This window comes from Urocampus carinirostris, chromosome 1, assembly GCF_059441175.1.
Source record: "Urocampus carinirostris isolate Australia breed hairy pipefish chromosome 1, RoL_Ucar_1.0, whole genome shotgun sequence".
Taxonomy (NCBI): Eukaryota; Metazoa; Chordata; class Actinopteri; order Syngnathiformes; family Syngnathidae; genus Urocampus; species Urocampus carinirostris.
The window spans coordinates 52202132-52473615 of NC_142349.1; the positions used below are offsets into that span (position 1 = coordinate 52202132).

The following is a 271484-nucleotide window of genomic DNA, read 5'->3' on the forward strand; positions in this document are numbered from 1 at the left end:
ATTAGTATGATCCCGATATCCTGCCCTGTATATGGTTCTAATTGCACGTTTTTGGAGGATAAAAAGGGGCTGTTGTGAACTTTTGTAATTATTGCCCCAGACTTCTGCACAATGTTAATTGTATGTTGTATTATTTTCTGTACAAAAATACAAAAAACTTCCTCCTAATTCATTTTTTTATGGTTGTCAGTGATAGGAGAGAGAGGGGGTAGAAAGGTACAAAAGAGAATCCGGAGCCCCCAGAGAATACATATAACACACTCACAGAGAAGCAAACTATGAACAGTGGCTGAAGTTAAAAACATCCCATCCAGAAATTAGCTATAAACCATCCATCCATCCATTAACTGCACCGCTTATCCTCAGTAGGGTCACGAGGGGTGCTGGAGCCCACCCCAGAAATCTTCAGGCAGTGGGCAGGAGACACCCTGAACTGGTTGCCAGGCAGTCGCAGGGCACACAGGGACAGAAAATTCACTCGCTCATTCACACCTAGGAACAATTGGGACCGGCCGTTTAACCTGACATGCATGTTTTTGGAATGTGGAAGGTAACCGGAGTGCCTGGACGAAACACACTCAAGAATGGGTAAAACATGCAAACTCCGCACAGCAGGATTTGATCCCATGACCTCAGAACTGTGCCGTGAACGCACTAACCACTTACAATTCATTTAAAATTATGATTTACCAGCTCGGTGGCCTTGGGGGTAGGGCGCCCGACCCGAGACTGGGAGGTTGCAGGTTTAAGCCTCGGCAGAGTCATACCTAAGACTCACAACATTGGTACTCGTTGCCTCTCTGCTTGGCACTTGGCATTAGGGGTTGGATTTGGGGGGTTTGGTCACCTAATGACTCCCAACACATCAGTTGGGTTGAGCGAGGGGGCTGGGAATCCCCTCCTCGGTATCAATCTCCCATAAAGAGTCAGACTGTTCTTGCCTCTAGCCACCTCCCACTAGGGGGATATGGCTCCGGTGTGTGTATATATATACTGTATATATAATGATTAGGTACTGGTTTTTTGTTTATATGAAAAAAATGTCGTTTTACCAGCCAGTCACCTCAAAACTCAACCTAAAATCGCTCTTGCTGTGAGAGTATGTTATACAGTGGTTATGCGGATCAACTATTTGATCACCCAATACCAAACTACTTTGTTTTCATCACCAGAATTTAAAAATTAAATAATCATCCAGGTGTTCTGGGTGCTCAACGCCTCCAAAGCACTTAACCTAAAACATCGACAAAATGTTCTAAAAGGGGCACAAAACACCACAAAATAATCAGCAGGCTGATGTAATCTAGTGCCTAAAATCTGCCTCTCGTCTTGTTAAACTGGTGAGGAAAGTGGGCTCTGTTGTGGGCACAGAGCTGGACAGCCTGACAACTGTGCCTGAGAGACGGGCACTGAAAAAGCTGAAAGCATCACATCCACTACACAGCATCATCTCCAAACGGAAGAGCACCTTCAGTGACAGACTGCTATCACAGTCTTGTTCCAGGGACAGACTGAGGAGCTCATTCCTTCCTCATGCCATGAGGCTCTTTAACTCCACCCGGGGGCGTAAAAGCCCACATTAAACCCCACATTTGCATATTACCCTATTTTTATTACAGTGTGTATTTTATGTAGCACTATTTAAATGCTCTATATCAACACGTTACATTGGGTATTTATGTATTGTATTCCTTTTACTTTGTTATTGTTTTCAACACAAGGATACTGCTGGAAGAGTGAATTTTCCTACGGGGATGAATAAAGTATCTATATCTATCTATCGTAATTGTAAACCTATGGTGTTCGATTATTCAATTGTAATTTCCTAGTCAAGAGTACTGGTATCATTGGCCATCGATTTACCTGAGTCCCCGCTCACCCTCGATTTTACCCCCATGATGCACCTGTCTGTTCGCGCACCTGGTGGTAAACTACTGTGCTCTGTCACGGCACGTGGAGAAGAGTTGGAGGAGTCTCGCCCAGTCGCAGTGAAATTACTTCAGCCAACTGCCGCTTTTCAGGTATTTCATGCTTGATATTTTTAGGCTAATATATAAAAAGTTGGATTATGTCCGTAACACGTCGTGTATCACCGTGAATCTTTATATTCGTCTAGATTTTGTTGGTGTGTTAATTTGAGCCTAATTTAAGTATTATTTCGTGTCCGTAGAAATAGTCAATATCAAGCGCTCCTATGGTAATATTTATGTTTTTGTTTTCCTTTTTGTTTAACGCCTCAAACACAAACGATGTTTCCTTGGTTCTAAAGGATATATTTTGTCATTTATTATGGCTGTTTCGGCGTTGTTTGTGATATAAGTGACTTGGTGTGAGCGTAATTAAGTCGAACCGGTCTGATCAGTTGTTGCATGTCAGATGTGACATCACAGTAACAAAATGTAAAGAATGTATTTTAAAATGACAATACTGCATTTATTTGCTAGGATACCGTTACAATACATTTTTGTGTTGTACTCTATTTGGAACGGTTTTGCGATAGCGAACTGTATTAGAAGGATTAGCCCCACCCTTTCCTCTAAGGCCCCTGCTTTGGCAATACTGTAATTTGAGGTCCGGGGCCACATGGGGTCCGAAAATTTGGCCTTTTTTCATTTAGGAATAGATATACATGCAAACATCTGCATGTTATATTTCTTTATATTTGTTTTTTAACACGGTTGGGTAGGGTTAACTGGATTACTTTCAATTACTTTTGGATTACTTCAATACCAACTATGCTAATAAAAGACAAAAGAAACTAAATATGAATAAAATTACTGAATTTTGTGCAGGCTTGGGGAGTAACGGAATACATGGAACGGCAAAAATGATGTTGGCAAGCTGTTTGGATTTATTTTCATTTTGTTTTTGTCACATTTTATGTTAATTATGCCGGAGATCAAAGCCAGGAGAGAAAGCTTACCACGTGTTGTGAGTCATAATTTTGTTCATATTTAGATTTTGTCTTTTAATAGCATATTTGATATTGGAGTAATCCAAAAGTAATTGAAAGTAATCCAGTTAAAGTAACCCTACCCAACCCTGGTTTTTAAATAGATTATATTCATTAAATTGGTTTTGAAAGGCTTACAATTTAAGAAAAAATATTAGGTCCCTGTATAAAGCACTAAATTTGATATTAGTTTTTTTTAGTATTTCCAGTTTTTTTCCCTGGTATTTTTGTTGAATTTCTGCTCAGATTTTTGTAGTATTATTTTACTTTTATTTTTGTAATTCAGTTGTTTTGGTAGTACTTCAGTAGTAGTTTTGTATTATCGTACTCCCAGTAGTAAATTTTAATGGGAAGAACCTTATGCAATCGAAAATGTAAGCTGCATATTACTGTAAATTTTACCCAGCACTTATATGGGGAGAAATTGGTCTCAAATATTTACACATGTTGTTCAGGTCCACAAATATATTTACAATTTACTGGAGATCTAAGAATCTTCTGTATTGATTAGGGCTGCAATGTCTCAAATAAATAAATAAATAAATTAATTAAATTTTAAAAGTGTTGGCAACTAATTCGCATATACTAAAATTGGAACTAATTAGATCAGTGATTTTCAACCACTGTGTGCCGTGAGAAATTGTCAGGTGTGCCATGAGAAATTATCCAATGTCACTTTTTAAAAATAAAAATTGTATAAACATTTATGAATCATTTTCTGCAATAATGTCGTTATCAAGTGTGTGCGCTGTAAAAACAGGGGGTATTATAAATTATATTGTAATTAAACGTGCTGGTCAGTGTTATTTTATAACATTTTTGGTTAGTGGTGTGCTGCGAAAATTTTCCTCTCCAAAAAAACGTGCCCTGGCTCAAAAAAAGTTAAAAAACACTCAATTAGATCCTCGATTCGGCTCCATGACCGTTTTTATAAAAAGCTATCTAAAGTTATTTTTAAATCTGTTTTATTGCACATGATATCATTACAAAACAATGGGTGTGAAACATTAAACTTTGTGGTTCATGATGAAACGATACTAAAGTTAACAATATCCAAGGGAACAGAAGTGCTTTAGAAAACCATAGGGGAACAAAACATGAAATCATTAAATAAAAGTATTAAGAAAAATCATAAAGACATGTTAAACTGTGCATATGGATCTGATTCTTAAGCATATTCATTTTTTAACGGAAATGTTATATCGTGTTCAAAGATTCCCCCCAAAAATAAAACACATTTGTTGACAACATTGTAAAAAGTGGCTTTAAATTTTGTTAAGGCCAAATATAATATGATCTTTGGATAAGGTGAAAAGAGTATCTTACATATTTGCAAGTGTATAGAATATATATGTAATTTTTTAAATTGTAAAATTAATTGGTTGGCACTTGTTTGTTTTGGTACAGAATATTCTGTTTTTGTTCCCCTATTTTCTATCCGTCAATATTTCTATAAAGAAATTAAAATTCTATTTTTTTAATTCAAAATGACTGAATAATCGACTGATTTATCTATTATTGAAATAATCGTTAGTTGTAGCCATAAAAATAAATGAGTCACAGATCGTTTTGAATATATCAATTAGGGAAGCTGGGTGTGCTCCTTGTGTCGGTCGTGTGCTTGTATCCATAAATGTCTGTCTTGTCTATGTAGTTTTGCTTTCAGCAGATCGATAATAAAATCCCTGCATTCATAAATGTCCTTTAAATGTTGTTTGAAAACATTGTCTCAATGTTATCAAACTTCTATATCAACACTCGGGGCTTTATAAACATACGATTTTTTTACCCCATTCCGTTCGAATATGGACATTTAATTTGGGCCATGCGAAAAATTGAAGTGTTTCCAGGTGGTAAAGTATAATGGGAGGAACTTACTGCAACTGAAAATGTAAGCTATATACCGTATTTTCCGCACTATAAGGCGCACCTAAAAGCCTTTATTTTTTTCAAAAGCTGACCATGCGCCTTATTTATGGATCAATATTAATTCGCAAGTCTTGCAACTAACTAGCCGCCGCGGACTAGATTTTCCCCCGAACGCCAAGTAGTCCGCGGTGTATGCTGGGATTTATTTACCGGCGTTTCATTGGCTAACCAATGTGTCAATCATCATTTGAATGGATTACTATTGGCTAAAGTTATTCGGAGGTCAAGGGGAGGATCCTTTTTATCATTTAGAAGGCTGGCATTGGCTTGAACGGCAAAACAAAGCCTGCAATTGGCCCAAAAAGACGTGTCAATCATCAGTTGAATCGATCACTATTGGCTAAAGTTATTTGGAGGTCAAGAGGCGGATCCTTTTTGTCATTTACAGGCTGGCATTGGCTTAAACGGCAAAACAAAGCCTGCAATTGGCCGAAAAAGATGAATGCGTATAGCACGTGGCTGACGGCATACAGAAAGCATTTTTTTTACTATTTTGTATTTGTAAGTATTTTATTCTCCTGGATTTACTAAACTCATGGATATAAGAGGACCACGGCTGCACATTATTATGAACACAACGACTTCGGTGAGCTACTCCGGCTTTCTATATTATCCCTGTATCTTGTTTCAGACTGAACTCGATGTTTCTGTGATAAGCGGTGCAGATAATGGATGGAATGGAGTGTCTATTTTTAAATTAAACTCAATTCCAAGTGTTTATCGTCATATATATACAGTAAAGTTGCGAGCGAAAAATGAAATGGAAACTAAGGAATGGATGGCATTTCTTGAATCCCAAGACTTTAACCTTCCGAATGATGGAACGATGCATTTGAGTGACATCGTACGGACACCGCATCTGCGCGTGTTCTCGACACGTATTTGCGTCTTTGCTAGCTTTGGGAATGTTAAGGGGATAATAAGTTTGACTGAACTATGTCTTGTGTATGTCAAAAATCGGACCAAAAACTATTTTTTCGGGTTGCGCCCTATAACCCGGTGCGCCTTATAGTGCGGAAAATACAGTAATACTATTTTTTTTTTTGCCAACACCTATTTGGAGAGATATTTTTCCCCAAAATATTCACACGGATATCAGTCTTTGTCAGAGACCCTAGTGGCTGGACTGGCTAGAGTGGTACTAGGTAATATGACATAACACATCAAATACTAATATTTACAGATCTACAATAAAATGTATTTGAGAAATATTAACCGCAGTGCTATGAAAAGAACAATAACAAAAAACAATTTACAATTTTATTTTAAACAATTAAGACACAGATGCTCTGCAAAACACACCACAAAAATTCTGTAAAACAAATATGTAAAACAAAAAGGAAAAGATCATCAATCTCTACGGACGATTGAATGCACTCTACTTTGGATCCATCAATATAACATTAAGATGATTCCAAATTTGACTGCTTTTTATACATAGTCATTTCTTTCTTTTATGCTCTCTGTATTGAACTGTATTTTTACAACACCTTTAAAGCTCTTTCAGTGTTTGCATGTGCATTCTTAAAGCAGAATGGCAGAATTCATGTCCGTTTATACCGGTCCATTGACAAAGAATGATTGTAGATACTTAGTAGAAACGGCTCAAATAAGCAGACATGGGGACTTGAGACTTAGTGACTTGGACTCGAGTCGACTCGAGTCGCTGTTTTTATGACTTGTGACTTGACTTGGACTTGGCAATCTAAGACTCGGGACTTGACTTGTGACTTGACTTGCCCAAGAAAAAAATACTTGGGACTTACTTGGGACTTGAAGGTGAAGACTTGAGACTTACTTGAGACTTGCACATGTGTGACTTGGTCCCATGTCTGCAAATAAGCACAAAGTATGTGCTAGCAGCAGGATAGTGGATTTATTTTAGTAGTTTCTATACATTTCCCATGAAGACTGAGCTAGACACGACCAAAACTGTCTGCAAACCCTGTCGTAGACCCGTATTCCATTGCCGTAACATAACGAACATTGCACGCAGATCTTTTGCGCCATCACCCCAATATCAGCATTAACCAACCCAAACCACCCGCTGCTTGTATAAAAAAGTGCCCTATGTGTTGTTTGTTGGTGTTCATCTACAAATCAGGGTTCTGTTGAACTTTAATCTCAAGCACTTACATTTTAAAGCTTACAGTTCAGCTACTATCTTTTAGAGGCAGTTTTTAACAAATGGTGTATTTTATTACCTTAAAGCATCACCTCGGACAGCAATGTTTACCTGTAGCAGAGGATTTAAAAAATATACTCTGAATTTGAAGCATTATTATTTTATTTGAAAACTTACACTTGTGCTGTTTTTTTTTTCTTTTAGAGGCTCTATTTTTATCGTCTTACAATGTTAACTGCAAATAGGATCATTAAAGGACCACACTTGTGTTTCGTTGACATTTCAGTTCATGCCATTTTGTGGCTGTAAACCGGTTGCACAGTGTACATGTTATCTTCTCATTGTCTCAGTTGAGATAAATGTCAGTTTGATGACTGACTGACAGACTGATGTTTGAATGTAATTCATGGTTTATTGCCCGAGAATTGTATGATTTAAGTTTCTTGTTTGTTAGGAAGTAAAATAAAATCACAATCATCAATTACATAGTCCCAATACTCGTAGAAACACAATTATTGAGAATAGGCACAATAGTATTGCGATACAATCAAATCATGACCAAAGCATCTCCTCTTAATATTTTTATAGGCTGAGGTTGGAAAATGCCGACCTCCCACCTTTTTAGGAACGCCTTGAGGTTGTATCTGGTACCAACCGAGTAGGATTATCTGCCTTCCCAATTTTATGGAATGCAGAAATACGTCAGACTCATCGTCACCCTGCTTTCTGCTTTTCAATATTTTCTTTGTGTTTAGTTGTTTTTATAAATTAGAATCCCTTCTGAGAAAGTTTGTAAGTATATCTGCACAACCTTGAAATTATCAACACAGGCCTAGAGCGCCCTCTCGCGGTTTAGAGGGAAAATGTGAAATGATAGCAGGGGTGGCCAACCCGGTCCTCGAGAGCCACATGTCATGCATGTGTTTAGAGTTTCTCTGCTTCAATACAATCACCTGGATCATTATCAAGCTCTCACAAAGCCTGCTAACAAGCTGAAATTTGGCATCACCTGTGTTGGAGCAGAGAAACCTCCAAAACATGCAGGACATGTGGTTCTCGAGGACCAGATTGGCCACTCTTGTGATATATCCATGTGAATTGATATACCCGGTAATAATGTGTCAATAATTTTATAGATCAGTCGCGCCCCCAGCCAAACTATGAAAAAAAAACTGACTTAGTCTGGAAATTATGGTTATTTTAACGTAATTTTGACGTTAACATCATTACAACATTAAACTTTGAGTATCAAGTTTGTTGTTCCACGTGATTTCAGTGTTAGACTTGTGTAAAATGTACAGTTGATGAAATCACATCAATAAAATGTTGGCAAACAGGATTTTAACACTACAACAAAAATTGTACCTTCATTATCTAAATGTGTCATCCGGTCTTCTCTCATGGGCAACAGAATGATTGTCAAGTCACGTGATTTGTATTGTGACACATTTGAAACTCTTCATGGAATTTTTACTGAACAAGCCAATCAACTGAATTTGCAGAAACAAAACAATCTCTTGTGAGGAAAGCTTTCAACTTTTTGGTGTCATTTTATGTATGGAAAAAGTGGGTTGTTGCAGTTGTTCTACATACTGAATATTACACAGTTAAATGTTCGTAATTTAAGCGTGCACAGTAAAATTATTTTTCAAAATGTTAACAACCATTGAGCAACACATAACCTTTAATTTACGTGTTAAACTTTTCTGAGTATGAATATTCAACATACTAGTTTAATGGTGTCTCTCCTTGAGTTTCTTTGGGATGAATATGTTAAGACTAGGGCTGCAACTAACAAGTATGTTAAAAGTAATTTGAAACAATTAGTCGAATAATCAGATCATCATTTGTTATTCTAATTTAGCATAAAGTTGATTTACTTATGTGTCATTTGATACTAAACTCAAGCAAACACCAAGCTGCACATGCAGATTCCAATAGTAATAAATGCAATTACATCGTTTGATTGGCGTAGTGCAAAACTTCGGAGCTATTCGTGTTTAAAGATGACTCACTTGGATAATCATGAAGTTTACTTTTATTGCCAAAAGCAACCCGTGTGCATAAAACTTGAAGTGAGCGTGTGCATCCATGGAACTAGCTCCTCGCTAAATTCAGAGCAGGAATGCCTCCAAACTCAGAACTCGCAAAGAAACCGAAACACATGTGAGTGTAAAACTTTACATGAGCGTGCAAACCTGCAACACTGACACGCTCTCTCCTAAAAGCCAACAAACCAAATTTAGTAATCACACCTGCTACTAGGAGAGGGCAATCTGCATGTTTTAATTATTTTAATCTATAGCCAAAAAAACCCTACCGTCTCAGATTGACCGCTATGCACACACAGAAAAGCTGAATTGTGAAACCTTAATACAGACTCTCGATGCCAAACGTAATTTTGGTGACGTTCATAGACCTGTTGTAACACGTTACTCGTGTGCAAATACATGTCCTCTGTTCTTACTGATTGGATCATTTGTCTATGTTGCATGGTTTGTCTTAGAAATCAGCTCAATGTGGCAAATGAAAGTAGGCCTACTCATTTGTTGTGACTGTTATAAAGTAAATCCGATATTTTGGAGATTTTGGGCCCTGCAGCTTCACACTTGCATGTTTGATAGACCGTCTGATTGTTGTTTGCCCTTGGTTTTACTATAAAAGGCTCCTTCACTTAGACCATGTTAATTTCCTCACAGCTGACTGGCTCATCTTCCACTTCTGGCTTCATGCACATTGGATCTTTGTATATTGAGCCCACTAGCAGTTTATTTATTTATTCCAATTATTCGTCCTCCCTGGACCTAGTTGTGGGCAGGGCAGGCCAAACTGTTCTCTGCAAAGGGTGTGGAGCACTAGCAGAGTCACCAACACATGCATAATTTAACATTCATGTTTCCTACCAGGTTAAGGGGCTTTGTTATTCTTAGATGCTTGAATGGCTTTGTCTCATTTGTCCTTGGTTTATGAAATGGCAATCATGAGTTGCATAGGAATTTTAACTTGACGTACCATGAGAGAGGGTCTTTGTATACATTTTCTAGATCTTTCTTCTATAAGTAAGGCTATTCACTATCTAATGCTAATTTGTCTGTAAAAAAATATCTTCTTGGCAATTGTGTCCCACATAAACAATCATGAACGTGTTTCTCATACCGTATAAAGTCTCTGGTGGTTCACCACGGACTAATTAATCCCACCAGGAGCTCACAAAATTGTATTAAGAAATGTAGTTTTATTTTTAAATGTGTATATATAATTGAGAAGTTAATAACAATAACTTGGGTATCTATGTAAATGATCACAAATGCCATGGTGTGTATTTGTGCTACATATTACTTCTAAGCGACATGTAGTTATGCAGTTTATTACACCCAGTGCCTCGGCTTCACAATGTCTGGTTTGTGACTGTCAGGTACACTTTCAGATGCTTTACTTTTGCTGCATCCTGCCTACCAGGCAGGAGACTGGGCCTTAAAGAAAGGCTAACAAAGTGTTGCGGTGCAACCTTTTGTAACTACATTAAAGGACAATGCCATGTTCCATTTGCGTACCTTGCAACTCCTATGTTTTCTCACCGTTTTATACCCTTCTGATCATTACAAATGCTGTAAAATACTTTTAAGTCCCTTAAATCTATGTGCTGTGTTCATCGTAATATAACGTATTTACTTGGATCGGATCAATACCAAATTTTTTTGCATCCCCTACCCCTTCCCTACTATGAACCATCCAAGAGAAACCTGAGTCTCATCTGACAACAAAAGCATTGGTACTGATATTTCTGAACATTCTGTAATTTTACCAGATCACTGATATATTACATTCAACTAAATTTAAAATTCCTAGCATTGATTTCTGATTACACACTAAAAAAGTACAGCATTGGCTCGGAAAAAAAAATGGCTGCTCTAAAAATGCACCTGATCGATGCATTTGAATTAAAAATGTACCAGATTTCTATTCCGGGGGGCATGGCGGAAGTGATGCAGTGGAACAGTTGTGACAAACTTGCAGGGTTGGATGAGATTCTCATCTCGTTAATCTGTGCAACATATTCATACGTTACTACAAGCGCTTGCACGAACACACACACACACACACACGAATTCAAAGTTTGACAAAACATCAATTATCAGAAAATACAAAAATAAGAGCACATTACGAATAACTTAAGGGTGCAACACACATCAATTAAAGGCTATGAAACCAAATTCAATTGGGTCTAAAACTAATGGTTATTTTAATAATGGATTCATCTGATGATTATTTTTTCAATTAATCGATGAACCGGATATTAAAAAAAAAAAACAACTCAATATCCTCTTCTATATTTAAATATTGAAATTTTGTGGACAAAAAAATTAGTGCACAAAACAATCTTATAAAATATTAAACATTAAAAAAAAAATCTGTTTTTCAAATAAACAAATTGCATACAAATGTATGCTTGACACCTGCAAATATATTCTTATATATTTATAACTTATAAGGCATCTTTGTTGTTTGAGGTACATGGGCTTTTGAAACGTTAACATTCCAAGTGTTCGTCAAATAACTTGACAAACAAAAATACATACAAATCAATGTTATACCCCTGCAAATGTATAAGATAGTCTTTTAAAAAAGTGAAAAAATAGGTATTTTGTTGTTTAAAAGGACATGAGCTTTTCGAACAAGAAATAAATGCAAATGTAAAAACCCAGTAACATGATTTTCAGCATTAACAAGCAAAAGAATAACCCCTATCACGTTTGTTCACTCACTCACTCACTCACACTTCCTTTTTTGAGAACTTTGCATTGCAATGCAGAAATGTGAGCATACCAATTACATTTAAAACTCGTATCAGTGATTTTGAAGTTTACTCGCCGATACAATACCTTAATGTACAGCATTGGCTCTAAAAATGCGCCACATCAAGCAGTGGCGTGCATGATATCTCTTATCATGAAGGTTGTCATTGTTTGCTGTTTCAGATTCAGATTCAGATCTACTTTATTGTCATTCTAGTACACGTGTATACAGAACGAAACGTCGATGCATCTGACCCCCACAGTTTCCTTGAATGTACAGATATAAATAATGTTGTATTGTATTTTGGCTACGTATAGTATTTTACCATAGTGCCGATAGTGCAAGAAGAGTAGCTAACCAGAAGTGCAAAATGGGCAGTCAGGTTAACAAGTCAGGTACACAGTAACATTAACACTGTAACAATAACGCTGTAATTACAATAGTGCAGAGAGCAATGTGCAAGGAGTGGCAAGCTATAAAAAAAAAACTGCCAGTAGTGCAAAAAGTCAGATTAGCAGCCGTTTAGATTTAAGTTAACTATATGTTAGATTGACCATTTAACAGTCTAATGGCCAGGGGGACTAGACTATTGCGGAGCCTGGTGGTCCTGCACCGCACACTGCAGTACCTCTTCCCAGAGGCTAGCAGAGTGAACAGTCCATGATGGGGGTGAGAGGGGTCCCCGGTAATGTTTTCAGCATGGGATAGGCAGTGCTTCTGGCCAATGTCCTGAATGGAGGGAAGTGTAGTCCCGATTATTTTCTCTGCTGTCCTCGTTACCCTCCTCACACTACCCCAGTCGGTAGCGCTGCAGCCTCCACACCACACAGAGATACAGCTGGTCAGGATACTCTCTATGGTGCCCCTGTAGAATGTAATGAGGGAGGGTGGGGGCAGGTGGGCTCTCCTCATCCTCCGCAGGAAGTACAGGCGCTGCTGTGCCCTCTTAACCAGTGATGCAGTGTTCACGGACCAGGTGAGTTTGTCTGTAATGTGCACCCCTAGGAACTTGATACTGCTGACAACCTCCACAGCCTTGTTGTTGATGCAAAGTGGGGCATGGTTGGGCTGGTTTTTCCTAAAGTCGACAATGATCTCTTTAGTTTTGTCGACATTCAGGACCAGGCTGTTGTCCCTGCACCAGCCCACCAACTGCTCCACCTCCTCTCTGTAGGCCAGGTCGTTGTCATCCCTGATGAGGCCCACCACTGTTGTGTCGTCAGCATACTTCACGATGTGGTTTGTGGCGGACCTAGGGGAGCAGTCGTGTGTCATCAAGGTGAACAGCAAGGGGCTTAGGACGCAGCATTGGGGGGAGCCCGTGCTGAGGTAGATGACATCTGAACTGTTCTGACCTATCCGCACTGATTGGGGTCTGTCACAGAGGAAGTCCAGCAGCCAGTTCCGCAGGGGGGTGTTGAAACCCAGGAGTCTCATTTTGTCTACCAGATGTTGTGGGATGATGGTGTTGAATGCTGAACTGAAGTCCAGGAACAGCATCCGCACATGGGTGTTCTTCTCCTCTAGATGTGTCAGGCTCAGGTGAAGCGCAGAGGAGATGGCATCCCTGGTGGAGCGGTTTGTCCTGTAGGCAAACTGAAAGGGGTCGAATGAGGAGGGGAGACTGGAGGTGATGTGCTCTTTAACCAGTCTCTCAAAGCACTTCATTATGATAGGAGTCAGTGCAACGGGCCGGTAATCGTTGAGTGATAAGATCTGGGGTTTCTTTGGCACTGGGATGATGTTGGCAAATTTGAAGCATGATGGTACTTTGGCTTGGTCTAGCGAGGTGTTGAAAATGTCTGTTAGTACACAAGCCAGCTGATCGGCGCACTCCCTAAGTACCCGCCCCGGAATGTTGTCCGGGCCTGGAGCCTTCCTTGTGTTGACCCTTCTCAGGGTCTTCCTCACGTCAGATGAGTCCAGGTGGAGTGCTCTTTCGTCCTGATTTGGAACCGCTTTCGCTGCAGGGGTGCCGTTTTGTGCCTCGAACCTTCCAAAGAATTTGTTGAGGTCATTCAGAAAGTCCATGCTAGTGTTCTGCACTGGGGCGGTGGTTGGCTTGTAACTGGTGATGGCCTGAATGCCTTTCCACATATCCCTGGTGTTGGTTGTGCTGAGGAAACGTTCCTGGATTTTTTGACTGTGCGTTCGCTTTGCTAGTCTGATAGCCCGGTTCAGGTTAGCCCTCGCTGATAACAGCGCCTCCTTGTCACCAGATCTAAAGGCAAGGTTCCGTACTTTTAGTTGTTTTCGTATTTCAGCAGTCATCCAGGGCTTCTGATTGGCACGGGTGCATATAGTTTTGCTATTGCTGACGTCTTCTGCGCATTTACTGATGTAGGCTGACACAGAAATGGCGTACTCATCTATATTTATTTTGTTGTTGTAAGTGGCAGCCGATTTAAACATGTCCCAATCAGTGCAATCAAAGCAGTCCTGTAGTGCCTCCATTGCCCCCTCAGACCACACCCTCACCTGCTTCACTGTAGGTTTTTCTCTGGTCAGCAGGGGCTTGTATCCTGGAATTAGCATAATAGAAAGGTGATCTGATGAGCCAAGGTGGGGGCGGGGGGCTGCTTTATATGCACCTTTGATGTTTGTGTAGGCCAGGTCTAATGTGTTCCTACCTCTTGTAGCAAAGTTTACATGCTGATGGAAATGCGGGAGAACTGTTTTCATATTGGCCTGGTTAAAGTCCCCCGCCGCAATAAAAATGCACTCGGAGTAAGCATGCTGCAGTTCACTCACAGTTCGGTAGAGAACGTCCATTGCCTCCTTCGTATTAGCGCTGGGGGGCACGTACACGGCAGTAATGATGGTCGCGCTAAACTCCCTCGGTAGGTAGAAGGGTCTGCAGATCACCGTCAAAAGTTCAATGTCTCGTGAGCAGTGTTTCGAGATTATCTTCGCATTTTTACACCAGTTGTTGTTGGTATAAATGCATAGACCGCCCCCCTTGCTTTTGCCGGTGAGCTCGCCGCTTCTATCAGCGCGGAAAGCAACGTATAGTACGAGTATTATTCCGGCACAATTAACAAGGACGCTATAATCACTCAGACTTGGCCAGAAAAGTAAAACATGATGATCTATCTTTAATTTATTATCACCATCGTGTGCAAGTTGAGTATTTTTTTTATATAAAGCACAGTTAAACACTGCTTAAGCTTACTCCCTTTTGGCACATGCTTATGATAATTTTTTTATTGTTCAGCTGATTTTTGTACATTTGGTGCATATAATTTGTTGTTCCCTTTTGTTTATTACTGGTTGGTATTGGGTTTTTTTTGTGCTGTGCCCTCCTCTTAATTTTAATAATCGGTATCGGGCCTGGAATAACGCATATCGGTCGATTCCTGATAAGTACTCGATGCATTACGATTTGATCAGCCGTAAATAACGCACACTTTTTAAACTTTGGCCAATTTGTGATTTTAACATACGCCTACAGTTAAAAGTACTTGGACATATAGTCAGGGTTGTACGGATGCTTGCAATACTTGAAAATGTTTACATTTTAATGCTGTGTTTTCATGGATTGGAAAATGCTTGAATTCTGAGTGCAGTGCTTGCAAACGCTTGAAATTCTTGCTATGTTTCACAAAGTCTGCGCACTGATGACTCCCAACACTGCTCTCTGGTAGCTTCTCGTTGGCACTGCATTTCTTCTTTCCTCGTGATTAACAGAAGCTGGCATTAGTTTGCATAGCTTTTTCCTTTCATTGCCCCCATACTTGTTGCACCCAAAGGGACAGGTGCATGCTACACCTAAACAGGGCACTTTGAAATGTGTATCAGTGCAAGCATTACGTATCCATTATGGACCATACATAAAATTAAGGTAGCGTCTCAGTATACATCCACTTGAAGGCCCCCCGAGAGTTCCTGAGCTTCTTAGCCTAGTTCTCACCCATTTTAAAGCGGAGAAGCTCCGCTCACATACAACCTGTGTACAGGAAAGGATCAACAGGAACCCAATGACATGGTAGGCATCTGCGAGGTATATTGTGAGAGAACCTGTTTTTTTTCCATTTTTTTTTTCATTTTTTTTTCTTTCTTTTTTTTCTAGCCTTTTACCCTCTTAATTTTCCTGCTTTTCCTTCATTTTTTTCTCATTTTCCTTGTATTCTTTTGATCCATCTAACCTATTACTTTTTTAAATTATTTTTTTTGTCTTAATTTTTTTCTTCTGTTATTACTAATTTTTTATTTTTTTATTTTTTTTTTTGTCCCAAAAGCAATGTTGTGCATAATATGGAATAATAATTAACTGTATAGATAAGGCAAAAAAAAAAAAACTACCTGAAGAAGCTTTTGGGAGCCGTAAGAGTCGACCCTTTTGAGTGAACTGAGCCAAAAGAGACATAATTCCCATCACTACTACTTTAAGTAAAAAACGTAACACATGGTGAAACTCATTTCATCTGCTCTGTTGTGGTCAAATAGCTGACTAGAGAATGAATGCATGAGTGAGGTTAGATAGTGCAAGTTACAGGTATATGTTCAAATTATTTTCCTGATCCAGCCAGTCCAAACTCTACCTTGGCAAAATCCGTCCCTTCGGGATATCTCCCGTTCTTCGCTATTAGCCACTCTGGCATTTATTACAAAGGTGTCCAAATCCTGTCTGTTTTATCAGCGCTCTAGTATAATATAGTTCAGACATTGCAGTCCTTTCACAACTGTTCTTCTTCTCGTATGTGATCTTGCCAGATTACAGCCAGAAGCTTTTTGTTTTTGGTGCGAACTTATTTATATCTACTGACGACGAAGCTGGCAGGCCTGTTGGGTTAGGTGAAGCTGTCATTCACGGTGAACCCCACCCTGATACTTGCTCTTCTGTGAAATGCACCTGTCTGGCAAGCACATACCCATTCAGGTGTGGCCTTGCTCTTTGTCAAACAGGGTTGACTGAAGACTGCGGTGTAGAGAAGTTTATGGAGGTGTTGTTCTCTTGGTTTTCTGCTCTTAATTTTTCGTTTGGAAAAGCTGAAGACATTTTGTTTTGCAGTCCAGATAGGACAGACAGAAAAAGGTGTGTTGAAATATTTTCTAATCCAAGTTCTTATTTTTATTTTTTCAATGTCAAAAAAATTAATTTTATTATTTGTAGTTGAAGATTGTGGTGCAATCTGCTGACTATATTTTCACTGTTTAAAGGAACAATGTGTAATATTTTTGTACCTCCTAGTTGTGTAAAAAAAAATCCCCATTCAGGAAAAAAAACCATTGTTGAATAAATGGCAAAAATATATAAACTCTTGTTTATAGATTGAGAAATGTAATTTACATAGTGGAATCCATACCTAGTAGTATCCGCCATGTTTGTCTCTTATTTTGCTGCCATGCTAATCTCATTTGGAAATTGTTTTGGTTCGCAGTAGACAACTGTCCCATGTAGTGGTCAAATATTAAGCAGCCTACCTTTAGAGTAAGGGTGGGTGATCCGACGATATTGGATTGATCTGACATTTACAAGCTCATGATTCTAACTAATACGTTTCATGGGAAATGGATCTGGTGTTGGTAAGATACAGGCTCGGAAGGGGTGGCTTGTGAGAGTTGTTATGCTAGCCATAGCAATATGCAGTACCTGCACCTTTGCTATTTTCCTTCTCTCCTGACACTGCCTCAATCACTTCCCGAACCCGATAAAAATCCACGGAGCACCCGCTAGTGATTACCATTTCTTTGCACTCTTCTGACTTCTCTCAAATACCAATTTAATTGATGAATATCTTTCAATCTAACGAGCCAAAAAGCTATCTGGCGCCATGCTCCACAGTTTGTTTTGGTGGCCACTTGTGTGCCCGCCCTGCTGTTTGACATACAGTATACACCAGCCTATCACAGTCGTGCACACAGTAATGCACACCCAACACACATACAACCTGTCCCTTATGATAGCATTTGATTTGCGCTACCTGTTGACCACAATGAACAATACAACGGTTATCAATGACAATAAAAACAATTTAATTGAACTAATAATCTGTTAAGCAGTGAACCAGTAATAACGACACATCAAGTATAGAGAGAGGTCTGTAAATTCAATGTACAGGGTAGCTAATAAAATTGGACTCCCTTTGAGATGTAAATATCACAGAAAGTTGAGGAAAATAATATACAAAAAAGTATTCATGTTGAAGCTAAAATGCATTGTTCCAAATCTGTGTATCAGTGTAATTCAAGCAGGCCGGATTATTTGTTCGTGCGTAACGCGCATTCCATATTTTTTTTTCTCATTAAACCTTTTTTTTTTTTTTCACGGTACCAGAGAAAACAAAGTTGTCCAGAAAGATATAAATGCAAAAAAACATCTCCTTGGTGTATCATATGATGATAGATTGGACTTGGAAGGAAAAAAATAAAAATATTGTAAATTTCATTTTGATATTGTGTTCATGGTCATCAATAAATGATTTGAATCATGCCTGCATTTGTTAAGCGTTTGTCACTTTCAATGCTTAGTTTAAGCTAAGAAAAAGTTTAAAAAAAAAAGTGATGTACCAATTTTTAATTAAAAAAAAATTAAGGGGCGGGGAATTAAAGATTATACACAAATAAATATGTTTTCTCCACCAATTTATCACCTTTTTTAGCCCTGACCTATTTTCATGCCTGGGTTAGGACATCTTGGGCAAAATATTGCCCCAGATTGTGGCGAGTATATAAAGATTGAGATATAAAAATCTTTTAAAAGCTTTGTTTTACTGGTACATCATTAAAATGAAATGAAATGAAATGAAATGATCTGCATTTATATAGCGCTTTTCAAGTCAATGACTTCCCAAAGCGCTTTACAATGTGCTCCACATTTCCCAATAACGGCCTTGCAGCCATGTAAGGCGCTAACCAGCTTATTGGGGGTATTAGGGGTTCAGTGTCTTACCCAAGGACACTTCGACATGTAACACGGACGAGCCGGGATTCGAACTGGGATCCCTTGATCCCAAGACGAGCGCTCTACCTCCTGAGCTACTGCCGCCAAAATGCTTTTTAAAAATTGCTGTTCAGATGGCATACTGTAATGCAGCAACCTGCTCACCTGCTTTAGATTTTTTTAAAAGGTAATTTGTGTTGTTCCCAAGTTTGATGTTAATATTTCAGAATATATGCATCATAAGCTTGTTATTGAAATTCAAACTGTCACTTTTTGTTTTTGTTTACAGTGCTTTTTACTGTGCCGTGACACAGCCAGTCCTCAGTCCTGTCCCCAAGACAGTGCACTAATGGACCCTCAGGTGTGCCCACCCTCACTTGGTAGCAATCAGTCTGTAATATCAGGCCTTGACAAATTTCAGGTTGGTGTGTTTAAACCTGGCCACTCCAGGAGCAGCAGCACCGGATCATCCAAATATTCAAAGCAGGTAACAGAAAAACATTGGCAGGGGGGTGGTTTTGGAGAAGACAAGGAAGGAAGAATAAATGAGTGAAGCGTGCACTACTTGTCTGGTGGCATGATTATTTCCATTGCAAGTTAAAAACAGTTTATTGTAGAAACCAGTTCCAATCTTACTGTTTGGATGTGACCTAGGATTTAAAAAAAAAAAAACAATTGGTGAGCGGGAAGTTTGTTCCTTATTCTTAGAAAATTGTTCCCTTGCCCTCACCAAAGTAGTAAAAGAGGAAAGGGAAAGATGAACACAAGAGTGGATAGGTTATGAAATGATTTCATTTGGATCACAAAATTCTTACTGTTACAAGCTGAGCTGTGAGCAATGCTAACCGTACCAAGCACCTAAAATTGCATGCACAACCCTTTTACAGCAACTGGATACTCTTTTCAGACATGTATTAATTGCTTAACCTTTCTGGGGATCTTTCTGATCTGCTAAATGTAATCAACTTTATCTGTAACTTTTGCAGTCTCGTAACTGGGAAGTGATGGAGGACTTGCAGGGTCTGGAACAGAATTCTGTTCCTGGTTCCTCTCTTGATCTTACTATTCCGGGGATATGTGAGGGATATTTATTGAAGAGAAGGAAATACCCATTAAAGGGATGGCACAAGGTATGTATATAGCAGTTAAAAAAACTTGCTTATAAACCCAAACCAATGGATTTAGGATTTCGGGAATACAGTGACCTGTTCAACCTGTATTTAACTGAAAGACACTAAAATGGGGCACCTTAAGTACACACTTTCTGTTGTGCGTATTAGTTTATTTTTTTACAAAATGAGTAATGTGACAATTAACTTTGTATGCTTTTGATTTCTATAGGTTACAATAACTAGAGGTTTTATTTTAGTCCGTGAAAACGTAAAGTGTTTTATTTTCATTTTTTTCCTCTCTACTTATCATTGACACAAAAAGGGCTTTTTCCTCAAGATTCTGAAACCACGGCATTGCCTGATGCCTCCATGAAAGATTTTTATGGGAGTAAATTTGTTGGTTCAAATGTTTAGCTTTTTTTTTTTTTTTTCCCTACAACCGATAATCATGAGTTGTATGGCATTGGCAAGTTTCACATAGACCTAGCAAAAACAGAAACTTAAATCTGATCAGACACAAAATACACAATAGCTGCCAAAAAGCAAAGCTGAAACACAGTGGAATACGATAACTGTGGAAAATGAATTGGACATTTGCAATATGAATCAAAGGTTGGGTCTGAGCTTTATATAATGATACTCTTTGCCGCCATCTCTTGGCTTAGTCATGATTGCAGCCTCACTTTGCTTATTCCTCAAGTAAATATCAACTTTTTTTTTTTTCCCCATGTTTTTGAGGGTTTGGATTAGTGTTTGGACTGTGTTTAAAACAAACCTTTCCTTTAACCATTTTAGGCTACACTAACAAAAGACCCTGGAATGAGCATGAAATCTCTCTACACCGCTCCAGTCCTTCCCCTTTTCCATCCTAATGTGTAGCGAGTTGCGAAACAGCGGTGCAAAAAGTAAGATAAAAGAAGATAGGCGTGGTGGGAAGAATTTTTAAGCTCTTGGAACTGAAATGAAATGATCTGAAATGATCTGCATTTATATAGCGCTTTTCAAGTCAATGACTTCCCAAAGTGCTTTACATTGTGCTTCACATTTCCCAATAGCGGCCGTGATCTGTGCAGCCATGTAAGGCGCTAACCTGCTTATTGGGGGTAATTGGGGGTTCAATGTCTTACCCAAGGACACTTCGACATGTAACACGGACAAGCCGGGATTCAAACTGGGATCCCTTAGTCCTAAAACGATCGCTCTACCTCCTGAGCTACTGCCGCCCACTCATTTCAGCATTGTTCACACATAATAAAGAAAATATTTTACTTTCAACTTTTTAAATACACCTCAAACGATGCACCCCACCTTATAGGAAAATGCTCTTAGTAATATTTAAACCTTTATGGCCCTTTCTGCATGCAATATTGGGAGAGATTTATCCCTTTTTTTTTTAAAATTTATTCATTTTTTTTAGCTTTTCCTCCAGGACATGTAAACATCATTTGGCCTTTTCTTTAGCGCTGGAAATTCTGCCTAATTTATCTTTTCATCCTAAATTTTAACACGTTTGTTCCTGGTTTTGCTATTACATTGCCGTTTCTCAATCTTTCCTTTTTAAGCTCCTTTTCTATCCAATCATGGGAACAAATGTTTCTCTTTACCTATTTAGTGAGGTTTTCAGTCATTCATTTAGACATTTTGCTTTTGTGATAATAACATTTAAATGAAAGACTAACTTTAATCCATTAAATATTTTGTCAACCATTGGTTGAACATGATAACCGGGAAATGTTCAAGCTTTTTCTTCTGGTACTGCATCTTAACTCAATTGGATTTGGGTTTATATTACAAAATGGTCTTTGTTTTATTGACTGTGCATGAATGGGCTGCCTTTTGCATTTCAGAGATACTTCCTGTTAGAAAAGGGAATTCTGAAGTATTCAAAGACACAGCAAGATGTGAGTAATTAATGTTCATGACACTGTGCTGTTAATTTTGTGTGATATAATATAGATGAAATTCTGTCTGACTGAACTTAAGATCCTTCCACTTTAGAAAAAACAGAGACATGCTACCATACTTTCTTCATTAAAATACATGAAAAACAACCCAAATTATTATTGTGTATGTATGTGACTATTTTTTTAATAGGTGTTTACTAATTAATGCTGTAACCAAGTTTATATCTGTCTTCCCTTTTTTTTATAAAACGTTTTTTTTTTGAGAAAGGTGTTACCAAAAAAAATGCTCTCAACAGCCCTGACTATACGATCTAACTATTTTCTTTTGTCACTCATAGATTCAAAGAGGAAAACTCCATGGCTCAATGGATGTTAGTGTTGCTGTCTTGTCAGTCAATAAAAAGTCTAAACGTATTGACTTGGATGCTGGAGACAATCTCTACCACCTGATGGTAATATACAAAGAGAAGCTGGTCACTCAAATTTAAAGAAAATATATTTTAAAAATGGATTGTTTACTTGTGACCATTTTTTTCCCTAATTCTTTGACTTTGAGTCATGGACCAGTAAACATTGTCTGATCTGTGTTGCCTTTCATGAAAGCAAACTATTCTGTATGTTTAATCACAGTTTCAATTAAGAAAAAATGCATTTTTTTTCTATACGGTCGAAACCAGCATTTTAATTGTAATTCATGTTTTACTTTATACACTGTCTTCATGAATATGAAGATAGAGAAATTAAAATGTTGATGTTATTAATCCAGTTAATCTGCAGTTTGCTTGTTAAAGTGTTGGATACACCCGTAAATAAATGTTAGTTTTTAAAACATTGTTTCCCTTTTTTAGGCCAAGAGCTATGACCTTTTTTACATTTGGATGACAAAACTGTGTGCCCATCGTGTATTTCGGAAGAATGAGGCTCTTAGTGTCCAACGTGGAGTGCTTCATGCGATCTCTCTTGGCCACAGTTCTCTTCCAGCTTTAAACAGCCTTGCTCAGAAAAAAAGAACTTCAGTGAGTAGAAATCTTCAATGCTCTGTTTTCTTGTAACGACATTAATGACCAGATTTTTTTTTTTTACTTGACATCAGTGATTAATGGGAATTTTTTTTGGGGGGGGGGGGTTCAACCCGCACATTTCTATTTGACCAGTTTACCAAACTCTCTCTCAGCTCTTGGTGTGCACTAGTTTGCTACGTCTCACTGCTCATGTGTCCTAATAAATTCACACACAAGATTAAAAACGTTTATGTAAGTCAGATATGTTTGTGGCTCTGCAAAATAAATCGTTCACACATTTTTTATTTGGAGAAATTGGAAAATTAGCCTTGAATTTAGCCATGAAAGAGGTGTACGAACTTGTAGATAGTACAGATTTTTTTAAATCCCAATTTTTTCATTTCCAACTCATTTAATTCTTTTAAATCAAACTTGGCTAAGGTTAAACAATATATTCTGGTTTGCCTTTTGATGAAAAAGGTTTGACACGTTGACTTTAGCCAATGTATATGCAAGTACCTAGAAATTAATAGGAATTTGGTTATTATTTTTACAAATTTTCAAAAGGTGTACAAACAACAAAAAAGCCAACTTTATTTTCATAAATTGTGGAATGATGAGACAAATTCAACTTTTTCTGAAGGATATGGTTTGCTTATTGGTCCAAACTAGAGGTAAGATCAGATCTAAAAAAGGACCCTACCTGGGACCGCAGGTATTAAAGCCTGACCCCAGCCTGAGCCCGACCACTTAACTTTGTAAGAGGGACCAAGCCTAAAGCAAACACAAAATTTCATATTTTGTGAGGATTCGGGAGGAGCAAGGGTGATTATCTCTGGGTTAGATGGTGCTGAGCGTGCCTATGCGAGTCGGGGACGGAATACACTGCGTGGATCCCTCACAAAGAACAATGACAGGTTTATTAAAAATAAATAAATAAAGTCAGCGAGAGAGAAAAGCCTGGCCCGAACCCTAATTATTATTATTATCAATTGCATGTTATGATTTCACCAACATACTTATATGATCACGTCACACCTGCATTATGTTTTCGTCAGTTGCCCATCTTTGCCAGCTCAGCATCAGTTTTTCAAACTGAGATGGAAAGCCCCTCTCCAAGAGTTGCCTCCCATCCAAGCGTAACCAATAAGGTATCAGCATGGCTGCAACAGACCAGTGATATTGATGCAACTTCTAATGGTAAGTAATGGCTAACTTTAAGATTAAAGATTTGTTGTGTAGATTGTGGCTCTCACTGTCTCGCTCGGTCAGTCTCTCTACACAGTTCATGTTTGCCCTCTACCCTTTTCGATATATTTCTCTAGAATGTTGCTTTATAGTTCTCTCTCTAGCTCTGAAGTTGTATGGCATCGGGTTTAAAAGAAAAGCACTCATAAAAACAGTTTGCTGTTGTCAACAGTTTGCTGTTGTCAAGAATTTATAATAAGATTAATCAATTGATCAGCAATAAATAAACAAAAAAATACAGCAAATATGACTAAAACTACATTTGTGAGAAGAAAATCAAATGATTTGGATTCAAATGTGTGTTTTTCTTTTCAATAAGTTTGTTTTGCAACTAGTGTGTCGAAATGGCATAATTTGAGTGTCGACACAAACAAGATTACCAATTTAAGTTTGTGGACTGCTGTTTTTTAAGATTTATTATGCAGTGTTCAGTTCTTAGTGTAACACTTTAAAAAAAACTGCTCATGGTTCACCTGTAAAATAAGGCATCTTCTAGATCAGCCGAACTGAAGGCTTTAAACCTTTTTGTAACCTTTGTCAGTTCAGAAAGTTAACACCAGGATAATAGACTTTGCTTGACTGATCAAGACAAAAGAGGCATTTTATATTAAGTTGTCCCAAAGACTCCTACTTAACATTGATTTAAAAAAAAAATATTGGAACTAACTTTAACAGGATTCTTTTTTTCTCATTAGATTTGACTCGTTGTAACACAGAGCTGACAGAATTAGCCCTTCTCATACAGCGACTTCACTGGCTAGAGGGAGGCTTGCCAATCACAGACACAGACCTGGAAATGCGTATCAGCATGCAAGTGAGTTATTTTGATGTATACAATTTTTTGTATACCCTGGATTCTAGCCTGAATCACACATGAGGACCATTTTGACTCAAAAAATGTGTTTGACCTGTGTAGTGCATTTTCAGGCACCCCATTTTTAAAAATGATTAATACTAACCCATTCAAGCTATAGCTGTCCTAAAGAAGACTGACTTAAATAAGCATGGCTGCCAGTTAGCTCCAAAACCATCAAACACTCCCATTTAGCCCCATCCATACTATGGGTAAAGTTTAATATTATTGCAAAAGTAAAAATAAAATTATTAAGCCGTAAATTATTTTTTTACTGATGAAGTTAAACTTTAGACACTCCAAATACGGAGAGAAGACATTCTTGGATTTTGAACTTCTAAGAAGAGGTAGGGAAAGCTTCAGATAAGCAAGTGCAACCTGTTCTGAATGCCCCCTCCAAGCCCTTTCTTTTTGTTAAATTTCCTAGGTTACAAAGGCAGATCTGCCTTACAGGATGTAAAATCAAAGGACAGCAACATGACTGGATGAGATTAGTCAATAATTAACAACAGTGCGCAATTATAGACAAACTAACGAAATGACATCCTCTGTAATATTGGACACCTGTTAAAGATATTTTAAACAGACTAAACTTATCAATAACATACTTTGTAGATTTTGTCCTGGTGTACCGTCATCATTAAATTGAGGTTCCACTGTATTTTTACGTGAGTTGATATAACTTTTCTATGCATGTTGCATAGAAACATGTTGACACACACATTTTTAACCAAGGGCTTTTGTTTTATCCAACCAGAATATTTCTTTGGAGAAACCCAAAAAGAAGAATGGCAAACCTTTTGGTCACTCCAGAACATTGTCCCGTGTGGAAGCTATGGGACGAGCGGTAAGTTACATCACTAACATTTATTGTATCCACCTTATTTTTCTTATTACAGTTAATATAGTTGGCATTGGGGATGCACGGTAAGTTTTCTCCTACCAATACCGATAAAATCCAGTCTCTAGCGACCGATCCAATAACCAATATACCTTTTTACCTAACTACTAAATTTAGAAAAACACATGCAAAAAAACTTATTCTGTGTCTTTAATAATAACCTATTGTGTCTTTATTTTATTTACATTTACAAACAAATTAAGCGTCTTTTTACAATGCATGTCCCATATTTAGTATTGTATGGGTGAATGTAAATCGACTAACGATGGCAAATTTTATTTAGTTTCTTGGATAGACCAGTGTGGAAGGTGTCAAGACTGTTGAGAAAGCGGGGCCAAAATAAACTTTGGCTTTTTCCCCTTCGGCTCTTTTTTTGTTTGTTTCAAATGTAATTTTGTGTTGTTTTTTTTTTTGTTTTGTTTTTTAAATGATCCTATATTATCCCCTTAGACAAACATATACAACATTAATCAGCTTTGGTAAACATGTCCCAAAAAAGTGTCGTTGGAGACGAGAGCGTGACATAATCAGTTGGTCAATACTTTGTCAAAAGCAATGACTCATTTAACAAGATGTTGTTATGAGCACCTCCTATAAAAATATTATATCCCTGATCGAAGTTGTATCTATAACTTCTTGTTTCTACAACAAATTTGTCCCATAAGAAATAACTGAAGCCCAATTACCATTCCGGACCTCCTAAATTCCCAATAATCTCTAAATAGCTATGAAACACCTGATTATTAAAAATATATTCTGATCGTTATTAAACATAAAAACAGTTAGAAGATGATATTAAAAAGACTGCAAGATGGGAGACAATAATGATGGCTCTCTAGGTTGGCCAAATGTTATGTCAAATAAATACACATTTCTCTGACAAATGCATGTATACCTAATAGTTCATAGATTTTTGCTTGTTATTTAAATAAGTATCATTTAAATGAATTACGTTTTTTTAGGAGGCGCTAAATACACAATACACAATGTCCCTTTAATGAAATCGAAAACACTTCACTTTAATAGCTTTGTTTTCAATATAATTAGGTCCATATCTCAAACATTTTCTGCTGTATTTGTGTTAGACCATTATTAAAATGTGTAAACAATCAGTCTTTTTCTGTGGTTTGGCGGGTTTCAACTCTGATTTACAGCAAATTATCACCATTTACTAGTATGGAGTTAGAATGACCCTCGGTTATTCTTTTCTTTACATTATTTTGCCAAGGCATGGGTCCGCGACCCAATTTGGGGTCCAGACCCACTGGTTTACAAACACTGCGCTACACTTTATACAGAAAAATAACGCATTGTAACGAATAAGACGCTCATTTTCAGACTTGCGCAGGAGTGTGACAAACAAAAAATCTATAAAATACAAAGGTCACTGTATTCACTTTAGAACCCAACATAATCACAACAACACTGCACTCATCCTGTGCCTTGCGGCTAGTGTTGTTGAGCGAGCTCTCCAGTGCCTCGCTAGATTAGAGAGGAGACAAAACCAGGCTGTGCTACTATTTTATTGAAAATCAAAATCTTTTCCATTAAGGAAAATGCATGTGTAGTCTTTCTAAAAGGAGCATCAGAAATATTGTTTGGCTTCAAGTGACTAATTATTAGGGTTCTGTTTTTTTCTATCAAGCAAATAACTTTGACATCACTCTTTGTTGATTTAATTATTGTGCATCCCTAGTAGAAATGAAAAACAACCAATTAAAATAAGAATTTTATTTAATAGAAAGAGATGTGCAGTTGAACTGACATTATGCATTTGTGGATTTTGAATTTTTGTTTCTTCCAGCTCACTTCCAACCAACTGAGTACCAACTTCAGATCGGTTCAATCAATACCAGACTATGTGTACTCACAATTGTCAAATCCTCAAGTTGCCTCACCAGAAGCCAAAAAACTCCACCAGGACATCTGTGTAGTTTCACAGAGGAGTATGTATTTGTTCTTGTTGAATTTCCATTACAACATTTTGTTTTAACCCTTATGTTGTGTTAGGGCACGGGTCTCCAACGTGGTGCTTGCGGGCACCAGGTTGCCCCATAAGGACAGCTGAGGTGCCTGCGGACTGGTTCTGAAAATGGCTCACCAGTGCTGAGTCATTGTGATTTTTCTAGTTAATTGATTTTGTAGTGGTAGGAGTATTTAACCCTACTTCCATAATTAACCTGGTAATAACATAGTAAAAACAGTAATGACATAAGTTGTTATTTAAGTCTAGAGCACAGGTAAGAACTACTTGCATGTCGTTTTTGCCTGGTGCACCCCGCAGGTGCCAAAAGGGAGGGGTAATTGCAGGGTCATCAGCCAGGAGCCACCCTTCATTGATGTTTTGCTCCATTAATCCCAGAACACGGTAGTGGAGCAACGGCAGGGACTTCTTTCTGCAGCCACCTCTAGGAGCCTTCTTTCACCCATGACCTGTCCTGTTTTCTCAGCCACAGCCAAAAGCTGGCTCTTTCCGCCTCTTCTGCCAGGTCCCTGATTGCCCTCTTCATTTTAGCTCCACTCACTCCAATTTTTCTGAGGAGGCAGTGAATGAATTTTTAAACAAACCCCTCTGCAGCCAACCTCCACAGGGTAGATGGATGTTGCCCAACCCGCTTCTTGACACCTGGCTACCAGCTCTGTGTAATTGTCTCTCTTCTATGCAGCTTCTAATCTAATCCTAGGGGGCTGTTAACTCTGTCAGGATCAGTCTTGCTTGCAGGGCCCCACAGGATGATGTCTTGCCTCAGGTGATTATCTCTGGTGGGAACTTGACCTGCCTGCCAAGGTCCACCTTTATGTTCCAGTTCCTAGTGTTAAAAGTGGTGGTCTCTCCCTGTGGCTGCTGATCTGATCTCTGGGCCCTTGTCCGATGAAGTGGATCAGGTTTTGCGCCCAGGAAGGCCTGTCTTTGGAAGCTTCCATTCTCCACTCCCCAAGTGCTTCTGCAAAACCAAATCTTGCCACCACCTATTTCTACCCTGCACCAGGACTGTCTTGAAGTTGGACAAGATTTGTTATTGTCATAGCTTTGGTGTGTTGCAGAGCAGGCACTTATCCTCAGCCATACCACTGCCTCAGATTGCTCGGACTTGGTAGGGTGTCCTACGTAACCCAAATGAGGAAACTCAGGCATGCTTGAAGCATCTTCCACACATTGCTGTAGTGAAGATGATTGAAGAGATGGAGTGCCTTTCTCTAGTTGGTGCCAGTTTGTGGTGATTTCCTGTGTGGCATAGCAGGCTTGCAGGTTGTTAAAATAGTTAGCTATTAGCACCTTGGATACAGGTTGGGATGTGGAAGTCTAGGGCAGTCTTTGGTTTCGCTCTTCCCTCCGCAGATCCCAAGCCTCCTGAGGGACCTCTCTTTCATGAGATTGTGTATCCCCCTCTTTCATCTCCCTGGCTTGCAGCTGTGTTCTTCCGATGCACCTTTTCTCCAAACCTCTCTTTGCTTTCTTCATATAAGAAAGGCATATCAAACCTGGTGCCTAACTGGCTAATTGGTAACAAAAAATATTTCTCAGCTTGAAAACAGTTGGAGAGTCTCCTGTGACCCTTTTGAAGGTTATAGTCATCCCTAATGGACCATGAAATTAAATTACAATCATAATATATGGTTATTGATGCATTTACATATTGTTAGGATGTAAACTATATTGAGCAATACTACTTTCTTTTTAGTTGTCATGACTGAGTTAGATCCCAGGTCGAAATTGACCTGATAACAATTAGTTATGAGGGTTAAGCGAAATATTGAATACAATAAAACCTTTACTGACCTGTATTTTCTGAATAAGCTGGCATCTTGCACTTAAGTTTAACTGTGTGATTAGGAAATAGTAACTATATGCATTTAATGTATTGCATTCAACAAATTAGAATAATCATAGAAAGCAAAGGTTTCTTAGCAGTTTTAGATGTTAAAGGTTTTGTCTCTGTTGATCTCTTGCCATTTTTTTAATTAATACACTTTGTATTTTGCAGTTTTTACCTCTCTCAAGTCTGTCCATGAAGTTTTGACCTTGGAGAGAGAACGAATTAGACAAGCCTGGACCAGCCCAGACATGAGACAGGATACCTCCGAACAGCTCGCTACACTGTGCAGCACACTGTCAGAGGTAATATCGACCCACACATACCCTTGCTGGTTAATACTAACTATGCATCACACCTATATATGATTCATTAGAGTTTAGATCTTAATTCCAAGACTGACCCAAAATTCAGGTCAGGTCGGGCCTAAAATGTCAATCATTACGTTTGGGTTTCATCTTTTTGTGTATTCACATAATTTGTCTCACTGCTTGGCGAGAGGCACTCAATAAATACATATTAAAAAAGTGAAAGGCTTGTATGAATCCTTCACGTCCATTAGCTCAGTCAACAGAAAATTTAAAATGAGAAAGGACTCGAGTATCAGATAAGAAAAAAGGAGCTTTCATATGGGTGTTTTATACAAGTATTCTTATAGTTGAATATTGGTAAGTTATGTGAAAATGTTTGTTTCCCAAAAAATGAATTGAAAAAGAATTTGTGTAATGATTTATTTTGTGTATCTATAAACCTGAAAATGTTATCGGAATGAACATTATTCTCCTTGTCAATCCAAGGTAGATACACAATATCCGCATGTTAGGAATCTCCCATCCTTCCATCAGTTAAGCTCAGCTGTTGAATTTTGCCATGAAACTGCTAAGCTAGTTTGGCCTGTATGGGGGCAGGGAGGTAACAGTAATCATTGGTTTTCTTTGTCTGCAACCGGATGAAAGTCTATTCGACAATGACAAAATTGCCCATAGTTTGCATTTTTTTCATGGCTAAAAAGAGTTCTAAATATAATTGTATTTATCTTCCTTTTTTCTTAATGTTTCAAAAAGAATGCTGCGGGCTGGGTGGCAGTCTTGAGTTTATTCATACCATTTGTTTGTGCTAAAACAGCTATTTATATTTGGTTATTAAGTTTTGTAATATTTTCTCAAACCATTAAGTGTGCCCGGCAGAAGTAGGGTGGGGGTAATTTTCCATCGTGTGATAGTTTTTTTTCTAGGTTACACTTGGTTAATGGTTCCGACTTTTTAGCATAGAGGTTCGCGTGTCAAATGATTTCCTTTATATATCATGTTTATGGTTTATACTGGCTGAATAAATAAATAAATACAATAAATAAATAGATTTTCTAGATGTATTAAACATATGTCAAGATTTTTTTATTTGTACCTGGACAACTCGCGGTCACGGAAAGAACGTTTTTTTTTTTTTTTTTTACTAATAATTTATAATCCACATGTGCTTAAATAAACAGTGGTACCTCATTCTAAGAGCTTAATTCGTTCCAGGATCGTGCTTGTAGCTCAATGCTTGTATAACGAGTGAACTTTCCTTATTTGAATTAATTAAAAACGGGTCCTCACAACAGCATGCAATGGGAACAAGGAGTCACGGATATCGTATACCTGTCAACTTATGAGTTTGCCCCGTGTTTTATACGTTTTTGTTTTAAACCTTTCACATGTCTTGCTGTAAGTGACGCTTTGTGTTCGTAAGGTTAAATAATTGCTTAATAAGGAGAATTTGCAATCATTATTAAGGGGAGCAATTGCCAGAGTTTGACAGGTTTGCAAATAATGCGTAAGAACCTTCTAGGGGGAGGAATAAAGTATCTATCTATCTATCTAGACATTTAAAATGAAAGTCTAACTTTGAAGTACATTAAAGATTTCCAGAATATTTTTATTTTTCTCCTGTAGTTTGTTTACGCAAACTAAATGAGCTGATGCTGGCAGCAGGGAGTAACTAGCGGTAAGTGGTCTCTAGTGGTAGCCTTTGAGATTGCTCATGAATTAGTCTTTCCTTCATATAGTGAGGTAGATTTTTGTAAAGAAGAAACCCGTGTTCCGGAATTCTCATGTTTACAAATGGATAAGAGAGTACTCGGTTGGTTTGGACACATGGAGAGGATGGATGAGGAGCGAATGTTGAAGAGGATCTACAGAGCCGAAGTCAATGGAAGGAGACCAAGAGGAAGGCCGCGATTGACGCGGATGGATGGTGTTATGAGTGCACTGTAGAAAAGAGGTCCAAATATAATGGAAGCTAGAGCTCTTGTTGGTGATAGAAAGGAGTGGAGTGGTGTTGTGAAAGGATAGTGGGATTGTGGACGCGTTCTTAAGGATGGGCTGGGCACCCGTGTGATGCGGCAGGGATAAACCAGTGAAAACTGTCAGGCGCTGCTGTTGATCTGAAGAGTGTGTTGTGTCACCCTGACCCGAGTGACATGGCCGCTCTCTGGTGTCCCATTTCATCTAGAGGGACGAAAGCATGACCAACTTGGGTGCAGAGGTGCCTAACTTGTTCGGATGTTTGGGCAATTATTTGGCCATGGTCCAAAAAATTTTGTGTTTTTTTTTTTTTTTTCTACTTATTTCCCTTTTATTTTCTTTGTTATTGTATGTGTGTGTCTTGCTGTTGGTCACCCCTCTTGAGGGATATGACCAAGGTAGATAGATAGATAGATAAATGGATACCACTGTACTAAAATTGTGGCTGCACTGGTGCAGCAGCTTACTGGCTCTCAAGCTATTTTTTTATTTCTTACAGTTAAAAACTTGGTTTGGTTGACCCTTTTCTCCTCGTATTGATCGCCAACTCACCCCACAAACAAGATTATGAAGTTAACTAAGGACAACACTTTGGTTGGCTTTGTGTCTAATCAGGGTCCAGGTGCCATTCAGGAAAGGCGTGGAGACACTGAGAATGTGGTGTTCGAAAAATAAACCCAAACTGAACACCATAAAATCTAAAGACTTTATACTTAGAAAAAGCAAAATCATAGCTCCACTAATCAATGGAGACTGTGTACAGGTCTCCAACGACCTCTTGTCTGTGAACACCAAAGCTGATGTAGAAAAGGCCCAGTAGCAACGTAACTTCCTCAGAGTGCTCAGGAAAAACAACAAGAACAAAGGCTGCTAATCTAGTGCCACAGTAGAGCGCATTTCGGAGGTGTGGGAGCATGACTGTAGACTGAAAATTTTGGTCATCAAAACAGTCCAGAAAATAATGGGCTGCTGAGTTTGATGGACATTGCCGGCTTTTAATAGTGCAGCAGTGTCAACAACATTATAAAGGACTCTTCCCACCCACGCTACCAACTCTTTGACCTGCTGTCTTTGGGCAGACGCAACAGGTCCCTTAAAACTTGGACTTACAGGCTCAAAGGCAGTTTCTTCCCCAGGGCCATCACCACCCTAAACAAAATGGAGGACTGTGAAAATATAGAAATAGTATTCATTTCATATTTTGACCTATTTTAGGAATGGTGCAACAAAATGCATGAATTTTAACTAGTCTTCTGATGCTCTTGCAACCTAGGCCAGACTCAGCACCACCTTGCAAATGTTTGCCTATTCATTTTAACGTTATCTTTTCTCTTTTAAGTCTTTATTACATGTTTGTTCTTAAGTTCCAAGTTTAATCTTGTAAACAATGTTCAATATAATGTTATCAATGACCAAGACAATTCTAATTCTTTATAAGTATAAAATAATGCACTTAATCCGTACATCCTAAATAAACTCGTAGGTTATTTATCAGGGATACGCTGAAATGAAAATGTATTCACCAAAAAAGTGTATTCTTGGCTGACAAACCGAAACACCGAGATTATGAATTTCACAAAAAAATTTGTACCGACTAAAAAATGTACAATATAAAAACTGCCTGGAATAATTCTAGATGCTGATTTCATTTTCAGTGTGTTACTACTAATCTGACTACTAGATGGCATTAATGTCTAATGCAAACAAAAACCAGTGTCAGTTGAGCATAGCGTAGCAGCAATAGGCCAGACAAACATGGCGGCGTCTTCAAGGTAGACATTCCATTAGGTAAATATAATGAAGGTTCTTGACTTATGACTTTTTATAAAAATTCTCATTGGTATATTTGATGTATTTTTGCCTTATTCAAATCCTTTTTTTTTTTCTAAATGAAAGTTTTTTGTACCACCAAGAAGTTATACAGTACAACTGATAAGAGATTTGCAAATAACACAACCAAGAGCCTTCTATTTTGAGTAAAGGGAGGGGCAAACGGATTTCTGAGAATTTCTTTTTGTCTAAAGCTTTTGACGGGGATCGCAAAATTGTTCCAATGTGCTGAATGGGGGAAAAAAATGGCTGCAGGGCGTGGAAGCCAAATTCTAACGGCTCACTTCACTTTTTACATGACGTTTTTACAACCTCCATCTGTTGACAGTTTTTTTGTTCTTTTGGACCAAAATGGAAAACTCACATTTGGTCATTTTTAGCAGAAAAATGATCATGCTGAGAATATGTTACATTCCTAATATAGAAATACATTTTTAACTTGCAAAAGGTAGAATCATAAAACGCAATGAAAGTAAAAAAGTTGCACATTTTTCTGTGCCAAATGTGTGAAAGTATTTAGATGGCAGGTTTTTTTGTCTTAACATTCCACCACAATAAGTGACAAAAAAATTCACTTCTGAAATTTCTCGTATGAACATATTATAAAGTTTAAAGCAGATATAGTAGAATCGTTTGTTTTTCCAAACAAAATGTCTAAAAAAAAAACTGCTTATAACTAACATACTGTATATACTCTCGTTTACAGTAAGTTTACATCGCATATAAGTGATCACCTAGAACTGCTTTAGAATAGCCACGTACTAAAAGAAATTTGTACCTAAACATTAATAATGATTCCAATATGTAAATTATGTTAAGTTTAGTATACTGGTCAAAAGCTAGAAAAATAACACACAATTTTCGTATTTCCCAATCATTTCCTTCCACTCGGTCATTGTTGTCACAGTTTTCCTCGCACTTATTGATTACTTTCATGGGATCCTTTATGTGCAAAAAAGGAAATGAAAGAAAAACAAAAAGGTTAAATGTGGGACGGCGTTGACTGAACTGGAAGAAATCTCGAGCAGGGAGTTTTTACTACCATTTAATGATTAGAATTGACCCTCGTTTCCTTTGAGGTCCTGACCCACAAGTTGAGAAACAATGATTTAGTGTTTGTGATAATTTAACATTAAGAGAAGTTTAGAAGTGGGACCGTTTTTATTAGTACTCTAATTGGTTTTATGTGTTATTAACTAGTGCCATATTCAAAAGATTTACATGGGAACAGAATGAAATGCTTTAGAATTGAAACGGAAAGCTTTGGTGGTGGTTAGACAATAATTTACCTATAGCACACACTTCTACATTAGTGATGTGTTGTCTGTGTTGAAACTAATGTTTTTTCATTTCCAACATTTTCTCTAATACTTCCCCCCCTCATCCTCTCTTATGTTTCGGCATTGTACTTGTATGTTAGTCTGACATACAGTCTCATCTGACCAAAGTGCATTCCCTTTCCTTGTCTTCGGGATCTTCTGAAGAATCATTCTGCACTGTCCAAGCAGACCAGGTGTGTACTTTCCCCGAGTTGTGTGACTGAAGGATAATTTCTTTTCTTTTTTTTTTGGTGTGTGTGATATTCTTTTCTTACTAACCTCTTACACGTGTGAATGCATAGTATCGGGGGTGCACTTAGTGATTATTTCATACTTCTTCTGTATGACCTATATTGTCCTGATAAATGTGCTTACAGCAGGGCAAAGGGGTGTTTTTTTCTAGAGTCGGGGGCTGCATTGAGTTGAAGAAATATGCACTTGGGGCCAGGCCAAAGAAACAAAATGGCTGAATGATGCTTTTTTTTTGTATACGCAGATAGAGGCACTTAAATTTGATACTTCAGCAATACATGAAAAAAAAAAATCAATTTTTGTTTGCATTTAGCTGCACAAGTTATGTTTCATCGTGAATTCTTGACCTCCGATTTTGTTTATAAATAACAAGCGTACCGTTTTATAAGGCGTACTCTCCAAAAAAGTATTTTGTGACTACAGTAAGAGCTAGGGTTGCATACATATCTATACATTTGAATTAAAATAATTAATTTCATAAAACATAAATTAACATGACATCTGATATCACAACAAAAATTAATTTTAGAAAGAAACCATTAGACATTAAAATCTCTCGCCTTTCAGAAAAAAAAAAATATATATATATATACACACACACACACACTGTGGCTTGCAAAACGATTTGGCCCCCTTGAACTTTGTGACCTTTTGCCAAATTTCAGACTTCAATCATTTCAAAGATATAAAACTGTTATTTCTTGTGAAGCATCAACTATAAGTGGGACCCAATCATAAAGTGGAACACACTCTATTGGATATTTTAAACTTTTTTAACAATAAAAAACGAATTAGTGGGTGTGCAAAATGATTCAGCCCCTTTACTTTTAGTGCAGCAAATTCTGTCCAGAAGTTCAGTGAGGATCTCTGAATGATTCAATGTTGATCTGAATGACTAACAATGATCAATGGAATCCACCTGTGTGTAATCAAGTCTCTGTATAAATGCACATGCACTGTGATAGTCTCAGAGGTCTGTTTAAAGCGCAGAGAGCATCCTGAAGAACGAGGAACACACCAGGCAGGTTGGAGATACTGTTGTGGAGAAGTTTAAAGCTGGATTTGGATACAAAAAATTTCCCAGGCTTTAAACATCCCAAGAAGCACTGTGCAAGCAATAATACTGAAGTGGAAGGAGTATCAGAACACTGCAAATCTACCAAGATCGGGCCGTCCCCCTAAACTCTCAGCTCATACAAGGAGAAAACTGATCAGAGATGCGGCCAAGAGGCCCATGATCACTCTGGATGAACTGCAGAGGTCGACAGCTGAGGTGGGAGAATCTGTCCATAGGTCAACAATCAGTCGTATACTGCACAAATCTGGCCTTTTTTGATGATTGGCAAGAAGGAAGCCATTTCTTCAACATATCCATAAAAATGTCGTTTAAAGTTTGCCACAAGCCACCTGGGAGTCACACCAAACATGTGTAAGAAGGTGCTCTGGTCAGATAAGACCAAAATCAAACTTTTTGGCAACAATGCAAGACATTATGTTTGCCGTAAAAGCAGCGCAGCTCATCACCCTCAACACAGCACCCCCTCAGTCAAACATGGTGGTGGCAGCATCATGGTTTGGGCCTGCTTTTCTTCAATAAGGACAGGGAAGATGGTTAAAATTGATGAGAAGATGGATGGAGCCAAATACAGGAATATTCTGGAAGAAAACCTGATGGATTCCGCTAAAGACCTGAGACTGGGACGGAGATTTGTCTTTCAACAAGACAATGATCCAAAACTTAAAGCAAAAGCTACAATGGAATGGTTCACCAAAAAACATATCAAGGTGTTAGAATGGCCAAGTCAAAGTCCAGACCTGAATCCAATTAGAATCTGTGAAAAAAAACCAAGAACTGCTATTCACAAACGCTTTCCATCCAATCGCACTGAGCTTGAGCTGTTTTGCAAGGAGGAATGGGCAAACATATCAGTTTCTCGATGTGCAAAACTGATGGAGACATACCCCGAGCGACTTGCAGCTGTAATTGCAGCAAAAGGTGGCGCTACAGAGTATTAACTCAACGGGGCTGAATTATTTTGCACACCCACTTTTTCGTTTATTTGTTGCAAAAGTTTAAAATATCCAATAAAGTGTGTTCCACTTCATGATTGTGTCCCACTTATTGTTGATTCTTCATAAGAAATTAGTTTTATATTTTGATGTTTGAAGTCTGAAATGTGGCAAAAGGTCACAAAGTTCAAGGGGGCCAAATAGTTTTGCAAGCCAGAGTATATACAGTATGTGTATATGAGGATTAACCTCATAAGAGATTTGCAACCTTTAACATGTTAACCACAAGAGGGCACTTTGAGACCACTCTGGTCCTCTAAGGCAGGACAGTTCTCACTCGGATGTCCAATGTTGTGTACCCTCTTAAGACAATTGAGGTGCCATTGGGCCGGTTCTGACAATGGTTCACCAGTGCTGGGTCATTGTGATTTTCTATTCAATCATTTTTTCAGTGGTTGACTGAGTGTATTTAGCCCTTCTTCCAAAATTAACCTAGGAATAACATAGTCACAAACACAAGTTATTTTAGAAATGCTCATTAACCATTTGCGCTAGTTGGTAACAAAAAGTAGTTATCCGCTGATCTAACAACACAAACAAGGTTTGATTTTGTACGGAACATTACCATGAACAAAAATCTTTAGGTAATCCCCATATGTTTCAAATTTACGGACACTTATTGTCTAAACAACAAAGGACTATTTGCACTGAGCGTTCTAAAGTTGGCATCTGAGCTGCTGTCCAAGTTCTGAATTTATCTTTCTATGTTTTTGGGCAGTTAACATTTTAACTGCAAGAGTGCTCTCAAAGACCCTGCCGTTTCTTGATTGCAGAAGTTACCGCATGCAGTTTGTTGTAAATATGCGTTTCCATTTTCATCCTCCAAAAATTCTGTATAAAGGTGCAATGGATTATAAAGCACACTTTCAAATTTCTAGCTAAGATGGATTTTTTAGGTGTGCCTTTTAGTCTGCTTTTAGCATTTCATTGTTTTGCCAGAAAATAACTTATGACACACATTTGGTGAATTTTGGCTTTGCAGCACTGTATTTGGAAGGGCAGTTTTCTAATGCCTGTTTTTTTCTGTTCTGGGCAGCGGACAACATCTTTTAGCCAAAGTCAACGTGCACCCTCTGTGGCTGATTCCATGGCTGAATATTTTGATGCAAGTGAAGTGATCATGTGTGAGACCTCCTCTGAAGCAGAAGCTTCGGATGAATCGGGTCTTAGTGACATCACCACCACAAGCACATCAGAGCCTGATGAAGGACATGGTGAGTTTTCTTCTTTTTTCAAATACATTAAAACATACGACATTCATCACTAGCGTAATGTCTTGAGTTTTTACTTGGTGCAAGCTTTGGTATGCTAATTCTTGGTTGATATATGCATTCTGCTATAGTTGGCGTGATTGTATTCAAACTTGTTTTTGAATTGATACTAATAAAAGAATGTTTTGGGCATTAATTTTGCTTAACCCTTTAATACAAAGGTTCTCAACTGGTTTGAGTCGAGGACCCCCCATTCCATGCTAATGACGAGCTGCCAGTGCAAATCAAGAGATAAAATTGCTCTTCTCAAACGTATTAAATGAAAATATTGTGCAGTTTAAAGCAGAGATAGTAGATATATTCACCTTAAAAACAACAAAATCAGAAACAATTTCAAGTACTTGCATCAGTAGCCTAGATGGTAAGGCGCCCGCTTTGAGACTGGGAGGTTCGGGTTCGCGCCCCGGCCGAGTCATTCCTAAGACTTAAAAAGTGGTCGGCGGCGCCCTCTCTTGGCTGCGGCTGCATCGGGTCAGATGCAATCGACATTTCGTTCTGTGTACATTGTTACACAGAATGACAATACAAGGAAATTATTATTATTATTATTATTATTATAATCAACCATCTATAATTGCTTTAAAATAGCCACAGACTAAAATAATTTTGTACCCAAAATATGAACGTTTAAGTACATGTTTTATTTATTATTATGTACATAAATGAGATGAATGTATTGGTAAAAAGCTATAATTTTAATATTTTTAAACTGTTTTTGTGGTTGACAGTGCCTATGTCAACCCTACTTCTAATGAGTACAATCTGGTATTTACTTGAATTTAATGTACCTTTCTATAGAGCTTTAATGGCAGACACCTGTAAAACATTTTCGTTTTGCTACGACTCAATCTTTGTTGTCCCCGTTTTCCACGTTTACTTCCTCTTATCACTAACTCTTTTGGTTATAGAACGAAAAGGGAAATAAGATTTGAACAATCACAATAAAATGAGTTGTGGTCCCTCTAAAACACTAGAGGGACGTTGCTTATTGACTGAATAGGAAGACTAGACTGAGTAGCGCATTATCGCCATCTACTGTCAAGGAGTGTAAATTATTGTTTTCTTCTAAGTATTATTTTGCCTTGGCAAAGGCCCACGACCCTCTTATTGGTCCTGACCGAATAGTTGAGAAAAACTGACTCAATATTCACAATTAAGGTGCATCACATACAGCAACGGTCGCCAAAGTATGGCCCGCAGGCCGTATTTGGCACGCTAACTGAGTTAATCTGGCCCACAAGACACTGCTCTGGAGCACAAGAGAGAAAAAAAGAGCAATGACCTGCAGTTTTAAATATATACACTGGATGTTGCCAAAGCCACGCGCCAGTCCAGACCACCCAGCGTAGCTGTATATGCTGACAATCATTTGTCAAACGGAACATTTGTGGAAACGCCCATCCCCATGTTAATTTTTTTTTCTTACAATAGAAGTCTTCAAGGCAATATGATTGCACTCACCTGGATTTCTTAGCTTTGTCCTTTCCTGTAGACCTATAAAACTATACTATACTACTATTTCTGATTGCCCTCATGGCCAACATTCAAGATGCTAGCTACATTTTTCTATACTTTTTTCAAATTTTTTTATCAACGTATTAAATTTCATGCAATCAAACTCTTCTGAAGCCAGGCTAGAGACATAGTCTCTCCAGCGCGTCCTGGGTCGTCCCTGCGACCTCTTGCCAAAGAAAGGCAGTGATTCATCGTTTCAATCTAAAATATATAGGGCAACATTCAGACTACAGTTAACACTCACGGTGTTGCACCAACAGACCCCGTTTTGGCTGTACATCTCTAAGGGATCCTTTATATGGAAGCTAATTAAACAAACTTCTCTGTTGAGACATATTATGATGAAAACTCGCAGAACAAACCGTAAACACCGAAACTGCCAGCACCCAGAGCAACTTGAACGGGTGTGTGATAGTGATGGACAAATCTGCACACAAAGGTCACTTCCCTTAATACATCCATATCCTTTTCGTTTGCAATATTTTCCTGACAATTTTACAAACTGCTCACACCTTGTTTTGAAAACATTTACAGCAAAAATGACAAATGGTAAAATTAGTCTTAATGATCTTAAGTAACTGCAGGAGAGAGATAAATATTAAGTGATGTATTTGTTGATATGGGACACAGGCTCTGGCATTATTATGATTATTTAATAGGTTTTATCAAATCAATAATTGTCACACCGTGAAATAAAATGTGCTAAAGAACGAGCTTTTGTCTGGAGAACGGATTAGGGTTTTTTTTGTTTGTCGTAAAACACACAATAAAGCATAACTTTCAAAAAAATATATATTTAGCTTTTGTGGCTCTCAGTCAAAAAGAACCTGACTAAGAATCAACAAGTGTGTGTTTTTTTTCAGGGCCAATACAGATTTTAAGTATTAAGAGGAGGCAGTTAGTTGATATTTAGAGCAGATATATATTTGAATTAAAATCTTGAAAATTGGTGTAAGAAACTAAGAATATTTGTTAGGAATTCAAAGAAAACGTAAATAGATTTTAGAAACCTTTTACAGTAAATCAATTAAAGCTTCAACAAAACATGACTACTTTTTCCCATAAACCAAAAATTAACAGTGCAGGAAATAAAATTGGTGTTATTCATATAAGGGTACAATAACATAAATAAATCCGTTTTTTTTTTTTTTTTTAATACTCTATCTACCCTGGTCATATTCCTTTGAGAGGGGTGACCGACAGCAAGACACACATTTATACAATAAATAAAAATGCCCATACAACCAACATTACTTAAATCAACTTAAAACAAAAATAGTGCATCGACATTTCAACGGAGCTCGCGAATTGCAAAGTGTGAGCACTCCTGTTAAAGAACCAGATTGACCAACTGATGTTATGGTAGCAGCTAATAACTCAGCCTTCTGTTTTAGGGTGTTTTTCATGCTTTCTCTCAATCTTGCTTGATTGATTTTGAATGAATGAAAACTTTATTTGGAACATTAAAATAAAAACAGGACAAAGACAATGAGTCAACAACAAAATAATGTTAGATAACATGTTCGAAAAGGGGTAGTCAGAAGCAGATGAACTCGAAATGGAGAAGTTACCAGGATAGATGTGAATTTTAAGATATGTCTTATAGTTTAGGTTGAGGGATTAGATCAGATTATATTTTAATAAAATTAATTTATGCCAATTGGGTCCCTTTGGCCTAGATGGATAACACTCAATCCAGATCTAGTGCATCATCCCTACTCTAATTTGAATTATTTGTCATGGAATTCTCATTTGACACGTTCACATTTCACTTCTTGGCTCTTATTCCCAGTAACCGACCTTCTGTCCCCTTTACGGTTTAAAAGAGCCATTATAGAATCCAGGACATTGAACTAGCATAACTTTTGACTAAAAATAGTTTTAATTTTTGTCTCTTTCAGCAAGTGCCACCCTCAAGTACAGAGCCAGTCTAAGGAACGCAACTGACAAACCCAAGCCAAAATCTGACACAGGTATGTTAGTTATTTTCACATTTGTATGATCACTACCTGAAGACACACACTTGAAATTTGTCACTATAATTTATTGTTGAATGCCTTTAAGTTATTTTCAATAATCCACGTTCAGTATTTTGTTACTGTGATCTAGGTCGTCGCACTTGCATCCCTGCCCCAGGAACAGATAACAGCCACATTGGCATCATGTCCATCCTGTACAACAACATTGGCAAGGACCTTTCGAGGGTCTCTATGCCTGTGGCTCTCAATGAACCTCTTTCTTTGCTGCAAAGACTTTCAGAAGAATTGGAATACTCAGAGCTGCTTGACATTGCTAATCATATCGATGACCCATATGAGCGAATGGTGAGTCTAGATCTAAAATCTTGAACAATGGTTAGCAATTAATCAGTAACAGTTAGAAGGAAGCCCAGTTTACCAGTACAGTAATCCCTCTCTCAAGTGGGTCGCATGTCTAAAATTGTCCCGCGATAGTCCAATCCCGTGAAGTACCTTTATTATTAAATACTCAATAACAAGCCTAATTTTTGTTTAGCAAATAAAAGATTTTTTTTTTTCCAAATAACTTTTGTCAATGGATATTTTTTCTATCCCGCATCTATATTTATTAAAAACATTAGCCACTTTGTCCCGCGACCCTAATGAGGATAAGCGGTACGGCTAATGAGATGAGATGAGATTAGCCACTTTGTATTACATGATACTTTGTCGCCATCCTGTTATGGAAAACTATTTACCTTCCAGTCGGCAACCCAAGAAAGCCATATTGGACAAAAAAAAGGAATATTCAATCTGTGCCACCATAAATTATAAGCCTTTCAAGATAGACAACACTTACTGTATCTATAGTCATTAGAAAAAAATAAGAGTGTTTCCTGTTTTGTAGTACAGAAATGATTGTACAGAAATCATATATTTTTCCATTATCAAACATTTTTTTGAAAGTGCCAGGGAGCGTCAAAGACCCGCGTGTGGCTCCAGACCAAGTTTAGCGTGTCGAGAAGTCTAACTTTGTTGGCGACACTAGGTATCATCTTCTGCCTTATGCTCTTTTTATGGGTCCCATGATTGCTTTTAGAGAGACTTGAAAATGATAAAAAATTTTGCACATATAATGTACATTTGTCAAGCTATTATTTTTGTGTACAACTCGGACCGCAATATCATCAATGCGCATGCAGATGGGCAGAAAAGGGGCGGGGCAAGTGTTTAGCCAACCAAAAAGCAGAACACAATGCACAATGAATCTATGACGTAGAGAAACCGCAATAAGTAAATTGTGATACAGCAAAGGATAAATGTATACCCTTCTTAAGTGGAACAACACAGCACAGCAAAGGATAAATGTATACCCTTCTTAATTGGAACAACACAGCACAGCAAAAGTACTATGCTTAGATTGTCTGTCCTTGAACTAGAACCCTAGTTTAGACCCATGACTTGTGTATTAATGTGTGTGTGTGAATGTGCCTCTTTAAAGTTCTATGAGCGTTCTATATGGGGTATAATCTGCTATATAAAACATAAAACTATTTTTGGTATAATATTAATTGGGAATTTCCTGATTAAATGTATTTTTAACATAGAGGGGGGCCCTCTGTAGTTTTTCCTGTTACACTATATTCTGCATAAAAGACCTATATAGCAATGGATGTTGAGCGACAATTTTTGAAGTATCGTTCGGATTCGATTTAAGCATGCACAATAATTTTTGGTCTGGTCGCTACAAAATATGAGGTCAGTTTAAAAAAACGCACAAAAAGTATCACTTGGTAGGGAAAAAAAGCTATTGTGTATCCCTAATTAAAATATATACATTTTAGGGTTTTGTTAATGAACCTAGGGTATTTTCAAATGTCAAAAGTTGTCCATCTCTCAAACAAATCTATAAGTCAAAAAATGATCTTTTCCACTGTGTTAACAGGTATATGTTGCAGCATTTTCTATCTCTGGTTATGCCTGGGCATCATGGAGGTATCGCTACAAACCCTTCAACCCTGTTCTTGGAGAGACCTATGAGAATCACAGAGAAGACCGAGGCTTCCGTTATATCAGTGAACAGGTAACCTTGATAGCAAGACTGTACCACTATTTTTTTGGGAGGGGGATTTATTTAGTGTTTTTTTCCTAGGTTTGCCATCATCCTCCCATATCTGCCTGCCATGCAGAGTCTGCCAATTTCACTTTCTGGCAAGGTAAAATGTGTGTGACCAGTTTGTGTCTGTCATGGTTTTAACAGGATATGCAACTAATGACTATTTTAATAATCCATTTGCGATCATTTCTTTCAATTAAGAGATAAATCGGACTATAAAAAAAACATTTTGATTTTTCTGTTCAAATGTTAAATGTTTAGGCAGATAGAACAATAGTGCACAAAAAAGAATATTCTATAATATAAAACAATTATGAAATCCAAGCATTTGCCAAATAGCCTAACTATGACCAATAATACGTACAAACACTTGCTATTGTTATATTAGGCCTCTAAGATATTAGATAAACTTGATACGATCCGCTAGGTTTCTGTGACTTGTCGTTGCTTTGGCATCTTTATCTTCCAAAAGCACTAATGCTCACCTTGTCCAATTTGAACCAAGACCATCGAGTCACAGGTAGTCACTGAGGCAGTGTCCTTAATCACCCCCGTGCGTCGGTGGGTGACCAAGATGGTAAAGGACTAGGCCCTGTCTTTGATGGGACAGACTTCTTCCATGTCATGCTGAAAAAGGCTTTATAGCTGTGTATTAAATCTTTCTGGCACCCAGTAAATAGTCAAGAGAATTTATATCATCCTGTTTATTTCTACTATAGCAAACATTAAAAAAAAGGGAAAAAAACGGGCTGAGGTACACCTACCAATATGTAAGATTTTTTTCCTGAAGTGCCAAATGACAAGAGGCTACATGGGAGGAAAATGCAAGAACCTTTTTTTGGGGATCATCTTTTCGTACATTGAATGTTTTTTTTTTTTCATCTTAGTTTCGTTTGTGTCCAATAAGTGCTATACAAATTTGGATTATTTTTTTTCCAGTGGATCACGGGCCTTTGATGCTTGGCAGAATTATGCTGTGAGGGAAAAAAAATTGAGTTAGATGTTAATAATTCACTGCAAATGCAAGTGGACATTTCACTTCACAGAAAAATACCGGTGAAGTTCATTTACTCATGTTGAACACGTCCAAAAGCAGATAAGGAGATTAATATGAGCTATTGTTAACAAAGTCACAGATGTGAAACATTATGGATTTCATTCAAAATGCAGCTAATTGGGGAATAATTGCTTGAAGATATTGGTTTTGCTGGTTATTTTAAGTGAATCTGGTATATTCTGATATCACTGTTTAAAATGCATCATTGAATACATTCAAGAAGTGTATTTTTTTTTCTTCATTTGGGTCGCAGCCTGTAATACGGGTAGGTCAAATTCGTTAGGTACCATGATGACATCTTGCATCAAAATACGAGTGTCCTCTCCAGAAATAAAGTGCAAATTGTTTCAATGTACTCTTTTATTTTCATTAAATTTACGCGCTATATGCTGAATAAATCGTGCGGCACAACATCCATCATCAATGTCGTTGCCTACGTTTTTAATAATCTATTTCAATCAACTCTACTGATTCGTTCTTGCAGCCTTAATAGGTTTTTGTTTTCTTTTTCTAGATCAAAGATGGAAAAACAAGTTTTGGGGAAAGTCTGTAGAGATCATCTCCAGTGGACCTGTTAATGTAACCTTACCCAGGTGACCAATCTGCTTTTTAAAAAAAATATATCTAATTGGATAATTCCAACAACTTTAGTGTCTTAATTTTAAAATTCACAGCCCCAATTTAGTTTTCATTCTTTTTTGTATTGAGTCTGCCTTGAATAATCCTTGGCAATGTAATCAAAAAATGGTTGCCTCAGTGGATTTATTTCTTTTTTGTTCTTTCTTAAAAGTAGCTTATAAATTTGGAATATTAATAGCTCATCCGAGTGCTCTCATCAGTGTTAGCGAGTGACTAAGAACAGGAATTAGTTACTTCATTTAAATAGTAATTCTGTTATTACTGAAACCCAAAAGTGGTGCTTTACTCCGAAAGTAATTATCTTGTTACAAATCACCATATGTAGTTGCATTGACGTCAACCCCCTAAAATAGCTTTTATAAAAGCCACACAATAAAACAAATGGAAGAAAACTTGTAAACCAACCTGTGGAAGCAGTGAACCCTTCAAACGTTCTTGGCTTGTGCAGAGCTGGCAACAAAAAATTAGCTGAGTCGCTCCATATCCATTTGTCTTTGGGCTTCAAACTACTTAGATATTCATTTCTAGGTACTAAGATATTTTTCTCTCCAGGCATGGTGTATTGTAAAGATATTTTTACAAATAAAACGTCAAAAATTCAGCACAATTTTTAAAGTAAATTCTGTCCTCATGTTTTTCTACTGGCTTTGTTATTTCTGTATAAGCCACGCCCCCTCCCCACATGCTGCCTACCATTCGCTAGCAGTGACACAGGACCAAATATGCATATATGAAGTAACTCTCTGATTTCAGTATTTCATTTTGTAGTTGTAAATATGCTTTAGATGCAAGTATATGATATAGGGAAAATATCTCCATGAGAAGTTTAGCGCTCTTGTAAACTGCTTGAGACGGCGGGACAGTAACTGTATTTAGTTGTACTCACTTACCGTTCTTAACATAGCGGTCGGGCTTTTTCGTCACAATGATAGCAGTGGCAGAACAGTAAGCAATCAGATCATTGAAACTTGTGATTGACTAAGAATAAGTAAGTACTATAGCAGAGTCACACACTGTATTGTAATGACAGTTGAGTTCCAAAATGTTATCAATGACATGTTACAGTAGTTAGTCCCAACACTCTTCCATAAAGCAGAAGTAGAAAAGACGAGGTTAAATGAACAGTGTATTCAGCGCGCCTCTTAGTGGTTTGCAGTTGCACTGCACTTTACAGTGACATCTTATGGTCAAATAATACACACTGTCCCTTTAAAGACAGGCATTGCTGTAAATTTGAGGTGAAAATGAGCGAAAGACAAAAGACTGGGTTCGTACGCGTACTTTAATTCCTTAAATGCTTGAAGTTTAATGTTGTGATTTCAAGGTTTGAAAAGAGCTTGAATTATGCGTGAGTGCTGTCAGTAGGAAAAATAAGACATTTTGATACAACATATTGACTAGAGATGGCAGAAAACAGTAGTGAAATGGGGCACAAATGCTCAGTTTAATCTTTTATGCCCCATCTAGTGAATGATAGCTACTGGTTTAATATTTGGCTTAGGAGTTCTCTAATTGTTTGGTTGCTTTTCCGACAGGCAGCACTCAGTGACCTCAAACAACTGGGCTATGGTTTTACATTGGATTTATTTTAATGATACTAGAAAATTGGCTTTGAAGGCCTCAAAAAGGTCATACAATTGGCCATAATAGATGTGTACGAACCCTGAAAAGATTTTATTTTAAAGTTTGTAAAAGGTTCAAGTGCAAGGTAAACAAATCAAGTTTCCAAACAAAAAATAACCCCTTAGAAACCATAAAAGTTGAGAATAAGCTTCCCTATATTTTGTATTTCTCAGTTATCTCAAAAGACTCAATCTTACTAAATACTTTTAGGTATGGTGATCACTATGAATGGAACAAGGCAGTTACTTGCATTCACAATGTGCTGAGTCAGCAACGCTGGTTGGAGCATTACGGTGAAGTGGTCATCAAAAACAGAGCGAGCGATGTCTGCACCTGCAAGATTACTTTTGTTAAGGTCAGGAACCTTTCTTTTTATCTGGGTAAATGTACTGTACATTTTAATATGACTTCTTCTCTGCACATAGTCTCGATATTGGACCTCTGACAGCAGTAAAAACGGGATTCAGGGTGTGGTTCTGGACCGAGCTGGAGAGGTTGTCCATCGTTTTGGAGGGTTGTGGCACGAGGGCATTTTCTGCGACACACTCCCGATCCCAAAATGCATTTGGAAGCCAAGTAGCGTTTTATTCATAAAAGACCCGAGGGTTTTTATTATTGGCACTTTGTTTGAATTTGATTTTAATTTTTCAGATGTGCAGCCTGATGACCACTTCCAATACTATGGATTCTCATGCTATGCCAGAGAACTAAATGAACTTACACCTGAATTAAAAGCTGTCCTTCCACCAACGGACACACGATTTAGACCAGACCAGAGGTAAAGTACTGGAGTCGGTTAGTTTTTTCATGTCGATTCATGAGTTTCAACCTTAGTATATGCTTAAAATGAGGAGAGAAAGACATCAATGGATTCTGAACTTGCGAGTGGAACAGGGGAGAGAGAGCATCTTCAGATAAGAGATCCCAACCTGTTCTAAAGGCTCTCCCCTGAGCCCTTTATTGAATATCCTAGGTTGCAAAAAACAGCAACATGATTGATTGATAGTGACAATGATGTAATTGTCAAAAGCAACCAACAACAGTGTGCAATAATGGTCAAAATAAGGAACTGGCATCCTATGCAATCTACTTTGCAGTTGTCCAATATCAACAATAGAATAAACTCATCACTACACTTGGGACCACACTTCGTCCAAAGTGAAAATTAACGATTTCCCATTTTGGTGCGTTATATTCTATTATATAACGGTCCGCAAAGATACAGCCACTCTGCTCCCTTTTTAAACCAGAAACTTCGTTCAATTGGAACAGGTAATTCATTTTAATTGTCTTCTCTCGAATGAATACTTACAACGACATGTTTTTTCTTAAAGTATTTGTGACAAAACTGCATTTATATTCTTGTATGTGTTGCAAAGATTTCAAACAACTTCTCAGTCATGTTCGGAGGTGACTTTGTACTTGAAAATTGGGGTACATGGAAGGGCGTGGCTGTGACTGTACTGTGGAGGCACCGACCCCCAACTGCATTCTACTGCTATTTTTGGAAAGCCATGTCTTAAACAAACAGTGCTGCGCTTAATAACTATCAGTATCAGAAATATTTTATTAACGCTCCACTTATTGAAACATGAATATTTTGTTTGTTTGTTTGTACATGATTCAATTGTTTGTTTGTTTGTAAATGATTCAAATTGAATCTTTTCTTCCGGCGCCGTCACGAATGGCAGCCACTCCAGCAGCTCCCGTGTTATTTTCGATTGTTCTCGATTGTTCTCAGCTCAGGGATGCTGCTGGAAATGTGAATTTCCCTTCGGGGATGAACAAAGTATCTATCTATCTATCTATATTCTAAGAGTTCAGAAACAATAAGGGGTCTGTGAGCTGGGCTTCGTCTGGACACTCACCCAGGACCTGTTTGTCATGGGTGACGTTATTAAGGCCTTAAAACCTCCAGACTACATAGCTTATAGGTTCACTGGGACACACAAACTCCTCCACCACGGTATGGTAGCAGATCACAGAGGAGTGATAAACCAATTTAGAGTGGATAGGTTTGTAGTTTAAAAATCTTGTTTTGCCTTTAATGTAAACACTTTTACTCTTTTTCTTCCATGAAATATAAAATACCTGCTTAAATTGTATCCTGTGCAAGTATAATGTTATCATATCACTTTGTCAGACTTTTGGAAGAGGGAAAGGTAGCAGAGGCGGACAAAAAGAAGGATGAGGTTGAGGAGAAACAAAGGGAGAGACGGAGAGAAATGGCCAAGCACGGAAAAGAGCACATCCCAAGGTTTTTCAGGTAGGAATTCTTTTAAGACCTCCAACTGCTAATTTCAACCTCTTTTAATTTTAGCACCTATATTTACCATCTTAGGTCTGCCTGATTCTCTTCTGATGTTGTGACTGCAAACGAGTACTTTTGTGTTTTTGTTCCCAGGAAAGAAGTCAAGGATGACAGAGAAATGTGGCTATACAACGGAAAGTACTGGGATCTCCGTAAAGATCCGGGCTTTGCTAATATTGAAAACTTAGACCTGTGGTAACTGCATTTGGTACAGTTCTCAAGCACTGGCAATGTTTCAATGAGTTTGGGGCATTGTACAAATTGTGTTAAGCCATCTAAAACGTACGTAAATCACTGAATGCTGATAATGTTCGTATGGAGAGGCTGAGGAAACTTGAGCGCGCGTACATGACCCTTTGTTTTCCTCTTTTTTTATTATATTGAACAGGGGTGAGGTGCCATCTATCATCATCATCTAACAAATGAAAACATTTTGGAACAATGTTCGATGTTCTGAATTTCCCTTCTTGCCTACGACCCGAAATAGTCCTACTACCACTGACATCTCAATTTGATATATACCTTCGAAATCATTGAGTGGTATTAATAAATAAAAAAAACCATCGCAGGTAAAATGTTTTTATGTACGGTACCAAAATAATATATATTTGAGTAATTTCCCCCGTCCATGCAAATTCTTAAAAACTATAATCCTTATATCCTGTAGTTTTTCAGCAGGCAAGGTGTGAGGGAAATCGGTCTACGATGTGACTATGTTCTTTGTAAATTAAATGTTGTTCTTAGATTTTCTTGTTGATGCCAGCGATTTGTATCCTAATTCATTCGGAAATACTGTACTTTCTTTCTGACTTTCAGATATCCCTTAAATGTATGCAAAAAAATTGAGGTGGTATTTGAGTCATATGTGAAAGATTACACTGGTAACAATCTCCTCACTTTTTTTTGACTATGTACACTGTAATAAAATGTTTAATAAGCATCTGTTGCCTTGCTTGTCTTTTAATGGATCAACAAAATCTGTATTCCTATCTAAAAATCCACAATAGCTTTTTTCCCAGATTTACGACAGTTGGATGAATATTCACAATCCACAGATCCTTTAACTGCCTGAGTCGTCAAGGCATTACAAAGGACGCAACTCTGCCACAAGCCAAAACGTCAGCAGTGAAAAAAGCGGTCCAAAGTTGGCAATGGTCCATTCCTTGATGTTGTTGGCAGAGTTATTTTAAAGCCTTCCTTTCTCGCTGCCACTTTGAACTGCGCCCTGAAGAATGAACTAGGCCAGTTCTGGTGATCTTGTGACAGGCCCAATGACCATACCACTCAAGGTTTTGTCTGAGCACAGTTCAGTTCTCAACAAGGTCCCAATGCACCCTCTAATGGTGTGGTGAAATGTCTCGTTTGTAGCTGATGCCTGGATGTTTCCTGTAGCATCACATCTCCATGGTCTAGATCTTCCTTTCCGGTTTTGCTGTTAAGAGTCCTTCTTTTGCAAGCGTAGAGAAAGATGTAGGTAACAAGCGATGTCCCGAGTCTGATCTTTGATTTCACTGCTATGTTCTTGTCCCTCCAGATGGGTTCAAGTCTGGCAAGTGCGACTGGTTTGAGCTATCATGGCTATGATTTCTGGTTCTGACCACTCTTCTGATATGACAGCTCTAAGATATTAAAATTTGATGACTGGTTCCCGCTGTCTGATGGTGGTGATTGTGGTGATACCCTGGGGATTGTTGGCCATTACTTTTTTTGTGCTGATTAGCTTCCCATACAGGGTTGATGCTTTGTCCAGGCAATTGACCAGATCTTAAAGTTCCTGTTGGTCTCCTGCCAATCCGGCAATATCATCAGCAAAATGGAGGTTAGCTATGTTGTGTCCCCCAATACTGACAACCTTCATGTTGGTCCAGTGCTTTGGTCATGGATCCTTTTCAGGAAGCTGTTACAGATATAGCCTCGTCTTCCACGAGATGACACCAATCATTTTGCGCTACAGTAAACTGTTGACGCATGTTGAGCGTGGCTGAACGCAGATACAGCATATAATTGTATTACATTGATGACAAAGCTACTAAAGTGAAGCGTTTTGGATTAAATTTAAAATGCGGCTATTTGAGCATAAAGGGACAGTGAATTTATTTACTATGAATACTGCCGTATTTTGTAGAGCAACTGAAAATGGCATAGAATAAAAACTAATGACTCAAAGTAAACAAACGAAACAAATTTTATTATTTCCTGCCAAACAATATGAATGACAACGGTGAGACTTCTTGGGTTAGGGAGACTAAACGTCCTCTTTTCCTGGACATGGCCACTTTTAACATCTCGTCCGGGGTGTCCAGCAGGGTTTTACTAATTCATGGAAATGTCCAGTTTTAATTATTTTTCACGAGACGAATTTGCGTGAGTTGAAATTGACCTGCGCTATGCACGGAATATGACGACACTGGGTTGCCTGTGATGAGAATCTGCTTTTTTTTTTTCATATTTCTCGCCCAAGCTTTCTTACATTCCTCTTTTCCTCATTTTCCCTGCTCTTCCTTCCTTTTTCTCATTTTCCTTGTATTCTTTTGAGTTTTCTAGCCTTTTACTTATTGTTTTTTACCCTTATTTTCTCTTTTTGCTCTTTTTTTTTTTCGTAATACTTTATCCTCAAAGTAATTTTGTGGATAATATTACATAAGTTTTTAAAATATGGATAGAAGCAACTAAAACGATCTGAAGAGGCTTTTGGGAGCTGAACATTTTTCTTAGTGAGCTGAGCTGGAGGAATCACTTCTCAAAAAATAAACTGAATTCTCATCACTACAGGGTCATTTGAGTGAGAGGAGCTACAAGGTAAAGGTAGTTTACTGCTAGATTCTGCAAACACATAGCACAGCAAACAATTTTTCCAGATGGTAAAACTGTTGTGCTAAATGCGGTCAATAGCTGATTAGAGAATACATGCGCAAGTTTAGATCAAGCAAGTACGGGTACATGTTCAAATTATTTTCCTCATCAAGCTAGCCCAAACTCCTCCTTGACGTGAGCCAGCCCTTCGTAAAATCTCCTGTATTTCCCGATTAGCCACTCCGGCATAGTGTGGGCTTCAATTTTATGCAGACTTGTTGAGAAAGATGCTAACAATTTCAAGCATTTACAAGCACTTCACCCAAAATTAAAGCACTCTTCAATTCTTGACAACACGACATTAAAAATCAAGATTTCAAACCATGAATAGATCTATGGCTGGACATGTATCAGAACTTTATAGATGTCGGGTATACCAAAAGGAAAATTTGTGGCCAAGGCACATGAGAACTTCTGAAAAAGTCTATAGAAGGTAATGGCTTGCCAGTGCTCCTATTTTGCTAGCATCCTCCGTTTCCTTCCTTGTGTGCAAAATGGGAAAAAAAGCAGCCGCATTGTGCACAAACCTTCCCAGCTCCGCAAGGCTCGTTCCACCCTTGACATGACGCGGTTAGAACATAATTTCTTCGTCACTGGTTTTGTTTTTTGGGCCAAAATCCTCTTCTGTTGATTTTAAGTAGGATCATTTTCTGTGCTGAAAGTTTATAATGTGTTTATTTTGGTACCTGCAAAAAAAGTAGAATCATAAAATGCAAGAAAACAAAAAGGCAAACTGTTTTAGCACAGATGTATCTATTGTTACAAAACACACCCACCCCAATTTAATTTTTTTTATTGTGGATAACAGTTTCATGTCAGGTTTCTATAATCTAGCAGCATCTAAACATCTTTAATAGATTCTTATGACAACATTAGAGCATAACACAGAGTAAGTTGGCCACGAAGGGACACAATTCCTTTTGCATAGTGGCCTACGAAACTATTTGGCCCCCTTGAACTTTGACCTTTTGCCACATTTCAGACTTCAAACATCAAGATATAAAACTAATTTCTTTTGAAGAATCAACAATAAGTGGAACACACTATTGGATATTTTAAACATTTAAAAATATATATTAAAACGAAAAAGTGGGTGTGCAAAATTATTTAGCCCCATTTTGATAATAATTTAGTGCCACATTTTGCTGCTATTACAGCTGCAAGTCGCTTGGGGTTTGTCTCCATCAGTTTTGCACATCGAGAAACTGATATTTTTGCCCATTCCTCCTTGCAAAACAGCTCAAGCTCGGTGAGGTTGGATGGAAAGCGTTTGTGAATAGCAGTTCTCGTTTTTTTTTCACAGATTCTCAATTGGATTGAGGTCTGGACTTTGACTTGGCCATTCTAACACCTTGATATGTTTTTTGGTGAACTATTCCATTGTAGCTTTTGCTTTATGTTTTGGATCATTGTCTTGTTGAAAGACAAATCTCCATCCCAGTCTCAGGTCTTTTGCGGAATCCATCAGGTTTTCTTCCAGAATATTCCTGTATTTGGCTCCATCCATCTTCTCATCAATTTTAACCATCTTCCCTGTCCTTATTGAAGAAAAGCAGGCCCAAACCATGATGCTGCCACCACCATGTTTGACTGTGGGGATGGTGTGTTGAGGGTGATGAGCTGTCCTGCTTTTACGCCAAATATAACGTCTTGCATTGTTGCCAAAAAGTTCAATTTTGGTCTCATCTGACCAGAGCACCTTCCACATGTTTGGTGTGTCTCCCAGGTGGCTTGTGGCAAACTTTAAATGACACTTTTAGTAGATATCTTTAAGAAATGGCTTCCTTCTTGCCACTCTTCCCAAAAGGCCAGATAAGTGCAGTATACGACTGATTGTTGTCGTATAGACAGTTTCTCCCACCTCAGCTGTTGACCTCTGCAGTTCATCCAGAGTGATCATGGGCCTCTTGACCGCATCTCTGATTAGTTTTCGCCTTGTATGAGCTGAAAGTTTAGGGGGATGGCCCGATCTTGGTAGATTTGCAGTGGTCTGATACTCCTTTCATTACAATATTATTGCTTGGACAGTGCTCCTTGGGATGTTTAAATCTTGGGAAATATTTTTGTATCCAAATCCAGCTTTAAACTTCTCCACAACAGTATCTCGGACCTGCATGGTGTGTTCTTCGTTCTTGATACTCTGCGCTTTAAACAGACCTCTGAGACTATCACAGTGCATGTGCATTTATACAGAGACTTGATTACACACAGGTGGATTCCAATTATCCTTGTTAGTCATTTACATCAACATTAAATCATTCAGAGATCATCACTGAACTTCTGGATAGTTTGCTGCTCTGAAAGTAAAGCGTCTGGATAATTTTGCACACCCACTAATTCGTTTTTTATTCGTTAAAAAAAAAGTTTAAAATATCCAATAAAGTTTGTTCCACTTCATGATTGTGTCCCACTTATTGTTGATGCTTCATAAGAAATTTTGTATCTCGATGTTTGAATTCTGAAATATGGCAAAAGGTCTTAAAGTTCAAGGGGGCCAAATAGTTTTGCAAGCCACTGTAAATATGTACAATTGTTATGGATTGAGTTTCAGGGAAGAAATGTACCGGTACATGGCCATAAATGCTACCGTTTCCAGCTTCTGCCCAAAAAAATAAATTATATTTAAACAAAGGCACTTAAATACTAACTTTCTATATTTCAGATAAATTATGAAAATACTGTTTATAGTTTCCTTTGGTTTCCCATGAACTGGTTAGTATTGCCGAGGAAAAACGTTTGTAAACTGCGTCGTTTTCTAGAGCAAAAATAGACTAGTTCCTTCATATTCCGCAATTCCATCTTTTCTACATTGTTTAACTGAAAGTGAGGAAAAACATCTGATTAAATAATTTCATGTCCTTATAAGATGCATCATGTATAGGGTTTTCATGACAGTGAAAATGCATGAGGTTGGTGGACAAAACAAGGACAAACAATTGTCATTTTTGGAAAACTACAGTGCCTTTTGAAAGTATTCGGCCTACTAACTCCTTTCACCAACTTTCAGGCTTCAAGCATAAAGAATATGAATATTCAAGTGAGACACAAATGTGAACTGCAAAGAAAACCTGGGGATTTTTAAAACGTTTTCATGATTGCTGTCCGGAATTCGATTAAACTCTTTATATTTTTCTTGGGGCTTGCTTTGGCATCTGAATTGTATATGAAACAGACCTTTTCTTCCTTTCACCATTTTCATGCTACACTAACAAAAGAACGTGAGGACAAGCATGAAATCACTCACCACGCTTCTCTCCCTGCTTTCCTGCTTTCTATTGTAATGCCCATCTAGAACAGCATTAATAAGAGATAAAAGCAGATAGGCGCTGTAAAAAAATGACGTTAGTTGCGCATCGTTAACACATTCTTTATAGAAAAAATATTTTACTTTTAACTTTTTAACCTCACCTTTAACAAAAAAACTGAAAAGTGGGGTTTCCAATATTATTCCCTGTCCCCTTGCTTCATTCTTTACAGCGCCATCTTTCACTGCAATTACAGCTGCAAGTTCCTTGGGGGTTGTCTCTACGTTTCTATGTACTATATGTCATTTTGTACATGAACATTTTTTACTTCACTGCAAAACAGCTGGAGCTCAGAGACTGAGTGTTTGGTGAACATCAGTCTTCAGCTTTGCCCACTGATTACAGATTGGCTTTAGGTCTGGACTTTGAGTTGGCCCTTCTAACACCTGATTATTTGCAAACCATTGCATTGTAGACTTAGCTTTATGTTTTGGATAGTTTCCCTGTTGAAGATAATTCTCTTTTACAGTCCTTAGGTCTTTCAGACTACCTGGTTTTCTTCCAGAATTATCCAGTACTGTATTTTGATATATCTATCTTCTCATCATTTTTTACCCGTCTTCTCCGTCCTTGCTTGAAGCAAAGGCCTGAACTATGAGGCTGCCACCACCATGTTATACAATGTGAATGGTGAGTTTAGGGTGATAGTTTTACTTTTATGCCAAACATATCATTTTGCATTATGGCCAAATTGTAGGACGTGGCTAGTGGAAAACGTAAGATTTTTTTTTTATTATTATTTTTAGGGATATCGTTAAATGGTGGTTTTTCTTCCACTCTGCCAAAAAGGCCAGATTTGTGCAGTGTATGGCTGTTGTCTTCTGGACATGCTTTACGATCTAAGCTTTAGAGCTCTGCATTCCACTCAAAGTGATCATGGTCCTCTTGGCTGTATAATGAGCAGTTTTCTACTTGTTCGTACTGAAAGTTTAGACGGACAGCCCTCTCTTGGTGGTTTTGCTGTGGTCTGATATATCTTGCATTTCAATACGAGTAGTGGAACAGTGTTCTTTGAGATGTTCAAAACTTGTTTTCGTATCGTATTTTTAGGCTTTACATCGATATTTGGGACTGGCCTGGTGTGTTCCTTGGTTTTCATGATGCAGTCCACACTTTAAGCAGAACCTTGGGGCCATTAGGAAACATGTACATGGATACTGAGAATACTTTCACAAGACAACTGTAGCTTTAAAAAAAATATTGCTGGTTTGAGTTTAGAAAATGGATCAAAAGAAGCCCTGTTCAAAATGTGTACACTCAAACACTATACACACTACTGCTGTAACACTGTAAATTTATCAAAACCAGAGAAAGTACTTGGAAAAATTGCTTATTGAGAGAGTCAGATCTTGCTGTTCTCCAAGTGTGAGTCGATGTGTCCAATGAGGGCATCATCCGGATAACCCGTTGGGAAAGTAAGCTGACACAGAGGACAATTTCGTGCAGCATTTTCGTCTGTTTCCATCCACAACTGCAAGCAAAGGAAAGAGGATTCAGAAAGTACAATGTATTCAAACCAAAACAAATTAGGAAACATAGCGACAGCTAGCTTTTAGTGGCTTGTTACAAAAAAATAATTTTATTGGGTGCTGAGGAAAGTCAGAAGAAAAGCAGATTTTCACGGGTGGTTCTTGTCCCGGGCAGCACGGCGGCGCAGTTCATGTCTCGGGAACCTGTCGTGGGTTCAAATCCAGCTCCAGACTTCCTATGCGGAGTTTGTATGTTCTCCCCGTGCTTGCGTGGGTTTCCTCCGAGCACTCCGGTTTCCTCCCACATTCCAAAAAAAACATGCATTTCAGGTGAATTGACCAGTCCAAATTGTCCCCAGGTGTGACTGAGCGAGTGAGTTGTCTGTCCCCGTGTGCCCTGCGATTGGCTGGCAACCAGTCCAGGGTGTCCCCTGCCCACTGCCCGATGATTGTTGGGATGGGCTCCAGCATCCCCGCGACCCTACTGAGGATAAGCGGTGCAGCTGATGAGATGAGATGAGGTTCTTGTCCCCGTTAACCGCAATAACCGAGGGATCTTTGTGTTGATTATTATGTGGATTTGGCAAAAAGAGAGAACATGGTCATTCTAAGATTATATGTTTAGCGATGCTACTCTAGATTCAGACATGGGGCCAGAGTGGAACCCCTCAATTTTGAGTGATACTAGTTGATTTGGCTCAGGATCCTAAGGGAGCCGTCTGGATGATTTTCTGATGTGTTTCGGCCCGTCTCACTTTGGATACCACGGGACAACCCAAAAGAACACTTTACTGAGAGAATGTCTCCAGCTGAGTTGGGAGTTTTTTTTAAGGATTCCATCGACTTGTATAGTAGATGTCTAGGTTTGTTGCTTAGCGATATTGGCGCTGAATAATACAAACTGTCCCTTTAAGGAGGGAACTACGCCAATGCTATGCGAGACAAATTATAAAGACAAATCTTCTAAAAGCTCTAATCTCACAATGGTTTGTACTCACATTTATGGAAGGCCATGACTGAGCATGTTCAGTGTTCATGTAGGCAGGCAGATGGCGGGATAGTGTGGTGGTGCCCTCAAGAGCTGAGAAAGATGGAACTTGTCCAGGTTTCCGCGGAGACGAGAACAAGGGGTAGTGTGTTTTTTCCCTCAGTGATATTGGATTAAGTGTCCGTGGAGGACTGGTAGATGCAGAGACGTACGTGCCCACATCCTGAAAAAAAATCCCAATTATTTTTGCATGCTTTATACAGTGGTTCTCAACTGGTCTGACTTCAGGACCCACCATTCCACCCCTAATGACTATATGTGACCCCCCCAAAAAGCTAAAAATAGGACCCTTTCAAACCATTTATTGTACCTTCTAGCAGCACTACAATGGCTGAGACTCGTACACCATTTTCATGTTTCGCAGTTTTCTACCTTGACTATCGTCACTATTTTCCACCTTTTCTTCTCATCACTGACTTTCTTGGGACCAGAGGTGGGTAGTAGTCATTTACTCAGTTATATTAACTTGATTACGTTTTGGGACGTTTCGTTTTTCCAGAAGTATTTTAAAATCACTATACAAGAGCCAATAAGAGATCGGCAAGTTCGAGAGGATTCTTCATTCCGACAGTCCTGAAGAAAACTTTTCCCCCTGAGATTAGATCTGCAACCTCAGTGGAACTGTTTAAATCTAGGCCTCAAACACTCTTCTATTCTATACCATATGAATAACCAATATTTCATGTTGACAATATCTGTGTATTATTTGTTATTGCAACATCCATTGCAGCCTGGTCATCCTGGAAGGAGGATTACCTCATGCTTGGTCCCTTCTAAAGGTTTCTTCATTTTCCTCATGATGAGGTTTTTGCGTTTTTCTTTGCCCTCATGTAGGTTTTAGATCAGGGGATGGTGTAATGATAGTCTGTGGTTTGCAATAATCTGTGGTCTGTGCAGGCCTTCGAGACTCCTTGTGATTAAGGGCTATACAAATAAACATGACTTGACTTTTCCATGGGTAGATTTGTGAAAGAGAAGCTCCTCTTACCCCGCTGTGTTCGGCCACATTGAATCTGTTACTTAAATTCCCCCTATGTAAGTACGCGTCTGTCTCTCTGCTAAGGCTCATTTATTTTGTCAGAAACCTCGTTTATTTTATTTAGATTTGACCAGTGACCCCAAACAACCAATAGGTAGCACTTGCGAGCAGGGCTAATTTTTTTTTTTTTTTAAACTATATTGCCGGACACCCGCTCGTTAAGTAGATTTTCATGTTACATCTATTTATTTACAATATTTATGTATTTTCAATGGAGCCATTGTATTGAATTATTTATGTATTTAGGGAACTTATTTTAAACTCTGGAATGTATTTCAAATTATTTATTTTTGATGGAAATATTTTATTCATTTACTCATCCATCATCTCATCTCATCTCATTAGCTGCACCGCTTATCCTCAGTAGGGTCACGGGCGTGCTGAAGCCAATCCCAGCAATCATCGGGCAGTGGGCAGGGGACACCCTGAACTGGTTGCCAGCCAATCGCAGGGCACACAGGGACAGACAACTCACTCGCTCATTCACACCTAGGGACAATTTGGACTGGCCAATCCACCTGAAATGCATGTCTTTGGAATGTGGGAGGAAACCCACGCAAGAACGGGGAGAACATACAAACTCCGCACAGTAAGTCCGGTAGCTGGATTCGAACCCACACAAGAGGTTCCCAAGACCTTAGAACTGTGCCGCACACGCGCTAACCACTGCGCCGCCGCGCTGCCCTCATCCATCATTCAAATTCATAAGTTGAGTATACATATAAAATTTAAAATATGAAAATATACAAAACAAAGAGCCTTTTAATGTGTCACAGAAGCAAAAGGGCGTAGCATCATGGCTGCAAAGTTTGTATTTCAACAACATGAAAGTAAGAAGTGATGTAATGTGTATTGTACAAATTTCTAAACAATATTTTTCCCCAGTAATCTGGGGTTGTCTAATGCCCTAGTGGTTAAGGGATCCGTGAACTTTAAAGAAAAAGGGCCTAAACTATAATGGGTTTTTTTTAAATCCACAGAGGGTTTACCAAAACACACTGTGTACACAGTCTTTTTATTGTTGAATGGATGGACTTGAATGGTTTGGTGATCTAATTGAATGGTTGTTAAAAAAACAACGTTACTACAGTTACTCACTACTTGAGTGCTTTTTTTTTTTTTAACTTTTACTCAAATAACTTTTTTTTTGGATCCCTGCTTTCTACTTCTACCTAGTCATATTATTCTGAGGGAACAGTATGTTTATCTGAGTAAAATTTTGGGCTACTCTACCCACCTCTGCTTAAGACCAATTATTTTGGGCAGAAAAATAAAATCAAGATCACAAGAAAATGAGATATGGTCCCTCTCAATCGAGTCAATTGACTCAATAGGTAGAGTAATAGGAGGGCATTTATCACCATCTACTGTTAAGGAGTGTAATTGACCCGCTGTTTTTTTATTCTTCCTTTGGCAAGGAAAAGGCCCGCAACCCACAGAAAACACGTCAGCATTTCATTTTGGGTCCTGACCCACCAGTTGAAAAACACTGCTTTAAAAAGCCAACAGGATTAACTCATGGTGGCATCACCTCTTCATCATCTGATGAGTGTGGGGGTGTCACCAGTGAGGTTGGTTCTGGTTGATCATCAAGGCGACGCAAATGGTGCACCTAAACACGACAGACACCAGATTACAACATTTTGGGTCACCATGAACAGTATGAATAAAATATCAATCGTTGAAGTCAAACGTCTCGAACATGCGGCCCACCGGCCAGATAAGGTCTGCCAAGTTTTTTAATTCAGCCTGCGATACAAGACCCAGGGAAGCGCGAGAAATCAGCTGCAGTTTGAAATATGTCCACTTGCAAACAAACTGGAGCTACACTACTTTCTATCCCTCTCTCTTTCGTTCATTCTTACTTTATTTCTCTTGTTAACTTTTGCTCTCTCGCTCCTTCATATTTTTGACTCTTTTTCACTCTCTCTCTATTCTCTCTTTCAGTTTACGTCTCTTGTCCTCCCTGTCTCTCCTTTTCGCTTTCACTATTCCTCTTTTTCCCTCTCTCCATCTCTACTTTTCTCTTTCTTTTTAATCCTTCACTCTCGTTCTCTGTATCTTTTCTCTCTGCCTCTCTCTCATTTGAACTGTTTTTTTCTTATCTCTCTGTCTATCTCTTGCACTCTTCTCTCCTCTTTTCTTTTTGTTTCTTTCCCCGCTCTCTTTTGCTCCATCTCTCTGTTCTCCACTTTCTCTTTTGCTCTTTCTGTGTTCTCTCTCTGTCTTTCGCTCCTCACTTTCTCTTGCTCTATCCTCTTGTTCTCTTTCTGTCCTTATTTCTCTCTCTCTTTTGTTGTCTCTCATTCTCTCGTTAACCTACTTGTTGTAGTAGATTGGTTGAGTGTCTTTCTACCATGTGGCCCCCAAACTGGAATTAGTTTGACACCCCTGCTTTAAGTTCTCACCAAAACCTCAGCAGTAGTCAAAGGAAAGCCCATATCCAGTGTACGATGATGAGGACTGCTGCTCAGACTGCTGCCTCCATGTCGCTCTAATCTCACCCTTCGGTCCCCACCATCTCCGTGAGCCGACGCCGGTCTAATCAAGCCGACCAAAGGGGTTTGCAGCTGTGATTTGGATTCCCCGTAATTATGCTTCTCCCCATAGGGGGACCTGGGCATGGTGGATAGCGGGTCTCTCATGAGGCGAGGTGGGAGTCTCTGTATGGCTGATGGGTCAGAAACCTTGAGCACAAATTGTTACAAACACTGTAAAAGTCAATATACAAGATCTTCACAAATCCTTGATCAGAAATTTACCTCTGAGTAACTACGGCGACCCTGGAATTTTGCCCTAAGATTGCTGCTGGTTGGTTGATTGGTGTAAGACACAGGACCGTTGCGCAGAGGAAGTGGGGTAGAGAGCAGCAGTCGCTCACAACTAAGAGAAGTACACTGGGTAGATGTCGGGGAAAGACGTTGAGGGGCAGACGGTTGATCCCAAACTGGAAAGGATAAAACTAAGAATTTATTACACAGTAGCGAGTTGAAAAAACAAATGCTGATCAATATGTTTCAGTTTCCTTGGGTCATGCTCTTCTAGTGTCGGTATCCTCTCCATTATCTGCCAACTTACCATTGTTTGTGTGATACCCTCATAAATGAGTGGGAAAACTTCATTTTGAGAAGGGGGGGGTGATTTTTTAAGGGTTATTGTTCTATTTTCTTTATTAGTTATCCATTATCCGTTATCGGTCAGTTCATAATACGCTACAAAGCCAAGGAGCCGGGACAGTTACTCTCAGCCAAAAGGCCGAGCTAAGGTCCTAGCCTCAATGCCTTGCTGCGATCATTGCGAATGCACCGTTCCCGGAGGTACTGCAATACCGGGCCGATGCGTGGAGTGGACCGAGCAAGCTCTTATTCCATCTCCGGATAGCAAAAATCAATCGTCAAGTTCTAAAGTTTCTCATACGGACACATGCCGTAACTTCTAGATTACCCCAGAACCACAGTTGTAAGATACACAAGTCCAGAACATGATCATGGTATCTCCCCTGCCAGCGTACTTAAGGTCAACACTTTATTTTGAAAAGTATTGAACACAATTGATATGGTTTTAAGTATTTATCTACATGGATAAAGACCACAGATAATTTACAGTATTGCTGCAGTGTGTTGTCATAAAGCTAGGAACCTTTGTGAGGTATCTGTTCACCAATGTGTTTTAGGGTTTGAGTCACTTTCGCCCAAATCAGATCACTAGAGTGGTTTACACAGCCATATTCCAACGCACAATCTCTTTATTTTACAGAAACTCTGAAGGTGGTGAGGCCTAGGCCACTTTAAATCATTATTGTGGTGTAGTACCTAGAGTCATCTGCAAAATGTAACATTTGCATGTCCCAAGGTTCGTAGGAGCGATGTTTTCCGAGGGCTTCAAGCGATTGGTCGGGTAATCCATGAAAAATAGATCCTAGGCGAGGGGGCAGATGAAGTACAACTCAGAGACCCCTCATGATGATTCACAATATTGGTCCACAATTTCCCTTGCTCAGACATTGGTCAGCGTAGCCATAGGTTCCCAACCCCTGCTATCAGTTTTTTTTCCTCATTTCCTCAATTGTTGTTGCTCTGTAGAAGTTGAGCAGCCAAAGGGAGAACCATTTACGCTTCCTGAGGAAGAAGACCTTTTGCTAAGCTTTCTTCACCAGGTGGCAAGTGTTGATAGAGCAGGAGAAGTCTGGCGTGATGTGGAGGTCCAGGGACTTGATGTTGTGCACACGCTCCCTCATTCCTCCATCCAGAATGATGGGGGCGTGATCAGTCTTTCAGGACCTCCTAAAGTCTACCACGACTTCCTTGGTCTTCCCAGTGTTCCACAATAATTATCGGAAAGAGTTCCACCAAAACAACTGTATATAATGATTAACCAATCAGGTGTACCTTTGAGATAAAAAGGTGAGACAACGTGGAACCGCGAGTTAATAATGTGATGATGTGAAAATCAAATGCTTTTTCTCATGTCATCTTATCCATCATGCATCCATTTGTGGCTGCGTGTCTTCCACACATGCCGAGTGAGCTCACCCAGACAGTGAGGTAGAGAGGAGGCATGACCGAGTGGTGCTGCTCCATACTACATTAGAAAATAAAAATAGTAACGGTATAATATAAGTGTAAGAAATGTGACTCATTACCGATATATATCTTTTTTGGGGCTTACAAGCGACACTTGCAAAGGTGTTTTTACACATTCCTCACGCTTTGCTGACACAAGTTGGTAAAACAAAACAAAATAAAAAGACAATGTTAGTGTGGGACTTCTACATCATTTTGAAAGCACCTGCTTTGGATAATAAATAGTAATAATGAATAAATAATACGAACTGTGCGGAAAGGCAGTGCATGCAATATTTTTCCTCTTGTTTCCTAACAATCTTATATCAGTCTTCTGCTATGTAATTATTAGTGAAAAATATACTTTATTTTGCAGTGGTGGACTGTCAAAGCCTGCAAGGCCTTTTTCTGCTGGCGTAAAGAATATCTGAATCATGTGATGTTAATTGGATATCGACCATTTTTCCCCTCGCTACTTCCAGATGTGTGCTTTCTTATTTAAGCATTTACCCAATCACATTTCAGCCATTAGTTGTTGCCAGGGTCAGAAATCTACCCAGAGGCCTTCAGAATGAGTTCTGCGGGCCCTGAGGCATAGAATAAGTGACAATAAAGTTGTTGGTTACTTTATCCAGTCAAATTCTGATTTAGCGGAGCCAGGGTCTTCTAGAAAGCCAAGGGTAAAGCCAGCAGTTTCACAAACAAGGTTCCTACAGCTTAAGGTAAGTTAAATTCAAGACTTTTTAAGTGCCTTTTCAAATCAAATTTAAAATCAATCAAATTTTAAAAAATAACAACAAAAAAAACCAACAAATATTTCTTGCATACAATACATCGTGCCTGGCTCTGCTTTTAGCCGTGATGAAAAACCTTTGTCGGACGGCCACTTCTCATTAAATTTACACTTTCATACATTCTTAAGTAAATGTCTCTGTCTGAAGTTGCTCTGTGTATTGTGGATAAACCTAAGACATGTGTCTGCTCTGTAAGGCCCGACTGAAACCACATTTTGATAATTCCTTTATTGGGATCGCGTAATGTTGCCACGAAGGTAAATTGGGGAATTTTTTAAAAAGACAATTACTAACTCATTTTGTTCAAACAAATAGAAATCTTATTTTTCAAAAAATAGATTTAAGACAGTTCATTGCCAATCAATGCCTCATCTTTAGAATAATAAACACAATGGTATTTCAGACTTTCCAAGGATCCGCAGAAACCCTGACAAACTATGATTGGCTAGGGGGCGGTAACGGAAGTATCACAATGAAAAACTGAAGAAAAGTCTTCTCGATGAAACTGAAACAGAGAATCAATTTGATCGAGAAATTAAAATTTTCATGAGGAGGGAAAGGAGGACGGATTCTGTGTATAAATAAAAATGACATTTGGTAAGTAAAATGTGGCTAAACAGTATTTCTAAATAGTGCAATTTTGTGTGGGTATTATTGATGTTTTTCATCTGTGTAGCAGCTGTAGCTGCAGAAAATGTTTTATAGCCATACAATAGTTCTCGTGCGTTGGATCTATTCAGACGTAGCACTACTGAAGGCCTAAGTGTGAAATACATGGCCTGCCAACAATACATTAGTTTAGAGAAATGGAAGACACATACCCGTTTCCTGCGGAATTTGATGCAATAATTCACTTTGTTTCAAAGCCAGTTTTTTGATTTGACCCAACTCCTCTGTAAGCTCAGTGTAGGCCAGAGCGAGGTTGACTCTGAAACACAACACGATGGCCGTCACCAATTTGAGGTTTTGCAATGATAAATTGAGTAAAAGACTACACGATGGTCGTCACCACTTCATGGATTTCCAATTAAAAACACAACTTACTGTTCATCGCCAGCTTTCTTGATCCATTCCACATTGCAGTGATCACAATGAGAGGCCAGCTCCTGTTATAAATACAAGCAACACCATTTTGTTGTCTCTTCCTTGGAAAGGGCAAGCGTGATGCATGATGACGAAGACCAATTAGGTCAGTGTTTCTCAAGTGGGTAAGGATCTAAAACTGGGTCGCAGACCTGTTTTCAGTGGTCTGCGGGCCTTTGCCCCGACAAAATAATGCTAAGAATTAATAACGGAGGTTAAATAACACAGTAGATGGCGATAACGCCCTGCTCAATTTCTTCTTCCTGTTAAGTCAATCAGTGCCATTGAAATTTTGTTTAAAACTGACAACATCTAATTTTATTGAGATTTTGTTTATTTTATTTCCTTTACCAAAATAATGGGTCCCAAGAAAATTAATTAGGGAAGGAAAAGTGGAAAACAGTGACAACAACGATCAAGAAATAATACAAAAATATTGTACCAGTGTCTGCCATTGATGCACTTCTTGAAAGGACCGTTCATCTCATCTCATCTCATCTCATTAGCTGCACCGCTTATCCTCAGTAGGGTCGCGGGGGTGCTGGAGCCCATCCCAGCAATCATCGGGCAGTGGGCAGGGGACACCCTGAACTGGTCGCCAGCCAATCACAGGGCACACGGCGACAGACAACTCACTCACTAAGTCACACCTAGAGACAATTTGGACTGGCCAATTCACCTGAAATGCATGTCTTTGGAATGTGGGAGGAAACCGGAGTGCCCGGAGGAAACCCACGCAAGCACGGGGAGAACATACGAACTCCGCACAGTACGGCCGGGAGCTGGATTTGAACCCACGCAGGAGGTTCCCACGACCTCATAACTGTGCCGCACACGCACTAACCACTGCGCCGCCGTGCTGCCCGAAAGGACAGTTAATGGTATAAAACTGTATATTTCTAGCTTTTTTTTATACCGGTGTACTTTATGATTCATGCAATTAAGTCATTATCTTTGTTTAGGGAAACAATTTTTTTATATTTTAGTATATGGCTATTTTAAGGCAGTTTTAGGGGGTTGCTGATATGTTATATAGGCTTATATGCAAGTATATACTTGAAGTCCTTTTGGTTTTGATGGTCGTTTTGTTTAATAATAGTGAATATACAGGGAGTGCAGAATTATTAGGCAAGTTGTATTTTTGAGGATTAATTTTATTATTGAACAACAACCATGTTCTTAATGAACCCAAAAGTCTCATTAATATCAAAGCTGAATATTTTGGAAGTTGGAGTGGGGCTTTTTTAGTTTTAGCTATTTTTGTATGTGTGGACAAATATCCAATCAAAGCCATTCCTGCCATCTAATGGTGATTTATCATACTGAAATCATTCCCAGTGGCTTGGTACATACTGATGAGCTGAGCCAAACACTTTATGATAGTTTAAAAAAAAAAAAACAATAATGATCAATTTTAAAAAGTTAAGAGTTAAAAGGCACAAATAGCCTACCTCTTTTTGTCGCTTTGCCTCTTGAAGCTGCGTGACTTCCTTCTGCAGTCTTTGAAGTTCAACCTTAAGCTCCTTCTCCCTCTGACATGCTCCCTCAGCCTGATGAAGTGCTCCCTCCAGCTCGGCCTCCAGACGCTGCAGCTTTAGGTCTGAGAGAGCATCAAGACTGCGGGAGCTTTGCAGCATTGCCAATCTGCCCTCTTTCAGTAGCACACAACATTGCATGAATTGAGTACAACCTATTCAATCAGAGGCATGGATTAGAATTTCTTGTGCTGTTCATACCTGATCAAGAAACTGATTAGCATTTATGAAATCGACTAGGTAAGAATGTATTTTGATGGTGATAGGAATGAGGAATGAGTGGAGAGGTGTTGTAAAAGGAAAGTGGGATGTTAGGACGTGTTCTAAGGGATGGGCAGGGCACCTGTATGATGCGGCAGGGGTAAACTAGTAAAAGCTTTCGGGCCCTGCTGTTGAACAAAAGAGTGTGTTGTGTCACCCTGACCCGAGTGACATGGCCGCTTTCTGGTGTCCCGTTTCATCTGGAGGGACGAAAGCATGACCAACTTAGGTGCTGAGGTGCCTAACTTGTTTGGGTGTTTGGGCATTTGGGTTGGCCATTGTCCAAAAATGTTTGTGTGTGTTTTTTGCTATTTGTATTCCCTTTTTTAAATTTCTTTGTTATTGTGTGTGTTTGTCTTGCTGTCGGTCACCTCTCTTGAGGGATATGACCGAGGTAGATAGATAGATAGAAGAATGTTTTTTGCTGAAAGAAGAATTGTAGGGGATATTGTACTGTTGTGCTTCTCAATTATTTTCTGTCGTGCCCCCCCGAGGAAGAAAATAACTTCTCGCACACCCCCAAGACCCTCCCTTACCCCCAACGCGCATCTAAATACTAAACTTTGTCTTTAACTTATAAGAGAATGAATAAAGAATATAGACAAACTTATGATCATTTCTTTTTTAACTAAGAGCAAAGCTTTTAAGTGCCTCTGATCTTCAAAACGAATTTAAATCCAAAACTTAGTTTTTTTAGATAACGGACCCAACAATGTTTTTGAAGTGCCAAGCTACTTTATGGCTACGGACTCACCAATCGGTACCACCAGGCCTGAACGTGGTTGACAATGGCTTGCTTCTTTGTTCTGGAGTTGAGCGTTCAGTTTTCTGAGTGAGGTTTCCCGTTGCATCAGAGCTGCTTCCAGACTGCAGATCCGCTCCATATGCTGCTCTCCCAGAGTAGTCTAAAGTATAACATGTGTTGAACTTGTCACCAGACTGATAACAGCCACAATAAATAATGGTATGTCATATTTATGAGTGTTTTAACCATCTTTTCAAGGTCTCTCTGGACATTGTTTTTCTCAAGGTGAATCTTCTCGTAGGCTTGAATCACATTTTCTAACTGCTCTTCTCTGTCCTTGCTCTTCTGAAGCTGAGAGAAAGGGAGAAGGACAGAGAGAAACAAAGACAAAGATCAGGAGAGTAAGCACTGCATTGCTTTTCTGGGTGGTTTTAAAAAGCCAATTTGTATATTGCTCAGGATTTCGTTTACAGTATTCCCTCGCTTTAACAGGTTTACTTTTCACAGTTTCGATAATCTGTGTTTTTTCGTTGTGCATTGTGTCCAGCAGCAGACAGCACTCAACGAATGCTATTAAGGGGGCAGGTCGCAGAGGGCTCTTAAATCGAAATATCAGAAGAGAGCAACAAAATGCTGATCACCACCGAGTGCTCTGTGGATTATTATTAGAAAGAGATTAAAGTGGCGTTTGGAAAGAATATAAATGGTAATTGGTCTGCATATGTATAGTGCTTTTCAAGTCACTAAAAACCTACCCGGAGGCAGCAATGCAAAGCACGGACCTGCCTATCGGGGCATTAAGAGTTCAGTGTAATACCCAAGGACACTTTGGTATTTAACTCTGAGGAGCCGGGCATCGAACCTGCAATCACTCACTCCCAAGACGAGCGCTCTACCTCCTGAGCTGCTGCCATTGTGTACACAGACAATCAACCCCACTCAACACACACACATTGCCCTCTGCAACCTGGCCCCCTTGATAGCATTGCTGTGTGTTGTCTGCTGCAGAACACAATGCGCAAAGAAAATTCGCCAAGCATCGAAAGTGCAAAATGTAAACCACGATAAAGCGAGGGAATACTGTATAACAGTGGTTCCCAAAGTGGGCTGTACCGCGGTAGAAAAATCTGGGGGGCGGTGAGGAAGAAGGGGGCGGTAGGGGTGGGTGGCAGTCCGAAGTCAAAGTCAGAAGTTTGAACATTTGTTTGATGATTTGTTCACAACACGTTAGGGTTGCAGAATTAAACGAAATGAAATGAAATTAAATGATCTGCATTTCTATAGCGCTTTTCAAGTCAATGACTTCCCAAAGCGCTTTACAGTGTGCTTCACATTTCCCAATAGCGGCCGTGCAGCCATGTAAGGCGCTAACCTGCATATTGGGGGTATTAGGGGTTCAGTGTCGAATCGACATCGCGATGTGTCGTAGTGCAGTTGTGAAACCGCAAAGCACTGCGTTTTTTTTCAAGGTTTTGTAGTGAGTGATGGAGTTTTGGCCGACCACAATTGTTACTGTTCGAGTTTTAGAAGCGCCGACCAATCAGAAGCAAGATTTTATAATAACACAAGCCAATAAACGCGATTCAAAGTTTGCAAGCACCACACTATGCCACACCCACCGTGTGAGCTCATTGAGTGTCATGGCGGACTCTGTAATCATAGTCCCAGAGTCAACAAACGAGAAGGAAACGAAGCTTGCACCGAAGAAGAGCGGTACATCACTTGTTTGACCTTTTTGGTTTTGATGAAGCGGATGTGGAACAGAAGAAAACGCCCATTGCAGAATTTGCATTTGCACAGTCGCTAGGTCCAAAGGAAACACAAGTCATTTGTACCAGCACCTTAAAAATGATCACATATTAAAAAAAACGGCATGGAAAGAATGATTACAAGTAAATGACGAAGAAGGTACGTCTTTAAGTGGACAGTGAGGTAAACAAACCTCCATCAAAACAACATTTGCGACCTTCACGCTGTACGAAAAAGTTCGCAAGGGCACTAAGAAGTAACCAATGCTGTCTCTAGCTAAAAATGTCTAATAGTGTCCAACCCCAAAACTGCATTATCGATTAGAGGTAACACTTTTTTTTAATGCAAGTTAATAAGTGAAATGTTATAATAAAACTAATAAATAGTTGTAGCATTAGTGTTGGTAAGTTAGCAGGACTGGTGGGTTTGAATTAATACTTGAATACATTTCTTTCACTGATGAACATGCGGCAGTAGCACATGGTACATTTTATATTTCACTTATTGCAGACATGTCATGTTTACAGCCTTGAAGGTATGCTATGAAATCACTGGGGAGCCAAGGGGGTGCCAGTCTGCAAAGATTTGGGAACCATTGCTGTAGAGTATATTAAAAACATAACAAGACAACAATACCTCTTGGGTGAGAGAATTGATCTTGTGTTGCAGGTTGGACGTCTCTGATTGAATGCTATTGTTATCCTTGATGACAGGCTGACAAGAAACGTAAACCCGATCTTCTCCAAATGTATTGATCACTGGAAACTGTACGCAATAAGAAAATATTAAGAGAGGGGAAAAAAACAAGAACATCAACTAGATGATCTGAAATTGGCCTTTTTTTGTGTGCACAATGACTACCTTGACCTCATAGTGTTTGAGTTTTCTCTTGATGCTGCTGTTCTCCCTCTCCAAACTGGCAAGGCGGGTCTTAATGTCATGGTAGGCGGCAGCCACGGTCAATCCTGATGTCGGGAACACATCATCTTGGAGATAGTCACCTGACCAGCTAATGGCTGACATGTCTATGTCATCCCGCAGTCCTTCGCCACTTCCCAAAAGCTCCAACTCCGCTGTGCGGAAAACCTCCATGACTGTTATCTGTATTTTGGGGGGGGCGGTTATGTTAATATGACAAAGCTATTCAAGTTGTTCTATAAGTGTGACTGAGCGAGTCAATTGTGTGTCACTGTGTACTCTGCGACTGGCTGGCAACCAGTTCAGGGGGTCCCCTGTCCTTTTCCCGAAGACAATTGGTAGGGGACTCCAGCACTCCCACGACCTTACAGAGGATAAGCAGCGCAGATAATGGATGGATGGATCCACTAACAGGCAGTCATTCAGACAGTAAGTCTGTCATCCAGACAGACCAAAGGCTAGGACCTTAGCTTGGCCTTTTGGCTGAGAGTAAGAGTCCCAGCTCCTAGGCTTTGTTTTATGAACTGACCGATAACAGCTAATGGATAATGAATAAAGAAGATAGAACAATAACCCTAATAATGCCTAAATAAACAAACCGTTTGAATAATAGATATTGTACAACTTCCTGCACAACTACAACACCCATGAATCACCACAACGCGGAAGTGCGGTCATGTGACCTAACAGTAAAGCAAAACGGCGCAAAGCAACACGTATACAATGCGTGCTCACAGAAACAATCACAAATTTTAAATTGGAGCAAAATGAAGGAGGACTTAATGGTTGTTTTTTCCTTCGCTTGACCGGGGTTCCCAATGCACGCCAACGTTTTGTTTTGACTCGATCTCCAAAATGTCCTTCAACGTGTGCGTTTCCTCTTTAAACATTAGGAGCGCGCTTGATTGAGATCGAGGGCCCATTAGTTTGGATTAACTAAAACTGCACACCCACTAATTAACCAGTTGTTTACACTCCCTTCATTTGCTTGTTTTTAATTTCTTTACTGTAAACACAAAACAGTTCACAAGCAAATACCTCAAAAACACAGTAAACAAATAAAAAACGGCTTTTTTGTGAAATGATGCATTTCAAGAAGAACTTTCACTTTTGTGCTTTTTTTCTGCATTTGTGGTAACTCCAATGTCTAAACAATCCTCTCCATAAACACAAGGGCACTTTTCTTGTAGAATAACATTTTATTGCAAGAACACAGATTTTATGCATGAATGATGCAAAAACTTTCCGATAACTTTTCAGAGGCCAATGTTTCCAGTGATGTGATAACACGATTTTGTTCACTCAGGGGCCGCCCTCAAACATCCAATCTCTGAATGGAGGAAGCAAAGCAACACGAGAAAGTGGGGGTTCCACGATGTGTGGAAAAAGATCTGATCCAATACATCTCTTGATGATTTATCATACTGAAATCATTCAATCCTCGTGTTGCTTCCGCTATCCAGCGATTGATAATGTGTGGGTGGCATCTGAGTGACCAAAATCGTGTAATCACATCACAAAAACATCAGGCGCTGAAAAGCTCTTGCAAAGTTCACGCATTGTTCAAGCATAAGTTCAGTGTTCTAGGAACAAAATGATGTTTTGCTTTTCTCAGCTTTCTTGGAAATTAGTACTTTCAACTCTTGTTTACTAACCTTTTTCCTTTCTCAAATGAAAGATGAGGGTTGAATGTTTATTTTGATATGTCCTTTGCCTATAAAGCTAGACAACAAAATGTTCTTTAGGCCTTGAAAAATGATTCAGAATGGCAAAAATTGGCTGACCTGCACTTCCCATTTCAGAGAAATGTCTGGCATTGAATGAGTTAATCACAAACAATGGAGAGAATAGTTTATGGCGGGTCGGATAAAATTATTCAATTGGCCAGTTTCGACTGGCGGGCCGTATGTTTGACATGAGAGGAAAAAAGGGTTAAACCAGAAATGTGGTAATGTTTCCCACTTCAACGGCACACAGTACCTTTGTCCAACACATCCACTTTCAGCCAACACAGTGCAAACATGCAGCACCACTTTCTTCCTCTAGCTTTCCTGCTCCAATTTTAGTCAGCATTGTTTCATTACACACATACTCAGAGTAAGCCAAGGGCTCTGCAGAACATGGCCATATGTTTTGCTCGCATGTCTTTTTTTATTTATTAATGGGCACATGTGTTGCCATAATAACCCTCTGCAATAACAAAAATCTAAGCAGCTCCTGTTAGAAAATCATAAGTATAAGAGTATATCACCACCAACTACAAAAAACATTGAATGTTCTGCCTGTACAGTTGAAAACAAGGGTGTGGTTCTTTAAATATAGATATTCCATCCATTATCTGCACCACTTATCCTCAGTAGGGTCACAGGGGTACTGGAGCCCATCTTCGGGCAGTGGACAGGGGGACACCCTGAACTGTTTGCCAGCCAATCGCAGGGCACACAGAGACACACAATTCACTCGCTCATTAACACCTAGGGCAGGGGTGTCAAACTCATTTTAACTCGGGGGCCACACGATAGAACAAACATTCTCTTGGGGGCCGGACTAGTAGATTTGAGAGAAAGAAAAAGAGAGATAAAGAAATAAGAGAAAGAGAGGGAGAGAAAAGGAGAGAGGGTGGGACAAAAAAAGAGAGAAGGGGAGAAAGAGAGAGAGAAGAGAGAGAGAGAGAAGAGAGAGAGAGAAAATGTGAGAAAACAAAAGAGATAAAAAGAGAAATAGTGAGAGAGGGGGAAAGAAAGAGAGGGATATAAAGAAATCAAAAGAGAAATAGAAAGAGAGAAAGAGAGAAAGAGAGAAGGGGAGACAGAGGAAGGGGTAAGCAAGAGCATTAAAAGCATTATTACCAGTGCAGTCTAAAAGCACTATGTTGTAAATATCTTTGCCTATCCTTGCAGTCTTTATTTTTTTTCCTGTTTGAAGTCTTTATTACACATTTATCCTGGAATGCCATGTCTAATCTCGTTCCATACAATGTTTCACAACATTGATATCAATGGCAATAAACAACATTCAATTCAATTTAATTCCACAAATAAAAAAAATCACAATTTTAAAGCATGGGCGCTGCGGTGCATACAATAGCTGTTGGTTTGCAGGCTGCAGTGCAGTTTTGCCCAGCAAGCTATCAGATGCCCGACGACAGCTGAACGCAACACGCTCGACGATTACGGATAGTAACAAACAGAATAAATCATTGCAATGCACATTCGTTTACGATGAAAAAGCGCAAGTCACCCTGTTTTGTTAACAAGGGGCATTGCATCATCGGATTTTCGATAAACATTAATATATTACATAATTATTCATCTAAAATTCGATCGTATTTTCACTCGATCGGTGCTACTCGTCCCACCGAAGATGCTGCATTTTACGCCATAGACTACTGCGCAACGAAATCATCTCCAAGTGGCCCTTTAAATCATGAACTAATTAATTCTTTGTCGATCCTTCCAACAAATTATGATAGCGGACAACGACATGCAAATGGAATTTGACGGGAGTACAAGCAGGCAATCGAGCTTATTTACTTACTTATCGAGTCAAAAGCAGAGGAGGTGCTGATGCTGCTGCTGACTAATGATGTGTCGTTCGCGAACGAACGGCTCTAGCGACATCTCCTTGAAGTGAATGATGGGAGCCGACTCCCACCAATTAAGAGCCGGTTCCCTTCGAGACTAATTCATCTCTTTTGGTTGGTAGATGTGCATGTTTTCCTCCGATTCCGTCTTGTTGACTTTAAAACTGCATTGTGTAATATTTGACCAAAAGATGACACTGTATTGTCTAATACAAGGGTGTCAAACTCATTTGAAGAAAGAAAGGCAGAAAGAAAGAAGGCAGAAAATATTACAGAAAAAGATAAATTGAGTGAGGCAGAGCGAGAGAGAAAGAGAATGAGAGCAAAAATAGAAGAGAGAACAAAAGAGAGACAGGGAGAGAAAGTGACAAAAACGGGACAAAGCGAGAGAGAAAAAGACGTCGAGAGAACGAGAGTGTGCCTATTGCCCTCACCTGTGCCCGCTCGTTTAGTGCCAGCTGCTGCTCGTTGCCTGATTGGTTCCCCTTCTATTTAAACTCAGTACTCTATTCACTCCTTGTCAGTCCGTCAGCGAACCTCCGCACATGCAAGGCAAGCAGCATTTGACTTTGACTCCCGTCTGTTCTGTCCTTACCTGTATCCTGCTCGTCTGCCCCTAGGTTCCCGACCGTCTCTAGCTCCCTGACTTTTTCCTTCCTTCGACAACGCTCCGATCTCCCGCCCCAGCTACTCGACCTGTTTTTGCCCACCGACCACGCCCCGATCTCCCGCCCCGGCTAGTTGACCTGTTTTTGCCCACCGACCACACTCTGATCTCCTGTCCCGGCTACTCCACTAGTTTCGGCTTTCCGACCACGCTCTGATCCCGTGAGCTCCCTGCTCCTCCAGCTCAGCGATTGCCGGATTGCTGGCGCTTGCTTTCTCTTACAGGACTTCTCAGCTTCCGCAATAAAGTTTGTTGTGAAACGTTATGTGTCTCTGGTTCTGACAGTGAAAAAGAGAAATATATATATATATATATATATATATATATATATATATATATATATATATATATATATATATATATATGACTATTATTAAAATTAGTGTTTTTTTTAATCTTTTACTGAACAAGGTTTTTTGTACCACTAGGGGGCACTAAATATTGAAGAGGTGGGCCAACCCTGTCCCTTCTGCGTGCCCCCGTTCTTTGGGTCCGATGGCCCCGGACGCCACTGCCGTCGAGCGCGGTCTGCCCAGGGAGCCACCAAAACAGTCTGAGGGAGAGAGGGAGGTTAGCTCGGCGCTTTAGAGAACTGCGAACAGCCCCACACGGATATGCGAAACATAAACCATGTCTTTGTAACAAAATCTAAGTTAAACAAGACTGTATAAACAGAAAAACAAACACGGGTGGATTTACAAAAAAAGAAAAAAAAAGTCAGTGAAAGAGAAACTCAACCCGACCCGAACGCAATGTATAAAATTTGGATTGGGTCGGGCTTGGGCTTAAGATATTACCTCTATGCTGAAAGTGGCAGACCCTTTCCCGCTTACAAAGGGCTTGCTCGCCTCAGTGTTGTCTGACCTTTTGCTTTTAAATTAACACATCAGTAATATTTACTCATTTAACCGCTTTATGTGTTATCACTTTGGACAGTCATTGTTTATGAAACAAGTGATGTTTTTCAAACCCTATAACTGGCTTTCAGAAGCTAACTCGGAATCAGACATCATTGGCGCCGCCGAGAGCGGTTGCCTTTCCAACAGCTCTAACATCCTGGACGCTAACGTGGAGCTTCAGCGATGTTATCTATCCATCTATCTATCTATCTATCTATCTATCTATCTATCTATCTATCTATCTATCTATCTATCTATCTATCTGTCTGTCTGTCTGTCTGTCTGTCTGTCTGTCTGTCTGTCTGTCTGTCTGTCTGTCTGTCTGTCTGTCTGTCTGTCTGTCTGTCTGTCTAGCTGTCTAGCTGTCTAGCTGTCTATATTTAGTTTTTTAGTATTACTTTAGTGGTAATTTTTAGTATTATTGAAGTTTTTATGCAGTCGGAATTCAGCATTATTTCTGTGGTATTTTTGTATTACTGTAATTTAGTTTTTGTAGAATTTTTAGTACTTCCATAGTTATATTTGTTTAGTATTTCAGTAGTAGTTTGAAGTCAATAGTATTTTTTGCAGGATTTTTTTACATAGTAATTTTGTATTAATATTTTGTAGTTTTGCTGTTGTAATATTTCTGTAGCTTTTTTTAAATTATAGTATTACTGTAGTGGTATTTTTGTAGTATTTCTGCAGTAATATTTTTGCAGTATTTCCATAGTATAATTTTTTTTTCCATTGTTTTATTTTTGTCGTGTTTTGATGTAATATTTCTGTTATAATATTTCTGTCGTGGTATTTTTGTATTGTAGTATTTCTGTCAAGGTCAGGTGCACTTCTGTCCACCAGAGTGCTTCTAATTGGTTGTTAATTGGGACAGGGGTGTCTTTCACCCCACATCTGTCCCTAATTTGTTTGACCCTTCATAAGGACATTTCGGACAGTACTTTTCGTTGGGTCATTTTCATCTTCATCAGTCATTGTCAAATTCACCATCACCCTTTTCTAGCGTCATCCTGATTTGTGAGGTTTGGTTTTTATTTCTGATTCTGACTGTTTTATCGTTGTTTTTGACTTTTGTTAGTCTGTTCATGTTTTATTCTTTTCAATTAAATGTCATCTGCTTTTGTGCACCTTGCCTTTTTACTGCTTCCTGCGTTGGGCTCCACCACAAAATCACAACAATTACTGCAGTGGTATTTTGGTTGTATTTTCATAAAAGTATTTTTGTAACATGACTGTTATATTTTTGTAGTATTTCTGTTGTATTACTTCCGTAGTAGAATTTTTGGTATTACTGAAATGGTATTTGTAGTATTTTTTCCCCCAGAATAAAAGCAAATAAGTATATGAAGTCCCAGTTTTAAACACTAAATTTATTTTATAATCCTTGTAAAGTTTTGCTAGTAGACAAACAACATTGATATGGAGTCAAAACTAGCATCGAAGAACCGTTTCTATTTTAGTTGTACTCAGTGTTCCCTCTAAGCTGCGCGCGTGCGCAATTGCACACTGCTCGCACATTCTCGGCGCACAAGAAAATCTAGCCAGCGCACAAAATTGAGGGCTCAAAATTACCTATTAAGAAGCGACTTAAGTCAAAGTTACAGCGCATTAAGGTAAAAATACACGGGTTCCCCTGACGTTGTGCACTAAATGCGGTATTTTGAAGTCGAACGAAGTTGAGTAAAGTTAGTAGAGAATGTGGAGAACCGGCTTCTTCGGCTCGGCTCACTAAAAAGGAACCGGCTCTTTTGGGTCCTAAACGGCTCTTCAGGTTGTTTTTGCTTCTTCAATCCCAACATGACCAAATATTAAGTAAAATTATGCACAAAATGACTTAAAGGAAGGGGGGAATAGAACAAAAAAGAAAAAAAAATGAAAAAGTAGTGAAAAGCTGAGAAAAAAAGAAACAAAAGGAAGAGAAAAAAAGGAAGGAAATATTTAGAAAAAAGCCAGGAAAAATAGAAACAAACGAAATGTAGGAAAAAAGTAAATAGAGAACAAAAAGAAAAAAGTAACAGCTCGGAAAAAATAAACACAATGAGATTTAAAGAAATTTAAAAAAAAAGTAGAAAACAAACACTGAAAAAAGAAGAAAAAGTTTGTGTTGTATTCAAATAATTTCCAATTATATCAAGTGAATCTTGTTGCCAACATTGTACTTCGACTAAAAAATGTGAATAAGTACAGTTCTGTATCTTACAATCGACTAAATAAGCCCCCCAAAATGTTAATATTATGCGACAAAATATATCAGGAAATAAAAAGAAATGGATATCTTGTGAAAGAAGTGTAAGAACCAACAACGTTTGTAGGCCGTACAACCTTTGCAATAGTACATGAGTCAATTCATCCAAAAGAGAAAAATAATTTTGCATTGCCGGAAACTCAGCAAAATGTAACGTGATGTCAAGTTTTGGGCATGTTTGATAATTAATTATCTTGCCACACTTGTGATTATGGTGACTCACTGTTGTTTCAAGCGTTGCTCACCGACTTTGTGTGACCGCTCAGACCCGCGCAAAATTACAGGGAACATTGGTTGTACTTGTCATTGTATTTTGACCATTTTTGTTTGGCGATTATATATAAGAAAATTGACGGGTCGTAGTTTGCTCACACAATCTCAGCCAGTATTATGACAAAAGTGCTCAACGATTTTCCATCCCCGTTGTTTATCAGCCAGCGAGAAAGACAGTTATGTAACACTCGCCATGACCGGGTCAGATATCCTTGTTATTTACTCTGACTGGATCCCTTGCACGTCATTCTGACGACTGCACACTTCGCGTCTCATTGGAGGAGAGGCAGTAAACAGTGTCATAAATGAGCACCTCGCCAATTCTGCAGCAGAAACCTACAAGCCAACGTATTTCGACGAGATCAGACAGAATTTGAACAGCGCTTATTTTCCATTTGGTTACGATGGCGAGTAAGATAAGACTTATTCAATCTATGGGGAAGGCGGCAGCCCTGGTCAACCTCACGAAACACGTGGATTATTTTTCAAAATTTTCACCATCTCCGCTATCTATGAAACAATTTTTGGATTTCGGTGAGTGAACTTTTCATTCGCAATTGAATTAATCTTAATCGTGCCGTGGCAAGCCGTTTACTTAATATATTTATCGCCAGGGTTGGGTAGGGTTACTTTAACTGGATTATTTTCAATTACTTTTGGATTACTCCAATACCAAATATGCCAATAAAAGACAAAAGAAACTAAATATGAATAAAATGATGACTCACAACACGTGGTGAGCTTTCTCCCCTGGCTTTGATCTCTTTGATCTCCGTCAAAACTAACATAAAATGCGACAGAAACAAAATGAAAATAAATCCAAACAGCTTGCCAACATCATTTTGCCGTTCCATGTGTTCCGTTACTTCCCAAGCCTGCACAAAATGTAGTAATTTTATTCATATTTAGTTTCTTTTGTCTTTTATTAGCATATTTGGTATTCGAGTAATCCAAAAGTCATTGAAAGTAATCCAGTTAAAGTAACCCTACCCAACCCTGTTTAGCGCAATGCACTTCGAATCTAATGGAACCACTTCTTAAGGACATAAACGATACTTATTTCCTTAGTACTTTTTATTAAAGTTGCTTATCCCGACATAATGACACTACCGTAAATTATAATAACAATGCATATGTTTCTTACAACCTCGAGGACACACTCATTTCAAGTCATTTTGTAAATTTAACCCAGAAGTTTGAATAAAGTTTAATTTGGCAAGGCTCTAAAAACTGTTGCATTGTTTTCTTGAAAGACATATTCAAAATTAAACAGACAGAACCTTACAAGGGGAATGAAAATAACAAAGACAATACATTTCAAAATTACAATTAATACCCAAGTCATGTTTAGTTGAATAGCCCTTAATCTCAAAGGGCTGCTCAGACCACAGACTACAGTGCTGTATAGCAATCTACAGACTTTTATGACACCATCCCCTGATCTATAACCTACATGAGGGCAAGGAAAAACTCAAAACCTCAACATGAGGAAAATGAAGAAACCTTAATAATCTTGATATATTAATCTTCCTTTGTATATTCATCCAAAATACTCGAAATATATATTTTTTCATGTATATGAATAAGGGACATTTTTAAATTCACCATGTGAGTTGCTCCATACATGAAAAGCTTTTCGGCTAGCACAATGGCTTTTTAATGTTGTGTGAGAATATTGGACCATGAAGTATTGAATTTTCCTGAGATAATGAGTGCGTTGCTCTATAGAAAAACTGTCAAATATTTGATAGAGGAACAGTGTGTATTTAGCGCCTCCTAGTGGCAAAAAAGTAATTCATAAACATTATTGTATGTTTAAATAATAATGAAAAATAAATGAATTATATAAGCGTAGGTCAAGAAATTGGCATTTAGGGTTAGGGTTTAAATAACATGAGCCTCACCTAAAGGGATCTGACACAATTGACTCCCATCTTGCTGCTACGGCTACAAAAAAAAAAAAGATCAACAAGGCTGGGTAAAAAGAAGTAAATGGTATGTTTTGGTCACGTTGAGTTTTCGGAGTTTGTATTTTTCCTTGGGATTTTTAGCACACATTTTCGGTTGGACAACACCTGGGGTCTTCAACATTGTGCCCGCGGTGCCCCCTAAGGACAGATGAGATGCCTGCAGTTCTCTTCTGCAAATAGCTCACTAGTCCTGGGTCATTGTAATTTTCTAGTATTTTTTTTGGGTTGTGGTTGACTGAGTTCATTCAACCCAGGGGTCTCCAACCTTTTTCAAACTGAAAGCTACTTTTTGTCACTAATTGGCGCAAAGGGCACCCAGTTTGATATGCATTCCCAAAAATAACACATAATTTTCCTAAAAAATCACTATGTCCAGCAATGGTGAGGTGTTTTCAGATCAGTTGCGTGGGCACCTTGGCCCACAGGCACGACGTTTGAGACCTCTTATTTAACACTACTTTCGAAAATTAACCTAGTCATAACATAGTAACGACATAGTAATGACATGAGATACGTATATAAAAACTGCGTGGTATACGGGTTTGGTAGCAAAAAGTAGCTCTCGGCTTGAAAAATGTTGGAGACCCTTGCACTACACAATACAATGAAATCTAGTGGTTGAACAATACACACTGTCCCTTTAAGTGAGTGTTTTGACTTATGTATTATGAGCCTGACACCTGTTTCAGAGAGTTAACTTTATTTGGAGCGTGTTCATTTTCACTTTTTTTCTCCCAAATGACTTTATATACATTTATGTTACTCTGCATTTCATGTCATTTGCTTATGTGAACCCATACATGAAAAAAATGGTAGAAATCTCAGTAGAATTTGTCATTTACTACACTCACAATTCTAACTAACAATGCGTTTCTTGAATAAAGGGATTCGTGTGGATTCGTTTGGATTAATTTCCTTTTTTACTCTCCAGGATCATCCAATGCATGCGAGCGTACATCATTCATTTTTCTTCGTCAAGAGCTTCCCGTGCGTTTGTCAAACATCATGAAAGAAATCAACCTTCTACCTGACCGACTGTTGGCCACACCTTCTGTGCAATCGGTCCAAAGTTGGTGAGTGATAACTAAATTATTTTTTATTTCAAGTGATTGCCTGAAAACCAGTGGGTGGCGATTAGTTTGTATATTCACTTATAGTCATCAAATAATTGCCGAATCAATGCATGTGGGTAATGCAGCCAACACATTGTCATACAAGTACAGTAATCCCTTGTTTTTCGGAGGGGTTGCATTCTAAATAAGTATCGCGATTGTCAGGACCCATGAAGTAGAAACATTTATTTATTAATTAGTTATCAGCAACATATCATGTATATGACTGTAACAAAATAACAACTGTAGATCTGTAAAAACACAGAACATAGAATTGCAGTGGAATGAATAAATGGTCTCTATTGTCATTTATCAATAGTACAATTAAACTGTAAAGCTTCTTTCAGTATAAGAAAGCGATGTAGAGAGCGACCGTTTAGCTGCACACTAACATCGGGAATCCACGGGTCGAGCCAGGTCTCCGTTACAATGCAACGAGTTATAGCTCCAGGTCATCTATTTTATGGGTAATGGATCTGGTGTTGGTCACATACAGGCTAGCAGGGATGGCTTGTGAGAGTTGTTACATAGGCTAACCGCAGTAGGCTGGATCTGTGGCACCGCTATTGTCTTCTCTCCTGAAGCTGCCTCAGTCTCTTCCTGATGCAATAACCATGCACAGGGCACCCGCTGGTGATCAGCATTTCTTTTTGCCTTTTTGACTATCTTTAAAGTCTCATTTTATTGACACCTAATATCCACCCCCTTTAAATGTAACAAGCTACTAAAATACCAGCTGCCATGCTTCGCAGTTTGCTTTGGTTGACACCTTTTTGGACAGACACCATACACCAACTTGTCCCATTCGCGCTCATAGACAGTCACGCCCACCCAACATTCTTACATACAACCTCCCCTCATGATAGCTTTCGCTGTGTGCTTTCTGCTTCAAAACACAATGCACGACACGTCTATATCAATTACAATGATGGTAATTCAATTTAAAATTCCGTAAAAAATCAAAATCACAAAAAGTAAACCGCGATACTGCGAGGGATTGCTGTATACTGAACGCAAGTGCTATAAATAACAGTTCAATGGGATTCCTTAACCAAGCAAAAGGGTGGGGAAGAGTGAATGAACTTTGTCCCAGTTCACTTTTACTTCCCCTCCTTCCTTGGTCTTGTTTTTCTTCATCTGGTACACTTGTTGATTTGACCGAAGGGAACATCTCACTCAGAATTACGTGATTCAAGTTTGGTTACAAAGTGACATAAGGGGGTGGATATTAGGTGTCATGTTGCTGATGTTTTCTTAGAAATGCCACACCCCTTCCCACAGATATTTTTCCTCAGCATTTGATTCTGGAACACTATGTATTTGTTATGCAATCTACCAAGTGAAACATATTGTACCATAAACAGACACTAATGCGAAATAGAGTATGTAGATAACATAAGTGTTTTTTCCTGTCATGCTGACGGGATGTCTGTTCTCTCTCATAGGTATATTCAAAGCTTGATGGAGATATTGGATTTTCTAGACAAGAGCCCCGATGATCAGAGAACTCTCGAGACGTAAGGAAATCTTTCATTTAGGAATGACCTTCAGAGCAGACTCTTCCAGAATTTTTAACAGGATTCCTCTGGTTTGTTTCTTGTTTTATTCCCAGGTTTGTGGATGCGTTGGAGTCTATCAGAAACAGGCATAATGAGGTGGTCCCTACCATGGCCCAGGGAGTCATTGAGTTCAAGGAGACTTATGGGCAGCAGGACCCAGTTACTGACCACAACATGCAGTACTTCTTGGACCGCTTCTACACCAGTCGAATTTCTATTCGCATGCTCATCAACCAACACAGTGAGTGGTTGTAGAAGTAAGAAATATTGTGGTTTCTTCCCAAAATACCTACTCGAAATAAGAGAAATTTGAGATACGAGATGTCTTTCAAGTAAAAGTCTTCAAAAATCCCGACCTATGAGAGAAAATCCAAGTTACGAGAAGTTCTAGACTGTACCACTTGAGATCCCTCAAGAGCGCTCACAACAAGCATCAGCGTTCTCCATTCGGGCCCGGGTGCTGTTGAATGCTCTTCTCCCTGAGATTCGATCTGCAACCTCAGTGGAAATGTTTAAATCTAAGCTTAAAACACACTTCTATTCTATAGCATATGAATAACCCATATTTGATGTTGACAATATCTATGTATTATTTGCCCTCATGTAGGTTTTAGATCAGGGGATGATGTGGTAATAGTCTGTAGTTTGCAATAGTCCTTGATCTGTGCAGCCCTTTGAGACTCTTTGTGATTAAGGGCTTCACAAATAAACATGACTTGACTTGACTCATCCCAGTTAGCACGTGCTACTCCAGCAATGCAGACCTGATCCCGCGCTTTTATTTGTTTCGCTCTTATAACTTTATTTATATGTTCAATGACTATTTAGATGTGTTTTTAGTAATCAGGAAAAATTGATTAATTGTTTTTCAGTTTTTTCATATTGGAAAAATTCGCTCAAGATGAGAGAAATTCTTCATACAAGCACATTCCGTGAACTAGATAATCTCGTACCTGTCAACCCATATGTTGTCAGCTTAATTTATTCAATTTTTTTGTCAAAAGAACAAAATGGGATCGTAGTCTTAAATGAATTGGATTTTTATTTGACGTGTGATTTATTTTGCTTACCATGGGTGAAAAGGATTTTAGGTAATGGAATACCGTTTTCTCTGGCCATTTTGACAAAATCTGCAGATTGATTAGTTTCTTTTTTGTACTAACTTTTTAAATTAGAAAGGGAAACATCGTGCAACCCGCTGTTAAAAACAGAAACAGCTCTACTAGATTCCCAACTTGCAAAACCGAGGTGTGCATCTTGAGATATCGAGCGATGAGTACAAAATTCGTATCAAGTCATTGAAATTAGAAGCGCAGGTGGAATTTTAAGCAACTCATTTGGACTTGTAAAGGTTAGCCCCTTTTTTCACTTTATTCATTTGCTTGACCTAAATACATTTTAGTCTCTCAAAGTTAACAAGATACAGCTTCAAGGCAAAAACAGCCAGAATTTAAATGGTCTGCATTACCTAATACATCAGAAATCACAGTATACGATTTCATTTAATCCATCCTTCCTTCTCAAGAACCTGCGACTTTGATAAAAACCAATCTGTCGTTTTCCCTTTTCTGTCTGCAGCACTTGTCTTCAGTGGAAACAGAAACCAAACTCACCATGACACGATTGGTTGCATTGACTCGATGTGTGATGTGCCTGAAGTTGTACGAGGTAAGTCCTCGCTTGCATAGGCAATGCTTGGAATGTGTTACATAAGGTTACTCCCTATCCAGTTTTTACTCCAGGGTTTGTACGGATGCTTGAAATCCTAAAAAATGCTTAAATTTTAATGTTGTGTTTTCAAGGATTAAAATGGCTTGAATTTTGGATAAAGTGCTTAAAAATGCTTGAAACATGATGCTGACACTGCTTTCTGGTGGCTTTGCTTTGCAATTGCATTTCTTCTTCCTTAGTAATTAACAGCTGCTCTTATTAGTTTGCATGTTGTCCTAAGTGCCACCCCTAAACAGGGCACTATGAAATGTGTATTAGTGCAAGGATTACGTATCAATTATGGACATTTATTGTGGGCCATGCAAAAAAATTAAGGTAGCTTTTCCCACTGCTTCATTTTAAGAGGAAGAACTTTCTGCAACTAAAAATATAATCTACATGTTACTGTTATTTTTACCTAACATGTGGGGAGAAATTTGTCTCAAATATTTACACGTGTTTTGTTCAGATCCACGATTTACTCAAGATCTAAAACCCATATTTCTTTATAAATTCGGTCGCAAAATTAAAAATTGCATATGCAAACCGCATCTATATTTGTGGCTGTGCAAAAAACATGAGTCACACCGGATTTCTTCTTACTGGAGAAATTGGCAGCACAGCGGCGCAGTAGTTAGCGCCTCTGCGGCACAGTTCTGAGCTCATAAGATCGAACCTTACTGTGTGGAGTTTGCATGTTCTCCCTGGGCTTGCATGGGTTTTCTTCCCAGATTCCAAAAACATGCATGTCAGGGTAATTGGCCAGTCCAAATTGTCCCTAGGTGTGAATGAGCAAGCAAATTGTCTGTCCTTATGTGCCCTGCGACTGGCTGGCAACCAGTTCAGGGTGTCCCCTGCCCACTGCCGAGGATGGCTGGGATGGGCTCCAGCACCCCCGCGATCCTACTGAGGATAAGCGGTGCAGATAATGGATGGATGGAGATAATGGATAATTGGCTTTGAAAGTCTTTAAAAAGAGCTTAAATTTAGCCATGAAAAAAGCTGTAAAAACTCTCTTAGTCCCATTTCAGTCAATTTAGGACATGTTATTGACAGTCATGGAAATACAAGCACAAAAAAAACTTCCCTCGTGTATTCATTGTATCACAATTTTAAAGATGACTCTAAAAACAGCAGTAGTGAAGATTTCCTGTCAGGTCATCTTTAAAAAAAAAAACGTTTCTTACTTTCATCATTTTTAAGCTACACTAACTAAAAACTGTGATGGCAACCATGAAATCCCCTTCCAAACTACAACCCCGCCTTTCTTGGTTCCTGATGTGTTGAACATCTCTGATAAAAGTAAGATAAAAGCAGATAGACGTGGTAGAACACATTTTATAAAGGCTGCTTAAACTCAGTTGGGCACTGTTAACACATACCTACTTAATAGAGAAAATATTCTACTTTCAACTTTTTAAGGACACCTGAAATGACTTAATTTTGTAATTATATTACATATACTCTTGTTTAATGTCAATTATTTTGTGCCCCTAGATGCTTATGACAGCGCCAAGTTGATGTGTGAACAATATTACCTGGGAGCACCAGAGCTGGAGTTAAGACAGATAAATGGTGAGAAACATTGTGATTTGCATTACATTGGTTATTTCATGCACATATAAAACCTTGACCGCTGTTTCTTTTCCTTAGCTAATGGTGTCGGACAACCAATCCAAATTTCTTACATCCCATCGCACCTGTACCACATGCTCTTTGAGCTCTTTAAGGTAATTACTGTGGATAGCTTATCTTCTTATTGATTTGAAACTATTGGGGATTAATGACCCTGTGTTTGGGATTCAGAATGCCATGAGGGCAACCATTGAAAACCACGAGGCTAGCAGGTTCCTCCCACCCATCAAAGTCCTAGTTGCAGTTGGTGGGGAAGACTTGTCAATCAAGGTAAGATTTTGTCAATGTTCCTAAATTGACAATATTGAGCGACTTTTCTTCTGTGCACTTAAAATGTTGTGACTGTGAAATTGTTTGTTCTCAGTACAAATATTTATTTGCATATTTTCATTTTTATACTGCAATATAGATCCACCTATAGATTAATTCCCCATTTTCACAGGGGTTGCTATCCCAAAACACCTGCGATTTTCAAAACCCGCGAAGTAGAAGTCTGTGTTTACAGTATTTTCCGAACTTTTCAAGTTTAAGTCACACCAGCCATATTTAAGTAGGAAAAAAAATATAAATCACATTTTGGGGTAGATATATTATGAAATCCAACACCGAAAACATACGTTTTATCTTGTAAGGCAATTTAAAATGAAAGAGAACAACGGTCTGGATTCTTTCAGGATACCAACAATTTGGAATTTTTTGCCTGACCGGGTTGTTAGTGCAAATTCGGTGCAAACTTTTAAGCAAAGGTTGGCAGAGATAGATTTCTCAAATTTTCTTATAGGAGGTTCCATAAGGTGACCAAATTTGGCCATGCTCACTCTCAGCACTAGTTTTGTGTCATGTTTTGATTAATGTATCTAACAATACTTTTTAATAAACATTTCATTTCATACACGAACGTTACATGATTGACATGCTAATGACGTAACATATTAAGAGTATTTTAGATAACTCTAACATAATAAAGAAGCTATCGTTTTCACTCCAAATAACTAAGTCCGGCATCACAGCGGCACAGTTTTGAGGTCATTAGATCGAACATTCCTTTGTGGAGTTTGCATGTTCTCCACGTGCTTGCGTGGGTTTCCTCCCGACACTCCGGTTTCCTCCCACAAACGAAAAAAACCCCCCATGGATGTCAGGTTAATTGGCCGGTCCGAATTGTCCCTAGGTGTGAAAGAGCGAGTGAGTTGTCTGTCTCTATGTCCCCTGCGACTGGCTAGCAACCGGTTCAGGGTGTCCCCTGCCCATTGCCCGGAGTTAGGTGGGATGGGCTCCAGCACCCCCGCGACCCTACTGAGGATAAGTGGTGCACATAATGGAATGATGGATGGATAACTTAAATCTTATCAAATTTTCATCCCCTGTATTATTTTTACCCGTAAACATCTCCCCCAACTCAAGAGGTAGACTATAAGTTGCTTCTGCTTTTACGTCACGGTCAAGGTTGAAATTATCAACACAGGCCTAGAGCTCCCTCTCCCGGTTTAGTGCGAAAATAACCTGTAGAGTGATATACAGTGCCAGTAATAAAGATAAAAAACTTAATCATTTAATGATGTGTTAATAATTCCACAATATAAGTCTCATCAGAGTATAGGTCGCACCCCCAGCCAAACTATAATAAAAATACTGACTTATAGTCAGGAAATTATGGTATTTATTTATTTAGTTATATAATAAATAATCAAGAGCAAACCCAGTTTACAGTTTACTTGTTAACTGTTCTCATTTTTTCAGCCCACTCTTGGGCCAGTGGCTGAGGGAAATAAAATATGTACAGAACAACTTCAAAGCATTCCCAGGCATGTTGTATATGGTTAGAACGCTGCGTTTACTCAGATTCGACCAAACATCGTAGGATAAAATCATATTTGCAGACACGCCAAGCTTTTAAGTCAAACAATGGCTAATATACAAATAATTTACGAGAGCCCAAGATCACTTTATATATTGAAGAATCCAGAATAGCAGCTCTCTTCTATAGAGTCACCCAAATGGCAAACCTTCAGTTCGCCTGGACCTTAGGAAAACTTGTGCAAAATGCAAATTTTTAAAGTATTCTTCTCAAATTTGTGGTGGATCCCAGGAAGACTTCGGGTTATAATCCTGTTGTGTTATTCAGTCCTATCACTAATTAAAATACTTTATACTCAAACTTATCCAACCTTACAAAGAGGATGGTCAGCACAAAATATCTCAATGTTAGCATTAGGTTATCAGAGCGATCGCATAGCGATAGCTTCGTTCAACGTTAGTTTTGTGTTAGCCATTGTGTACATTAAACCGTCAACAGTAACGAAAGCGGTCCAGAGTTGAGTCCTCAGTGGTGTCCCGACGAAGAGATACGTGAACCTACACTGGTATTCAGTGACCATTGCATAATATTTAAAGTCAGAAGTGCAATAGACAAGGCATTTACGGCTTCTTGTTTAGAGGTCTCGGGTTTAATTCCAAGTACCGGCCTCAAGTATTGGGCCCATTACTTTAAATAAGTAAGTAGTTATAGTTAAAAAGAGAACTTAGTAACTGAAGAACTCTATAGTAAAGGTAACTAGTTACCAGGGAAAGTAACGTTTTCCGTTACTTTAAAAATAAGTTGTATGTCAAAGAATTTGAAATTTTCTGAGCAATATTCAGTGAATAGAGAAAATTAGATAGGTAATTGTGTTGTAAAACTTTGATATTTAGTATTTATTTATTTATTCATTTATTTGTAGACTACAAGGACAAGTAGTGAGAAACACTGTCCTGCTGCTGCCACTGCTGCTGCCGAGCCACTTCACATTTGTTTTTAAATCATCACATCTGTACTTTAAGCCGGGAATCCATCCCTAAAGTCCAGTCCCAATCATCTTCTTCCCTGAAGACGTGTTTGGTCATGCATCGCCTGTGAACGATTGCAAATACATTAAATAGCGACAAGCAGGCCGCGTATGAAAACATAATCACTGGATTTCAGGACAGTGTCTCTCAATACCGTCGGAATTTTACCACAAGTGCCTCAAGTGTACGTAATCATGACAATATTTAAAGTAAACAGTAAACATTATAATAAAATAACAATCAGTGTGTACATAAACGTGCACAAAAATTTATGTTAAAAACGCACAAACATATATGTAAGCACACAAGAAAACGCACAGAAACGTAGGAAGACGCGGCCAAAACATATTTAAACATAACAAGAACGTATGCCAACATGCACAAAAACGTACTGCTTTTGACCGTGCGTAGTTGTAACGACGGAAAAAATAAATAGATTACCCCGTAACTTAAAAAATAAGGTACGTTATGTATTTATAAAAGCATTATTCCCAACACTGCCGGGCTCCCTGTGTGGAGATGTCATGTTCTCCCTGTGCTTCAGTGGGTTTTTGTTTGGCACTTTGTGTGACTTACTTTTCAAAAACACGCATGCAGGTATATTGATGAGTCAAAATTGTCCCCAGGTTTAAATGAGAATATGAATGTATTGTCTCTCCGTGTATCAATTGTTTCTGTTACACTCGAGTAATCATTTCTAATCTTTTTCTCTTAACAGATGAGCGATAGAGGAGGGGGAGTTCCGTTTCGTAAGACCGAGCGTCTCTTTAGCTACATGTACTCCACAGCTCCCAGACCAGAAATAGGGGATAAACATCGAGCCCCCCTGGTGAGCGTTTTGAACACAGGACACACATTACTCTTTACAAGATGTCCTTGATTCATCAACCATGCGTTTTGATAGGCTGGTTTCGGCTACGGGCTCCCTCTTTCCCGTCTCTACGCTCGCTACTTCCAAGGAGACTTATTACTTTATTCTATGGAAGGTTTTGGCACTGATGCAGTTATACACTTGAAGGTAAGATGTTACAAAAAACATTGCATTCTGTTTAATGCTGAAGTGTATATATATATTTCTTCCTTACTGAAAATTCCGGACTACAGATTGCACTTGATTAAAAGCCACAGGCTCAAATTTAAGAACGAAACCCAGTTTTGTCTTTGGATGAGCTTCACCATCTTTAGGGCTGCAGGCTTAAACAGCCATAAAAATGAACTAATCCAATGCCTTTGCTTACATTTTGACGCTATTTTCAGCTGCGTCGTTTTTCAGTTCTGCTTCAAGTTGTTTACGTCACATGTTTTCTTATTATGTGACCATTCAAGATGTTAATAACAAAGAGAGTGCTGCGCAAAATGTGAGCCCTATATTTCTAGACAATGGCGCCAAAGCAACCAGACTGTGGAGAATAGTGCTAGATTGCAACACAGATGTTTTTTGTGCTGTTGTCCTCTGTGGTTGCCGCTGCAAAGGACCTAATTATCTTCGCTTGTCATCGTTCCTCGAGGGATTAAAAACCCAGTGTGCAATATTTGACCACTAGATGACACTGTTGCCTAATTTGAAAACTTTATGCATGTTAATGACCGTTCTGACATTGTGTTCGTTTTCTGCTGTGTAGGCGTTGTCGACAGACTCCGTGGAAAGGCTGCCTGTTTTTAACAAAACTGCCCTTCGCCACTACAAGCTGAATTTAGAGGCAGACGATTGGTGTGTTCCCTCCAAGGAGCCCTTGGATCTTAGAGTTCTTCGGACAGTCAAGTGACTCAATCAGGAAAAAAGACAAATATCTAATTATATTCAGTATAAAGTGGCCTTAGAAGGTCCAGACATTGATGGACCAGGAGCCAAGGGACTCCTATAACAAGGAGGTGGTCATTCTTTTTTTTACGTTTTTGTTTTTAATTTTTGTTACTTTGGTTTTGTTGGCATGCAAGAATGTCCACCTTTTATTTTTTCACGTTAAGGATTTAGAGTTAAGATCAGGCCAAAATAATCCAGCCTGACTTGACCCAGGCCCACTGGTATTGAAGCCCAAACAGGCCGAGCCCGATAAATTAACTTGATTTGAGGGACCGAGTCTGAAGCAAACCCGAACTTTCGTATTTTATCTGTGAGGACTCAGGACTCCGAAAGTCCCATCTTCCCACTCACCCGGCACCACACCCCTGCCCACTTTCCTGGGTCTGGCGAACCCATGGCGCAGATCCTTCATTTAAAAAAAAAAAATTTGGAACAATGATGGGTGGATTATTTTTAAAAACAAGGGGGTGAGAGAGAAGCCCTGCCCAAACCTGAATGTAATGACTCACATTTTCTGGCCTAAGACCTTACCTCTAGAAGTCTATGAGAAATTTTCAATGCTCAATGAAGTTGGAGGCAAGCAAGAACCCTTAAAGAAATACTGCATGGAAAGAAAAGAAAGAGCTGCTTTGAGAGATGGAGCGTGTTTTGTTGACGTATTCGGGGAAAGAAACTTTTTCTCTGATTTATTTACAGCTGTGTAAATAGTTGAAAATATTTTGCTATTTTGTGCAGAAAACAGCTTCCCTAAATGTGTCTTGTTTTAATTTTTCCATTTAAATTTGATGTGCTTTTATATATTGTGTATATTTTTGTACATTTTTTGTAATTACAAATTGTATATTTTCGTTAAAAAAATATAAAGAAATACTATTTACAAATGAATGTGTTATGTGAATACTTTTTGCAGATTTTTTTTTAATTGTCTTATGGTGAGATTGCCAGATTGTGTGCAGCATGTACGTTTTTGGCCTACAAACAAAGTATTGGAAAGTGATAAACCTTGTTCGTAAACAGGGACTTATCACACTGTTGTATAACACAGTACAGTAGATGACTTATTATTCAGTCATGACCTCAAGTAGACTTTGAACTTCTGGCTTACAGGCTGACAGGCTGCTAAAATGTGTTAGTGTAAACGTGGAATTTTTGTAAGAGTTTAGAAGCTGGCATAATCAGATCCGGCAAATTAGATTATTTAATCCACCCGGGCAGACATTTATGAGTATTTAAAAAAAGAATCGAGTCTGTAGGTTATTTCTATTAAAAGTTATGACTTTATTTTCAAATAAATGCAAAACACAACTTGTCCTATATCTCATTCTCATTAGCTACACCGCTTATCCTCAGTAGGGTCGCGGGGGTGCTTGAGCCCATCCCAGCAATCATCGGGCATTGGGCAGGGGACACCCTGAACTGGTTGCCAGCCAATCGCAGGGCACACGGGGACAACTCACTCGCTCATTCACACCTAGGGACTATTTGGACCGGCCAATTCACCTGAAATGCGTGTTTTTGGAATGTGGGAGGAAACCGGAGTGCCCGGACGAAACCCACATAAGCACGGGGAGAACATACAAACTCCGCACAGGAAGTCTGGAGCTAGTTTTAACCCCACGCAGGAGGTTCCCAAGACATGAACTGTGCCGCACATGCACTAACCACTGCGCCGCCGTGCTGCCCCTTGTCCTATCTACTACTCTATTTTTACCTGTGTTAAATACCTTTAAATTAGTGTTTGACATAATTGGTAGAAATAAAGAGATAAGATATTTGAGTCGTATTTGTGGAACCCCCTCATTTTATCTTAATTTTTTCACTACAAATAGTGTCTTATTTGTGTGTGGACACTTTATTTGAATTGTCGTTTGAAAGAAATGTAGTCTTAATGTTTTTTTTAATTGCTCTTGGATCATGTGGCGTCCCTCTTACCCCCCCTTAGAGCAGATTTCTATACATGCAACACGAAAATCATAAATGGAGTATCAATGGTTGTCCTGTGAATGCGAGGCATGGATAACTGGCATGTGCCGGCCAAGCGTTTATAATAGAAGGGGTTTCTCAACTGGTAGGTCAGACCTCTAAAGTGGGTCGTGGACCCGTTTTCAGTGGGTCACGGGCCTTTTCCTTGGCAAAATAATGCCAAGAAAAAAGGGAGGATCAATTACGACCCTTGACACCAGATTGTGGTCATGCCCAGATCAAGGTCTTCTTTCAAATGCAGCACACAAGGATATGGAAAACAAGAGATGTGATCAAACCCCAACAAGGGGGCGTTCATTTGACAACAACAAAAACTACTAGAGAAAAGGGAGTGTGGGGTTGAAACTGCTGAGGGAATCTTGAGAGGGGCTCTTGGGGTGGCAAAAATCTTGACAGGAAAATTTGGGAGTACCTTCAGAAAGATGGCTGGAGTGGAAGGTTTTCAAATCAGGAGGTAACTGAAGAAGAAGGTCTGGGAGGAGAAGCTTGAAATCTTAAAAGGGAGACTTTAAGATGGTGGTTGGAGTGGCAGGTTTTGGATTGGATGAACTATGAAAAAGGAACTGAAGAAGAAAGTTGTGGGAGGAGAAGTTGGTCGTCTTGACGAGTAAATGTCTTCAGAAATCAAAAACAATCAGCAACTTGAGGTTGGAGTTAGGATTATTTATGGTAGAGGTGGCTAATTGTCTGATTGAGAGCACCAGAACCATCTGGGCAGAGGATTGGGGAGATTATGATGGGTACTGGAAAATGAGAAGGAGAGGGACTGCAGACGCCAAACCATGACATGTTCAGTCATTTGAGGTGTTTGAGAGGGACCTCATCCCATTTTATTACAATTTTGTTGATTTTATTTCCTTTTAATGCCCATAATAGTGATAAGGGGAAATAAAATTTAAAAACTGAACAAAAGAAAAAAAAATACAATAAAAAAGATAAAGAAAGATAAGAAAAAAAATCAACTTTACAATAACACCTTAACACTCAAAACACAGGCAATATAATTAAGATATTTACAAATCTACAAAACAGATAAAATACAAAACTATATAACTTTTTTATGCTTAACAAATTTAGAGTCACAAAATCCCCAAAAATGCACATTGACCAATCACAAAAGAAAAAGGCGTCTCGGAGGGCACCACCTGTTGATTGGTGGGAAGCCGGATCTCTTTGTTCACTTCCAAGAGCCGGCTCAAAGAGACGTTTTGTTTGCGAACGACATGAGTCGGATGCAGCCCTCGTTTGCCTTTTCTTTCGTTGCAGTAGTAAATATTGGATTCGTAATCACTATTTAACTATATGGAAGGTGCTAGTTTGAATGGTGACATGATTCGAAAAGACGCGACGTAAACAACTTGAGGAGAGTGGAAAACCAGGCCGTCAGGTTTGCAGGGACGCTGTTGGCGGTCCGCAGTGAAAGTAATGCACCGCTTTTTTTCGGCATAAATAAAAATTGTTTGATTAGCCCATTACTGAAAACAAAGTGCCATTGTGTAACAGCGTTATTAATAACAGCGTTATTCCCATAACTGATGCTAAACTATAAGCTACTGCACGGTTACATACATCTTGTGCTCTACAGAAATGAGAAATATTGCAGAGCTTTTATATTGTTAAATCTTGTGAGATAAGATTTTGTCCCATCATACTCGTGCATCGGTGAATGGGTCATGCATAAAATGTCTGCTAAAGTTCTAATTCAATCTAGACCAGTTCCATGTGTGTGACTCCTTGAGGGTGTACTCTCAAAAGTGTGAGAGTTTAACCTGAGCACTTTAGCCTTACTTAAATGTTCTATTAGCTAGGGTGTAATTTTCTATAAAATCATTACTTTTAAAAATCTCTCAACTGAAATTCTATTTGGGTTTGAATAGGATTTATGATTTGTAGTTGTTGATCACCTTCAAATACCGCACAATTCTGTCAGAAAACAGCGTTTGCAAGAAAAATAAACCCTATTTATCCATGCATCTATCAATCTACACGTCCGTCTGTCAATGGGAGGCCTTGAATGAAAATACGAGTATAAAATAAGACCTCTAAATGTTGTTGTGTGCAAGTTTTTGGGTGGTTGCATTAGAAAGGAATGAAAGACACAACACAAGTAAAACGTCTTGCAATAAGCTTTATTTTCTTTTTCTTAGATTTTCTTTTTAAAACGTATATGTTTTCTTCTCAAAACTTCTAAAATGTCTGGCTTTTCTTTTTAGAAGGATAAATCAGCATTCACAGTCATTTTTCATATTTTTAAACAGAACATGTTTTTTGAAGATTGTTTCACAAAGTAGCTTTTCATTTTTTGTTCTATACATGTTTGAAAAATGTAAAAGACCAATAAACATTCGATTTATATATATTCTGATTGTTTGATTTTTGTTTGATATCTAAGTCTGTCACATTCCAAAAACGTGACATTGGTTATATTCAGCATTAACCTTCTATGGAGGAAAGAGCCTACTTTTGCATTCTCCATCATGCTGTCTTGTTCTTGTGTCACTATAGCTAACGACTCATCTTGTTCTAGATGTAGCTTCAGGAAAGAAAAACAGTAGCATTCGACACATAACAACGGTTTGAAATATAATGAAGCTGCAAATAAAAAAAAGACAAAAAGAAATCGAGAATGCAAAATTATACTGTGAGGAAGTAAAGGTTGGATTCCTCCACAAAGTAATCAAATAGATATGTTTTGATTCTGTAGCCCTTTAGCCTTATCAATAGAACACAATGATGAGTATCCAGTGTCAAACAGACAAACATCAAAATAATCTTCTAGTCAGTTTAATTACACTTATAGAACAACATAGTCAATTAGTAATTATGAGCACTCAAACAATTTTACATACTAAAACTCTACATCCATGTTTGAATGGTAATCAGTCCAGGATGTCCCCTACCCACTGTTCAATGTCAGCTTGGATATGCTCCAGCCCCCTTGTGAGCCTCATGAGTGGGCAGTCAATAAATAAAATGAATGTCTTGTACATAAAAACTTGAGGGCAAAAAAACAGGACTTGAAATATGCTATTTCTATGTATTTTATGAAAATGTTTATTAAAAGATTAAAAAATATATATACTTCAGTGTTAGCCCTGCTGCATTTTGAGTTTTTCAATGCCCATCATCAAATGGAAGGGCTTCGTTTTTCAGTGTCTCAAAACTAATTTGATGAAATGGTGTATTTATAAACAAAAAGAAGATGAATTATAACATGTATGTGTTGTCATCTGCATGTATATTTATTCATACTTGCACATGGGAAAAATGGATAGGTCTATTTTACACATGTATTTCTGAGATATCTAATTCAAGACTCTATATGGCAAACTTTGAACCCAATACGGCCTGCAACTTAAAACGTTTTTCCACCCCTGATCTTGGGTCTTACCTCAGCAGGATAACAGGGGAGCTTTAGTATAACCCAACTGGCTTTTTTTTAGATGTGTATTACTGTTTTTTTTTTTGTTGTTGTTCTCCTTAAATGGATGTTTACTGGGAGGTGGATAGATAACACGTTTTAAAAAGCCATAGTATTAACAGACCCTGCTAATTTTACATAGAGACATGCAATAAATCCATAGTTTGTAAATTCCAAAACACACAAACTAAATACCTGTAATCCCATTTTGAACCACGCAAACAATTTAGTGAAATGAAATATTCATAGAATGAAAACATTTATAACACATTGAAAAAAAACTCAACACATTCCACCCTTACATTGTAGAATTGTAATTCTTTCCCAAATGAAAACTATGGTCCTATTACACAGTCCGAGCCAGATCAAAATATACAGGACTTGACTTAACGCTCCACTCACAAGATGGTTTTAATTTGTTTTCAAGTTTTCTTTTCAATTAACTATTTAAAGGAGACATTTTGATCTGATTTACTTTAGGGACGTTTTTAAATTTTAAAATGCCAATTACTTTCTGAAAACACCGTCAAACAGGTCTTTACCACTAAATCAACCGTTAGTGAGAATTGCCGCACAATCTGCAGAGCATTCTCTATCCATTCTCACAAATATTGCTGAGTGCTCAGTTTTCAAATGAGTTTAGTAGAAGTACTCAGACTTTAAACATGTGGTATAGAATCGGAAAAGAAAACAATTGTTTGAGTTGTCTTTGAATGTGCAAAATACTGGCATTATCATTGCTTCAGAGATGGGTGGTTTTAGTGAACCTAACTCTTTACTTCCTGGTGAGAATCATCTCCACCAAAATAACTCTGCATAATGTATAGTGAAGATATAAATATGTAAATGTTTAAAGTTTATAGTGAAATTAGTGATAAAAACACAAAATGTCTCCTTTAAATAGTCTTGTCACAATATAGAGGAGTAAAAGATAAACAGTGGAATGAGGAATTAAGACAGAAACAATACGAAAAACAAAACAAAATGTAAAAAAATAGGTCACAGTACATGGACTTCATGACAATTACATTTCAAATGAATTCCCAAAACAGTAACAACAATAATTGAATATTCATTAATTAACACTAAAAATGCTAAAAACAAAAGCAATACATTAATAATTGTAATTTCAAATAAGGGCTTGCAGTGGGGTGGCTGTTGTTTGCTCTTTTAGGTTAAAAATGGTGGCTGGAAGTTTGTATTTTACAATAGCAAAAATATATTTTCTTTAATAATTGCAAACTCACTATTTATTCATCTGTTTCTACGATATTTTGCATAGGACTAAACTGAGCAGAGGTCATGCAAAAATATTCATGCTTAGAAATAAATATTCAGTGGCCACTTCTGAATAATACAAGAAATCCCCAGCTTTAATTCTTTTTGTCTTGTCTTTTCTCAAAATATTTCCCCTGAGATGTTTAATTTGTTTGAATCTGTCTCATTTCTTCTCCAATTTATTTCCAGGGATGTTGGCGATGATGATCTCTGTGTTGGTGAAATAATAATTAGTAAAATAGTCAAAATGTAGCTTTTCTTCACTACTGAATAACAATTATCAGTCATACCATAAAAGTCAGATTGTAGCAAGGCTGAGACATAGTAAGTCTTGGGCAAATTTGAAGTCCCTATATCTCCTGAACTATAAATGGTAGAAAAAACGGTGTCATTCTGATATTTTTTCTTTTCTTTTTTTAAGGCTTTTGATTTTTTGTTTTTTAAATTCCTTTTCAGAACCATTAATGGCATTCACTCAACCAGAATAGCCTATTTGTGTGCTTGAATGTGCAAGAACTGAATCATGGATTATCGTTCGATGTTCATTTCGCAGAAAATTCAGAAAGGAGCCACTGTTGTGCCGAGAAATGCATCCCTGCTGAGATTTGCATCCCCTCGCTACTATAACCACTTTTACTTCGTTTTATCTCACTTTTATATCAATTTTCTGGAATGTCATGGCGAACACATAACCAAAACCACTTGGTCTTGCATTTGTTGGGAATGTAATACAACTTAAACCATTCCGTCTTTGTATTTGTTGTGAATGTAATCGAACGGTAATGCACATCGTATACAAATCACTTTTGAGCAGGTAACATGTTTATTTTGCCTTTTTCTATTCAAATCGCTCGTATTGAAACTGTTATGCACTCTACCATAAAGCTTACTTTAGCATAATAAGCTTCATGGTAGAGTGCATAACAGTTCTCAAAAGTGATTTATATACGGTGTGCATTAACGTTCGATTAAATTCACAACAAATACAAAGACGGAATGGTTTAAGTTGTATTACATTCCCCCAAAATGCAAGACGAAGTGGTTTTGGTTGTATGTTCGCCATTAAATTCCCGAAAATTGATATAAAAGTGAGATAAAACGAGGTAAAAGTGGTTATAGCAGCGCAGGGATGCATTTCTCGGCATAACACCACCAGAGAGGAAGTCCATAGTGTGATGGCAAGGTAAATTCATGATGGATGGGTGCTTATGATTAGCTAAAAATACGGGACGCCCCTTAAGTTTAGAATCAGAAAGATTGGACAGTCTGGGTAAAAAATCACGTTTTCATGTCCTGGTCACCCAGATCTCCTGATCTCACACCATGCAATTTATTTTTGTGGGGATTTGTGAAAGGATTGATCTACTACGTGGATGAGCTGAAGGAAAAAATAACAGAAGCTGTTGCGACCATTGACTAAGCAATACTGGGACAGTTTGGCCAGAATTTGAGTAGTGCCTTGATGTGTGTCATGTGACCAATGGTGATCACATTGAACATTTTTGAACATTCCATGCAAAAATTAAGATCACAAGCTTTCTGAGTTTACCAGATGTGTTTTGATATTTTTAATAATTTAAGAGATATTCAATGTCAAAATGTGCCCAAGACTTTGTGAACACCATGAAATTCAAAAAGTACTCCTGTTTCCAAAGAAAATCTATGATTAGCAGGACTGTTCGTTTCTCAAAAAAACACTAATGATCTTGTTTCTGAATTACTTTTGCAACTGTGGCTGTTGTATGAGTTGATATCCTACAGTTGGCCAATCAAGAGAAGCCTGGGCCTACCAGCAGAACTCTTATCTGGCGTATTTGAGGTGCTAACTAAATGTAGTGTTAAAAAAGCTGAAGGATTTAGCGGACGCAATATAAGCACTGGCACAGTTTCTGAGCTCCTTGAACTCCTTCCTGAAGCAGTTGCGTCCTTTCCTAAATACACTGGCTCGATTGACTCACTCACGAATGAGTTCAATACCACCCTGACTAGTGTGATGGATACCATAGCGCCCTTAAAACTAAAATCACGTCCTAAAAGACGCACACCTTGGTTTACTGATGAAACTAGAACCCTTAAAAAAGAATGCAGGAAATGGGAGAGAAAATGGCGCGCTACCAAGCTTGAGGTTTTCCATCAAACCTGGTGTGATAGCTTGTTAAAGTATAAAGCGGCCCTTGCCTCTGCAAAATCGGCCTACCTTTCGAAGGTGATTGCGTCTCAAAAGAACAACCCCAAAGCCCTTTTTGACACTGTAGCATCGCTTACAAGGCAACAGACTACCGCTGATAGTTCGACACACTCTGCTCAGGACTTAATGGTCTTCTTCACTAAAAAGATTCAATGCATACAGGAAGAAATTGCTAAAGATACTATTAGTACCACTCATATTAAAGAACTGAAACTTACAGATGCACGACAGGGTGGCTGCCCAGGGAAAATGGCCGGTTTTAGTGAACTGTCACTTGATGATCTCAAACAAGTGGTGACTGCGGCCAAACCGACAACTTGCCAGTTCGACCCGCTCCCAGGTTCACTTATTAAAAGTCTTTTTAGCGTCATTGGGCCTTCAGTTCTAAATATTATAAATACATCACTCTCCTCAGGTGTAGTTCCAGCAGCTTTTAAGTCCGCCGTTATTAAACCCACACTAAAACGACCCAACCTTGATCCAGAAATCTTAAGTAATTACAGACCTGTGTCAAACCTACCTTTCCTCTCTAAAGTACTCGAAAGAGTAGTGGCACAGCAGCTGAATGCTTTCATATCTGAGAACAACCTTTTTGAATCGATGCAATCAGGATTCAGGGCTAACCACTCTACTGAGACAGCGCTGATCAAGGTAACAAATGATCTCCTAATGTCAATGGATTCTGGCGCTTCATCACTTTTGCTGCTGCTGGATCTTAGTGCTGCTTTTGACACAGTGCGCCACAATATCCTACTAGAACGGTTGGAAAAATGGATTGGTCTCTCAGGAACCGTCCTCTCGTGGTTCAGATCCTACCTCTCAGATAGGACGCACTGTGTGAAATATGGTGAAACGACATCTGAGCCCTTTAATGTTACCTGCGGTGTTCCGCAGGGTTCTGTGCTCGGCCCCCTACTTTTCAACATTTACATGCTTCCATTAGGTGATATTATCCGCAAGTACAATATCAGCTTCCACTGCTACGCAGACGACACTCAACTATATCTTCCGTTGGAGGAATCTTCCACACTAAACTGTGGAAATTTGGAGGCCTGTCTCACTGAGATAAAAGAGTGGATGTCACTCAATTTCTTGCGTCTTAACCCTGAAAAGACCGAAATGTTAGTCATTGGTCCTTCTAAATGCCGTGACTTCTTCTCAAAAACTGCTGTGAACCTTGACAAATGTCACATCACACAGAGTGACTCAGTTAAAAATTTAGGTGTCATATTTGACCCTGATCTATCATTTGAGATGCATGTAAAGCAAATTACTAGAACTGCCTTCTTCCATCTTCGCAACATTGCTAAAATCCGTTCAATACTGTCTCAGTCTGATGCGGAAACAATAATTCATGCATTTGTTACCTCCCGTCTCGACTACTGTAATGCACTACTTTCCGGTCTCCCGAAGTCCAGAATCAAGTCTCTTCAGCTAGTACAAAATGCCGCAGCGAGGCTTTTAACTAGGACAAAAAAGTACGATCACATAACACCGATTTTGGCTAACCTGCATTGGCTCCCAGTTAGCCAAAGATGTGACTTCAAAGTTCTCTTAGTACTGTACAAAATCATACATGGACTTGCTCCCTCTTATCTTTCAGATCTGATCTGCCGCTATGTCCCGGTCCGAAGCCTGCGATCTGAGAGTGCCGGTCTTCTGGTGATCCCGAGAGCAAAGAAGTCTTCTGCTGGTTCGAGAGCGTTCTCCATCCGGGCACCGGTGCTGTGGAATGCTCTTCCCCCTGAGATCCGATCTGCAACCTCAGTGGAAATGTTTAAATCTAAACTTAAAACTCACCTCTACTCTATTGCATACGAATAACCTACTCCTCTTGTCGGTTGACAATAGTCTGTGTAATATAGTGTAACAATCTGTGAAGCCCTTTGAGACTCATCGTGATTTAGGGCTATACAAAAATAAATGACTTGACTTGACTTGACTATTTGCCCACACATTCTACTTTGAAAACTAAAATAGAAATCATCTCCTCACACAGTGCTCTGAATTCAGGATCACAGCTCTTGTTGCACGGTTTACATGATTCAATTCCACGTCAAAAATAATAATAATACGCCATTTTGCTCGGTTGGAAAAAGCAGTTGGAACACTCTTCCTCTCGCACAAAACTTGGTTTCCGCTTGTAGTCTTTGTTGGGCCGCTCCTCTTTAAGTCCAAGGGAATAAAACTGTACTTAGGTTTTTTTAGCGGCCAATGTTTCCTCATTGAAGACATTACATCGTTTCAGGGTCCTCACTCAAACAAATAGAATGAATATTAAACAAACAAAACAAATTAAAATACAACTACACTCAAAGTGATGCTCCTAAATGTTCACATCTAATCAACGCTACCATAGTTATATTTAATCTTATTTTTTTTCCTTCTTTTTACAACGATAACAAAGAACTATGCATCTTTGTCGCGTCTTCCAGTCCATTCCATAGTTTAGCACCCAAAATTGAGAAACATCCTTATTTAATATTGCTTCTCACAAAAAAAGAGAAATAAAACAAAAAAAACTCTGAATGAAAATACAGTAGGTAGTTTACTCCACTTCGCCGAAAAACATGTTTTGTGTTTTCATCTATTTGATTTCTATAGATTTGAAATAGTCCCATTAATATTTAGATTATTCTCTGTAGCCAAACAAATTGTGCGATAATACAAGTGGAAAATAAATTCTAATAAGTAATATTTTCTAAAGAGATATAAGTGTTGTATTCTGCTTGCTTACAAAACAGAATTTATTTTTGGGTTTTGCTATTGGACACATGCAGATTAGATTGCATAAGATATCAGGGTTGTTCATTGTTTTGACTATTTTTGCTCACTGTTGTTTGTTATCTTGACTATTATACACTGTTATTTGATATCCCACACCCTCTAGAGCTGATCAGCTTTTGTAACATCTAATAAAAAGAACCTTTAGAGCGTCTTGGAATTTCTGCATCTTGCGAGTACAGTCCTTTCCTATTTTCTTGTGAGTTCAAAATATATTGATGTCTTCTCTCATTTTTTGAGTGTTTATTAAACGATAAACTTATCACACTGTTAATTAAGTTTAACACTCAAACCATTCATTTTTCTAAATAATCTGCTTGCTCCAGTCTATCCTTTTGCAAAATTGCCATAAGTGTATCAACACAAAATAATCTGTGTCCAAGACCATGATTGTTATAGTAACACATTTCAAATTGGCACTTTTTTGTTTTAACAATTAACTGTTTAATATCTATTCTGTAAAATGTTTAAAAGATACTTAGTTAAATAAATAAATAAATAAATAAATAGTTAATTAATAAAAAACAAGGAGGGGTGTGTTGAACAAACCTTATTTATTTTGCTGTCTAGTTTTCCAAAACCAACAAGCCTAAACACGTATTCATAAATATATATATATATATATATATATATATATATATATATATATATATATATATATATATATATATATATATATATATATATATATATATATATATATATATATATATATATATATATATATATATGTATATTCACTTTTTTAATATCTGTGCAAATTATTATTACTGTGTAAATCTATTTTGGAAATATTTAAACCTTAACTCCCAACACCGAATGTTTGGAACACCAGTTTCTCTTCCCAGTTGTCATTTCTGAATTCTTAAATATTTGTGTATTGAAACATATTTTAAAAGTATGAAACCAGTAATTCATTTCCTTTTAGTCCATAATTTATTAGCATTTCTGCACATGTATTGATAACAAATGCTTTCCATCAGTCAATAATTACACTCATAGGTTGTTGTTGTTTTTTTAATCTATTCTTGAGGTTTTTCTGCGCATTTCATCACTGCCAACGCTGCTTTGTTATTTATAATGTACATTGTTTTCGAACATCATGCTTAACAGTACTAGAAGCTTATGCATTAGGTACAGCTCTGCTTCATACACCTTGATGGTAAGTACTGTACTGCATCTCCTAGCTACACATGCATGAACTAACAGAGATTGAACCTTTCATCATCAATGATCTAACTTCTTTAGGGTAATGCTAATGTCTGTTACTGTCCTTATTGAACATAAATATTTGATAGTTTGTATTGATCACAAATTTTAATTTGTCAAAGAATGGAATATTTAGTCTGTGAATGTTAATTTTGATCAAACCCTTTTTAGAGTACTTGTAGACTGGTATGGCACTCATCATTGATAACAATGAAGCATAATGGCTATGCGTGTAAAATAGAGTACACAAACATATAAAAAAATAAGAAATAAAGACATACATACAAGCATGTTTATCGAGCTGTAGCGTTAAGAAAACATCAATTCTCTGTTATAAACACCCCCCAAAAAATTGGGGCATACCAAAGCCCGAAATGTTAAACAAGTTAGATGCCATTATTTCTGGTCCTTATCTCTTACATGCCACATCGTAGCTTTTTAACTCATCAAGCAAGCAAGATAAACATGAATAAGATTTTAAAAACAAAGCAAACAAATATACTGGAAGCATTTTGGGATATTATCTTTGGTGGGGAAGGTGGTGTTCATGCATAAGGGGGGGAGTCCTCGCATTCAATGAAAATGCTACATTGTCTGGGCCTTTTTTTTCTTCCTTATATATACATTTCTTGACTTTGTGCATTTTACTGCATTCTTTGCATAAATCCTACAAGCATGTTGCTTGCAGAGTAATCTTTAAAGAAAAGAGAAGTGTAGAATTAAAGGGGACAACCATAACCCTAATATGTTTCTGTTTTTCTTTTTACATTAAATAAATAGGAAAGTTGCTATACAAGACTTAAGAAAGATAACCCCACCCCCATCTGCAAAAATAAACTTTCCCACCCCCGCCCAGCCCCGTTACAGTACCTACAGTAGCTTGGTCTTAACTGACCTGTTGCATCATAGCATTTTGGCATGCATTATGTCAGCATGTCCTGCCTCCTCTTGCATTCAAATATAATTTTTCATGCGTTGTTAGTGCATATGCATGTGCCAAAACACTCAATCACTCACAAACTCACACACTTCATAGTCTCTACGTAATCAGTTCAAAAGTAGACTATCTAACCAAGCACCCTCACATTTTTTTTCATACCAAAATCCTTATTGCTTGCGATGGAAATCCATGCAAAGTTAACTACAATGCACATTGTACATAATATGCACGTGGCCATGACATAATGGCATAGGTCGTGAACAAGTTGATAGCAATTTAAAGGTTGAGCGGTATAAAACTGTGGATATGGTTTTGTGTGTGTCTATGTATATGTACAGTACCTATTCTATGTACAGTACATGAGGAACCCAAAACATAAAGAGCAAACTCACAATCATCAATCATTTCCCTTGGAAAATGAAAAGGTTACCAACATGAACATGTAGTGCAATGAACATAAAACCCTGCTTGACCAAATTCCTTTTCAATCAGTCTATGTTTAAGCTGCCTTGAATTGACTGAAATGGGGCCCAGTCACATTGACAAAGAGTTCTGCAGGTCATTATTTGTGCAGGTACAAAATGTTAGCATGTACAAGGGGTGTACACATCTTCAAGTATTCCCCCAACTTTCATTACCAATTTCCACAATGCAAGACCTTTTTTTTCCCAAAAAAGCTCATTTGTTTTTCTTTACAACCTTATGAGTAATCAATCCAGAGCGTCTGTGCAAGAGCTAAGGACCTATCTTGTATAGTAAGTTATGTTGAAAGAAACTGCAAGCTTGACCCAAAATTTAGCCTGATGAACACTTTGCTGCACATTTGTCTTATTGGTGTGCAATAAGGGGAGAATTAATCATGACAATGAAAGCTCCTCTAAAATGGGGTTGGGCTTAAGCACTTAAGACATATATTGATCGCTCCATCACTCCATCTTGCACAGAGTGAAAATAAGCATATTGGAGAAAACACAACTCCTTTTCCTGATGAAATCTTCAGGCAGGAGAAAATCTAATTTGATGCATTTGACTCTAAGTATACAGTTATATCGTAAAATATGTAATTGGGGTCACATTTGCCCCTTGTTTGTGTCTTTTTGCATTTCTGATGTTTATTTTTATTTTTTAGCTATACAGTAATCCCTTGTTAATAGCGGGGCTACGTTCCAAAAAGAACCTGTGACGGGCAAAATCCTTGAAGTAGAAACATTTTTCTTTTTAATATTACAATACTCTACTATATATTGAAACCAACAAAAAAAATACTGTAGAAATGTATATTTTAAAAAAAGAATAAAAAAACGACTCTACCGTCAAATTATAATGAAAAGGTAGACTGTTTAGCCCAGTGGTCTCCAAGGTTTTTCCCGTGAGGGCCACACAATTTTTCCATTCTTTGTTGAGGGTCCGGTGTCAGTTTCTAACAGAAAAAGTGCAATGTTTGCAGGAGTGCCTAAATGTAAACAATGATTTTATTCAATAAGCCAATCAATTAACCCTTCTGGATTCTGTACAGAACAAAAGTCATCAAATAAATATTTACACTATTAATAAAATAAAGGTTAACATTTCTCTCTGTATTCTTCACAGAACAAACTAAATAATAGCTTTCCACAGTGTTGTAAACACAGGTCCAAGATAATCTTAGTGTTAAGCGCTCTGAACCACCGATGGTATAGATGACTTATGAAACAGTAGATTTAATCTCATGATTACACTATTTTTTGTCACACATGTTGCTTTTGTCCTTTTCACATGCTGTAATGACAATTCATTTGATTCTATTACTCTAATCTATTTTAAATATTATAAGTGCCAAATGTATTGTCATTGTAACATGTGAAATGCACAACAAAATTCGTCCCAGGCACTGCGACTAAGTATAGTGTATTAACTAGACAAAACCCAATGCCTTCGCAAATAAGATCTGGATTAGATTATGTTTAATTATTGGTACCCTAGGGAGATTCACTTCTATCTTATATAATTTATTTGGTTCTCTTAGGTAAATTGACTGTACCGGAGGGATACAGTCAGTGCAGTGGCAGCAGAGTGTGAGCCAAATGACCGATTTACAGCAACTGGTATTCCAAGGTGACCTTCCTTCCAAGTACTAACCAGGCCCGACCCTGCACCCTGAGATCGGGCATTCTCAGGGTGGTATGGCTGCAACATTAGATTTCAAAAACAGCAGAATGGCCATATGTGATAGTGGGACAATGAGGGCGGACTGATTGGATGGGTCAGCAAGGCCTGTTCTTTAGAAGGCAGATGACAGAGGGGATTAAGCTTTTCCTAATGTGGGATCCATATAACTGGAAGTCCAGTGGTAGAGGTCCCTTGGTCTCACTGTTGCAGCCTGTACCATGCACCTAGACTTTTTGAAGCATAAGAAAATGCGTGTCAAAATGCTCTGTGGTATTGACTAAATGTGGAGTCGGGTTGTAGTTTGGGGACCACTGGTTTAGCCTATAAGAATGCAGAAAACAATGCATAATGCAAATCCGCAAAACCGTAAAAAGTAAACCGCTTTATAGCGAGGGATTACTGTACTTTCTCATCAGGTAAATTTTAGTAACAGCTTGTTAGGTAGACGTCTTTAGTTGATTTATCACAAAACGAAAGCTCAGAATGACATTAAAAACAACATTGGTCAAACTAAGGGCCATATATATAAATGAATATCAAATAAACACGCTTAATGAAAATGCATTGAATGAGAAACTAGAGTCATAGGCCTCTCCTCAGTGACATGATAACATAAAATGATGCAAACCATAATTTAAAACATTGCAGTATTCCAATTTCTTCCCGATATTTTGACATTTGTGCATCTGTGCAGAGGTAGACGCATGTTCACATGCTAACACAGGCAAACATGAACACATTCTTATGTGCACACAGGTTGTGTTAGAACACAGCCTTACATATCCTGCAGCACCGTCTCCCCCATCTACTTTGCATATTTGGATGTTGAAGGTTTTCAAGCTTCTCCCGATGATGTTGCTGTGGTTCATGCCTCCCTCTACCACGGGCTGTCGCTCCAGTAGCCGTTGACGGTGCCTCCTACTGAGTGGAGATGGACGATCAGAGCAGGTGGGGCGGGGATGGGATCGAGTGAGAGTTCATGATGGTTAGAACCAGGGAAAGAAAGAGAAGCCAAAAAGGGAGTAAACTCAAAATATTGATACTAAGAGCAGAATCACACTGAAGTCAGTGCAAAGTTATCTTGCTGTTGGTGCTGATGGTTGATGAGATGACATTTTCTTAGATGAGCTGATCTGCTGAGATACTACGGCTGAAACCACAGTAAGCATATTGATCCATATTTTGCTAATGTCCATACTGAGCGAGTATTGAAACATATTGATACTATTGTCTTCCTATTTAACTATTACTATAATAATGTTGATAGTGTGTCCAATATTTTACATATATTTCAACTTTCAAATTGGTTCCAATAGTGATTCCATGTTTCTAAAATATTCTGCGATGAAAGGTAACGTATTTTTAACTGTAAGGCCCATCTGATTATAAGACCTTCAAAAATACCAACCTGCGATAGATTCTTGTCATGTATAAGATGCATCAAACATGAGATTAAAAACGAATATAAACACGGTATTTCAGAAATACGAATATAAGGGTATCTTGTTTCACAGCTAAAATGAATCAAATAATTGTTAATTGTTTACTGTAAGTGAAGCATTTTGTTGTAATTATGCATTGCTGAATTGTTTCACCAAATTTCCAGCCCCGTAAAGGTGCACTGGATTATAAAGCATACTTTGGAATCTCTTGGGGTTTGTCAGATGCGCCTCACAGTCTGGAAAATGCAGTATTTTATTTGTCTTGTTGACATTGCTGTACAATATTGCTTTTTGTGTGATTCTCTTGACTTTTGTTCTGAAACAGTTGTAGTAGAAATGTTTTTATTTAATTTTTACACTGTTAAAGTTTGCATTGTCATTATATTATAGAAAAATGGACATTTTAGGCTGATATCAATGGAATTATAAACTAAGGAGGGAGGGATTGGATTATTTAATGATCATGAGATTTACAAGCAAAAACTATTGGTATTGGATCGGTAGCAATTTCACTACCATTTATTTACTTGGATCGAAATAATACCAAAAATCCCAGTATCCCCCACCCCTGAATAATAGGCTACTTTTAACTATTCATCTGTGTCCTATGTAAAAGATTAATGAGAGAAAAATCTTTCCTAATCAGTTTTCCCACAGTATTCGTCCTTCTTCAATATCAATTCTCAAAAGAGGTCTCAATTTAACATTTATTCCCGGTTACTCTCAAATGAAAGATCACGTTTTGTCAAAAACGCAGCTCAGTTTTCTACAGAGATGTCAAGCACGGGCATATGGGGAGCATAGTGGATACAGCAACTTTACACGTTGCATAGCAAATGTACACTCTTAACTAAGGGTGGGCATATTGGGAATATCGATATCATCTATACTGAGGGAGAACTTGGATTGGATCAATACTATTGTCTTGTGATAGATACTGTCTTTCCATTTCAACTATCACTATAGAACCTTGTTATTGGGTCATGAGATATAAGAAAACACTTTATTTCCATTAATTACCTTATTTTCAAAATATTGTTAAATGAAGATGTTATATACTGTGGGTTTTTTTGTATGACCCTTTAGCCCTTTTTGGAAGCAGTTGTAGTAAAAGTATTTTATTATTTAGTTTAATCTTTATTTGCACTGCTGACTTTATTTTAAAAATGCAATGGAAGATATTTTAAGTGTTTTGTTGATATCGTTTCACAGTATTTGTGTTTTTGTTACATTGCTACTTTTTTTACTTTTTTAATAAAAATAAAACACTTGTTTTAGAAGAAGTCTTTTATTTTATTTTAAGTGACTTTAGGATGATAACATTTGGACAACTGATATATATTTTTGTGTCGCCAGCAACACTCTAAATACAATAAATATTAGAACAGATTTCATTATTGATAGCAAATAATGCCAAACCTACTACAATGGATTACAGGATTTGCAGTTTGTAAAATGAATCTCACACTCTTATTCCCATTTATCTTGCAATTGAAGCCTTTGCGGGCTGAAAGCCGAATCAATTATTGAATGTGGGAATTGATATTATATAAACTAGCTTTACTAATCCTGTCTGGAATAAGTGCAGACAAAAATGATGCAGAGTGCTCTAAGACTGTGTTTCTAAACTTGTTGGTCAGGACTCAAAAGTGGGCCCTGGACCCCTATTCAGTGGGTTGCTGGCCTTGGCAAAATAAAGCTAAGAAGAAGAAAAAAAAATGGAGGGTCAATGACACAGAAACAGCGATAATGCTCTGCTCGAAATCTTCTTTCTGTTAAGTCAATCGGAGCCCAGTTGTGGCCCAGCTCAGTAGCCTAGATGGTAGTGTGCCTGCTTTGAGACTGGGAGGTCGCTGGTTCGCGCCTCGGCCGAGTCATACCTAATTGGTATAATGGCGGCGCCCTCTGGCTGCGGCTGCATCGACTCGCTACAACGGGTCAGGTGTATCGACATTTCGTTCTGTGTACATTGTTACAAAGAATGACAATACAAAGGAAATTATTATTATTATTAAGAGGGACCACAACTTATTTTATTGTAATTTTGGGGAAATAAGACAAATTTCCCTTTCTGCCCATAATAATGTGTCCAAAGAAAGAAAGTAATTAGGGAAAGGAAACCTGGAAAACTGACAACCATCGAGTCGAAGAAGGAAATAATTGCAAAATCTGAAAGTATGTCTGCCACTGAAGCATTGCTTGAAAGTATAAAAATAGTTTAAAAATGTTATATTTGTAGCTTTTTACCAGTATATTGATCTTTATTATCCATACGATTAGGTAATTGTCATTGTTTTGGTGCACAATTTTTTTTATATTATGTGTACAAACTGTTAGTATGCGGCTATTTAATAACAGTTTTAGGGTATCGCTTATATGACTTGAATTCATTTTTTGGTTTCGCTTATGTTTGTGATTTGAGAATGCATTACACTATCTCTGCTTAAAAATGCACTATACTTTTATCCGATGAACTTGAAAAGTGGATTTCATTTGGGGGGGGGTCGCAACTTGCCATTAGGGTGGAATGTTGGGTCCTCAAGTCAGACAGGTTGAAAACCACTGCTCTAAGAGTTTGGCTTCAATTTAACTTTGCATTGAGGGTGCAGAAAAGGCACGCTCTAAATTTTAGAATGCTTTTTGCCTTAGAATATATTTTTCAATCAACTCGTATATTTTTTCCAGTTCGTATTTTAATTAACATGAGTTTTGTGTTTATGTGTGTGTGTTTGTAACCGTTGTGCAAAAGGTATTAGTCTTATATCACATCTAACTTCATTATACAGTCTGAGTAATGTAATATCTCACAGAAGTGTGCCTATCTCTCATTTGAGTTAAAGTCGATTTATTCTGCAAGAAAAATGATACCATAAATTGATCAATTTAGGCATGATTTTAAGTAGATGTCATACAGGTATAGGTGAAAGGTATCCATGTTTGATTTCTGAAAACATGTACTGGTAGCTTTTACACAAAACTTCCTGTTAGTCTGCCAATGTGAAGATAATTCAAATGAACCCGTAACTGTAAATCATACATATACCAAAATACTTACCTGTTCTCCACTCTATATAATCCGAGTACGCCGTTTCCGAATCTGCGGTACCTAATTCATACAATCATTCAGACTATGTTTGTACCATACAAGGGGCTGTTTTTTTCTGTTATTACGTGAGAAATTCATGCAATACTTTTGCATAGGTCACGTTTGCAAATTACGGGTTTGTCTAGTCAATCTAAGGTTCAGAATGTACATAATTAAGTCTCCAACTATGCAACATCTGTGTTGTGAGTCAACCGCATTTTTTATCCTTTTTGTTTTTGTCTAAAAAGCACAAAGCATTTCAGGTGCAGGTACAATTAATAGACGCAAGGAGTTTTATGAGAACTAACTGACTTTTGAAAATATACTGTACACCTACAATGCAGTTCAAAGGTTTAGGGTCATCCAGATATTTTCATGGTTTTTCATGAAAAAGTCTTACTTTTATTTATCAAATGAGTTGTCCAAGGCCTGTGTTCTTTTGCACACATTAATCTGTCCCTTTCTTTGCCACTCTGCCTCGAAAGCTAGCATCTCGGGGTCGCCTCTTCAGTGTAAATGTGGACACTGGTGTTTTACAGCTACTATTTAACCAAGCTGCTAGTTGAGGACATTTAAGGCGTCTATTTCTCAAACTAGAAATTCTAATGTACTTGTCCTCTTATTTGATTGTGCCTCTCACTTGTTTTTCTACTCTGTTTGCCCTGTTCTCTGTAAGGAATAGTAGGAGAGCTACAGTTCCTTGGCAATTTTATTTCTTAAACCAAGAATAGACTGTCGAGTTTCACGTGAAATTTCTTTCTTTCTGACCATTCTAAAAATATAATCGCATTTACGAATGTGATGCTCCAGATACGTTAGTAACTCAAATGGAGGTCAGTTTTTTTGTACCTTTTCTAACCAGCTAAACGGTTTTCAGCATTACTGACATCATTGCACAAAGATTTGTTTTGCCTTTTAATGTCATTAGCTCTCACAATGTACTATTACAACAATGGATTGCTGATTTCTAGAAATAGGCCTCTATACATCTAGGTAGGTATTGCATTAAAATGTAGACATTTGCAGTTAAAGTAGTAATTTAACATGTTAACAATGTATGGGGTGCATTTCTAATTCGTTAAATGTTTTCATAAATGATACTGTTTGCTTTTCTTTCAAAAATACGGACATTTTTAAGCGACCCCAAACTTTTAAATGGTGGTGCACATGAAGCATGACGTGCTGTATGTTAAACTAAGCTTCTTTTTTTTTAGATACACATGGAAATATATTACCTGCCTCAGTATAATTGTGAAGGTATTCAGTGACTTTAGGATGTTAACTTTTGTTCAACTGATCTATATTCTTGTGGAACCCACAAAACTATGTTAATACTCCTATCTTTACAGTTATGTATCTAGTTGGGTAAGGCCTCCACAATGTACATATTTAATAAAAGGCCTATCCGATTTAAATGCATAAATCTAAATTTATTGGGTTATTTTTGTGAGTTGTGGAAATTCCTTTGTAGCCTGAATGTACTACAAGATGGAGGGGATGGGGGAGTGGCATCGCCTAAGGCCGGGTGGCTCAAAAGGCTCAAAAATGGAGTTGGTGACAGGAGTGAGGCGTAGCGGGGCGCCTGTCATCCCAGAAATGTTATTGAGACTGCGGGATTTCTCATAACCTGTGGCTACGTAACCATGAGATGAGTAGGGCAAATGAAAAAAGAAATTGTAAATGCCCATATAATGCATCCAAAATAGTAATGTAAGCAATGTGTGTGAAGGGGTCGCAATTGTAAATGTATGTGTATAAGGCAGAAGCACACATTAGGAACAGCAAAGATCAGCCATTTTTTAAAATTAAAAAAATCATTTGTCATGAAAAAACAAAACATCAGCCCAAACAAAATGAGATAATATAGACAGAAGGAGGCAGTTGGAAAAGACAGACAACAAGAGGGACATACAGATGGACAGACAGACACAGGACAAAACAGAAAAATGGGTTACAAATATCCTTTGCCACAATATACCTTGGACACAGTTGAGCCACACAAATGGATGTGATTGTTGCATACAAGAATATGGATGGTTTTAGGAATCAACATTTGTTTATGGGGTTTGGGGTATGCATTTTAAGTGAATCCCTGGTGAGATGACATTCCTCACTAGAGGTATGATTGAGCCTAAACAAATCTAGCCCGGGCCTGGCCCGCAGGTATTAAAGCCAGAAGCAAACGCACATTTCCATATTATATTTGTGAAGAATGGGGAGCAGGAGGGCTTCTATCTTGCAACTTTTTTTTAAAAAAAAGTATCCATCCATCTTTGTTTCTCTTTTTTGTGGGGGATCCATCCCCCTCAAAAGTAGCAGAGCGAGTGGACGCTCTGAGAACTGGAGGGGATGGAATCCAACACACGGATACTCCACATATATTTAAAAAAAAAGAAGGGTAGATACTTTTTTTAAAAGAAAAAAGAAAAAAAGGCAGCGAGAGAGAAGCACGGCCCTGCCAGACCCGAACGTAATGATTTGGATTTTAACTTTGGGTCAAGCTCAGGCTCGGGCTTAAGATCTTACCTCTATTCCTCACTCACCCAATCAGTGATGTGAAAACAACTTTGTTGAACAACACATTCATGAGAAAGCCATCAGGAACTGAGCTCACACAGAATTATATTCATAAATTTAGACAGCACTGCAATTGAACATCATAACAACTGTGTTGCTATATTCATGGAACTTTGGATATATAGCAACAATTCCTGCCCCGCAATTTTATAAGAGTTAATTCTAAACACTATGGGTGGATCAATCCAAATATCGAAATTGATCATAATCAAGTACTTGGATTGGATCAATACTATTATCCTGAGAGCAATACTTCAACCCTCTACCAATTTTCTAAAAGTGCCGCTTCTATATGTAGATGGCAGCATTTTTCTCACTCAACGCTTTCCTGTTTGTGTGATTGACAGGAACTCTTTTAGCACGTCTCCTACCTGGCTTGCTGCTGCATCTTGCCTGCTAGGCAGAAGAGAGGGCCAAATCTACGTGAACATCCTTATCAGAAGCTAAATTTGACAGAGGCAAACAGGAAACGCAAGCGCAGTGTGGACTTCTTTTTTCTGACAACAGAAACGGACTATCCCAGGTATATTTGTGTAAAGTGGTCCGCCATACTGTGCAAATTGACATAAACACTGTTGCAACCAAAAATGTAGTAATTCAAGCCTCGGCTGCGATATATCTACAACATCCCTGCTTAGCATTAAGGGTTGGAATCGGGGCTGGAAATCCTCTCCTCTGTATCAGTCCCCCAGAAAAAGTCAAGAATGCGTGTTAGTGTGTTCTTGACTCGAGCCACCTCCCACGATGATGATATTACTAATATGCAGAGCACCAAAGATGTGGCTCCTGATCGAGTTTAGTGTGTCAGGAAAGTCCAACATTTTGGCGACAGCTTTTGTCATTCCAGAGTGTTTTGTTGACATGATGGCTTTTTGACAAATTTGAAAATGAACAATAACTGTGCATATATAATGTAGGTTCGTCAAGCTGTTTTAAGTATGAGGACCACTCAGATCGCTGTCACGGTTGCCCATTGCCCTCACTTGGTCCTGCCCGTTTGGCCCCAGCTGCGGCTCTTTGCCTGATTGGCTTCCCTCCTATCTAAGCTCAGTGCTCTCACTCACCCGTTGTCAGTCCGTCAATGAACCTCTGCACCCGCAAGACGTCTGTTTTGACTCTTTCCGGTATACTGCTGGTGAATCCTGTCCAGTATCGATCCGGTCTATCTGGTCCTGTTTGATATCTGACTCCAGTCCCCAGTGTTTTGTATCGATCCCGTCCGTCTCGTCCTGTCTGATATCTGACTCCAGTCTCCAGTATCGGGTATCGATCCTGTCTATCTCGTCCTGTTTGATATCTGACTCCAGTCTCCTGTGTCTGGTATCGATCCCGTCTGTCTCGTCCTGTCTGATATCTTGCTACAGTCCCCGGTATCCGGAATCGATTCCGCCTGTGTCATCCTGTCCGATATCCTGTGCCAGTCTCCAGTATCCGGTATCGACCCCGTCTGTCTCGTCCTGTCTGATTTCTGACTCCAGTCTCCAGTATCTGGAATCGATTCTGTCTGTCCTGTATCTGCTCGTGTATCCGGTATCAATCCTGTCTGTCCTGTCCCGTCGGGTGTTGAGCCAGTCTGTCCGGTATCTGCTCGTGTATCTGGTATCGATCACATCAGCCTCTGGCTTCCTGTTTTTCCACGCCAGACTTCTGTCTTACTTCTTCTGCCCAGCAATCGCCAAATCACTGGCGTTAGTGTTCACGTGCATCACTGCCCCATTTCCGTAAAATAAAGCTTGTGTGAAAACATTATGCATCTGGGTCCTCCTCCCGTTCTGGTTCTGACAATGGCAACGTCATTGGGACGCAGGCAGACAAGCAGAAAAGGGGCGGGGCAATTGTTTAGCCAATCAGAATGCAGAACACAGTGTAAGATAAGAATCCTCAAAGTTCGAAACAGCGATACGTAAACCGGGATACAGTGAGGAATTACTGTACTTAAATGTATATGCTTCTATAAAGTTGTATTGCATTTTACCCCAGATTTAAAATCTCAGCAAAATCATATCTGTCTTATTGTCAATGCCTTTGAAAAAAAACTTTTCAAAATTAGCATCTGCGTGTGTATTGTTGAGCTTTTAAGTATGATTGAACTTACATTATCTGTGTATGTTTACACTTTTTTATGCTAATCAAGTGTCATCACTCAATAATCTTTGGCTAATAATGTTAAAATTCTGTGTGTGTGTGTGTTGATCCGTAAGTACGTATGCATTTCAGCTACCATCTGGACCCAATTTCCGAATTTTTACATGGTATCCAATTAGAGTTAGAGTTAGGATTAGTCGGTCAGTTGTCATGGTTACAGCTAAGGCTATAAAGTGATGTGAATGGAATGTCTATACCTTGCATGATCTATTTTGCAATATGATGCTGAGAGCGTTTGCCAAGGACAGAATATAAACATAAAAAGGGCAAAAATCTCTGGAATGTTGAGCGAGAGTCACAGAGGACCTAAAACTCAAAGGAATCACGTTGTTAAAACAAGATACCATTTTCTTGTTTTCCCCCCAGCTTTCTCATCATAATTTCTGTATGCCTACTGCATATTAATATTGCTGAGAGAATGTAAAGAAGTCACTGCACTACAGTCTTGCTTAATATATTGCCTCTGCAATGAGAGATAGCAAAAATCCGTTCCTCTTCTTATGTAGAGGACTTTAATGTATTGGTACTGAGAAGAAATAATTGCCCTACGGTGCAAATCTTTGTTCTTGGGTTAAGTCCAGCGCAAAGTCTAATCATGAAGATTGGTGGAGTTTTATTTATTTTCGTACTATGTTAGACTGCGACTTTACAAGTAGTGCTACACGCAACTAAACGGAGACATTTGTAGTTGTCGAGTCAGGTTTGGAGCAATATCCATCATTCTTATGTCTGCGGTTTTTCTACTGACTATCGAGTAATGCAGCACTTGAAATACTTCCTTTGTATAAAATATCAACTACAAACCACTGAATCGCCAGAAATAAGAGCCTGAGGGCAGCCAAGCCCCATGTGACAGTAATCGTTGGTAGTAATCTTGTTTACATATTTGTATGAATCAAAATGAACCTAAGTAAAATATAGCCGGAGACTGTAATACAATTTTAGGATCAGCCTTCAGTAAAAAAAAATGGAGTGCTCTTAGACAAAGGTGAAATAAAAAGTGTAGTGGGCTCAGTTCCAGAGGACACAGCGAAGACCAACCAATCAACTTCAACTTCTTACTGGCTTGACAAAATAATGTGACGATTAGTGCAAAATGGCTGCACCAATTTTTTGCTGTAATAATAATAATGAGAAGAAGAAAAAGAAGAAGAAAATGCAGAAGAAGAAGAATTAGAAAATGCAAAAGAAAAAGACAAAGAAAATTAAGAAAATGCAGAAGAAGAGGAAGAAGCGAAAGAAGCTGAAGAAGAGGAAGAATAAGAGGAAGATTAAGAAAAAGCAGAAAAAGAAGAAAATTAAGAAAAAGCAGACAAAGAAGAAGATTAAAGAAAGCAGACAAAGAAGATTAGGAAAAAGCAGAAAAAGAAGAAGAATTAGAAAATGCAGAAGAAGAAGACGAAGAAGATTAAGAAAATGCAGAAGAAGACGATTAAGAGAATGCAGAAGAAGAAGAGGAAGAAGCTGAAGAAGAGGAAGAATAAGATTAAGAAAAAGCATAAAAAGAAGAAGAAGAAGAAAAGGCAAAAGGAAAAGCAGAAGAAGAAGAAGAAGTGAAAGAGGCGGAAGAAGCGGAAGAAGAAGCAGAAGAAGATGAAAAATATTAAGAAAATAAGATGATTATGAAAATGCGGAAGAAGAAGATTAAAAATAAGCAGAAGAAGAAGAAAAATATAATAAAAGAAAAAAGCAATTGTCATAAAAACAATATTTAAATCTGTTTTATAAAATCATGGCCATTGTGTATGTTTTAATGCTGTGTATCTTATGGTAGGTACCAGAGTATTTAGAGACATGTTTAAGGAGAAGGGGGAAGAGGAGGAACAGGATGAAGGAGGACGGGTGGAAAAAGGGGTCACATACACAGATGAAACAACAAAACAGAAACAGGCTGAAAAATAAATCAATGGAACATGTAACCAACACAACAAACAATTAACATTTTGCACAGATATCCGCAATAGCCTAATCCAGGGGTGTCAAACAGGCGACCTACGGGCAGGATCAGGCCTGCTAAGGGATCGAATCCGGCCCGCTCGGAGAAGCGCAAGAGAAAAATGAGCTGCAGGTTGAAATATGTCCACTTGATGTTGCCAAAGAGAAATGCCTCTTACAGATGTTGTACTTATATTTCTCTTTCTCTCTCTCTCTTCTCTCTCTTCCTCCTTTTTTATCTCACTCTCTCTCTCTTTCACTCTCTCCTTCTCCTTTTCTCTTTTTTGTTCCTCTTTGTCTTTCTCTCTGTGTCTTTGTACTTTCTTTTGCTATATCTCTTTTCTCTCATTCTCTATCTTGCTTTCTCCTTGTCTCTTTCTCCCCTTCACCCTTTCTCTCCCTCCATTTTCTCTCTTTCTTCCTATTTCTCTTTGGATTTTGTTCTTTCTCTTTCTTTTCCCTCTCTCACTAGATCTCTTTTTATATCATTTGTTTCTCACACTCTCTTCCTCTCTCTTTTTTGCCCCCCCCTTCTACTTTTGCCCCCTCTCTTTCTCATTACTTTCTCTCTTTTTTTTCTTTCTCCCTAATCTACTAGCCTGGCATCTGAGAGAATGTTTGTTCTATTGTGTGGTCCCCGAGTTAAAATTTGTTTGAAACCCCTGGCCTAATCATAAGTATAAGGCAGAATTCAGCATTGTGTGATCAGTCTCAAAACGATCAAACCTACATTTTAGTACAGACATAACCATAAAAATTAACTGTGTGCATGCGTACGTCAACTGTGGGAAGTGGAAAATCAGATGTAGTTATTTCACTGGTGGGTCGTGAGGGGCCTACGAAGCCTTCGTTGCTAGCCTAAAAATTTTAGACTCATGTGATGTTAATTGTATTTTGTCCCTGAATTCTTATCTAATAATTTCAAAATGTCTGTGAGCTTCTTTTCATTGCTCCTCCTCTGGTCGTGCCGCCTCAAGATCTGTGCTTTCATATTTGAGCATTTCACCAATCACATTTCAGTCGTTACTTGTTGCCAGGGTCAGAAATCTACCCGGAGACCTTGACAATCAGCCCAGCAGGCCCCAAGGCATAAAATAAGCGACGATAAAGCTGGTGGTTCAGCAAATGACATTCCGAGTTAATGAGACAGCGCCCGCTAGAGGGCCTTTGGAATCGTTCGTAGTTTTACAAACTATGATTAGCTAGAGGGTGGAAACGGAAGTATCAGAGCGAAGACGTGGGGAAAAAAAGCCCTGTGTCCACTGCTTCCGTCCAACGGCCTTTTAAAAGTGGCTGTATTCCTAAATAATTTTTAATAATTTCTTGAGGTCATTAATGAGGCTTTTTCAATATGTATCGCAGCTGGAGCTTCAGTTAATGTTCTATAGCCATGAAATAGTAATTAAGGATTGGATCGGATCAGACGTAGCACTACTGAAGGCGCAGGTGTGAAATGTACAGGGTTGGGTAGGGTTACTTTAACTTGATTACTTTCACTTACTTTTGGATTACTCCAATACCAAATATGCCAATAAAAGACAAAAGAAACTAAATATGAATAAAATTATGACTTACAACACGTGGTAAGCTCTCTCCTCTGGCTTTGATCTCTTTGATCTCCGGCAAAACTAACATAAAATGCGACAGAAACAAAATGAAAATAAATCGCCAACATCGTTTTTGCCGCTCCATGTATTCCGTTACTCCCCAAGCCTGCACAAAATTTAGTAATTTTATTCATATTTAGTTTTTTTTGTCTTTTATTAGCATATTTGGTATTGGAGTAATCCAAAAGTAATTGAAAGTAATCAAGTTAAAGTAACCCTACAATGTACGACCCGCAACTGTGTATAGAGGGTTTGGCCAAATACTTTTTGTATTTAATTTATGATTATGTGATATAGTTTAATCCAGTTTGAATGAACCCCTTAAGCAGCTGCGTAAAAGCAACCAACCAGCTTGGATTAGGCTTCCATTTGTTATGACATGACTTCAGTGTTGTATGCAGAATAAAAGAGATATGAGCTCATTTAGCAGAAATATTAATGTCTCATCGGCTATAAACACTGTTGTCAATAATCAGCACTTAGCCTTCTAAAATTGTGCATACTTCATGCTTTTCCTAAAGCTAATTGCTGCACCTACCTTTTCTAACGCTGCCATCTGTGGTTCGCTGGAACTCCCCAGCACTCAGTAGGAAACAAGCCCGATCGTGTGGGTAGCGTTCCCGACTGTTGGTTGAACCGTGTCCCCTTATTGCTGGGCTGCGCTCATCCCCCAAAACCTGGTCAATTGTGGGACAGTCTTCATTAGCCAGCGCTGCTGCATTGGCTGCCGCGTCACCATTCTGCTTCGAATCTGGGGTGAACAAATTGAATGGGTAAAGAAAAGAGAAAGAGAGAAGCCTCAAGTTGAAAGAAAAACAAAGGAAAAATGTGGTTACTGTTAAAGTTTTAAAAGGTGTCACTATAGTAGTTTTTCCCTTTATTACTTTGATAATCACATTATTCATTTAGGTTTATCATCACATTTGAATACATCTTTACTTGCTGTATTCATTTGATGTTTCAAAGTATCCTTCCATTCAGTACTTTCCCAGTATTTTTTCAAAGTGGTGTTCTGATTAGTGTGTCCTTGCCATACTTGCAACATACCACCTGCAATTAGGTTGGATCAATCTAAACCAGGGGTGTCAAACTCGTTTTAGCTAGGGGCCACAAATTAACTAAAAAATCTCACGGGGGCCGGACTGGTAAGTTTAAGAGAAAGAGAGAGGGAGAAAAACCGAACAGCGAAGCAAGAATTTCTCGAAATTTTTGGTCGAACACCGATTTGTCCGAACTGAGAGGCGTTCGAAAACCGAGGTTCCACTGTACTACATGTGGATGGAATAAGCAGGTACAAGAATAAAGGTGTGCGGGAATGTCCACTTAAGGGCCGCCCATGGTCACGGGTTTGACTCAGTGGACGGTATATATTAACATAAATTCACTGTATCCAATACAAGACAGTGTATCACATACCTGCCCTGTTGATTTCAATGATCTCCTCTTGTGCCAGGGGACAATCTCCAGCACCCATCATGCTGCCAGATCCCACCATGCCTGGCCCCAGAACATTGCCCATAAGCCTGTGCGGCGAAGCGGTTGCCATGGCAAGGGCATCGGGTTTGCAGTAATTGGGACTGCCCGGCTGTGGTGCTCGGGGAATATGCTTATTCCTTTTCTTGGGGAGTTTTTGCTTTGCCATGGCCAGAGAGTAGTACATACCGAAGTTGTTGACTATGACTGGAACGGGCATGGCGATGGTCAACACACCGGCCAAGGCACAGAGGGCGCCCACCAACATTCCAGACCATGTTTTCGGAAACATATCTCCATAGCCCAGTGTTGTCATGGTCACCACTGCCCACCAAAAACCGATGGGAATATTTTTAAAATCCGTGTGGGCACCGGCAGTCGGGTCATCCGGGTCAGCACCTACGCGCTCAGCATAGTAGATCATGGTTGCAAAGATGAGGACGCCAAGAGCCAGGAAAATGATGAGGAGCAGGAACTCGTTGGTGCTTGCCCTCAAAGTGTGGCCCAGGACCCGCAAACCGACAAAGTGGCGAGTGAGCTTGAATATGCGCAGGATTCGGACAAAGCGAACCACGCGCAGGAAGCTGAGCACATCTTTGGCTGTTTTTGAAGAAAGGCCGCTCAGCGCCACCTCCAGGTAAAAGGGCACAATGGCCACAATGTCTATGATGTTGAGAGCACTGCGGAAGAACTCGGTTTTGTCGGGGCAGAAGATAACACGCGCCATCACCTCAATCGTGAACCAAATGACGCAGACACCCTCAACGTATGTCAGCCATCCGTCCGTGACCACTTCAAACACTGTCTGTAAAAGGAAAGCGACACAAATGAAAATACAAAATCATCATTATCATACGTGAAGTCTTTCAGTTTTAATGCAAAAACAAAAAAATGTTTATTTAACAAAAAAATATGAGTGAAAACGTGTACAGTAACCCCTCGCTGTATCTCTGTTCCCTTTTCATCATGCATTGTGTTCTGCAGCAGACAACATACAGCAAAAGCAATCACGAGGGCAGTCTATGGAGGGCTGTGTTTGTGTGTGTTGGGTGGGCATGGCAGTCTGGGTGCACGACTGAAAGAGCCTTGTGTATGTTGTCAGTCAAACAGCTGTGTTGGGTAGGCGCTCAAGTCACTGTGTCCAGCCACCTAAAACAAACCGCAAAGCACGGCTACAGCTAGTATTTCAGCAGCTCCTTAAGTTGGAAAGAAATTCACTAATTAAATGGGACTCTGAGGAAAGTCAAAAGGGCGCAAAAAAATGCTGATCACCAGTGGGGGCTCCCTATATTGTTATCGGGTCTGGGAAGAGACTGACGCGGCATTTGGGAGCGGAAGAAATAGCGGGTCGAAAGGTCCAGCCTACTTCTGCGACTACGTAACAACTGTCACAGGCCACGCCTGCCGAGCCTGTATCATACCAACGGCAGGACCGATACCCATGAAACTGATGACATGGAGCTACAACTCACGGGAAACAGCTACATTCGTGACTCTTGTGTTTTATTTAATCACGGAGACCTAGTTGAACCCATGGATGCTTGATGCTAGCGTGCAGCTAGCCGGCCGCTCTCTACATTGCATCACCGCATCGCCTCCGATTTCGTTGTACTTTTTTATAATGACAATAAAGATCATTCATGTAAGTGCAACTCTGTGTTCTGTGTTTTATCTTCAGATCTATAGTTTTTTTGTGACAGTCATGTATATGACATGTTACTGATATCTACTGAGTACATTTTTTTAATTTGAGGGTTTTGACTATCGACAGACTTTTGCGGAACTCAACCCTGCGAAAAACAAGGAATTACTGCACAGCTAATCATACAAAAACTAAAAAAGTCATTGTTGTTGTTTCCAAGGCGTCAAAATTATCTTATAAAGATGAAAACCTAGCTAGTGAAGGATTTTATTCATTTGACTATAAGGGATTTTATACGATTAAAAAAAAAATTACATTTATTGAGTGCGATGAAGATTTTCACCGAGTCGGCTATACTGTAGTTCAATGACAGGTTCAATGGAGGACGGCAGGCGATGTTTTGAGAACAAGGCCCTGAGGACATAGAAACGCTCAATGTGGTTTTAAGTTTTTCCACAAATCGAGGCGAGGTGGCGGAGCCGTGGAGCAAAAGTGGGTGCTTCCCTGGCACGCCCGTGGGAGGAGCCGGCACACCAGCTTGCGGAAAAACATGGGCCGAGAGAAGGAAGCGAGAGATTGAGAGAGGAGGCTTCACAGAGACTCGAGCGACACTAATTCGGCCATATTCAATGGAGTTCACTTAGTTAAATTGTTTAAGAAATTAATTCTGCACCTGTGTGGAAATGCCAGTCTCTTGTCCATCTTTTCCATCAAGAAATGAGCGTGCATTGTTAGGTGAATGTAGGTTGTGTTTGGTTAATGGAGTCAGATAACTAATTCGAACATTTTGGTAAACGATACATTTTAATATTTAATTCCTAACACTAGCTTGCTGCAAAAAGCAAAATTGCAATTCGAAGTAGCTGACTTCACATTGGAGGATTAGAAACAGTGAGAAAAAAACAAGAATCATTTTCCACCTTTACCCACTCTAAGTTTCAAGTGCATACGTGCATTGAACTGATCTACTTTTGAAAATATTCAGTAAATTGCGAAATAACTTTCAACGACTGTTTCACAATTTTAAAGCCCAATCTCTATCAGGGGTTTGATGATGTATTCAATTTAGATCTTTGAAATACACATTAAATGACTCATGGAAACTTCACGCACCTCCTCGTGTGTTACATTGCTAACAGTGATGTTCTCAGTCAGGTTGTAAATGGTGTAGAAGGCTTCGTGAGTCTCCAGGCAGAACGTCGAGATGGAAAGGAGGATGAAGAATAGGGAACCAAATGCCACATACTGCAGAGGGAAAGAGAAAAGCGGAATACATGAATAGGTTTCCATTCCAAAATCATTGAATGACCCAAGAAGCTGTAGTCCCTAATCCACCCGTAACCCAGTTTTCAGGTATTTATTGTCGTTCAGGTTTCTGAGCCATTGCAGCATGTGAAGCTGTTATGCAGAAAGGCTGCCGCTAGAGGGCGTCTGTAACACTTTAAGTAGGCCAATGATGTTAGTACAAATGGGCTCACTGCTGCATAGCCAGTGTTTTTGGCCGAGGCAGATGAGGATGATAGGAGATAAAGATGCTTTAACAGATGGACACGTACAGTGTACATATGAATAAAAGGAGTAAAAACAAGTGGATGAGGAAGCAATAGTTAGATGATGAGAGATCCATGAGGTACATTGAGAATGTCTTCTTAGGAATGTTAAAATATCATTATTGTTAAACACAAGGTGTACATTGTTAATTGATCATTGGCCTCACAATATATACATCACTCACATCACATCAAGTATTTCAATATTGTTAATCATCCATGTACCTTTATTTCAACTCTACTTTTGTTGTATGAAAGTGTGATTGCTTTTCTTGTTTGCTGCAGAATTTTCCTGTCTACTACGTTTCACCCCTCCAATTTCTCTCCCTCCCCAACCCCCCTTCAGATTGCACAAACACGCCGTTTTATATGTTGAAGTCATTTGCTTCCCTTCTGTGTTCATGTGTGCACCTTTTCTATAAAAAGCCCCAGTAACAGTCATAACCAAGGCTGATGATGCATGAATGTTCACTCAATTCCTAGATAGACCCTGAAACCAATACCACAACGGATACCAACGAATAAGGCAGGAGTCTCAAACCTTTTTTAGTTTGATATGAATTTCTAAAATAGGAACTTAGTTAGATGGCTTGCTAAATAGTTGAAAATGTACCTTGATTGTCATCTCAAAAGGTAAACAGGTAAAAACTAAAAGGTTGCTAGATAGCTGGCTCAAAGAGTAAAAAGCCAATGTAAATAGCCAGATAGAAAGCTAAATAGAGCTAGACATTTAGCCAGAGAGGTGAGCTTATAACTATCAAAAAAAATGAAATGTTAACTGGATAGCATGCAAAAAGAACGTAAAAAGCTAGCTAGATAGCTTTGTACATTTGTTTTGCATGCTAGGTAGATAACATTAAAAAATGTAAAAAGCTAGCAAGAAAGCTTGCTAAATAGTTAAAAAGGTAACTTGATAGTGTGGTAGACAGTGTGCTAGATAGATAGACAGGCAGACAGAAAGACAGACAGACGAAGACCAAAGGGAAAGGAGCATAAAATGATAGATACTGTAGGTAAAAGGGTAGGGAGATAGCCAGCTTGGTTGGTTGGATGGACCCCTTAACCACTAGGGTCATAAAGGCACCATTTCCTGTGGTGTGTCTTGTGCAAATACAGCCGAGTGGCAACCTAGAGCTTTTCCAAAAATGTTTACAAATTTCAAAAAATGTGGGAGGGAAATATATATTTGTTTCAATGTAGTTTTCGTAGGAGGACAACCATGACACAAACACTTTTAAGGTTTTCTAATGTTGTAAAAATATTTATAATAAATATTACATTTTAACTAGGGGTGTAAATATGAGATGGGAGGAAAGGTCAGCTGATACAAAATCACGGGTGGAAAGTAACAAGTATGCCCTCTCTCACTGGTAGAAACTCCGGCTACAGGTTGCCTCCTCGAAAACAGCAAAGTCATATACTGCAACGGGAAGTCATTATTCTCAGGCTTAAACTCCTGCCTTGAGAACATAGCTGCAATGCAAAACCTTGGCGCATCTCTCCACCGTTTGTATTTCACTTTCTAAGTTGTCCCTTGTGTTAGAAGATCTTCACCTATTGAAGGGGTAGTGTCACTAGCGAGTTAGATGGCTTTTTTAAACAATCTCTTTGGGGTAAAAAGAGAAAAATAACTGCACAGGAATCAAAGGTAAACTGTATAGATATATTTTTATGTACTTCACGTTTTAAAAGAGCTGCTATCTTATTCTTCTAAGTGCATGCTGTGTTTACTCCACTCTATTGTTGCCCAGATAAGGGGCACGTTAAGCATGATTTCCTTTTTGTTTTTTCAAATTCTCAAAATAAAAATGACATTAAAAGTTGAATTCATTTTTTGCATTTATTTAAAATGACACAATGAAGCATACCGTTATCAATATATTGAAATGAAGTTAAACTTGAGGCAGTATCCTATAAAGTAGTCTTGTGGTCACAGGATGCGCTGCATCCGACTTAGTCATTTTGATAGTAGGCTAATATAGCTAATATAGATGCATAAATCATGTGTTGCATTCATTATATGGCTTACAGGCATATGAGCCTTTTAAATATTCAGCGGCTCCAGACAAATTTATTATTATTTTTTGGGGGTCCAATATGGCTCTTTCCACGTTTTGGGATGCCGACCCCTGGCTTAGGAGCAGGATCTCAACGGTGCGATTCAGTGCTTCAATCAGCTCATCTGCCATTTTCTCCGTCTCATTAAAGTCCATTCCTTCTAAGCTGCCTGCAAATGCAATTGCACAGAAAAATTCCACCCAGTGGAAAGAAAGATTTAAAATGTCATTGAAACATGCAACGAAAGATACAAGGGAAGCAGAGGAGGGGATTGTCACCCCTGTTAAACTGAAGTTTAAAGGTCAAAAGCTGCACCTTGCATAGAATTTTCAGTCAATTCTTTCCATTGAGCCAAGACAGTGTGGCAGTCAGTGTGTTAAACATTTTACTCAAGTGAAAAAACTGGTAATATATATACTCAAGTGGAAGTAAAAAGTAGTTATCTAAATAAGTACCGTATTTTCCGCACTATAAGGCGCACCTAAAAGCCTTTATTTTTTTCAAAAGCTGACCATGCGCCTTATAATACAGTGCGCCTTATTTATGGATCAATTTTAAAATTGCAAAGTCTTCCAACTAACTTGCAGCCGCCGACTAGATTTTCCCCCGAAGGCGAAGTCGTCCGCGGTGTATGCCGGGATTTATTTACCGGCGTTTCATTGGCTAACCAATGTGTCAATCATCATTTGAATCAATCACTATTGGCTAAAGTTATTCGGAGGTCAAGGGGCGGATCCTTTTTATCATTTACAGGCTGGCATTGGCTTAAACGGCAACACAAAGCCTGCAATTGGCCAAAACAACGGTGTATGCTGGGATTTATTTACCGGCGTTTCATTTCCTAACCAATGTGTCAATCATCATTTAAATCGAGCACTATTGGCTAAAGTTATTCGGAGGTCAAGGGGCGGATCCTTTTTATCATTTACAGGCTGGCATTGGCTTAAACGGCAACACAAAGCCTGCAATTGGCCAAAACAACGGTGTATGCTGGGATTTATTTACCGGCGTTTCATTTCCTAACCAATGTGTCAATCATCATTTGAATCGAGCACTATTGGCTAAAGTTATTCGGAGGTCAAGGGGCGGATCCTTTTTATCATTTACAGGCTGGCATTGGCTTAAACGGCAACACAAAGCCTGCAATTGGCCAAAACAACGGTGTATGCTGGGATTTATTTACCGGCGTTTCATTGGCTAACCAATGTGTCAATCATCATTTGAATCGATCACTATTGGCTAAAGTTATTCGGAGGTCAAGAGGCGGATCCTTTTTATCATTTACAGGCTGGCATTGGCTTAAACGGCAACACAAAGCCTGCAATTGGCCAAAACAACGGTGTATGCTGGGATTTATTTACCGGCGTTTCATTTCCTAACCAATGTGTCAATCATCATTTGAATCGAGCACTATTGGCTAAAGTTATTCGGAGGTCAAGGGGCGGATCCTTTTTATCATTTACAGGCTGGCATTGGCTTAAACGGCAACACAAAGCCTGCAATTGGCCAAAACAACGGTGTATGCTGGGATTTATTTACCGGCGTTTCATTGGCTAACCAATGTGTCAATCATCATTTGAATCGAGCACTATTGGCTAAAGTTATTCGGAGGTCAAGGGGCGGATCCTTTTTATCATTTACAGGCTGGCATTGGCTTAAACGGCAACACAAAGCCTGCAATTGGCCAAAACAACGGTGTATGCTGGGATTTATTTACCGGCGTTTCATTGGCTAACCAATGTGTCAATCATCATTTGAATCGATCACTATTGGCTAAAGTTATTCGGAGGTCAAGAGGCGGATCCTTTTTATCATTTACAGGCTGGCATTGGCTTAAACGGCAGCACAAAGCCTGCAATTGGCCAAAAAAGATGAATGTTTATGGCACGTGGCTGACGGCATAGAGAAAGCATTTTTTTCCATTCTGTATTTGAAATTATTTTATTCTCCTGGATTTACTACCCTCACGGATATAAGAGGACATTGGCTGCACATTATTATGAACACAACGACTTCGGTGAGCTACTTCGGGTTTTATATTGTCCCTGTATCTTGTTTCAGACTGAACTCGATGTTTCTGTGATAAGCGGTGCAGATAATGGATGGAATGAAGTGTCCATTTTTAAATTAAACTCAATTCCAAGTTTTTATTGTCATATGCACGGTAAAGTTGCGAGCGAAAAAGAAAATAGAAACTAAGGAATGGATGGCATTTCTTGAATCCCAAGACTTTAACCTTCCGAATGATATTTGGAACGATGCATTTGAGTGATTGGTGACATCGTACTGTTTCCGTACATGTCCGAGACACGTATTTGCTTCTTTGCAAGCTTTGGGAATGTTAAGGGGGTAATCAGTTGGACTTAACTATCTGACTGTTTTGTCCACGTTCCCATTGTAGCGCCTTATAATCCGGTGCGTCTTATCTATGTCAAAAATAGGACCAAAAACTATTTTTTCGGGGTGCGCCCTATAACCCGGTGCGCCTTATAGTGCGGAAAATACGGTAATTACTTGAGTAAAATTAAAAAAGTACTTGGTAAAATACCTTCTCAAGTACAGAGTAACCGTAGCAACTGTAACTACTAACCTCTGGTTTCCACAATAACCCAAACTTTACACAGTCTAGCTTTCATGTGATAAATACTCTCCATTTTTGGTCATTTTGTCAATTATTTGCATTTCTGCATTTTTTTTTCTCATTACAAACATTCCATGAATTAAAAAAAAGAAAGAAAAATAAAATAAATTAAAAAATAAAATACATTTAAATAAAATTCACAGGACTGGGACAACATGCAAGTCTTCCAGAAAGTGCAAATTCAAATCTAATAATTTTGGCACTCAGGCTGTCACGGATCAGAATGACGAGGACCACAATTGCGTCAAGTTTAGGGATTAGTGAAACAGGTCTTGGAGTGAAGAGAAATCTTGAAGTGGAGATTTGGGACAACCTTTAAGGGAGCTGGCTTTAAGGAAGATGGCTTGAAAGATGAAACGAGGAGTAAACCAAGCAACAAGGTTTGTGAGCGAAGACAAACAGTTTCCGGGTGTAGCTTTGCAGACGATCTGACAAAGGTAGGCTGTAAGGCAGGGCTTTAAATACAGAGCTTGATTAGCAGGGAATTCAAAACAGCTAGTGGTAAACGAAAACAGACAGGTGGACCAGATCAAGGTGACAGAGCAAGGAGATGATTGGCGCTGGTTACCATTTGAGGGAGAGGTGAGACACAGGTGCAATCGGCGGCAACATTGGCGTATCTCTATCAAGAAATAATTAATACAATAATTCCTTATTTTTTGCAGGGTTGCGTTCAAGAAAAAGTCCTGCGCTAGTAGAAGCAGAATCCTCCATTTTCTTATTTATCTATTTACTTACTGACTTATTTATTTGTTTTTTTATTTATTGATTAACCTCACAAACAAACCCCATTTACAGGCTCAAGTACAGTATTTGTTTGAAAATTAAAGTACTGTTCTATAAATGTTCTTTCTTATAAATAACTTCTGTAATGTCAAATTATAATTTAAAAAAAATCACACCGTTTCATTGCACAACTGTATTGATTAAGGACACTATCTACTTTACCTTATACGATACTTTCTAGCCATTATGTGGACGTTATGGAAAACTGCAATTCCCTTCCAGTTTGCAATCCAAAAACTCCATAATGGACCAAAAACCCATATAACAAGTCAAACGATTAAAGTAAGCCTCGTCAGAAAGGAAACTCGTACTGTTACTATCCAGAAAACTGTTGTGTACTGTTTTGTCCTATGGAAACCATTAATTGTCCATGATCAATCATTTTTGGAAAAGTGCCAAGGAGCCACTTGGGAACTTCAAGGAGCCGAATGTGGCGCCAGAACAAATTTAGCAGGTCAAGACTTGGTTGACGATAGCTAACATCTTCCTCTGGACTTTGACTGGGCCATTTAAACATCTTAATATTGTTAGTTTTAAACTATTGTATATTTTGCATATTTTTATGTTGCTGTCCTGTTGGAAGGTAAACCTGTGACCCATTCTCAGGTCTCTTGCAGACTCAAACACATTTTCTGTTAGAATTGCCCTGTATTTGGCTCCATCCATTCTCGCATCAACCCTAACTATCTTTCCAGTCCCTGCTGAAAAAAATACAACACCAGAGTGTAATGCTGCCCCCACCATGTTTGACAGTGGGGATGCTGTTTTCAGAGTGATGTGCAGTGTTACTCTTACACCAAAATTAACAATTTGCATTCAGCTTAACGTATTAGGTTTGAGTTGCAGTTAGGATTAGTCAATACGTTGTCATGGTTATAGCTATGGTTATAAAAAATGTCAATAGGCTCTACTCCAATAGTAAAACAAAACCTGCATGAGCGCCCGTGTGTATGCATGAGACAGAGGCTGTGTGTGTGCTAGTGCAACTTTGTTTCAGGTCAGCAATGAAAACTGACAGATGAAGCCTTCGTCTGATCCAAAGAGAGCACATTTAGTCCCACAGCTTATTAACTATGGTCTAATTTCACACTCCTATCTAGAGCTGTCCTGGTTACACAAACATTCTCATGCACTCACACTAACACACACTGATTAACAGGGCAGAAAAACATGAAAAGGATATCAAATGGTAATATTGGTTTCAAGTTGTCGATGAATGTATGAACAAAAGAGGGGTCATACCTAATCATATATATATGTTTTTGAAAATATTTTTTTGATTACCCTGACATATGCCATTATTTATCTCGTGTTTCTCAACCAGTGGGTCGGGAGCCAAAAGTGGGTCGTGGTGGACCCGTTGTAAGTGGCAAAAAAATTAAAAATCAATCAGTCAATTGCACTCTAAATGGGAGATGGCGAAAATGCCCTGCTCAATCTCTTCTACCTATTCAGTCATTCCGTGCAGGTAATCGGGACCGCATCTCCTTTCATTCTGATTTTGTTGGTTTTATCTCCTTTTTTTGCGCATAATAGTGGATCCCAAAATGGTCAGTGGTAAGGGGAACGAAAAGTGGAAACCATGGACAACAACGATCGAGTCGAAAAAGGAAATACAGTGGAACCTCGGTTTTCGAACGCCTCTCAGTTCGAACAAATCGGTTCTCGACCAAAAATTTTGAGAAATTCATGCTTCGCTTTTCGTTCAAAAAAATCGGAGTTCGAACGCCGGTACGCTAGGAGCGATGCTGAGCGAGTGTAGATTGCCCCCACCCCTCGTGAAGAACTGTTGTCACGGCAACGCGCACTCCTTTTCTGCTTTCGTTTCAAAAAGCGGTGAAGAGAGTGTTTTAACCCCTAATTATGCCTCGGAAGAAGGTTGGTGCAAGCAGCAAAGTTGCTACAGGTGAAAAAAGAGGAGTAGTGCGTACAACTATTGCATTTAAGAAAGAAATAGTAGCAAAATATGAAGAAGGTGTGTGAGTTTCCCTTCTTTCAGGAACACAGCATGGCTTCTGCCGACCGGTAAGAAATCCTATTCATAATTCTTTTCTTTATCCTTTAACCGCTCACCACTTGTTGCGGAGACCCGGGTGCTAAATGACGTGTAAACGACCTGATCTTTCGTACGTAATCTTTCATATGGAAAGAGGGCGGCAGTAGCTCAGGAGGTAAAGCGCTCGTCTTGGAATCAAGGGATCCCAGTTCGAATCCCGGCTCGTCCGTGTTACATGTCGAAGTGTCCTTGGGTAAGACACTGAACCCCTAATACCCCCAATAAGCAGGTTAGCGCCTTACATGGCTGCAAGGCCGCTATTGGGAATTGTGGAGCACATTGTAAAGCGCTTTGGGAAGTCATTGACTTGAAAAGCGCTATATAAATGCAGATCATTTCATTTCATTTACGCTAACGCGAACGTACAATTAGCCTGGGTTAGCTTCATGTTTACGTTTGTTGTGAAAATTCAGGGTGTTGGAACGGATTAAAACGATTTAAAATTACTTTTAATGGGAAAAAACGACTTCGGTGATCGTACAAATCTGTTTTCATACAAAGAAATGGAACGGATTATGGTCGAGAACCGAGGTTCCACTGTAATTGCGAAACACGACAGTGGTGTACAAGTGTCTTTCATTGAAGCACTGCTGGAAAGTACAGTAGTTTATATTTATAATAGTTTGAATTTATATTTTTATCTTTTTACCAGGATAGTAATCTTTTTCAACGAAATCATAGATTAACTATTGATATTTAGGTACACGCTACATCAATATTTTGACTTTCCTTTAGTATGTGATTATTTTAAAACAGTTTATATGTGATGTAGAATTATATGCGAGTATACACGGAACTTAAAGTTTTGTGGGTCGTTTTGTTTTTTTTTAAAAAAAAAGGTGATTATATTATTCTATCTCTGCTTTAAAGTGCACAATCCTTTCATTGGATACATTTGGTAAGTGAAAATGTTTTCTTGATTTGGGTCGCAGCTTTTCATCAGGGTGGAATGGTTGGTACTGAAGTCAAACCAGTAGAGAGCCAGTGATTAATGTCACCCTTGATTACATTATGCAATCAAATCTCAGCTCAGGTTAAGTTTGCCGGTTTTTGATTACTGCCAGTCCACCAAAATCATGCAGCGATTCAAATCCATGCGTGCTTAATTTAATTACCACTTGTCCATGCTGGAGTTAGAAGCTGTGTTTAAATTATGTAGTTACAAAATTTAACAGCACTTGATTTAATTTGACTGATTGTTCAACGTTTGTTTGTTTTTCCTTTTAAATGGCATTTCTGTTGCTTTGAGCATAACGGGAAATGTTTTTCCTGAGTGGGGATTTTAAATGGCACAGATATTAATGTGATCACCGTTTTGTAGTGAGTGAATGAATTTTGGCCAACCACAATTGTTACTTTTTGAGTTTTAAAAGCGCCGACCAATACGAAAGCAAGTTTTAAGCCAATAAACGTTTTTCAAAGTTTGCAAGCGCCACACTATGCTACACCCACTGTGCGAGCTCATTGAGTGTCATGGCGGACTCCGTAAACATAGTCCCAGAGTCAACAAACAGGAAGGAAACGAAGCTTGCACTGAAGAAGGGCGGTACATCACTTGTTTGGACCTATTTTGGTTTTGACGAAACGGGTGTGGAACAGAAGAAAACGCCCGTTGCAGAATTTTCTTTTGCGTAGTCGCTAGTTTCAGAGGAAACACGTCATTTGTACCAGCACCTTAAAAATTCACTTAGTAAAATACACAGCATGTCAAAAAGGATTACAAGTAAAAGACGAAGAAGATGCATCTACAAGTGGTAAACTAAAAAAGGTAAACAATCCTCTATCAAAGCAGCATTTGCGAACTTCACGCCGTACGAAAAAAGTTCGCAAAGGTACAAAGGAATAACCACTGGGGAGCCAAGGGGGCGCCAGCCTGCAAAGGTTTGGGAACCATTGTTCTAGAGTTAGTGTTTTATTTGTATTATGCTGCTGTTGGGCTAGTCAGTTGTCAGCAAGATAAGTTTGTGAGTTACTGCGGCCACTTTAATTGCTCTTTCTTTGAGTATATGACTGCGCCCTCATTAGCATATCTGATTAGCATAGAACGAAAACAAATACAGGCGAAGGTGGCATTTCGTAATTAAAGTAAAACTTGTAAATAATAATATCCTTATATGACATTATCTCTCACCAATCTAAAACTATTTCTATGTGTAGTTGGTACAAGGATTATGACTTCCTCATAGTTTGCCAACAATTTGTATCCACCTTTAATAGGTTATTAGCATCTTTGGACACCTTGATGCCTTGACTATAACTTTGTACAATTTCCTACTGTCTCTTGAGATTAGTTTGCATAATAAGAAGGAAATGACACGGCTATCCTATCAGGAATAATGACTAAACAGTCGCTCGCTGTTGTTTCAGCCGCCCTATTTGCTTCACGTGTGATACATTGATACTGTAACTAAAGTGGGTGGGCTTAGTGCTCTCTGTCGGATCTATTGATTGGCTGAGCGTGACAGTATGATTATTTTTGTTGTTTGACTCTCCAGAACCGGTGTGCTACCCTCCCCTAGAGGATGCTAACTCGGTTAGGAATTGGACACACCTAATTTGAATCACAACACACCTTTCCAAAATTCAACCAAGCCTTTACATTGGCTTTTGGGACAGCTCTCCGATTGCCAGGTTGTTTCCATTTCCATCGTGCCATCCGTTTCAATGTCATGTTTGGCTTTTGTGTCTGTTTTCTTTTTTACTTTACTCGTTGCATTTTCCAGTTCCAAGTTTGTTTTTTGTGTCTGACATTTTGTTTGGGCATTTTTTAGTGCTTTGTGCCCAAGGTTAGTTTTGTACTTTGGTACTTGTTTTTCTCATTTTGAACACTCTTGCCTCCAGTTCCTATTTCCAGCCCAATTGGGTCCATCATCTCTTAAACCTGATAGACTCTGAACAATTACAATGAATGAATAAAACTTTATTTCGAAGATGAGAAAACAAAATAAAACAAAAAAGGTTTAAAAACAGCAATATGGACATACATGACCAAAAAGGAACAGGAGAAAGCATGTGCTTATTTAATCCCACCCCTTCGACTTTGTTAATTGTGTCTTACTGCTAGATCTCCTAGGCATTTACATATAACAAACCCTCACAAATATACATATTTACATAGGTTCTGTGGATGCACACTTCATCATCACCACATTACCATTTTCACTGTCATCATCAATATTATTCATGTGAAGCTCATGATCATGTGTTTTTTTTCACGAGTAGTATTTGGTTTTAGTTAAATCCATGGTTGGTTTATTGATATTAAACAATGACTGCAGCTTTACTATTTCTTCATTAAGTGTTTTTTGATTATCACAATTCCTCCAGACCACTAAATGTGTTTTTTGGAGCCTGTACTACAGACAAAAAACACAAATTTACGCTGCCCCCAACCCACAAACGATCTAGAGATGCCGAAACACATACACAGCCCTCATTTGACCACCCCATGACGACTTTTCAAATATTTCCCCCGTCTTTAGCTTTCTCTATTTTGTCCATCTCAAGACATCATTACTGCCCGGCACTTTCTTAATGCGTCCGTCCATCCATTTTCCAAACTGAACATCAATAGGATTTCTCCAGCGGGCAGACTAGGAACCAGCATTTCAAGGTATTTTCTACTGGTCTTCTCTTGGTCCGCTGTGCTCAGTAAATGGTCATTCTTTATGTTGGCCTGAGTCACGGGTCCTCAAAAAGGAAATTAACCAAACAGAAGGCTTAACATATCCATGAATGGTTAGCAAAATATAGATCTGTTGTATTGGTTTAATCCTGCTCCCGGTAAAACAAAAGGGATTTAGAAGGATGTCCTCCCTCTCTAACCATCATGTATTTATTAAGAAGATTGGGTTTGGATGATGAGTATGAGCAAACACTTGAAAAATGACCTTGACAAATGGTGATCTTGTGTCATTTAAAAGGTAAGGAACTGTTTAAAATATATATCTTCTCTAATACAGTAACCCGGAAATCTCAAACAATCATGTAACAGCAATTTAGCACAAGCGCATTTTTTTAAATGATGTCACCTTCTCTTGTGTTGCAGTGACGCAGCACCCAGGACGGAGTTTCCATTACTGATGTATGGACATGCAAACACAAAGGATACAAACATGCTGACAATATCTTTTGTCCCTTTTTGAGTAAAGGTGACATAGTAGCTGAACAGTTTCATACTGTTATGTTTACCAGCCAATTCCCACTCCAAGACTACTATATTGAATTGTTCTTTTAATTTCAATGATATCAACGTTGAGAAACATTGTATGCAATTGAATTGGACGTGAACATGTAATAAACACTTTAAATAGAAAAACTGTAAAAGACTATCAGGATAAAAGGCAGAAAACATATTTACAACGACGTGCTTATGGACCAGGCTAAGTTGTAATAATAATCTAATGTTCGTAAATGAATGGCGCATAGTAACAATAGTGCCATTAAAAAAGTGCTATAACATTTAGCAGCAACAAAAAAAGGAAAAAAACTAGGAAAGTCACAAGATATGTTTTCACAGTTTTGTGCACTTGTTTAGGGTGGTGATAGCCCTGGGGAAGAAATTGTAGCTGAGTCTGCTGGTCCTTGTTTTGAGGGACCTGTCGTGATTGCTAACTCGAGTCACCTGGAGCAATCACGTGGACGCCGTCTGATTGGCTTATGTTCCCTTCTTAAGCACGCTACGCCCAGACCTCTTCGTCTGAGGATTATGTTTGCACCCTGTATGACTCTCCTGATTACCTGTTCCGTCTTGATCTGTTTACCTGATTCTGCCTGCCTCCGATCCGGCCTGCTTCCGTCCCACGCTACGATCTTCTCTCCAGTCCCGGTAAACTTGACCTGCTAGACTTCCGCACTCCGATTGGCTACGTGTTCCGAAGCTACTTTCCCGGCTCCGCTGCTGACGTCCGACGGCCATCGCGTCTCCCGCTAGCCCTGTATGCTTCCCTAAATAAAGAACTGTAACGAACGCTCTGGGGTTTCCTGTTCTGTTCTGGTCCTTCTGACAGGACCTGTAGTGCCGAATAGAGGGCAACAGGTCAAAGTGGTGGTGACCAGGGTGTGAAGTGTCTTTCTTAATGTTAATGGCCCTGCTACGGTATCGCAAGCTGGCAAGGTCCTCTAGACTTGGCAGAGTACAGCCGATGATCTTTTGGGCAGTGTTGATTAGCCTCTGTATGTGTTCCTTGTCCGCTGCTGTGCTCTAATGTATTGTATTCTTTTGTATTCCAATTTTGAGTCAAAGTTATCTATTTTCTGTAATTCAATAGAATCAGAATCACAATGACCTGTACTCACAATAGCAGAACATTCAAAGACGTGCAATATTTTATTTTATTTGTAATGAATAATATTTATCTAGCTAGCTATCTCAAGAAGAACTATCACTATATTAGTATTTACTCTTTGGAGACAGTGCTGTACATCTAAGCTACACATAACATTTAAACTTAAAGAGCAACAACGGCAGACAGAATTTAGAGCTGTTTGTTTATGTATCTTGTTTTAGTGTATGTTTTTTCCTCCAATAATGTTGTTGTCCCTTTCTAGTTGTATGTAAATTGCTTCCAGGGTATTCTCCTTTCCCATATATTTGTTGTTTTAATAAGAAGAAAACACAATAATTTTTCTTTGTGGCCCAATAACCCTGCAGGGTAAGCATCTTGGAATACTGTATTACAGTATACTGAACACACTATGGAGCAACAATAGAAATGTAAATTTTTTATACCGTCTTTTAATTTCCTTTCCAAATACTTTCGAATTATCCATAGTATTCTTGTGCAGGAAACCAAGTAAAGCCGTTTTAGAAATTATAGTCCGCTTCAGCAGACACGTGTGTAAGCAAAAACAAAAGACTGCATTGGATCAGCAAGGTAATGGGTTACTGCTGCCGCAGGGAAAAGGGAAGATGGATCTTACGGAAATATGTAGCAGCCTCAATTTTAATTACAAATCGGAATCAGATTATCATCACAATTCATCTTTGCAAGTACACATTTCAAGTCCTTGGCTGCACGAGAGGTAGTTGAATTTACAAAATTATTTTGACAGAGGACAGACTTGAACTTAAAACCGAAAGCTAATGCAACATATTAACGTATTTATCTTTCTAAAAATAATGCAAGACAGTAAGAGTTGCATCTTTAGTCTCAAGAGAAGTTTTGGGCTCAAATCAAAACATATTGACATTGATATACTGTAGTTCATATTGACCATTTTTTGCAGAAAAATGATGTTCACTTGCGATTGTCATCAGCAATATAAATAATTTGAATCGGTAGAATTCATATTAGTATCAGCATAGTGAATACTGAGACTAGCTGTAGACACGTTTCTTTTTCTGCGCCTTGTCCACTGCAGTACTGCGGGCTACAGATTGCTGCATTTTTGTCCTCGGCAAAGCATTTGCTTAATACACTCAGTAGGCAGAGGTCTGCCAAATACTGCGTCACGGAACAATGTTGTACCAAAAGTAGCATATCTGGTGCCAGGTTTCAAATATTACACATACTGTATATATTTCTGTATATGTAGATCTTTATCTTCTCCACAACTTGACTTCATCCGTATTAGTCTGTGGATGCTGGATTTAGAAAATCCGATTTTTAAAATTTGTGCCTCAGATGGGGAGCATATTTGTTTTTCAATACTTCTTTGCAAACGATTTTCTCCCTTGTGGTTGTTATGTATCTGTAAATGTATTGTACTATGTTTGTGTGCGATACAAAACACACACTTTAATTTCATACAATACTGTATACATATATAGATACACAATATTTTAGAAATAACTTGACTGACAAATGAAAAAGTATCCCTAAAATTATCTAAATAAAAATAATACTAGTTTTAGTATTAGGTGCTGTATGTGTTTCATTATCCAACTGAGTTTAAAGAGCCTTGAAATGTTTATCCCACAGTGCCTATCATCTTTTAGCTGCCCGACCTGACTAACCCGAAATTCAAACTGAGTCGGGCTTGGGCTTAAGATCTAACCTATAGGCTGAAGGTGGTGGACAAAACCTTTTCCCACTTGCAAAAGGCTTGCTCGCTTTGGAGTTGTCCAACCTTTCCCTATTAAATCAACATAACATTATGTTTCAATATGGCCCGATCGCGTTGGTGGATTACTGCCCCTTAGCTCGTCGTAGTTTTTGAAATTGGTGACATTTTTCAAAGCTTTGAATAGCCAACTTGAAAAAATGAGTGCCTCAACCATCAGCTTTCTTAATGACCAATTTTATGGACCAGGGATATTTTGTGAAGGCCTTCAGGTAGATTTCTAAACTTGGCAACAACTCACGGCTGGAAAGTGATTACTTAAATATGAAAGCACATATCTGGAAGAAGCGCAACCGGAGGAGAGGCTATGAAAGAAGCTGACAGACAATTTGGAATTAAAGCTGGCCTTTTGTCAAGAAATCTAAGATAAACAAGACTGTGTAAACATTTACACATTTTATATTTCTGTGTAGGCGGCACGGCAGATGAGTGGTTGGCGCGTCTGGGGCGCAGTTCTGTGGTCATGGGTTCGAATCCAGCTACCAGCCTTCCTGTGTAGAGTTTGCAAGTAATCCCAGTGCTTGCGTGGGTTTTCTCCAGGCACTCTGGTTTCCTCCCACAGTCCAAAAACATGCATGTCAGTTTAATTGTCCGGTCCAAATTGTCCCCAGGTGTGAATAAGCAAGTGAGTTGTATGTCTCCGTGTACCCTGCAAATGGCTGGAAACCAGTTCAGGGTGTCCACTGCCCACTGCCTGAAGATAGCTGAGATGGGCTCCAGCAGCTCCGCGACCCTACTGAGGATAAGCAGTGAAGATAATGAATGGATGGATATTTCCGTGTGTGCAGAGCTACATTAACCGACAATTTTCCATGGTTGATGGATATTTTATAAGTTAACACGATAATTTTAAGGTCATCCATTATTTTGACGGGTTGAAAATTGGGCCATAAACCAAAGCAACAGTACTTCCTTAAGAATCAAGCATGGTACTTTAAGAAAGAACCAGAGAAACAAATAAGAAGAATGACGAGTGGATAATAAAAAAAGGAAAAGTCATTGAGAGAGAAGCTCGGCCTGACCCAAACGCATTAACTGCGATTTTAGGCCTGACCACGGCAGAAATTTGGGTCTGGTCAGGTCAAGCTCGGACTCGGGCTTAGGCTTGAGAATTTGCCTCAGCTTCAGGTTTGCACCCTCTATGGGACAGGTGGCGTGCCAGATCCTGACAGATACATTCGTATTAAATTGCATAAAAACCTACCCAAAGTGGGCATTTTCACACCTTATATAAATCTCTTCTCCACATCTGTAATACTCTTAACATTACTATTCTGTAACATATAAAATCTTAACATACTTTTAACTTTTGTTGTGTGTTTTTTTTTTTTTTTTCATTTCAACACGAAAAGCATCTAAAACATAAAAGCAACACACTACATGACTGGAGGGTTAAGATTAAATTTGCATTTCTTGCATTTTTGAAAAAAAATACAAAAATAAAAAAAGGTTGAGTTCAGCATCAAATTGGTTAAATTCTTATAAATACATGGCGGGAGGGGAAGCCTACCTAAATCCCAGCAGTATGAACAAAGGCACATACCTGCACACTAACATGCACACATATGCAAAATCAATGCATCCACCCTGACAGACTACAAATGACCGTTCACAGAGAAGCATGAAAGCAAACCAATTCATCACCATTGCAGGGAAGGAAGATAATTCAGCTTTTTTAATATGTTTATGTATGTGTGAGTATGTGAGCTTTTATGCAGTCCATGGGGATAAAATAGCAAACTCTGCAATATAGATAAATGATTCACTCTGAACAGACTAAACTAACCATTTGACCTCCTTTAGTCCATCCCTGTGTCCCGATTTGCAAAAAGGATGCTTTTGTGAAACATATAGTATGAAGAAAATTGGTATGCGCTCAGTCAGGAATCTCCATCCGCCTGTCCCTGGGTCATCTACTACCAGAACGCACAGAAAAAAATAGGTCCCATTATCTTTTGACTATTATTGATTTATTGACATTGCCACAATCACACTGAACATGAAACTGGGGTTTATTATCAGTCATATTAGAACAAGCAGGCTCAGTTTCCCAGAGAAGTGAGGATCTCCGCCAATGGAAGATATAGCAAGACAACTAACTTTTTTGCGCGTTGGCCTCATCTAGAGCCAATAAGCATGGAGAATGGTCAACTTAAGCCCGTTGGAAAAAACTGAAATGTTGATTGTCGTGATACATTCTATAATACTGCCCTGAACCTAGACAAATGTAATATCACCCGTAGTGACTCGGTCAAAAATCTAAGTGTTATATTTGATCAGTATCTGTCGTTTCAGTTACACGTGAAAAATATTACTAGAATAGCTTCTTTTCACCTCCGTAATATTGTGAAGATTTGTCCGATGCTGTCTAATTCATGAGAAGGAGAGGTTATAACTCATGCCTTTTTATTATTTTTGGCTTGATTACTGTAAGGTATTGCTTACTGGTCTGCCGATGTCTAACATCAAACGTTTGCAGCTGGTTCAGAATGCAGCAGCGAGACTCTTGACTAAGACAAAAAAGGTTTGAGCATATTACTCCTGTGTTGGCCAACTTGCACTGGCTCCCAGTCCGCTTTAGATATGACATGCGTCTGGACCTGAAACAACTCAAGGCCTGCATCGACCAGCCGGCAGAGAAAGGAAGCTGCGTCGTTGGGGTTATGGACTTTTTGGACATACTTCAACATGTTACCTGTTGTTCTCTTTTATTTATGTTCACTATCTTTGTGTACTGTTATGCTTAATCTGTTGCACCCTGGTCATCCTGCAAGGGGGGATTACCATTTTTCAGGCCTTCTCAATGGGTTTTTCCTTGCCGGCATGTTGGTTTAAGATCAGGCGATGGGTCAATTGTAATCCTGTGCAGTCCTTTGAGACATCTTGTGATTAAGGGCTATACAAATAAATGTGACTTGACTTGACTATTGGGTTATTTTGCAACGATTATCCAGGACACATCTTCAATACACAAGTAAGGAAAGAAATGGCCAAGGAAAAACTTTTGCCAATTTGAGGAACATTGATAATTGCAGTTTGTGGGTACAAACAATCCCTACGTCAACGACACGGCAAAGAGTGCACGGGGACCACAGAACAAAACCATGCTTTTGGCAGAGTTGGTTTATTTAGCAATTTTTTTATCTTGGTTTACATGGCATGCTGCTTGATTCGACATTTTTTATTAAACATTATGATAGTGACCTAAGAGTGTTTTTCTGTGTTGGCGCTGAGTAGTTCAGGAGATGTTGGTAAAATGTAACATGGTCACTTAAATTTCAAAGATTACACGGATTTATTAATGTTATTTTTGTTGGTTTTATTAATGTTACTGCTCTTTAATAATGTTTTCATTTTAATTATTGTTATGATTAATATTACTACCATTATAATTATTATTATTATCAATTTAGAGAAAAATGCAAAAATATTTTAACCTTGTAAGACATTAAACCAGTCCATGGTAAGAAAAGTTTGTCAAAGCCTGCGCTCCCTTATCGAAAATATTCTTCAAATGATTTCACCCAAATTCGACATGACCACATAATTGTTCTCTTTCCATTGTTTCTACTTTTATTCATGGTCGAGGAGTAAGGCCAGCAGTTTCAGCATGGAAGCACAAAGTTCCCTCTTCCAAGCGGTTTCAACCATCAGAATTTTAAGGCCTGCTGTGAGATATAATCTCCCATGGAGCAGTGGTTTGTCCCTTGTGCCCCCGGCAGGAGAGACATAACTGACACATCCCTCTTATAAGACTTTTAGAGCTCTGCACAAATACATACATGGGGACAGGGAGATGACTACTGTCAGCGCCGAGGCGCAGCATTCGTGCTTGGCTTGTAAGCTTCCTTTGGAGTCCCACAAGACAAAAAAGTCAGATATGGTTCGTTCAGCTTAAAGGAATCGCTTAACACTGCTGACCACTGCTGACCACCGCTGACTACCGCTGATTTAGTTTGAGGATCACTGCCATGACGCACACCAAAACTCTGTACGGCCACAGATTTGATCAATTGCCTTATCTGTGTCTATGCTGCACTGAAATTGATATTTGGCCATTCCTCTGCATTTAAAAACACTTTGCTAAAGATTTGAACATCGTTCCTCATGGACTCCCTTCCGAGTGTAGGCTGGACTTGGCTCGGCTGTTGCAACTTAAAACCCAGAAGTTGCTTTAGGATTATGTCTGGTTTGAATGAAAAAAGATGGACCCTATTTTCTACGCTCTGCAGGCTGCAGCTGGCTGCCAAGAAGTTCAGATTGTCCCTTGCCCATTGTTAGAAGTCACCTGAAATGGACTCCGGCACCTCTCCTCCCCTCAGAATGGGGGTCCGACTTTTCAAGTTGTGCCTGATTGTGCTAGTACTCTACAGGAATCTTAAACTTTATCCTCCTCAGTAATAATAATGTCGGCAATGGTTCAGGGGATTAAGCAGGTTGTACAGTGACCAGAGGGCCGTTGGTTTAAATCCAGATCTACTGTGAGTCATGTATTATCTTTGGTCAAGACACTTCATACATCTTTCCTCTGGTGCCAGTGTGAGTGGCCATGGCACATAAAAGTTGTAAATGCTTGGTTGTGGGGGCGAGAAATGGCAGCCACAGATTATCCAGCCTGCCTCAGAGCAGGTATATAGTTTAGCACCACCAAACATGATTGTGTGCGTGAATGAATAATGCATCCACTGTAAGCTATTTGAGTGCTGAAAAAAGCGCAATATAAACCTAGACAAGCACAATATAATTCATTATTATTCATGACAATCAATCATTAATGTCTATTTACAACCAGTTCCACTGCCCGCAGAAAGCTAAGATGGGGGGGGTTTTTAAGGGTTATTGTTCTATCTTCGTTATTCATTATCCATTATCCGTTATCGGTCAGTTCATAATACGCTACAAAGCCTAGGAGCCGGGACACTTACTCTCAGCCAAAAGGCCAAGCTAAGGTCCTAGCCCTAAAGCCTTGCTGCGATCATTGCGAATGCACCGTTCCCGGAGGTACTGCAATACCGGGCCGATGCGTGGAGTGGACAGAGCAAGCTCTTATTCCATCTCGGACTTGAGTACCCCCACAACCCTGGAGAAGATAAGCAGTTCAGAAAATGAATTGATGGATGTCTATTTACGGGCTGAAGAGTTTACTTCAAGATTCAGAAGGGGCAGTGTTATTTTCGCGACAGTCGCAGATGAGTGGAAATGCACGTAACCCTTGGCAGGGTCCTCAAGGGGTGCATAGGAGTTTGTCTATGCTGTCTACACATTATGAAAACAATAAAAAGGGATATCGAGCTGGTGCTTTTTTTTAAGCTAAACAAATTAAAACACCAGAGAGCGATGTACTACAGGAAGAAAAATAAACGTTCCCTTCAAAAATACAATACAAACCTCATACAAAAGGTTCTACTCACTTATTTGCAGGTTGACTATTAAGCAAAGAAAATACATCTTTGATTGGTATTCGTGCAAGTGCCACCGAGGTCCTTTGGTCTACCGAGTGCTGATTTCTGGACAAGCATGGCAGACGCAACATAAGGGATGTAAATGGTAGTCTTGTGTATTCTGCGCAGCTTTTGGACCACACCAATCATGTAGTTAAGATAAATTTGGTGACAAAGCCTAGCACTACCCTTAGTCACCTATTTTGTTCTTAATTTCAGGCCAAGCCAAAGGTGCTGTGGGGTTCCAGTTTTTTGGCCTTCACATTGACTATTGCTTTTTGCAGATAGGATATTTTTGTATTCTTCAAGCGGCTGTGTGTGAATCAGTTGGGATCAAAATCAGCACCTTCCTATGTGAGACTATGGTTCTCAGCTAGAGAGCAGTGTAATTGTTGGGACGTGGCATACCACTGTGCCTCAGAGGGCACCAACCTGAGAGAGTGACCAAACCAAACCCATCTGTTTTTCATCACCCACACCAGAATCTAATCAAGGATGCCCTATATATTGACTGTGCCGACAGCACAGACTGTTGGATGGTTTCGTTTTCCGTAGCAAAGCCTGTACTTCCTTTCAATTGATCCGACGACTGAGCAAGGCTAAGGCTTGGGGTAATAGAAATTATGCATGTGGACTGGATCCTGGCTGTTGAGAGTACTTGGAACCATGTCCATTTCGTCAAAGACTCAATGACTCCGACGCCCTGATGAAGGGAACACTGCAAATGATTTGGCGGAGATGATTAATTGGGTGATCCACCTGGACAATTATCTGTGTGAACGACAGCGAGAGTGATATACATAACTGCCGCAGACAGCACCCCATGCTTCTGGCCAGTGTGAAACTCTGTGTCAAGATGCCCATGCAGCAAGGGGGTTGCTAGCCTTACTGTCGTGGTACTGCCGCTTTGCCTCCAACGCCTGCCTGTAATAAGGCCATAGGGCCCCCTTTCACCTTGCCTGTTCGTCACAGAAAACATAGGTTCTTGCAGATGGCAGAACTCTTTTTTAATGGATTCCAAGGGATTATAAAGATTCTGCAAATGGCGGTTGCTGAATTTTCTGTGTGCTTGCACCACGAGTGTGCATTATGACATTGAATAGGCACTGGAAGCAGATTTTCTCTGATGTCCTGTAAAACTAATCTAATTCAGAAGTGGAACTAGAGTATGTATCAGAAGATTCAGAGGAATATAAGACAGAGAATGACGAATCATCTTTAGAAAAAGAAAAAACATGAAGCTGAACTTTCAAAAATATGTCAAAAAATCAGCATCATATGACCAACACGACCGTGATGCAAGTCATCATCCTAGACTTTAACAGTAACAAGTAGGTGTGGACAATGTAGATTAGGTCTTTTGGACATACAGCTGCAGAAGGATGATTACCGGCTGTTCCCTATTCATCTTGCACAACATTATTGATATTGATGTTTTCACCTACAATTACTTTATGATCTGGAGATATTAAACCGACCTGAATATTACCATAAAAAGAACACGATAAGCATGTTCCTGGAGCAACTAGGAAAGCTACTCGAAACTACACTCAATGAAAGAAAAAAGCCTGTCCCCCGCACAGAAACCTCAGCAGAAGTTATGAAAGCTATTCCAAGTGAATGCCACCGTCCCTCAGAAGGTGCCAACCTGGTAGAGTGTCCAAACCATGCGCACCTGTTTCTCATACCCCCCACCTGACTCTAACAATAGTCTGGACTTTCATTGTAGGAACACTGAACTTTGAAAATTAATCGAGTTGTATTACTTTAATAGTATAGTATTCGGATTATGTTACCGATTACATTATGTAACAGGTAATTACTAACTGTATCGGATTCCATTTTTAAAGTAATCTACCCATCCCTGTGCATGCTGCAGTACACCCTGTAATTCTGCAGTAATCTACAACACTTGTGCGTTTTGGCATGTGTGCACGTAGCTGTGTTTGTTCAACCTACAAGATTTTCGGCACAAGGTATTGCTGATGCTTGTTTAACTTCTTTTGAGCTTGATGTTGACTGTGTTGTACTCAGTGTTATTTGATGACAGTAAAGATCATTCAGAGGTTAAATACTAGCTGGTTCTTGACGTATCATCAAGTAAAGTACTGCACTTCCTCTCATCCCCCCCTCTCGCTCTCTCTCTTTGTCTCTCTCCCCTTGACACAGAGCAAAAGAAAGCTCTGTCGCAGCATTATCCTGAAAATCACAGAGGGGGATGGGGTTCCCTGTTGGATATATTGCCAAAAGCGCAACAAACCAACAGAAAGGGAGGGTAGCACTAGTAGGGATTGGTTGGGAAAGTGCAAGAAAAGGAAAAATACACAACATACGATGCAACCATTTGTTAGCCAAATCTACTACCCTCATTTGGATGTCATTGTTTTAGGTAGAGCATATTCAAGATGGTGCTGCCATACACTTTACACAACGGTAGCCGGCAAAAGATGATGAAAAATGATTATGATTTTCAATTATGGTCGATATAGAATCTTAGTATACGTTAACACATATTACTCTTTTAAACCAAAATTCAAATTTTAAAAATATTTTATAGTTATGAATATGAGCACCTGTTTACTAGACAGATGTGTTCTTCTCTCCTCTAATGAACATACTCTGTTTAACAAATCTCAAAAATCAGTAATAAAGAACGTCAAAAAATAATAATCAAGGGTGGGTGACATTGAAATGGAACAAGATGTGTTATCGGATTGTATATTCTTTTTAATGGGAGTGCTAACCAGATAGATGGATGGATGGATGGATGGATGGATGGATGGACAGACGGACGGATGGATAGATATTACATGGAAATTAATATTAGCAACAGTAATAAGTTAAAAAAAACATATGTACATAAATAATTAATTATTGATTTTTTTCAATATTAAAACTACATTAATCCCAGACTGTTTAGCCAATCAGAAGACAGAACGCATTGTATGATGACAATCTGTGAAGCACAAGTCAGTGAAAGGTGAACTGTGCTATAGCAAGTGATTACAGTATATGGTTATCATTAGTATTAATATTAAAGTTAAATAAAATGTCATCATAGGTAACATTGGATTAGATGCCAATAATGCAAACATTGGTCATTGGTCAATAAGTGGCCTATATGTTTATTTCATGTATTTGGCAAGTGACGCACATTTTCCTTTGCCACTGTTTTTAAGCATCACATCGAGCTTTTCTGAGGAAGAACTGAGAGAGGAGAGTGTGCATCTGAGAACCATTCATTTAAGACATTGGCTTGAAGACGAGGAGCTGAAACGTATAACTGAATTGATAAAAGGGTACAAAAATCCAGCGTGCAAAGCTCAGCAAAAAATAAAATGGGGGCTAATGGTGCAAAATGACCCCCAGCCTGTCCCTCATCTGCAGCTCCTTAGTGCCTCTTCAACACAGAGCAAAAATCCCCCCTTTTCTCAGTATGTGGCTCTGTCCTGTGCTGCAAAGTAGAGCGCAGTCAGCTAATACAGGCACTGCAGTGCCATGCTAGCGCACAACCAGTCAGTTGGATAACATCCACCAATGGGGGGTGGAGTAGGAAATGGATGGGAGCGGCAGGGAAAGGGAACTCCGGCGTTGATTAAAAATAATCTTTTTCTTGAAGCACTGTGTGAAAAGATCTACTTGATTGTAAAATCATAGTTTAGGGGGACAAGGGAGGTCATTTTAATACTTTGTGAGACGAAATGGACCACACAGGTGACGCTGTGCTTTGATTTTCTGACATCCTCCTTCAACATTTGTCTAGCTCTAAATTGAGCAAATCGGGTAAAAGTGAGGTGCTGCCAGAGCTGAAGTGCTGCTGCTGTTACAGCAGATGCTGCTGTGCTGGCACCCTTCCCTCTCTCTTTCCCACCTATCTTTTTGCACAATGCCGGGACTCAAATGTGGACTCGACTTCTTTCAAAGTCACCTCGGTTTTTATGTTGACGCTACCGCTCACCCGCAATTTAATTCATTTTTTTGTTTTACTGTTTTTGCATGACTCATTTTGCTTTTATCTTGTTATTTTACTGGGGAAGTTTTGGTGGTAGATTATGGACCCATGTGGGGTAGGCAGGAACTAAAGGAAGTGGTGCTCAAAAGGAGGGATTGGAGTTAATAACAAAAGGAGGTACAAAGTTACAAACAAACATAGGTTCACAAAAAAAATGACCAAACCAAACAAAGTCCTAATCAGGGAACAATAAACGGAATCTGGAACCAGAAAGTTCAAGGAGCAAACTAACCAAAAAAACAAAACACGAACAAACGAACCTGGCATGGTGATGGGATAAAATGACAATGACCGGACCAACGTGTGCAGATCCAAATGACTTTTTTAAAGGGTGACGAATAATTTGGTTCAAAGGTGTGTATCACCACACACCTGTGCTCAGTCCAAACCCCGGTGAGGGCCTTCTTGTCGTAGGAGGTTTGTCAGACCCTAACAGATGATTTCAAGGCATAATTTGGCTGTTTAAGCGCAGTAATGCTGAAGTGTAAAGTAATTTTTGAGCAGGAGTCTCGAACTCTGGGCCGCAATTGGCCTGCAGATTAGTTTGAGGCTATTAACTTTATATGAAGGTTTGATGCTAGCGCCACAATTTTGATATGGATGTTACCTCTGTGCTAATGATTTAGGCAAAGCTCAAAATTCAGGACAATTCACTGGCAAATGAGCCACAATTACAGTGTGTGCAAGGAAAAAAGCTTACTGTGAAAAGCATTCTGACAAACACCATCACTGTGTGGTATGCTGGGAGCACAGAACCGGACACGAAAAACATGCATACAGTGATCAACACCACTCAAAAGATCATTGAATGCTCTCTGCCCAGTCTAGAGAACATTGCAGACCTGCGATACCGTCGTGGAGCCATCAACATTATAAAAGGCACTTCCCATCCTGGCCACCGCCTCTGTAACCTGTTGTTCTCTGGTTGGTGCTACAGGTCCCTCGAAACCAGGACAAACAAGCTCAGAGACAGCTACTTCCCCAGGGCCATCACCACCCTAAACAAGTGGTCAAAACTGTGAAAACATATCTTGTGACTTATTGTTTTTTCCTTTTATTTCCTGCTAAATGTTATTGCACAAAACTATGAAAGTATATACCTACTGATTTTTTGTTGTTGCTCCTGCTAAAATTGTTATTGCACTTCTTATAGTTGCTCAATTGATACCATGCAGTTGTTTTTTTCATTCACGAATATTGCACTATATTTATAACTTTGGCCAGTCTCTAAGCACTCACAGTTCATGTTTCATGGTTCCCTTAACCGCATGGGTCGTAGGGGTTAAATAATCAATCTTATATTCAGCAAGCCCACCTAGCTGCCTGAAGCTGTATTTTCTGGCACCCCCGGTAGTTCTCACAGTACCTACCCACTTATTAAAAAAAATTGTATCTGTTCTGGGCAGCACGGCGGCGCAGTGGTTAGCGCGTGTGCGGCACAGTTCTGAGGTTATGAGATCGAATCTTCCTGTGTGGAGTTTGCATGTTCTGTCCGTGTTCGTGTGGGTTTCCTCTGAGGACTCCAGTTTCCTCCCACATTCTAAAAAAAACATGCTTGTAATGTTAATTGGCTGATCCAAACTGTCCCTCGGTGTGAATGAGCGAGTGACTTATCTGTCTCTGTGTGCCCTGCGACTGGCTGGCAACTAGTTCAGGGTGTCCCCTGCCCACTGCCCGAAGATAGCTGGGATGGGCTCTAGCACCCCCGTGACCCTACTGAGGATAAGCGGTGCAGATAATGGATGGATGGACAGCTGTTCTTCTCTGCACTACTGCATTATGTACTGTTCCAACTGAATAACAATAAAGACTTTTTGATTCAATACTATATTGGGTTTGCATATGTTTCACCTACTGCCCATTTTTGTACATATACACAGTTTCACATCCTCTTACTAGTTCAATTCGTCTCAGGATTGTGCTCGTCGCTCGAATTGCTCGTTTAACGAGCAACTTTTCCCTTTGGAAATAATTAAAAACTAATTCGATCCTGTCCTCCCAAAAGCATACAAGGGAGCCCTAAATAAAATACATTTTTCTGATCACTAAAAACACATTTAAATAGTAATTAAACAGAAAAAAGTACAGTCATAAGATAAATAAAATGAGATTAACGAAATAGAATGTGACGAACAAATGTGGGCATGTGGTGCGGAGAAGGTGGGGTTGCAAGGAGGAGTCATAGATATCGCATTTTTGGACAATTTCACATCGTGTACGCTGTTTACCAATTTTTTGTACAGGAACATTTTTTTTCGAATAAAAACCGTCCAGCCCATTTTAACCCTAATCCAGATCATATCTGTCACTATTAGCAGACAAAAACGTCATCGTAGATTGTCGCTGTATTCTACAAAGTCTGTCTTGCTGTGAGTAAATAGCACTTACTGTACATTTAATATTAAAGTTACTGTAACTTTAGATGAAGATACACACAAAGCATAGTGTTTTATTTTTTGTCTCAGGCAATCCGTAATGGCCGCCTCTGAGACTGATGGTGAACTGGAATTTCCTACGTATAGCAAGCAAGATATGTGTTCAAAAAATGTGTTTCGAATTTTTCGTGTTTAGAGGCATTTGACAAAAGAGGTACCACTGTATATATAATTTTTGTATTTTTTCATTGGGCTTCGACTGCACCTTTCATCCTTTCACCGCTCAGCTTTCCAGCACTCAACTCGACTCTCTTGTACACCTTTTGAAAATTAAGCCCATCCGATTGAGCTTAATGTGGTCCAATAAACCAAATTCAGTGGTACCCTGGTCCTCAACCGCCTCAATGCTCAACCAAATCGGTGTTCAACCCAAAAAATGTGCGCCAAAAATGTTTCGATGCTCGACACTAAATTCGGTGCCCAACCGAAAATAGCCGAGTCAAAATAGCCGAAAATATTCAAATGGAATGATATTTGGCGCGTAAAGAGTGGAGCCGAGTGGAGCCGAGTGGGGCCGAGTGGAGCCGAGATGCACTCGGCGGCGCGAGTTAGCCTAGCTTTAGTGCCACTTCTATCCGGACCGCCAATGAGTGAACGGGTACGTCATTTTTGAAGTTATTTTTTTCCTAGTTTGTGCTTTTGTGTTGCTTTTGAACATGGGTCCCAAGAACAAGGGAAGGGAAGGATAAGAGGAGAACAGTGAGGCAAACTATTGGACTGAAAAAAGAAATAATCGCCAAGTCGGAAAATGGTTTTCGAGTGTCCAATCTCGTCTTGCAATACGGCAGTGCAAAGTCGACAATTTGGACTTTTATGAAACCCAAAGAGGTGATAAAGGAAGCTGATGTGGCAATTGGAGTGACAGCGCTTACCAAGCAAAGGCCTCAGATAATCGAGGAAATGGAAAAGTTGCTTCTAATCTTTATCAAGGACAAGGAGTTGGCGGAGGGTAGCATTAGTGAAGCTTTTATTTGTGAAAAAGCGCTTGCCATGTCCCACACTCATTCTTGTATGCCATCACACCACTGTTCAAAGGTATGAAACCGATACAAAATAGTTTATATTTTTTCTTTTTTACGTTTATTATTTATTATGTACACTTTTATGGACTTTAATGTTGTTAAGATACACCTTTTCTGTCATGACACCCGCTCATTTGGCGCTAACCGGTGCGGGCTCTGATTGGCTCCCTGTCCCTATTTAAACACAGTCCTGTCACTTTCCTGTTGTCAGTCCGTCTGTGAACCTCTGTTGATACAAGACAAGCCTTTTTGACCCAGACTTCTGCTTGTCCCGTTTTTGCTCCCGTTTTTCCACCTGCCCGTTCCTGATCTCCCGGTTTGTCTTCGGCTACTACACGTTTTGATCCCGACCCCGTCTGCTCTCCCGTCCCGGCTTACGAACTGTTTTTGATCGTGACCACGTCTGCTCTTCCATCCTGGCTTACGACCTGTTTCTGACCTGACCACGTTTTTGCTCTCCTGTCCCGGCTATTGACCTGTTTTGTCCGTCCCTGGCACCGCCATCGCCCGCTATGGAAGCTCCACTTCTGTATTCGAATCACAATCCGATTGCGAGAGCGACTTGCTTTCAGCGTCTAGGAGCACCGGATCGCGGGCACTGCCCTTCCTCTCTCTACTTCAATAAACTTGTGAGAAACATTACGCGATTAGGTCTTCCCTTAGTTCTGGATGTGACATTTTCTTAATATTTTAGGTATTTTTTATGGGTGGAACGAATTAAAATGCTTACTATTGTTTCCTATGGGGAAAAAAAATTGGTACTCAACCAACGAGCAGGAACACATTATGGTTGAGGACCGATGTACCACTGTATATTTATTTCCTTAATTTTTCACTTTTCAATCAAGTTTAACCCTAATCAGTCCCAAATTGAAGATGAAGTAATGATTTAAAGCAAACACAATAAAAAAGATGAACACAAAACCATAAGTTTAAAACCTAAAACTACCCCAGCTATCCTTGATAAGCGAAAACAGAGGCTACACCCCCATTTGGATTTCTTTGTTAAATGTATGTGATGGATCCGTTCTGTCGCATTGTTGTTTTCTCATTGAGTTTGTTTCCACCTGTACTTGTCAGCTATGACTTGTGTAGCTGAAAATCATCTCCTGTGTTGGCTCATCAGTGCGCTTGTCTTTAGGACAGAGGTTTCTTTCCTTCGCTGTCAATATTCCCGTTTATATGTGCCATTTTTTACTTGTTTCTGAATGCAGACTCAATGTTTTTTCAAAGACTAAAATTCCCAAACCAGCTTTTCTGGATTCTATTACCGCCGCCCCCTTCCAGATTTCTTCTTTACCTAGTACCACACACTAGGGAGCAACTCGGCAGCGCTGAAGATACGCATGCTGCTCCGGAACTGCAGTTTGCAGTTAGGACAGCCAATTAATGTCGCAGGTTACTTGGTATCAAATCAAGGTCAGGGTAAGCATTTTAGCAGTGAACTAAATGATTTTTAGAACAGTTAATTTCCTTCACCCTTAAATTTAAATTGGTTCGGCCTCCTGAATAAGAAGGGTACTCCAATTCATTGAGTGATATTTTCTCTTTTAAGTGTAGAGCTCCATAACCTTTCAACATATATTAAAATCAACTCTGAGGGTTTAGACTATGCACTGATCTTTTTGCTGTGTTTGGTCGATAAAATCTTACAAACTACAAATCATAAAAAGAACAGGCTTTCCGCGCTCACACACACCCCATCATGACACACAGTCCTACTTACTGAAGCCAAAGTGTGGATGCATTGAAAATTACTCAGGAAATATGAGAGTGAAATTATATCAACATGCTTCACAAAGAGTTGTAAGTGCCACTGACAGACCTTGCTGTCATCTTTTCAGGGTATGTACACCATTTTCATGGCTAAATACAAGCACTTTTAAGGACTCAGAGCCAATTTTTCAATGTATCCAGTAACAGCAAAAGATTGCCTTTGCAATGTTTTACTGGCCTTTTTAGTTGCTTATCCAGTTGGCCTCTTTAGTTAGCTACCTACACCAGCTCTGACCAACACCAGCCACGGGCTGTTTTCAGCCTCTCCGGGTATATTGCATTTATCAAGCTATACGAGATCTTGAGTAAATGGCAAATATATTTTTGAGACAAATATCTACCCATATGGGGTAAAAATGACAGTAATATGTAGCTTACATTTTCAGTTGCAGGAAGTTCTTCCCATTACAATTTACCAATTTTTTGCAAAATGTCCAGAATTGATACTCGATCCTAGCACTATTCCACATTTTTTAGTGCAATGTTTAGGTGTAACATGCACATGTCCTTTTTGGCGCGACCTGGAGGGAGTGATGACGCTTCATAGATCAATGCCATACTAAAAAATGCCAGCAGCCGTTAATCATGAAGAACAAAATGCAATGGCAAAGCAAAGCCACCAGAGAGCAGACTTGTTGTGACACATTGCATTAGTTTCAAGCATTTCAAAGCACTTCACTCAAAATTCAAGCACTTTTCAATCCTTGAAAAGATAGCATTATAATTCAAGCATTGTCAAGGATTTCAAGTGCCCGTAAGAACCCTGTCTTGTAATTGATTAGGGTGGACATTGTGCATTTTACCTGTTTTATTTTAGACTCTCATTTCGTCTGTATGTTTGCAAAAACACTCGGGTTAAATAAATACCCCAGGAGGAACAAAATTATTTTCATAAAATAAGTTTTAGAGTTTGGATGGGGGTGTTGTTTACTACAATCTGACCCAAATCTATCATTATTGTAAATATTATTATTATTACTATTATTATTATTATTATTATATTAACCCCTTAATGTTCCGATAGTCCGGCGGTATATTGATAAACGAATATGTGTTTGTACGATGTCACCAGTCACTGAAATACATCATGCCACATAAGGGCCCGGTCACACAGCCTTTCACGGGCGTATCGAGGCTGATTCACGGCCAGAAATTTCTGCCTGTGAAGCAGACGCTGTTGGACGCTTTTCGATCGCCATACAGACGAGATACAGCCGTGCTTTACACGCGGTCGGAAATTCACACGCGGTTGGCCGCGCGAAAAAGTTTTGCACTGCTCAAAACGACACGGAACGACGTGCTACGGCCGCGGCTAAGGCGTGGTTACACGCGGGTAGGACGCGAAATTTTAGCGGTTAATTGTGGGTGGAGCACGGTCATAGCACGTTTGCGCCTGTATCGCGGTGTTATCACGTGAACTAGCGTGCGTAACGCGTGTGACGGTCAAACGCCTTTCTCCGCGTATATTCAGTGCGATTTGCCGAGCACACGTCAGTTGTGCTCGAGACGTCAAGGGGTGAACATGGATCCCCGTCACCGTAGTGACCTCGTCTTAATCCATTTTTATTTCTTGACATTTCTTTTCATTTCATAACAAGATAATAAATAAAAATGAAAAACTATTACAATAATAACATATTGGCTTCTTCGGTGCCATAGCTTGAAATCTTGATCTTCGTGGGACTGTGTCTTGAGCGGTTATGATTTCTACAGCCCGGCTCGGCAGCTTTTATACCCGTGGTCCACACGTGGAAATGACGCGGAAATGACGCGGAAATTACGCGATGAGGAAGCGGAACAGTCGCCGGCGTGTTTTGCGGGCATACCACCGATGAACAGCGGGTTGGCCAATTTTGCACATTTTCCATCGTGGGCAACCACGGGCAAAAAAAAAAAATCGCAAAATTTTACCCGCGATACAGACGTGACCGGGCCCTCACATTGAAAATTCTTCGGATTTCAGATATGATGACCTTCTTAAAATAGACCCATCACAGAAAAATCCCGATCAGTCGGAAACAAGATACCAGAAAACCATAAAGCCACCAATAACGTCTCCTGCCCGTCATCAAATTTGTTGAAGGGCCCCAAAAATGGCTTTGTTACATCAAGGAAGATCCAGAGAATCCAACAGTGTAAAATATTTACTCCAAAATGCACGATAATGGCCAACAGATGAAAAGAAAAATCCGCCTAAAAGCATGTCTGCCTTGGCCGATCTTCTTGTAATTCGTTCATTTTGTTTCAAAACTCCCCTTTAAAAATGAAAAGACTTATCAGATGACTTCTGGTATTTCCGTTAACCTTTGGAATGACACACTTTTGGCCAATGGTTTTACTCGAGTTGCCCCAATCCATGATGAGGAAATAAATTGAATTATGTTAAAACATATGATAGGTGGACTTAGGTCAGCGTGATCTTCTCAGTAATGTGCTTGTTTAGACATTTCCTGAACTGAAATTGATTTCTCCTGTCTGTTGTTGTGTATATTCATACAAAGAAGTTGAGATTATAAGAAAAATATGCTTGGGGAGTAACGAAATACATGTAAGAGCATTACGTAATCAGAATACAAAATTAATTTTATTGTATTCAATTACAGTTACAGAAAAACAATCAAAATTCAAACTACAGGTAAGAATAAAGATTACTTTGCAGGGTTACAATTTCATTAGAAAATACACTTATGTTGCACATTCAGGGGACGATATTTATGTCAGTATTACTTCCTTTTGGGGGTTTTGTAGCTTCCTCATTTTTCTTTTTCCATTTCCAGAATTTTTTTGACAAGCTTTGCACTGCTTGTGATGCATATTCAGAACAAATAAATGACAACAACAACAACTCTTTATGTTTTTCCACGTTCCCATTAACTTTGTTAAAACTGCCATGTCTGTTCATGCCTCTCTCTCTGGTGTCTCATTCACTCCACACACGAGCAACGGAGAGCTCACTCTTTGGTCCCCCTGCTGTTACTATACGACCAAATTACTATATGACCAAAAACTTCGCTAAACTAACAGAAGATTATAATTAAAGTGCAACTCATGATACAACATGAACAAACCAGCATGAACATATAAATAAAATAACATGAAACGAAATGTTCAATGCAAATTAATGCCTGTGGTTGTACTTCACAGCATCCTTTCAAGCATCCTTTAATTCACTCTATGCTCTCATTCATTCACATGTCTCAAATTTACATATCAACAACACGCTAATAGATAAATTGCGCTTATCATAATTAGTGTTGGGACTAACGCCGTTATGAATAATACTGTTATGTAATGGCGTTATATTTTCAGTTACAGGGTAATCTAACTAATTACTTTTTCTGCCGTTACACCGTTGTTACTGTTATTGGCGGCCAAATGAGGTGTGCTACTTTGGCTGCAGAATGCCAAAGGTGACCTGTGCCCGCACACCTGATGACGTTTTCAGCGGTGCAGTTTTACGTTGTCGTCCGAGTTGTTTACGTCACGTCTTTTTGGATCATGTCACCGTTTAGTTAGCGACTACCATATACAGTTTTTAGATAGAGATTATGAATACAGTATTTACTAATGTGCCAAAAGAAAAGGCAATGGGGGCTGATTTGAGAAAAATGTGAGCCCAATATGAGCCCTATATTTGACAGCACCTCCACTCTATGAGCCGGCCCTTGGAAATGAACGAAGGGGGCTGGCTTCCCACCAATCAACAGCTGGGTTCCTCTGAGATGCCTTATGTTCTCTTATGATTGGCCAATATGCATTTTGGGGGGATTCTGTGTTAATTACTTTGAATTTGTTGAGCACAAAAAATGGTTAAAATTGTTGTTGTTTTTTTGTAGATTTATTAATATTTTAATTATATTTCCTATGTTTTCAGTGTTCATGTGTCTATATAAAAATGTAAAAGTTATTATGTTTCTTCTTTCATCTCTTTTTTCTTTTGTTATTGTATTTTTTTCCATTTGTTTCTTGTTTTTCCATTTTTGTCTTATTATCTCTATTTTTCTCCCTTTTTAAGTCATTTCGTGCTTAATGTTGCATACTATTTAAAAAGAGATCTGAGAGCTATTTTGGGACCCGAAAGAGACGGCTCTTTCTAGCCTACTGTAGATACAAAGGCGTTTCAGGATACAAAGTAAAAAATACATTACAGTTACGCGCTGACATTCGCCGCTCCCAGAGTTCTACCTGGCAACCCTGGTGCGTATGCGTAAACCCCGGCATGCTCTTCGTGTCCCCTTCCCACATTGTAAACAGTTTACTGTATGGTACTGCTATAAAGAGCTATTATTCACAATGGACACCACGAATGTCGTGCAGACAAGGAGGAAATGGACAAGGAGAAAAGAAGAAGAAGATACCGTATTTTCCGCACTATAGGGCGCACCGGGTTATAGGGCGCACCTCCAAAAAATAGTTTTTGGTTCTATATCTTCCATACATAAGGTGCATTGGATTATAAGGCGCTACAATGGGAACGTCGACAAAACAGTCAGATAGTTCAGTCAAACTTATTACCCCCTTAATATTCCGAAAGCTTGCAAAGAAGCAAATACGTGTCGTAGACACGTGCGGATGCGGTGTCCGTACGATGTCACTCAAATGCATCGTTCCAAATATCATTCGGAAGGTTAAAATCTTGGGATTCAAGAAATGCCAACCACTCCTTAGTTTCTATTTTCTTTTTCGCTCGCAACTTTACTGTGCATATGACAATAAATACTTGGAATTGAGTTTAATTTTTAAAAAGACCCATCACAGAAACATCTAGATCACTCTGAAACAAGATACTGGGAAAATATATAGCCGGAGTAGCTCACCGAAGTCGTTGCATTCAATAATAATGGGCAACCATGGTCCTCTTATATCCGTGAGTGTAGTAAATCCAGGAGAGTAAAATATTTACAAATACAGAATGGTAAAACATGTTTCCTCTATGCCGTAGACAACCACACTTGCTATTCATATTCATCTTTTTTGGCCAATTGCAGGGTTTGTTTTGCCCCTTTAGCCTATGCGAGCCTGTAAATGATAAAAAGGATCCGCCCCCTTTACCTCCGAATAACTTTAGCCAATAGTGATCGATTCAAATGACGATTGACACATCTTTTTCGGCCAATTGCAGGCTTTTTTTTGCCCCTTTAGCCTATGCGAGCCTGTAAATGATAAAATGGATCCGCCCCCTTTACCTCCGAATAACCTTAGCCAATAGTGATCGATTCAACTGATGATTGACACATCTTTTTCGGCCAATTGCAGGGTTTGTTTTGCCCTTTAGCCTATGCGAGCCTGTAAATGATAAAAAAGATCCGCCTCCCTTACCTCCGAATAACTTTAGCCAATAGTGATCGATTCAAATGATGATTGACACATTGGTTAGCCCATGAAACGCTGATATATAAATCCCAGCATACACCGCGGACTACTTCGCGTTCGGGGGAAAATAATCGGCGGCTGGTTGAATTAGCTGCAAGACTTTGCAACTTAATATTGATCCATATATAAGGCGCACTGTATTATAAGGCGCATGGTCAGCTTTTGAAAAAAATTAGGACTTTTAGGTGCGCCTTATAGTGCGGAAAATACGGTACTCCTTCTGGCCATCGAAACAAGGCAATAGATATTAGAAAGATATGAAAACACACAGCACCGTGAAGGAGTTCAGAAACGACAAGGAGGATGCAGACATCATTCCATCAGCCCAAAATAAAGACATTTTGGCAAAATTCCATGAAGTCTCAGAATTTGTGGAAAGAAATCACTCAAAAATTGTCGGACTATCGCTCGTTATAATGATGTCTGGCCTCGCGCATTTCCCACGGGCAAAAGCAGACCTCATTTGATCAGTTTTTAAGAAACACCAGGCAAAAACAAAGAGGTTAGTTAAAAGGTAAATGAATATTTGCATTATTTCCTTTATTATTGTTTTTTTTTTTACATGATGTGGCCCTCATTTTATGTTTATCATGCGGTAATCTAGTTTTAATATTTATCTATTTCATGTTCTGATGCTTTTTTTATGAATGATTTAAAAAATACATACTTTGCGGGGCTCGGAACGGATAAGTGCGTTTACATTCAAAAGGCGGAGGAGAGGTACCGCTGTATGTCTTGAACCTTGGACATTTTCTCCAAGTGCACAACGTAGCACGGAAGCTGCTAACGTTTCTCTTGTCGAAGCAGGATTTTTGGGGGAGGAGGGGGTGAACTTTTCCCGCTGCAATGCGCAACGGTTGACCGAGGTATGCGCAAGGAAGCAAAACCCTTAATAAGCCCGGACGACCCTGGCTACTCACCCTGGCGTATTTGGATGAGTACGGGTCCTCAAAGAGCGCCCAGATCCTGGGCTGCCACACCTCCCACCAAGTCGCCCTGTGCCCATCCTCCTGCATGCACAACCGCTTCAGGTCCCCGTCTGCTCCTGCGGTGAGAGCAGGGTCGTCCTCGGGCACTTCAGGTTCGGGGGTCTCGAAGCTGTCCAGGGCTTCCTCGGCGTCGCGATGCTGCCGATAATTCATCCAGCAGCATGCCTCCACGTCCGTCTCATCGATCCCCCAAAAAGCAAGTTCTTCCTCGAAAAGCGGCCCGCAGACATCGTTCGGACAGTGAAGTTTCCCTGTGCGGTAATAATTGAGGATGTAAGCAAAAGTGGCCGGATGGCGGTCAAAGAAGAACTCGTCTGACTTTGGATCGTAGTCGAAGTTGCTGAAGGCGTCGGGTTCCGTCAGCCAGGACAAGCGGGTGCCCGGCAAGGTCTTCAAGGTGCTCCGATAGGTTTCGTGTCGGATTCCTCCACAGTTGATGACGATCTTCTCGCTATCTGACGCCGAGCAAGTCATGGCTGCGATCGGGCATGCTTCGCTCTGTGCGCCCAAGTGCTGGTTTTGGTTTTGGTGCTGGGGTGGCGATCGTGCTTGGAGTCTGTCCCATTCACTGCAGACCTTTGTAGTGCGTTGAGTCTCTGCAAAGGCATCCTCGCGAGGTGTCACCGAGAAAAGGAGGAAAGAGCGCTACTGAAGGAGGAGACTGCGCAAGCGTCTGTGTCAGGGGCGTTACCACGCTAGGGGAAGGGGGCAGTGCCCACCCGTGGACACGCTCTGCCCACCTCAAAGAAAACTAGATGGAGTGGTGAGGCTGTATGGAAAAAAAAACACCGAATAAACTCAGAAGAAAAAAAAAAGAAATAAAAAAGAAGAACAAAAATAATAAAGCATGAATAAAGAAGTGAAAAGCTTAAATAAGGAATAAAAGGAAAACATAGCAAAAGAAAAGCTGTAAAACGCTTAGAAAAAGAAGCAAAAGAATAATTGAAAAAAGGAAAATGAGAATAATAAAAGCAGGAAAAAGATAAAAAAGGAAAACCTTTTTTTGTTGGGGGGGGGATAATAACAGTTGTGTGTCCCCTGTTCTTTTAATAAAGCAGCTGATAAATGACATAGCTTCAAAATGCTTCAAGTTTTCCAAATAACACTGTAGGCATCCATCATTTTTTGTTTTAATGTTTTGACTCAAATCCCCACAAGAACGTACCAATCTTTATTGAAAAGAGTGTTCCATAGATTTACTCTGTTCTGCGTTTTGTGTTTGCCCTCGCCACGTTTAAAATCTAGGGAGGTATGGAGGTAGGTAGGTACTTTGCAGTCTTCCTTGGACTCATTTTTGGTTGCACTGCACTCTCCAACGACATCTAGTGGACAAATATAAAACACGGTCCCTTTAAGAACAGCGGAATATTTTGATCAGCTGTTTTTGTGAAAAACCCCATTTGGCCCAACCTCACCCGGGTCCTAGCTTCAGCGCCCCCCAACCCAATTGAGTTTCAGACCCCTAATGTACAATATCTCTCTGTCTTATAATACCTTATACTATAATACTATCATTAAATTGAGACCATTAAAATAAGCAACAAATGAAAAGGTTTTTAAAAATGAGTCTTCTAAAAGTGCTTGTGTGTCCTTTTGAGCAGCCATCCCTCCTGCGGCAGAGCTCCCCCCTCCACTTGTCTTTCAATCTACTAAAACACTTGATTCAGCTAGAGCTGAGCAGCAAGGATATGATTGGGGGGGGGGGCTTTCATGGAGATCTCTCTCTCCCTCTCTTCCAGAGAGAAAGCCAAAAGCAGTACTACTCTGCAAAATTGAAAGGTTGCAGATCACCCCCCCCCCCCCCACACACACACACACACACACAATTATTTTTTCCCCCTTACTCTAAAGCAGGGGTGTCAACATGAAATAGAGGTCATTCATATGCTATGGAATGGAAGTGTGTTTTGAGCCTAGATTTAAACATTTCCACTGAGGTTGCAGATTAGGGTGGTCCTTATTTTTCGACTTTTAAAATTTCATGCTCTGACCCCTTGAATATGTTCCAATATATACAAAACGTAATTAGGCAAAGTTTCATCAAAATCAAAGGATATTTAGAGGTCGCTCAAGGCCTCTGAAATTTTGGTATGAAAAATAAAGATTTTTCGCACATTATATCAGACCTAGTGTACAAAGTTACTTGTAACTTTTCTTGTGTTACAATTATAAGCAATGGACTGAAATTGGATGTTCTAAAACGCCGTACACATAGGGTTAAGATTTCCGTTTTTTCTCGAAAATTGCCAAAATTTTACCATTTTGGGAAATTTCAAAGTCGTTGAGCTACCTCTAAATATTATCCAAATTGTTCAAAATTGCACACAGTGTGTTTTTATCGATATAAGAACATATGCGGGGGGTCAGAGCCCAATATTTCAAAAAAAAAAATTTCGACCCCCATTAAGGACCACCCTATTACAGATTGAATCTCAGGGGGAAGCGCATTCCACGGCATTTTCAGAGCAAAGGCTCCGGACCAGAACATAGGGGGAAAATAGTAGAAATATTGTATTTTTTAATACTGTTTAAGAATTTTAGATTGTATTGTTTAAACTATATGTACTTTCTGACTTTTTTCTGTGCCGATTTCCATCCCATTCTGGGTTGATGCTTTGTCCAGGCGATTGACCGGATCTCTGAGTTCCTGTTCGTCTCCTGCCAATCCGGCAATATCATCAGCAAAACGGAGGTTAGTAATGTTGTGTCCCCTAATACTGACTGTACCTTCATGTTGCTCCAGACCTTCGGACATGTTACAGTGCTGCTTTTTTGTTTGCCTTTTGGATTTTTTTTCACACTTTTAAAGTTTCATCCAGCCATTAGCTGCACCGCTTATCCTCAGTAGGGTCGCAGGGTGCTGGAGCCCATCCCAGCTGTTTTCGGGCAGTGGACAAGGGACACCCTGAACTGGTTGCCAGAATGTCGCAGGGCACACAGAGACAGACAACAAGCACGGGGAGAACATGCAAACTCCACACAGGAAGGTTCGATCTCATGACCTCAGAACTGTGCCGCACACGCTCTGACCACTGCTCTGCCGTGCTGCCCTTTGGAGTTTCAATCGTAGTTATTTCATAAAAAATGAAACATTTTTAGTTCCTAAAATCTTTGTACTGTGTTTATTGTGAATATGAACTAATTCATGTCAGATTTGTCCTAATGACTTGCAATTTGGGATGGACTTTTTTTCAACTCCATTCAATTTGTTATATAGATTTGTCATGACGTTAGCGACACAGCACTATCTATAAGAGGTTTATGTATTTTTGTCATCATTATTTGGAATAAATAAAACATATAACAACCAATCATAGGTTAGCTGGACATACAGTATCCTTCATAGTGCTTGGAGCACAAAATATCCAGGATGTTACAGCTATATATTAATGCATGGGACATTTCAAACAATGTACCGAAGATAAAAACATAAGAGTAAAAACGGGTGGTTAGTAATGAGTTATATTTATGTAAAGTTACTCGAGTAAGTCTTGGGACATTATGTACCACTCAGAGTATTTTTAAATCACTATACTAGAATCACTAGAACTTTTTACTTAAGTAGATTTGTGAAGAAATTGTACTCTTACCCTGCAACATTAGTCTACATTGAACCTGTTACCCAAATCCCCTCCACTAAAGTACGCTTCTATCTCTGCTAAGGCGCATTTATTTTGTCAGAGACCTTGTTTCTTTAATTTAGATCTGACCAGTGACCCAAACAACCACTTGGTGGCACTTGTGAACATGGTTTGAAATTTTTACATTTCTTTTTTTGCTGTGCTGTAAGCACATGTATATAGCTGTAGCCTCACATATTTATCTTATAATCCAAAGAGGGCGAACCCAAACTAACTGTCTAAATACACAGACGTGTAATATATTGTTGATTGGAAGATTTGACTTATCTGATTGTTTAAAATAAGGATGAGGGGCGATGAGGGGGGTGAGGGTCAAACAGAGTTGCTGGATACAACCGGAATGTTTGAGCTTACATTACACATAGTCCAGTGTTTTTCCGAATTGCTCAGTCCACAATTAAATGGATTTGGGAGTACAGTCCATTAACATGCCCGATTTAAGTCGCCGTCGACGATAAAGCTCCGGTGGGGTGTGCAAGCTGCTGTTTATTGATAGCAGCGGGCAGGAGATTTAGCGGTATGCTAACGTTAGCATCCGGTGAAACGGTTAGCGGTGGAAAGTAAACAGAAAACACAAAGACCATAGTTAACTCTCCCGGTACATAGAAGAGTCTGCACGATACTGCTAGAAACTCCATATTGAGTGAGCAGTGTGTGTCAATGGTTCGGCTGTTATTGTAGCGCGTAGTCTCCAACCCGTTTTTACCGGAGAATTCGTCTCGTTTGAGCCGGTGATGTAATGCGGCGTCGGGAAAGCCAAGAAGGTTCTGCTTTTTTTTTGCATTATTTATAGAAAATGCCAATGGAGGAAAAGGTTTTACAGGCAAAAAACAGGGTAAACAGTACTTCTAACAGTGCCAGTATTGTTCCACACTTTATATATTTATTGTTAATTGTGTGTAGTGATGACATAAAATTGAATTCTTTGGCTCATTTTTCAAGTGTACATGAGGCATTCCAACATATTTCCGTCACTTTATAGGTGTCAACTGTCTCATAATCTTGAATACTCTATACCAGGGCTGCCAAACTCATTTTAACTCTGGGGCCACACGATAGAACAAATATTCCCTCTTGGGCCGGACTAGTAGTTTGAGAAGAAAAAAAAGAGAAAGAAATAAGAGAAAGAGAGGGAGAGAAAAAGAGAGCATATGGGACAAGGAAAGAGAGAAAGGGAGAAAGAGTGAGAGAATGAAAAAAAAGAGAACGTGAGAAACAAAAGAGATAAAAATAGTGAGAGGGGGAAAGAAAGAGGAAAAGGAAAAATCCAGAGAGAAACTGAAAGAGTGGGAGAGAAAGAGAGAAGAGAGCAAAAGATGGTAAAAAGACACAGAGAAAGAGACAAAGAGGAACAGCGTAGAGAAAAGAGAGAGAGATGGGGTGTGAAAGAAAGAGGGGGGGAAAGAGAAAGAGAGAAAGGAATACAACTACCGCAGCTTTGTGAGAGGCACCTGGCTCTGGCAACATCAAATGGACATATTTCAAACTGCAGCTCGTTTTACTCGTGTGCTTCCCTGAGCATGTTCAGGGATCAGAATGGAGATTTTCATTTTCAGCTGAAATAGCCAGGGTCCAGGGGCCGCAGGCCCCGGCCAGGTACAGGGCAGAGCCCGGTGGGGGGCTCAGGGGGGCAAAGCCCCCCTATAAGCCAACAGCATTTATCTTATTTGCTATGTGAAAATTGCACTAGAATGAATTAAATCCAACAAAACAGAAACCATGTATTTTTTTTCAGTTTTAAGATGTTTAAAACAATTGGGGGATTACAATGTTACAACCATCACCATTGTTGTTGTGTTTTAATGATGAAGATGGACCTTGTATTTAGCTACTAATCAACAATATATATGAAAATATATACATTAATAACCATTCATCATTAATTTGAAAATAGAATGCACAAACTTAACATGCTTAAAGAAAATACATGTCATAAATTTTGTTTATCCTGTTCTAAATATTGTATAAACACAAAAGATAAAATCATTTCATAAATAAATAGATTTATAAATACCTCAGATTGGGATTTTCTGTCACACAGGGGAACCAGTGGTTGACTGCTGCTAGTATTTGAAGTGGAAGGATTTGGAACGGCCAATAATGTTGAACCGGTGGTGTTACTGTTAGTTTCACTGCCGATTTTAAATGCGGATCAGAGTGCATAATTTGATCGCCGGCAAGCTATTTTTGCTTTGTGCTTGTTCATTTTAGCATGATCGATCAGTGCCACACAACCTCGCGTACCATAATTGATCAGATCGACACAGTATAGACACTTTGCTTTCCCTGGAACATCACACTTTGCGATGAACTGGCTCAAAGTTTCTGTAACTTCCTCGATCTTTGCGCCGATTTTAACGTTTACTGTGACAGTCTTCTCCAGCCATGACCACTTAAATTTATTCTTGATTCCTTTATCAATCTCGGAGACAAAAGCCTCGTCTTATTTTCTTAGTATTTTCATATTTACTTTTTCAAACACTCATTTCACCGTTTGAAAAGACCGGAAGAAGCGCCATGTTTGAGAAAGCCAATGCTCTGAACAAAAGCTCCGCTGATTGATTATCAGCGAACCTATCGACCAATGGTAGGAGTCGATCTATTTGTTAGCTAAACCACGTTGTGTGTTATAGATCTAATGCGCTGCGCTTCTTTTTGCCGATTTTTCTTGCGATCTCTAACTGCTAACTTGGGGTGATGAAACGGTCACGAATCATACCTCACCCCCCCAAAAATATTTTCTCATCGAATTTAGACGATGTACGGGAATGACCTTTGTAGGGATGTGACGTGAGGAGAAAAAGTCTGAAACCTAGCTGGGGGTTTGGGGGCGACCCCCCCCCCCCCAACCAAAGCTCCTGGGTTTTAGGCAATTTACTTGTCCAAAACCATGCTTATATTTATCATTTAAGTAACATTTTTAGAAGATTAAAACAATTTGCCCACATAACTGATTGTTTAGTAAATACTGCAAGATAAGTTCAAATGCAGTTCAGTCCCTGCAGCTTGTGCAACAATGCGGCCAATTTTTCTGACGGCCGCCAGGGTGCGCCAGAGCAATAAAGGTAAGAGTGAGACAGTCGGATTTTGAATTTGTTTGCTACGAAAGTGAAAAAGTCGGAATGCCTTTGGGGTTCAAAAACAGCGGAAATCCGCGGATCCGCGGAAAATTCTGATCCCTGCATGTTCTACACCCCTGCAGAAGACGCAATTCATAAGCAGCGTTTTTACTACTGTATTTTCACGACCATTAGGCGCAGACTCAGTTACATGTCATAGTTGTGTTTAGTAGTTCTGGTGTGGATGAAAGAATAGCACAGTTACATGTAACAGCTCGAACACTTTTTCAATGGCCAAATTTAAGCACTTATCAGGCACTTTCAAGGCCTTTTTCCGCAGTACCTTTAAACGAACCAATTCAGAACCTTTTCTATTGTTGACTTAGATGGCTAAAATAAAGTCATCTCACTGTTAGCACATATTTTGTGCTATTTTGAGCTGTTCCTATTATGATCATTTTGTGTGAATGGGTTGCTATAAACTGACATAAATTCTGCCATTCTGCTTCAACAATGCACGCACAGCTTGGCTACGACACGCTCTATGGGTGTTTGGTAATAATAGAGTTCAATACGAAAGACAAAAAAAGAAAATACTGTATGTACAAAAACACAAAATAGGCCAAATAGACTCATTTTAATGATATTGATTGCTCTGAAGCAGAATGCATTCAATCTTAAAGACTGCTTTTTGTTTTACTTATTTTAATGTTTAACTTTTAGTCCTTTTAGAGGATCTGTGTCTAAATTGAATAATGGCCAATGTTTATTTATTTATAACAGTGAAGACTTAATATTACTCAGCTTTCGTCTATTGTTCTGCATTTTGCGTTGTTGCTCGACTTAAAATCGGTTCCGTGACAAAAAAAAAGTGTTTTGTATTTTACAATTTGTTTTGGGTAGATATGTGAATTTCTAATTTATATTTTATGTCTTTTTCAGGGTTCCTCTGCAAAACATGGGGATTTACTCAATAATTTTGTTCATGGTGTTTTATTATTATTATTGATAATATATTATTTAAAAAAAAAAAACTAAGGAGCCAACAGAGCTGGCTATTCACAGTGAGCAGAGCTGAAAGAGCAGTTTTTCTAAATAGAGCTGCCCTCTTGGGTGTGATCAGGTGGCGGCGGTGGCGCTTCAAATGACAATGCCAAAACAAGTGTTTTGTTGTCATTTTCACGTACCTAAAATATATTCTTCATTCATTGCTCTGTCTATAGTCAGACTGCCAAGACATATGGCAATAGCGACAAATGTAAGCATTTTCCTGACCCTGATAACACAACATTGGAACTCATGCATTTTCAAGGATTTCAAGCACCTCTACGAACCCTGAACGAAAACCCCAAGACCAGCCTCCTGCCAAAGGTGGCCCAACTAGCTTTTGGGTTTAGGAGTAAATCACTTTTTCACGGCACTGTACACACAAACACTATAGGTAACCTCCTGAGAACGCACATGAAAGCACACATTTTATTTGTAGCACTCGTCTCTTGCACGTACTGTACACTTATGCGCACATACGTCAACACTTGCACACACAGTAATAAACCACACACTAAGTATTGTAGGGCTTCAACTAATGATTACAATAATAATTGATGAATCGATTATTTTAAAAACACATTTTTTATTTCTTCCTCTTTATTAAAATATTGAATACACACTTAAAAAATTAAACCTTGAAGTTTTGGATGAATAGAAAGATAGGGCACAAAACAACAAAATATTCTATCATATAAAACAATAAAAAAAAATTCCAAGTGTTCACAAAATAGTTTAAAGCCCCAATGTGTAATATTTGACCCTAGATGGCACTGTGTTGTCTGGTGCAAGTCAGCTAAAGGGCAGTGTCGTGGCAGGATACCTGACAAACATGGTGGTGACCTATGTGGGGCTTCTACTGTGTAAAAGATGTATAAATTACTCGACCTATGATTTTTTTATTAAAATCAACATCTAAATGATAGTTCATGTGTTTTTCCCTAGTATTCAAATCTGTGTTATTTATTTATTTTTTTTTACGAAATGAAAGTTTTTGTAATAATAGTGTAATAATAGTCTGTAGTTTGCAATAATCTGTGATCTGCTGGATCAAGATGACATGTGGTTCTGGGTTGTCATTTACTTGATCACAGTAGTACTACAAACATGTCCCTTCAACTTTACAACAAAATTCAATGGACTTATATTTCCATTGAATAATGTTCTGGGTGGCACATAAATCGCGTGACAGCAGATCCATGAGGAAATTTGCTGACAATGCTTTTAATATTAGATTTTAATCAATTTCATTGATTAATTGTTGCAGCCCTACTGTACTGTAGCTCATACTTATACAAACATACTCGCTCTTTGAAAAATATTCAAAGCTCTCACGGTGGCCTCTACTTGACGTCTTCAACACACAAAGGGCGCGCCACAAGTTTCAAATAAAATTCTATAATGTAATGTGCGCCTTAATGTCATGAAAATATGGCAATTGCTTATTTTAATGTACCTGTCTTTGATGGTTTTTAAGCAAAATCCTTGAATAGAAAAATATGATACCAAAATGTTGTCTGAGGTCATCAGGAACGTCTTATCAGGTTCCAGGTGATAAAACTTCCAATAGCAAGACCACTGCAGAAGATGATGACGAAGCTATAGAATTGAGGGTTGAATCCCACGGTATGCATGGAGGGTGTCGCCAACTCGGAAAAACTGTTGATCTGTTGACAAAAAAGCGTGTTTGTCAATAAAAACGCTTGAAAAGCGCCTCAAATTTTATGCGACTGGTGAGTGCATTGTAGTAAGGGAGACAAGGGGCAGTTTTATCAGACAAAGTTTGACAAAATGGGAAGAGTTTGATAAATTAAAAAAAAAAAACATGGAGAATTTGGTACCAATACCTAGTGTGGCGTTTACTATGTGGATAAATTCTTTTTTTTGAGCTAATGAAGAAAAAAAGAAATTAGGCATGAACAAACCCATCCGCCATGTTCCCGAATCCAGTTTAGGAGGTTATTCCGAAAAAAGTCCACCGTCCAAATAAGAATCTCTCTTACAGACTGTGGAAGATGAGCCTCGACCATCTGGTGGACACAGTTAAACAAGCTCAGAAATTATGAATGTACGTAATCAAATGTAATTCACTTTTTTTTACAATTAATTGAACTCATTCATTTGTTTTCTGAACTGTTTATCCTCTCAAAGGTCATGGGGGTGCTGGAGACCTATCCCATTTTAAATTAAGCAGTGGGCGGGGTACACCCTGGACTCATTGCTAACTCCTAGTTGACAGCCAAACAAATTTTATTACATATTTTCAGAATGTGGGAGGAAACGGGAGAACACGCAAACTCTGCACAATGAGGCCAACAGCTGGAATTGAAGCCAGGATTTGTGAGCTCTGAGGCGAATGTACTAGCCGCCCATAAACTAACTTCACACGTTTAAGTCATTTCCCCAACTTTCAGTTTTCTCCATCCTATAACATTGGTCTCTGGTACAATGAGTTTTCGGCGGGCTGCTCGATTTCCATGAATTTCAGCTTGATCATCAACTTTGAGTTTGAAAGACAAGTCATATGCAGAAAGATTCCACTTCGTAGTCCAATTTGCCCTCTAGTGGGTATTAATTTCTAATGAAAAATATAAAGACTGCATCAAAACGTTGTTACTTTAGATATTGGATATTGCACTAGACAGCGATGCTTAACTCGTGTTTCCATACTTTTCAACATTAGTTAATTGTTACCCTTAATAATGACTACAACTCCCATTTTTAAACACTAATATACCTTATAAACACAACATGGGACCCATTTAGATCGTGTCTGTTTGGTCTATGTTGTATCAAATCTTGTTGTTCCATTTCTTTCTTACAGCACTCACTGATGTCAAACTGTGGATAAAGGAAAATCAATTATTCTAAAGTTATCTTACGTGTGAAAACAAAGCTGTGTCAGTGTCATTTGTAAGCAGACTAGTTTTATTTTTCATTTAATGCGTGGTCTATCGAGTCGGACTGCTGAGAAACATAGCAATAATTCCAAGCATTTACAAGCACTTCCCCCAAAAATTCAAGCACTTTTCAACCGTTGAAAACACGCCGTTGAAATTCAAGCATTTTCAAAGATTTCACAAACCCATCATGCCAAACAAAACAAAAAACATTCACGATTCCATTAATAAAACCAAAACCTAAGTCACATGCTGAATCAATGGCCAAAGAAAAATGACAACAGGCTTAGCATCTCTAGTAAAGTCTATTTCAAAAGTATGGTGGTGTAACCATTACACAAGCATACCCTGACAGCGAGCTTTCCAGCAACATAGAAAAGCACAGCAATTCTTTCCCAGGTGATGCCATGCTCAAAAACTTTGTCGGCCACTTTCTTGAATTTCTCCCACTTGGATCCTTCTACGGCAGCGACACCGTCAATTGCACTTGAAGAAAAAAAACAGATCATTGGTTGTTGAGCAGAAGGTATAAAACTATGAGATTTGAATAAAAAAATACGACTGAAGGCAAAACTTACTCCTGGAACTCCTTGTCATCTTTGACTTTGTCACCAATGATACGGATCATTTTGCCCAATTGGGTTACAATCTTCTGCTCCTGAGCAGTTTTCACTTCCACAGCTAATGGAGTGAGAGGAGGGATATCTTCTGAGGGCACATCTTTGAGCTCCTCTTCTATCACACTGAGAAAAAACAAGACCACAGCTGAAAATACTTCTAGACCACTAAATGAGTCAACATCAATTAAGTTGGAAATCTTTCAACCGAACCTAGGGTTTAGGCAATGAGCGTGCTGAATCCTAACCACTAGAACACACGTGATATTACTCACCGGCCAATTTATTAGCTACACCTGTCCAACTACTCTTTAACGCTTAATGTCTAAACAGCCAAGCACATGGTGGCAACTTAGTGCATTTAGGCATGTAGACATGATCAAGATAATTTCCTGCTGTTCAAACAGAGCATCATTATGGGGAAATAAGGTGAATTGAATGACTTTGAACGTTCCATGGTTATTGGTGCCAGAAGGGCTGGTCTATCAGTCACTGCTGATCTACTGGGATTTTTACGCACAACCAGCTTTAGGGTTTACAGAGAATGTTCTGAAAAAGAAAAAATATCCAGTGAAAAGCAGTTCTGTGGGCGGAAACCACTCGTTGATGGTAGAGGTAAGAGCAGAATGGCCAGATTAGTTGAAGTTGATAGAAAGGCAACAGTGACTCAAATAACCACCCTTTACAACCAAGCTATGCAAAAGAGAATTTCTGAAAGCCCAGTACGTGGAACTTTGTGGCAGATTGGCCAAGCGGGAGAAGACCACACCGGGTGCGACTCATTTCACCTAAGATCAGGAAACCTTGGATACAATTTGCAAAAGCTCATCGAAATCGGACCATACAGAATCGGAAAAATGCTGCCTGGTCAGATGAGTCTCGATTGCTGCTCTGGCATTTGGATGGTAGGGTCAGATTTTGGCATCAGCAACATGAAAGCATGGATCCAGCCTGCTTTGTATCAACAGTTCAAACTAGTTGTGGTGGTGTAATGGTGTGGGGAGTATTTTCTTGGCCCTCTTTGCGGCCCTTGGTACCAATTAAGCATTGTTGTAACGCCTCAGCCTACCTGAGTATTGTTGCTGACCATGTCCATCTCTTTATGATCACAATGTACCCAACGTCTGATGGCCATTTTCAGCAGGATCATGCATCATGTCATAGAGCTGAAATCATCTCAGACAAGTTTCTTGAACATTAAACTGAGTTCACTTTACACAAATGGGCTCCACAGTTAGTAGATCTCAATCCAAAAGAGCATTTCTGCGATGTTGTGGAACGGGAGATTCACATCAAGGATGTGCACTTGACGAATCTGCACCAACGTTGTGACGCAATCATGTCAATACGGCTTAAACTCTTTGAGGAATGCTTCCAGCGCCTTGTTGATTCCATGCCATGAAAAATTGAGGCACTTCTGGAGGCAAAATGGGGGTTCAACCCATTACTGGCAGCATGGTGTACCTATTAAAGTGGCCGGTAAGTGTATTTTAATTATAAAAAGGTATTTGGACTTATTTAATTATGAAACTTTTTTTGTCACGGTACCAGAGATGATTGATAGACAATGGTGAAAACAGAAAGTTGAAAAATAGCGTGATCACAATCGCATTAATTGCAACCACATCTCTTGACCTAGAAGAAAAAGGTGAGAGAACAGAGATAACAGAAGGTCGTCCTGAAAAAGAAATGTAACAAAAAAGCACTACAGGGGAGACAAGAAAATTCAAAATTAAATGGAAACTTTAAAACAAACGCATAATTATTAGAACGAAAGTAGACTTAATGATTGACCAAGGAAGAAAGAAACCATGAACTTCAGACAATCATTTTTAAAAGAAAGATAAAAAATATACGGTGGAATATCCCATGAACAGCTAAGACAAATTTTAACCTTTTTGGGTTGGCCATCGATACTTACACACTGAATCCATTACATTCACATGAGTTCAAGTTCATTAGATTTATATTTAAATTCAATTCATTTAGGTTCACCAATTAGTGCAAAGAATGAGTGGGTAAGATTACTATTCCTTTCTTAAATGTATTTCCCAAATAGGTTAATTTATGATATTCTTGATACCAGTGAAGAAGCTTGGAATAAATTACAGAGAAGTATCAAGCCCGATTTTCAATTTGCATGTTAGGTCTTAAAAATATACCGAACAATCAATATTCCAAGCAGGCTTTGCTAGAGAAAAATATTGACGTAGAATAAAACTCACTTTTTTATCAAGGCTTCACCAATCCTTTGGTCTGTGGAGGAATGCAAAATATCAATAATCAAGTGATTTTCAAACAACAATAAACATAAAATATATGCAAATGTATGTCATAAACCTGTAAATATGTAAATTACTACTCTCAAAGCACATCATCCAAAAAAAACCAAAACATTTGGACCTTTAATATAAAACAAAAAAAGAGCCAAAAATTTTGTGCAGAAAACTATTTTAGCCACCAAAAATATCTAAAATGTAAACCCTCTTTTCCAATTTTATTTATATGAATTGAATATGATAAACATTCCCAATGTGCCAATGATATATACTATGCTTAATAATCTGCCCACTTGCGTTGAGTTAAAAATAGCATAATTATTTGTATTTTGACTTAATCATTTTAATAATTTGTTATTTTTTCGAACGTTTTGTCCCAAAAAAATAACTTTATAGTATTTGCATCATTACAAACACAATTGTCATGAAACAGTTTATATTCACAAAAAATAAGCCCCCTTTTTTAATTGTTTTGGGGCGCCATCTGCCGGACAAAAAAAGGTACTAAGACTTTTGACTCTTCATGATAATGCACTTATTTTCATTGATTTTGACACGAAACAGTTTCATCTCATCTCATCTCATCAGCCGTACCGCTTATCCTCATTAGGGTCGCGGGGGGGCTGGAGCCCATCCCAGCCATCTCCGGGCAGTGGGCAGGGGACACCCTGAACTGGTTGCGAGCCAATCGCAGGGCACACAGGGACAGACAACTCATTCGCTCATTCACACCTAGGGACAATTTGGACCGGCCAATTCACCTGAAATGCATGTTTTTGGAACGTGGGAGGAAACCGGAGTGCCCGGAGGAAACCCACGCAAGCACGGGGAGAACATACAAACTCCGCACAGGAAGTCTGGAGCTGGATTTGAACCCACGACAGGTTCCCATGACATGAACTGTGCCGCACAAGTTTATGTTCACAAAAAAATAAGCCACTTTTTTTTTTATTGTTTTGATGCGCTATCTGCCGGACAAAAGTGGTACTACGACTTTTGACTTCATGATAATGCACTTATTTACATTGATTTTACGTGCTTCGCGGCTCATAAATGGCGGGACACGATAAATCGATGAGGGAAATAGTTGACGACGCTTTTTATAATTAATTGTATCGATAGTCTGAACAACACGAAACCTCGCCAAAATCTACCACGAATGCAAGGGCATATACAGGAACACTTGGGTAACCGAAAAAAAGACATATCTACAAATGACATCTCATCAGCGGTGCAGATTGAATGAGCTGGTCTCCTCTTTGTGACTTCTCAACTTCTTTGAATTAAATATCTTGGACCTAATGTTGTGCTCACACAACTGGAAATTGGATTCCTCTAAAGCAACCGTGTCCAATGTCCGGCCCAGGGGCCAGATAGGACCACGACAACATTTGTACTGGCCTGTTGCCTCTGTCATAAAATTAATAATGTGTCCCACCAGTAATGTCGACCGCAGTAATATAAATTTGTACCAAAAAAGAAAATCACCATTTCACCATAGGATGGCAGTAGCCCTTTGGCCACCATGCCCTTGGCTTTTGGTAAGAATTTTAGGGAAAGGAAAGTTGACTGTGTGGGAGGCCGCTTCGCCGAAATCCAAAAAGAACTGAGTCTTCCTATGCAATTAAACATGACTTGACGTAGCTGTTTTCAAGAATAAAATATCAATAGGCACTGCCAGACAAAAATGTGCTGACTACAAAAAGTTGGAACGAATGCTGTGAAAATGTAAGGCAATTGGAAGCTATCTTAACACAGCAGCACTTTTTCACGAGACTGTACTAGTAAAATGGAAAGGCTACAAAGGCGTTTGATTAAATTGTGACGCTGATCGCCATGCACAGCAACATTTTCACGGAGGGTGAGTTTTTCCTCTTTCAAAGAATGTCAGGCTGAATTATCGCTTGTTTTGGAGTATGTCAATTTTTTAAGCGGTTGGATTTACTAAACTCACAGATGTAAGGGGATCATGATTGCGTATCATCAAATGTGTCAGCTTTATATTTTTCGGGTATCTTGTTTCAGACTGATTGTGATGTTTCTGTAATGAGTATATTTCTAAATGATCAGCATATCTTGAATCCTAAGAGTTTAAGCTTTCCAATGACATGTGGCGTAGTCATATTTCAGTGACATCGTAGACACCGTGTCTGTACATGTATTAGACACGTATTTGCTCCTCACCAGTCCGATGGGACGTCTATGGGCCTATGGAACGTTGATTAAATTTGACTGACCTATCTTGACTCTTTTGTTGATGTTCCTACTGTAGCACCTTGAAGTCCAGTGCCCTTATGTATGGAAAAAATATGACAAGTGACCATCTTTTGGGGCTTATAATCTGGTGTGCCTTATAGTGCAGAAAGTACGGTAATTGCATTCCGTTACAATTACATAAAAAAGAAGCAATCAAATTACAAGCACATTTAGTTGAAAGGATTACTTTGCAGGATTAGGATTTAAACTATAGATTAAATATGCATAATGCACTGATATACTAATTGAGCCTATCATAATTTCAATCACAGACACTTAGAGAGGCAGAGATGAGGTGGACGTGTCACAGTTATGTTTGTATATGTAGCATAGACTGTACACAAGGCCAGCTTATACATGACTGCGTATTTGTCAAACTGTGTTGCAGGTAAAAGCACTTCTCCATTAGCCTGTATCTAATATGTCCTTTGTTGAACACTCATTTTGTTGAATTGGCTTGAGCCTGAAGTTTCGTGAGGGAAGGGTAGTTGTACCCTAATGATGAGATCAAGGACAATCAGTAAAGGTGTATGGGAAGGAGATAAACCAGCATCCTCCAAGAAGACCAAGAAGAGCCTCCTGCAAACAGCACCAGCATGGCAGATGAGGGTAGACCTGGGAAGGAAATTACACTTTCCCCAGGTAGTCCAAACTTCCTTGAGGCCAGACATCGTGATTTGGTCAGAAGAGGCCCAAAAGATCATCCTGATTGAGCTAACTGGCGCCGTGGGAAGATGGACGCAGCGTAGCCCATGAAAGGAAAAACGCCAAATATCAGGAACTGGTCCAATAGAGCAGGGACAAGTGACAGCAGACCTGGCTATTCCCAGTGGAGGTCGGGTGCAGGGGCTTCCCAGCACAGACTGTAAGGGACACATTAACATCTCTGGGAATAAGGAAGGGAGAGGAAGGCAGCTGCCCATAGGGTGGGGGAAGCTGCAGAGAGAGCCTCTTCCTGGCTCTGGGATAGGAGAGAGGAGTTTAGCTGGGGACCAGGAGAAGGTGGGCAGTGACTGGCCATCAATGCCGGCCCGCCAACTCAAGGGCGTTGTGGTTTAGGGTCAAAACGCCCAGTGACAGTTGGACAACACCTGATTACATCTTCACTTGGTTGAAGGCTACAGTCACTGTTTGAGTGACTGCAAAGTTAGCACCGATTAGAAGTGTATGTAATAGTAGTGATTCATTCTCTTTTTAGGTATTTTGCAGTAAGTTGTTGTTCAAAATCACTTTATTATTGCTATATTGTGATCATGTTTTACATAGCCCAGTAAATATGAATATTGCCTAGAGATTTGGCGTGTACACTTCAAACAAGTAAAACTTCAACATAAGACATCCCAGAATTTGTTGGAAATTTAGAAACTGTTTAAAATATTGGGATTTCACAGTCCTCTCAGAGTAAACTAAAACAGTCTGCCACGTGAAATGGTAAGTCTATTTTTTTGTAAACTACAACGCAGGTAGAATTTAAGCTCTTTTTGTAGGAAAACAAACAACTACCTGGCCTTGGTTGCCTCCATTTTATTCTCAATATTACACTGTTCGTTTATCTTAAACAGAAAGTAGTAATTTCATTCATATTATGTTTATTTTGTCTTTTATTAGCATATTTGGTGTTGGAGTATTCCAAAAGTGATCGAAAGGAGTCAAGTTACATCACTGCACTATTATGGTATTCGGATTAGGTTATTGATTACATTTTTCAACAGATAACAAGTAACTTTTCGGATTACATTTTAAAGTAACCCTAAAAAACATGTTGATCACGTGCATATTTATAAAATAACATTTCCAAGCCAATGATATTTTAAATGTTTTTCACGATCCGACCAGTTTGAACATTCAAAAACACACCAACAGTTAACCACTGTCATCGATGTTTTCACTATGTAGCGGTGCTCGGTATGATTGCAGCTTCCGGTTCGTGACGTGGACGCGCGGTGAAAACCCTTTACTGGCAGGTTTTCTTTTGGTATAGCGTTGTTATTGTAATCACAGACAACGTAAAAAATTAAGTTTTTCAATCTTTGAATTCAAAACATAAAATTTCGCTGGCAGAACTTACCAGATATACCGTTGCCCTCGCAAGCCATTCCGTATTCAAAAAACGAAAGTAACCGTTTTCTTTTCGTGTCGTTACTTAGAACATTCACACCGAAACTATATTTATCAAGGTCCCTTTTGAGAAATAATTATGAAAGAAATGAGTTTTTTTCTGTTTTTTCGAACGCAAATGAGGTTTACTAAACTTTTTCCTGTGCTGCATCCAAGGACTAGTTTTCTTCTTCGGGTTTTATACAGGTTGAATAATAAACTCTAGTCTACTTTTACTGCCACCCTGAGGACTGAATTGTCGTGGCACACGCCTGTTGGAAGGACCCGTTTTTCCATTCCGAGGCAACATTTTAAAGAGGGAATGTCGTATTTTTGCACATTTTTGGTGTAATATTGGTGTAGTATTATAACTGCACTACAGTTTTACTGTAATAGTAATTTGTAGTGTTTCTATGGAATTTATTTCCTTTGAGAATGAAAGCAAAATAATCGGTTCCTTTTTTAAAGCACTAAATCTGACATTCAGTTTTGTAGTTTTTTATAGTATTTCTGTTCTGTCATCGTATTTTTGTTTTATAATCACAAAGGAAATATAGAGATAAACTTGGCAGCAAACATTTTTTTCAATAAGTAGTACCGTCTTTACCATTTGATATTTATATTGTCATCATATTTTTACCATTTTCGTTGGGCGGGCCTGTTGAAAAAGCCTGGCGGGCCAAATGTGGCCTGCGGGCTGTAGTTTGCCCTCCCCCTGGTATCAACCCTAACCTGAATATGAGCCTCACCTAAAAGGAGCTGTCATAACTGTCAGTGCGGGTGCATATTATTATTATTATTATTATTATATAATTCAATGACTAGAGGTGGTGTGCGTTAATGTGAGTGTGTTTGCACGTTGTGTTTTACGTTCTGCTTTGCTTTTACATATTTAAAGAAATCACAGCTAGCACTTCTTTTTAAAATTGCACCATTAATGGTCCGAATATCTTTTGTTTCCTCAGTCCTCGAACTTCATGACTCCATCGAAGCCGTTGTACGTGAAGGGCTTCAGCACAGGGCTGCAGGTCTCTCGAGCAAGGCAGCCCATTCTGTTGAATTCGCAACTTTCCTCAGTGCCTGGACTGAAGTATACCCCATCAGCAGAGTGAATGGAAGGGTCTTCATCAAAGTAGTTATGAGGACGAAGCAATACCCCACCGCCATTGCCCACAGTAACAGTGTTAGGGATATCCTCTGCATGCGGGATGTGGAGAAATCCGGTGGTCACCCAGGCAACTAAATCCTACAAATATTCCAAAAATTAGGTAGACATAAAAAAAGAAAGCTAACTGCTTTAGACAGGCATATCGACCAGCAAAATTTCAGCAAAACACACCTCTTCTTCTATGCTTTCATTGTCTTCAATGTACATGCTGAAGTCCACGGCGGGGGTCCATATATTGTTTTGATTATACAAACTGCTGCTAGTCTGCTCTGAGTCTTTATACTTTGTGATGGCAACCTTGTACCTGCACAGAAAGATGGAATATGCCATGGGATGCAATGCATACAATATAGAATAGAATAGAATATACCTTTATTGTCATTGTTACAAAATGGGTTAACATATTGTGACAACGAAATTGGGCATGACACTCCAGTTTTACACATTCACAGTGAGGTATGAGCCAAGAAGATAAAGGAACAGAAAAGATAAGGTTATAAAACAAGGGGGATAAGGCTATAGTTATAATTTACATGGTATTTACACAAGAAATGTCGGCATGTTGGATGTTACATACAGTGTTGTCGTGATACCGTTGGTATCGTAAGGGTTGTGCAATATTGCATTTGGTGCAGTCATCATAGTGCAAAAAAATAGTCAGCATATGCATTGGTGCAAACATAGACATCATAGTGCAGAAAAAGGAAATGGTCAGACATTGTGCAAGGTGAGCATAGACATGAGTACCATTATATTCGTATGAGGTAGTGTTGGCACGAGTTTTCAGTTTTTTTGTGCAGTGTCTGTTTAGGGTAGTAATGGCTGTGGGGAAGAAACTGTCTCAGAGTCTGTTTGTTTTTGCTTTGTGTGACCTGTAGTGCTTGCCGGAAGGCAGCAGGTCAAAGAGGTGGTGGCCGGGGTGAGAAAAGTCCTTGATGATGTTTTCTGCTCTGCTGAGATATCGAGAGCAGGCAATGTCCTCCAGACTGGGCAGAGAGCAGCCAACGATTCTCTGGGCTGTTTTGATGATCCTCTGGAGCTTTTTCCTGTCTGCTGCTGTGCACCCAGCATACCACACCGTGATGCAGTATGTTAGTATGCTCTCCACTGTGGCTTTGTAGAAGGACACCTGCAGCTGCTGTTTTAGGTTATTTTTCCTGAGCAATCTCAGGAAGTGCAGTCGCTGCTGGGCCTTCCCTCCCACCGCTCTGGTGTTTGCAGACCAGGAGAGGTCGTCGGAGATGTGCACACCCAGAAATTTGAAAGAGTGGACTCTCTCTACACAGTCTCCTTTTATGGTGAGTGGTGCTGGATTCCTGCCATTCCTTCTGAAATCCAGAATCAGTTCTTTTGTTTTTGTGGTGTTCAATATGAGGTTGTTTTCCGAACACCACGTTGAAAGTGACTCCACCTCATCCCTGTATGCCGCCTCGTCCCCTTCAGAGATGAGGCCGATCAAGGTGGTATCGTCAGCGAACTTAATTATAGTGTTTGTGGGGTGGGTCGGTGAGCAGTCGGAGCTGTAGAGGGTGAAAAGCAGGGGGCTCAGTGCACAACCTTGGGGGGAGCCAGTGTTCAGTGTTAGGGTGGGAGAGACGTGGGTACCGAGTTTCACCGAATGTGGGCGGTTGGAGAGGAAGTCCATTATCCAGTGGCAGATGGAGGGAGAGAGTCCTAGGTGTGCAAGTTTCTCCACCAGGATCTCCGGGATAATGGTGTTGAAGGCTGAGCTGAAGTCCAGAAAGAGCATTCTGACGTAGCTCCCCCGGTGGTCCAGGTTTTTCAGCACGGTGTGAAGTGCTGTGTTTATGGCGTCGTCAGTGGAGCGGTTTGCCCTGTAGGCAAACTGGTGGGGGTCCAGTTTGAGTGGCAGGGAGTTTTTGATGTGCCGGTAACCTCTCGAAGCACTTCATGACCACAGGCGTAAGAGCTACAGGCCTGTAGTCGTTGAGGCTTTCCACTGCTGACTTTTTGGGGATGGGAATGATGCTGGAGGTTTTGAGGCAAGGTGGGACGGTCGCCTGTGACAGGGACCGGTTGAAGATGGTGGTGAAGACCCCAGCCAGCGGATCGGAACAGTCCCTGAGTACCCTCCATGGTACTCCATCCGGGCCAGTTGCCTTCCTGGGGTTTATAGTATTCAGCGCACACCTAACTTCGTGCTCCTGAAATGTGAGGGAGTTGCTGCTGGTTGTTGGTGGGTGTGATGTGGCTGTTTGTGGCCTTCCAGCTTCAAAGCGAGCGAAGAACTGATTAAGGTCCTCAGCTAGTGAAGCCTCAGCCAGGCCCCAGTTTTTCCCATTTTTATTGCACACTATTCACACACTTCATTTTATTTACCAAGGAAACACAAACAATTGTTAACAATTTAACAACTACTTTATTATTATATCAAAGTTATCAAAAGTAATGAAGTAAACAGCAAGGCATACATAGCCAATCTTCCACAGCCGAAAAACACAGTAACAGAAAAATACCAAAAATCATACGCTACTCCGTAGTATCCTCCTGGTGCTGCTGCTGCTGCTGCTGCTGCTGCTGCTGGGGAGCCTGCTGCTGCAGAAAAACACCACCATACTGCCACTGGCTGTACTGGTCAAAGTTGAGCTGGGGAAACCTGGTAGTACAGACGCTGAGGGGCCCGGTCTGGCCCACGATGAAGAAGGCCCTTGAATGTCAAGGCTGCTGTATTGTTGACTCTGTCCTCCCTCACGCATAATATCCGTGATGAGATCCTTCATGACAGAGTACTGCTCCTGGGGAGCAGTGCGGAGCGTGTCAGAAACAAAGCGGATGACTGAGCCTGAGACTTCTCCTCCAGCAGCTTCTCCAGCAGTGCTTGGTTGGCCCTCATGGTGGAACTTAGTTCCTGCATCCAGCCCTCCTCCTCCAGGCTCTCCTCATCCCTCCTCCTAGTCTTGCGCCGGCGACTACACGTGGTCGAGCCCTGCTCCACTGCTGCCAATTCCATCTCTTCCAGGATGTTGGACTGGCTTGCCATGGAGTCAGGAGTTTCCAGTGATGGCAGCGCATGGGAGCGGGCACGTGGCAGACTGATGAGGGTGTCTGGAGCCTCAGTGTTGACCGAACCTGAAACAAGTTAAACATTTGTTTAATATAATGGCATTTTGACATATTGCATTAAAACATGTTAAAACATTGCATACATTTAATCACCTCAACAATTTCTTAGAATATACCCTTTGAATATAGTTTTGAAATTTAGTTTTGGAATAAAGTTAAATGAACTTCAATAAACTGTATTATTGTGAAGTTTACTGAAGCGAACAAATATATTGAATTTCTTTACAAAAATAAACAACTTGAGCGGAATTTGTCAGAAATTCATACAATAAAATTACTATATTTAACTATTTTAGTGAAATTTCTAAACTTTTCAAATAAATGTAATAACATGTACTTACTTTTGTAGAAGGCAATGTTCTTCAGCACCCACTTGTCCCTATCCGTCAAATGCTTTTTTGCCTGGCCACTCGTCTTCTTGGATAGCTTTACGAACCAATCTTTGATGTTCTTCCACCAGTTCTGCAGATGCATGTACGGGACCCCGATCTACTGTGCTTTCATCTCCCACGCTGAATTTTTCTTATGGTAGTCCTCGGTGCTCCGGAGCCAAAGGTAATAGTTGCCCTGAAGCCACTCAACCAGACCCTGCTCTACCAGGTCGGGGAGACTCCAAGCTTGCTTGGGAGCACCGTCGGCCTTCTCTTGCCCTTGCCATTGCCATTGCCCTTGCCCTTCTTATTCTTGCGACCTGGCTCTTGCCCCTCCTCCTCCTCCTCCTCTTGACGTGGGGTGGGTCCCGGGAATTTAGGAGAACCAGGCTCTTCCGACACAAGATCCTCCACTCGCATGGCGCCCTCCCCAGTGTTGGCAGCGGGGGTGGTGGTGGGAGCAGTGGTGGCAGCAGATGTAACACCTGAAAAGCCAGAATAGTAAAAGTGTATTTTTGATAAACAATAATTGTTTGACGAAGATTTAAAATTTTGAAAAATTAGAACATAAATTATCCTCACTATCAAGAGATTTTTCCTCCTCTTCAACTAGACCGGCATCTCTTGGACTCGCAGCAGGACTGGCCACAAACTCGCCACGAGCACTCGGACATTCAGCAGCAGAATGGACGACAGCTTGCACCTCCACTGTGGTTCCTGCCTTGGGCTTCTTGGCACACTGCTTCTTCTTCTTGGTCGTGGACCTCGTCGTTGGCCTCTTCTTCGGTGCCATAGTTTGCTATCTTTATCTTTGCGGGATTTCGCGGTTATGATTTCTACAGCCCGGCTCGGCAGCTTTTATACACGTGGTCCACACGCGGAAATGACGCGCAAATGACACGATGAGGAAGCGGAACAGTCGCCGGCGTCTGTTTTGCGGGCATACCACCGATGAACAGCGGGTTGGCCAATTTTGCGCATTTTCCATCGCGGGCAACCACGGGCGAAAAAAAAAAAGTCGCAAAATTTTACCCACGATACAGACGCAAACGGCTGTGTGACCGGGCCCTTAGGTACCTAAAGCGAAAATGTCTGTTTTTAAACTCTATGAATTAGATACGCCTTTGACATCCCCTTCCAAAAGTAAAACAAAAAAGGATGAAAATAAGGAGATTCATAGACACATCATATTTTAGACTGGAGGCTAATATTCAAAAAATATTTTAACGTTGAACCGAATTGTGACTCCTTGGGAGGTCCATTTAACATTGTATTACTGATTGTTTTTTAAGGAAAGACAAAAATAGCTATTTATAAGTCAATCATTTTCTGTCATGAAAAAACATTTGTCAAAATATAGACATAAACAATTCGGTGCATAAATAAGTTTGCTGAAAGTTGCATAAGTAATACTGCCGTTTGTATACTGTATTATAAAGGTATATATACATTTAAAAGAAAAAGAAAAAAACGCCGTAGTGTCATGTACCTTACATTATACATGTTAATATCGTCATTACCGGATTTTCATATTCTTATTTTTTTCCTTTTTTTTTTTACGCTGTTTGGTCTAACCTTGCCCAGGACATGGCTCATTCCTCCGTCTCACTTTCTGGCAGATGGTCTCCGGTGAAGCTCATTAGTTGCAGTCTATAGGAACGCTGATGTCCCCAAACATTAGTTTTGTTGCTTGCAATGTGCCGGTAGCGAGGAGTTTTTTTTTTACCTTGGCGCAGTGCTGCTTCCTACAATAGAAGCTCAGAAGTGAATTCATCATTTTCATATCTGTTTTGAAAAGTATTCTACATTAGGCAAGAGCTGGATGTTTGGAGTGGAGAAAAAAAATAGAATACAGTCTAAATAGAGTATACTCATAAAAATTCACATACAAACATAAACAACTTTCATCAAAAAGGGGTTTGAATGTACTTTTCGGTTTTGAGTTGCTTCTCCACTAGCTGAGGAACCATAGCATTGCGATTGGGCATCCATGGGAAGGTCACATTAACAAACTCCATGTCCTTGGTTTGGAACACATTTTTGACTCCTGTGAAGATATGTATGTATTAAAACACAAACAAATTCAAATTAAAACAAAATAAAGATGTTTAGATATGCCCACAGTCCTCCATAAAATGTTTTGCCCTGTTCCCTGCCTGATACTTGACGCCGACTTTTTGTCTGGACTTGTTACCGCCCTTGCTCCCCCGTCCCGGCTATCGACCAGCTTTCCTGCCGTCCACGACTATCCTCGCTCGACACGGAAGTGCCACTTCCGTGTTACTGCCATCAGCTACTCGTGTCCGACGATCATCAGATCGTGGAAGCAAGCACTGCTCTCTTTCTCAATAAAACTGAGTAAAACGAACGCTATTGGGTCCTGTCTCTGTTTCTGGCCTGTGACACTTCTTTTGCTAAAAAATACCATCCCTCATATCGAGCATCCTTGCCACCAGTTCCTGTGTCCCCCACATGGGTCAATTCTCTTCCTAAATGTACCTGCATTAATCAATTAATTAATCCATTAATTAATATGTTTGTTTCTCAAATCGAGCTGACACATTGTCAAAAGGTTTAGAACTCTGCGGCGAAACTAAAAGCTGTCATTATTCCGATTAAAATTTGTCTTAACGTTCAGATGCCGTCATGCACGACTTACATTATTGGATTAAACTTTACAACACTGTCTGAAGTTTTAATGGCAAAACAATCACTGGTTCCCCTGACTTGATATTAAACCACGGCATATTTAGATTTAAGGTAATGGCGCTCATACCAGCAGAACGCAGTTTTTTGAAAACTTCTTATTTGATTGAATTGCCTTGTTTACTGCCAAACCAGTCTGCCGAGTTCCTCTTTTGCCCAGCACTGTCCTATTACTGTTTTGTGCCGTTTTGTAAGTACTCATTTTGGCAGCATCTATGTACATTTTCTTTCCTCTTTGTTTACAGACTACTATTTGTTACTTTTTGCCAACTAGTTTCTACAGATTATTCCATGAAACAAATGGAGACATTCTAATTTTCTGAGCTGAGTTTTATGCTTTTAGGTCTTTAACTCACACCCACACTTGACAGACAACAGCAACTTGCAGCAACGTGGCCCTTGTCCAAATTTCAGCAGTTCCTTATAGGGGCTGGGTGAACCTCAACAGGACTCTGCTACTACAACCAGTACAGTATCTGGAAAATGTTTAGGCTGACATTGTATAGTGCACCTGATTGTGGTATTTGACGAGTGTGAAGTCCAAATAAAGAAGTCTAGAGTATAATAACACTAACAGTAGCTCAGTTTTTTGGGTTGGCTGTTTCAAATTGTTAAACTTGTCAGTTATTTTATTTGACGGACTGATATTGTTACTTTATGTAATTCACTGCATATTTCAACGTCAAAAAGTCACGCCCATCTGCAAACACCCATCTGCCATGTACACCTCCTGAAATAGCCTAAAAGACCTTTTTTTTTTTACTATCTCTCGCAAAAGAGTCCTCATGTGTCAATTATGAAAAGTGAGATTTTCTCATTTTCAATTTCTGCACTTAATTTTGAAAACATACATATGGGGAATAATTGCAGACACTGGGATGTTGTAGGAATTCTTGAGAAAAATGCTTTAAAACGATTGTAATTGCCAATGACATGTTGTTCACAAATCACAAACTTTTATAATTTGTTGTCTTGGCTGCTAATAAAATGACGGCATTCATGTCAAAATCAACTTTTTCACATTATACTCTATTTTAAACAATGGTGGAAAACGTTACTTAGGGAAAATGGCCCTTATGCCAGAGCCAGATAGTCGCATACCTTTGTATTTCTTGTATTAATATAATTTCAAACCAGCCAATAAAACCATTTTTTTAATAGTTAAGATCAAATCCAAAAGCTTAGAAAGCCCCGGGGGACTATTCTTTTTTTTTTTTTTTTTGGTTTGAACAAATTTATTGACACTAATAACAGAAAACAATCATGACAATCTCAACAGCAATTAAGCACATTCACAATATTATATTTCAATATGACTTTTTTAACAGCAAGCACAATGTGAGGTTTGAACAACCCTTCTCTAAAATCTTAATAGCAATCAAGCATATTCACAATTTCATTATATAACATCTTTGTTAGTGTCAATAGATCCGTCCAGGCCAAAGTCGATTATTTTTGGTCTGTGCATTCATGTCACCCTGCAACTAATCTTTGTTGAAAGACATGATGAGAATAATAGGAAGTAGTTCCCATGGCCCGATTTCAGCTCGGACGTGGGGGCCTTTAAATCAAGGGTGTTGACAGTTTTCGCTACTGCCGTATGGTCAGGCATCATAGGAGTCTCATTCTATGAAATAAGCTTTAATGGCCCGCTGCTTGGAGTTGGCAATGGTCGAAAGCTGAGGGCGATAGAGATCCCAAGAAACCAGATTACACGAAAGCTGATTATCGATTTTGTTGGTATTTATTCGGGGTGCCTTTACAGGTAACCTAGCTAAAGTGACTAGCGGAAGCCTTAAACACAGTAAAGTAGGAAGGATTGTTTAATTGATTAAGATGTCAAGGCACAACTTCTTGTTGTGTGTCTTTGGCAAGTACAGCCTGGCAGCACCCATCCCTCTCCATGTTAGGGGTAGGCTATCATGAGGGGTCTTGCCTAAGGACCCTTACTGGCCTGTTGTTTGAACCCGGTCTCCCACGTGTGTGTCTAAGGACGTAACCACTGTAATGCCAGATGTTAAAAGTACACCTGTGCACATTTTCAGGAAGATTTAGATAGATGGATATAGATTTAGATTAGATTGAGATAGATTCCATTTCTCTTTTTTCTAATGAACTCAGTGTTTCTGATCAATAATCATTCCTCATAGACCTCCAGCCTTTTTTTAAATGACGTGTTTCTTAGGTTTTTGGTTTCTGCAATGTGTGACCAAATCAATAAATCCAGAAAATGTGAGTAATGTAATAGAAGGTCCTTTCTCCAAAAATGTGTGGAAAGATCGTGCAAAAGTTAAACAGCAAAATGTGCGAGCCATGCAGCCCGTCCAATTGTACATATGCCAATTCATTAAATCCAAGAGTAAAATAGAAATTACAGCAGCAGGAAAGCATAATGTAGGTTGACTGATGTTGCTCACATGGTTTCAAGAAATGCTTATAGACTTTGTTTAAATCCTCAGACCTGTGATATATTATAGGTTACTGCTTGTTCGGACTAGTAGCTGAGAAACGAACAGATGAACAAACAAATGGACAGATAACAAAAAGAACAAATTAATTCCCACAGTAGATGAAACGAATGTCCAGAAATTGAAGCCAAGTGATCGAGTGAATTTTTAAAATGTCACTTGCACGCAAATAGACCCACCTTTGTTGATTACTAATGGACATTTTGTATAAGCTGTTAAATAGCTCATAACAAAAAATGTTTGTAATTGTTGTGATTGATACGTTTCAGATTATAATTACCACCCCAAAACCTATGCAGAACATTTAAGAACATAAATAATAATGTTTATTTTAAAGTATTCATTTTTTTACCATACAAGACATTTTCAGACTTACCCAACACATCCAGATCTGGAACCGTAAAAAACCACTACAGTGGCTGCGAGCCCTGGCGCAGAAGTGACTCCATCCAAGTACGCCAAAACAACAGTTTTCTTGGGAAGACAAAGTTCTATTAAGAACAAGACGTTTTCGGATGGTTTGGTGAGCTGCCTGGTTGATATTTCCAAGTCTTTCTGTTGAAGCATGTATTGTTGGACCTGCAAGTATTCATCCTGAGTGAGATCAGCAAACACTCGGCTGCGCTCGTCATGTTTGCTCCTTAGAGGTTCCGGGCGCTGAGAGGAACATTTGGGTGCACGGGTTGAATGTATTCCAATCGAAATAATATTCCAAAGAAGTGATACGAGGACAAAAAGAAATAAAGCCCACTTGTGCGGTCCAATGGCGGCGATGGCTGGAGAATGAAAACCGAGCAGAGTCAAATGCTGAGAAGTTTGTGTGTGCCCCTCCCCTTTTCTTCAGTATCCTCCTGATCATTACGTGGGGTTCCGAACAGCCCACGAGGCAAAGGAAAAGGAGGACTTAAATGTGCACATATTGGTGTGCGGAATGCATGCGCCTTTTTTCCCACGGATCAGCACCTCCCTCTTTTTTAAATTACCATAGACTACTGGTTTTCTACTAGTTTATTTCAGGATCCACTGTGTCACCCTGATGAAAGCTGTGGCCCAAATCAAGACAACATTTTCACTTCTCAAATAGACACAATTAAGTATAGTGCAGTGTAAAGTAGAGATAGTAGAATATAGTCATCTTGAAAAAGAAAAATGACCAGCAAAACCCAAATGACGACACAATACCATATATATTCCCATAAAGGTCTGCATTACATTCAAGCAACCCCTTAAAACTGATTTAAAATTTCCACAAACTAAAATAAATTCAAAAAATTAATAAACTGTGCACCTAAACATCGACAACTACTGTATATGATTATATAGTTAATGCAGAATAACATACTGGTGAAAAGCTAAAAATACAATATTTCTAAACCCTTTACTGTACCTTTTAGCAGCGCTTCAATGGCAGATACTCATACACCACTTTTGTCATTCACAATAATTTCCTTCTTCGACTCGATCTTAGTTGTCTTTTCTTTCCACTTTTCCTTCCCCTAATCACGACCCTTCTTAGAACATATTAATATGGTCAGAAAAGGGAAATAAAACCAACAGAATCCCAATAAAATGAGATGTGGTCCTTATCAAACACGCCAATTGACTGAACAGAAAAAAAGATATTTGACAGGGCATTATCCTCATCTACTGTTAAGGAATGTAATTAACCCTCCATTTCCTTCTTCTTAGCAGGTTTCTCCAAGGAAAAGGCCCGCAACCCACTGAAGAGGGGTCCATGACCCACTTTTATGTCCCAACCCACCAGTGGAGAAACACTGCTGACATCAAATACATACCTAAGAAAATGCACTTATATTTTTTTTACATTTCTCTTAACCTATCTGCAAATTATCTGTAGCTGACATTCTTGGTACAGTAAATAAAAACATACATCTATGCCGTAAAGCCCCATCAAAGTCACCATGAGCTTGTGTTATAATTCCCTTTTGCATCATATTCATTTGAATTGCCGTATAGGACACCGCTAGACCAGTGGTTCTCAAATAGTGGGACGGGCTCCCCATGGGGCCCTGTCAAGGGGGGTGCGGACATGTTGACTTTCGGGAACTTTTTCTTAACAAGAATGCAAAGACAGGCAAAGATAGCAAAAGAGACAAAAAAATGTCTCCTCTCGAAAGTTAAGACGAGTTCGACCTAGGAGTTTGTCGTGTAAGTTTGTCGAAGAGTATGTAGCGATTAACTACGACCCTGGACAACGACCGGCATTATTTTTCTTTTGGAATATGATTAACTTTCTATTTTATTTATTGAATCGTTTGTTTTACAAATGGTAAGTTATGTGGTGTTCTTCAAAAGATTATGTGACACCATCACAGGATTAAAAAAAGGCGGGGGAAAAAATACCTCACTGAAATAATTGATTAATTACTTTTTAATTTAGTGTAAAGCTCAACCAAAGTGCTTCTGTGAATGACAACAGGGAAACAGTGTTTTCTCACACTCTCTTAAATGTTTGCTCATTTCTGGCAGTATAAACAGTTTGGTCTTTTCTTACAGCCCGAGTAACAACTTGCGAGGTGTCAGCATAGGGCAAATATTATTAATATAGGAAAGATAGAAAAAAAATATGTTCTAGTAATATTCTCAACATGTAAATGGAACGACAGATTAAGGTCAAACTTGACACCCAATTTTTTGAGTCACTCTGGGTGTTCATGGCATTTAGATGGACCTTCAGTTTTTTGGGGGTTGAGGCACGAGAAGTTAAATGGCATCCATCTTTTTATCTCACTGAAGCAGACCTGCAAATTTCCACCATTTAGTGGGGCAGAGTCCGCTATTGGAAGACACAGTTCAGTGTCATGTGCATAGCAATGGAAACGGAAATTACACTTGCGAATAGTATCGCCAAATGGAAGCATAAAAATGCTGAAAAGAAAGGGACCAAGAACTGAGCCCAACTGAACACCAAAGGTGCAATTTGTTTTTGTAGTTTTACTTCGTTTTTCTTCTTTTGAAATCAGGTACCCAAAAAATCAGCAAGATTATCATTAGTCTTATGTGCGTTGAGTGTAAAATATCTTACACAGGCTGGCTAGATATCCCCTTATGGCCTAGAATCACATGGTGATGTGTTGCAAAGGTTGCTCAATTGACCATCAGTCAAAGCAACTCTTTAAATTGCCATCAAACGTGTTAGTCTTTCTGCAGCAGCGCCGGTTCCCTCTCTTGAAGGGTTAATGTTGTAAAACATTCTCTCTAGCGCGTTTGTTCCGTCACTGAGTAAAAAAAAGAGAGGCGCGTGTTTTACTTAAAGGAAATTGGCAGTATTTCGGCAAATTGTCTTTCTACAGAGCATATCCTAAAACATTCATCCTCACGACACATAAGGTCCAGCATGGTAAAAAGTGGTCAGTGAAAATGCCAGCGTTATGCCTCAACAAAAAAAAGTGTATGGTCAATTTTGCAAATGAGCCATCTATAAGAACACAGTCCACAGCGTTTCAATAATTTGACGCTTAAAGATCTTGATTTCCTGAGGATTGCAATCTGATACCCAAGAGTGTTCCGGGGACTTAAGTTCAGAATGTGATTGTCTCAAAATCTTCTGGTGAATAGGGAGCGGAACTGTGGCTCCTGCAGAGCTGGAGCAATGTTAGAAAGGAGCCAAGTTGTACTTCCTCCCTAAAGGGAGCATAACTTTTCAGAGTTTAGTCTTTCTTTTTAAAGAAAAGTTATTTCTCAACTAGGAACACCCAAAAAAAGCAAAAAAGAGTTGGAATAATGGATTGTCCCACAGCAGTGTAACCTGTCTTCCACTAAAAAAAATATATATATATATATATATATATATATATATATATATATATATATATATATACATACATATATATATGAGTTGTCTGTCCCCGTGTGCCCTACGATTGGCTGGCAACCAGTTCAGGGTGTCCCTTGCCCACTGCCCGGATATGGCTGAGATGGGCTCCAGCCCCTGAATAAACTTTACTTGTACCACTAGGAGGCACTAAATGTGACACACTGTCCTTTAAACAATAAACAAAAATACACACAGTCGTATGCTATATAACTGCAAATATGTAAGATACTTTTTTTTAATCATAAAGCGGTCTTGAGCCACTGTCTGTCGGACCAAAGTGTTAATACAAGTTTGTTGCTGGATCAAGATGACATGTGGTTCAGAGTTGTCATTTACTCGATGACAGTAGTAGATAGATAGATAGATAGATAGATAGATAGATAGATAGATAGATAGATAGATAGATAGATAGATAGATAGATAGATAGATAGATAGATAGATAGATAGATAGATGGATAGATGGATAGATAGATAGATAGATAGATAGATAGATAGATAGATAGATAGATAGATAGATAGATAGATAGATAGATAGATAGATAGATAGATCGATCGATCGATAGATAGATAGATAGATAGATAGATACTTTGTTTATCCCCGAAGGGAAATTCACATTTCCAGCAGCATCCCTGAGCTGAGAACAATCGAGAACAATCGAAAATAACACGGGAGCTGCTGGAGTGGCTGCCATTCGTGACGGCGCCGGAAGAAAAGATTCAATTTGAATCATGTACAAACAAACAAACAAACAAAATATTCATGTTTCAATAAGTGGAGTGTTAATAAAATGGGGGGAAAATAATTTCTGATACTGATATAACCAGGTAAAACTAATTTTAAGTTACCTGTCCAAATGAATGTTGTGCCATCTCACCTTTCCCACTCTCTCTCCTCTCACCTTTCCCACTCTCTCTCCTGCAGTTGACTTGCTGCTGCTCGCTCCTGAAACTAATACTTACCTCTTTGTGTATTGTGCAGTCCCTTCTCAAGTTTCTTCATCTTCCTCGTGTTGAGGTTTTTGAGTTTTCGCTTGCCCTCGTGTAGGTTTTAAATCAGGGCATGGTGCAATAATAGTCTGTGGTTTGCAATAATCTGTGGTCCGTGCAGCCCCCTGAGACTCCCTCTCCCGGTCGTATATGAAATATCCCAAAAATAAAATCTCTTATTTTTAGTCTGGAGGATTACAGTTTTAATAGATTGTAAGCCAACTTGATTTATCATATCAAGACATATAATTTTTAGATATTAAGTAAACCACAAATATATTTGTGGATCTGAACAATAATTGTGTAAATATTTTGGGGACATGTCCCTCCCCATAAAAGCATAATCTATAGCTTACATTTTAAGTTGGCGGAAGTTCTTTCATTACAATTAACCACTGGGAAACGCTCCCTTCATTTTTGCATGGCCGCTAATGTAAAGTGTATTTGTATTCCATTTTAGTTACAGAAAGAACAGGTCTATTTCAATTCAAACACACCGCCTCGAACGCCTGGTACAAATTCTTACAAATGCCCCTTTCTCTCTCAAAATATTTTCTCCCTGGATCACCCTTTTTGACTTCAAAAGGGCTAATATCTCCAAAAGGCGAGTTTTTTTGGGTGTCATAGCCTGAAAAGTGAATGGGCGGGGCTTACGGCAACATTTCGTGCATTGTCATAGCCTGAAAAGTGAATGGGCGGGGCTTACGGCAACATTTCGTGCATTGAGGGTGGCGTCAGTACTGCAGTTGATTGGCCCTTCCGTGTCCAAATGAGTGATGTAGAAAAGCGAGGCATTCTTGTGTCCGTACGGCCAGTCCACCTCCAAAGTGGCGAGGCTCAGGGTGCTGGGACCACCGTTCAATAGCTCGTAAACGTGCACAGATAGATACTTTATTCATACCCGAAGGGAAATTCACATTTCCAGCAGCATCCCTGAGCTGAGAACAATACAATAAGTATAGTACTTATAGTAGTACTAAGTACTTGTACTTAGTATAGTACAATAGTACTACAAACATGTCCCTTCAACTTTACAACAAAATTCAATGGACTTATATTTCCATTGAATAATGTTCTGGGTGCCACATAAATCGTGTGACAGCAGATCCAGGAATAAATTTGCTGACAATGCTTTTAATATTAGATTTTAATCAATTTCACTGATTAATAGTTGCAGCCCTTCTGTACCGTTGCTCATACTTATACAAACATACTCGCTCTTTTCTTTGAAAAATATTCAAAGTTCTCACGGTGGCCTTTACTTGACGTCCTCAACACACAAAGGGCACGCCACAAGTTTCAAATAAAATTCTATAATGTAATGTGCGCCTTAGAGTCATGAAATTATGGCAATTGCTTATTTTAATGCACCTGTCTTTAATGGTTTTCAAGCAAAATCCTTCAATAGAAAAATATGATACCAAAATGTGGTCTAAGATCATCAGTGCCATTGTAGGAGAAAATGTAGGTTCGATAATCTTTTAAGTCTTCTTTCGTGATTGAATTAAGTACATCGGGAACCAGCCATGAGGGGGAGCCTTTTATTTCGTCATCCCAAAAGAACTCAGAGAACTCCAGACATAACAATGCTTTTATAGCTTCAGTTTGAGTACAACCCAAAAGGCGGCCCTAGTCCTCAGTAATCAACACGGACATGTTGTTCGTACCCTTATTAGGACATGTTGTTCGCCTCAGTTTGCTCAGAGAGTCCTTGAAGAAAGGCCTTGCAGGTCTCATGCCCTTTTTGGGAAGCTCGACTATCTTGTCAAGGATCTTCTCGAATGATGTCAACATTCCCTCACTACTGTAAGCAATGTAAGCAGGTCTTTCTACATTTCTAAATGTACGCAACTCTATTCTACAAATGCAAGTTTGTACAATTTTCTACAACACCATATCACGTATATGATGATAAAACCTAAAGCAACACCTCTGCAGATGGCGACGAAGATTAGGAATGGAAGGTTAACTCTCCTGGTATGCATGAAGCGTGCCTGCAACTCCCAATAATCAATGTTCTGTTGACAAAAAAGTGTGTTTAATGTCAATAAAAAACGTTTGAAAAGCGCCTCAGATTTTATGCGACTGGTGAGTGCATTGTAAGGGAGACAAGGGGAAGTTTTAACGGGGAAGTTTTAATAGTCAAAGTTTGACAAACGGGAAGAGTTTGATCAATTAAAAAAAAAAACATGGAAAATTTGGTACCAATCCCTAGTGTGGCGTTTACTATGTGGTTAAATTCTTTTTTTAGCTAAGGAAGAAAAAAATAAATTAAGCATGAACATACCCATCCGCGACGTTCTTCAACCCAGTTTAGGAGGTTATTCCGATAATAGACCACCGTCCAAAAATGAATCCATCTTACATACTGTGGAAGATGAGCCTCGACCATCTGGTGGACACAGAAACACGCAAACTCTGCACAATAAGGCAAACAGCTGGAATTTAAACCAGGATTTGTGAGCTCTCACGCGAATGTACCAGCCGCACATAAACTAACTTCACACTTTTAAATGATTTCCCCAACTCTCAGTTTTCTGGGTGTGCACATTGAGATGACCTCTCTTGGTCTGCTAACACCAGAGAGGTGGTAGAGAAGGCCCAGCAGAGACTCCATTTCCTGAGAGTGCTCAGGAAAAGTCATCTGAAACAGCAGCCGCTGGTGTCCTTCTACAGAGCCACAGTGGAGAGCATTTTGACATACTCTATTACGGTGTGGCATGCTGGGTGCACGGTAGCAGACAGAAAACCACTTCAGAGGTTCATCAACACAGCCCAGAGAATCGTTGGTTGCTCTCTGCCCAGTCTGGAGGACATTCCCTGCTCTCGATACCTCAGCAGAGCAAAAAACATAATCAAGGACTCTTCTCACCCCGGCCACCACCTCTTTGACCCGCTGCCTTCCGGCAGACGCTACAGGTCACACAAAACAAAAACAAACAGACTCAGAGACAATTTCTTCCGCAGAGCCATCACCACCCTTCACACACACTGCACAAAAGACTGAAACTCTTGCAAACACACTACCACATATAGATGTAAAATTGTATTCATTGCCTATGGTTACTTTGCACAATGTTGCCTATTTTGCACTACCGCATATTGCACTAATACGATCCAAAAACTGAAACATCCAATGTAAATATTTTCCGCCTCTACATCCCCACACTTTCTTGAGTAAATATTGTGTAAATTATCTTTTATCTTTTTTTATTCTCTCAGTAAAATGTAAAACTGGAGTGCCAGGTCCAATTTTGCTGTCACAATATGTTCAACCCATTTTGTAACAATGATGATAAAGGTATATTCTATTCTATTCTCCATCCTTTAACATTGGTCTCTGGTACAATGAGTTTTCGGCGGGCTGCTCGATTTCCATGAATTTCAGCTTGATCTGCAACTTTGAGTTTGAAGGACAAGTCATAAGCAGAATGCTTCCTCTTTGCAGCCCAAGTTGCCATTTAGCGGGTATCAATTCCTAATGAAAAATATAAAGAGAGCATTAAAACGTTGTAACTTCAGATATTGGGCTAGACAGCAATGCTTAACTCGTGTTTCCATACTAGTCAACTTTAGTTAATTGCTCCCCTTGATATTGACAACAATTCCCATTATCAAACAATAGTAAACCTTATAAACACAACACAGGACCCATTTAGTTTGTGTTTGATACCTCTGGTCCATGTTGTATCAAATCTTGTTTTTCCTTTTCTTACCGACAGCACTCACTGATTTCAAACTGTGGATAAATGAGAGTCAATTCTTCTTAAGTTATCTTTTGTGTGAAAAAAAAGCTGTGTCAGCTTCATTTTTAAGCAGACAAATTTTAGTTTTCTTCATTTAATGCGTGTTCTATCGAGTCAGACTGCTGAGAAACATGACAATAATTCCAAGCATTTACAAGCACTTCTCCCAAAAATTCAAGCACTTTTCATCCCTTGAAAAGACGCCATTAAAATTCAAGCATTTTCAAGGATTTCACAAACCCATCATGCCAAACAAAACAAAAAACATTCACGATTCCATTAATAAAACCAAAACTCAAGTCACATGCTGAATCAATGCCCAAAGAAAAATGACAACGGACTTAGCATCTCTAGTAAAGTCTATTTCAAAAGTATGGTGGTGTAACCATTACGCAAGCATACCTTGGCTGCGAGCTTCCCCGCACCATAGAAAAGAATGGCAATTCTTTCCCAGGTGATGCCATCCCCAAAAACTTTGTCGGCCACTTTCTTGAATGTCTCCCACTCGGTTCCTCGTACGGCAGCGACACCGTCAATTGCACTTGAAGAAAAGAAACGGATCATTGGTTGTTGAGCAGAAGGTATAAAACTATGATTTGAATTAAAAAATACGACTAAAGGCAAAACTTACTCCTGGAACTTCTTGTCGCCTTTGACTCTCTCACCAAAGGCTCCGGCCAATCGGGTTACAAACATCTGCATATGAACACTTTGAGCTTCCACATCTAATAAAGGGAGTGCAGTAGTATCTTCTGGGGGCACATCTCTGAGCGCCTGTTCTATCACACTGAGAAAGAATAAGACCACAGCTGAAAATACTTCTAGACCACTAAATGAGTCAACATCAATTAAGTTGGAAATCTTTCAACCGAACCTAGGGTTTAGGCAATGAGCGTGCTGAATCCTAACCACTAGAACACACGTGATATTACTCACCGGCCACTTTATTAGCTACACCTGTCCAACTACTCTTTAACGCTTAATGTCTAAACAGCCAAGCACATGGTGGCAACTTAGTGCATTTAGGCATGTAGACATGATCAAGATAATTTCCTGCTGTTCAAACAGAGCATCATTATGGGGAAATAAGGTGAATTGAATGACTTTGAACGTTGCATGGTTATTGGTGCCAGAAGGGCTGGTCTATCAGTCACTGCTGATCTACTGGGATTTTTACGCACAACCAGCTTTAGGGTTTACAGAGAATGTTCTGAAAAAGAAAAAATATACAGTGAAAAGCAGTTCTGTGGGCGGAAAGCACTCGTTGATGGTAGAGGTCAGAGCAGAATGGCCAGAATAGTTGAAGACGGTAGAAAGGCAACAGTGACTCAAATAACCACCCTTTACAACCAAGCTATGCAAAAGAGAATTTCTGAAAGCCCAGTACGTGGAACTTTGTGGCAGATTGGCCAAGCGGGAGAAGACCACACCAGGTGCGACTCATTTCACCTAAGAACAGGAAACCTTGGATACAATTTGCACAAGCTCATCGAAATCGGACCATACAGAATCGGAAAAATGTCGCCTGGTCAGATGAGTCTCGATTTCTGCTCTGACATTTGGATGGTAGGGTCAGAATTTGGCATCAGCAACATGAAAGCATGGATCCAGCCTGCTTTGTATCAACAGTTCAAACTAGTTGTGGTGGTGTAATGGTGTGGGGAACATTTTCTTGGCACTCTTTGGGGCCCTTGGTACCAATTAAGCATTGTTGTAACGCCACAGCCTACCTGAGTATTGTTGCTGACCATGTCCATCTCTTTATGGCCACAATGTACCCAACGTCTGATGGCCATTTTCAGCAGGATCATGCGTCATGTCATAGAGCTGGAATCATCTCAGACAGGTTTCTTGAACATTAAAATGTGTTCACTGTACACAAATGGGCTCCACAGTCAGCAGATCTCAATCCAAAAGAGCATATCTGTGATGTGGTGGAACGGGAGATTCACATCACGGATGTGCACTTGACGGATCTGCACCAACGTTGTGATGCAATCATGTCAATATGGCTTAAACTCTTTGAGGAATGCTTCCAGCGCCTTGTTGAATCTATGCCACGAAAAATTTAGGCAGTTCTGAAGGCAAAATGGGGGTTCAACCCATTACTAGCAGCATGGTGTACCTATTAAAGTAGCCGGTAAGTGTATTTTACATAAAAAAAGGTATTTGGACTTATTTAATTATGACACTTTTTTTAGTCACGGTACCAGAGATGATTGACAGACAATGGTGAAAACAGAAAGTTGAAAAATAGCGTGATCACAATCGCATTAAATGCAACCACATCTCTTGACTTAGAAGAAAAAGGTTAGAGAACAGAGATAACAGAAGGTCGTCCTGAAAAAGAAATGGAACAAAAAATCACTTACAGTGGAGACAAGAAAATTCCAAATTAAATGGAAACTTTAAAACAAATGGATAATTATTAGAACCAAAGTAGACTTAATGATTGGCCAAGGAAGAAAGAAAACATGAACTTAGGACAATCATTTTTAAAAGAAAGAAACTATAAGACAAATTTTAACCTTTTTGGGTTAGTCATCGATGCTTACACACTGAATCCATTACATTCACATGAGTTCAAGTTCATTAGATTTATATTTAAATTCAATTCATTTAGGTTCACCAATGAGTGCAAAGAATTATTGGGTAAGATTACTATTAATTTCTTATATGTGTTTCCCAAATGGGTTAATTTCAGTGAACAAGCTTGGAATAAAATACAAAGAAGTATCAAGCCTGATTTTTGATTTGCATGTTAGGTCTTAAAAATATACCGAACAATCAATATTCCAAGCAGGCTTTGCTAAAGAAAAATGTTGACGTAGAATAAAACTCACTACTTTATCCATGCTTCACCAGTCTTTTGGGCAAGGGAGGAATGCAAAATAGAATGGTTAGACATTATTGTTATTGTTACAACATGGGATATATTGTGACAACGAAATTGGACGACACTAGTTCCACATTTTACAGTGAGGATAAGGAAACAAAGAGATAAAGGAACAAAGATGATGTTTTCACTGTGTTTGTTGTAATAAGGCTTTGTTTCCTCCGGAGGAGGGGTGTATGAGGGGGGGTGAGGGACAAACAGAGATGGGGGATCCAACTGGACCTAATGTTGAGCTCACACAACGACTTTGCCAGGGACTGGCTCACTCCAAACGCCATCAAATCTGGACCTCCAGAAACCTGCTGGTATGGAGGTGCAGGCAGATCCCCCGTGGCTGTGCTCCAAATGGCTGCAGATAACATACAATCTGCGAGCGGCGGGCCTAGGATGCAGCCATAGAGCAGGACGCAGCCATAGAGAAGAATCGCTTGCGCCCACCGGGAGGGGGGGACGGGAGCTACACTGTGGGGGTCCCGGCAGCAACGGCCTGGTTGTAGAAAGTAGAAGTAAGAGGACCCACACAAAGGACTGAAGGATGCTGTTTGGGAGGGTGGGATGGCAGAGCTATGCCCTTGCACAATAGTATTGCCCTTTACACGTTGGTTAACATTGATGTTGAAAATGTCAGGAAAAAATGTTAAAACGTCATATTGTCACGTCATATTGTTAGATATAACAAAATTGTGAATATGCTTGTTTGATGTTGAGATTGTCGTGTTTGTTTGCTGCTGTTGGTGTCGGTGGATTTGTTCAGAGCAAAAAACAATTGATTTTGGACTGGACGGATCAATTGAAACTGACAAAGATGTTATATAACGAAATTGTGAATATGCTTGATTGCTGTTAAGATTGTCGAGAAGGGTTGTTAAAACTTCACATTATTTGTTTGCTGTTATTAGTGTCAATAAATCTGTTCAAACCTAAAAAAAAAAATTTGGACTTATTTAATTATCACACTTTTTTTAGTCATGGTACCAGAGATGATTGACAGACAATGGTGAAATCAGAAAGTTGAAAAATAGCGTGACCACAATCGCATTAAATGCAACCACATCTCTTGACCTAGAAGAAAAAGGTTAGAGAACAGAGACAACAGAAAGTTGTCCTGAAAAGGAAATGTAACAAAAAAGCACTACAGGGGAGACAAGAAAATTCAAAATTGAATGGAAACCTTAAAACAAACGCATAATTATTAGAACGAAAGTAGACTTAATGATTGACCAAGGAAGAAAGAAAACATGAACTTCAGACAATCATTTTTAAAAGAAAGATAGAAACTATAAGGTGGAATATCCCACGAACAGCTAAGACAAATTAGAACCTTTTTGGGTTAGTCATCGATACTTACACACTGAATCCATTACATTCACATGAGTTCAAGTTCATTAGATTTATATTTAAATTCAATTCATTTAGGTTCACCAATGAGTGCAAAGAATGATTGGGTAAGATTACTATTCCTTTCTTAAATGTATTTCCATCCATCCATCCTTTCATCCATCCATCCATTGTCTTCCGCTTATCAGAGGTCGGGTCGCAGGGGCAGCAGCGTTAACAGGGAAGCCCAGACGTCCCTATCCCCAGCCACCTCCTCCAGCTCATCCAACGGGACCCCGAGGCGTTCCCAAGCCAGCCGAGAGACATAGTCTCTCCAACGTGTCCTGGGTCGGGACATGCCCGGAACACCTCCCGAGGGAGGCGTCCAGGAGGCATCCTTATTAGATATCCGAACCAACTCAACTACCTCCTCTCAACGCGGAAGAGCAGTGGCTGTACACCGAGTCCCCCCCGGATGACTGAGCTTCTCTTTAAGGGAGAACCCACCCACCCTGCGGAGGAAACTCATTTTGGACACTTGTATAGAGAGATTTGCCTTTCGGCTCAGCTCCCCCTTCACCACGACGGACCACCATGGTCCGAATGACGGCAGACGCTGCACCGACCCGTCTGTCGATCTCCCGTTCCATCCTACCCTCACTCGTGAACAAGACCCCAAGATACTTGAACTCCTCCACTTGGGGCAAAACCTCCTCCCCGACCCGGAGGGAGCATACAAACCTTTTCCGACTGAAAACCATGGCCTCGGACTTGGAGGTGCTGATCCTCATCCCGGCCGCTTCACACTCGGCTGCGAATCGCTCCAGCGAGAGCTGAAGATCCCGGCCTGAGGAAGCCAACAGCAGCTCGTCATCTACAAAAAGCAGTGACACAATGCTGAGGCCCCCAAACCGGAATCCATCCCCGCCAAGGCCGCGGCTAGAAATTCTGTCCATAAAAATTATTAACAGAATCAGTGACAATGGGCACCCCTGGCGGAGCCCAACCCTCACCGGTAACGAATCCGACTTACTGCCAGCAATGCTCTGGCACCGGGCATACAGGGACCGCACGGCCCGGATAAGACTGCGCGGTACCGCATACTCCTGAAGCACACCCCACAGGGCCTCCCGAGGAACAAGGTCGAATGCCTTCTCCAAGTCCACACAACACATGTAGACCGGAGAGGCAAACTCCCATGCACTCTCAAAGACCCTGCAGAGTGTATAGAGCTGGTCCGGTGTTCCACGGCCAGGACAAAAACCACACTGTTCCTCCTGAATCCGAGATTCGACTTCCTGGCGGGCCCTCCTCTCCAGTACCCCTGTATAGACCTTACCAGGGAGGCTGAGAAATGTGATTCCCCTGTAGTTGGAACACACTCTCCGGTCTCCCTTCTTAAAGATGGGAACCACCACCCCAGTCTGCCAGTCCAGAGGCACTGTCCCCGATGTCCACGCGATGTTGCAGAGGCGCGTCAACAATGACACGCCCACAACATCCAGAGCCTTAATGAAGTCTGGGCGGATCTCATCGACCCCCGGGGCCCTGCCACCGAGGAGTTTTTTGACAACCTCGGTGACTTCAACCCTAGTGATATGAGAGCCCAACCCAGAGTCCTCAGGCTCTGCTTCCCCAGAGGAAGACGTGCCGGTGGAATTGAGGAGGTCTTCGAAGTACTCCGCCCACCGATTCACAACGTCCCGGGTCAAGGTCAGCAGCGCCCCATCGGCACTATACACAGTGTCGATGGCACACCGCTTCCTCCCCCTAAGACGTCGGATGGTGGACCAGAATTTCCTCGAAGCCGTTCGGAAGTCGGCTTCCATGGCCTCGCCAAACTCCTCCCATGCCCGAGTTTTTGCCTCGGCAACCGCCAAAGCCGCATTCCGCTTGGCCAGCCGATACCTGCCAGCTGCTTCCAGAGTCCCACAGGCCAGGAAGGCCCGATAAGACTCCCTCTTTAGCTTGACGGCATCCCTCACCGCCGGTGACTACCAACGGGTCTGAGGGTTGCCGCCGCGGCATGCACCGACTACCTTGCGGCCACAGCTCCGATCAGCCCCCTCGACAATGGAGGCGCGGAACATGGTCCACTCGGACTCAATGTCCCCCGCCTCCCTCGGGACATGGGCGAAGTTCTGCCGGAGGTGTGAATTGAAACTTCTTCTGACAGGAGATTCTGCCAGCCGTTCCCAACAGACCCTCACAACACGCTTGGGTCTGCCGGGTCGGGCCGGCATCTTCCCCCACCATCGAAGCCAACTCACCACCAGGTGGTGATTAGTTGACAGCTCCGCCCCCTCTCTTCACCCGAGTGTCCAGAACATGCGGCCGCAGGTCCGACGAAACGATGACAAAGTCGATCATCGAACTACGGCCTAGGGTGTCCTGGTGCCAAGTGCACATATGGACACCCTTATGACTGAACATGGTGTTCATTATGGACAGACCATGACGAGCACAGAAGTCCAATAATGAAACACCACTCGGGTTCAGGTCAGGGGAGCCGTTCTTCCCAATCACGCCCCTCCAGGTCTCACTGTCATTGCCCACGTGAGCGTTGAAGTCTCCCAGCAGTACGAGGGAGTCCCCAAGGGGCGCGCTCTCAAGCACACCCTCTAAGGACCCCAAGAAGGGTGGGTACTCCGAACTGCTATTTGATGCATAAGCACAAACAATAGTCAGGACCTGTCCCCCCACCCGAAGGCGGAGGGAAGCTACCCTCTCGTCTACCGGGGTGAACCCCAACGTACAGGGGCCGAGCCGTGGAGCAATTAATATGCCCACACCGGCTCTGCGCCTCTCACCACGGGCGACTCCAGAGTGGAAGAGAGTCCAACCCCTCTCGAGAGGACTGGTACCAGAGCCCAAGCCGTGCGAAGAGGTGAGTCCGACTATATGTAGTCGGAATTTCTCAACCTCACGCACCAACTCGGGCTCCTTCCCTGCCAGAAAAGTAACGTTCCATGTCCCAAAAGCCAGTTTCTGTAGCCGGGGATCGTCGCGCCAAGGACCCCTCCCTTGGCTGCTACCCAGCTCTCTGCGCACCCGACCCCTTTGGTCCCTCCTACAGGTGGTGAGCCCATGGGAAGAGGGTCCTACGTCGTCCCTTCGGGCTGTGCCAGTTTGAACATTCAAAAACACACCCACAGTTAACCACTGTCCTCGATGTTTTTACTATGTAGCGGTGCTCGGTATGATTGGAGCTTCCGGTTCGTGAAGTGGACACGCGGTGAAAACCCTTTACTGGCAGGTTTTCTTTTGGTATAGCGTTGTTATTGTAAACGCAGACAACGTAAAAAATTAAGTTTTTCAATCTTTGAATTCAAAACATAAAATTTCGCTGGCATAACTTATCAGCTATACCTTTGCCCTCGCAAGCCATTCCGTATTCAAAAAACGAAAGTAACCGTTTTCTTTTTGTGTCGTTACTTCGAACATTCACACCAATACAGTGTTTATCAGGGTCCCTTTTAAGAAATAATTAGGAAAGAAAATAGGCTTTTTTACGTTTTTTCAAATGCATATGAAGTTTACTAAACTTTTTTCCTGTGCTGCATCCAAGGACTAGTTTTCTTCTTCAGGTTATATACAGGTTTAATAATAAACTCTACTTTTACTGCCACCCGGAAGACTGAATTGTCATGGAACACGCCTATTAGAAGGAGCCGTTTTTCCATCCCTAGGCATCATTTTAAAGAGAGAATGTCGTATTTTTGTACATTTTTGGTGTAATATTGGTGTAGTACTATAACTGTACTACAGTTTTACTGTAATAGTAATTTGTAGTGTTTCTATGAAATTTGTTTCCTTTGAGAATGAAAGCAAAATAATCGGTTCCTTTTTTAAGCACTAAATCCGACATTCAGTTTTGGAGTTTTTTGTAGTATTTCTGTTCTGTCATCGTAGTTTTGTTTTATAAACACAAAAGAAATATAAAGACATACTTGGCAGCAGACATTTTTTTTCAATAAGTAGTACCGTCTTTACTATTAGATATTTATATTGTCATCATATTTTTACCATTTTCGTTGGGCGGGCCTGATGAAAAAGCCTGGCGGGCCAAATGTGGCTTGCGGGCTGTAGTTTGCCCTCCCCCTGGTATCAACCCTAACCTGAATATGAGCCTCACCTAAAAGGAGCTATCGTAACTGACCCCCCATCATGCATGGGTACCCAAAAAAACTCATAAAGGTTGGGGAGAAAATGAGAAGTGAAATGGTTTGCTTTGGCCACTTTGGCTCTCCATAGTTTTATATCCTTTCTCGTGATCTTTAGCACTTGTTTTCTGTTGCACTACACCAGGGGTCCCAAAACCTTTTGAGTCAATGGCTAGGGAAACAAAACTTTTAATGATGTGTTTAATGGTTTTTACATGTCGATAGAGAATCTAAAATCCGAAAACTCGGAATACATGAGGAAAATAGAGAACATAAGCCAATCAATTTTTTCACACGTGCACGTACATGCTCAAGTTGTGTTTGAACTGTTTTCTATTGGTGAATTATTAGTACTGATGCAAAGCATTCCATTTTTGGTGTGTTTTGATCCATTGACCATGATTGAGCTGAAGTCCTGGCATGCTTTTTTTGAGGGATGTTGAAAAAATCCTCCAGAGCAAATATAACAGCATGTACAAAAGTATAAGTCTCATTCAATGTGCATTCCTTTTTACTCTTAAATCCAATCCGCATTCAGCTGTTTCTTCCAAAAAAGCTTACAACTTTATCATAATCACACAATTCCCTTTTGCATGTTTATAAACGACAGATAAGTGTTGTGTTAGAAAAACATATCTGTGAGCAAAATTACAGTGCGGGTGCATATAATTCAATGACTACAGGTGGTGAGCGTTAATGTGAGTGTGTTTGCACGTTGTGTTTTACGTTCTGCTTTGCTTTTACATATTTAAAGAAATCACAGCTAGCCCTTCTTTTGAAAATTGCACCATTGATGGTCCAGATATCTTTTGTTTCCTCAGTCCTCGAACTTCATGACTCCATCAAAGCCGTTGTATGTGAAGGGCTTCAGCACAGGGCTGCAGGTCTCTCGAGCAAGGCAGCCCATTCTGTTGAATTCGCAACTTTCCTCAGTGCCTGGACTGAAGTATACCCCATCAGCAGAGTGAATGGAAGGGTCTTCATCAAAGTAGTTATGGGGACGAAGCAATACCCCACCGCCATTGCCCACAGTAACAGTGTTAGGGATATCCTCTGCATGCGGGATGTGGAGAAATCCGGTGGTCACCCAGGCAACTAAATCCTACAAATATTCCAAAAATTAGGTAGACATAAAAAAAGAAAGCTAACTGCTTTAGACAGGCATATTGACCAGCAAAATTTCAGCAAAACACACCTCTTCTTCTATGCTTTCATTGTCTTCAATGTACATGCTGAAGTCCACGGCGGGGGTCCATATATTGTTTTGATTATACAAACTGCTGCTAGTCTGCTCTGAGTCTTTATACTTTGTGATGGCAACCTTGTACCTGCACAGAAAGATGGAATATGCCATGGGATGCAATGCATACAATATCCCTCTTAATGACTGCATTAAAGAAACCGCAGTATACATATTCAATAGATAAAACATTTATGTGACATTATACATATAGCATTTCAATATGTATTAATAATATTCATATTTCTACTTTCGTGAGTGTCCCAGGAGTGTTCAGACCCATGCCAGCTTACGATGAAAAATAAGCAGGGGGCACCCTAGAGTAGTGATCAGCTATCACAGGAAACACAAAGACAAAAAACTATTCCCACACGTATCTATGTCTAGGGGTAATAATGACTCATCAATTGGCCTGCCATGCATGTCTTGGAATGTGAGAGGAATCCAGAGACACACAAACGCCACACAGGGTAAAGGGGAAATGGAATTAAACCCAAGATGTCATGATGACTGATTGCATTCACCTGTGCCCGCTCGTTTGGCGCCAGCCGCTGCCGGCTTCCTGATTGGTTACCCGTCCTACTTAAGCTCAGTACTTTCACTTGCCTGTTGTCAGTCCGTTAGCGAACCTCTGTTTTCACAAGGCAAGCATTTTTTGACTCCGACTCCCGTCTGTCACGTTTTTTGCCCGTTTTCAGCCCGTCCGTTCCTGATTTCCCCGTTTGTCTCCTGATCTGTTTTTTTGCCCCCTACCGCGTTTTCATCTCCCGTCCCGGCCAACGAGGTGGTTTTCCATCTACTGCGCTACCATCTCCCCCTCTGGAAGATCCACTTTTGCATTCAGAACACTTACGATTCCGTGAGCGGCTGGCTCCCCGCGTCCAGCGAGCACCGGATCGCGGGCGCTGCCTTTCCTCTATATTTCAATAAACTTGTGAGTAACGTTACGCATCTGGGTCCTGCTTCTGTTCTGGTCGTGACAAAAGAACTCTAAACCGTGATGCGAAAGTACTCACCTGTCAGTCACCATCCTGCTTATATATTAATCATATAAACATAAACAACATACATATCTTTTAACTGTACCTTAGGTACCTAAAGCGAAAATGTCTGTTTTTAAACTCTATGAATTAGATACGCCTTTGACATCCCCGTACAAAAGTAAAACAAAAAGCAATGAAAACAAGGAGATTCATAGACACATCATATTTTAGACTAGAGGCTAATATTCAAAAAATATTTCAACGTTGGACCGAATTGTTTTTTTAAGGAAAGACAAAAACAGCTACTTATAAGTCAATCATTATCTCATCTCATTAGCTGCACCGCTTATCCTCAGTAGGGTCGCGGGGGTGCTGGAGCCCATCCCAGCAATCATCGGGCAGTGGGCAGGGGACACCCTGAACTGGTTGCCAGCCAATCGCAGGGCACACAGGGACAGACAACTCACTCGCTCATTCGCACCTACGGACAATTTGGACCGGCCAATTCACCTGGAATGCTTTCTGTCATGAAAAAACATTTGTCAAAATATAGACAAAAACAATTCGGTGCATAATTGAGTTTGCTGAAAGTTGCATAAGTAATACTGCCGTTTTTATACTGTATTATAAAGGTATATATACATTTAATAGAAAAAGAAGAAAACGCCCTAGTGTCATGTAACTTACATTATAAATGTTAATATCGTCGTTACCGGATTTTCATATTATTATTTTTTCCCTTTTTTTTTTTACGCTGTTTGGTCTCACCTTGCCCAGGACATGGCTCGTTCCTCTGTCTCACTTTCTGGCAGATGGTCTCCGGTGAAGCTCATTACTTGCAGTCTATAGGAACGCTGATGTCCCCAAACATTAGTTTTGTTGCTCGCAATGTGCAGGTAGCGAGGAGTTTTTTTACCTTGGCGCAGAGCTGCTTCCTACAATAGAAGCTCAGAAGTGAATTCATCATTTTCATATCTGTTTTGAAAAGTATTCTACATTAGGCAAGAGCTGGATGTTTGGAGTGGAGAAAAAAAATAGAATACAGTCTAAATAGAGTATACTCATAAAAATTCACATGCAAACATAAACAACTTTCAACAAAAAGGGGTAGTAGTAGTTATACCTTTTCGGTTTTGAGTTGCTTCTCCACTAGCTGAGGAACCATAGCATTGCGATTGGGCATCCATGGTAAGGTCACATTAACAAACTCCATGTCCTTGGTTTGGAACACATTTTTGACTCCTGTGAAGATATGTATGAATTAAAACACAAACAAATTCAAATGAGAACAAAATAAAGATGTTTAGATATGCCCACAGTCCACCATTAAATGATGGATGAATGGCTAATTTTGATTATCTGAGTCGGGATTTGACTGATTTAAAGTCAGCAGTTGATTTGGATCCCTTACACATTAGACACACGACACAAGTGAAGTATTTCCTAATTCAATGAGCATTATAAAGTAATAATGATATTTGCACAGGTTAACTAAACCCGTCTTATTAAGGGTTAACACGTCATTCAACATCTGTTATTAGTTCATACCAATTTTCGCTCAAACACAAGGTACTGAGGTGAACTTGTTAATAGTTATGTTTTCGAAATGAGGAAATAGCCCCATGCATGTTTTTTTTGTGTTACATGAATGATTCTTCAAACCTTTAGTTTAAATCTGAAGCCCCCCCGACAGTGCCTACATGTACCCCAACGGGTATACATACATTTAAGAACCACTGGCCTGGATAACCAACAGACAAAGCAAGCCTCAAAAGTACTTTGATGAGTCACACATTGATCGGGTTGACTATGCCCGGATGCGAGTTACCAGGGGCCCCTTCAGGATCAAGTCCACTTGGCTCCCTTTTCCAATGAAATCACCACATGTGGAAGGGGCCGTAAGGTTTGAGGAGAAGACCCTCAGCTGTGCCTGGTTCCTGTCCTGGCAGAGAGGAGAAACCCCCCTTGGCCGCACCCTGTGTTTCCTGTCTCAGCGCAGAGGGGCAACGACCTTCAGCGATCCCGTTCCCATCGCTGCCGGTTCCATAAAAAAAAAAAAATTGGGAGCTGTCTGGTATCTATCCCTTTAGGTGGTGGTGGGGGGGGAAAGATATGTTAGGGTCTTACACACTTCCTACCGCCATAAGGTACCACCTGGGTTTGAATTGGGCAAAGTTGTGTCCAAATATCACACACCTGTGCCCTTTTATCGAGAACCATTTAAAAGGACATTTTGAACCTTAAACATCGTCGGGTCAATGTATCATTTTAACTTCCGCCACCATGCCAGGTTTGTTTGGTTCTGGTTTCTTTGTTACTTTGCACCATGTATTTTCCAGTTGCGGTTTTGGTCTTTCTTTCTGGTTTGGACAAGTCCCTTCATTTGTGAAGCCATGTCTGTTTTCTACTTTGTATCTTCTTGTCAAGATTACTGATTCGTTGGCGCCAACGGCCCTGAGCGTTGATTGATTCCTGACTCCTTTTAAACCCCTCAGCTTCCAAGAGGAAGCTGTCAGACCGTCCTGCGAACCTACGCTTTTCCAACCACCGACAATCTCCTGCCCTGTTTTCTCCTGCCTGTTACCCGTTTTGCCCTGTTCCCTGCCTGATACTTGACGCCGACTTTTTGCCTGGACTTGTTACCGCCCTTGCTCCCCCGTCCCGGCTATCGACCAGCTTTCCTGCCGTCCACGACTATCCTCGCTCCACACGGAAGTGCCACTTCCGTGTTACTGCCATCAGCTACTCGTGTCCGACGATCATCAGATCGTGGAAGCAAGCACTGCTCTCTTTCTCAATAAAACTGAGTAAAACGAACGCTATTGGGTCCTGTCTCTGTTTCTGGCTTGTGACACTTTTTTTGTTAAAGAATACCATCCCTCATATCGAGCATCCTTGCCACCAGTTCCTGTGTCCCCCACATGGGTCAATTCTCTTCCTAAATGTACCTGCATTAATCAATTAATTAATCCATTAATTAATATGTTTGTTTCTCAAATCGAGCTGACACATTGTCAAAAGGTTTAGAACTCTGCGGCGAAACTAAAAGCTGTCATTATTCCGATTCAAATTTGTCTTAACGTTCAGATGCCGTCATGCACGACTTACATTATTGGATTAAACGTTACAACACTGTCTGAAGTTTTAATGGCAAAACAATCAATGGTTCCCCTGACTTGATATTAAACCACGGCATATTTTGATTTAAGGTAATGGCGCTCATACCAGCAGAACGCAGTTTTTTGAAAACTTCTTATTTGATTGAATTGCCTTGTTTACTGCCAAACCAGTCTGCCGAGTTCCTCTTTTGCCTAGCACTGTCCTATTACTGTTTTGTGCCGTTTTGTAAGTACTCATTTTGGCAGCATCTATGTATATTTTCTTTCCTCTTTGTTTACAGACTGCTATTTGTTACCAACTAGTTTCTACAGATTATTCCATGAAACAAATGTAGACATTCTAATTTTCTGAGCTGAGTTTTATGCTTTTAGGTCTTTAACTCACACCAGCACTTGACAGACAACAGCAACTTGCAGCAACGTGGCCCTTGTCCAAATTTCAGCAGTTCCTTATAGGGGCTGGGTGAACCTCAACAGGACTCTGCTACTACAACCAGTACAGTATCTGGAAAATGTTTAGGCTGACATTGTATAGTGCACCTGAATGTGGTATTTGACGAGTGTGAAGTCCAAATAAAGAAGTCTAGAGTATAATAACACTAACAGTAGCTCAGTTTTTTGGGTTGGTTGTTTCAAATTGTTAAACTTGTCAGTTATTTTATTTGACGGACTGATAATGTTAGTTAATGTAATTCACTGCATATTTCAACGTCAAAAAAGTCACCTCCATCTGCAAACACCCATCTGCCATGTACACCTCCTGAAATAGCCCAAAAGACCTTTTTTTTACTATCTCTTGCAAAAGAGTCCTCATGTGTCAATTATGAAAAGTGAGATTTTCTCATTTTCAATTTCTGCACTTAGTTTTGAAAACATACATATGGGGAAAAATTGCAGACACTGGGATGTTGTAGGAATTCTTGAGAAAAATGCTTTAAAACGATTGTACTTGCCAATGACATGTTGTTCACAAATCACAAACTTTTATAATTTGTTGTCTTGGCTGCTAATGAAATGACGGCAAAATCAACTTTTTCACATTATACTCTATTTTAAACAATGGTGGAAATCGTTACTTAGGGAAAATGGCCCTTATGCCAGAGCCAGATAGTTGCATACCTTTGTATTTCTTGTATTAATATAATTTTAAACCAGCCAATAAAACCAATTTTTTAATAGTTAAGATCAAATCCAAAAGCTTAGAAAGCTCCGGGGGACTATTCCTGTCACCCTGCAACAAATCTTTGTTGAAAGACATGATGAGAATAATAGGAAGTAATTCCCATGGCCCGATTTCAGCTCGGACGTGGGGGCCTTTAAATCAAGAGTGTTGACAGTTTTTGCTACTGCCGTATGGTCAGGCATCATAGGAGTCTCATTCTATGAAATAAGCTTTAATGGCCCGCTGCTTGGAGTTGGCGATGGTTGAAAGCTGAGGGTGATAGAGATCCCAAGAAACCAGATTACACGAAAGCTGATTATCGATTTTGTTGGTATTTATTCGGGGTGCCTTTACAGGAAACCTAGCTAAAGTGACTAGCGGAAGCCTTAAACAGGAAGGATTGTTTAATTGCTTAAGATGTCAAGGCACAACTTCTTGTGGTGTGTCTCTGGCAAGTACAGCCTGGCAGCACCCATCCATCTCCATGTTAGGGGTAGGCTATCATGAGGGGTCTTGCCTAAGGACCCTTACTGGCCCCGGTCTCCCACATGCGTGTCTAAGAACTTAACCACTGTAATGCCAGATGTTAAAAGTACACTTGTGCACATTTTCAGGAAGATTTATATATATATATATATATATATATATATATAAATATAGAGATTTAGATTAGATTGAGATAGATTCCATTTCTCTTTTTTTTTTGATGAACTCAGTGTTTCTGATCAATAATCATTTCTCATAGACCTCCAGCCTTTTTTTAAATGACGTGTTTCTTAAGTTTTTGGTTTCTGCAATGTGTGACCAAATCAATAAATCCAGAAAATGTGAGTAATGTAATAGAAGGTCCTTTCTCCAAAAATGTGTGGAAAGATCGTGCAAAAGTTAAACAGCAAAATGTGCGAGCCATGCAGCCCGTCCAATTGTACATTTGCCAATTCATTAAATCCAAAAGTAAAATAGAAATTACAGTAGCAGGAAAGCATGATGCAAGTTGACTGATGTTGCTCACATGGTTTCAAGAAATGCTCATAGACTTTGTTTAAATCCTCAGACCTGTGATATATTATAGGTTACTGCTTGTTAGGACTAGTAGCTGAGAAATGAACAGATGAACAAACGAATGGACAGATAACAAAAAGAACAAATTAATTCCCACAGTAGATGAAACGAATGTCCAGAAATATAAGTCAAGTGATCGAGTTAATTTTTTAAATTTCAGTTGCACGCAAATAGACCCACCTTTGTTGATTACTAATGGACATTTTGTATAAGCTGTTAAATAGCTCATAACAAAATGTTTGTAATTGTTGTGATTAATACGTTTCAGATTATCAAACCTATGCAGAACATTCAAGAACATAAATAATAATGTTTATTTTAAAGTATTCATTTTTTTTACCATATAAGGCATTTTCAGACTTACCCAACACATCCAGATCCACTTTGAAGTTGATGAAGTGTGTGTGGATGTTCCCCAGGACATTTTTTGCAACTTGGTGGCCGTGTTTCAAACTGCCGTCTATCAAATAAGAGGACGAGATATATCCTGTGGCATGGACCTTGGCTTCAACAGATCCACTTTGGTAGAAGATGAAATCCCACATGTAATCATAATTTCCTATTGCAGTAATTGTCCTGAATACCAAAGCGCTGTTCACCATCCCACCATAACTATTACTGAAAAAGTCGGCAAAGTGTCTCCGCAGAGGCTGACCAAAGTTGTGTTCAAAGATACAGATTGAATTCCTATATCTAACTGGTGTTTTAGTATCGATGTAGCGGTAAGTGTCAACATAGGTGGCCTCGTGGGGGCAGTCGGTGCCACGAACAAGTTCATGTGCAAAACGACCTATTCCGATACTTGAGTCCAAAAACTTTGTGACAATCATTCCCGGGGTCACTGACCCGTACACGGACATGGCTTCCTGTACACTCAGCTCATACACAATGCGCTCTCCCTTAAAGCGTACATCATAGACCCGCATTCCAGTAAGTGAGCTCAAGCCAAAAGCAAAGCTCCAGTCCAGGTAGATGACATGGTTGCCGCTGACGCTTAAGCGTTTTCCTTCTGTAGAATACTGCAGCGGACTTAATTGCAGTAACTTCGTTTTGGGCTTCAAAGAACCATAATCAGGTGTTTCCTGGTAAATTATTTTTTTAATAGATCCAGCAGCATATTTTGCTTGAAGTTCTTTTATTGTGTCGAAATACTGTCCGTTATATAGAAGTTTCTCCACCTTCCATTTTGATTCATTTACATTTCCATGGTTAACGAGTACTTCGAAACCCACGGGGTGTATGTACATACCACTCATGTCCCTGAAAAAAGATATCCAGGTTTTTCTGTCCCCTGATCTCAGTCCACGGGGCATTTGCTCAAAAGGGAGCAGTGACTTATTGACACCAAAGCTCTCTTTCATGAGCTCTGGCAGTTTGGAGAACAATTCTTGCTCCAGAAAGATTAATAACAATTGGTATTCTCCGATGGTGACTGTGCGCGCATTGATAGGTAGGTCCATCTTGTACTTCTTCTTAGTGACATCCTGGTGATATCTGGGGTTTGGTAGCGGCCCCACTGTATATTCTTTAATTTGACCCCTGGAACCGTAAAAAACAACTACAGTGGCTTCGCGCACTGGCGCAGGAGTGACTCCATCCAAGTACGACAAAACATCTGTTTTCTTGGGAAGACAAAGTTCTATTAAAAACAAGAAGTTTTCAGATGGTTTGGTGAGCTGCCTGGTTGATATTTCCAAGTCTTTCTGTTGAAGCATGTATTGTTGGACCTGCAAGTATTCATCCTGAGTGAGATCAGCAAACACTCGGCTGCGTTCGTCATGTTTGCTCCTTAGAGGTTCCGGGCGCTGAGAGGAACATTTGGGTGCACGGTTTGAATGTATTCCAATCAAAATAATATTCAAAAGAAGTGATAAAAGGACAAAAAGAAATAAAGCCCACTTCACCAAGGAGTTCATGTTGTGCGGTCAAATGGCGGCGATGGCTGGAGAATGAAAACCGAGCAGAGTCAAATGCTGAGAAGTTTGTGTGTGCCCCTCCCCTTTTCTTCAGTATCCTCCTGATCATTACGTGGGGTTCCGAACAGCCCGCGAGGCAAAGGAAAAGGAGGACTTAAATGTGCACATATTGGTGTGCGGAATGCATGCGCCTTTTTCCCCACGGATCAGCACCTCCCTCTTTTTTAAATTACCATAGACTACTGGTTTTCAACTAGTTTATTTCAGGATCCACTGTGTCACCCTGATGAAAGCTGTGGCCCAAATCAAGAAAACATTTTCACTTCTCAAATAGACACAATTAAGTATAGTGCAGTGTAAAGTAGAGATAGTAGAATATAGTCATCTTGAAAAAGAAAAGTGACCAGCAAAATCCAAATGACGACACAATACCATATATATTCCCATAAAGGTCTGCATTACATTCAAGCAACCCCTTAAAACTAATTTAAAATACCCACACACTAAAATAAATTCAAAAGGTTAATAAAGTGTGTACCTAAACATCGATAACTATATAATTATATAGTTAATGAAGAATAACATACTGGTAAAAAGCTAAAAATACAATATTTCTAAACCCTTTACTGTACCTTTCAGCAGCGCTTCAATGGCAGATACTCATTCACCATTTTTGTCATTCACAATAATTTCCTTCTTCAACTCAATCTTAGTTGTACAGTAAATAAAAAAATACATCTATGCCGTAAAGCCCCATCAAAGTCACCATGAGCTTGTGTTATAATTCCCTTTTGCATCTTATTCATTTGAATTGCCGTATAGGACACCGCTAGACCAGTGGTTCTCAAATAGTGGGACGGGCCCCCCATGGGGCCCTGTCAAGGAGGGTGCGGACATGTTGACTTTTGGGAACTTTTTCTTAACAAGAATGCAAAGACAGGCAAAGAAAGCAAAAGAGACAAAAAATGTCTCCTCTCAAAAGTTAAGACTAGTTCAACCTGGGAGTTTGTCGTGTAAGTGTCATGATTACCTAAGTGGAGCCACCTGGGGTAATCATCTGACATGCTGGAATGCGCTTCCTGATTGGTTTATGTTCCCTTTTTAAGCACGCTATGCCGAGACCTCTGCGTCTGAGGATTACCTTGTACCCCGTTTGACTATTTTACACGCTGGTTAACTACTGTTAAAAGAAAATAACTCTGAAATTGTTTAATTGATGTTGAAAATGTCAGGAAAAAATGTTAAAACGTCATATCGTCACGTCATATTGTCAGATATAAAAAAATTGTGAATATGCTTGATGGCTGTTGAGATTGGCGTGTTTGTTTTGCTGCTGTTGGTGTCGGTGGATTTGTTCAGACCGAGGACAATCGACTTTGGCCTGGACAGATCTATTGACACTAACAAAGATGTTATATAATGAAATTGTGAATATGCTTGATTGCTAATAAGATTTTCGAGAAGGTTTGTTCAAACCTCACTTTGTGTTTGCTGTTAAAAACGTAATATTGGAATATAATATTGTGAATGTGCTTAATTGCTGTTGAGATTGTCATGATTGTTTTCTGTTTTTAGTGTCAATAAATTTGTTCAAACCACAGACCAAAAATAATCGACTTTGGCCTGGACGGATCTATTGACACTAACAAAGATGTTATATAATGAAATTGTGAATATGCTTGATTGCTATTAAGATTTTCGAGAAGGGTTGTTCAAACCTCACATTGTGACATTGTGCTTGCTGTTAAAAAAGTCATATTGAAATATAATATTGTGAATGTGCTTAATTACTGTTGAGATTGTCATGATTGTTTTTTCTGTTATTAGTGTCAATAAATTTGTTCAAACCAAAAAAAAAAAAACCTGTGCCTTCTTGACTTGTTTACCTGATTCTGCCTGCCTCCGATCCGACCTGCTTCCGTCCCACGCTACGATCTTCTCTTTAGTCCCGGTAAACTCGACCTGCTTTCGTCCCACGCTACGATTGGCTACGTGTTCCGAAGTTGTCTTCACGGCGTTGCTGCTGACGTTCAACGGTCATCGCGTCTCCCGCTAACCCTTTACACTTCCCCAAATAAAAGAATTGTACGAACGCTCTGGGGTCTCCTGCTCTGTTCTGGTCCTCCTGACAGAATCCTCAGACCATAATAGACCCCGCGTTCGTACATTTGCCCCCTGAGGACTATGAAAGCGAGAACCAGCAGCCCAATTCCCCTTTAGAATGTGCAGTTCGGGAAGTCGTTTCCGACTTGGCGAAATTGGCTGAACAAGTGAGTCAGTTACGGCTCAAGTCGGATCTGTTGGGTCGGGACTGGTCCCATCTCTCCAAAGTAATGACCCATCAAGCCACTTCATCGGTGCCCAACACTGACAGTGCACCTTCGGCCTTATGACTGCATGACTGCGCAATGACTCCCATGCCTGCCTGTTCGACTCTCCGGCCTGCCTGTTCGACTCTCTGGCCTGCCTGTTTGACTCTCCGGCCTGCCAGTCTGACTCCCCTGCCTGCCAGTCCTGATTCTGCCTGTCCCGTCTTGCCTGTTCTGATTCTGCATGTCCCGTCTTGCCGGTTCTGATTCGACTCTCCTGTTTGCCGGTTCTGATTCTGCCTGTCCTTTCTGATTCTGCCTGTCCTGTTTGCCGGTTCTGAGTCGACTCTCCTGTGTTGCCGGTTCTGAGTCGACTCTCCTGTTTTTGCCGGTTCTGATTCTGCCTGTCCTGAGTTGACTCTCCTGATTTACCTGTGTTTCCCTGTGACGTGTCTTGGGTTTATTTTTTTCCTGGGGGATTTCTGGAGCCGTCCCTTGAGGGGGGGGGGGGGGGGGGGGGGGGGTTCTGTCATGATTACCTAAGTGGAGCCACCTGGGGTAATCATCTGACGTGCTGGAATGCGCTTCCTGATTGGTTTATGTTCCCTTTTTAAGCACGCTACGCCGAGACCTCTGCGTCTGAGGATTATTTTTGTACCCCCTTTGACTCTCCTGATTTACCTGTGCCTTCTTGACTTGTTTACCTGATTCTGCCTGCTTCCGTCCCACGCTACGATCTTCTCTCCAGTCCCGGTAAACTCGACCTGCTTTCGTCCCACGCTACGATTGGTTTCGTGTTCCGAAGTTGTCTTCACGGCGTTGCTGCTGACGTTCGACGGTCATCGCATCTCCCGCTAACCCTTTACACTTCCCCAAATAAAAGAATTGTCCGAACGCTCTGGGGTCTTCTGCTCTGTTCTGGTCCTCCTGACAGTAAGTTTGTCGAAGAGAATGTAGCAATTAACTACGACCCTGGACAACGACCGGCATTATTTTTCTTTTGGAATATGATTAGTTTTTATTTTATTTATTGAATTGTTTATTTTGCAAATGGTAAGTTATGTGGGGGCGGCAGTAGCTCAGGAGGTAGAGCGAATGTTTTAGGATTAAGGGATCCCAGTTCAAATCCCGGCTTGTCCGTGTTACATATCGAAGTGTCCTTGGGTAAGACATTAAACCCCCAATAAGCAGGTTAGCGCCTTACATGGCTGCACAGATCACAGCTGCTATTGGGAAATGTGAAGCACAATGTAAAGCGCTTTGGGAAGTCATTGACTTGTAAAGCGTTATATAAATGCAGATCATTTCATTTCATGTGACACCATCACAGGATTAAAAAAGGCGGGAAAAAATACCTCACTGAAATAATTGATTAATTACTCTTAAATTTAGTGTAAAGCACAACCAAAGTGCTTCTGTGAATGACAACAGGGAAACAGTGTTTTCTCACACTCTCTTAAATGTTTGCTCATTTCTGGCAGTATAAACAGTTTAGTCTTTTTTTACAGCCCGAGTAACAACTTGCGAGGTGTCAGCATAGGGCAAATATTATTAATATAGGAAAGATAGAAAAAAATATGTTCTAGGAATATTCTTACAATATAAATGGAAAGACAGATTAAGGTCACACGTGACACCGAAATTTTTGAGTCACTGAGTCACTCTGGGTGTTCATGGCATTTAGATGGACTTTCAGTTGTTTTGGGGTTGAGGCACGAGAAGTTAAGTGGCATCCATCTTTTTATGTCACTGAAGCAGACCTGCAAATTTCCACCATTTAGTGGGGCAGAGTCCGCTATTGGAAGACACAGTTCAGTGTCATGTGCATAGCAATGGAAACGGAAATTACACTTGCGAATAATATTGCCAAATGGAAGCATAAAAATGCTGAAAAGAAAGGGACCAAGAACTGAGCCCAACCGAACACCAATGGTGCAATTTGTTTTTGTAGTTTTACTTTGTTTTTCTTCTTTTGAAATCAGGTGACCAACAAATCAGCAAGATTATCATCCGTCTTATTTGCATAAAATATCTTAAACGGGCTGGCTAGATATCGCTTTATGGCCTAGAATTGCTTGGTGATGTGTTACAAAGGTTGCTAAATTGACCATCAGTCAAAGCAACTCTTTAAATTGCCATCAAACGTGCTAGTCTTTCTGCAGGAGCGCCGGTTCCCTCTCTTGAAGGGTTAATGTTGTAAAACATTCTCTCTAGCGCGTTTGTTCCGTCACTGAGTAAAAAAAAGAGAGGCACGTGTTTCACTTAAAGGGAATTGGCAGTATTTCGGCAAATTGTCTTTCTACAGAGCATATCCTAAAACATTCATCCTCACGACACATAAGGTCCAGCATGGTAAAAAGTGGTCAGTGAAAATGCCAGTGTAATGCCTCAACAAAAAAAAGTGTATGGTCAATTTTGCAAATGAGCCATCTATAAGAACACAGTCCACAGTGTTTCAATAATTTTACGCTTAAAGATCTTGAATTCCTGAGGATTGCAATCTGATATCCAAGAGTGTTCCGGGTACTTAAGTTCAGAATGTGATTGTCTCAAAATCTTATGGTGAATAGGGAGCAGAACTGTGGCTCCTGCAGAGCTGGAGCAATGTTAGAAAGGAGCCAAGTTGTACTTCCTCCCTAAAGGGAGCATAACTTTTCAGAGTTTAGTCTTTCTTTTTAAAGAAAAGTTATTTCTCAGCTAGGAACACACAAAAAAAGCAAAAAAGAGTTGGAATAATGGATTGTCCCACAGCAGTCTAACCTGTCTTCCACTAAAAATGTGATTCATATAATGCAATGCAAAATTTGCCGACAAATGCCGTACTATTAAGCAACCGATGTCAATAATGGGAAATAACGCCACCGGAAAAGTTTCTACAAATATACTCTTGAGTTTCCAATTTATTAGATGTATTGAGCCTTGCTTAAGAGAAAAACATTGCAACAAATTCATGAACCTTGGCTTAGCTCAATGTTTGTTGGAATATGTTGGTGGCAATGATCAAATTTGAAGCGATTTTGGTAGGAGTAAGGTGTTCATGGGCACACAATTCAGTTTGAACCTTTATTCTTTTGTCTCTATAATGTGTTCATTCCAATATTTTTTGAAAAAGATTTACACATAATTATTGCCTGTTTAGGTAATGTAGTTCAGCTTGATTGTAACTTCTATCAGTAATTGTGCTTCCAAAAAGTTTTGGGCTAAACTCACTCCCTTTTCTGACTAATCACACATGTGTGTCTCAAGTTACATTTAATAGTAACCCCTATATTAGATATTGTCCCTCCCAAATTATTTCTCATGTCAGAAAAACGGCTAAACAAAAATACTTGCCTCAAACACAGAAAGAGCAAATTTGGAGATGAGTAATCTACATCAACATGGAAACTATGAAAAAGATAATCAATAAAAATATAACTATTACAAGGTAGATGGATGGATTCATTCTTAATTGTGAACAACTTCCATGATTAAGGGTTATCTACAGTATACAAATAATTGTGACTTGACTTCTGTTAGCGACTCCAATTGACTACTTGCTTGGCTTTTCTGTGTCATAATTTGAGCTAATACCACTACTTGCAAACTTTGCAAAGTGTGATCTCACTGAGTTACCTTAATACAATGCTTCTTAATTATTTTATTTCATGTCTACACTTTCTACTCAATGCACATACTCAGTGCTATATGCACTGCGTGGAGGCTAAATGTATAGAAAACATTCTGCCGATTAGAGCGCCACTACTCCCTAGTGGAGGTGTAATTGCACCTTATTCATGGAAAGTTGAAAAAGCACAATATTCCCAAGGGTCGAAAGCGACCGCGCCCCCATTGACGGATCCCTGCGTACCTCCATGTGTCACCCAACTATTTGAGAACCACTGAGTTTATAACCTTGATTTCTGTTATGTGCCACCCTGCAATAGAAAACACTTGAGTTTTCAGCTCCGGCAAGGCCTGTAGGAGAGGTTAACCAGAGAAAGATAAATGCCTCTTTCATAAATATTTAAAGGGAAGAATGATTAACGGTGGAGAAAACCTGCTGAATTAGGGAGTGGGGGGAGGGTTTCTCACTGGCATTGGGAAATGTTTATGTAACAGATTTAGGTCATAGCTGACTTACAGGAAGACAAATTGTGCTCCCTGTTAAGGGAAAGACATTAGAATCTTGCTAATGCGAACACACACGGTTGAAATTTAAAGATAACCAGGCATACAAACATGCACGGATGCACATGCACGCACACGTTCCCACGCTGGGAAATGCAAATGCATATTCACACATCTGTTTCAAGCATTTCAAACAGCTGTTATATATATATATATATATATATATATATATATATATATATATATATATATATATATATACAGTGCATCCAGAAAGTATTCACAGGGCTTCACTTTTTCCACATTTTGTTATGTTACTGTCAGAAAGAACAGAACAGGAAACCCCAGAGCGTTCGTTACAGTTCTTTATTTAGGGAAGCATACAGGGCTAGCGGGAGACGCGATGGCTGTCGGACGTCAGCAGCGGAGCCGGGAAGGTAGCTTCGGAACACGTAGCCAATCGGAGTTCGGAAGTCTAGCAGGTAAAGTTTACCGGGGCTGGAGAGAAGATCGTAGCGTGGACGGAAGCAGGTCGGATCGGAGGCAGGCAGAATCAGGTAAACAGATCAAGACAGAACAGGTAATCAGGAGAGTCATACAGGGTACAAACATAATCCTCAGACGAAGTGGTCTGGGCGTAGCGTGCTTAAGAAGGGAAAATTAGCCAATCAGAGGGCATCCACGTGATTGCTCCAGGTGACTCGAGTTAGCAATCACGACAGTTACAGCCTCATTCCAAATTGTATTAATTTAATCTCTTATCTCAAAATTCTACACAAAATACTCCATTATGAAAATGTGAATAAGTTTTTTGTTTACTTTTTTTGAATTTATTAAAAATAGAAAACTAAGAAATCACGTTTACATAAGTATTCACAGCATTTGCTTAATACTTTGTTGATCCACCTTTGGCAGCAAATACAGCCTCAAGTCTTTTTGAATATGATCCCACAAGTTTAGCACACCTATCTTTAGGCAGTTTTGCCCATTCTTCTTTGCAATAAGTCTCAAGCTCAATCAGGTTGGATGGGAGATGTTTGTGCACAGCCATTTTCAGATCTCTCCAGAGATGTTCGATCGAATTTAAGTCTGGACTCTGGCTGGGCCACTCCAGGACATTCACGAGATCTTGGCTGTGTGCTTTGGGTCGTTGTCCTGCTGAAAAATGAACCTTCGCCCCAGCCTGAGGTCAAGAGCGCTGGTTTTCATCCAGGATATCTCTATATATTGCTGCATTCATTTTTCCTTCTATCCTGACTAGTCTGCCAGTTCCTGCTGCTGAAAAACATCCCCACAGCATGATGCTGCCACCACCATGTTTCACTGTAGGGATGGTATTGGCTTGGTGATGAGCGGTGCCTGGTTTCCTCCAAACATGGCGCCTGGCATTCACACCAAAGAGTTCAATCTTTGTCTCATCAGACCACAGAATTTTGTTTCTCATGGTCTGAGAGTCATTCAGGTGCTTTTTGGCAAATTCCAGACGGGCTTCCATGTTCCTTTTACTAAGGATTGGCTTTCGTCTGGCCACTCTACCATACAGGTCTGATTGGTGGATTGCTGCAGAGATGGTTGTCCTTCTGGAAGGCTCTCCTCTCTCCACAGAGGAACGCTGGAGCTCTGACAGAGTGACCATCGGGTTCTTGGTCACCTCCCTGACTAAGGCCTTTCTTCCCCGATCGCTCAGTTTAGAAGGCCAGCCAGCTCTAGGAAGAGTCCTGGTGGTTAGAAAAGTCTTCTATTTATGAATAATGGTGTGTGCTCTGTGCACAGTGCACAACTGTGCACTGTGCTCATTGGGACCTTCAAAGCAGCAGAAATTTTTCTGTGTCCTTCCCCAGATTTGTGCCTCAAGAAAATCCTGTCTCGCAGGTCTACAGACGGTTCTTTTGACTTCATGCTTGGTGTTTGTGCCCTGACATGCACACTCAACTGTGGGACCTTATATAGACAGGTGTGTGCCTTTCCAAATCATGTCCAATCAACTGAATTTACTGCAGGTGGATTCCAATTAAGCTGTAGAAAGATCTCAAGGATGATCAGTGGAAAAAAGATGCACTTGAGCTCAATTTTGAGCTTCATGGCAAAGGCTGTGAATACTTATGTAAATGTGATTTCTTAGTTTTCTATTTTTAATAAATTCAAAAAACGTAAAAAAAACTTTTTCACATTGTCATAATGGAGTATTTTGTGTAGAATTTTTAAATAAGAGATTAAATTAATACAATTTGGAATGAGGCTGTAACATAACAAAATGTGGAAAAAGTGAAGCGCTGTGAATACTTTCCGGTTGCACTGTATATATATTTATATATACAGGTATATATATATATATATATATATATATATATATATATATATATATATATATATATATATATATATATATATATATATATATATATATATATATATATATATATATATATATACAGGTATATATATATATATATATATATTATAATAATAATAATAATTTCCTTGTATTGTCATTCTGTGTAACAATGCACACAGAACGAAATGTCGATTGCACCTGACCCGTTGTAGCGAGCCGATGCAGCCGCAGCCAACAGAGGGCGCCGCCCGCTTTGAGACTGGGAGGTCGGTGATTCGCGCCCCGGCCGAGTCATTCCTAAGACTTAAAAAGTGGTCGTATATATTTATATATACAGGTATATATATATATATATATATATATATATATATATATATATATATATATATATATATATATATATATATATATATATATATATATATATATAGATATATAGATATATAGATATATATATATGTACTGTATATATATAGATATACCTGTCAACCTGTACGGTTTTGCCGTACAAAGAACGTTTTCTATGCCTTTTAAGACGAGTACGACGTATAAGGAAATATGTACGGAAAAACGCAAATTTGTCAATTATGGGTACCAACCGGTATACACATCCGGTATACACCGACTATCAAGAAACGGCAAATCAATCAAGTCAAAGGAGTTCGCCGCGGAAGCCTCTATCTCGGTATCAGTTTTTTCGTTTTTTTTTAATGCTACTGTATATATACATATATATATATATATGTAACGGGTGTAATAATAACTTTTATTTTATTGAAATTCCTGCTAAAATATGTGTATAGTTTTTGGTAAATGTCCTGCAATGCTGAGTCCAACAGTGCCATCTACTGGTATGGGGTGGGGTTTGGTTTTGGCTTCTAACATGTGACCAGGAGGCGGGGTTTTGTCAGTTTTACCAGAGTACTGCAAAGGTAAGACATATCTTTTGGTGCTCCACAAAATAAGTTAATTTTAAACTTTATAACCCCAGCTGACAAATCTCTCACCATGCATAGTAATGTGATTGATATTGTCAAGCTGTTTAGGTTTATTTTCGTTTTGTTTCTGTTTTACTAAATCTTAATTCCCCTTGTAGAGATCAAAGAGATCAGACCCAGCAGAAAAAGCTAATGTTGTGACTCATCCATTTGCAGGTAAATTGTACCCATTTTTATACTCATTATTGTTTTTATTCCTATTTTTCATATACATTAAAAAAAGGATGATGTTGGTTAAAATTCAGAGTAAAGAAAAACATGTTGAATTCATTGTAAACGTTAAAAAATCCACTATACGATCTCTTGTTAAAAGTATCTTGTTAAAATGCAAAGATTTATAAATGTATTGTGATATTCTAAAATGTATTTTCTGTAAAGTGAAAAGACAGCTCTTTGATATGCTTTGTTGTCAGTTTTACCAGAGTACTACAAAGAGATCAAAGAGATCAGACCCAGCAGAAAAAGCTAATGTTGTGACTCATCCATTTGCAGAACTGTAATAATAAAAACCTCATCATCCAGTCCAGCGTGAATGTGGATCTTTGGTGGGACACGTACAACGCGGTTACATTGGTGCCGTGACCCGATAACCACAGTCAATTCCTGTCAATGCTTTCCAACACAGAGAGATGGAGAGGTGATTGCATTCCAGACAAGGTAGGGACAGTAAAGATCAAGAGTTGCGTGACGCTGAATCCACGGACCGAGTACGTTATTTGGGGCAAGTTACCTGAGTTGGCCGGGGCATCAGCGGGCAGCACAGTTGTCGTTGAGCCAACCCAATCTAAGGCTGCGCCCAGACAAGTCCTTGTCGGACGAGTTGTTACTCCACTCTGGGGAGATGGATGGGTGCCTGTTAAAGTCTTTAATCCCACGGACAGAGTTGTGGTGCTGAGAAGAAACAGGAAAATTGCAGATGTGTCTCCTTGTATCGCAGCGGAAGACCTGCCCAATGCAGAGGAGGTCAAGTGCAACGTGCAGAGTGTACAGAGCAAAGAGGTCCGACCCAGGTCAGAAGAGGACATGATGCGTGCATTGGAAGCTCTGGGACTGCAAGACATTGACCTGAAGTCATGTGAGGTTTCGCTGCAGTGTAAAGACAAGCTCCTTCATATCATCGAACAATTCGAGTCAATCTTTTCTCGCCATAAGATGGACTGTGGAGAGGCCAAAGAGTTTGTACATCGTATCCACCTTGTTGATGATAAGCCGTTCCGTCTACCCTACAGACGTATACCACCAAGTCAGTATGAAAAACTGAGGACGACTCTGAACGAGATGGAAGAGAAAGGAATTATTCAGAAGTCGACTAGCGACTATGCATCTGCGCTTGTTCTCATATGGAAGCGGAATGGAGAACTAAGGGTATGTACTGATTTCAGAAGGCTTAATGCAAGAACCATAAAGGATGCCTACCCACTACCGCATCAAGCTGATGCTTTGGCCGCACTTGGGGGAAATGCCTTTTTCTCCACAATGGATCTGACGTCAGGCTACTACAATGTCCCCTTGCACCCTGACGACAAAAAGTACACGGCATTCCCCTCACCATTCGGCCTTCACGAGTACAACCGGCTCCCTCAGGGACTTTGCAACAGCCCAGCAACATTTATGAGGATGATGATGTCAATATTTGGTGATCAGAATTTCATGAGCCTATTATGTTACCTCGACGATCTGATGGTGTTTGCCCCCACAGAGGAAGTTGCACTCCAACGCCTGCAGATGGTGTTTACTCGCCTTAAGGAACACAACCTCAAGCTCGCACCCAAAAAGTGTTTTTTCCTCAGACGGACTGTGAAATTTCTTGGGCATGTCATCAGTGAGGATGGAATTCGGACTGACCCCGAGAAAGTGAGAGCGATAAATGACGTACAAGTCGCTGATCTAATGGAGTCGGATGGCAAGACGCCATGCCCTAGTAAAATCAGATGTTTTCTAGGCATGGTGATGTATTTCCAAAGCTTCATTGAAGCATGTTCTGCGAAGGCAAAACCTCTGTTCAGGCTCACATCTGAATCTGGTGACAAGCATAAGCGCAAGAGAGCCCGCAAGAAAGGTCAAGTGAAGCTGACGCCTGCAGATTGGTCCGATGCATGCCAGAACGCCTTTGAAACACTGAAGCACGACCTCGTGACAGGTGTCACTCTGGCCCACCCAGATTTTGATGCGCCGTTTATTCTGGCTGTCGACGCATCCTTTGATGGGATTGGAGCAGTCCTGTCACAGCTGCCACCTGGTGGAAAAGTAGCCAGACCAGTCGCCTTTCCAAGATCAGACCCAGCAGAAAAAGCTAATGTTGTGACTCATCCATTTGCAGAACTGTAATAATAAAAACCTCATCATCCAGTCCAGCGTGAATGTGGATCTTTTGGTGGGACACGTACAACGCGGTTACATATATATATATATATATATATATATATATATATATATATATATATATATATATATATATATATATATATATATATATATATATATATATATATATATATATATATATATATATATATATATATATATATATATATATATATATATATATATATATATATTTACATGTACGTCACACGTGGGAGGCGTGTCTATACACACATACGTCACACGTGGGAGGTGCGGCTGGGATGCCGATGTCAACACAACAAACGCCTCATCCTCTTCCTGGATCCAACCGGCAAGGTTAATCTAAATCGCCCTTGTCCGTCATTTGAACATGTATTAATGCCGAAAAGGTGACACAATGGACTTCTGCATAAACGTAAAGGTGAATTTCAGGGGAAATTCGAAGAATTTCCTCCTGTCGGGTTCCGAAACCAAAAGCTGGGACTCCATGGAGGCCATGGTAAGCTAACTGGATAACTTCCAGGCCGCAAAAAGATACGTATAACCTGTCAATCGATGTTATTATGTACCATGGGAAACCAACGACCAGATAGCTCTTGTCGGTAGAATTGCGAAATATTTTTATATTTTGCGAAAATCATCGCGAAATTCTTACGTTAACATTGCTGAAACGACATCTGATAGCTAGTGCACGAAAATCGACTCAATGTTTTACTTGAGATGCCAATTTAATTGTGTTACGTTCACTATAAAGCTAATTAAGCAGCAGGGCTTTCTGTGTAGGTTGTTGTTATGATACTATAAACATCCTGTTTACTCTACGTTGTAGTCTAAAGTACATGAAATGAGCTAAGGCATACTGTCACAATAACCAAGTGACTCCATGCACGCATGGATTCCATATTACGATTGGAAGGATGCTAAATTCCGGTAGCTATTCTAAAGCATTACGATTATCATCAGCCTTAAAAATATACTCACAATAGCTATAATCAACAGTGTAAATTGACTGCATTGTTCTGTCTGAAAATCCAAACGGTTAATTTTATTTTGCTTTTATAGCCCAAAGACAAATTTTATAATATGGCATTATATTAATTTATTATTGTATTGTAGAACAGTGTTTCTCAACTGGTGGGCCGGGACCCTAAAGTAGATCGCATACTTATTTTCGGTGGGTCATTGTTTAAGGCTAAAAAGAAAAAAAACAGAAAAGAATGCCCCATTCGGAGCTTTTCTTACCGTCAGTCAATATAGGAGGCTCTGTTTTTCAAATGCAAAAAAAATCAATGCCAATTCAGTCTGACACCAAAATGTACGTGTTTATTCTGGGCATTGAGTATTGTTGAATTCTGGTCTTGATAAAATATGTTTTTTCTTGCTTTGGTTCATTGATTTGGATGACACACAAATGGCTTAGACCCGACTGTATTGATCTTTTGAAGGTTTAATCGTGGCATAACATTGTAATACAATTTTATGTTTGTATGGCACAGGTTAAGCGTGCCTTCGGCTTGTGCAGCCTTCAGTTGACCTATTTTGATGAGGAGAATGAAGAGGTAAGAGACTTTTTTTGTTAAATGCTTGTTCCTGGTGTAATTTTATAAACAATATGATCTAATGACGTCAGATACTCTAGAGTGTCAAGTCAAGTCACATTTATTTATATAGCCCTTAATCACAAAAATGTCTCAAAGGACTCCACAGGATTACAATTACACAATTACCTGATCTTAAACCAGCATGTGGGCAAGGAACAACTCAAAAACCTCAGTGTGAGGAAAAAAGAGAGACCTTGAGAAAGGACCTCTCATGTGGTAATCCCCCTTCCAGGATTGACCAGGGTGAATCACAATTAGCATTATCTTCTTTTGAAAACTTTACCACAGACTGACAACACAATCAATTCAAATATTAGCTGTTGACCTACCATCCGGTCATCCATCCATTTTCTTGAACATTCATACTCAGGAGGATCTCGGGGGTTGCTGGATCATGTTCCAGTCATGTCTGGGTAGTCGACAGGAAGATGCCAACCAATTGCAAGTTACACATAAACAGACTGTTAAGACCTAGACTCGCAATGAGAGACAAATAGGAATTTCCAATCAACCTGCCTCTCCTGTTTTGGAGACTTTACAGAAACATGAACTACCAGGTGAAAAGTCACTCAGGCACATAAAGAACACGCAAACACCAACCAAGATGACAAGTTACCCTAATTGAACCCAGGGCCTCTGAACTCTGCCACTCAATCATACAATGTTCCACCGATTGCTATTACAAATATTAACAAAAGACAGTTTTAACGACTATTGTATCTTGTCAACATAGAATGAATGGAAGCCCGAAGATTGTATGCCGTATTATCCTTCTTTGTAAATTTTGTAAATATATCAATCTTTTTCAAGCTGAGAGCTACTTTTTTGTTAATAATTAATAAAAAAAGGGAACCCACTTTAACATGTATTTCTAAAATGACAACTTATCATGTCATTACTATGTTGTTATTATGTTGTTACCAAGTTAAATATTGACAGTAGGGTTAAATGACTCATTCAACCATTATTCAAGTATATTTTACCAGAAACACGCAATGACACAGAACTGGTGAGCTATTTCAGAACTGGTCCACGGGCACCTTAGTTGTCCATTGCGGGGACACTGGTGCCCACAGGCACCACGTTGGAGACCCCTGTTGTATATCATAAGGAAAATGCATAGTGTCCATTCAGTTTTTCTTTTGAATTGCTTTATCGACATCTAAATAGCATACAAATCGTTAATAGAACAATTATTTTCCACAACTCTTATGTTAGGAGCCAGAATGTACATGTGCTATTGATTGTTAGTTTTGTTTTATCATGGGGAGGCTCAGTTTAATTTTTAGGTGTATACAGTATAGTTATATAAACTTTTGTTGTCCGACAGGTGTCCTACCCAGAAAGGCAAAGTGTTTTACTGCTAAGCTTACTGTTGCTTTCCTATTGGCTCACATGTATTTATTTTACTCTGCATATTTTAATGGACTTAAGTGAAATCATTAGGATAATCTATCTTCAACTTGAAGGCCGCAGTAAGCGTATACCTTAGATCACAGTTAAGTCAAAGGAGTAAGTGATGTTTTTTTTTTGTGTAGCTCATAATCACAAGACGTCTCAAAGGGCTGTAAAGACTACCATTACACCATCCCTTGATCTGAAACCTACATGAGGGAAAGGAAAGACTCAAAAACCTCAGGATGAGAAAAATGAATGCTTGAGAAAGGGGCGCACTTGAGGTTCTCCCCCTTGCAGGATGACCAGACTGCAATAGATGTTGCAAGGGCATCAATGCACAATACACATCACAGTATGTCCGATAAGGACACCTTAGTAGATCCGTATTGTACAGAACTCCTCTAACACTTGTAATTTATCCATAGTGTCTTCATACAGACTTCAGGCAACCCCCCAACCATGGTGTTTTAAATGCTTCACACCAGGGGTGGGCCAGCTTGGTCATTGTGATTTTTTTCCAGTAAAATTATTCTTTTGGTGATCGACTGACTATTTAACCCTAAATCCAATAATTAACCTGGTTATAACACAGTAACAACATAGTCATTAGAAACAAAAAGTATCTCTCAGCTTGAAAAAGGTTGGAGACCCATTCTTTTAACTATATGAAATGTTTTTAGCAACTCTGGGTGGCAGAAAAATGTATGTTGGAAACAAATAATTCAAGAATATGTCTACATATTCAATTTTTGGGGGTACCTGGAACTGAATGATACCGTCATGATGTCATCTTGTACCAAGACAGAAAAGGCACAACCAAGTCCTATGCCATGTTACTAGTGGATAAGTTAGTGTGTGCCCTTGAAAGCAAGACTTTTGTTTGTATTGATAGGCAGATTCTTGTGAAAAGTTGAAAAAAAAAACAATGGTGCCCAGATCTGGTGTTCACAAGAATGATCACAACACAGAAATACTTTATAAATAATACTAGATCTTTCCTGTCAGCCCTTATCAAAGCTGATGATTTTAAACGTGTTATAACTTTGTATATGATAATCAGTGGGGGGAAAAAGAAAATGTCTATGAATCAAATTCACGTGGTTCACATTCATACCAATGATTAAGTGATACTATGCTCATTCAGGGAAAAAAACTTGCTCTTCCTGCCTTATCAAACGATATCTCGTGATACAACAATTCTCTCTTTAAAATTAGTATCAGGAGTCCTATTGTATCCCATTTACTCTGAGTTATGTCTTGACTGTGAACTAACTATCACTCATACATTTCTTACAGGTTTCCATTAACAGCCAAGGTAAGAAATCACAAGAACACAAAAGCTTATACTACACTAACGCTTTTTTCAGACTACAGTGTAACTGTTAGCAGCTCAAAAAATACTCTGGTCACACCAGGGGCTGGCGAAATTCTCATTTCTAGGATGCATCACTTTTCTGATATGAGCAATTCTGAATCAATTCATAAAAATACAAATTAAAATTACAATGATTAGAATATGTCACACATTAGAAAGTACCAATAAGGCAGAACCAAGAAGCACTATCCTGTTTTTGGCAATAAGCTAATTGGTCAAGCGCTCTTGCGCCGGCCTGTGTTAACAAACAGCTTCTCGTTCAAACACAATTTGGTCCAATCAGTTTGCATTGTAGGATTTCGACTGTGGAACTCGAGACAAAAGCAACATTATTTACAAGCTTTATCACATTCAAATATAAAACCCATGTAGGTGTTAGAGCTGTGGCCAGTCGGACTGGTCTAGGAGCATTTTCCAATTATGTCATAGTAGCAAATCACAAAAGCAGCAGTACTCATATTTAACACTGTAATTATCAAATCAACAATATGTGTATTACATTAAACTAGTTTTAAAACTCCTGATGATTTGGTCTGTTTACTTGCCTGTTAGATACCTTAGAATAGTGCAACATCGACATTGGAAGAACACCAGCTATTTTAAGTCTAATCAGGTGACGAGCAGATTTATTTTCCTATTTAACTCCTGTCTTGTTTACCATGCTTTGTAGGTGTGACTTTTTAGATGTGTCTTTGCCTTTCATAACTAGTGTATTTCAAAAATCAATAGTTTACAAAGCCACACGTTCATCATACATCTGGCTTCTTAAATTTCCTCTAAAAATGCACAAGATTGATGCCTTTGAATTCAAAATGTACAAAAAATTCCTTCAGGGAGCAGGCCCCCATGACCCCCCTAAACTGTCCACCCAAGTCTCATCAAATTCTATTGGAAAGTATGTGTGATCACCTAAAAAATGCAATGTCCCCACCAATGTCAAGACCTGACCTACATCTTGGGTTAGCTAGCAACGTTAGCAATGCTTGTTGAGGTTGAACTGATGCCCTGTTTCTTTACAAGAGCTTGCAGCTTACCAGCCTTGTGTTGTATTCACAATAACAGGACACTAAATGTTCAAAAGGAGATGGGGAATGAATCTCAATGTTTTGAATAGGTTGGTTGCAAAAAGATCAAATGCATTTGTTTACTGATCACACCACATGGTTATTTATTTACTCATGTATTTATTTTGACTAAATTTACTTCTCCAAAAGTATTTTACTGACAGACTTAAAGCTGCTCAATTGATTGGTGTATCCCGCCAAGCTTCTCTGTGAGCATTAGGGACAGATGCCAGTTTGAACCCATTGGAGCTCTGTCATAATTAGTAATTAAATATGGTTATGTCTATTGTGCCAGGAGTTTGACCCGTCCACACAGCTTCGTTTTAAATAGTAATTGGGTTTTCTGACAAACTTTGTGGGGTACGCTATTTGTAAAATTACATATTCATTGAACCTTCACCTAGTATCTTATTTTCTAATACTCTTTCTGCTTCCATTGCAGGGGAGTACGAAGAGGCACTCAAGGTATGTTAAATTACTTAAATTCAACCAATTTTTTAAAGTAAGCAAAGGGTGGAAACATATGTTGGGCTGGAGAGGAATGGGCGCCACCAGGCTGTACTTGCTCAAGACACACTGCAAGAAATGGTGCCCCTACGATTTAAGTGGTTAAGAGATCCAACCAACCATACTAGCACAATAATACCCAATGCAGCACTTCTGGTCAAAAGCTGCTTATTTTTGTTTGTGTTCTCGTTGCATGTAGGCAAAAGCTATCAATATTAAACGGCAGGCCTAAAGTCAACCTGCTATTTTTCTGGTTTTGTTTTTTGTTGTTTGTTTTAATTAAAAGAAAAGACTAAAAGACTTTTGAAAATAAATAACTTTCGTAGGGCTGGAAAAATCGAGTACAACAGCCGAGATTCATGACTTGGACGTAGGAACATTGCTTTTCTGTAACCTAAATCAGTTTATTCTTTTCGTTGTGGAACTCAAACATAGTTTGTAAATTACTACGATCGATTCGTAAAATTCATAACATGTTGGATTTGAGCATTAATGGGAACATGCAGCTAGTCTCCCTCAGCCAAAGGTTGTGGAGCTTCAACTTGAGTCCGCGCGCACTTCCCCCTTAGAGATATGAGTGTAAGGATGACAGTCAACCGTAAGGTTCCGGTAAGGATCAATGTTTACCAATTTAGCAAATGTATAATACTTTTCCATTGATCCTAACAGTCGTCTTGACAGGAAGGGCACACTACTTCTTATTTGTCACTGCAACACAGTTTCCCATTGAATTTTATGGGACCCTGGTGAGTTGACACTGGACAGTCTTCTGCATAAATTGACCTCTTTCCATTTTTTAGTGACAGGGAAATAAATAATAATTTAATATCAAGTACACATTTTTTTATTCCTGTAAGAGGCACGTTATCCGCAGTAGAAGTGTAAATAAAACAAATATGGTGTCCAACTTGTGAAGTACATTCAGTGGTCAACCACAAAGTCTGGAACAAAAGTACTTAACGCTTCTAAATAAATGACATTTGTTAATTTTAACCATTTAACAGCTGACATTGTTTCTTTGTACTGCATGCATTTAATCTCAAATGCGTTTGTTGGACAAAATCTCGCATAATGCTCAAGTTCTCACTTATACAGGACTGTCTCAGAAAATTAGAATATTGTGATAAAGTTCTTTATTTTCTGTAATGCAATTAAAAAAACAAAAATGTCATACGTTCTGGATTCATTACACATCAACTGAACTATTTCAAGCCTTTTATTATTTGAATATTGCTGAATTTGGCTTACAGCTTAAGAAAACTCAAAAATCCTATCTCAAAATATTAGAATATCATGAAAAAGTATACAAGTAGGCTATTCAACTAATCACCTGAATCATCTAATTAACTCGAAACACCTTGCGAGGGTTTCCTGAGCCTTAAAAACACTCAGCTTGGTTCAGTAACCTAAATCACAAGTATGGGGAAGACTGCTGATCTGACTGCTGTCAGAGGACCATCATTGATACCCTCCATCAGGAGGGTAAGACACAAAAAGAAATTTCTCAAAGAGCAGGCTGTTCACAGAGTGCAGTTTCAAAGCGCCAGAGTCTGGAGAAAGGCTGGAGAGGAGCAAAATCCAAGTTGCTTGAAATCCAGTGTGAAGTTCCCACAGTCAGCAATGGTTTGGGGAGCCATGTCAGCTGCTGGTGTTGGTCCACTGTGTTTCATCAAGTCCAGAGTAAATGCAACTGTGTACCAAGAGATTTTAGAGCACTACATGCTTCCATCTGCTGAAAAGCTCTATGGAGATGAGGATTTCATTTTCCAGCATGATCTGGCACCTGCCCACAGTGCCAAAACCACCAGTAACTGGTGCACTGACCATGGCATCACTGTCCTTGATTGGCCTGCTAATTCCCCTGACCTGAACCCCATCGAGAATTTGTGGGGTATAGTTAAGAAGAAGATGAAAGACACCAGACCTACAAATGCAAATGAGCTGAAGGCCGCTATCGAAGCATCCTGGGCATCAATAACACCTCAGCAATGCCACAGGCTGATTGCCTCCATGCCACGCCGGATTGATGCAGTAATCCGTGCAAAAGGATTCCCAACCAAGTACTGAGTGCATCAATGGACATTTTGAAATGTTTGATTTAGTTTTGCTGTTATAAAATTCTTTTTTTACTTGGTCTGAGGAAGTATTCTAATTTTTTGAGATAGGATTTTTGAGTTTTCTTAAGCTGTAAGCCAAAATCAGCAATATTCAAATAATAAAAGGTTTGAAATAGTTCAGTTGATGTGTAATGAATCCAGAATGTATGACATTTTTGTTTTTTAATTGCATTACAGAAAATAAAGAACTTTATCACAATATTCTAATTTTCTGAGACAGTCCTGTATGCATCCAAAATGTACACGTCAACAAAAGCGTATTGGCTTGAAATCTACTGGAATTTTACCGAGACGAGTCAGTCTCAGTTTCGTTCAAAAGCCAGAGGTATTCCTCTAATGTTTGTACATCACTTATATAAAGCCATGGTATGCAAGTTCTGCTTTCGAAACTCTGCAAGTAGTGTGTGTATTGGCTGTATCCAGGCTTAAATAGTTTTTGTTAAATTCGTTAATAGTTGATGTTAACCCGACCTGAATCCAATCTGTAAAAGTCCGTTCGAACAGCACATATTCACTTTCATAGATAGATAGATAGATAGATTTTTCATCCCCGTAGGGAAATTCACACTTCCAGCAGTCTACCCCGTTGTTTATTAACAGATGAACCTGATGCCCTAAGGGTGCTTGTAGCGGAGTGGATGACGTCACGCCAGTCCAAAAGTTTGACATCCCTGCGGCAGATGGAAAACTTTTCTTTGTGAAAATCCAGGGATACACCACCTCGTGTTAGCAAGTCCGCCTCCACTCCGATTCCCCCCGGCTTTCGTGTCTCTGTTTAGCGGCGTTGACGCAGGATTGCTCCGGGTAGCTCCGGGTGGCTACACATTAGCGTCCGGAATGCTAAATGTGAGCCACGTTTCCGCAAAACACAGCAACTGGGCTCCCTGTGCGCTTCAATGTTTTCCACCAGCACTCGATGATCTTATTTGGTCGTGAGTTCGCATTTACCATGATTACGGATGGTACCGAAGACTTATAACACCGCTAGCCGCTTCGCTAGCTCCGGCTCTTCTTCCAGGATAGGCCCCTTCATCACGCCGGCACGAGAATTCTTCAGGGCAAGGAGTTGAAATTCCTTGAATACAAGCATTTTTTGTGCGCTAAAACCCATGTCCATAGGATAGAGGTAATCCATAGTGTAATTGTCAAAACGGGAAGAAAAAACACCGAAGATAGGAGCAGACAATAAAACAATAGGGCAGCTGCTGGAAAAGGCAGCCGCTCGTGGCAGCACCGCTTTGATGATATGCGATATCCGATATATGATATATATGATGTCCTATATATGATATATATCAGATCGTTTGTAATGTGACTACTGTGTGAATGGTCAAGAGGCATTCATGCGACCTGCACATCATCGAAAGGAGACAGATGTTATTATTTTGCGTTCAACGAGGCGGAAGAAGCGGAGAAATCAACGACCGTGGCAGACGACAACAGGGAAATCATTCAATGGAGGGAAAGCGAGGTTTTGGATTTCATTAATATTTGGGGCCATAACTCTGTTCAGCCTCCAGTAACACAATAACTTTCAAAATACTACATACGCTCCGCCGATAGCATCCATGAGTACTTCCGCAAACTAGGAACATTGCACGTGACGTCACGTGTCCTCTTCTGCACATGCAGGACACATGTGGCATTTATACAGGAGATCAAATAGAAGTCACAGGAGATCACATATAAGTTCCATTTAGTTGAAAATGTGAACAATCTCACACGACAGATTTCAACCAAAAATTGGAGTTGCGCTTTAAGCTCTGCCGTGTGAACCTGGTCATTGTTTACAGCTCAAAAGACGTTATTGGCCTCTGTCCATGCGCAACTCCCAGCGGAGATTATATTCAAGTAGAGATGCCTCACTCTTTCGGAAAAATATGTCCGGTGATAATAGTCAAAATATGACATTTTTAAAACTATTTTTACTATTGATTTTTGTCGATAACATACACTAATTACTACTCTAATATAAAGTAAGCAACCCCGTGAACTTTTTGGGTGTATTTTATTTTTGTATGACTGTAATAAATTGGAATTTACATTTCAGTTGATGTATCTTCAAAAAATGCCATAAATGTAATTGACATACTGGTTGTGGTTCTTCAGAGTGCAGTAAGGCAAGGGAATCGACTCCACATGAATGTTTATGAGACTCGTGGTCAACCAGCAAGAGTCTCAACTGGAAAGGCTGGTGCTGAGCCCAAGCGAGGCTTCAGACCTCCTCAGCACTGTCCTGCTCTTACCCAGGTTGTCAGTCGCAAGGTTCAAGCAGCGGTTTCAGAACAGGGCATGGTAAGAATCAATCCGAGTTTTTACTTAACATTTTTACTCGAGTATTCCACATTTGCCTAAACTTTAGGGCCTAAAGCTTAATCACAGCCTTTGTGTCAAGGGCTATTAGAGCCGTGTAAACAGGATTTCCTTTTTTTGTTTATTTTTTTGGTACAATATCTATCAGTCCTAGTTTCCTTATCTAATTGATTTTTATCACACAGAAAACAGAAGCCTATTTAAAATTCTGTTTTGTAAATGCTATTATATAATAATATTTAACCTATTTTGACCCAATGCAGGATAAGAAATTATCTCCTTTGTTAAATCACCAATTATCGCCATTCTGGACAATAAGGCGCACCGAAAGACCCCAAAATTGACCAGAAATGTTCAAGTGTTCCTTATAACCAGTTGGGCCTTATATACCGATAGAATAAAGTGGATAAGATTGGAAACGCATATAGGTGTCCATTGCTACACACGGACATCAAAAGCATTGTGCTCCAATCCAAAGAAATTTAATAACGTTTTCAAGAGATTCAAGCATGATTATACATGTTGTTAGACAGTGTTCACTCAATATGCTTTGCATCCTGGTTGTCCTGGAAGGGAATTACCATATGCTTGGTTTTTCGTTTTTCATTCATTCTGTTACTGGTATTTATTATTATTGTAGGATGTTTTAAACCATAAACTGCGTGTTTGTGCAGCCTTTTGAGATTCTTCTGCTATCCATTTTGTTTCATATTTCCTCTACAGATTATTATGAAAGAAATGAAAGGGACAAAAGAAGAAGACAAGACTCCACCTGCTTGGTTCACCTCGTACATGGAGAAGGTAAGGTGAACATGTAACAAGCAAACTTAGTAATATTTCCCACAGGTAATAGGTTTCTGCTTTTCTCTCTCTTGTCGGACCAGTTTAAGGACCAGGTGGTCCGTGAGGCCGTTGAGAAAATTTGCAGGGAATTCTCTGGCCAATGCTGCATTCACAAACCCCTGAGTGGAGTAGTGGGGAATAGAGGGGATGCAGTAGCTAGTGCAACCGTGACCAGAGGGGATACAATAGCTAGTGCAACTGTGGCACCTGAGGTTTCTTCCTCTAACTTGCCTGGAGCTCCATCCTCTTCTACTCTACCCTGCTCCTCCTGCAGGGGACAGACCACAGGGGGGGGCTACCAATGCAGGTAAATAATATTGTATTATTGCAGGGTTCGTACGGGCGCTTGAATTCCTTGAAAATGCCTGAATTTTAATTTTGTGTTTTCAAGAATTGAAAAGTGCTTGAACTTTAATTGTCCTATGAAGTATTAATGACCCCTTCGGGTAAGGCCCAAAAAGACGAGTGCATGCTTCACCCAAACACGGCACTTTGAAATGTTTATTAGTGCAAGGATTACACGTCTATTTTTGAAATTTAATGATAGGGAATGTAAAAAAACAAGTGCAACTGAAAATGTAAAGCTACATATTACCGTCATTTTCTACCCAACAACTAATGTATATAGGGAGTTATTTGTCTCAAAAACATAAATTCGCAATTTACTCCAAGAAGCATATTTCTTGATAAATGCACACCCAAAATTTAAAAAAAGCATACGTAAATTACAGATCCTTTTGTTGATCTGCAAAATGCACTATATAATATCACCCCCTGCAACAGCACCCGCCCGAGAGCCGGCCCAAGGGCTTGAAGCAATGCCACAAGGACAAACAGCAACCCCCAGCTCACCAACGCTGCACAGGGCCAGCGGACCCCCACCCAGCCCCTCACTGGCCCCAGCCCCCTCTCACCCCATCCCGCCCCACATCCCCATCTGCCCACACCACTCGACCTCGCCCCCAGCACCATCCCCCACATTCTTCAATTTACTCAAATATTTATGTTATTTTTTTCTGTTTTTTTTTGCCCCAACAGTGTGTGTACATCTTGTACTTTATGTGAGCCTTGCAGTTTCTCTCATGATCCGAGTCACAATTTGGTGAGGGCCAGAACTCCCCTTTCAATACCAGAACATGGATCACCTGCCCCTGACCACAGCAGGTATGAAAATTGACTGTAATTTTGGAATTGCTGCAAAATTCAACTTAACTAAACTTTACATATATCTGTAATTCTTTGAACTCAGGGAACAGAAAATATGATTTGAATCAGAATTAGAAAATCAGATCTAATGTGTGGCCTGCTTTTTTAACTTATGTGATGAAAAGGAGGTATTTAATCACATCTCTGTGTTGTCCAAATCTTAGAATCACTTTTTCTGATGGCGTTTCTTTCAGATTCTACAGGAGGGGTGATCGCAGCTTCCGTAAGGCCGAAAAGCAGCGCCTTAAAGCAGAAAAGCGTCTTTTGAAGGCCGAAGTGAAAGAGATCCGAAAACAGTTAAGGATGGAGAGACGTGGCATACAATGGAGTTCCTCCCAGAGAGATGGAAGTTCTTCTCCTGTACTACTTCAACCTCGCGCTACCCAGCACAACAGTCCTGAGTAGGTTGCTTAATAGGATTTTTTAATAATTAAAATATATGAAGTCTCATTTTTTAAAATATAATGACCAAGCCTGACAGTAACAATGTATCATCATTTAACTCATTCAATGCCAGACATTTTTCCTCAAATAGTAAGAGACGATGCGAGACAGATTTTTCCATTTGACTCATTTTTGAATGCTGACAGATGTAGTTCTGTGGATATAAAAGCATAGAATGAATCAAAAGAAAGCTCAAACCCTCAGCTTCCATTAGAAATTTTAAATAACAGTTGAACATTGATAAGTTTCTTGCAAATAAAGATTTCCCAGGGATTTTTTTTTTTGTGAAAGACCACATTTCAAGCAGAGCTTTCACTTTGTTTTTTGTTTTTTTGTTTTTTTGCCTTTGTGTTATCTCCAATATTTACACAATGCTTTCCATAAATACAATGGCACATGGCTTGCAAAATAACATTGAATGCTGAATTATAATGCATGAACTTTGCAAAAACTTTTCATCACCCAATGTTTCCGGTGAAAGTGATCAAACAATTTTGGTCACCATGACAATTACGCTCCTGCGGATGTGCACGAAACGTCATCCCTCTCTGTCCCAATGATAATGAAGGGACTGGGATGTGGGATTTCCTCTGTGTTGACAAATGTCTAGTCAAAGCCACTTCTGCCATCTATTGGTCCGTTTTCATACTGAAACCATTTCCAGAGGCTTGACACTTAATGGTGACCTGTGCCAAACCTTTATAATAGATTAAAAAAAATAGTAAAAAAAATATTTTTTTGTTTTGGTACTCAGGGATAATGCTTTTGAAAACATTGTTTACGTTATGGCCATGAATGAGTTAATGTGAAAAACTGTTCTCGGTTTCTTGAAAACAAAGTCAGGTAGTTTTAGATGTACATATATTAAAAATGTCATGTCATTTTGTGAATGCTCAGTAATTATTCATAACTAAACAACTTTGAAGAGAACTGCTAAAACCCAACGTCAGTTGTGGGGCTAGGATGCATACAAATTGTTACAAAATAGTCAGTGATTTATTTTGCTTTTAGACGACCAAAGCGGCCCTGTCCCGTGATGCTTCCAACAATGACGGCAACATTTCTAGATGAGAACCTTCCTGATGGGACCCGTTTGCGTCCTGGAACCAAGTTTATCAAGTACTGGAAAATGAGAAACACCGGAACAATGAGTTGGAGCTCTGATACCAAGGTAGAATGAACATTTTTCCTGATCATTAGTGAATGCACAAATATCCCCCCTTGTTGTGAGACTGCTGGAAGTATTGTTTCTATTCTTTTTTAATTTTATTCTTGTAAGAAAGCTTAAAAAATTCTTAAGTATGCTGTTTTTTCTTTATTATTTTCATTGTTATTAAAATACTGACTATCCGTATAGGTAATTTCAATGTCCGACAACTCCAACTTGTCGCAAAGATAAATGCCATTAGATTTTTAGTCAAGACGCTTGCAGTTCATGTACAACTAAACAATGGGTACCTTATTTTTCCCATTCATTGACAATGGAACCAACTTTCAACAGTTGGTGAAAGCGCACTCATAATTGGTCAATCGTGCCATGGCCAAGCGCACTTACTGCTAAACTTTGTATTTTGGAGGTGATTTAGAGTCCAATCAATCTCTGCCCAAGTCATCATCGTGTAGAGCAGTGGTCGGCAATTCAAAATGTTGAAAGAGCCATATTGGACGTCTGGAACTGCAAAATATCAAAAACCTTCTATAAGCCTTATGATGAATGCAAATATTTATGACAAGTATGTGTCCTGACAGTCTTTCATCATCTATCAGTTAGTTAGTGTGTGAAAGGGAAAAGTGTGAAGCACATTGTAAAGCACTTTGGGAGGTCTTCATTGACCATTTACATTTACCATTGCAGTTTGTTAGGCACTTGAGCATCTTGACCGAACTTAAAAAAAATGTTACTGCTTTAAGGGGGCAACATTATTCAAAAACAAGAGGCATACTCAAGCAATCCGTCATACAGGGTTTTACGGGTGCTTGAAATATTTGAATATAAATGTTGTGTTTTCAAAGTCAGGAAAATGCTTGAATTCGGTTGAAGTGCTTGAAAGTGTTTGAAATTGTTGCCATTGCCATGTTTTTTGGCAGTCTAACTCTGTATACCATGCAATGAAATGAAGATTTATTTTTTTTCTAATGTGTGCGAAAATTACGCTGACATTCCTGCTCGCAGTCATTATGGCGTTACCGCCCTTTACTGGAAGCTTTTGTTTTATTTACAAATTAAATATTATCAATAATTACAAAACACTATGCACCAAATTATTTAGCAATTGGTAGTTTTATGTGGTCGGCAAGGAATCCCTTCAAAACACATGAAATATCAATTGAATTATTTGGATCTATAAAAAAATTGTAAAATACAATTTTTTTTTTTTGCTTTTTACATACTGAACAGATTTAAAGTCAGAAAACAACACAACATCCCTGAAATGGCAAAACAATAAAATAAAAATTCTAAATATTATTTCTTCAGTGCTATAAATACATGATAGAATGCAATAAATAACTATATAATATTCTATTTTAACCAATTTAGACACAGATCCACATGCAAAATTATAAATTAAGTAAAACAAAAAGCAAAAGATCAGCAGTCTCAGATTAAATGAGCTCTGCTTTAGAGCAATCAATTTCATGAAAATGAGTCAAAATTTGGCTCTTTTTTCTGCTTTTTATACATACGGTACTTTCTTAATTATTTTATTTTCCATATTGAACTCAATTATTATCCAACACCTATAGAGCCATTTCCAAGCTGCGTGTGTTTCGTTAAAGCAGAATGGTAGAATTCATGTCAGTTTATAGCAGCTCATTCACACAAAACTATTGTATATCATAAATAGGAACACCTCAACATAGCACTTTATTTTAGTCATCAAAGTAAAAAAAAAACGTTCTTTTGATCCGCGCTGGATTTCTTACTTTGAAAGTACTGCAAATATTGTAAACTTGGCCTTGAAAGTGGATGAAAAGTGCTTGATTTTGGCCAAAAAAGTGAATGAACCCTGATTATAGGATAGATACAGTAGTAAGAAAACAAGGTAATTTATGTGCAGAATGTATTTTTTTTAGTGATGTTCCCTTTGCAATGTTTTAAATCTTCATTCCGTCATGGTGTACGTACTGATATTTGCATCTTCCTAATCACATTTGCTTTTTTCAGCTGAAGTTTATGTGGGGAAATCTGGCTGTGGGATCTGGGGATCGTTGGAGAGAAGTGTCTGTTCCTTTTCTCCAGCCTGGACAGGTATGGATGGTTTGATATCATGATAAAAGTTGGGAATTTCCTTGCTATTTCTTTTAACATGCAGAGAAGACAAAAGCATATTAATAAAATATGTAGGAAAAACACAATGCACAAGGGATCGTGCAAATCCCTGAAATAAACTCAAAAAGATTATTTTCAGACATTCAGCTTCTGTGCGACAACTTTTTCAAGTATTTATGCGGAAAAACATTAGATTCGATTCTGGTCTTTAATCCATAGGCTTTCTGGGTGTTTACTAAATACAATTTCAATATATATTTATTTCTGTTTCAAATCAATCGTAACCCTTTGTCCTACTGCCTTACTCTCATTACATGTTACTGTCTCTATTTCCAGGTTGGAATTGTGAGTGTAGCATTATGTGCCCCATCTTTTGAGGGATCCTACACCTCTCATTGGCGTCTTGCACATGGTGGAGAGCAATTTGGACCAAGAGTATGGTGCAGCATTGTGGTTGACCCTCTGGCCCCTGCCCCAGTGATGGCTGATGGCATACTTGTTTCACCGTGTGTCACACCACAGGTATGATCATGTACGCAGGTTGCTGAAAGTAATCAAAGCAAATCAATTATGATGTGGAAATTGCAAAAACATTATTTCTTGAGTTTAAGTAGTATTTTGTTCAACTGTCAGCAGGCTAAAAATCCAGTTTTAAAAGATGGAAAAACCGGTACTGCCTCTCGAAAGCAGGCTCAACTTTCAGTAGATAGTGGAGAAGAGTACTTCATCCCCTCTGTGGACCTTCTCACTGCACAGGTAATGCTCTTTAGTCTTGAAGAATGACCCTTATCTTATATTTAGTCAATTCAATTCCTTCTGGTAAACAAAAGTCCTAATATAACAATATTTGAATGATTTTATGGGGTGGACCTAGAGGTTTTCTTTGAAATGAATATTGTCAAGAAACTTACCAATGTTCAACTGTTGTTTGTGAACAATTGTTAAAGCTACAAACATCCTTCTTTTCAAATGAAAGATGGGGGTTCAATTTTATTGATATGACAATTTTCATAAGTCCTTGAAAAAATTGTCAAAATGCCATTTATGAGCTGGATCCGGCTCTTCAAAATTTGAAGAATAACTTCTAGCATTGATTGAGTTAAAACCATTCTCACAATTCTGCATCCAAAATTATAGTAATAATAAATCAAATGTATATAGCGCTTATTTGGACACATTAAGACACTTTATATGAGAAAATATGTTGCTGCTGACTTCTGTTTGAATTGTGTGTAGTTTAACTTTTAAATATACCCAAATTGACCTCAAACACTGATTTTACTAAAGAGGTTAAAAGCAAAAGTATTGTGTGTCCTTTATAATAGGAGACAGACATGGAAGGAGGATCATTTTTTAGACATGCTTCTGCTCATTTTTCTAGTTCGTGTTCCTGGCTCTTGAAACGGTTATGGTCTTTATAAGAGGGAAATAACAGTACATACATACAAGCTTTACACAAACATGTCTTTTAAATGCACATTTTATTCTTATTTACTCGTGAAAACAATTATGGTTTAGTGTGTACAGTGTGCAGTATATATCTCGTATGACAACCACGGAAAGTACAGTATTTAGTTTTTCTCTCAAGGACCCTCTTCAGAAAGTAACCTTAGTTTAGAAACGTTGCAATTCTGAAGAAACAGGTTGTCTTGTTAAACAATTGTTTCTTTATGTTTTTATTGCTTTGTATCGCTCAGGATCTTTTGTCTTTTGAGTTGCTGGACATCAACATTGTTCAAGAGTTGGAAAGTGTTCCAAATAACACCCCAGCTGGTAAGAAGAGCTTGAATGCATTTGTCATGTTTGTTAATGACTGTTTCTGTACTGTTTAATGATATACTACATTGAATGCAACGACCAATTTGTCAACTTGCAATGTGATATTTTACCAGAGGAACTTTTACTGCCTGAACCGACTGATTGGATTTATGTAACTTTATCTTTTTATTCCCGATTAAGATATGACTCCTTGCATTTCTCCTCTGCCTCAAGATGGACATCTACAGGACAATAGGTGCCCGTCTTTAGGGCTGATCCAAGAAGAAACTGAGATCATCAATAGTATTATGGGTAACTAAAATGAATGGCATACATGCACCTATCCTTAACTTTTGGAACTCGGGCGTGTTTAATATTACCTTTTTTTTAGATAGATTCTCAACCCTTGAGTAGCCATGAATCATGATGCTAAATATTAGAGGTAAGATCGGGCCTTATAAATACAACAGGACCCAAGCCTGCGGGTATTAAAGCCTGACCAAGCCTCAGCCCTACCAATTGAATTGGTTGGCCAGGTCTGGAGCAAACCCAACATTTTACATTTTATTTGTGAGGACTAGTGAGTGGTGATTTTGTCCGAACCCGCCCACCACCATAGAAACAAAGAACAATGACAGTATTATATTATTGTATTTCTATTTTCTCTTCAGATGTATCTCATGGAGTAAAATCTAAAGTGGAGGATAGTGGCATACCAGCAGAAGAGGAGGGTGAGGAGGATATCAGTAGTACTCAGTTTGTCTGCGAAACAGTGATTCGCTCCATGACATTGGAGGAGGGCCCTGACCACACCCCAATTAGATCATCCTGCTCAGGAGCAGGTATAGTAAACAAACACAAAGGAATTTCAGAAATTATCCATTTGAATAGGTAGACATCCTGCAAGGTTTATAGTTTATAATCTGCTTTCTGACAGTGGTACGCCCGGCCATAAATATCGGCTCCAGTACGAAAAGTAAAGCAGTTAAAACCGAGGAAGTTTTGGAAAATCTCCATAATGCCTTGAAACTACCAGCTACGATGAAGTCTTCTCTACCATCCCCTTTGAAAGCCTCTCTGCCAGCTCCTCTGTCTATGGTCCCAGACCAAGTGGCTGGTCCAAGCTCAGCCCCAACACTCGACACTCCATTGATGCTTTCTACTTTACGGGAGTCCACCACATTAGGTAAGGAGTACATTCACAATTAACTACTTCTTCTCGTAAAGGTCCCAGCTGACTTGGAGCAGAGGGCAGGGAGACACATTTGACTGGTTTCCCACAAGTTGCTTTGCCCAGAGACAGAAGATCTTTCACACATCAATATACCATATTCTCACAGCAATAAGGCCCACCATCCTTAAAGGCACAGTCTCAGTTATGTGTGCCATTGCTGTATTTACAATCCGCACACCCAAACATGATCCTTTAACGTTCTCATGGTGTCTGCTACTACGTCCACCTTTCAACAACTAAACCACCAAGACACACACAGGTGCATATTTAAAAATGGAGCAGTAGGAAAACTGAGTTTGGTTGTGTATCAATAACGGTGTACAACATTTTATATCATCAATTGCGGTGGGCATGGTAAAACACATGGATAAAACAGACACAAAAATCTAGTAGGAACAAATCATATTTTTACTGGTAACTGATTTAATAGAACCCATCAAAGTCTTTTTTCTGTTTCTGAATTAAACAGACGCGCAGAATGTCTATCAAATCTGCGAGGTTCACTTTCAGAGTTGCTTTCTATGCTCTGCAGCTCCTTACAAATAATTAGGCGAAATTTCGAACAGTGCTGTTGGCAAACGGATGGCGTCAGGTGCTCGTGGTTCTTATGATGGGCACGCATAGTCACAGTTCAACAGCGATGTTGATGCGTGGAAAAACAACTATGTTCTGCATAACACATGTTCCCATTCTTTAATACAGTGTTTTTAAACCTTTTTTGAGCCAGGGTATGTTTTTTACGTTGGAAAATTTTTTGCGGCACACCACTAACCAAAAATGTTATAAAATGACACTGAACAGTCTATTTAATTACAATATAATTTATAATACCCCCAGTTTTTACAGCACAGACACTTGACAATGACATAATATTTGCAGAAAATGATTCATAAAATATACAATTTTAAAAAGTGACATTGGATAATTTCTCACGGCACACCTGACGATCTCTCATGGCACACTAGTGTATCACGGCACAGTGGTTGAAAATCACTGCTTTGATATACAATTGAAGCCCACACTTCTCTCTTTAATGTTCCCATGATGTCCTTTACTAAGTTTACCTTACAACAACTCACACACAGGGCAGACCACACTTTAGGGCACATCCACCGCTTTTTTAGGAAAATGTAATACTTTTTAGTGCACAATATGGTCATTAACATACAAGTAAATCAAATTCACACTAAAAAGGACATTCTTTTCAAATCCAAAGATTAACAATTTCTTATTTAAGTCTTTAAAACAACAAAAATGTCCACCTTTTTAAAAAGAATATATTTTTGAAATATATGTGCAGAATTAAGTAGTTGATGTTTTTTATCTAAAGGCATATTTTTGCTATCCTGTAGCGTCTTAAGACTTAACTAGCTCATTAAATTATTCTTATCACAGCCATCTTGATTGTTGCACTGATGTTGTTTGTGTTCATTCTGAAAAGATATGTACGGTACATGTCCATTTAATATGAAATTGAGTTTATTTTCTTCTGTTAGTATTTTATGCAAACACTTGTATCAATTAAGGTGGTTTCAAATTGCTGACACAGGTGATGGTCCACACAATGATGGTGTCTCGGTTGAAACCAAAGAAAACAAGAGTGAGAAAGACTCAGAGGTGACAGAAGAAATGAAAAAGAAAGACAGACTGAGGAGTCGCACCTCTTCAACCTCCTCAGAAGAATACATCATCCTTCCTGACTGTTTTGACACCAGCCGACCACTAGGAGAGTCCATGTATAGGTTTGTAGGGTGATTTGACCTGGTATATTGCAATTTCCCCGAAAATCAATACTCGTCTCCTTTGCCTCTTTTCCACAATATTGGTTTAGCACGCCGATGCCCAATCTAAGTCTTACCATGTCCGACAAGGCTCCGGTGTGGCACCGTGCGCCGCCATCTTGTGACTGGCAGGGTGTTCCTTTTACATTTGCAGTGTCTTGGTTGGTTTGCTTTAGGTGCTAAAGCCAAGATGGGATTTTTAAGTTTCGTATTAGGTAATTGGGATGTTTTTTTAAACATTCTGGGGTAGGACAAAATCCAAATGATCACATGAAAATCAGGTAAATAAATATATTTAATCTTATTTATGTAAAATAGCAAAATGCCAATTTGTTGTTCAATGCTCATTCTGCCTGTCCTTTTAACTCAATGTCAGAAAGGATTGCCAATAGATTAGACATTAGATCTCTCACTCTCGGTTTTGCTCTCCTATGATGCAAAGTAAAAATGCAACTTTGTGTTTTATGTGTGTCTTACAAAAAAGACGTCTCGGTATAGAGCTCTCTGCTCAAATGAATTTTTCTTGCCCTGCCCAATCAAAGCAAAACCAGACATGACATGAGAATAACGGCGTCGTTTTCTTATTTGCACAATAAATGTCTCACAATTACGCAACAAAAATGCTGATATGGCCAAGCTCTTTTAACTTATAAGATGGACTTGGAAATATAAAGTAATTTGATACAAAGTGAAGTGAACGGCAGAATTTTCTTTTTTCCTGGATATTTGTCCTGCTTTACACATAATTTGAAGTCAATTCAAGTTAAAAGGTTGGCATTCAACACACCCTTAAAACTCGGCCCTAGTTGGTTTTCATAGAAATGTTGCAAATCACGCATCTTCAGTAAGTTTTTAAGTCATCCAAATTGTTATTCTACAAAGAGATATCAACATAGATGTAACATTCCAATTTGCTTAAAACATTTTAAATTTGACTTTTTCTTTAAACAGTGCAAAACAGTCCTGAAGATCTATTAAGATGATTCCTTAGGCAATTATATTCTTCAATATGTTGCAGTTCTGCTCTGTCTCAACCTGGAGACATCTCTCCAAGTACTTCTGCAGACCCTGAAATCCTTACCGGTGAGCAGCCAAGTGGTTCCTCTGAACACGGGGACAAAAAACTCGCCACAGCCACTCACGGGCCACAGACGATAGGCAGCAGCAGTGCCAATGATATGCTTTGCACATCTCAGACACTAGATGATGAGCCATTGACACCAGAGGTTGTTGCACCACCTACAGCTATCCTTACACCAAGGTCAGTATGTTTGGGAGTGCTACAGTGCAATTTAAAGACGTCCAATCAATCAACCTGAGCATAGTTTCAAGAGGACTAAGGTACATTGATGGCTGCAGGTTTATCAATCATGCTGAAAAACACTTGAATTCATTGTGTTTTTGGTGCTCAGAATATAAAAATAAGATTCACTGATCATATCACTGTGGGATTTTTACTCACAGTCCAGAGTACATCGGAGAAGCGACAAGTGAAAATGTTTCAACTGGGGAGGAAACAGAGCATTCTAAGATGCAGCAAACTGAGGAGGGTAAGGCTCAATTCTATTACCGACTGTTCCCCTCAATTTTACTCCTTCTTGAGCAAATTGCTTTCAAGTTTAGGGAAAGGAAGCCCCAACCCTTTGCAAATCATAGAGTGAGGTAGGGCTGCAACTAACGATTATTTTAATAATCGATGAACCGGTCGATTGTTCTTTCGATTATTCAATGAATCTGATTTTTAAAAAAACGCTTTCTAAATTTCTTTCTGTATTCAAATATTGGAGGTTTGGACAGATAGAAAAATAGTGCACGAAACAACAGAATTGATGAGGTAATTAGGTGCCGACGTTTTTAATCGGTTTTATTGATTCGTTGCTGCAGGCCTAGGGTGAGGGACACAAGCCCCTTATTCACCAAGTCAGGTCGAGAGTGCCCTTGTTTTTCTCCAGCCACACCCCCTTGACATTATGACCTGCTGGAAGCAATTGTTCTTGAAAATAACTAATTACAGACGCTCCCCTACTTACGACCATTCGATTTAAGAAAAACAGTAGATACGAACATTTTTTTTTTCGGGATCTCAAAAAATATCCGTACATTGCTGTAAGTTAGATTTCGTATTGTGTGCACCTTTTTCCGAGTACAGGACAGTACTGTAGTGCTGTGAGAGGTCACTTAGCATCCACCCCAAAGAAGAAATATGCTTCCTCTTCCTAGTTTGTGTGTAAACATTCTATACCGTATGTCCAGCGCGCTAAGAACTTTGACATTTTTATTGTTTAATATCTCATGCATCCATTCATTATGGTTGGTGTATAGTGTAAAGAGGCAAGCAATTTCTTTGAAATGAAAGTGGAGAAGAAAGCTTGATGCGGTGGTTAGCGTGTGTGCAGCACAGTTCTGAGGTCATGAGATCGAACCTTCCTGGGTTTCCTCCGGGCTCTCCGGTTTGCTCCCACATTTCAAAAACATGCATGTCAGGTTAATTGGCCGGTCCAAATTGTCCCTAGGAATGGGCAAGTGAGTTGTCTGTCTCTGTTGCCCTGTGACTGGCTGGCAACCAGTTCAGGGTGTCCCCTGCCCACTGCCCGAAGACAGCTGGGATAGGCTCCAGCACCCCCGCGACCATACTGAGGATAAGCGGTGCAGATAATGGATGGATGGATGTTTAATGGAACGTGAATTCCAACAGAGGGCTCGGGAGAGGTTGTTCTGGGGGAAGACTAAGAAAAATAAAAAAATTATAAAACCTCATTACTTGTCTGGAGGCATACTTATATAATTATTTAAACACCAGTTTATTGTAACCAGTTGCAAAGATACTGTTTTGAGGTAAGTGGGAAAAAAACAAGGGGGAATGAATTGTTCAAAGTTATGGTGTGGGAAGCTGGGGGTTCGTTCCTATTTTCTTAAGGAATTAATATATTGCATTCACTAGGAAAGTAGAAGGGCAAGGAGATAGATAAGACTGATTGGTAGGTGAAAGAAGAAATGTTTGAAAAGATCAAGTCATTGACAGATGTATAGTTCTAAAGTGTTTAGATTAAAAAATGGCATCGTTTTTGTTAAAAGTTAAAGCCTCCTTTCTCTCAGATGTAGGTGCTGAAAAGATCCAGTCAGAAGATTCAGAAGCTACTGCTGACTCAAATACAGAATTTTCCGAGAATCCCAGGTGAGCGATATTTACACAGTTAGAGGTGTCAGGGATTTTGTATGCTTGCTTTGAAAGATGTTGCTGTGTTCTTGCACACTTCCCTTCCTTAACATCATTTTTATACATTTCCCTGATTGGTAAAAAACAGACTTTTGTGTGATATGCAAAAAAATCAATTTTGTAAAATGAACTTAAAGACTTGACCAGAATGTCTATTTTGTTCAACCAACTCACTTTGGAGAAATACTCTAATAGTATTTTGGAGACCTTGCTGGAATGAAGCACAATATCAAGTACAAAAAAGGCGTTTGCAAGAAGCCACATGGAAGACACAGATAACATGCGGAGGTTCTCTGGTCAGATAAGGCCAAAAGTTAACTTTTTGGGCTTAAAGCAAAGGGTTACGTTTGGCGTAATAGTAACACCATCCCCACTGTCAAGCATGGTGGTGGCAGCAGCGCTGGGGTTGCTATTTTTCAGCAGGGACTTGAATGGAAGATGGATGGATGCAAATATAGGGCAATGCTGACGGAACGTCTGCAAGAGACCTGAGAATGGAGCTCAGGTATCACCTTCCAACAGGACAAAGAACCTCAACATATTTTGAGTTTGGAGCTTGAATATGGCAATATGTCGAAAACGTCTTGGGGAGCCATTACTCTTGGAAGGCACTGTATTGTGTCGCCATAAGAAACTTATTTATGGACTGTGTGCTTAATCAACGTACATAGCCTGAGCTGTCAATCTTATTTAAAACGACATTCAAGCACAGAGTGCAACAAAAAACATTATATAAATCCAAAACTCACCTTACTTACTAAATTAAGAAATCCATAAACTCACAGCAGCGCGATACACCTATGGAGTCTTGCTTAACTGCTGCACAACCTCAGACATATGTCCTGCAAGCTTTGATGCCTCGCACACATGGTAGAGGGTAAGAGAGGAGACACAACCAAGCTGTGCAACTGCTTGTTTACAAAATAAAAATATATTATGCGGAATGAAAATGTTTAGAATATTTCGGACAAGTAGTATCGCCCGGTTGAGTATTATAGCGTAGCTCCAACTGACCAATGATAGGGTGTTAGTATTTTTTTGCTATCGGGTTAACACAGTGGCTTGCGAAACTATTTGGCCCCCTTGAACTTTTTGACCTTTTGCCACATTTCAGACTTCAAACATCAAGATATAAAACTGTAATTTCTTGTGAAGAATCAACAATAAGTGGGACACAATCATGAAGTGGAACACACTTTATTGGATATTTCAAACTTTTTTAACTGATAAAAAACAGAAAAGTGGGTGTGCAAAATGATTCAGCCCCTTTACTTTTAGTGCAGCAAACTCTGTCCAGAAGTTCAGTGAGGATTTCTGAATAGTTCAATGTTGATCTAAATGACTAACGATGATATATGAAATCCACCTGTGTGTAATCAAGTCTCTGTATAGATGCACCTGCACTGTGATGGTCTCAGAGGTCTCTTTAAAGCGCAGAGAGCATCATGAAGAACGAGGAACACACCAGGCAGGTCCGAGATACTGTTTTGGAGAAGTTTAAGGCTGGATTTGGATACAAAAAGATTTCCCAAGATTTAAACATCCCAAGGAGCACTGTCCAAGCAATAATATTGTAATGAAAGGAGAATCAGACCACTGCAAATCTACCAAGATTGGGCCGTCCCCCTAAACTTTTAGTTCATACTAGGAGAAACTTAATCAGAGATGCAGCCAAGGGTCCCATGATCACTCTGGATGAACTGCAGAGGTCTACAGCTGAGGTGGGAGAATCTGTCCATAGGTCAACAATTAGTTGTATACTGCACAAATCTGGCCTTTATGGAAGGGTGGCAAGAAGTAAGCCATTTCTTAAAGATATCCATAAAAAGTTTCACTAGCCATCTGGGAGAGACACCAAACATGTGGAAGGAGGTGTTCTGGTCCGATGAGACCAAAATCAAACTTTTTGCCAACAATGTAAATGATGTTATGTTTGACGTAAAAGCAGCACAGCTCATCACCCTCAACACACCATCCCCACAGTCAAACATGGTGGTGACAGCATCATGGTTTGGGCCTGCTTTTCTTCAGCAGGGACAGGGAAGATGGTTAAAATTGATGGGAAGATGGATGTAGCCAAATACAGGACCATTCTGGAAGAAAACCTGATGGAGTCCACAAAAGACCTGAGACTGGGACGGAGATTTGTCTTCCAACAAGACAATGATCCAAAACATAAAGCAAAAGCTACAATGGAATGGTTCACCAAAAAACATATCCAGGTGTTATAATGGCCAGGTCAAAGTCCAGACCTCAATCCAATTGAGAATCTGTGAAAAAAAACGAGAACTGGTATTCACAAACGCTTTCCATCCAATCGCACTGAGCTTGAGCTGTTTTGCAAGGAGGAATGGGCAAAATTATCAGTTTCTGGGCAAAAATATCAGTTTCTCGAAGTGCAAAACTAATAGAGACATACCCCAAGCTACTTGCAGCTGTAGTTGCAGCAAAAGGTGGCGCTGCAAAGTAGTAACTCAATGGGCCTGAATAATTTTGCACACCCACTTCTTTCGTTTTTTTATCTGTTAAAAAATTTTAAAATATCAAATAAAGTGTGTTCCAATTCATGATTGTGTCCCAATTATTGTTGATTCTTCACAAGAAATTACAGTTTTATATCTTTATGTTTGAAGTCTGAAATGTGGCAAAAGGTCACAAAGTTCAAGGGGGCCAAATAGTTTTGCAAGCCACTGTAACTGTGACGTCATATTTTAAAGTCATCAAGAGGTTAGTTTTGCAAAATTACAATGCATCCTTAATAATGTTTTTTTTTTTGTCAGGCAACCAGGTGTCACCAGTGACCTGGTTAAAGGAGCTCTGTCAGTTGCTGCTTCTGCCTACAAAGCTTTGTTTACTGGACAAGGCCCAACGCAGGTGCTTCCCCTTTCTGCATGTTTTTTCAAACTGTTCATATGCATTATTTAAAGTAAACAGCGTTTTGGATATTTAGATGTAGTATGGAGATTTGTAAAAGACAACATGTCTGTGCTGACGTCCTTCAAAAATACTCTTGAAAAGGTAAAATGTGAGGGCTGTTTTGTAAATCAAAACAACCCAAATATTCCTAAACATTGATAGGTTTGCATTATGAGTCCTTTTAAAACACACACACACACTATATATATATATATATATATATATATATATATATATATATATATATATATATATATATATATATAAATATAAAATGAAGTAGGGCTTAATCAATGTGTGGCAGAGCTGATCAAAGCCAATACTGCCATCTAACATTGATTTATTATACTGAAATAATTCCCAGAGGCATGATAGTTAGCAGCGCCGAACCCTTTATTAAAGTTTTTTTTTTTAAATAAAACGAGAAAAATGCATTTTAACATTTTAGGCACAATGAATTCTGAATGAATCTGAAAACGTATTTATACATTATGGGACTGAATGTCCATAAGCTCTGAGTTTTAGACCATAAATGTGAAATTATTCCCAGAGGTTTGATACTTACTGATCAGCAGCACAAAAGCCTTTATAATATATATATATATATATATATATATATATATATATATATATATATATATATATATATATATATATATATATATATATATATATATATATATACCACAGCCATATCCCCGTAGTGGGAGGTGGCTAGAGTCCTCTCTGACTCTTTTTGGGAGATTGATTCAGAGGAGGGGATTCCCAGCCCCCTTGTCAACCCAACTGAGGTGTTGGGAGTCATTAGGTGACCAAACCACCCAATTCCAACCGCTGATGCTGAACGCATCAGGTACCAATGTTTAAGTCTTAGGTATGACTCGGCCGAGGCTTGAACCTCAAACTCCCAGTCTCGGGGCGGGCGCCATACCCCCAAGCCCACCGAGCTGGTCTTTATAACAGTTTCCTAAAATAAAATCAAAAAACGTATTATTATGTTTTGGCACTCGAGAACAATGCATCTGAAAACGTAATTATACATGATGGCACTGAATGAGTTAACTACAAGTTACAGCCGCTGCCCTACTTAAGAACGAGATACGTTCTGGACGATTGTTCGTAAGTTGAATTTGTTCGTAAGTAGCTTCAGTGAATTTTTTTTTTTTTTGGGGGTATTTATTTATTCAGCCAGTATAAACCATAAACATATACAATAAATCATTTGACACGCAAACATTCAATAAAGATAAAGTAATAGATTTAAAAGAATAGAGTAAAAAAGATATTGTAGTGTATAATACAAGGTAATTATTTAGAATAGTTTAACTTTCTCAACCACATAAAGCTTCCTTATTCCACTTTCATTTCAAAAGAAACTGCTCACCTCTTTATACTTTACACCAACCATATTGAATGGATGTACGAGATATTAAACAATAAAAATGTCAAAGTTCTTAGTGTGCTGGAGATACAATATAGAATGTTAACACACAATCTAGAAAGAGGAAGCATATTTCTTCTTTGGGGTGGATGCTGGGTGACTTATCACAGCGCCACGTGCTGGTAGCGGCGGAAAGAAGCACTACAATCCTGTCCTGTACTCGGGAAAAGGTGCACAATACAAATTCTAACTTACAGCAATGTCCAGATATTTTTCGACATCCTGGAAAAAATGTCCATACCTACCGTTTTTTCGTAACTCAAATGTTCGTAAGTAGGGGAGCGTCTGTATCACTCTTTCGACTTGAGGGTCTTTTTTATCTACTATTTGATACGGTTAATAAAAGTATTTTTTTTGTAAAGGAACAAAACTAGGACATAAGGGCATCCGTCTTTTTTTTTATTTAGCCTGTCGTGGACAAGTCTACCCAAGAGACCATGATGGCTGTCCTTGTGGAGATGGGCTTCGACGACAGAGCACTCAACCAGCAACTGCTCAAGAAGCATAACTATAACCTTCTAGATGTCGTAAATGAGCTAGTGCAGCTCACCGACAATGACTGGTACACTACACGTTACTGACTAGCAGGATCCTTGTTTTAGCTGGCTAGGAGAACAAAAAAACAGAATTCAAGTTATGTGGGTAGAGGATAACATGTCATATCTTTGTATCATAAATAAAGAAATCCCAACTTAATAAAGGTGGCCAAAACCTTGGAAGACCAACGTAATTCAACACCTAAATATGGTGTTTATTTATAGGCATGAAGATCTCTCACTTTTAAGGGGAAATTCAGCATTATGAAGTCAAAAATGGTGACCTAGGTAACTGTATAGTTTCAAGAAGAAAATGTTTTGAGGTGGGGCGGGGGGTATCGGGGACTACCCAGAATGGATCGGGCATTTTATGTGGTGCATTTGAATCAAAATCTGTGTAGTTTGCACGGGCAAGAGTACTTTATTTATTGGTGTGTAACGCGCCATCAATTTTATCTCATTATCTCACTATTTTTATTAACTGTACCCGAGGCGAATTTTAGAGAATGCAGAAAACGGAAAGTTGTCCTTGAAAGATTTAAATAAACAGATTAAGCATTGTCAGAAGAGACCATTATTTGGCTTAACTGATGATGAATAAAACTTTGAAGGACATGAAATAAATGCATCATAAATTTTATGTTGGTATTGTGTTTAAAGTTGTCAATAAATTATTCGAATCATGGCCACATGTATTCAACGTTTGTTACTTTCAATGCTTGGTTTGAGCTGAGAACAAGTGAAACTGAATTTTAGACTCATTTTTTAAATTGTTTAAAAAAAAAAATTGGGGTGCAGGTTATACACAAATGCAGTATTTCCCTCACACCCTTCTCACCTTTTTAAACCCTGAAGTTCCGAGGGAGTTTTCAGTGAAGAGTCATCTTCACTGTTTTCAAATAAATCTCCATTTATTTTGTTTTTGTTTTTTGACTTAACTTGGCTGACAAAAGTTTGCCGGAGATGAAAGTGAACATTTGAAAAGTGATGGCATCATTATTTTCAATCTAAAAGTTCCTGCGCACTCCTGATGAGAAATAAAGCCAATGTAGGGATAATGCCTGTCTGATGGCTTTTCTTAATTACTTTTAATTTGGTAATTTATAGAGGGCCTGTTGATATCAACAGGGTTTGTATGGGTGCTTGAAATCCCCGAAAATTCTTCCATTTTAATGTTGTGTTTTCAAGGATTGAGAAGTGTGTAAAGGGAATAAGTACAAACTACTTTTCTATTAAATGTTGGAGTTCTTCAGAGTTCAAATGTTCAACTTAGAATAAGACTTATCCTGTTGTGCTACCTAAATGAATTGTCTATATCCACACTACAGCACTATCTGTATGTCCATTACTTGAAAACATGACATGCACTTACAGAAGGTACAATTATTCTGTACACAGTTGAACAATTTCGTTAAAAGCTCTTTTTTTTAAAACATTGTGATTACCAAGTTAATGGAATTTTACTTTGTTCCAATGTTTACCATTGCCAGTTGTATTACACATGAATTTATATGAATTCTTCAGTGGCCCTGCAGCAAATACTAAACTCTACATTTTCACCCTAAAATACATACACTGTACAGCTTTTTACATATCAAAAGATCCAATCCACTTCATTTTAGTGTAATTATAGCTTTATTCACAACAATTATTCATATTTATAAAGTCCTAAACGACTCGAGTTCTCGAAAGCTGGGGCTTTGCGTGTTATATAGATTTCTCTCGTTAAAGGTTCATTGTGTAATATCTGACCACCAGACAGCACTGTATTGCCTAATGCAAATGAAAACCAGTGCCAAATGTGCACAGCGTGGCAGCAAGATGCCAGAAAAACATAGCGGCAACTTCTAGGCATGATTCTATCTAAAAGCAATACAAATTTCTCGACCTATTAATATTTATAAATATAAACATTGGTATGATAGTTGGTGTGTTTTTGCCAATTATTCAAATCAATGTTTGTTTTTACTAAATTAAGGTTTTTGTTTTGTACCACTAGGAGGCATTGAATACTACACACTGTCCCTTTAAACTCGGGTATATGACGCGTAAGATTGTTTAATAGGGTTTCTGAGGAGCTTGCTAAGGAATAAGATGTGTTTGTAAAGTGAAACCACTAAAACATGCAAAGCAAAAGTGCATTCATTTGTCTTCACATCAGTTGTCAATATATTTGTAAATTACTGCTGTTGTCAAATGTTTTTAATGTGTTTCGTTAAAATTATCAACTTCTGCTTCATATATAGCACACCAGAAGTCAAAATAGGTTTTAATTTTTAATGGCTACATAAAATAATTTCATAAATGTTACTAAAGAAAAGAGGGAAATTAACATTTAATAAAAAACATGAATGACATGAACATACCTTCATACCACATGCAATATGTCAAACTATAGAATACAGGGTTGGTATGGGTGCTTGAAATTATTTAAAATGCTTGAATGTTATGTTTTCAAGCTTGGAAAAGTGCTTGAATTTTGGGTGAAGTGCTTGTAAAATGCTTTAAATTGTAGCCATTTTTCTCAACAAGTCTGCTTAAAACTGACGCCGACTCTGCTCTTTGATGGCTTTGCTTTACCGTGGTATTTCTTTTTCCCTCATGATTGACGTTAGCTGGCATTAGTTTTTATGTCCTATAAAGCACCATACACACCATCGCGCCAAAGAAAACGGGCATGCTAGACCTAAACAGGCCATTATGAAATGTGTATTAGTGCAACAACTACATATCAATTATTGGCCATGCAAAAAATGTAGGTAGCGTTTACCAGTGATAAATTGAAATGGGAATAACTTCCTGCAACTCAACATGTAAGCTACATATTACTGTCATATTTACCTAACACCTATTTGGGGAGAGATTTGTCTTAAAAACAAAAAAACAAGATTAATTCAAAATCTAGAAACCATGTCTTGATAAATGCACACACAAGATTAAAAATCACATATTTAAATCACAGATATATTTGCAGCTCTGCAAAATACACGAATCACATCGGATTTCTTCTTTTAATGGTACTGGAGAAATTTGAATATTGTCTTTGAAAGTCCTTTAAAAGTGCTTAAATTTGGCCATGAAAAGGTGTACAAACCCTGAGATTAATTGGGAAGAATTTGTTTTTACATATTAAGGTAAATTAGGTACAACTTAAATGGCTTGAAACGTAACCTTTTAGAATTTATTTTTAAGTTAATTATTTTTTAATTGCATTTTAACGTGAGCAACGTGTGTTTTATACCACAATTCATTGTAGACATTTCAATTCTGATAACAACTTCAAAATGGTATATGACATTTCTCTAAAACCATCTCTAGTTTGGGGGATTTTCTCACAAATATGGGAATAAAGGCAGAACTTTTCAAAGATAATTGATGTATCGCAGAACCAGAAGGGCTTCCCGGTTTGTTGAGAACATGCAATAGTGGCTTAGTTTCTTGCTACGGAAAACAGTGATGTATTTAATGTAAACCAACATTTTTAAATGAAAGTGCGGTATTCAACGTAATTGAAGCAATCACCAATATTACAAACATAAAGAGTATTATTTACAGTCAAACCTTCCAACACATCTAATCAAAAAGAGAAAAGAATAACAGTCTCCTGAAGGGGTCGATAATCAATGGAAATGATCAAAAAATATGATCTAGCTCAAACACACTGACTACATTAGGGGATGAAATGAGCTGATCAAACCAATACTGACATCTAACAGTGATTTATTATACTGAAAACATTCCCAAAGGTATGGTACTTAATGATTAGCAGCGCCAAACCCTTACACTTCAGATGTAACCAAAAGGCCAATGGTTTGTTTTTTCTTTTGTAGCATCTGCTCGGCTACAACATTTACTGTCAATGTACTCTATGTGTTTGTGAATTAATGTTACGCGTCATAAAAGGACAATCCTTTTCATTCTGCCTTTTGAACTGAAGTTATTTTTGTTTAACTTATTTTATTGGTCAAAAGAAGCAGTACTAAGGTGTGGATTGTTGTAATTTTAGGCTTAATATGTATTGTTCGAGTTTGCTCTGCTGTGTACTTAAAGTTTTTTACTTTATCTCTTAAAAATGTATTTCCGTTTAAAGATTACATTAATTGAAGGAATCAAAGTTGGATAAATCAAATATGTACTTAAATATTTAATGTATATCTCAGAATTATTCTTCCATTTTTTGATGTTCGTTTGAAAATAACGGCGACTTCAAATAAAACATGATGAACATTATTCAACTGGGTGTTTCATTTTCATGACGTACTGTGGAATCTTCAACTTTAATCTTCGTACAATTCCTTCCTTAATTTAGGATGAGCAAAATATAATATTTAGAAGCTAATGTAATGTAAATAAATACCTTCCGAGACCATACGGGTAGTAGCATAAAATATCAAAAAAGCTACTCACTTTTAATACGTAAACAGTCTGCCTCAAAACAGCTGTGGCTACATGTTTACATCGATATCGCACAGAGCTAAACAACCAAAGAAGGAGATGAGCGTAGATGGATCCCCCAAACCAAACCCCTTGATCCGCCAAGGCTGCGTCGACAAATTCTGTCTATTAAACTAGTCCACTTTTCCATGGACCAGACGCGAACCTTGCTGCTCCTCCTGAATCTGAGATTCGACTACCGACCGACCCTCCTCTCAACTACAACCGAATACACCTTACTAAAGGGGTTAAGAACTGTGATCCCCTTGTACATGGAACATAATTGCTTGATCCCCTTCTTAAAAAAGAGACCAACCCAGTGTGCTAATTTGGAGGCATTGTCCCTGATGTCATCATCATGTTGCAGAGGTGTGTCAGCCCTGATTCGCCCGCAACATCCACAACCTTAATGATTTCGGGTGCATCCCATCGGCCCAATTGGGCCTTGGCGGCGAAACAATGTTTTAATCACCTCAATGACTTTAACTCCAGAGATAGGAGAGCCCAGCTCAGAGACCCCAGACTGTGCTTCCTCACATAAGCACATGTAAGTGGAATTGACAGCGTCCATGGTTGAAGTCAGTAGCCCCTAATCTCCACTGAAGACAGTGTTAATGGTGCCCTGGTTTCCTCCCTTAAGATGCCTGAGGGTTGTCAAACGGCTGGCAGCATACGGTCATATCTCCCATCAGCCGTCTTGACAATTGAAGCGTGGAACATGATCCACCCAGTTTAAGTCTTCCCTTTCTTCCTTCAAGACATGGGTGAAGTTCTGCTGCAGGTGGAAATTGAAAATCTTTATGGTGGGAGATTCTGCTAAACACTCCCAACAGACCCTCACAACCAATGTTCCATCTAATTTTCTTCGGGTCTGAGCGTTCACACAAAGTCGGTGAGCAGCGCTTGAAAAAACAGTGAGCAACCATAATCCTAAGTGTGGCAAGATAATTAATTATCAAACAAGTCCAAAACTTGACATCACGTTACATTTTGCTGAGTTTCCGGCAATGCAAAATTATTTTTCTCTTTTGAATGAATTGACTCATGTACTATTGCAAAGGTTGTACGGCCTACAAACGTCGTTGGTTCTTTCAATTTTTTCACAAGATATCCATTTCTTTTTATTTCCTGATATATTTTGTCCCAAAATATTAACATTTTTGGGGGCTTATTTAGTCGGTTGTAAGATACAGAACTGTACTTAATCACATGTTTTAGTGGAAGTACAATGTTGGCAACAAGATTCGCTTGATATAATTGGAAAATATTTGAATGCCACACAAACTTTTTCTTATTTTTTCCATGTTTTTTTCTACTTTTTTTTAATTCCTTAAAAAAAATCTCATTGTGTTTCTAAATTTTTCCTTCTTTTTTCCCTTTTGTTTCTTTTTTTCTCAGCTTTTCGCTATTTTTTTTTTTTTTGTTGTTCTATTCCCCCCCTTCCTTTAAGTCATTTTGTGCATAATTTTACATAATATTTGGTCATGTTGGGATTAAAGAAGCAAAAACAACCCGAAGAGCCGTTTAGGACCCGAAAGAGCCGAATTCTTTTAGTGAGCCGAGCCGAAGAAGCCGGTTACCCGACAAACTCTACTAACTTTACTCAACTTCGTTCTCCTTAGACTCGACTTCAAAATACCGCATTTAGGACACAACGTCAGGGGAACCCGTGTATTTTTACCTTCATGCGCTGTAACTTTGACTTGAGTCGCTTCTTAATTAGTAATTTTGAGCCCCCATTTTTGTGCACTGGCTAGATTTTCTTGTGCGCTGAGAATGCCAAGTCAAGTCAAGTCAAATTTATTTATATAGCCCTTAATCACAAAAATGTCTCAAAGGACTGCACAGGATTACAGTTACAAAATTACACAATTACCTGATCCTAAACCAGCACGCGGGCAAGGAAATTCTCAAAAACCTCAGTGTGAGGAGAAGAGAGAAACCTTGAGAAAGGACCTCACATGTGGTAATCCCCCTTCCAGGATTGACCAGGGTGAATTACAATTAGCATTACTGTACACATAATAGTAAACATAAGGTAAGATGTTGAAAATGTCCGGAAAGTGCATGACATCAACGACGCCCTCAGCCTGCAAACCAGTCCAGAAAGTCTATGACGGCCACGACGCTGCCTCCCGTCTCTGCCAGCTGGTAAAATGTGCGAGCAGTGCGCAATTGCGCACGCGCGCACCTTTGAAACCAACTTAATAAGAGGTGATTATTTGACAGCTTCCTTCCTCTTCATTTGGTTTTATTTTTATATCAAAGGGTATGTGTTTTATGTACACACATATAGCATCATCTTTTAATGAATTATTACGTACATTACATACTTAAGTACAGCCAGTTCTTATAAATACATTCAGTTCTAATAACATAATGCCAGAAACAGAGACAGGACCCAGTAGCGTTCGTTTACTCAGTTTTATTGATAAAGAGCGAGAGCAGTGCTTGCTTCCACGATCCGATGATCGACGCTCACTGGTGGCGTGAACGCGGAAGTGGCACTTCCGTGTCGAGCGAGGATAATCGTAGGCAGCAGGGATACTGGTCACTAGCCGGTACGGGAGAGCAAGGGCAGTATCGAGTCCAGAAAAGAGGTCGGCAACCGGTATCAGGCAGGAAACAGGGCAAAACAGGTCGGTTGGTTTAAGATCAGGTAATTGTATCATTGTAATCCTGTGCAGTCCTTTGAGACATTTTTGTGATTAAGGGCTATATAAATAAACTTGACTTGACTTGGTCGGTATGGCAGAGCAGGGCAGAAACAGGTCCAGAAATGGGTGGGCAACAGGTATCAGGCAGGAGAAAACGGGAGGAAAATGTCGGAAGGTATGAGCTTGCCTAGCTGGGAGCATAGGTTCGCAAACGGTCTGACGGCTTCTTGGAAACCGGGGATTTAAAAAGAGTCTCTGAACCAATCAACGCTCAGGGCTGTTGGCGCCAATTGGGCAGTCACAGGTGCCCTGAATCAGCAGTCATGACATATATATATATATATATATATATATATATATATATATATATATATATATACACAGTGGAACCTCGGTTCTCGACCATAATCCGTTCCAGAACCCTGTTTGAAAACCGATTTGGTCGATCACAGAAAATCATTTTTCCCATTAAAAGTAATGTAAAATCGTTTTAATCCATTCCAACACCCTGAATCTTTAACATGAACGTAAACATGAAGCTAACCCAAGCTAATCGTACGTTCACGTTAGCGTAATCTTCCGTACGAAAGATTACGCTAACATGAACGTGTACAACTAAAAATATCAGGTCGTTTACACGTCATTTAGCACCCGGGTCTCCACAAAAAGTGGTGAGCGGTTAAAGGATAAAGAAAAGAATTATGAATAGGATTTCTTACCTTTGTGGTGCCCAGCAGAAGCCATGCTGTATGTATAGCAAGATCGGAAACTCGCACACCTTCTTCATATTTTGCTATTATGTCTTTCTTAAATGCAATAGTTGTACGCACTACCCTTCTTTTTTCACCTGTAGCAACTTTGATGCTTGCACCGACCTTCTTCGGAGGCATAATTCGGGGCTAAAACACTCCGTTCACCGAAATTTAAAGCGAAAGCAAAAAGAGGCAAGTGCGCACGTGATAACAATTGGTCACGAGGGGTGGGGGCGATCTACACCCGTACGCCGCTCAGCATCGCACCCTAGTGTACCGGCGTTCAAACTCCGATTTTTTTGAACGAAAAGCGAAGCAAGAATTTCTCAAAATTTTTGGCAGAGAACCGATTTGTTCGAACTGAGAGGCGTTTGAAAACCGAGGTTCCACTGTATATATGTATATATATATATATATATATATATATATATATATATATATATATATATATATATATATATATATATATATACTGTATATATATATATATATATAATGGACCCGAACCTTTTAAATACCCAGTGTTTTCCCCAGCTTTGCACGTGCTAAAATTGGCTTTGCCTGCAACATCACAGTACATTCCATTTTCTCACAGAGCCAGATGTACACGTTAAAGGAGCAACATATGGCTCACGAGCCATAGGTTCCCAACCCTTTCTATAGGGTTTATTGTTTATCCGTGAAATCAACTAATAATCAGCAAAAGATTCGGGCTTAGGAAACACATAATTTACTTATTTAAATATTAGCATTTTTACTTTAACATCAACATGTAAAGTAGCTATGTTAAATATTTAAGAAACTTATCATCACCTTGGAAACAATTGATGGTAGCAAGAAAAGAACAAAAAATATTCTTTCAAAAATGGCTTTTAGATTTTCATAAATAATGTTGAGATGAAGTTATCTTCAGGTAATAAGATAGGCGGCCTCCTGTTTCACCACTGCTGTTTGTACTGTAAGGACTGTTGAAAAAGAGTTGATGGGGTCTGTTAATCCAAAAAGAGCGAAGAAATGTAGAGACAGATTTCAATACCCACTGAGTATCTGTTGGAAATCTTGCCACTGGGCCCAATGGGTGCCCTGATCTCACTCTTACAATGAGGACACTGGTATCCAGCTACAAATGAAAAACAGAGTGGCTTTAGTTAAGAGCAGAGATGGGAAACACATTATTTTTTCCACCGATACGGAGCAGTTACTGATGGTCAAAAACAGTGCGTTACTTTGAATACATTGAGACGAGCCATATTGGCGTGGCGGGTGTTTTACTTCGTGTATCTCACATGTACACTACAACATTTGGGGACACTCCACCCATGCTCAGTAACATTATGGTATTATGGCTGATGTAAATGGTAAATTCTCTGCATTTATACAGCACTTTTCAAGTCACTGAAAACGTCCCAAAGCGCTTTACAATGTGATTACACTTAGATCACCAAAACATAAACAATCTTAACCATGCATGACTGTTCATAGAATTTGTCAATAGCAGCATTTTAAGTATTAGAACAAATGCCTCAAGCCCTTAAAAGTAACACACAAATCCAGGTATTTAGAATATACAGTACTATGGAATGTGATAATCATTTACAGGTTCTTTTAATAAAGGAGTTTTTTATTTGTATTTTTTATGTAGTTCTTATGTTATTAAGCGCATAGCAACACTTAGAGAGAGGGATTGGATAGTCACCTTATATTGTTTTACTGTTGACTTTTGTTGTGAACAAAATACTTGAAGTACAGTAGGATATGTCTACTTGACCAAATGTCTCAGGTTGTAAACACACTTTATATTGTTTTGGGCTGATTGTTATTTTATCATATTGTTTTTCTTGTTTTTTTGTTGCACTTTAAGTGTAGGATAAATTTGCTGCTGCTGAGGGCCCGTTCACACCGCCGTTTGCGTCTGTATCGAGGCTGAATCACGGCCAATAGAACGGTAATGCACACCGTATATAAATCACTTTTGAGAACTGTTATGCACTCTACCGTAAAGCTTATTATGCAGAAATAAGCTTTACGGTAGAGTGCATAACAGTTTCAATACGAGCGTTTTGAATAGAAAAAGGCAAAATAAACATGTTACCTGCTCAAAAGTGATTTGTATACGGCGTGCATTACCGTTCAAATACATTCACGACAAATACAAAGACGGAATGGTTTAAGTTGTATTACATTCTCAACAAATGCAAGACGAAGTGGTTTTGGTTATATGTTCGCCATTACATTCCCTAAAAGTGATATAAAAGTGAGATAAAACGAGGTAAAAGTGGTGTAGTATCGAGGGGATGCAAATCTCGGCAAGGATGCATTTCTCGCCATAACGCCGGCTCGGCAGCATTTATACCCGTGGTCCACACGCGGAAATGACGCGGAAATGACGCGATGAGGAAGCGGAACAGTCGCCGGTGTCTTTTTTGCAGCCATACACCGATGAACAGCGGGTTGGCCAATTTTGCGCATTTTCCATCGCGGGCAACCACGGGCAAAAAAAAACCCGCAAAATTTTACCCGCGATACGGACGCAAACGGCTGTGTGACCGGGCCCTGAAGTGCAAGAAAAATTACAAGATTTTATAGCACCTGTCTCTTCTTCTCTATTCAACTGACTCGAATACTCCTTGGAAAATTTTAAATTCTTTGACATACAATAACTTCCTGTTAAAGTAACAGAAATCATTACGGTCTCTGGTAACTTGTTAATTTTACAATCGCGTAGTTCAGTTACTAAGTTACTTTAAGAAAGAAGTAGTGAGTAACTTCAACTAATTAGTTTTTTAAAGTAACGTGCCCAACATGAGTTGAGAGATAACTGTTCATATGATTAAATGGAACAGTACCTGTTTGCTTTTGTGATGAATTTGATCCATTTGTTTCACAGCTCATCTCATTCTTTTCCGACGACTATAAACGGAAAGAGGTTGCGGGTTTCAAGCCTTGTTATTCGTTCTCCTTTTTGAGAGAAAAAACTTTGCGGTTTATTACACATCACAGCAATATGCAAAGGAAAACCTATCGGATAAATCAAACCTTTTTAAAATACCTTCAATCCCGTTTCAGTAGCAACACGATACATGTTGCCTGTCTATTGTTCGCAAAGGAAAGCTTGACCTCATGCTGGAGTGTCACATATCACTTGGTCAGCTTCATTCTTGTTAAATAATAAACTAGAGCATTGGTTCTAAACTGGTGTGACTCGAGGACCCGCCATTCCACCCTAATGACAAGCTGCTACCCAAACCAAATGCAAGGTTTGCTCAGTTTAAAGCAGATAGTACACTATTTTCGACTTTTTTTTCTTTTTCAAAAAAAAACAAAACAAAATGACGAGCAGACCCAAAACAACTTCAAGTTCGGTATATACTCACATATAAGGCTAGGGCGCTTATAATTGACCCCCTAAAACTGCTTTAAATTAGCTACAAACTTAAAGAAATTCAATAATAAAGTGTGTACCATAACATCAATAATTATGTGGTGAATGAATGGACGAATGAATAAATGAATGGCCTTTATTGTCATTTACATATATGATGAAATCAAAGGGTTTATCCTTTCAGCGCAAACAAAACAAACGTAAAAGGACGTGCATGAAGAAAAATAAATTATGATAAGAAAATTAAACAGTAGTGTTGTAAGTTCACATATTTTTGTCATGTCCTGCACGGTCGTCATGGCACCCAGTTGGTCCCGCCCCTTGACACCGGCTGACACAGATTGACTTAATTGCGTGTGGGATACTTAAGGGCCCGTTTTGGGACTGCCCGTTGCCAAACCATTGCCCTGCCTTTCTTTCTTGAAGACCTGTTCATGCCCGTTTGTTCTGAGTTATTGCCTTTAAGCCTGTTTTGTTTTGTCTTTGGTCCCTGCGTGTTGGACAACTTTTATTTTCTAAATAAGAGTAACAGATCGTAAACGCAAAATTAGTTCACACTTCCTGCCTCCTGGCCCGTTCCGTGACAATTTTATTACAAAAAAAAAGGTATGTACCGTCCCAATTGTGTTTGAGCAGCACCACATTTCATTTCATTGTGATTTTCTTCTTTTGTTTTATTTTTTTTTTATCTACATACTAATGAGTCCCCAAGAATACGTTCTACCTTCTCTGCTTTAAACTGCACAATCATTTCATTCCATAAATTTGAGAGGTAGATTTTTTTTATATGGGTCGCGACTTGTAATTAGGGTGCGATTGTGGGTCTTGAAGCCGGACCAGTTGAAAACCACTCACCTAGAGGTAGCTGACTGTCAGAACCCGAACAGACGGTGGACCCAGATGCGTAACGTTTTCACACAAGCTTTATTTCATGGGAATGGGGCAGTCATGCACGTGAACACAAACGCCAGTGATTCGCCGATCGCTGGGCGGAAGAAGTGAGACAAAGAAGTCAGGCACGGGAAAATAGGAAGCCAGAGGCAGACAAGATCAAAAACAGATACAGGATACATGATCAGATACCGGACAGGACGGAACTGACGGGATTGATACCTGATACTGGATACATAATCAAGATACCGGATAGGACAGGACGGATGGGATCGATACCGGATACTGGAGCAAGATACCGGACAGGACAGGACAGACGTGACCGATACCGGATACTGGATACATGATCAACATACCGGACAGGACAGGACGGACGGGATCGATACCGGATACTGGAGCAAGATACCGGACAGGACAGGACAGATGAGACTGATACTGGATACTGGATACAACAGCAAGATATCAGACAGGACAGGACAGACGGCATCAATACCGGATACTGGATACACGAACAAGATACCGGACAGGACAGGACAGATGAGACCGATACTGGATACTGGATACAACAGCAAGATATCAGACAGGACAGGACAGACGGCATCAATACCGGATACTGGATACACAAGCAGGATACCGGACAGAGTCAAAATACACGACTTGCAAGTGCAGAGGTTCGTTGACGGACTGACCTGGAGTGAATGGGAGCACTAAGATTAAACAGGAGAGGAGCCAATCAGGCAACAAGCAGCAGCTGGCGCCAAACGAGCGGGCCCAGGTGAGGGCAATGGGTAATCGTGACAGCTGACCTGACAGCTTGTCCTCCATCTTACTACTTCTTGTTTGAGTTTGCATTTTTGGTAGCACTCGTTTCTGGTTGCACTACATAGTACAGCGATATCAAGTGGTTAAATATTACCCAGGGTCTCTTTAAGATTATCATTACTTTATACAGTATGTTGTATATCTTCATGTCCCAAATTTGGTTTTGTAAAATGACCAATTACTTTCACAAATATTTTGAGTTTTAACTAACAGGGTGAAAGAAACGGTTAAGTATTTAACATGAATAATGATAGATTAGGATGTGTATACTTGCTGCTTGTCTTTAGCCTGCCTTCGGTCCAGAGCACTCTGACGCCGTCTGGCTTCCCAATGCATTGCCGACATCTTGACAGGACCCGGAAAAGCCGTTAACAAGTCTTATATATTATTTTGCATTCATTCTGAAGGGAAAAAATACGATAGGAATAGTATAAAAATACTCCTACAGTAATACTATGATACAGAGATACTACTACATAAATATTGCAGCAGAAATAATACAACCACAGTGATATTACAAAAATACTTTAGAAATACTAAATAAATCTACAGGGGAATACTACAGAAATATACAGCCCTTTGAATCTATTAGCTGACAGCCTAGGAATGCATGTAAGCATGCCAGGTTGGAGTCTACCTACAATTGTCCCTTTATAGACTGCATCCCTTTGCACTGACAGTACATATGTCGAAATGACTGCATACCAAAAAGACTGCTCAATCGTATTTTAAAATTAAAACAACCAAGGATATGGAAATTAAATATTTGGGGTTACCGTTAAGATTGCGTTTGTAACCAATGATTAGATCCTAAAAATAAACTACAAAATAATAAATGATTACTACTCACCAGGCTTCCTGGTCTGCAAAAACAATTTAGCCAAACTAGGAGATCAGCAGAGTCTGTGCCGTGTCGGTTTACCCTTCTCCTTTTTTCTAAACTCTAATAATGGTGTGCTGGCGGAAACCTAATGCTCTCTTAGGTGTCTTTGTTGCAGAGGAGGAAGATAGTGATTCATAAATCATTGCTGGATCTTACTTATAATTGAAATAGCCTGCTTTGTAAGTACAGTAACTCACTGTTGGCAACATTGGTGGATATCATGTATCAAAGGCAGTGGTGGCCTGTGGGGTCTGCAAGGCCTTCTCTGCTGGCCTCAAAAATATCTGAATCATGTGATGTTAATTATATGTTGTCCATCAGTACTTTCAAATTGTCTGTCAGCTTTCTTTTCATCGCTTCTCCCTGGTTGTGTTGATTCCAGATTTTTGCTTTGATATTTAAGCATTTAACCAATCACATTTCAGCCATTATTTGTTGCCAGGCTCAGAAATCTACCCAGAGACCTGCAGAGGCTGATCTGTGGGGCCTCATGAGACCTAACAATTGACAATGAAACTGTTGGTTTAGGCCAGACCTGAGCACTCCGGTCCTGGAGGGCCATACGTCCCGCCAGATTTTGAGGTTTGCTCTTCTTTAACTCAGGTGATACAAATTATAACCTCGTTAGCAAGCTAGCAAGTGCTCGTTAACGATACTGGTGATTGGAATCACCTGTATTGGATCAGAGAAACCTCAAAAATCATGCAGAACATACGGCCCTCCAGGACCGGAGTGCCCAGGTCTGGTTTAGGCCATCCATCCATCCATCCATTGTCTTCCGCTTATCCGAGGTCGGGTCACGGGGCCAGTGCTTTTCAATTATTTTCTGTCAAGCCCCCGTTATGAGAAGAAATCTTCGCACGCCCCCGTAAAAGCTTCATTTGTTTGGCTTCGTGCTGTCCACGGCCAACATTTTTAACATAGCAAGCAAGAGGAAAAAACAGAGGGTCAATTACACAGTAGATGGCGATAATGCCCTGCTTGATCTGTTCTAATAGTTTGGTCAATTGGCGCTTTTGTGAGGGACTACATTTCATTTTATTGTGATTTTTCCATTCATCCATCCATTATCTGCACTGCTTATCCTCAGTAGGGTCGCGGGGGTGCTGGAGCCCATCACAGCCATCCTCGGGCAGTGGGCAGGGGACACCCTAAACTGGTTGCCAGTCAAGGGGCACACAAAGATGGACAACTCACTCGCTTATTCACACCTAGGGACAATTTGGACCGGCCAATTCACCTGTTAGCATGTTTTTTAAATGTGGGAGGAAACCGGAGTGCCCGGAGGGGAACTCCCATAAGCACGGGGAGAACATGCAAACTCCACACAGGAAGGTTTGACTTCACGACCTTAGAACCGTGCCACACATGTGCTAACCACTGCCGTGACTTGTGTTCCATCAATATTATTTCCACAATAAGTCTGCCAGAAAGTAATTGTCAGAAGATTTAGCAAACAAACCTACGCTTATAACTAAAAACAAAATATTTAATAGCCATATATAAATACTATTAACCAAATCACAAATGATTTTTTTGCGTTTACACAAAAAAAATTATGATGAATGATTTGGAGTTCACTGAAAACCAAACAGTTCAATATGATGTCAAACAAAACCGTTTTAAAAATCTGCATCAGAGTAAAGGATTTCGAATGTATTAGCAAACACTATTTTCTTGTGTGGTCACTAACAACAATATTGTTTTCTTTCCAAATCAAAAAAGTCAAACTGTTCTAAACATATAGCATTCACTTTCTCTGGGGATAAATGAGTACCAAATGAATGTGGAACAAATATTGACTTACCTTAATGAGGGAATACTGGAAGTCGTGTACGATGAGATTAGGCCAGCCTGCTGGAGAACAACCCGACAAGGCTAGGCTAACAATGCTAGCCTAGTAAATTGAAGCCACTGTTCCATAGTTATTTCATCTTCCTTCTGCGTTGTG

General features: G+C 39.4%; 8 protein-coding genes, 2 long non-coding RNA genes and 1 pseudogene across 28 annotated transcripts; 4 read left to right on the forward strand and 7 right to left on the reverse strand.

The window, feature by feature from the left end:
• The first annotated feature begins 1875 nt into the window (after nt 1–1875).
• On the forward strand, nt 1876–50167 carry LOC148375114 (oxysterol-binding protein-related protein 3-like). Of its 4 annotated transcripts, none has more exons than XM_088344868.1 (23): nt 1876–2021; nt 18977–19174; nt 19674–19817; nt 21647–21700; nt 22042–22155; nt 22552–22719; nt 23763–23904; nt 24648–24766; nt 25563–25652; nt 27511–27652; nt 29693–29826; nt 35057–35149; nt 38314–38491; nt 41965–42036; nt 42173–42387; nt 43967–44104; nt 44174–44237; nt 45709–45787; nt 47667–47811; nt 47882–48032; nt 48108–48234; nt 49600–49722; nt 49861–50167. In XM_088344868.1, exons 1-23 carry the CDS (start codon nt 1896–1898, stop codon nt 49964–49966), a joined length of 2922 nt encoding a protein of 973 aa, XP_088200994.1. In that variant the 5' UTR covers nt 1876–1895; the 3' UTR covers nt 49967–50167. The 4 variants fall into 4 exon arrangements, with proteins under 4 accessions (XP_088200994.1, XP_088200995.1, XP_088200996.1 ...); XM_088344869.1 differs by having other exon boundaries at nt 35069–35149; XM_088344871.1 differs by lacking the exon at nt 1876–2021 and adding an exon at nt 16690–16839.
• A 3230-nt stretch (nt 50168–53397) lies between these two features.
• Nucleotides 53398–74812, reverse strand: LOC148375115 (TANK-binding kinase 1-binding protein 1-like). Of its 5 annotated transcripts, none has more exons than XM_088344877.1 (13): nt 74666–74812; nt 71072–71311; nt 70847–70975; nt 68708–68812; nt 68471–68621; nt 67372–67571; nt 65882–65943; nt 65659–65765; nt 62244–62428; nt 61890–62168; nt 61013–61093; nt 58393–58605; nt 53398–57396 (listed from the first exon to the last, which is right to left on the reverse strand). In XM_088344877.1, the coding sequence occupies exons 2-13, from the start codon at nt 71300–71302 to the stop codon at nt 57268–57270; spliced, it is 1872 nt and encodes a 623-aa protein (XP_088201003.1). In that variant the 5' UTR covers nt 71303–71311; nt 74666–74812; the 3' UTR covers nt 53398–57267. The 5 variants fall into 5 exon arrangements, with proteins under 5 accessions (XP_088201003.1, XP_088201001.1, XP_088200999.1 ...); XM_088344875.1 differs by having other exon boundaries at nt 67372–67610; XM_088344873.1 differs by having other exon boundaries at nt 57251–57692; nt 67372–67610; nt 71078–71311.
• On the reverse strand, nt 62784–62873 carry LOC148375116 (U2 spliceosomal RNA; annotated as a pseudogene).
• A 4269-nt stretch (nt 74813–79081) lies between the features above and the next one.
• LOC148375117 (pyruvate dehydrogenase (acetyl-transferring) kinase isozyme 2, mitochondrial-like) lies at nt 79082–92293 on the forward strand. Its single transcript, XM_088344878.1, has 11 exons — nt 79082–79326; nt 81694–81835; nt 83320–83391; nt 83487–83674; nt 85012–85101; nt 86641–86718; nt 86797–86873; nt 86950–87048; nt 90323–90433; nt 90509–90622; nt 91227–92293. The coding sequence occupies exons 1-11, from the start codon at nt 79197–79199 to the stop codon at nt 91368–91370; spliced, it is 1245 nt and encodes a 414-aa protein (XP_088201004.1). The 5' UTR covers nt 79082–79196; the 3' UTR covers nt 91371–92293.
• Nucleotides 92294–105133: 12840 nt separating this feature from the next.
• On the reverse strand, nt 105134–161091 carry LOC148375118 (voltage-gated potassium channel KCNC1-like). 4 transcript variants are annotated; one of them, XM_088344882.1, is made up of 6 exons: nt 160789–160865; nt 160401–160720; nt 124379–124510; nt 121567–122428; nt 120689–120901; nt 113348–113519 (listed from the first exon to the last, which is right to left on the reverse strand). In XM_088344882.1, the coding sequence occupies exons 2-6, from the start codon at nt 160620–160622 to the stop codon at nt 113368–113370; spliced, it is 1581 nt and encodes a 526-aa protein (XP_088201008.1). In that variant the 5' UTR covers nt 160623–160720; nt 160789–160865; the 3' UTR covers nt 113348–113367. The 4 variants fall into 4 exon arrangements, with proteins under 4 accessions (XP_088201007.1, XP_088201006.1, XP_088201008.1 ...); XM_088344881.1 differs by lacking the exon at nt 113348–113519 and adding an exon at nt 105134–108277 and having other exon boundaries at nt 160401–161091; XM_088344880.1 differs by lacking the exon at nt 113348–113519 and adding an exon at nt 105134–108280 and having other exon boundaries at nt 160401–161091.
• Nucleotides 160334–165713, forward strand: LOC148375119 (uncharacterized). The gene is made up of 3 exons (XR_015851452.1): nt 160334–161232; nt 163093–163161; nt 163279–165713. It is a non-coding gene; the product is annotated as an uncharacterized LOC148375119 (long non-coding RNA).
• Nucleotides 165714–168782: 3069 nt separating this feature from the next.
• On the reverse strand, nt 168783–199737 carry LOC148375120 (apoptosis regulator BAX-like). Of its 8 annotated transcripts, XM_088344888.1 has the most exons (11): nt 188539–189023; nt 184918–185035; nt 184715–184773; nt 184564–184649; nt 179705–179837; nt 178337–179611; nt 173959–173989; nt 171695–171859; nt 171464–171602; nt 170142–170246; nt 168783–169883 (listed from the first exon to the last, which is right to left on the reverse strand). In XM_088344888.1, exons 6-11 carry the CDS (start codon nt 178362–178364, stop codon nt 169743–169745), a joined length of 609 nt encoding a protein of 202 aa, XP_088201014.1. In that variant the 5' UTR covers nt 178365–179611; nt 179705–179837; nt 184564–184649; nt 184715–184773; nt 184918–185035; nt 188539–189023; the 3' UTR covers nt 168783–169742. The 8 variants fall into 8 exon arrangements, with proteins under 8 accessions (XP_088201014.1, XP_088201013.1, XP_088201016.1 ...); XM_088344887.1 differs by having other exon boundaries at nt 184564–184806; XM_088344890.1 differs by lacking the exons at nt 184564–184649; nt 184715–184773.
• LOC148375121 (uncharacterized) lies at nt 181984–184555 on the reverse strand. The gene is made up of 3 exons (XM_088344892.1): nt 183571–184555; nt 182959–183473; nt 181984–182623 (listed from the first exon to the last, which is right to left on the reverse strand). The coding sequence occupies exons 2-3, from the start codon at nt 183089–183091 to the stop codon at nt 182271–182273; spliced, it is 486 nt and encodes a 161-aa protein (XP_088201018.1). The 5' UTR covers nt 183092–183473; nt 183571–184555; the 3' UTR covers nt 181984–182270.
• Nucleotides 199738–205603: 5866 nt separating the features above from the next.
• aoc2 (amine oxidase copper containing 2) lies at nt 205604–214667 on the reverse strand. The gene is made up of 5 exons (XM_088344893.1): nt 213041–214667; nt 208457–208575; nt 208102–208268; nt 206306–206438; nt 205604–206212 (listed from the first exon to the last, which is right to left on the reverse strand). The coding sequence occupies exons 1-5, from the start codon at nt 214590–214592 to the stop codon at nt 205928–205930; spliced, it is 2256 nt and encodes a 751-aa protein (XP_088201019.1). The 5' UTR covers nt 214593–214667; the 3' UTR covers nt 205604–205927.
• Nucleotides 214668–226960: 12293 nt separating this feature from the next.
• On the forward strand, nt 226961–259942 carry nbr1b (NBR1 autophagy cargo receptor b). Of its 2 annotated transcripts, none has more exons than XM_088344894.1 (23): nt 226961–227189; nt 228187–228249; nt 230986–231004; nt 232571–232593; nt 236862–237047; nt 237789–237866; nt 237950–238215; nt 238947–239072; nt 239309–239515; nt 240570–240729; nt 242725–242808; nt 243166–243351; nt 243463–243585; nt 244527–244602; nt 244789–244899; nt 245259–245429; nt 245525–245773; nt 247371–247563; nt 248621–248863; nt 249067–249152; nt 250699–250777; nt 253600–253693; nt 255584–259942. In XM_088344894.1, the coding sequence occupies exons 1-23, from the start codon at nt 227088–227090 to the stop codon at nt 255755–255757; spliced, it is 3099 nt and encodes a 1032-aa protein (XP_088201020.1). In that variant the 5' UTR covers nt 226961–227087; the 3' UTR covers nt 255758–259942. The 2 variants fall into 2 exon arrangements, with proteins under 2 accessions (XP_088201020.1, XP_088201021.1); XM_088344895.1 differs by having other exon boundaries at nt 243466–243585.
• Nucleotides 259943–264398: 4456 nt separating this feature from the next.
• LOC148375124 (uncharacterized) lies at nt 264399–268995 on the reverse strand. Its single transcript, XR_015853053.1, has 4 exons — nt 268921–268995; nt 266402–266465; nt 264596–264675; nt 264399–264520 (listed from the first exon to the last, which is right to left on the reverse strand). It is a non-coding gene; the product is annotated as an uncharacterized LOC148375124 (long non-coding RNA).
• Nucleotides 268996–271484: the final 2489 nt, after the last annotated feature.

Excerpts from the sequence above, each read along its gene's own strand:
- LOC148375115 (XM_088344872.1), bottom strand. The coding sequence starts at position 71,302 with ATGGAGGTTTTCCGCACAGCGGAGTTGGAGCTTTTGGGAAGTGGCGAA. Across the intron at positions 70,976-71,071 it reads TCAAACACTATGAGGTCAAG|TTTCCAGTGATCAATACATT; the intron begins GTAGTCATTGTG and ends TATTGCGTACAG. Across the intron at positions 67,611-68,470 it reads AGGCCTGGTGGTACCGATTG|GTTGTACTCAATTCATGCAA; the intron begins GTGAGTCCGTAG and ends CTGATTGAATAG.
- LOC148375118 (XM_088344879.1), bottom strand. The coding sequence starts at position 160,943 with ATGACTTGCTCGGCGTCAGATAGCGAGAAGATCGTCATCAACTGTGGA. Across the intron at positions 122,429-124,378 it reads GCAATGTAACACACGAGGAG|ACAGTGTTTGAAGTGGTCAC; the intron begins GTGCGTGAAGTT and ends TTCCTTTTACAG. Across the intron at positions 120,902-121,566 it reads CATTGAAATCAACAGGGCAG|ATTCGAAGCAGAATGGTGAC; the intron begins GTATGTGATACA and ends TGTTCACCCCAG.
- LOC148375121 (XM_088344892.1), bottom strand. The coding sequence starts at position 183,091 with ATGCATCTGCAGAACTGGTGGAAGAACATCAAAGATTGGTTCGTAAAG. Across the intron at positions 182,624-182,958 it reads GAACATTGCCTTCTACAAAA|GTTCGGTCAACACTGAGGCT; the intron begins GTAAGTACATGT and ends AACTTGTTTCAG.
- aoc2 (XM_088344893.1), bottom strand. The coding sequence starts at position 214,592 with ATGAACTCCTTGGTGAAGTGGGCTTTATTTCTTTTTGTCCTTTTATCA. Across the intron at positions 206,439-208,101 it reads CGAGCCATGTCCTGGGCAAG|GTACAAGGTTGCCATCACAA; the intron begins GTGAGACCAAAC and ends CTTTCTGTGCAG. Across the intron at positions 206,213-206,305 it reads ATGAAAGCATAGAAGAAGAG|GATTTAGTTGCCTGGGTGAC; the intron begins GTGTGTTTTGCT and ends GAATATTTGTAG.
- LOC148375120 (XM_088344883.1), bottom strand. Across the intron at positions 195,381-197,136 it reads CGGGGAAGCTCGCAGCCAAG|ATGGTCGAGGCTCATCTTCC; the intron begins GTATGCTTGCGT and ends TGTGTCCACCAG. Across the intron at positions 195,007-195,275 it reads TTGAAGAACGTCGCGGATGG|AACATTGATTATTGGGAGTT; the intron begins GTATGTTCATGC and ends TTTTGTCAACAG.
- LOC148375117 (XM_088344878.1), top strand. The coding sequence starts at position 79,197 with ATGGCGAGTAAGATAAGACTTATTCAATCTATGGGGAAGGCGGCAGCC. Across the intron at positions 81,836-83,319 it reads GTGCAATCGGTCCAAAGTTG|GTATATTCAAAGCTTGATGG; the intron begins GTGAGTGATAAC and ends TCTCTCTCATAG. Across the intron at positions 90,623-91,226 it reads ATGCAGTTATACACTTGAAG|GCGTTGTCGACAGACTCCGT; the intron begins GTAAGATGTTAC and ends TCTGCTGTGTAG.
- LOC148375114 (XM_088344868.1), top strand. The coding sequence starts at position 1,896 with ATGATGCACCTGTCTGTTCGCGCACCTGGTGGTAAACTACTGTGCTCT. Across the intron at positions 22,156-22,551 it reads ACAATCTCTACCACCTGATG|GCCAAGAGCTATGACCTTTT; the intron begins GTAATATACAAA and ends TCCCTTTTTTAG. Across the intron at positions 22,720-23,762 it reads CTCAGAAAAAAAGAACTTCA|TTGCCCATCTTTGCCAGCTC; the intron begins GTGAGTAGAAAT and ends TGTTTTCGTCAG.
- nbr1b (XM_088344894.1), top strand. The coding sequence starts at position 227,088 with ATGGACTTCTGCATAAACGTAAAGGTGAATTTCAGGGGAAATTCGAAG. Across the intron at positions 248,864-249,066 it reads ACAGCTATCCTTACACCAAG|TCCAGAGTACATCGGAGAAG; the intron begins GTCAGTATGTTT and ends TTTTACTCACAG. Across the intron at positions 253,694-255,583 it reads CTGGACAAGGCCCAACGCAG|CCTGTCGTGGACAAGTCTAC; the intron begins GTGCTTCCCCTT and ends TTTTTTATTTAG.